At 35.6% G+C, this 222,460-nt stretch overlaps 10 protein-coding genes across 21 annotated transcripts; 5 read left to right on the plus strand and 5 right to left on the minus strand.

Annotated features, from left to right (window-relative positions):
- Positions 1-2,059: 2,059 nt before the first annotated feature.
- LOC128678141 (transcription factor LBX2-like) lies at positions 2,060-4,552 on the plus strand. Its single transcript, XM_053759483.2, has 3 exons — positions 2,060-2,567; positions 3,715-3,890; positions 4,374-4,552. Exons 1-3 carry the CDS (start codon positions 2,099-2,101, stop codon positions 4,482-4,484), a joined length of 756 nt encoding a protein of 251 aa, XP_053615458.1. The 5' UTR covers positions 2,060-2,098; the 3' UTR covers positions 4,485-4,552.
- Positions 4,553-4,880: 328 nt separating this feature from the next.
- On the minus strand, positions 4,881-9,442 carry jagn (jagunal). Its single transcript, XM_053759661.2, has 4 exons — positions 9,180-9,442; positions 8,742-8,883; positions 8,286-8,519; positions 4,881-7,662 (listed from the first exon to the last, which is right to left on the minus strand). Exons 1-4 carry the CDS (start codon positions 9,266-9,268, stop codon positions 7,531-7,533), a joined length of 597 nt encoding a protein of 198 aa, XP_053615636.1. The 5' UTR covers positions 9,269-9,442; the 3' UTR covers positions 4,881-7,530.
- A 5,597-nt stretch (positions 9,443-15,039) lies between these two features.
- LOC128678368 (uncharacterized) lies at positions 15,040-20,368 on the minus strand. Of its 2 annotated transcripts, XM_053759850.1 has the most exons (10): positions 20,180-20,368; positions 18,819-18,955; positions 18,618-18,746; positions 17,834-17,971; positions 17,265-17,384; positions 16,695-16,858; positions 16,365-16,483; positions 16,051-16,171; positions 15,510-15,634; positions 15,040-15,202 (listed from the first exon to the last, which is right to left on the minus strand). In XM_053759850.1, exons 1-10 carry the CDS (start codon positions 20,333-20,335, stop codon positions 15,068-15,070), a joined length of 1,344 nt encoding a protein of 447 aa, XP_053615825.1. In that variant the 5' UTR covers positions 20,336-20,368; the 3' UTR covers positions 15,040-15,067. The 2 variants fall into 2 exon arrangements, with proteins under 2 accessions (XP_053615825.1, XP_053615826.1); XM_053759851.1 differs by lacking the exon at positions 17,834-17,971.
- A 449-nt stretch (positions 20,369-20,817) lies between these two features.
- Positions 20,818-30,988, minus strand: LOC128678221 (uncharacterized). Of its 4 annotated transcripts, none has more exons than XM_053759615.1 (3): positions 30,834-30,988; positions 24,238-24,399; positions 20,818-22,755 (listed from the first exon to the last, which is right to left on the minus strand). In XM_053759615.1, exons 2-3 carry the CDS (start codon positions 24,389-24,391, stop codon positions 22,415-22,417), a joined length of 495 nt encoding a protein of 164 aa, XP_053615590.1. In that variant the 5' UTR covers positions 24,392-24,399; positions 30,834-30,988; the 3' UTR covers positions 20,818-22,414. The 4 variants fall into 4 exon arrangements, with proteins under 4 accessions (XP_053615590.1, XP_064292649.1, XP_053615591.1 ...); XM_064436579.1 differs by having other exon boundaries at positions 30,770-30,842; XM_053759616.2 differs by having other exon boundaries at positions 30,702-30,839.
- A 1,310-nt stretch (positions 30,989-32,298) lies between these two features.
- On the plus strand, positions 32,299-41,171 carry LOC128678209 (uncharacterized protein). Of its 2 annotated transcripts, XM_053759600.1 has the most exons (9): positions 32,299-32,468; positions 33,292-33,624; positions 34,198-34,395; positions 34,752-34,874; positions 35,540-35,701; positions 36,167-36,340; positions 36,868-36,987; positions 37,304-38,001; positions 40,009-41,171. In XM_053759600.1, exons 1-8 carry the CDS (start codon positions 32,400-32,402, stop codon positions 37,994-37,996), a joined length of 1,872 nt encoding a protein of 623 aa, XP_053615575.1. In that variant the 5' UTR covers positions 32,299-32,399; the 3' UTR covers positions 37,997-38,001; positions 40,009-41,171. The 2 variants fall into 2 exon arrangements, with proteins under 2 accessions (XP_053615575.1, XP_053615574.1); XM_053759599.2 differs by having other exon boundaries at positions 32,300-32,468; positions 37,304-41,171.
- An 11,201-nt stretch (positions 41,172-52,372) lies between these two features.
- Positions 52,373-60,298, plus strand: LOC128678348 (uncharacterized abhydrolase domain-containing protein DDB_G0269086-like). The gene is made up of 5 exons (XM_053759816.1): positions 52,373-52,462; positions 52,547-52,593; positions 55,051-55,562; positions 57,371-57,574; positions 59,527-60,298. The coding sequence occupies exons 2-5, from the start codon at positions 52,560-52,562 to the stop codon at positions 59,710-59,712; spliced, it is 936 nt and encodes a 311-aa protein (XP_053615791.1). The 5' UTR covers positions 52,373-52,462; positions 52,547-52,559; the 3' UTR covers positions 59,713-60,298.
- A 2,470-nt stretch (positions 60,299-62,768) lies between these two features.
- On the plus strand, positions 62,769-77,499 carry LOC128678023 (uncharacterized protein). Its single transcript, XM_053759244.2, has 9 exons — positions 62,769-62,971; positions 63,082-63,250; positions 63,393-63,606; positions 64,168-64,349; positions 64,699-64,818; positions 65,052-65,272; positions 65,721-65,917; positions 66,261-66,437; positions 77,342-77,499. Exons 1-8 carry the CDS (start codon positions 62,850-62,852, stop codon positions 66,428-66,430), a joined length of 1,395 nt encoding a protein of 464 aa, XP_053615219.1. The 5' UTR covers positions 62,769-62,849; the 3' UTR covers positions 66,431-66,437; positions 77,342-77,499.
- On the minus strand, positions 67,262-140,453 carry thw (thawb). 3 transcript variants are annotated; one of them, XM_053759241.2, is made up of 8 exons: positions 140,383-140,453; positions 139,739-139,842; positions 119,553-119,595; positions 84,082-84,164; positions 74,651-74,691; positions 73,182-73,356; positions 72,552-72,667; positions 67,262-72,150 (listed from the first exon to the last, which is right to left on the minus strand). In XM_053759241.2, the coding sequence occupies exons 4-8, from the start codon at positions 84,155-84,157 to the stop codon at positions 68,512-68,514; spliced, it is 4,047 nt and encodes a 1,348-aa protein (XP_053615216.1). In that variant the 5' UTR covers positions 84,158-84,164; positions 119,553-119,595; positions 139,739-139,842; positions 140,383-140,453; the 3' UTR covers positions 67,262-68,511. The 3 variants fall into 3 exon arrangements, with proteins under 3 accessions (XP_053615216.1, XP_053615217.1, XP_053615218.1); XM_053759242.2 differs by having other exon boundaries at positions 139,739-139,787; positions 140,383-140,450; XM_053759243.2 differs by having other exon boundaries at positions 139,739-139,806; positions 140,383-140,423.
- A 17,684-nt stretch (positions 140,454-158,137) lies between these two features.
- Positions 158,138-218,476, plus strand: unc79 (uncoordinated 79). Of its 5 annotated transcripts, none has more exons than XM_053759426.1 (59): positions 158,138-158,374; positions 159,045-159,146; positions 162,377-162,496; positions 162,961-163,122; positions 163,201-163,371; positions 163,835-163,927; positions 164,432-164,617; positions 171,045-171,204; positions 171,391-171,463; positions 171,600-171,682; positions 172,416-172,547; positions 173,389-173,514; positions 174,097-174,218; positions 174,674-174,804; positions 175,390-175,448; positions 176,029-176,284; positions 177,052-177,154; positions 177,644-177,774; positions 178,627-178,732; positions 179,448-179,560; positions 180,319-180,492; positions 182,373-182,453; positions 183,509-183,646; positions 184,103-184,255; positions 186,336-186,472; positions 187,196-187,278; positions 187,765-187,864; positions 188,479-188,635; positions 190,095-190,296; positions 191,430-191,618; positions 192,095-192,226; positions 192,472-192,607; positions 193,380-193,511; positions 193,914-194,019; positions 195,012-195,131; positions 195,726-195,861; positions 196,376-196,595; positions 197,082-197,187; positions 197,625-197,711; positions 199,382-199,461; positions 203,285-203,394; positions 204,532-204,636; positions 205,623-205,761; positions 206,749-206,840; positions 207,339-207,450; positions 207,983-208,104; positions 208,589-208,705; positions 209,906-210,044; positions 210,515-210,669; positions 211,510-211,637; positions 211,826-212,038; positions 212,416-212,644; positions 213,582-213,754; positions 214,336-214,470; positions 214,852-214,904; positions 215,342-215,486; positions 215,979-216,203; positions 216,967-217,089; positions 217,426-218,476. In XM_053759426.1, the coding sequence occupies exons 2-59, from the start codon at positions 159,092-159,094 to the stop codon at positions 217,702-217,704; spliced, it is 7,845 nt and encodes a 2,614-aa protein (XP_053615401.1). In that variant the 5' UTR covers positions 158,138-158,374; positions 159,045-159,091; the 3' UTR covers positions 217,705-218,476. The 5 variants fall into 5 exon arrangements, with proteins under 5 accessions (XP_053615401.1, XP_053615403.1, XP_053615404.1 ...); XM_053759428.1 differs by having other exon boundaries at positions 204,535-204,636; XM_053759429.1 differs by lacking the exon at positions 182,373-182,453.
- Positions 218,477-218,801: 325 nt separating this feature from the next.
- Positions 218,802-222,140, minus strand: wtrw (water witch). The gene has a single exon (XM_053759753.1). The coding sequence runs from the start codon at positions 222,016-222,018 to the stop codon at positions 219,094-219,096; it is 2,925 nt and encodes a 974-aa protein (XP_053615728.1). The 5' UTR covers positions 222,019-222,140; the 3' UTR covers positions 218,802-219,093.
- Between the last annotated feature and the right edge of the window lie 320 nt (positions 222,141-222,460).

Below are 222,460 nucleotides of genomic sequence, written 5' to 3' on the forward strand. Positions count from 1 at the left end.
ATAACAAGTGGCTTCCCGCTGCCTGTCTGTCCCTATGTATACTTAGATCTTCAAAACTACGCAACAGGTTTTGGTGCGAATATTTTTTGTGATGTTAAATTATGGTCCCTAACCAACCCAGGTCCACAAAGTGGATTTACCAATAGAACGATAAGTCGTTCTATAAGCAAAGTTCAAACAAGTATACAAACTTTTACTATGGACAAAAAATTTATTTCTTCGTTCGTACAATAATCTTGTTATGATAAAAATGACCTTTAGTATCTGGCCATTTTATAATTGATTGTTCAATTAGAAAAAAAAAAGTTTTTTTTTTCTATTTAAGAACTAAAAATAATTACCGCATCTACACATCAAAAACTGTCAAAGAAAATATGGAGATTATAGAGAGGTCATTCGTGTATTTTAATTTTCTTTACTTAACATTTTTTCTCATAATCGATGGTTCCAATGTCACAAGTGTTCAGAAATTGAGCCAGCGTTATTGAATGATACTACACGGGAATATTGAACTACAAAGCTTCTGAAACTTCCAAAACAAGATTAAATATGCAATATAGTAAATAGGACGTTATGATTAACAAAGATTTTAGGCCAGTGCGCACTGACGCAACTGTGGTGTTAAGATTCCATACAACTAATTTGAAGTAAGTTCACTATGATTCCCCGGCGGTTCAGGCTAAGCAATCCTAAACACTGGTACACACAGCATTACGACATATCCAGATATCGCGAAATATTGTCTACTCTTTACACCGACAAGGATAAGAAAAAATGCAGGGATAAATTGTCTCTTCTGTAACATCCTTATCTTCCAATGGTTTCTCTTCCACCTCGGGCAGGATCCTCAAAACAAAAGGGGAGGTATCCGTACCTCGGTCCCTTTTAATTAATGGCAAGAGTTTTTCTACCTTTTGTTGCCGGAAGGGCGGCTAATTGTCCTTAATTGAGACGTATTTTTAAACCCCTTTTATTCTCTTTGTCTAGTACTTTTCGCTCAAACAAAGTTTACCCTGATTTTGGAGTTCAGTAATTGGCCTTTTATTGTTTTATCTGGTTTGTTGTGATTACTTATTAATGCTTCGGTCACGGTTGTGACTTTGATAAGTTGATGTAAGCTGAGGAGGTGATAAAATTATTTACATTAGTCACCAGATGTTCCCGCGACTAGGTTTCGATATAATTAAGGGTTCAGTTGCACCAGCCAATTTTGACGTTAACTTTAACCACAACAACGCAAAGTACGCCGCACGATGATTGGTGCTACCTACCCTAATAGTAGTATAGTGTGAAATGGAGTAGTATTTTCTAAGTTTAATGAAAATAAAGTTTTATCCGAACCTAAGTATATTTTTCGTGAAAAAACTCCTTACTGCGTACTGAGTCGGTGATAACTTATTATAGACCGACTGAAGACCTCGGCGGCGCGGTGGTAAAGTTCTAGTCACTGAACCAAAAGTTCCCGGGTTCGATCCCCGGTCGGGTCATGATGGAAAATTATCTTTTTCTGATTTGCCCGGGTCTTGGATGTTTATCTATATATGTACCTATTTGTTATAAAATATAGTATCGTTGAGTTAGTATCCCATAAAACAAGTCCGAACTTACTTTGAGGCTATCTCGATTTGTCCTGATATACTTATTTATTTATTTTATAGACTGGGTCAATACTACTACCTATCTACTAGAATACTTATCTTATACAGTTTTTTTATTAAGCTCCAGCTTAGTAAAACAGGTTACCTTCGTGATTACATAATTGTTTCCAGAAAATTCCTAGTCACATAATACATGGTTAATAACCTAATGAAAAATATTGATAGACTAACTTAATCTGTCGTAATAGGTAAAATCCCCTTTGGAATTAATAACAATGCTTTCAGCCTACAGATTATAAATATGACAGGTATTATCAAAAACATTATCGTCGGTAATCCGAGTCCTGTCAACAACCATATAGGGAAACAAGCCAAAGTGCTGGATAACGCAAAAAAAGATTAGAATGTCCATTAAATAAGTAGCTATCAATTACCGTACTTTGTGCTGATAATTTGTAACATATTGATATAGATTCGGCAGTGCTCAACAAGCTGTCGATATGTGCGCGTGTCGTCAAAAGAAATCGTCGTTCTTCATCGAAGACATTCTTCAGGACACGACGAAGAAGCCCTATAATAAAAACTTGAGCAATGAACCAACGAAACCGTTGATTTGCAACAATAGCAAAACTGATGAACCTATAAATGCAGAAAAAGACGAAATAAATGATAAAGTGACCAAGCTAAAAGTTTCAAGAGAGGTTCACGATGAACTGGTCTGGAGTAAAATTAAACTGGAACAAAGGAGAAACACGTATCCGCTATACCCTACTCCGATGAAAGCTAGCGTACCGTGGTCTCAATATAGATTAAAGGACCCAATATCGTACCCTGTGGCACCCCGGCACTCTTTCAGTTACTACAGCGAACCTATGCTCAATTCAGATCAGATTTTGCGAAATCATTTAGCTGCCAATAGATTTGTGACGCACCCGTTCACGATACGACAGCCCTATGCTTTTGAAAGAGGTATGAAGTCACGTCAACTTTATCATTACTTTCAATTAATTCTTCGTGTTATTTTTAATCTTTGGAAATTTTATGTCAGCTTCATTGCCTTATCTATCAATGTTAATTATACATGATTTAACATGTGTCTTGTAATTATTTTGTCAAACTTGAGATTTTACCGCAGTCTGATCAGCTTTTTCTATTTAAATTTTGATACTAATCTTTAGATTTACACCAAATTGACCGATATATATTTTTTGGATTGTCCAATGATGGAATCGTTATCGTTATCAAATAAACTAAAATAACAGATTAAAAACCGATTAGCAATATTTATTTGCTGATAAAGTCTTACGTTGTCTTCTGCATCATGATTATAACACAACTAATCATCAATTCAAATACGTTTAATTTTTTAAAAGTGACAATGTATTAATTAAAGTTCAAAATTACTTTTACTTCCGAATTGTTCTTTCTGAATTTTAATCTGCTATACTCGTATACAACAAAATTTCGAACATTCATTTCCAAAGAATTATACGCTCCAATTTTAAAAACCATTACGACCATCCGATTCAGATGAATTTTACGTATTCCTAAGGAATTTGAGTATTTTTTATGGACCTGTGGCGTCATTATTTTTTATAACTGCCAGTTATAATTTTGTTCCTATTTTTAGCACCCTGTTCTATCTAAGTAATATCGGAGCTGACGTACATTTTTTTTAAAATTATGTATGTATTTGTAAGTAAGAACATTTTGTAGAAATCTCAAAAATGTATAATATCAATAGTAATAGCTATAGGTAGGTAGATATGATATGTACTATAGACAAAGTTTAATCCAGCCAATCAGTTCAGCCGAACTGATTTCAATTTAGTATTTTTATACCTATGAAAGAGAATTTATTCGAGTGTTCATAGCTAAGTACCTACTTATGTTTGGAAAATGTGTGTCCAGTTCGGCGACAGTGTGGAGTTGGTATAAGGCATCTAAATTGACTTTTAAACCCCCAACACTTAGTGGCAAGTGGTCGCATACACCGTGAACCGTGCGCAGGTTTCCTCACGATGTTTTCCCGGAAGCAAGAAAATTGGCACATAGTCGAATCTGGGACATTTCGATCATAAGCGATCACCTCATAATAACAAATTTTCTTTCCTAGTGCCGACCTCATACTGCAACACGTGGTGGGGGTTGGGGGGGCGTCGGAAGGGTGGGCAGGTGCGGTTCAGCGCAGCCCAGACGGGGGCTTTAGAGAGACGGTTCGGAGCCAGCAAGTACCTAAGTCCTGATGAGAGGAGGGCATTGGCAGCGACGTTGAGACTTAGTGATCGACAGGTGACAATCCCGACTAATATTATAAATGCGAAACTTTGTTACCTCTTCCCGCAGTATCTACTGGACCGATTGTTATGAAATTTAGTACACGGGTAGAAAATAACCTGGAAACACATAAGGAACTTTTTATCCCGAAATTCCCACGAGAGCGAAGCCCCCGAGGCATAGCAAGTTTGTTGTAAGTTTTTTTATACTATCAGACACCTTCGTACAAATGTCGTCAACATATACTTCACTCATACATTTCTGCCGTCAAACAGTAGTGCTTGCATTGTTGAGTTTTGATTAAAAGATCGAGACAGCCAGTTTTGGTACTGTAGCAAAAGATTCTAGGTCATAACGTAATGCACGTGTGACACCACCTGTGTTGCAGTCCATAGACTATGAGCACCACCCATCAGGTCAGACGCATCACGTTTGCCTGCTTGTAATTTTTTTTAAATCTTACCTGCTCAAATGTTTATTCAAAATATTTTCTTCTAGGTGAAAACCTGGTTCCAGAATCGTCGCGCAAAATGGCGTCGCACGACGCCTGACTCAGCGGACGCTGGTAGTCCCCTCACAGACGACGTGTCTGATGATGAAGCCATCTGACATACATGCAACCAAGATAGAAATTTTTAAGTTTTCTGAAATTAAAACCTGGCAATTTAATTAACCTGCATCATTTGTTTCTATTCCTGTTACCGAAATAAAAAAAAATGTCGAAAAAATCATAAAACGTTTAGGTACATACCTGTGTCTTATTTTTTCCAGATATTTTTGAGCGAAGCACAAAATCAAAAGATTTTCGTTTGTCTCCGTCAGTAGGTTAGATACATACATCCTATTTATTTCCAAGCAAGCCAACAGCACATCAAGTTCACACTATTGCGCCGTTAAAGGGCGAGTTTACAATGAATTTGGGTTGGGAATTAGGTTGTTGTGCTGTTGACTGTACATGTATCTAGACAGGGACACTCAAATACTACTTAGAATAAAAAACAGCGCTTAATTTTAGAAAATATTTTTATTAATAGAAAAAAACAGTGTCGAAGGAAAACGTTCAAAACAAAACAAACTCTTAACACCATATAAATCTGACATTATCATAATAAATAGTTTATTTACATCTTATTCACACTTGTGCCCAACAAGTTGCTCATAGTGAGAACGAGGGCGGCGCGCAGGTTAAAATTACCGCCAAAGTTAGTGGTGCAACCCACTCTATCTATACTAAAGTTAGCAGAACGTGCCGATTTCGACATACATTGCTGGTTCATTCCTATGCTATAATAAAAAAAACCCTAAGCAAACTACGCAATGTGCCTTGATTCGCGTACGCATCCGTGTTCATCCATACACGCTTATGTAACTTATTGGGAACACATTGATAAAAATGACCACAGAATTGCACACTGACTGCCACATAACTATTGGGTATATTTTCCCTAACTAGGCCTTTAACCAAGCAAGATTTTCTACATCGCAAAATTATGTAAACGTTTTAATTATTAAAAAAAAATATTTTTGATAAATTCCATTCTTATGTATAATGTAGATAACTTTCCCCAAATATAATTTGATGATAATTAATTAAAAATGTCAATTATAATATAATAGAACTGGAAGTATGCCACCAGTGAAATATATTGCTATAGGCTAATAAAAATCCTAATATGTAATTTATAATCTTTTTAAACTAAATACCAAACCCACAATAATGGGTATTATAAATTATGGGGTTCGTCATTGCATAAATAAATTAGATGACAAAAATCCAAACATGCTTGGCCGATCACGGTTTCCTAGGCTTGATAAGTCAGTCATGGAATCTGCCCCAAAAAAATAGGCCATACCATCCTACTAGAATAATTATTCCACTGATAAACTGGTAAGAAAATACAAAATATTATAATTGGTATTATATGCTACGGCTAAACTACGAAGTGCGGCTATACCTAGGTTTACCCGGCTAGAGCCAGTTGCAGCCGGTCTCCCATGGTTACACCTAGTTATATAGTGCTTATCTTCGGCTAGACCTAAGTTTAGCCTTACTATATAACACTACGCGAGACATCGACATATTATAGAACCGTACTTAATATCTTATCAAAGGATTAAAATACACCAATAAGTATTTTAAATGTGGAGAATTGTAGGATTTACTATTTTTTATACTAAACATATATGAATATCATTAAAATTCTGGATAAATATATCTGAGAATAGCAATTTTATTCTAGTAAAAAATTGGTATTACACTATACCAAATTCAGTCAAAACTCCTAAACCCGTTTAATCTTACAAATTAAAAACAAAACTTGTAAAACAGTTAACGAAATTTATTAACGAAGAATAGAATAACAAAAATCTGTTTTATTTAATACATAGAATATTAATGTCATTTGTGCTTTAAAATTATATCTATTAGACATCTAAAATAGTTCCAGTTATTGATTATAACCTAGCTAGATTTAAAGTCAAAAATTTCCGACTTTCGAGATAATATTTATATTTAGATACACAAGATAATAAAAAAATATGAGGAAAAAGTTATCGGCTCTTTGACTATAAATCCATGCACAATATTTACAAAATTTCAAATATTCAATTTGTCATTTTCTGCGGACGGACATAAACAATAGTTTCTACTGCTGTTCCGACCTGCATAGAAAATGTTTTGTTTATTAAATCTGTTTATGGCTACATTTTGAGTTTAGTTTTTTGGCAAACGATAAAATAGAAATTTACATTTTTTAACATTCAAATAAATATATAAAATACACAGCGGCAGCAGCGAGCACTGTCAAACCTTTTTCCATTAAAATTATTCATACAACACCATTTTTTAATTGACATAAAAATACATATACATAAGATTCATAGACCATTCGCTGAAGTACATAGAATAACTTACCTTACTTTGACCATGATAATTTATTTTTTTTTATAAAAAAATTTCATCCTGTATTTTTCCAAAACAGATGAGCTTTATCAGTTTACTCCACTTTTTTCACCTGGGTGACATTACATGTAGGTTATCAAATTCCACATTTTTCCTGAAATCCCACAATCAAATCACACCTGGGTGATTTATTCTTTAATATACTCTTTATATCGCCATAGTAAATAACTTTTCAAATTATATTGAAGAAAAAAAAAGGCCAATTTTGAGTAATATCCAATCAATAGCAATGCTTTGCACCTATTTGTTAGGAATTTTAATCACTATAATTCCTATTCACTTGTTCAATGACTATGTCATTTATTTAGTATGTTACCGCTTACCAAGCATATGCTAATAATTGACAAGCAATATACTACTGGCCCAATGTGAAAATAGGTGGGTTTATGACAGTGCATTTTTTCCCCCGGTGTAAACCCAATTTATAGATAGGTTTTACATTCCTACCATAATGGGTTGAAAAATATATTATTTTCGTCAACATTGTTTAACAGTTTCAACTATAAAAAAAAATTAATCACGAATTTTAATCATTATAGATAAAAGTAACAAACAGAAAAGGTATTTATTTTAACAATTAAATCTTCACATTAGGCCAGAATCTTTCTCTCACACAAAAGAACCGAGCCTCCGGTCTTCCCTCCCCCCGACGACAGGACGCTTAACAGAAAGTGATAAAACTTTGAACATTATTCAATCGGCTTTCCGTAACGCGCCCCGCGCGCGCCAAGCCTTCAGTAAATTGTAGGAGAAGTACATTTGGAACAAGTGCACCTGCGATGCTAGCAGCACAAATGCGTACCACAGAAGGCCGTATGGGTAACCCTGGAAAACGAAATACATCATCTCTCTCTATCTCTTTCTCTAGCTCATCGTCGCATGTTTATGTAAAATTAAACCCTAAAATGATTGAAGGTTCAGCTGTTAATTTTCAACAGGGCTGCTTAACAGCAACCTTCCTAGGAAGCTATAATGCTCTATCCCACAACCATGGAATGGTTTTATTCTAGGTTGCCATGGTGACAATGTTTATCAATTCTCTAAGTTTTTCAAATGCCTGTAAACAGGCATCTGTTTGCCTAATTAGTAGTATAAAAAAAAGTGACTCAACAGTAAACTGTGAAACAATGTATATGTAATGTATGTATCATCAAATGTTACAAGTAATTCCTACATCAATCACTACATAGTATAAATCAAAGTCGCCACTAGCTGTCTGTCTTTCATATGTATTCTTAGATCTTTAAAAATACATTTTGTTGTCGCAAGTTTTTTATATAGTGATTCAAGATGAAGGTATAGGAGTGAAATTTATTATGATTTCACCAGAGCCAAGCCAGATGGGCCTGGATGGATTACCATCCATCTAGATATATAATAAAATATCATAAAATATGTACATATCATTCTATCGAAGTCTAATAAAGATTCTGAATTCTCCGACTGACCTGCCACAATTCAATTTCAACTTCTGAGCTGTCATCTTCATCTTCATCTCGAGACAGGTACCTCCAGACATCACCGCAGTAGTACAGAACACAATACAACAGTGGGCCAAACCCGAGCATACATATTCCATACATATAGCGCCGCAGATGTTTGATGTTGTTGCGTTTGATTGCAGAGAGACCCAGGAATGACAGCAGAAGAGAGAGGCACCAGATGTACTCCCACCAGAGGGGCTGAAATTATTTTTGTGTGAATGTGAAAGAGGAAATAGATACATATGTCTTTATCACTTACATGTAGACTCAGCCACATTTAGCTGTATGGTAAGCTTATTGGAATGAAACAAATTATTGCAGGGATTTTCTGCAAGTTACTAGTTGCTGCTAGCCAAAAAACAAACTACATATATTGTGTACAAATAAGTAAATTTACTTGAAGTACAAAGTTATACATACAGTTGGTATCTGTAACTCCTCAATTTCCAGAATGAATATGTCAAGTTTATCAAGAATATCGGCAGACAATTTGGCCAGCATCACCATGAACAGCATGTGGTGGAAGAAAACGCAGTACTTTAAGCGCGATTTGTTGAGAGCACTGAAATAATAAAGAAAAAGAAAATATGTATTAAATAGATAATAAAATTCTATGTGAACTATTCGTTAGATACAACTTATGGATATTATTTTGTATTCACGAAATATTTAAAACAAGTAGGTATGTATAGATTTCAAATAAAACGCGCGAAATAATCTCGCAATCGATTGCTGTTGTCTAAAAATAATTTGACGGAACTTGGTAAAATAATATCGTCTGACACATTACAGCAGGCTAATTAATTTTTGTAACCTTCTCTATGTCTTCACATACAAATAAATCATGAGATAACTCACCTTATTTGATATTGTGCAGCTATTTTTTCCCTGTGCTCGAAATCAGCTCCGTTCGTCCCGGTCACCATAATACCACCGCGTGAAGCCATTTTATGACTTAGTTATCTAACAATATGTTACGAAATATTGTTCACAATACTTTAAAATGACACCAGAAACATCATTCAGATATTCCGTGTTATATTTTAAAATGTTTTAGTAAAACATTTTTACACCATCTGCCAAAGTACCAAATCAAGGGAGGGAACGAAATGCCAAAAATGCCAACGTTTCAAGGTTTTTAATACACTCCAATAGACGCATTATTTTTTTTTGATTGCTTTTATTGACTTTATTAATCCAAAGTAGTTAGCATTACTTATGTTTAAAAATCATCATATATTTTATAATAATTTGTTGTTCGTTTGAAAATTAAATCATGTCTTAAATTTTATTTTAAATACTTTAAAATATTTTGAAAAATGCTGTCTATTATTACATGATATTATAAGAACGAAACGTAGTTTCGAAATGTCATTTACCATTCGGATACACGGAGTCGCGATCGTGTTTGCGACTGGTCGAACTTCGGATATCGTTATTAGAATGTTGCCATAATAGGATAGTTGACAAGTTCAGAAAAGTGTAAAAAATATGTATATCTATTATACGTAATATTTAATGTACCTAGTTGTTGAACAAACATAGGTACCTAGCTCTCTTAGCGAACATTTTAGCAAGTTGTGACGTCACTCCTACATGACATTTAGTATGGAGCGTTTGGACGAGTCCAAAAATGTGTGATATTATTATTGTCATAATGTTTGAAAGTATTGTCATTACCACAGTATTTTTTTCATAGGTGTTTCTATTAATGTAAGGGCGGCTAAGAGATAAGAAATCAGCTGATAGGCAACAACAGTATTCCCAAAGGTTGCGTCAGGCAGCCGGTCGTAAAATTTTGGCTGTGATCTTCAAAAAATAAGGTTTATTTTACGGACCTTGGGCGTCAAAGCCTAGAAAGAGGACAAAAGGAAAGAAGACAAAGACAATTGACGGATGGAGTTCAATTTACAGATACACCACAAGTAGATAATAGGTATCTGATAGATAGTATTCAGAACTTTACGTCATGTAATCTAATAATACCAAAGCTACAAACTACTACCATTTAAACATCCCCATTGGTGGGCATAGGCCTTCGTTATGGATGGATAAAGAGTCAAGAGGTATACGTACCGTCCGCTATACAACTTAGAAAACCACATCAAATTCCATCCAGTGGTTTTTACGTTTTGCGCGAACAAACAGCCCATTTATAGTTTTATTGTATGTATAGATTTCACTCGTTCGTACTTACTAAGTTCTATTATTATCTATATAATTGATCTGAGAAAACATAGAATGTGCCAGCTTCTTCGCTTCCCACGCCGTTGTAAAACTCAATCAAGGGAAAATGCTATGAACTGGAGATTCTTTCCGTATATAAAACTGCTGTCCATACATAAGTACATACTTAACACCATATATACATGTGACCTTAAGAGTTTCGCAACTTTTAACTCTGTCTACCCCATAAATAATAAAAACGTGATAGGTATATGAATGTGCAGCTACGGTACAGGTATTACGGGTGAAGTTGTCGTGGTCCAATGGTTATAACGCTCACCTACGAAGCGAAAGTTCCCTGGTTCGGATGTAGGTAATAGGAAAGATAGATAGACGTGGTTGCGTAATGGATAAGACGCCCGCTTGTGGATCGAAAGGTCCCAGTTTCAGATCCTACTCGTGCCACATGAGTATGTATACCAATCTGACTCATGTATAGGTAGTAGTTTTCTAGACCACCACATGCTTCCGGTGAAGGAAAACATCGTGAACCTGCACACTGTGTGTGACATTTCATCCCGGAAAATGAGGAGGGTCCTGTAGGAAAATTAGATACATTTCATCCCGGTAAATAGTCAGGACGGGAACCTGACTATGGATAATTGAAAAACTAATTATGAATCAAACATTCCTCGGAATCCCGGGGTAAGTATCTTCTAGATATTTCATCCCGGAAAATGACGGAGCTGATTTACTTTAAAATTTTGTAGAAAGGTGTAAACAGAATATAAACAAATTGTTTTTATTGATTATAAAAGTCTGATATAGATATAATGGGCGCAGTATGTATTAATATATCAGTATAAAACTCTTCCGTTACTGAGTGACTGACTGACTGACCGGCAGACAACATACACCCGACACTGCAGGGCGGGAAGCTGAAATTTGGCATGTAGGTGAGCACTAAGAGAAGATTTTTGGAAATTCTACTCCGAAGGGGGTGAAGGGGGTGAAAAACTGTAAATATGAAAGTTCTACACCGTTGAAGTTAGTTACTTGAAAATTTGGATTTTGGTTATTTACAACAAAGTTATCAATACGTGTTTCATATTTCTGAAAATAAACCCACAACCCCTTCAAAAGGGGGGTGAAAGATTGTATGGGACTTGATACAATTTTCAAGATAAAAAGCTGAAAATTGGCACACTTTGTAGTAAATAACAGTACCTAATAGTAAAAATAAAAATATGTTTCATTCACGTTTGTGGTTAATAAAAAACCAGGACGTAAAACGTCATGGAAAATGGGACGGCACGCGTTGCAGAAAGCGGGAGTGGGAGTAGGAGCGGGAAATGGGAAGGAGAGACGTAGTGGGAAACAGGACGGGACACATTGCAAAACACATGATGGCACAATTTGTAGGAAACTCTACGGGATATCTACTTTACATTATATAGCAGGAAGCGGGATTGGACAAGTTTGCGGGACGAGACACGCAGCGGGAAACAGAAAATTGAACTAAAGATGAGAATAAAATGCGAATTTGAATTATATATGTTTACCAGTCTTACAGAGTACGCGATAAAAAAATTACTGAGATTTTGCTATGAAATTCACGCGGGCGAAGCCGCGGGCAAAAGCTAGTACCAAACAAAATGGACACGGATAAACCAACCACTAATAATACTTTATAAAGAGGTAAGCGTTGTGAGTTTGTATGTTTGAGGCGGGTAATCTCCGAAACTACCAAACCGATTTAAAAAAATATTTCACCATTACAAAGGTAGGTAAGTACATTATCCCAGATTGCTATAGGCTATGTTTTATCTCAAAATTCCCACGGGAGCGAAGCCCCGTGCAACATATACCTAGTCACATAATATTCACAATTATAAACAGGTAACTTACACATAACCCTGAACTATTCCATGACGTCATATAAACTAGTATTCCAATAAAATAGGAAGTCGATAACTATGACCCATTGTTCCGAAGGCAATGTTTTATAAACATAGCTTGTTATTGTGTTTAAAACAAACGACAATCTGCCAAAACGCGGTTATAAATTAAACAGAATCGAGTGTAGTCGTTTATTGTTCAACTGGTCATTATGTCGAAGATTGTGTTGATTGCTCTGATTGCCTTTGTGGCTATCCAGGTGAGATTATTATAATCTAGATTTAAAATGTACACTTACATTCGAATACAAATTATTTTATTAAAGTGTCTCTCTCATCTCATTTTTGCGTGATGATATCCAGGGTTCGAATGAAACATTAACCATTAAATTTTGAAGCTTCGGCGAAAATATGATTTTAAAACCGGCCACCTGAATAACCTTCTTTGGAAGAGCTATATCGTTGCCTATCAGCTGTTAAAACTAGTGTGCCTTAGTCACCTCGTACGACTTCCACGGGAGGATATTGAGTGGTTTTATTCAAGCGTAAGTGTATAAAATTTCTGTGATGCCGATAATGCAGTTGTTTCTCGGCAGCGGTGATCACTTACCATCAAGTGACTCGATTTGCATAAAAAACTTCTTGACAAGCTGTATGTATGTATGATTGTAATTACCCTCACTATGTAGGTTTGTTGGGATGAATTCTTGCAGCAGTAGGTAATCTTCAGCCGATCAAGCTGAAATTATGGAATGTACAAGTTTAGTTTGGATAACAATGCATTTAATGATAGTGCAACCAGGATCGGCTCCCGACAAGGGAATTCCCCAACGGTTCATAGCACGATGATAGTATTTCAGTGAGCTAGTTCCGATGGCAATGCATTATGTGATAAGCACTCATTATGGATCAAGATGGGTTTCCGTGGGCTTGATTTTTTGTCCATTAAATCTTATGCCAGAAACGATATTTTTGTAAAAAAAAAATCATTACTATTGCAGCTGAGCCACGCAGCGCCGAAGCCTGAGGAAACGGCATCGGCGAAAAGCGAAGTAGCCGAGGTTACAACGAAGTCAGCCGACCCGACGACCCTGGCGGCCGAACCCGTCAAGCCTCAAGCCGTTGCTAGGGAAACTGAGGTAAAATACATAGTAATATTATCAATGTGAAACTGTGTTTGTTTGTCCTTCTTTTACGTCAAAACGGATTGGATTGGTGTGGAGTTAGTTGGAATGACAAATCGTGTAAGTTCTATCAGCACGTAATTACTTTTTAAAAATTAATCATTTTTCTGTCTGCGCGATGGTAGTATGACCACGATTGTCGTCAGTACGTAATTCGAATTTTGCCGCTCCTTCTTATACAAGGGGGGGGCTTTCATTTCGGCCATTTTTTACTCCATCCAAATATAATATAACAAATAGATAGTATAAAAAAGTATTAGCTCAAATTCCTCGCAGTTGGACAGCTTATTCGACCTAATAACGTTTCTGTATAACAAACATTTTTTTGGGTCAAATCAGCCTACTGGTATATCCGCCACTGCGACGATATGCTACTTTTCGCTAGCAACAGCTAGAAAGTACATAAGGAACCGACGCTTGAAACTTATTTTAATTAAAATAATATTTTAGAAAGGTTTTAGAAAATGAAACTCTTTAGCTTAAATAATAATCGCATTCCTCATTGTAATGTACTTAAATACAAGCAATAAGTTTCATAAATATGTGCTTAAATTTGTTGCTGAAAAAAAAATTGAGCACTGTATAATATTAAAAGATTCTCACTATATTTGACTAATTTTTTGGCTTCCAGGTAAAAGTGGGAGTGGATGCTGTGGAAGCTGTAGAAAAATCAACAGCAGCAGCCGTGACTCTCACAGCAAAAGCCTAGACTAATCCACGTATAATGTAGTCTCGTAGGTATTCACAATGTCTCTGTAGACCTTGATATTGTATAAATGAAGTATACAATGAAATATATAACACCATTTGTTAGTAAATATTTTCATCTTATTTACGTTCCGTTTTCTTTCCGTAGATCAATATCGACAAAAAAAATCCCTCAGACTTTGTCCTCTCGTCTAAAGGATCCAACGATCTGTTTCACGCGTTCTAGACTGTGATTTCCGAAAGCCCACATCTATGTAAAAATAAATAATAAAAATTTGATGATTTGGCGTTGATTTTGCGACCGGCCGCCTGATGTTTGGGACAGCGGTGTCTCGTATTGGCCGGCAACACTGGGTGTTTATCAATCAATCTTGACCATTCTATTTGGTATTGCATTGGCAAAAAAAAATTAGTTCGTTTAAAATTAAATTTAGTTTTCTTCACTTTCTTGACAGAGTCTACTTGAAATCTACACCGATATAAGCATGTATTCCAAATAAAAAGTGACGTGTATCGAACTCATTATAACTAGTATATCGATTGACAAATTGCTAATACTGGTGTCAGTTTAATCAAGTGCCTAAGCATCTGATTTGACGTTTTATAACTACCTACCGCCATCTAGTGGCAAGTAGTCGCAAACATACTAGGAATCTGAAAATATGCAGGTTTTCTCAAGATGTTTATCTTCCCGGAAACACCGGAAGCAATAAACTCGTTAAGAAGCTTGACTTAAAGATAACCCCAAATAAAACAATCAGGAAGAGATAGAACTATTGTATTGCTGGATTCAATGTGCGGAGAAGAAGAGTATATCCCTGACGCTGCCTCTAGAGGGCAGGTCTAGTGGCGGGAGGGCGACTGCGCCCGCGCTGCCCACGCGGTAGCGGGAGGTACATTCTGTGCCTTGTATGTACAGTGTTACCTGGTTGGGAAAGTTTTAAATCATTATTCTCGAAAAAAAAAAACAATATATTTTCTTACAATTAAGTTATTACATACTATTGATTTTATACTTTGAAGTTATTGACGAGAAATGGCATATTTTAAAAATAGGTATTGGTTTCGGCCGAAACTGAGACCAGTTCGGAAGGCTCAATTTTGGCTCTGGCCGAAAATTTGGTTTCTTTCGTACAGTCAATATAAGCTTATAGCCTGTTTAGAGTAATAATGTTAGGCCGAACATAGCTTATCTTTGGCGAAAAAGCGGCGTAAAATAGTAGTAGTATTACCTGCGGCGGCGGGCTATGCCGGCTGGGCTCGCTGGAGAGCGGCACGGAGCGCGCCTCCTTCCTCCTGCGCTTGCACGAGCGCCGGTTCTCGTGCCGCCGGCCGCCCGACACACCGCTCGACGGTTCTAGAATATTGTGGCATGTGTTCGAATGGCGCGATATGCATACATAACGAAAAATTATCACGTGTAAATAAATAAATATGGATAAATAACACAGATTTAATTAGCCCTAAAATTTGAGACAAGTCTCGATGTTATGGGATATCTTGTATGTTATGAGATACTAACTCAAGATTGGATGTCCCGAGTTCGAACCCTGGTCAGGTCAAAGGTGGAAATTTTTTCAGACTGGCCTGGGTCTTAGATATTTATTTACATATGTATGTTATAAAATATAGTATCAATTAACACCTGTTTCGGACTTACTCTTTGGGGCCAACTCAGATTGCTATTTTATTAGTTTATTTATTTATGGGATAGAACCCTTGCCTAAGCAAGTGACAAGAAGACCTGTCATAGCAAAAACATTCCCAACAAACCTTCATTCTCATCGCGAGACATAGGCGGCGGCAGCGGCTGAGGAGGCAGCACTACGCGGTTGATGTTAGACCGGCGACTTTCTATGAGCCTTACTAGGCATTCCAGAGCAGTTTGTTTGTTCTGTTAAAAAGTTGTTGAAATAAATTATCTGCGGGCTGTTCAAATATACCTAATTAATAAACCTCTCTCCTATATGTATTCGATTAATATTATTGCTGACGCAAATGATCCTGGGACACAAAGTAGGCAATGCGCGTGTGACACCCTAGTGTTGCAGACGTTGATAGGCTGTGCAACATACAAATAAACAAACCCTGATTTCATTGAGGAGGGGTTCAAAAGCAGCTGGATCCGTGGATTCTTTCAGCGTCTCCCAGGTCTTGAATAGCTTGCGATCCGACAGCCGCACCGAACTCTCCAGCTCACGGACCTCTGTATTAATAAAGAAAATATAGATGAAATATGTTTTTGCAAATAAAATATATTTTAACTTATCTTTATCTTTTATTTATGAAAGGTCTCTATATCCAACGATCCCAACAACAAGTCTTTGTTACTAACTCGACGATATTATATTTTATACAAGCGACCCGTCCCGGCTTCGCTCAGGTAAAATATAATAAATCATAGCCTTAAACCAAACCTGTCTCTCTTAGGCTAGCCAGGTGCGTGTTGAGGTTCTGTTTGTGCGCGCGCACGGCGCGACGCTGCGCGCGCGTGCGCGTCACCACGTCGCGCGCGTTGCGCACCTCCGCCGCCAGCGCCGCCACCTCCTTCGCCTCCTGCTCTAGCCGCCTTTCTAGTTCGCTGCAATATGTGACGGTTCACGTGAAAAGGTACCTTATGGCGAGCAAGATCGGTTACGACCTTATTATGGACATATAATAAAAGCGAGCGAATAAACTTCCCTATATAATATACCATTTCTCGTGGAACGTCAGACGAGTCGAACTATCTACCAACAAAACCAACATAGGATAGTATTAGAAACATGAACAACATTAAAATTAGCAATCGTATATAGGATAATTAATATACAACCGTGATATTACATATCTGTATTTTCATAAAGTGCAACAGCCCTTAATTTAGCTTCTAACACGTCATATGGAGCGGCCCGCCTTCCCCGGACCTCTCAGCCTTGCAATGCGAGTAGGCGTTCAAAATTCGACTGTAGGAACTAAGTAAATAGGTCGTTCGACTGTGACAATACCTTGGGTACTCCCCTGTGACTCTGGCGTAGGACTGTATGTTGCGGATGACTTGCACGAGGTGTCGCAGCTGGTCGCAGAACTCGGGCAATTGCTCTGGAGTCAGGTATTGACCCCCATACCTTTAACAATTTTTTTATTATATTAAATAATATAAGTAATTATTTATTTTGGTCAGAATCCGTAGTAAATGTTAGTAATGTTCTTAAACTTGTTTTAAATATAGATATTTCTAATGGACACTTTACTACGCTTAAGTACAAGTAAACCTCATAATCAAGAAATGAAGATACTGAATAATCAACATTAATAATAGTTCAATGGATATAATGAAAAAAATATATAAGGGGCACTATATAGTCGTAAACGTACTTCAGGGTTTACAATCACCAATATCTAGTCGCATCCACAAACAACAAAATTTTTCTGCTTCTTCATACGTCACGATTTTTCAAGATGCTCGGACATCAATGTGTCAACCAGCCGAATATTGTTTTGGCTAGGTAAATATTCAGCTGGTTTTTGGCCGAAAAAAAAACAGCCGAAACCGATTTTGTGTTACTTATCTCACCTCAGGTCAATATTAGCTGGTAGTTGGCTCTCTTCGACAGGAGACTCCACGTCGACGTCACAGCCCTGGTACGTGCCATATGGCTCAAAACTGGCGTTGTCGTTGCTGGTACAGCCATAGCCCGCGAGTTCGCTTATCCTGGAAATTATACAAGGTGGCGCAAACTTGTGACTTGAATTTAACTGAAAGCTAATGTATGAAATAAAATTTTCAACTTGGATTAAATTTGTATATCTTGAAGGGGTACTTTTGACAAAGATTCTAGTGTTAGTTTAAATGAAAACACTTGCCAGTGCAAATCATTACGCGAGAGATCACAATAAGTATTATCATAAGCACTACATAATCCTTTCTTATTGTATAGTAATATAAGTTTGATTAAGATAGCTATCTCAAGTAATTCAAAGCAGAATTCGCAAAAATTGTGGAAAATTTGTATACATATACGACTATAACTGTTGCACCACCTTGTATATATTTGACTCCACTATTTTTCTCTCGCGTCCCGGTTTTATCATAACAGATGACTACCATGACAAAAAATATATAAATTACTTTAAGTAGGCAAACGTTTGAATCTTTAGTAGTGAGTGTATGTCACTAACTGATTTTCCAACGACCAAAGGATATAAAGAGTTTTTATTAGTATTAAAACCCGTATTAGTACTGTAAACGTATTTATATTGGACTGGACCGCCTGGTGGCATACAGGTGGAGTTTCAATCCCATACAAATTTGCGTTAACATTCAAGGAAGTCCTTTCTCTCTCTCTCAAGATTCTCACCTGAGATCTATGTTCGCAGCGAATTGGTGATCATCGATAGAAGTGCTGTTGCAGCTATTATCCACATTGGAAGTCTCAAAACAGTGGTCGTCGTTGAAGTTGCTGCCACAACCCGCGTCTTCGCTTATTCTGGAAACAGACGAACCAGTCAACTGAACCTTTGAAAGCAAAAACAAAACGTAGACAAATATTGTTACTTACACGCTGGAAGTGAAAGACATGTTTTTGTCAAGCGTGGTGTATCGATGGTGATCTCCGCGCAGTTTGCCCAGCAGCCGACCGAGCAAGCGCGATTGGCGACCCCCACCGTCCATAATATTTCTGCTTTTAACAACTGACTGCAAGAACAACATTATGTCCGTATGAATTGAGGAGCCATTTTTCGTATCTTAAAGGAATTAATTTATATATTGTAGGCTCGGATCCTCGGTTTTGTAGTATTATAATTCAAAAGTTACATAAACATAAAGATGGCTCCTCAGTGTAAATGTTTGAACGGAGGCGCCATGGCGCATCTGGAAACATCGTGGTTGAATATTTTTCATTATTTGGTATGATATTGTAGCATTTGAGAGCAGTTTGAAAATGAAATTTGAGTTAGGTAGAAATATAAAAATGAGTGGTTTGGAAGATATGTTGTATTGGCTGCTCGATTAAAATATTTAGCTAAATCGATTTGCGTTCCATCAACCTATACTTGCAATGAAATTTGAAACAAAAAACGTTTTCATTGAGCATTAAATTATACTATATGTATATATATTTTTATTAAATTATACTAAAAGTATATATTTATGAAAATATTGGCTATTTTTTATTTCCGAACATGTTTTCTTGAAGGGTGTCCATGAATGACTACATAACATAGGTATTATATTTTTTTATTTCTTTGCTCTTAATAAAAACACAGACCAATCTATTCTTTTTTCGTTTATATATATAAAGGTAATCTATATTATATACTATTATAAAGAGGTAAGAGTTTGTGTGTTTGAGGCGGGTAATCTCCGAAATTACCGAACCGAATTCAATAATTCTTTTACCATAAGAAAAGTACATTATCCAAGATTGCTATAGGCTAATAGCTATTGCTATATCCGTTCATCGTTAGTAACATCAGAAATGAAACACTTTGGGGAGCGTTAAAAAATTATATTAATTAGATACCTATCAAAGTGGACGTTAGGGGAAATGTGAACCTCTGCTCTAAACATTCATTATCTTTTATATATCCTATTATCATACGAGACTGAATTAATTTTCGTGTTTATCGAATCTATGGTTGTTAGGCCGAAACCAAAAACCAAGTTTAGGGTTTGAGCTTAAAAACCATGTGTCGAATAATCTGTGGAATGTGGATTAAACGAATATACCTATAAACTTAACCCTTTGATCCTGGAGAAAAAAACAATCGCAGTCCGATCAGGCCGCGCGCGATTTGAAGGATCAATACAAATTGTTTATCGATAAAAAAATAATTTAAGGTTAAAACTATTATAGTACATATTAATAAATAAACAATATTACCAGATAAAAAATATAATAGGCTTAAAAATACTTACTTTTTTTAAGGATATGAAGTTCCTGATGATGTCGGTGCTTGATTTTAGATGCACAAATATCCATTTTATTGCATTTATACCTTTAGCATTGTGACATGGACACGGTGGAGTCAAGAGTGTCAGCCGTTTTTTGGCATATGTAGATTTCAAGTTCATAATTAATTTGCTGCCAGATACATTTTACATGGAAGTGATAATAGATATAAATCTACGTTTTGTTTTTCGTTTCAGTTGGGTCTATGGTGTTATTTTTTCTTTTTTGCTGATCTATGATAAGTGCATTTTTAATTTTAGTGCGTGCTTCTAGATCTGTATGTGATCAAATATTTTAATATTACTTCCGTCCGAAGTAAAACACTTTTTAATAAGTATAATAAACTAAATTGAAAAATTTAAATCCACGGCTTGCACTTTTCTAAATCAAGTTGCCTATTAAATAAAAAACTTTTTGAGGAATGTATCCTTCCTCAAAAAGTTTTTAAAGAAATTTAGTACCCTAGTATAGCATTGAAATAGATGCTGTATTAAAATTTTAAAGAAAATTATTTTTTTTAATATGTTAAGTGATGATAATTATTATATTATTGATGATTGCTTTATTTTATAAATAAAAAAGTACAAAGAATTGAAACCCCAAATTTTTAAAAGTATTTATTAATTCATATAAAAATACAATTATCAATATACATAATCGCGTCATTGCCAGCAGGCATACATTAAATGACAATAAAACTAATGCAAAACATCAAATGCTTGAGAAGAACATTAAGTACAATACAACGAATAGGCACACGTCAGTCTGTAATATACATCAAATGTATGGCCCTCTCCACACTGGCGGTATGTGAGCGGTGCATTGAGAATCTGTGCCAACCGGCCCATCAATTATGTAAAATGGGCCTTTATTTTAATATTATGCCAGTTTTGTACGAAATCTAGTTTTTAATTAAAAAAGGACTCATTAATTACAGTGAACAAACAGACCATATTTTGTGAATTTGTGTTATTTAGATAAAGCGTCTATTGCCAATCTCTTTCAAATTCGGAGGTCCTTGAACAAACCGCTAGTGTGAAAAGGTTCTAAGGAATAAATTCATTTAACGCCACTAGCGCACTTTAAAATTAGACGATTATAAATACCTAAATACAACGTTTTCACTACAACTAGGATATTATGACATTTGATTGAGCATAATTTATCTCGTTTCAATTCAAATTCAAATGATGGTACCTACATAATTTTCACAAAATTTATATAAAAAAAATAACTTTTACTGCACCTATTCGTATTATTTTATAAAGAAAATAACATCAACCAGTACTAGTGAAAACGAGTAGAAAAAGTAAGATAAAAAAATTGAGATTAATATTTGGCCGAAGAATTTTAAAACTAATCCAATTGTGACATTCTAAGCCTAGTATGGCGTTGCCATTTAGAAATGCGAATAGTTAAAAAAAAAAAGAAAAATAATCTCCTATGTAAAATAATACTTAGATACATCTTGATCTGTAAATAAGGGATTTCATAATGCGAGGAATAGAATGAAAGGTTAGATAAGCGATTTCAAGAATTGGCTTGGGACCAGAAGTCCATAACAAAACATCTACACACAAATAAACATTTAGCATTCAACAATAAAGGCACAAGAAATAACCTATCAATACGCAGCACTGTTCATTGACTTAAACCGAAAGGTACCTACATATTTCTGTTCAATCTTTAAGAAATTGATGAAATGTATTTGATCAGTGACAAAGTAAGTATTGATTTGACCGTAATCATGACTTATTCTCCCTAGTAAATGACCCGTGCGTTTTATTTTATAGCACGTCACAGTTCAATATATTATGTTCATAATACTTGTACCCTTCTCCAAATGATAAATGAGCTATAAATTCTTACGTCAAGTGTAAAGACGAGAAAAAAATTACTTTAATTACTGCACATTCACAATTTAAGCTACACGAAAGATTCGAAATAGCGTTGACTCGATAGCCCTCTATCGATAGTAGAAGCTTAGGCAATAATATCGATAGGTTATCGATTGTTTAGGTATTCTTCTATCGATAACACTATCGATATTCTAGATGATTTTAAAGATCGATTCGATCGAAACTATCGATTAATAACAACACACAGGCAGCACTAAACGGAATCACATCTATCGGAAAACCCTTGAATAAAAGTCAGCGAACAATGCGACTGGTCCCAGCAAATCTAATCAGCTCGAGAAATTACCACAGTCCTGAGGAGAAGCCACCGGGCGGGACACGAACACGTTTCGGTGGTTCTACTTTCGGTGGCTCGGCCTTCGGTGGCTCTGCTTTTGGTGACTCGGCCTTTGGTGACTCAGCCTTTGGTGACTCAGCCTTTGGTGACTCGGCCTTTGGTGACTCAGCCTTCGGTGTCTCTACCTGGAGTGGTTCCGGTGCGACTGGGGAGACTTGTGGCTGTGGCTCGAGTTCAGCCTTGGCCGGGCTGGTCTCCGGGGCAGCTTGCTCCTGCTGTGGGGTCTCTTGCCCATTATGAGTAGGTAGTGTGCCGTTTTGTGCCTTCATTGGCTCGTCGCCTTGTCCTGAAATTTGTGATCATTTTGTTAGTTGTTTGTAATAAATGTTTGTCACTATAGCTGACAATTCCAGAGACGCAAATAAAGTTTTACTTTATGTAACTGCTATAACAGCCCTGTGTACGCTAATGTGTGAACTTCATTTAACAATGTTAATCGGCAATAACAAGGCACACAAAAAAATAAGATTTTTTAAAAAGATATTGTGATCAAATTCAACAAGCTATAGCTGACTATATTTATATCTAGAATTGTTTTTTTCTACAGCCCGTTTACGAGTCCCACTGCTGGGGAAAGGCCACTCCTTTTGTCTCCCATAGAATTGTTATATTCTAATTTTAACCAAATTTTACCACAATTCATACATGTATTGGGAATATTGATCGTACTTTTTACAACAAATTGTTGTTAAAACCTTATTTATTGCATACATTTACCTGATAATTAACTTGAAAAACCAGCTCGCAGTAAAAAAGTTTAATGAACTCTTATGTAATAGCTTTTGTTTTACTACGGAGGCATTCACTAAGCTAACATGCTGTTATCTAGATATAGATAAGAGGTCATCCGTGTTGGCCTAGTTTTGATTAGAAGACTATTATATCATAATGATATTCGGTGTCCTAACCCCCTTAATAAAGGTATTAATATTGGTGCATTGTTATCGCTTTTGACATAGTGACATTCGGCATTCAACTGTGCAATAAAAATATTAGCGATAAAAAACGTTGTCGTGTGAAAGGGTACACAGCCTCATAAATTCTATTTCAACGCATTTTTAACGCGCGTTGAAAAAACGCCCGTGCAGGCGAGGCCAAACTGAGTATAATACGATGTTAGCTGGGTTTTATCACCATATTATGTATACTCAATATATTTTTCTATTGTACTTGGAATACTTGGAATTGAAAACATAATGCCCAAGATTTATATAAATGATTTAAATACTTAGGTGCTGATATAATTGTATTGTTACAATATTGATATTAATAAGCCTTAATGTTTATAAAATAAAATAATAAATCATAGCAGGATTCTAGAATAGTAAAACTAGTAGTAGAATATTGACATTGTCCACGTCAGTCTATGAAATATTTTAGGACATTATATCTTCAATTATTCCAACTTGTAATTTAAATTATTAGTCACTAGCTTTTGCCCGTGGCTTCGCACCCGTTTATTTCGTGTTGTTGTCAAGAATTAATCAGACATTTGATAGCGTTAAAAATTGTTTCACATGGGGCTGGTCTGGCTAAACACATAAGGTTGATCTATCTAGCACTTAGATCTGTTGCCGTCCGATGGCGTCATATCGCTCTTCACAAATATAATTCACGTTTTAAGAAGACCTAGCAGTTAGTTTTATCTGTCAGATTAAAATATAATGTTTTATCAGAAAGTGGTAAAACAGCCCCTCAGTACCGATGATGTAGATGTACAGACTAAATTATTAGGCTGTTATTAGATGTACATGTAGAGACTACGCACCGGCATTGGTCTGGCCCGGGAACTGGCGTCGGCCGCGATGCGGCTCGGGTTCCCCACCGAAGATGTCGGTGTGCCCGCCGCCGGGGGGGCGCAGCACCCTGCTGGACAGCCGCGGAGCCTCGCCGAGACCGACGTTGAACGATGTTGAAGTCATATTTGTTTCTGCAATTTTTGAGCGCGTCTATCAATATCGACTGCTGCTAGGTTGAAACGTCAGCTATATTAAATAAAAAAGGCTCGTTTGGGTCCCGGATCTTCGAGACACGTGACGTCCCGGGATCCAAAACCTTAGTGCAATTGCTATTTGACAAGACTATATATTTTAAAAAAATCGTTTTTCAAAAAATTTTTTTGGTTAATAATATTATTTTTTGTCTAGTCTCGGGTCGGGACTCGAAACGAGACAAAATAGTCAAATTTTTATGCCGGCTATACACTGCAAACAGTTCGCCAATTTTAAGCAGATTCAGCATAGTTACATTTCTGACTTTTAATTGCGATAAATAAAAACTCTCGTACAAACTACGCATTGTTCATCAGTCAGACGAGTCAACATATTAAAAAAAAAAAGTTCTATGTTCTGTTACCCTCTAGTAACTGGTACTGGTAGGCAATTTGTAGCTTAATTAAATATTGATCTTGTTATAGTTCTCCGACAAAATTGTGAGAATATAATGAGTAAAATGTGTAAAGATTATGATTGTCCCAAACATTTGACAACAATATTTGGGAAGTACAGAAAATGGGATCCAAATAAATGTTAAAATAATTGTTTGTCACGAACTGTGAAGTAAAATAAGTCTTATAAAAAAACCTTATTTCTCACACTTCAGCTATCAGTTTCGCTGTTAATCAAAGAATTTTATTAATCAACGTAAACAACCGAATTCTTCACCGATTACAACATTCAAATCGCCACGTTACTATCGATAAAAATCGATTTTTACACGTATACTACTAGAAAGATTACGACAAAGATGTGATTGATGTTAAAAATGGAGTGTAATTACAATTACTGAACGTATAACCTTAAAACTTTGTAGGCTAATGTGATTTTGTAACGATTTGGGGCACGAATGTCTGCCCGTCAGTAATGTGGGTGGAACAGAACCACACCAAAAGCAATTATTGTGGTTTTATATGAAAGTACTAGGTTTTTCCTTCCAAAAATATGTGTATTCTGTGCCTCTATAAATTAGAGCTTATCTATATAGTCATCTGTATAAATATACAAATTTCCAGTGAAATCTTCTTTGTTACATAAAAATCTTTCCAGATCATATAAACATTCCCAAAGCGAGCAAAACATAATATTTTTAAAATATTTGACTACAGTTCTGATGTATGTTTTTGAAAGACTTATTTTGTATCCCTTATTCTTTGTTAAACACGAGAAACTCGACCTGCATGTGTGGAGGTCGGCTATAAGTATATTGTGATCAAATAATAAATACTTGTCTATCCCCAGTAATATCATGCATGCTATCTTGGTCCGTACACTCCACATAACATGCATATCTCGATGATATTAATTTATTAGCGGTGACTCCAGCATACATTTACCGCTATAGTGACTGTCCCCTCACTCCTAGGTCGTCGTGCGGTGCGATCAAGTTCATATGAAATGCAAAAACTGTCATGTTTTCAAACTTCTGACAAAAGCAATGTTATTTGAAGTTTCCAAAAGTTGGCATGGTGCTACAGACTGCATCAAATTATTGGAAGAATAAACGAAGAACGATACATTGCATCGTGCTACAAAATCTTCTCTCCCAGTTAGCTGGGATTAGCCATTAATTTCATTGAAATCTCATAAATACCAATATATTGAAGCACGAATTCTAGCTTAGCCGCACCTACGAGTGTAGACATATGATTAATTAGGTAGTTTCATTTACAAGAAGATATGTACGCTACTAATAACAATGTGTGAAAGTCATAGTCTCAACACAGAACGGAATGACTAATGTAATAGTGCTTTTACAAATTAGAAATTATTTCCGTGACGTATTGTTTTAAAGACAATGTACATTCATTATTATGTCGTCGAGGACGTACGGTAGACAATATGACATTATGGTAATTGAATTCGATATTTTAATTGTCTCAGACTGACATGCATAATGAATATTAGTAGGCTCCCTAGCCTTTTGAGAACATAAATATTGACTGAAATAAAGTGTTACACAAAAACCGAATATCATGCGAGCTAAGCAATGCTAATAACATTAAAGATCTATTTAAATTTGATTCGTAAAAAAATTACTTGAAATACTCCACACTATCGCCGAACTGTGATAGATGCTGACGCGATTGCATGAACATAACGTAGTTAGGTATTTGTTTGGTGTTTTTATTTACCCTATTGAAAAATCAGCAATGTAGGTATACCGAATGCGCCAAATTTTGTCGAACCATTCGTGGGATACTGTGGAGGGGTGGAATTTTCAAGCATTTTGACCGCAGTAATTATCGTCCTTAAAAATAAAGAATCATTCTAAAATCTTAAAAATCAAACATTGATAAACACAGATCATAATTCATAAATTAAGGTAGTAAAAAGAATCTTGTCTTGGTTGAAATTTGAAGGATGGTAATGACGGTGTGCACAAAAATTCCAAAAGGTAAAAACGAGACCTAAAATTGTCTGTTTTTTTTTGGTATACGAAACGTAAACAAGTCATACATTTCACATATGACACATATATCTATTAAATTGTATTACTTAAAAACTATTGTGATTTGAAGTGATTAATATTTCGGTGACGCTTGAGCAGCATACCGTTCAAAATGAACAATAATAGGAACGTTACAAAAATAATTGGCATCCGAGATACGATCATTTAACAGATTTGTACGATTTAAAGGTACAGTCGACAACACATCAACCTGTCCAAAATCATTTCAAATTCAATGCTATTCGTACTGCATTGAGATCCATGTTAAGAACCGATACAAATCGCCATTAACATGAGTTTTAGTCTGCAATTTTTTTTTTTTTTAATTTAAGAAAAAAGTATTTTTGGAATATTTTTGAAATATGACTCAAGAAAATAGCTTACTTATGGATATACGAACCATGCCTAAAAGCAGCAGGCCACGAAACGTGTCCAATTCGCCCCATCTGATAAACTAAGTAGGTACCTACCTACTTAATAATAGTGATAAATGTTTGACTCATGATTTCTACTCATTTCATGACTAACCTGAAACAATTTCACGGTAAGTAGACAGGATTCTTTGCTTTTTATACAGTACATGATTCAACTATACGGATTTTGTCGGGTCTCAAAAATTGATAATGAATAGAAACGCGAAAATCCTTAAACAAGTGAAGCCAATATATTATTCGAGCATGATTGAAAAGGTGTACGAAGACGACAATTAGAAAAAATATCACAGCTATATACCTAACTTGTGTAAGGTATAAATATGTACCAAGGGGTTACCGCTGCTTCTTTAACGCAGAGCCACCAGACTTCCAAATCCGGCGCTGAACAGTGAAGTATATTCAACTCATTATCACTTTCAACTTGCAAATGCATCGGATGTTGGAGACCATAATGTAGTGTTTAAGAAACAACTAGCGATGTTTCTTTCGGATTTATCTTATTTACAATGAGCTATTGTAATTACATTCATTTGTTTTCACTCAATTTTGAGGATTTTTGATATTTCTATATGATAAATACTATATGTATAAAACAAATACGAGCATTTTTGTTCTCTTCTGTGATATTTTGGTAAACTTTCCTTATCACTACATGTATAAAAAAAAGGCTCTTCTTGCTGTCTGTCCCTATGTATGCTTAGATATTTAGAACTACGCAACCGATTATGATGCGGGTATTTTTTAATAGATAGTGTGATTCCTGAGGAAAGTTTGTGTATAATTTATTATGGTTTAACCCGAGCGAAGCAGGGACAGGACTAGTAACAAATAAATACCGATTCATAAAAATTTATTATATGGGATCAAGATATGATATTTTATTGATGTTCGTAATAACAGTACCTATGTTTACTTTTCGCACATAATATAGGGTTATTATCAATGACAGTATGGCATGGACGCCTACATGGATTGATAAGATAATGGCTAATATTACAAACTAACTTTTGCCCGCGGCTTCGTCCACGTAAATTTCCCTATGTACATCTCCATACTTCGAACTACATGTATGCAAAATTTCAAGTAGATTGGTCCAGTAAATATAGCGTGAAGAGGTAACAAACAAACATACTTTCGAATTAATAAAATTAGTTCTAAGGAAGTTAGGATATCTAGTTAAAATCAAAATACAAATAACCAGACACCTACTTTCGCGATAGAGGAAGAATACCTACCTAATATGAATTTCGTATTCGAATAACTAGAGCCTGTAAACATCGACAAATCTTCATTATTAAGTAGGTTTGTACTTATTTTTTTCTTATTTTTTTTTAATGTTAATGACGACAATTAAAGCATTAAGATAAGTATGGCCACGCTAAATGTCTTACGACCGCCACCGAAACTATTTTTTATAACCAGTAAAAGTTTGCGTCAGAAAACATTCCTATTAGGTAGGTGTCTTGTAGAAAAAAACCACTTACTGGAAGTAGATGAAACCTTCCTGTATACTATTTATAATCAATGGAATCAATTCATAGTAGGTGCCTACCTACGTACCTAGAGGTGCCTATTTCTACCGACATTCGATCAGGCATTCATTGCCGGAATGTATGTATATGTTGGACGACCAACGCACCTTATAAACATAGTACAGTCCAATACAAAAGCAAAATATGCTAAACTTCTGGATTTTCATAATTCACCAATAGATAGTCATTCTTGAGGAAGGTTTAAGTGTAGAGTTTATTATGTTTACACCCCAGTGAAGCCAGTACGGGCCGTTATTATAAGTACTTATAAATAAGTAGGTACCTCTATAATGTATTATATTAAAATTGAGCCAAAAAATAATGAAAATATTTTATTTTGATGTTTAACTTATCATAATTTCAGTACTAATAACTTACAAATAAGTACAATACTAAAAAATGTCTTTTAAAACTTGCATTACACTTTTGATACAAACTGTACATTTCCATACATATAAATGCATGTGCAATTTAACCACAAGGTAAGAAAATACATTGAAATAATAAGTCTGTCTACCTATTTGCTAATACAAGACTGGTTATAGAGAGAGAATAAAGTTTTTTAAATGATGGGAGTGTTAGTCTATTGGTTAACAAACCCCATCTGTGAACCCGAAAAGTCCCAGGATTGAATCTGATTGAGCTTTTGATTATGGAAAACATAGTGAGGACATGTGCACTTGATTGATAAATTTATCATCTAATGTTTAAAATGGAGAAGGGCAGCCATTCTTCCAGAAGTATATAATAGGCTTAGATTATATGTTAGCAAGCCTATATATAGTCTACTAGCAACCTGTCTCAGCTTCACTTGTGTAAAACAATATTAAATTATACACCAAAAACTTCCACCAGAATCACACTTTTAAAAACCTGTATCAAAATCAGTTGTATAGTTTTAAAGATCTAAATGTACATAGAGACAGACTGCGGAAAGCAACTTTGTATTATACTAGTAAGGAAAATGAAATGAGAATTATTTGTGGACACTATTTCATTAAACCATGCATAATATTATGAATACGAAAGTGTGTCTGTTTGTGGCACAACCATAAACACATTTATTGTGACTTTAATAATATCCTTTAATTAGCACCTATGTCAGGGGCAGTTATAAAACTAACCCACACCTACATGAGGGTAAGGTTAATCCAACCTTTAACTTTAACCTTTATCCAACTTTAATAAAAAGGTAGGTGAGTACCTATTTAGTTATTATTTTAAATACATTATTAGAAAAAAATATTTTATTAAAATTACATATTTAATTAGGGGTTTCTTACATGGGAATGTAAGAAACCCCTAATGAAATATGTAATTCTAAGAAAACAGCGAAGTCACAAAGACCACAATATTATACAAATCACATGAAATATATAATATCTACACATATGCCGTCAATGAGGAAACCGGTTGTAACTAGTTAAAAATAGCATAAATACGATAGACGGATGGACACAGCTAAGTAATCCAACAATTATATGTAATTTTAGAGGGGATAACTGTAAATAAAATGAATCTATCAGACACATCGAACGGTCAAGTCATTCATGCGATTACTAACGGTCGTTCTTTGTCTACAAAAAACCACGTTACTGCGCTCCAAGTTTTGTCACATAATAATTTTGTTGCGGCTTTTATGCAAATGGTATTGAACTTGTTATTCTCACGCCCTAATAACAAGCTGTGCCTAAGTACAAGATTTCGTCCTGACTCCTACGTTATCGAAGCACATTGACCTCTGTAAAATCTTGAAAAATAACGGCCCTCAATTATTTTCTTGCGGCCGGTGACATTAAAAAATAAATTCAAATAGTTACCTGCGATTGTAAATGCACTGGAAACGATATTAAAAATTTATTCGGTAAAATCAGGATAAAACTGTTACCTAGATATTGTATGACAAATAATCACCAGCACAGAATGAAATCGTTTTAGGAAAAATTACTCACCTACTCAATCGCTAGCCTCCCGTTTGACTGACACTAGCAAAGTGTTGTTGCCGATCGATCGGCCACTATCGATAGTTTCGATACTATTGAAATGAGAAAAAGGAGAAGAACTTCACATCAGAGAGTATGTGATAATTTTAGATTACTTCTCAGCGTGGAATTAGTAGGTACTTTCGGAGTTACTAATAGGGCATATTACGCAAAGCTCAGCGCAGATGGCGCTACTGGTACAACTAGGGTACACAAACATTTCCAATGGAGGCAAAAAGCGCCAATTTTCAATATTGTTGCAGATTTACGACCAAAAATACCTTCTAAGCTACCTTTAAAGGAAAAAGGATGGATTTAGTGGATTATCCTGAAAATAATAATGTATAGTAGTTATGTTCTGCATTATTTGCTCAACTGTGGTCTTAAACTGATACAAACTTGATTTTGATTGAAGATCTTACCTGTATATAAAATAAACGTTTTAATCGACATAGCAAAAGGCGGCAAAGCTTTTGTGTGGCGGGATAAATCTGCAGTAATACTCCCTATTCCATGCTTCTGATCTGTTATTTGTATAGTTGCGATACTATTGAAGCGATAGCCGAAGATAATCGATCGTTTTTATATCAATTGATTGTTCTTGACAACCATCACCGAAAACATGGAAGTCTCATAAGACAAATTGACTTCAGTACAGGTACCTACTGTATAATACTTTATACATATAATCTGTGGTACAGGTGTCTCCGATGGTATAAAACATCTCAATTCTTAAGATTTCATCTTCTACTACTACTTTCATCTACTACTTTTTGCATTGTAAATCGGTGATCGCTCGATCGCTTCAATCAGAGACTAAGTAGGTACGATTACGGCGGCGCTATGAAGTCGATGCCAACCGACGATTAATCGCTCAACGTTGACATGCTTACTTCACATTTCAACGTTTTCTGTGTTCCGTGCTAACCCCCAATAGTATACTATCGATAATTAATTAAGCTACTATCGTTTGTTTATTATTTGATGCTATCAATAGAAACCGAAACTGTCAATTGACTCCAATTCTAAAATTTTGTTTTTTCATTAGAAAATGTATCTGATTTGATAAGTTGGAAAGTAGCCATCGACTGTACCTATAATATTTTCAAAGTATGATCTACTATCGATAATAAAGCAATCGTTTTTCACAACACTGACTGACACAGATTATAAAAGTGATGCGAATAGTGATGCGACGTTCAAAAACTAATTTGTAAAAACGAAAAAGGGACCTTCAAAGACTGAGGAAGATAATTAGAAAATAAGTCTAAATGCCCACTCAGATAAAAGAGAGAGTTCCGAAATTGATTTCTCAATTCAACACATGCAGCATGTATGCATGAATGACGCCTCTAAGCGCCTCTAGAATAATTCTAGTTTCTGTTCCGAAATTATTTTGGAAATCAGGCAGATCTGGCAACACTGCAGCCTACAGAAAAAATAGAAAAAAAAATCATCCGAACAACATTCGACCGATCAACTATCTGATTCATTAGTTTGTTTGTGAATTTTTAGCACTTAGTTAAAATTATTAAAATGGAAGCTGCCGGTGAAAACATTTCCAAGGAGAATCCAGAAAACGTATTACCTGAAAATAATAACGAAGTAAGTATTTATTTTCAAGATTTATAAATAGCAGCGATCAGATGTCGGCGAAGTTGTCCCTGTTTATTTTTTCATGATTTTATTCCGTAAAAAAACAATTTAGAGTAATGAAAGTATTCATATTACATATATTTTATTGATCATTTGTAATAAAAAGACAATATAGTGATATTTGTATTTTAAAAAATGGTATTTTTCGAACCCTTACCTTAGTTGGCTATCAGCCAAAATTCGTAATGTTTATGATATTTCTGTTCCCAAGCACGTTTCACATGCTTTCTTCTTATAAGGTTGAGAATAAAGACTATTGAAGCGAAAGGCCGCAACAAACGTTGTTACGTCACGTTGTTTTATTACTATTTCTATTTTCAAAGAGCCTTTTATTTTTACACATTTTTAAGAAACCTATCCTAACCTTTTCGTTGAAAAAATAGTAGATTTGGATGAATAAAAAGCATCAAAAAACCCCTTTGTATATGTATATTTGTTACAAATTCTTCTATTGATCATACTATATTCCTTCCTATGCTGTATTGTTATGACAACTGATATGTAATATCAATACATTTCATATATGAAACCAGGTATCTATCTATTTATAATGCTTACCTTTTGACTGCCAACCAATATTTTCTGACATATCTTGCCCATATTGGCAGGGTTGTATATTAGGTTGGCCTTCGAAAATGTTAACCCTGTCTGAAAAAGGAACTTAGGTACATCAAAAGACAACTTAATAACTTAGGATTGTTAGTTACAGCGTGTTGTAAGTTTTTATAATGAAATATTTTTTGTGTACAAATATTTTATCTTTTCATAAAAGGAGAAAACTTCAACTCCACCTCCTCAATTAGGCCAGAAAAAGTCCAAAAAAGAAGACAAGAAAAAGGATGACAAAAACTTGGAACAGTTGATGAAATCTCTGAATTCGCTGCCAACAATTGAAGAGAAATTCTCTATGGTTTGTAAAAAACACATCCAGTCTACAGAGGATCTGAAGAAAATGCAGTTTTACATCAAGCAATCAGACAAACGTTATGCGATGCTGTTGAAGGAGAAAGAACAGCTCCAACATGAATTCAATAAGACTATTCTTGTGAAATCTAAACTAGAAAACCTCTGTAGAGAATTGCAGAAGCAAAATAAAGCTATTAAGGTACTTTTTTATAATAATATATTTTTTCTTCTGATTGATTTATATTCTTTCTGTCTCTTTAAGGAATCTTAAAATGGTAACAATAGCGTTTAGAACTTAGTCACCCTTTACTCCTCCCCCTTCAGTTGTATGTCATGACATACTACCATGGTTGAGGGTTGTCATTTAGTGGAATCAAGCACACACAACAACTTTCTTTGAAGTGGTTTGGCATTGCTTTCCATTTAACACACTAGATGATGTATTATCTTGAATGGTTTCTTTCACCAGCAAGCAGGTGGTGGTCTATGATAATATAATATAAAAATAGATTGGTCCACAAATTCATGTGGCATGAGTAGGATTCGAACCTAAGACCTTTCAGTTCACAGTTTGCATCTTAACCACCCACCCTTAAGTCATCCTTTGTGGGTATTAGGAATTTGGGTAAAATTCTAACAGTTATAATAAAATGTAGTTACCTTTTTTTACCAATTACTGTAATAAGATAGGTATTAAGAACTTGTTAAGTACTGTTTTATTTAGATAACAATAAATAATTTGTTACTATATTCTTTACATTTTAATTCGCAGGAAGAATCCCTCCTCAAGATTCGGGAAGAGGAAGAAAGAAGAAAAGAAACGCAAGCTAAGTTCCAGAATACACTATCTGAGATCACAACTCTTCTGCAGCAGAACAATGAGAAGAACGCCAAATTAAGAGACGACAATATTAGTATGAGTGAGAAGTTCAAGAGTGTTGTTCAGCAGTACCAATTAAGGGAGCAACAGGTTAATCCATTCTTTTTCTTGATGAGTCAGAATGGCTATTGAAAAGGGGTCGAACCAGTTAGGCAACAGTGATGATGAAAAGCACTGCCATTGACCGCATTCAAGTCCTCCATTATTATTTAATTTGGGGGCAATAAGCTTTACAATTTTATTACATAGTTGCCTGCAAAAGCGTAGCACATGTTTCTTCCAATTCCCTATCTTCACATTAAAAATGAAACCTCAATCCAATACTCATTTTTGACACGAGAAAAGGACAAACACACTTTCACGTTTCTAATATTAGTTTGAATATGGAAGCATGAATTGTGATTATATTATGAAAACTAAAAATTACACAATTTATATTTTTACAGGTTGACAAAATGGCGAAACAGATGGCATTGGAATCACAATTATCAGATGCGAAGCTACAAAAAGCCAGTCTGGAACACCAAGCGGAACGGGAGAGACTTGTAGCGGAGATGGAACAGTTGAAGGTATTGGTTCCTGGATGAGATCCTCTTTTTTGCGATGAGTCATTGCAATCCTTACATATTATAAACGAAGTCCCGTCTGTCTGTCTCTATGAACGATAAACTCAAAAACTACCAGGCAGAATTCAGTTTTTCTAAAGTGTGGCCACCATTTCATTCTCATCAACCAATCTTGACCATTATATTTGGTATTGCAATAGCAAAAATAATATTTAGTTTATAATCAGACATATTATGGGTGTTATATTACTCCTAAATGTATATATTAAAGATCAAACTAGGTATATAGGAGAGTAAGTTTTCTGCATGTGACGTCATACGAAAGTTATTTTTAGGTAAGGGTCAGTTTTGTTAGTGTTGTAAAAATAAGCATTGAACACTCAAGCTATGCAGGTGTTTCAGGCCACGTGTTTGACTACATTTTCTAATGGAAATCCTTACTTTTAATACTTTCTAATAATAATATTTGTCATGTTCAATATTTGTTTATTTATAATGTACTTTGAGAGCGAGGCTCTTGTCGTTGGAATTCCTTCCATTGTTCTGCAAAGTCAACTCCTTTACTTCCTGATACGCCATTTACATATTTATTTAATAAAAATTGATAGAAATGGGATGGTGGTTTTTGTGTGTGGTTTGACACAAACTTAAAGTGTCTTATATTGTAGGTGACCTTAGCCCAGTACAGGGCCAAGGTGATGGAGCTGCAAGGCACGGAGACAGCCCTACGAGGCCAGCTGGGAGTGTACACGGACAAGTATGACGAGTTCCAGAACGCTTTGGTCAAGAGCAATCAGGTGTTTGGGGGCTTTAAGGAGCAGATGGAAAAGGTCTTTATTTTTTTTATGTGAAAACTTCTTTAGCGGCGTTGTGCACTTTTTGTGATGGGTGAAAAATGTTAAACTGCCGTCAGGACACGTGACCCTGATTGAAAATTCGTAAGACATCAAAAATGCACAACGTTATTAATATTCAAGTTTTCATTTTTGCCGGCACTGCCGGAGTGCAACACGTTTTTTTTATCTAACAGATACATAGACATAGAAAACTATAGACTTGGTCAGTTTTCCTCATACAATAAAGAGAAATCTTTATTGAAAGTACTTTAGTTTTCTTGTCTTTGAACAGATAACTAATTGACACCATTTTTACAAGGCACCTCTGGTCATACAAAAAGAAAAATGTTTTCTAAAATATTTTTTTTAATACTAGTGTTAAGCCTGAGTTCTTTCTCTCTTTCCCACATATAAGGATTTTCCACTTCCTCTCATCTATAACTAATAAACTACTTCCAGATGTCAAAGAAGATCAAGAAACTGGAGAAAGAGTCCCTCTCATGGAAAAAGAAGTGGGAGACCTCGCAGACTGCACTATTGGACATGTGCGGGGAGAGGCAGGCGAGTGAGGAGCGGGCGGCCGCGTCGGCTAGACAACTGCATCATATGCAAAGCCTGTGCCGTACACTACAGGTATTGAGCCTAATACATATACTTACATATATACAAAAAGTAAATATACAAATTACATATATGTATACATAATATACTTACATACAAAATGACAGATAAAAAGGGTTGCCTCCTCAATTTATTTTATTCGCAGTTGATATTAACATTACTTATGCTTTTACAAGTTCTTATTTAGTTGACCTGTCCCGATGTTTGTTTGTTTGTCTATCTGTAATCAAATTTTGCAAGTTCAATTTCAGCTATTTTTCTTTTGTTTTCATGACAATGCACATACATTACAATGACACCATAATAATGTTGGTGCGCCAAGGAACGGGTCCCGACGAGGGAACTACTCAACAGTTTACTTCATGGATATGATTTTCATTTGTCACGCGTCGAATGCGTCAAAATCTCTCTGGCGAAAATATCATTTTGTAAAACAACTTTTCCTGTATATAATTTGTTTTTCTCTATTTGCAATAAAGACTTAACAAACAACACAAACTTTTTCGATTGATAACATTGTATCGTATGTGTGTCGTTAGGGCGAGCGCACACTTCTGTTAAACACGCTGAAAGAGAACAACATCGCGCGTCCCGCTCTGCCGCCGATGCCGGCGCTGCCGCCGCCGCAGCCGGCGTCCTCTCCTGCCAACAACGCCAAGGTTGGTAGATATCTTAATTCTTTTGCCAAAATATCAAGTTTTAAAAAGAGATTGAATCAATACACTTTATATAATTGTCTTTCTTAATACTTTAGCTATATTTATCACCAGCTGTACTCCGTGGCAACGCTCTTGTGGCAATTTCAGGATTTCTTCATCATAAATGTGACAACCATACATAGAAATATATTTTTTTAAATTGAATCTGTAATTCCAGGGTTGACATCAGTATGTTTTAACTAATCGTACAAATTTTAACTATAGATAATAATGCAACACAAATAATTAAACATAATTAAATCTGTTTCATCACCAGGTCGACGCGATGGCAGCCAACTGCGCACAACTGCGCCAAAGTCTTGCGCATCTACAAAGCCAATTGAACGTCCTCACAAACAATAAGAATGCAAACACCAATGCTACTCCCAGCGTGACCCCAGAAGTCCCAGAGCCGCCCAAACCAGAGAACACAAAACAAAAGAAATCTAAATCGAAGAAAAACAAAGCCGAAAAACAGGCACAGAAAGCTGCTCAAGACAAAATAGAAGAAAAAGAAGTCGGTGAAGAAAGTAATGCCAAAGAGAATATAGTAGATGAAACCACTGCCAACGGAGAAGAAAGGACTAATAGTCAAGCTGATCACATAGAAGAAGCTGTTAATGGACAAGAAGCTGAGAATGGAGAAGAAACTGATAATAAAGAAAGTCCAGAAGAGAAAGTAGATGATAAAACTCTAGAAACACTAATACAGGCAATCAATAGTGCAAACATCAATCTTTGTGATTTGGAAGTCATAAATGATGACAATGGTAACATTGACAATATAGACGAGTTAGATATCAAAGTTACTAGTGAGGAAAATGGCCAAAATGATTCAAGTATGAAAATTATTGAAATTACTGAAGAGAAGTTAAATATTGTAGTGCCAGTTGTCGATACGAAATTAACGTCCAATGAAGAGGTGCAACAAATACCTGAAGTGAAATCTATAGCTGGTGACAGTGCATAAACAAGGTCAATTAGTGTTTGAACGATTTTCTAATAATTCAGTGTCAATCAATGAGTTTTTTTATAAGTGTTTAGTATTACGGCCATTGCTCATGTGGAAATGACGCCTCTATTTCTGACACAATTATGATCGTAATGGGAATAATAAATTTAAATTCAGATTAGATAGATACATTACATTACATACAGACATTACAGATTGCACTGCTAGCATTTGGTGTTTTGACATTGACAAGTCTTCTAAAGCATGATATGTGAATGATGTAGCCATAACATAAGAAAATGCTTGTTTGTACTCTATGGCAACTCATGGTTCATTAAATGCATATGCAATATATTAAATACATATATATCAATTATTATCATCATAGAACAGTAGAACCACGTTTATAAGTTAACTCGGCATTGTTCGACGCCGCAGAATAGTACAACCGACCGCCGACTCTGGCCGAATGAAAACATTAGTGAAATAACGGACTTATTGCTACTACATAAGGTTTTAAATCCAAAAACAACAGGAGTCGTGCTATCTCGCTCATAATAATTGTACAATATTACACTTGAGGGCAACTGCAGACATGGCGCGAACGTGTTAGCCAATAGCGAACGGTTTTGTTCACGCGTCCAAATGGCGCACTACGATTGGCGCAGATATCTTCGCGCCATGCAAAAAATTGATTTCTGCGCAGGTACATCGGTGTAACTTATAAAAGTGGTAGTACTGTATACAATTATTATATAATAATCATCATAATAATTTGTGAAGCAAACAAATAAGAATGATTGAACAATTTATCTTACAATGGCTGAAAAAGATATACAATTTAGGTTTCAACACTTAATGGCTAAGGAAGTATTTAGGAAACGTGGAAATTACAGTAATTGGCTGAGAAAAATGATCATGAAATACTTGGTTATTGTTTTGATTTTTTTTAGCACAAAAAATTGTTGATTATTTCAACAGGGGCGTCATTTCGACATGTGTGTACTTTTCTTATGTTGGTCTCAATTTCTTGTGTGATTTTCGTTTGTTATCAACTTGAATCAATTAGAATCTGAAGTGCCTAAACTAATGTCTAGTCAGATATTTGTCACTACAGGGTTACTTGTATAACATTAACTTTTTGCACAGTAGTTACATATGTTATACAGGGTGGTAGGTTAAACTTTATTATTCATGAAAATAGAGTATGATTAGAGTCAAAAATCTATTAATAAAAATAAAAACGTCCGATTCAATTATCTACACGCCATACACTGGTACGACTTAATCAGGAGTAATGTTTTGATATCTGTGATCCGGGGGAGTACGATAGAAAACACGTTTAATTACCATCAAAACTAATCGAATATTAGTTTTTATAATTGTATGACCAATTTAAGGGTTCGAATTCGTATGTAAATTATAATAATCTTTATCCTGACACTCTGCATAACAATGTTGGTTTTTTAACATACTAATCATATAGGGTTACTGATATCAAACGCAAAACCTAAAGACTCTTTGGGTACATCAAAATAAGCATGATTCGATAGTTTTTTTTATTCATATAAAAAAACAATCTAATTTGCGATTCTATACATCTTAACTCTATGTTACATGCCAAGCAACACAAGACTACACAGTAGCGTTATGTAGCGGAATCGAACATAGAGGTAACGTTTTATAGATACGACATTAAAACTAAAAGAAGGAGAAATTGTTGTTACGTTTCGACAAAAGTCGTAGAACAAAAGATGTTAGTCTCTCTGTACCTTAATGCTCCTTTGGAAAGCTATGCATTAGATACCAGTAACCCTGTATATAGCCTATGCCCATACTGACATTCTATTCTACGTATTGGTGAAAGAATTTATTAAATCGTTGCAGTAGTTCCGCAGATTACCCCCTACATATAAACATGCACACTTCCTCTTTATAATATTAGTATGAAAATATGGATAAAGAAAAAAAGTTTTTGTTTTTTGTTCAAGATTTGATGGGCTATACCTATGTGGAATTATCAATTACAGATCGGCTACGTTGTTGTCAGCGACTGTAGCGCTGCCCATTGCTCAGTCGTGCTCCTATGCGACAAAGCAACACGTCGCGGCTCCGTTTTTTCTATAGCTTGCTTTTGACACCATTGACGTACGTCGAATCTCCATACAATTTCTGCGTCAAAAAGATCACGGAGCGCAATGTGGCAATGTGGTTCTTATGTGGCGAGGACTTTAAATTTAATTTTTCGGCGTTGTTTGTAGAAAGTTGTCCAATCACGGATTTTTATTGTTTTACAAGTAACCTTGTATAATTTCGGTGCAGTTTTGTCACAGTATTTTATTGATAGTGTTTCGTATAAGTTTTTCTATGTTATAATAGTCCCCGTTGTTAATTTTGACATACAATATGGCTGCAAATGATGCCACATTTCGTTTGACCTATCATTTCTATTTTAGATTTGGATATGGATAAAGTTAAATATTCATGATAACATGAAGAACCAATCTTGCAAAATTATGTAGAATACAAATGTATCACATTTTTCATAAATATATGTCGGGAAAATATACAATACTTGTATGAAAAAATGCTAAAAATAATAATTATTTCGAAAAATATTTATGATTATTCTGATTTCATATTTATCAACGGTATGATATAAAAATTATGTAAATTAATCAACCACCAGTAACGTAGCTATTGGTAAGACTAGACGAATCGGTGCACCCGGCACTTATGAGCCCTTGGACCAAACAATGACCTTTATAATTTTGCCAATTGTAAATCATTTGATACTAGAAGTGGGTTTACGCCCAATATTTGCCCGCTATTGGCCAGTTTTTGATCAAATAGTGGGCGTAAACCTGTTTATGTTTGATACAATAAAATGAATTAAAAAAGACACTGATTTAACAATAGGATAAGGTTAGCTACGCCACTGAAAACCAATTTAAAAAATATACGAATTATTGATGCCTTGGGCTATTTTAATAAGATTAATTAAAACATATTGAATAATCATAATGCGTAGTTTAACTTTATTTTGAAGTGTATTTTGTTACCACTGAAATATTGTGCATTTGTTTTCACAAAAAAGACTATTTGCGCTGGTATTTTGATAAGGAGTCAACTTTATTACCCAATCGTTATGTGACTTAAGTTTTTTTTAATACATTTAGATTTTGTAACTGAATGATTTGTTTTGTTATTTGTTGTCTTACTAGAGAACCGGGCAGGCTTCGTACGGGTGCGATTTATGCATAATTTTCATGAAAATGTCCTATCCAATAGTGAAAACCGCATCGGAATCTGCAAAGTGATTTAGGAAAGGTAGGCGGAGTTTAGAAAACCTAAGTCCTCGTGTGCACCAGAGGCCAGAGGTGTTTACTCCGTGTTGTCATGGGACTGAGCCTGTCTTTCTGAATGAAATGCCATTTTCCATGTTAGCATTTTTCATTAGCCATTAAAAAAATAAAAATCCGTATATTATATAAAATTTTAATCAAGACGACGAGAAATTACATTAAAAATAGGTACATATTCTTTTTCATTGTATAATTACTTCTTGCCAGTTCGTTATTAACGTTTTTCAAATGTATCAATCCAATTTCCAAATTAATTTGCTAGATGCAAGCGGGATGCAATATCTCGTGACGGCACAAGACTTATCCAAGCCTGAATTACCTAAATTCTGAAGTAATGAGAATAAAACCGTTGTCTGGCCATTTTTTGTGACTATCTCTATAGGACGCGCCGCTCACGAAGCGCGAAAAGAGGCGTTATGCAGTCTTCGCTGAATGCAATTTTATGCTCATTTTCACCCTTTGTTCTAAGTTTCTTCGAAGGAACAACCGATGACACGATACCTACCTACTTGTTTTTAAAGGACGTACCTAAGCTAAGGGATCCGATGTGATTATATTGGGTTTATAATAAAATCACTTTGTGCTTTGGAGGATAAAGAAAGAAAGAAAACAAAAGAAAAACTTTATTCGGCAAAAAATTTACATACCTAAGTAGTTAGGCGTACAGTTTGCTTATAATCCCAGCTGAGTTGTATGTTATGACTCAGAAGCCATAACGCTGATTTTCTTTTCAGCTGACTTTTGAGATTGACTGAGAGGCGAAAATAAACTTGATACTATTTCTATTAAACTATTACTTATACTATAACACTTAAATCCTATTTGAAATAAGCAATATTTATAGTACACTTAGAGATAGGTATGATGGCCATTTCCGGAGCGTAAATGGACGTGTCGTGCCAAATCGCTAGAATGGAGTCCAAAGCGCCGGCTTCTGCAATGGAGACCACGAGTTCACACCAAACCACATGCGGACCCAGACAGAATGGCTAAAGCTTGATACTGCCAACGTTACCTACCATTCATAATTAGATATAAATTCATAAAATACCTGAGCAATTCACAGCACTTTTAAATCCTATCTTATTGGTTGGGATAATATGGTGACTTTGCCACAAATACGTTTGTCACTTTCGTATATTTAAAGTCAGCCAGTAGTCTGTAATGTCTTTTTGAGACATAGGTACTATATAATTTAAAAGTTGACTTGAAAAGTGTCTGTGAAGGTCTAATTTTACTTTTTATGGTGGTTAAGGACCTAAATCCTCGTGGTTCGATTGATCGACCTACGCGATCGAGCTCCGCGGCCGGACTTTTTCTCAGTAAAGTTTCTAAATTATCTCATTTATTACGTATAAGTAGACCTGACATAAGTACCTAGGTGTGTACTTGTATTACTTAACTACAAAGAATCCCTACCTTTCTTAGCGAGAAATAGCTATGAAAATACTACATATGTATTGTATTAGTGTCAGCTAACCTATAATTACTAACACCTTCCGAGTTCCGTTCGCCCGGTCACAAACCATAATGCCGGCTCCAAACTATCGCGGAAAAGTTCACGAAATTTTGACGGTTTCGGCATACATTGCTGGTTTTTCATTGCAGTATATAAAAGTACTCATAGAAACTACGCAATGGTCACGCATTCACGTCAGCGTTCGAGGTTAGTGTGGAGCCGGCATAAAAATACAGAAACGCAGACGTTTCATAAAAATGCGTGCCACACGTAATTTTGCGCAACTGATTAGGTGTAAACAAACTTTATTCACATTTTACCGATATTGTTCCTTGTTGTATTGTGAAATCATAATTACAATGAATGAAAAGTATACAATTTGTGAAAATTGATTCAAGTTTGTCGTAATACCTTTGATTAGACTCTTGTCTATAGGTAGACGTACAAAGTTACCATGCAAAGTTAAGAATACGTATTGACGTAGACTAGACGTACCTTTGTCAAACTACCTGGTACTTTATCCCATGAGTCATAATTATGATCTAAGGACTACTTTGGACAAGCTTAATCTGCGTGATTGATATTTTGTTCCTCTATTTATCTTTGATAACATTTTTTCTAAACCATTACCTGCCTGCAATACCTACAATATTTTCCTGCATACCTATATTTAATTCTGATGATTGAACTGATGATCGAGCCAGAAGGTGGCTATTAGAACTGTAATAAAGCGATGCACTTCAACCAGTTATATTTAGTCTTTATTTAAAAGAAAAATGAATACGTAGTTATGTAGCGTGACTCCCCTTTTTTAAAAAATGCTACTACGAATGAAAATGAGGAAGATTTAGAGAAATTACAATTTATTTCCATTCCTTACGTTTTGTTTCGGCTATTTTATTTGACAGACGAAAGGCAGACATTAATAAAAGAAAATAAAGGAAATAATATAGTCACCGAGGAATGAGTGACGGTTTTGATAATAAAAGCGATTCGTTACAAACAATATGAATTTCATAAACAGTCGGACGTTGATCAACACCACGTGATTGTTGCTAATCCAACATCAACGCGTGACGGTGTTGCCAACAACTGGAGCTGTGAAATTTAATTATATTTTTATCGTGGCATATCAACTGAGGTCCTGTGTGAGTTGATCGTTGGGGATCTAGTGTCTAATAAGTTATATAGTTCTTTATACCAGAAGAATTAACAAAATCGTCTGTCAGCGCTTCGGTTCCTTTCTTGGTCGTCAAGTGTGCGAGCCTATGGTGGCTTTCTTCTTTTATCTTTTCTACTTTACACGAACTTGGACATCTTTATGGGCATTATCGCCGAACTCGGACAGGTGCCGATGTGTATATATGCATGAACATTGCGTAGTTTGTATTCAATGAGTGCTTTTTTTCCCGCAATGAAAAACCAGCAATGTATACCGAATCAACCAACGTTTGGCAAACTGTTCGACGACATTGTGGATTCGGCATTAGGTGTCAGACCATTGACATAAAAATCATCCTCGTGGCCTCATGCGACAACAAAAACGTACTTATTAAATTATATAATCCAAAAGACGACAGAAGCACTTATAATTGTCACAAAAAAGGAAACAGAAATCTCCTGCTGGCGTGATCGGATAGCTTTTGACGATATCCTTTTGTTTTCGTCGCACGTTTCCGAAAGCGAGGTTATTGTTGAAGATTCACAAATGATTTTGTAGAAATCTAACAAAACGCGTAACTGATCTAAATATAATCATTTTGATGCTAAACCTTTCTGAAAAAGTTAGTAATGTTGCTAAATTGGAATAGGCGTGAGCATTTAAATTATAATACTTAAGTATATAGTACTTTTTAAAAACCGATTTCTGTGTTATTTACAATCTATTCTTGGTGTAGACGTGGAGAGAATCAGGATAAATTAAGCCAAATATAAGCTGTTTCACTGTTGCTATACAATATCTCGAATTTCTCACAGCATCATTGGATTTTATGAAGAAATAGAATGCGCAAACATTTTCCTAGAATTTCAAGCTTCAAGCGTCGAAAGTGTCGATCTTTTCGACTTACCCTCTCTCTCCCTTAGCTGTAAGGCGTCGGAGCCCAGGAACCGCAGTAGTATCGACACATATGATGATTTGTTTTAGCTGCTGCCTCATTATTTTTAGAAAATGATTAGTTATTAAAATACTTACCCTTTACTTTAGTACCTTAATCTTTACGCGTATTTACATTTAGTTTTATTGTGGAATATTATTAGGCGAACCGCATATCTGTTTTCTTTGTATCATGTCATGACTGACGATCGTCGTCATTATGTGGAATGAAACACACGAGAATTAGTAGGTATCTAATATAAAAAATCTAACTTTAAAAGTTATTGAAGTATGTTGCTAGATACCTAAGTATGCCCATTAGACAAGGTTTCAAGTTTTCAGTAGTACTAGGTTAGTGTCCAGTTTATTTAGCCTCGACACAGCAGATAAGGATGGAAAAAATAACAAAAAACTGAGGAAAGAATGCCAAATTGTGTAACAATTGATACGTTTACGGACAATATTGAGGCTTGAATACAATTTTACGGTCAGTGTGTAAACGTGATTTATAGATATTGAAATAGTATTTACGGTTTTAATAATACGTTAGGTAGCGTCCGCCCGCGATGTCGCCCGTGTAAATTTTCCACGGGAATTCCATGTAGGTGGAAAAGAGGTGGAGGCAAACAGAAGGCAGTTTTACCTAACTTAATTTAGCTTTAAGACAAAAAATTTTTTTTTTTTCACCATGCGGCGGACATGAGTCACACAGTAATCAAGTCTACATCACGAAATAGTTTTCGCAATTTAATGTACAGTTTCGCTAATAAAAAAGTTAAAGTTACAGGGGAAGCACCTTTAGGAAATATCGGAAATCATATAACCGCAAAAGTAAAACTTAATTTTATGAAATATTGACATTCACCGGGCAAATCCAACTGACTGTCAAACCAGACTGTGTCTCTATAAAAACGGGGACTTTCATAAGCGGTTAGTTAACTCCGCAAAAAGTTATTTGCATTTAACAATAAGTAGTTATACGCTGCGTAAGAAAAACGTACAAAACACAAAATCTCTGGGCCAAGGTCCGCCACTTTCCTTTATTTAGGTTTAGGTCACACACCCGGTTAATTTGAGGCGATTACTCCCCGCACACCAGTGCCACATTATTATTGTTTTTTTTTTATTTTATGGGGAAAATTTAAAAAGTCACGTCAGGTTACTGACCCTTATGTTAGCAATAACACACTCGTTACTAGTTTAAAATAAAATTAACAGATTGTACCAAACTATATACTTATACATAAAGAATTTTGATAGAAAGTATTATAGTTTTAGGAGACTAAAATATCGATTAAGTCTACTGTGACCATATTATGTAATGGAGAACTATACCTAACACGTTCTACTGAAATTCGTTATCTATATATTGTGATTTATTTATAGTGTGGCATAATCTGTTAAAATATTTTTTTTAATTTTCGCTAACTAATAAAAGAAAATAAAGATGGCGCTAGTGTGCAGGGAGTATAATCGCCTTGATCCTCGTCGGCTGTTTTTGCCACTATCGCTACGTAGTTGATGGATCAAGGTCAAAGGGGAATGACCTCCCATTTTTGATCGGGATTGTGGAATGAAATTGAATCTCCTGTTTTTTTTTTCTTACTATAATTAGATTATTTTCCTAGGATACTTTTAAACTAGACACTTTATATTGTTAGGCAGGTAGATACCTATATAGGTATCTACATATTTCATAGTTTTAAAACTTATAATATCTTTAATGAAAATGTTCTTCTTTGATCATCTAACGGCAATATAATCTTGTGCTAAAACGATTATTTTGTTACAAAAGCACCATTTGGACTGTTTATTATCTCCAGGTTTGAAGGGTAATATTTAAAAAAAATACTGTTTAAAATACCTTAATGCTATATATCCTGTCATAATGTCTGTCGTTAGCATGAATTTTTGAATTTCCGTTCTGTAACACGTACCAGATTAAACATTAGTTTAATTTTAAAAAAACTGAATTGAAACTATCTAATCATCCAGGAAAAATAACTGTTCCCGTGGATAATTTACGCGAGCGAAGCCGCGAGTAAACCGCTAGTTAATACTATAAAATAAATTGTAACGTTCTGTTTGTTACCTCTTCACGCTGTATCTCCCACAACCAATCTTCTTGAAATTTTGCATACATGAAGTATGAAGAAGGACATAGGGTACCTTTCGTCACGGAAATATACTGCTCCCGTGGGAAATTTACGCGGGCGAAGCTGCGGGAAAAAGCTAGTTGCGCCCTAACTATTTTTAATCGTATTATTGTTAAAGGTATTTATAGCTATTTGCAAATCATTCAAGTTTTCTACACCATTTACTGTCACTATTATTAATCTCGATTCCACCAATAAGCCTACTGTCCTTCTAAACATGGCCTTCAAGACGTTTATATACCTACTTACGTAGGTACCAACTTTACTGGACTTATACTATAGCGGCTGTCTAAGCTTCGCTCGGGTAAAACCATTTAAGAAAGTCGCCTATGCCAAATTTAATTAAAATTGGTCCAGTTCAAATTTCAAATTCAAAAGTTCTTTATTCAATTTAGGATGATATACATCAATACATCACTTATTGACGTCAAGAAATTACCTAAACTAAGTCTACTGCCGACTTCCAAAGCGCAGGTGAAGAAGAAGCGGCGCAACAAACTTCACCGCAGCCTTTTCTCCATGTCCTTTCTCCGTCAATTAACAAATGTAGGTCTTATGTGTTATTTTTGAGTGTATTGATTACAAACAAGAATACTAATCTTGGTGATACAACATTTCAAAAATGCAATTTTCATTGTCGAGGCCAATTTTGAAAGGGTCCAAATCGAAATAAGGGCAGTGATTGTTGTTGATAAGTAAAATACTATTTATCTTCTGTTTTAATAAATACGAAAGAACACACACACATAAGTTTTGGAATTAAAAGCGTTCTGCAGATAGATACATAGATGCGATTCAAATGCAGCACAGTTCAATTTAGGAACATATTATGAAATGAATCGCATCAGTATTAAAAATTGAACTAGATCGTACGAATGTTTGGTTCAGATCCTGAACTGGATCGCATTGAGAGATGACGCTAAGCAGTCTGAAGTCTGATACTTATATCACGCAATCGGAAGTATATTTTATCAACTATAGTGGCCCGTCCAGGCTTCGCTCGGGTAAAATCATAATAAATCACTTTCCTCTTTAATCACTCAATCATACAAAAGTAGATCATACAAAATACATCAACGAATCCAAATCATTTTTTTCTTATGAAACAAATAACAAATCTTAATTACTCAACAGTAACTGATGTCATAAATACACATAAAATCCTAACTACTATTATAAATGCGAAAGTAAGTTTGTTTGTTTGTTACCTCTTCACGCTCTATCTATTCAACCAATCTTTTTGAATTGCATATATAGTTTGAAGTATGGAGAAGGACATACCTTTCATATCGATAAAATAACTGTTCCCGTGGGTAAATAACGCGTGCGAAGCCGCGGGCAAAAGCTAGTAAGATAAAATCTTTTTTTAAATAAACTCAATCGTTGTGTTTTTCATCTCATTATAAATGAATCGTTTAAGATAAGAATTTGCTGCTCTTGTTGAATTCAACGCGTGACAAAAAACAATGACGGGAGTTCCCTCATTGGGAACTGATTTTAGGTGCAAAATCAGATCATAAATCTGATTTTGCATTAATGCTTATAAATCTAAACATTATAATGTATGTATTGTCATGGAAATTGAAGCAATGTGAAAGATTTCAAACCTATAATTAAATACCTAGGTAAAACCATTAAGATTTGAGTCAAATCTTGATGTCCACCATGGTAGATAGGTGAATGGAACTAAAAATAAAAGTTTATAAAATATATGACCATTTATTTATAAAAAGAATTGAAGAAGCCTTATGAAAAAAAATCACTAAGTTCACTAAACTGGTTGTTCCTTGTGTTAGTGGACTGTATCGAACAATTGTTCATTTACTTATTATTTGTGTTTATAACCAGAAGCACTCATCTAAAGAAACAGATTCTGTCATAGTTTTTGTGCGTGGATGTCTCTTTAATCCGACTTCGTAAAAACTTAATAATTTACTTAGAATTTACTTAGAATTACTTTCACTCAGATGATACTTTAACCATGTTTTTGTATAGTTCTAACGAGGAAACGAAGATGATTTTTAACCCACTTCATAAAAGGAGATTCTCTATTCGTCGCGATATTTTTAAACCACCTGTTTTTAAGCCCGGTCCTGGCAGACAGTGCAAATCCAAAAAATGATAGACATCATTACAGCACTTTTTGGATTTGCACCGTCCACGATGATTATAGACCATAGACCCAGTAAAAGTATTGTATGTAGGTATGGCACCTAAAATTTATAGCAAAATTCCACAATTAGTTAAAGATCAAAATTTAAATTTATTTAAAGTGCACCTTAGGTCCTTGCTGATTGATAAATGTTATTATAATTTGAACTATTTTTTTAATGATAGATTTAGATAAAAATTTTAACAATATTTAGTTACTTTTCTTTATTCGATTTTGTTTTGTGGGATGATAGCATGCTGTCCGTTTAAATTTGCACACCCGTGGACGGTGAAACATGTAGGATTAAGTTCCTTTAAACAGCACATTGTAAAAAATGTAAACTCATGTTTTTGCAAATAAATAATCTTTTCTTTGATGATGCGTGCTAATAGTCTGACAACTAAAGATGCTGGAAACTATGCGAAGTGGAGAAGAAAAAGTAGTATAAGCGAACCCTGGGCTCCGACGCTTAGCGGCTGAGGTAGAAATGTATGTAATGTAATGTGAGGTAGATGTTCTTTTGCTCTTTAAACCATCCTCTTTGAAAATGATATGAATGTCTCCGATCACTCGTGTGTATGTAGTATGTATGACGTAGGTATGTATTAGCTTATAATAATGTTTAGTTCTCGCCATTTTTCTCATCAATTTTGTCGCAAAACGGTTGTTACACTTTAGTCAAATTTTAACAAAAACCGGTTTGAATTTTATTGCACCAGTAAAACGTAAGTTAAGCTTACTTTCTTAAGTATTTATTTTCATTTGGCAAATGAAAGTAAGTACATTTTTAGTTTCAATCAGTAAAGCGTTTAGACGGATAATAAATTGTGTTATCTAAATTAGGGTTGGCATTGTTTCTTATCTTGTGTCGTGTATTTAGAAAAACATATTGCATGCCTGAAAGTTTTTGTAGTAAGTAGGTACTTTTTCAAAAATACTATACACTATCAGTTGATGAGTAAAACTAAAAATAATAATGAATTTTGTCGGTCAAGATTAATAGAATAGTATAGAAAATAATTTATTCGCCATAAAATTATAAACATAACAAAATTACACCGTTTTCTTAACATAAGTTAAATACGAACTAGATCTCCGTTCAGCATATACGTTTTTACAAGAAGAAACTTAACTATGTAAAGTTTTTGCAAACTAACGCATAGCCATATATTTTTGCACTCATTTATGTGAATAGGGATAGTAGATAAATAAAATCAGATAACTAAGGTATTATTATTATTTTAGTTTTAATTTTAACTTATAGTAATTATGTTGTAAATACTTTTATTATATTCGTTGTTAATATAAGTAATTGATTGTCTCCATGTAAACAAATATAACTGATAACTAAGGTACCTACTTCTAAATTATTTAACTTTCCTGTATAATAAATAAATAAAATACTATTTTGGTATATAAAAATATACTATTATATTTTCTATCATAATTAATAGCTAGTATCATAATTAATTTTTGTATTTTACTAACACTAGCTACTCTATGAATGAGTTTGTTTGAATTAAAAGCACATTTTATTTTTATACTCATAAAGTATGAATGTCATTTTGAAATATATAGATAGGTGCTATTTTATGATTTGTCTTGTGTTTTTACAACAGTGGTCAGATTGTATTCAAGGCATCTGACATGACGTTTACGACTACGAGTACCTACCGACATTTAGTGGAAATTAGTCATATGTTCGTTACTAAACTATACTTCAACCTAAATCCAGGTTTTCTCACGATATTTTCCTTGCCGTGTCAAAAGACAGACTAGTACTCATGTGGCATGAGTAGGATTCGAACCTGCGACCTTTCGATCACATGCGAACGTTCTTAACAACAGGACTGCCGCTTATTTTGATCATAAAGTTCACTTTATGATATCAATAAGATGAGGTGTAGTAGCCCTATCGTTGCATCCTACAACTATTTTTTCTCTTAAATAAGACAGCATTAATTTGCTTTTACTGTTTGTATTTTTTGTCGAAGATTCGGTGACCGGATTTTCATAACTGTCCGTTGAAGTATTTTGCCAATATTGTCATCATTTTGTGAAATCTTACTCAATTGTAGTTTCTTCCGATATAGTTATTCTATTTTTTTTTATTGATCTCTTCTTAAACAATGTTAGACACTTAAGAGGGTGTAGGCTAATTACCCTGCAATGCCGGCTCCACACTATCGTCGAACGTCGGCGACGCGAATGCTTGAACATTTCGAAGTTGCTTTTATTTACCGCAATGAAAAAAGTGGCGTGTGGTTCCATCCTAGAATAGGACTACTCCATATCTTCCCGTGGATGTCGTACGAGGCGACTAAGGGACACACACGCCTGTACGGTCGATAGGCAACAATAGCCTTCCCAAAGTGGGTTGGCATCAAACAAGCGTCCGGTTGTAAAATCACAGACAAATCTTTAGAGTTTTAAGGGTTTTTTATGCTGACCACGGTCTTGGCGGCTTCACGAGCCCGAACGCAACCAGGAACGCATGCAGAAATGAGAGAGAATGAAAAATGAGCAATATATGACAAATCCGTCAAAGTTCGCTGGCATAAGAAATACAGACGAGATGTTCTGGTAATGGAACTATGAGAAAGGCTTCAGATGGAACAGGCTTCTTCACGCAGGATTTTTCGTTAGGAATTTGTCACCAAAGGAATACCATCGATCTGTTGATATGTAATAAATCTTTCAACAGCCATTTAATTCGCCATTTAACAGCCGTCCCCGCTGCTGGGTCACTGGCCTTCCTTATGGATAGATAAAGAAGGGGCCAAGACTGGTTACGAACGAACGTAGGAGTAAACTGTAATCTTAAGCGAACCACGCCACTTCAAGATTTTCATAAAAGTCGTTCCATGTGGACCATTCCATATAAGAATATATTTTAAATGTTATCCCAGCATTGTTTTCATTTTTTTCTAAAGAGCTATTAAAATAATATGAGTGAGTTCATTGACAATAAAATTTCGAAATCTTACCTCAAATATCTCACAGAAGAATTTTATAGTCAAAAACGTAACAATTATCGGGGAAAATTATGTAACAAACGTGACATTTATTTCGATCCTTCTGTTTCTCGTTTTGTCTGGTCTATGCCAAGCTGAAGTCTATTGCCGATGCCCGTTCACTATAAATACAAGTGGTTGTGGTCAATCAGTCACATTGCTTCATAAACGACCGACCTAGGGGCTCGCACCCCGAATACCTAATAACCAAAAATAACTAAGCTTCTGTGAAAGTTTTGGAAGGTGTGATTTTGTGATTCTATTTTCTTTTTTAATTTGTGATTTTAAAAAAAATCAAGTGTTAATAAAGTTTGAATGTGCTTTCAGTTCGACTGGGGAAATGATGAGCTTTAGGACTGTTCTATTATGCATCGGTAAGTGATCTTCAATCATCAGTTTTGGTTAGAATAATTAATCGGCATAAAAATTTGATGATTCGCTGTGGGTTCGATTGGCACGTAAAAATATTTTTAATTACCATTAAACCATACGGGTTTTAAGGGAACTTGAGTAAGTTGGTGTGTTTAATCAAATATTATTTAATTATCATTATTAAATAATATTTGAAAAATTAATAAAATTAAATTTAGTACGTAAGTAACTTAAAATATTAACTATCATTTTCACTATGTGTAAGTTATATTGATAATACAATGTGATTAATTGACTCACCCTAGTGACTTCTTTCATCAAAGTTGAATGAGTAATTTTGGGCTCAAAAAATAATTCAAATAAGTCCAAAGAAAAGTATGTAACTAAGTACTTAGTCCAATTCAACCAAAGTTATGATGGAAAGTTCTCTTTCCATCAGAAGTAACAGAAATTGTGTTCTTTATTCCCATCCATAGTTAATTAAGTTATGAAAAAGTGTCTCAATTAAGTAGTTTTACCGGAAGAGTTTTCACCGTTTCACGTTTTCTATTTTTCTATTACAGAAGACTAATTTAACTATTTTGGTTATAACAGTTCCGATTGGGTAGGTAACTATTGGGGCTGTTACGTCAGGTGATTATGAACAAAATTGTCCAATTGGCAATATGATTTAAAAAATAATTACTTTTGTTTGTACATAAATAATTTAACAATTAACATTCAATTTCAGTCAGTGTTTAATTTTAATTTAGATATAGTTTTCTGTTGTTATGGACTTTTGGTCTAAAAATAAAATATTTTTATTTTATTAACTTCTTCTTAAATATAATGGTAATTAAAAATGAAGTACTCCGATGAAGCGATTTTCGTTGAAAAATTTTTGCTCTTATTTTATACTTTTTAATAACTATAAAATAAAAAATAAAATATTTTTTTTCCTTTAAAAAATACATCTCGTTTTCGTAATTTCGTCCTATCAAAAGCCATACTGACTGACGTATCTGTATGCCGTGGTTTTGCTTTCATTGGAATATCGGGATAAAAGTACCATATATCTCTCGGAAGGAGGCCTATGCCCAGCAGTGGGTCACGGAGCTGCAAATGATGATGGCGATGATGTCACTCAGGTATAATGTAGCTTCCTACTGGTGAAACAATTTTGTACCTAAATCGATTGAGTAGTGCCAAAGAATACCTGCTACATACAAACTAATAAATACTTCATCTTTTAATATTAGTGCGGATGAGCGAAAAAATTTGATCAATGAGCATCAACAGGCAAGTCCTGGGCATAATGGCATTTTTAAACTGCTTTTAAGCAGTTTGGCAAAATTAAAATATTGTAAATCATGTATAAAAAGAAATCAATAAATAAAGATAACACCCAAAACAATGTCACTTTTTGATATACCTACATCTTTTTGAAAACCAGATCACTTTCACCATAAAATATCAAGTAAGCACAGCAAAAGTTGGTGTGCAAATAAACATCTTGTATGTAAAGTTGTTGGATTCAGGTTATAAAGTTTTAATCGGTCTAATTATTAAATAACTGTCCCATCAAAAATACTCTCTCTCTCTTTCTCACGTCTGCATATTAGGGGCTATGACGGCGCGAAGCCCAGGGTCAGGTTTGAAAAAAAAAACCTTGATATTTTCAAGATTTGAACCAGCCGCCATTTTTGGGCTTTGCTCCCGTGGGAATTTCGGGATAAAATGTATCCTATGTGTTATTCCAGGTTATTTTCTACCTGTGTAGCAAATTTCATAACAATCGGTCCAGTAGCTGATATTGCGTGAAGTGGTAACAAATAAACAAACTTACTTTCGCATTTATAATATTAGTTGGGAAGTTAAACCTATGTAGTAGCCATGTTATCCAAACTAATGATGCGTGGTTCATAATCAGAAAAAGACTAGCGTAGCGTAAAAAAACGGCGTAATATTCGGAAGAGCAGAAAGGTATGGCCCGATTTCCTGTTAAATGTTGCTTATAATTAAATTGTTGTGTAACAATCTCATCCATCAGTTCGCATGTATTTGATGCAACAGTTAATTTGTAATTGTAATTTGTTAAGTACTCATTGATAACGTTGTGTAGACATGATCATTTAGATCATAGCTAGAGTATATTACGGACTTGAATAGCATAAAAAATAAGGCGTGGTTTTCTTGTATTTTGTATGCAGTTTTCAGCAAGCAAACAGGCATACGGCTCAGCAAATGCCAAGTGGTCAGCCTATAGATGCCTGTACTAAATTTTATCTCACTCCCTCCAAGTTTTTTTTTTACAATAATAATTATCATCTGCTTGAGGAAGCAGATGATGTTTCTTATTGTCTTTGTTCTTATCTAGAGAGGTCTAGAGGACATATTTAATAATATTCGTGCAAATCTGCAAAACAAACTTTATTTTTTTAACGATGTTCGAACGAGTAAATGATCCCATTCATTCCCAGGCACGCTAGCCATCGCAGCAGCTGCCCCGGCGGTGCAAAGACACCCCGACAACGCCCCACAAGCCTCAGAATACGAATACGACTATGAGAACGCCCCACAAACTGCGCAAGCGCAAGAGCCACAGGAATCCGCCAGCCATTATGACGCGTACATCCAAGACGTCAAAGCTGCTGCCAGCGGTGGTAACGGAGGCAAGAAAGGTTTCAGTCAAGGAAGTGGTTTGAGGACGATCGCTGTAGGGTCTGCCAATCAAGCGAAGACAGCGCTGGGTAACCAAGCCGCTGCAGGATGGCAGGCGGCGTATCAAGCGAAGAATACGCTGGCTCAGTCCGCTGCGCAAGCTAGTGCGACAGCGCAGGCCGCGCTGGCTGGGAAACAAGTGATCCTGTCAGGGCTGGAGCAGCAAGTCAGAGATGCGAAGGTCTCTCTGCAAGGAGAGGAAATGCAGCTGCAACAGGCAAAGAGAGCGGCGCAGTCCGCCGCGCAGGCCGCTCAGCAGGCTATGCACCAGGTGAGATTCATTCGTTGACTAGCTGTTTCCCACAGATCCGGCCGTGGTAAAATGTATCGGTTGCGATAGTAATGCAAATTCCCTATTTCTGGTCTCTGAGGTAACACACAGACAGAGGTGACAGACGTAACTAGGATAGACGCCAGCATAAACGATGTCTTTGCCTTTTCATAACTCTAATAGTTCCGGTAGTAGATGTACAACATAAATGAAAAAATCTTATAAAAGCAATGTGTTGTATTTATGGTCTCTAAAAAGAATTAATAATAAATTGAATTGAGTAACCATGCCTCTATCAATTTACTTTCGATTTTACGGCTTGACATCTGATAATAGAATTATTTCGTGAAATATGAAATTATCAATCAATTTCAACGAGTTCAGCTGAAGTATACAATTTGTAGTTTCGACATTGTTTCCTAAGTAGAATTGGCGCAAGATGCTGGGACTCTAGAGTTTCTACTCCTCTGTTACTAAACTCATAAAATGTCACTAATCGATTAGGGGCGGAACAAACTTAAATAGAACTGTTACAAAATGTCATGTTTGTCAGAGCCCTATTATGTTTGTCAACTTTAATTTGGTCACGTTTGGTTAATATTTTTGTTAAAATTAAATCAGTTGGAGAAATTTAAAAGAAATATGGATCAAGGTTTTATTATTAAAATCTAGTTTGTCGACAGGAACGGAACGATGTCACGACATACATATGTTATGTGTTATCCATTCGGTTGAGCTATTGTCTAATTTTAGTAAATTTAAGCAACGCTTAAGTATCTGGAATCATGCCTATGAACACGAACAAAAAATCAGATCTAAACAGTTTCTTATGTTTGGGAACTACGATAGTGGAAACAGACATACAAATACATAATGACATACGTATGTTTGCTGTTAAAATATAAAAAGCAAGCCTTACAAGTAGTTCAGATGCCAAATATAAGAAGAATCTAAAGCAGTGCAGGCAGCAAAGATACTCAGATAAGATCTATTCCAATTTTTATATCAATTTTTTTTTTCATTAACATTAACATTTTGTTCATTTCCTGTGATATTATTCCTGTATATTAGTATGTTTTGAATAAATTCATTTCTAATTCTTCAATAATTCAGTACTCATGACATACGGCAATAAACGGTTTTTAGGAATAGGTACATTAGTTTAAAACTTTTCAAGGGGTAAATTACCATCAAGCCGAATCAGTGGCATCATATTTCCATACAAATTAGCCGAGTCAACCCGCTAAGAAGAAGAAGGGCTTAATAATAAAAACGACGTCATGTTCGTTTCCTTTTCACTCGTCTACCTCTATATATTTTCATTATTTTAATTTGCTTCTATTTGTTCTTTATTAGTATACAATTTAGTCCCATTTTATATTAAACCTTACGCAATAACGTTTTTGCAACTGTTTATTCAGACGATAGATAGTTTTTGATCAGCTTTTTCAGATATTCAGCACGTTGCAACAGCCGCAAAAAGTTCGTGCCAGTGTAGATGCCGCCAATCAGCTCATTGTCGTTACAACCTTACCTTGAACCTTTATATATGAGTCAATTAAATAACTAAATTTCAGTGAGAAGTAGTTCTAAACAAAATTGTTTGTAAGAAACGTGACTTGGTTACTACATTTGAGTTGCAAGATTATATTCTTCGTAATATATCGTGTCTGTAAATGGTTACATAAATACTTTTGTCAATCTATAGTGCATCACTATTTTAGATAGGTATCTGTGACCCGTTTTGTTCCTATTTAGAGGTTTATCTAAGAAACAGATATGTCAAGGTCATTGTACCCACCTTCCAGGTGCAAGTAATCCAAGCGGCACTGAATGCAGCGCAAGCGACATCAGAAAACGCTAATGAGGCGGCGTCACAGGCAGCAGGCGAGCTCGGGGCCCAGACCGCGATGGTGGGCGCTGCCAGGCAGAGGCTCAGCGCGCTGCAGGAGCAGCTGCATGGAGTGAGGATCGACTTCGAGGCCACACAGGCCGCGGCGAGAAAGGCTCAGGTACGTACGCCAACGAGGTTGCGTCTCAAACAGTCTGGAAGCTCAGCGCCCACACAGAGATGGTGAGCGCGAGGCAGAGGCTCAGCGTGCTGCAGGAGCAGCTGCATGGAGTGAGGATCTATTCGAGGACGCGGCGAGAATGGCTCAGTAAGGTGCCTGGTGTATTTTAAGTTTGATTTATTTAACCTTTGATAGAAGTGATGGAGAAACTCAAGGTCACGACCTCGAAGCTCACGGCCATGCTAGATGTGTCATTTTGTGATCAGATCAGATACACCGATGTAGCGCCTATAGTGACCTCACTTAAATAAAATTGGGCGGGTCACGTAGGAAGGAAAGGGAAGATGGGGTTCAAAATAATTTGATTGAAGATCCCTAGAGTGACGACAGCGACAAAGTTGCGAGTCGATTTGAAGGAGAAAGGTAAAAGATGAATTGGCTGGAGTGTATTGGGGCCTCCAATACACTCCAGCCAATTCCTCTCTTACCTCCTCCAATTTGGAGGAGACTTATAGGTATCCTGCAGTGGGCTGCATTAAGAAGATGTAACCATTTTTCTAAAAAAAGCTCAAAATAAAATTACAAGAAGAGAAAAGCATAATCTTAACAGCAATAACTAACAGTAGTAGGTACTTAATAATTTTAGAACGCGGTCGGAAGAGCGTTTTACGTCGTTTTAGAATTCTGCGTTGGCAATTTTCAGTTGTGTTTTCATATGACTTTTCCGTTACCGCGCGCCCCGATCGGACTGCGATCTTATTGTTGTTCAATTGTGTTTATTTTGCAGGGTTGAATTAATGCTCAAAATTATTGAGCTAATTTTGCAACATTATTCATTAGCTCTGAAAGTACTTATATAACCACAGAAGTATATAACTTTCTTCAAAGTCCGTTCTTTAGATTTTGTCTTATCGACACAACTCTTTTAGTTTTAATCCAAGAAGATTTCCGAGGGATTTTGGTTTGTGTTTGGATTTGGGTCCTAATCAAAACAATTTTAAAATGTAAAGGCTTTGGCTGTAAAGGTACCTAGGTACCTATTGATAATATAAAACTAGGCTAAATTAAATGCTAAATGAACTTTGCAATTACAAGGCCTTGATCTTAAAAGGTTTCTTTTTATACACAGGAGATACGAAGGAATGCAATGGCGTACGTGTTTGAAGACATAAAGATTTCTATATTCTACTGAGTCAAATAGCATTTCATAGTGTAGTTAATCGAAGTGAAGAACTATTTATTGTACCCAAGTAATAGAGTGTAAATTTAAATTGTGTCAAATGAAAACGAAATGTAGATCTGATGGTAGTCATCTCGAAACACTGGCTTCGCAATAATTGCATTTCACGGTCCACCGACCAACAAAATGTCGCCATCTTGTTTTTTTTTTTTTTTCATGCCACCTATTACGGTTTTGTCATAGTTTGTCAAGTGTCTTTTGAGCAGTTCAATAAAAACTTGAAATTAATTCATCTCTTTTATTGAACCTCTATCGTTGGCAAATATAGTAAACTGATTACTCTCGTTAGTTACATCTATTTCATATAAATCTTCATCAAATATCAGGCTTTTTAGATTAAACATTCACGTACTTCGCAATAACTGTCATGGCTTAAAATTTTAAATACACTCCAATACATTTTGCAAAGGTTACAACAAAATCTTTTTGGCGATAAAATAGTCGATAACAAATAAATATTAAGAAACCTAAATAAATTTCTATTTTCATTTAATTTTTTTAAATTTTTAGTAGTTGTGCCCTTGCACAGTATCAATTGTACATATATTCTATCTATTTAACAACTTCAAACGTATGACTAGCAATAAATAAATGTGAATCTGAATCATTAGCATCATAACTATTTATTTATTTATCAATTTATGTAAAATTACCTATTGTTATTTATTCGCTCATTGACGTCGCTAAAATAAATATGTATCTTTTGCAATAGGCGGCAGCACAACAAGCGCAGGCTAACGCAGCAGCCGCGGCAGCTAAGGCGGCAGCAGCCGGTCTCGGCGGCGGTGGCCATCATGACGTCTCCCAAGAAGGTACATCCTACGAAGACTATAAAGTGGCGCCCTCTGCCGAACAGAACCAAGACTACTATACCATCCAGTCGAACTATCATCACTAGTAACAATAAGGTTATAGGTGGCGAGTTTTAGATGTTTTTTAGTTGTTAGGACGGTTTGATTTTCATTTATTTTCACTGTCTTTCCTTCTTGTTATCTCTTTCTTTTAATTCTTTGCTTCTACCTTTTAAAATTCCTTCTTTTCTTCGTGAGTGTTTATTTGTTTTTGTTTTTCGTCCTCACCTTCTATTCCTACCTTCTTTATATCCCTTAATACCTCTTATTAGTTCTTCAACTTCTTACATTTACATTGCATTTTTTTCACTAAAACTTTATAAACCTTTACCTGTAATGTCATTTTCATCAATCAACGTCATGATGATCTAAGAAACATCTTAACTCAGAACTGTAGTTATTATTTAATATTAAAATAGGACATGCACAGCCATCCATAGCATCATTCACTATTTATTGTATCACATCCTATTTTAATATTAATATAACAAAGTAGTTACTAATAACATGTAAATAAAATATGTGTCTAATAATGTAATATTAGATTGTTATCATCAGTTGTTTATGAGTCGTTGTGATATTTTTTTACTTTTTATAAATGAATAAATCACATTTTATTTATTATGTTGTGAATCCGAGAGCCTTTGATTTGTGTTATAACTATATAAAATAGTGACGATTTTATAATTAGGGCTCATACAGTAAATATGATAAATTTCGGTAAAATTAAAAACAATTAAGTGTGATGTCACTCTCTGTTGGAAAGAATATTATATATTGTATGAGTTTGTAATAAAAATATTTTGTTAATGTATGTTATTTAATTTATGACAAAATGTTTGACTCATTTCTTTTATAATTTTTTTCTGACTTGACTTTTAAATTTTCTGGAACTGTCTCTCTCGACACGACTCTTTCATTACTTGACATCTCACTTAATTATCGATTTCATTTCAATTATTTCACTAGGGCAAGACTGTGACTAACCCATCATACCCCATTGAACTAATTCCATCATTATTCATTCGTACCATACCGATATCTAGGCACCCATTATTCTACATCATTATAACTCACATTTGGATTAACGAAAAGTGTTGTTTGAGGGTGTTTCTAACAGTTGAAATCAACATCATTACATTATTTAGTATATTAATTTCTTGGACCCATTATGTAGGTAATCCAAATAATTTAAGCCTGGATGAAAAAATGGAGCAAGTGAAAATAATCACAGGTTTGTGGTCAGTTAAGGTAGAAATTAAATTATTAAATTGTGTAAGAAACTAAGTGTTAAGTAGGTAGTACGAATTCATTTAAGTTCTTCACATAATGGAATGTTATATTTAGTAGGCAAATAACATGTACTTACCTACGTAAATAATACATCACGCACACCAGCAAAGTCCCACTAATCGTAGAAATCCTACACTTGCACAAATCCTGCTCGAAGGACCAACCTTCCAAGCCTATATCCCAGCAAATTACACTCTGGCATCAACCAAATAAATGTGCTTCTCGTGTCCGCTTCAAAATGCCCCTTGCTTTCTCGCTTTGAACGAATCTGCCTGATTCGATGCGAGCTACCGATTCTCTAACATGCACATCGACACTCACTTCACACTCTTTTCGAATCGACATGTCAACATTGACAGGAAATATGGTTTTGTCAGTTACAATCGAAGTGTCGAAGTGATTGTCTGTGTTAGAAAATACCACGGCTGTTTCAATTCTTTCAGAACCTACCCCTGAAAAGCAACGGCCTCCTCAAAAGAAAAATGAAAAGCAAACCCTTCACGATAATGATCACGAACCTGAACCCCACCCTGAACACGATCACGAAGACTCCTCTGAATTAGAAGAGCATGATTACGATCACGACATCTCATCAGATAACAATGCACCAAAACCAATAGTACTAGAACTAGACTCATTCTATAACCCGCATAGTTCGAAAGAATCCGAAGATATTCGGATACAACCGGTTTCATCCGCTTCTGAAGTGCAATCTGAAGCAGTACCGTCGCCTGAGCCTATCAAATTACTTGACGGCGATTCATTTGAACAGATCTTCCCTGAAACCTACGTAGAATTAGACAGTCTGTACAAAAACAAGGAACAGAGCATATGGCACCCTGGATCGTCAAATTGGTGATTATTTTATATTCGTTTAAACAAGGTAGGTGATAAAGCGAAACTAAATTTCTAAAGTTGGCCGATATGTACAGGTGGTTCAGTAGCCGCTTTAAGACTTTTATTTAAGGGAGTAGCAAGGATAGTTCTTATTGAAACAATAATAGAAATATTTCTCAGTCACGTACATAGATAAAAGAAATAGATATAAAGGTCATGTATCAGCTCTACCTTACTACCTCGCTACTCGAATATTATAATATTAACTATATAATACTAACTAATTTGAATAATGTAATATATCTTAACGCTATATAACTATATAAAGCATACGCTATATAAAGTAAACTCACAAATTGAGCTCTGTGTTCAACAGTTACACCGTAACTTTAGAATTTATTTTCGTCATTTTTTTTTTCATAAAGAGTCGTGCTCGTAAACAAACAAAATTTATTTCTTTATTTAAAGTTTTCCCCGCCATTCAAAATCGAATACGGATATCCAAAAAGTCATAATTATTTTTTCAGAAGTGGCAAAAGAAGAAACAGCGGAAGAAGATGAAGACTGCGAAGAGGAGAAATAAAACTTTTATAGTAACAATTTTACATACTTAAATGCCATTTTATTGTTTTAGTTAATACTTTTATATTTTAAGTTAAAATATTATTTTTTTACAAAAATACATTTTATAAATAATTGTAAGCATTTTTTTATAAAACAATCCAAATATGATCCGTAAGGTATATGTTAACGGAACGTTATCGGAGAAAATATTTTTAAGATATCAGTATGATATGTTAAAAACATACATAAAACCCAAAAGTTACTGTTATTTTACATAAAATTTAATACTGTAAAATTTTTAAGACATTTTCAAGATGTCTATTTTTATGTATATTGAAAACAGTTTGGTTCGTAAAAGGTGTAATTTTTTTGTTTACTATGAACGAAACATAAATGTCACATCTGACATCTCTCTGTTCTGTCCTTTCAAAACGTGTTTTTATCGCGTATGTATCCTTGTTAGATAAATAAATTATTTTCTATTAGAATTATGTCTGTGGTAAAGAAAAAGAAGCATGTGTCTAAAAAGAACAAAAAAGCGTGGCGGAAACATTGTGATATAACCGATGTGGAGGCTTTTCTTGAAGACCAGCGTCTAGAAGAAAGACTAGGGTGAGGTTATGTTGATGTTATGTGATATTTTTGATTATTATTGTCAGTTTTTCATGGTACCTACCATGCAGTTTTTACAATAAATTATTAATTTGTCGTATTCTTTTTAGCAAGTTTGAAACAAAACCAGACAGTGAGTTATTTATATTGGACACCCAAGGTGAACGTGAATTTGAAGCGAAAGAGGAAAAGCCAGTGGTCCTTACACCCAAGCAGCGGAAAAGACAAAAGCTTGTAGAAACACCCAAATGTTTTGAAGTTTTATTGCCTTCTTCCAAGGTACCCACTGTTCTTCGCTATTGAGCCATTTCTTTATTTAACATTTTATGTACACAGAGATAATAAAAAGTCATAGTATGCTTCAAATGAATATTGCGCATAATTCCGTATATTTTAAAACTTTGTTCTCATTTGCTTGAAGGTTGAAGACCCAAACAAAAAACGTAACCACAAGAACCCAGTTGGATTCAAACCAACTGCACTCAGTAAGGTCACAGAGCAGCGGAGGTTAAAACGGGGCTATTATGAGAAGAAGGCAGTTGAAGCGCGGAAGAATCGAAAGATTGCTCTGGAGAAAAAGAGGAAAATTAAACAGATTAAGGAGAATTTTGATTTAGATCTATGGGGTGAAGTTTGTAAGTTAATTTGTCATTAATATTCATTCCAATGTTGATTGTGGAGTCATCCAAGTTTTTATGCCTCTCCTCCAGTGACAGAGGAGTGTGTGTGGAGCTCAGACTGCCAAATATAATTGTCTACAAAGTTTAATTTAACACTGGCTTGCTGTTTTGTTTGGGAGGAGCACAGTCAATGTGTGAAGCTTATTTACTCATCAGGTCCTAAGCATGTGCAGGATTGCTAATGAATTGTCGTGTTATTGTTTATATTTCAATAAATATCAACAACAGCACAGACAAGTTATTAGAAAATTAATTTAAAAACAATTTCTTTACAACAGTCCCTCTGAAATTCTAGTTCTGGTTTGATTAACTTTGTTAATGTGGTCACAAAAAGTAAGTTGTCTTATCATGTCCTGACTGGTTTTGTAGTTTTTCATACATATAATTCTCCTACACTTTTTAATAATGATCTGAATCCAATTTTTTTATGGTGCTATGGCTTTACCATATAATCTTATGGTTTGATAAATACACAGCACACTTTGCACAGGGTTATTAATACCTTTCAATTTCCAGTGCCAGAAGCAAAAGGAATCCCGACCACCCTGTGCGATGAGTTCATTCCCACACAGGCTCAACTCCACAATGTGTTACCAGACAAACGCCTCAGACCAAAGCCTCCACCGCCCAAGACCATTGTGACCAGAGCAGCAGTAGAGGCTCCACATCCGGGCATCAGTTACAATCCTTCTTACCAAGTAAGACTTTCTTACTAAGTATTAAAATATTGTAGGCAAACAAGCAAGGTTCTGGAAGACTAGGATCTCTCCATATTCTCTCATGGATGTCTTACAAGGCGACTAAGGGTTTCTTATATAATATCCTTGGCACCCAGTAGCATTCCTCCTTCCTGATTTCCACATATTTTGACCCTGTCTTTAAAAATGAACCCCCAAGCATAGTTAGACTCAGGCCCAAAGCTGAATCTTCTAAAATATAGGTTCAGTTATTTTTTTGCATTGACCCCAGGCTTCATACCGTCACAACCCCATAGGGAACTGGGAATGAGAGAATAAGATAAATAAAATAATTATATCAAATTTCCAGGAACACCAACAACTGCTACAAGATGTTGTACAGCATGAGGAGAAGATGATTAAGCGGGAACAGCATCTGCTGAGGGTCACCAATGGAATGTTCAGCAAGGTCACACAGCAGGAGAAAGAGGTAAAATTTATTTTCTTTCTACCATTTCTTCTATCGTTTTCACACACAATTTCAACCATTGCCCATAGGGGGGCAATTTAGAGGTTGAAAGTATGTGTCAAAAAGTTGACGTTTGACCATTGTTCGGCAGTGAAAAGATCGGATTTATTTGGTAGCTAGTGAACCATTTTCGGTTTTGCCATCGATACGCAAGAAAATGAAAGTATAAATGGCATTTCTCATTTCGATTTTAGAACCAATGGCGGGAAGAAATGAGCGCTGGCCTGCCGAAGCCCCATGACCCGGCACAGGTCAGTGACCCCGACTCCGACGGCGAGTATAGAGCAGTGAACCCACCAGTGAAGAACAAGAAGAAGGACCATAAAGCGAGGAGGAAACAGAAGGAGAGGATCGCGGAGAAGGAAAGGCTGAAGAGGGAGAAGATTGATAAGAAGAAGATTACTGATATTTACCGGTAATTATTTTTTGTTTGATAATGTATGTAGCACACTGAGCTCTACCATCAAATTTTTAGTAATTTCTTTTATGTATTAGTGAATAATATAAAAAAATTATTTTGCAATCATGCCACAATTTACAAGCATGCAATCTTGCTTACAAATTATGACACATTAGATAAAGAATTTCATTAGAATTTTTTATTGTTTTCCATATGTAGAACAGTAGAATAAACCGAAAACGGTGTACATCATAATCTGTGTAAATCCTGATCAAGACAAAGATATTGCTGAATGTCATGAGGCATAATATTGTAATGTATAAAAAGGATTTAAAATATATTTCACGTTATTATGTTTTCTTAAACATCTCACACTTCCTTTGTTACACGTGAAAAAAATCCATGAACAATACTTGTATTTAGTGAGGAGAAAAGAGACCTAAATTGATTATCTTTCTTTCAGCCTTCGCAAACTACAATCAACAATAACGAACAAAGAGAAACGCCAAGAAGAAGAGCGCACTAAACGCTCAGAGAAACGCTCGGAAGCCGCCGCCGCCGCGCTGCCGGCGCTCAACAAGAACAAGATTGCTAAGAAAGAACCGGAGTTCGTTGACCCTGAGCTATTGAGCGGAGATTTGAGGCATATCAATGCTAAAAGTGAGTTACTGTACTCTATTTTATTACTGTATGTGGCGTGTATTTCCGCCCTAAAATAGGACCAGTCCATATCTTCCCGTGGATGTCGTACGTTTTACGTATGTTTATTTATTTATTATCCTATCTTAACTAATATAAATGTGAAAATAAGTTTGTTTGTTACCTCTTCACGCTTTATCTACCCAACCAAACTTCTTGAATTTTTGCATATGTATAGTTTGAAGTGTGGAGAAGGACATAGAGTACCTTCTATGCCGAAAAAAACACGATTTCCGTGGGAAATTTACACGAACGAAGCTGCAGGCAAAATCTAGTTATTTATAAAACTTGTATTTTTCGTCAGGTAATCTTCTCCGCGACCGCTACGAGTCACTCCAGCGCCGCGGCGCTGTCGCGGGCGCGAAGCTGATGATGAAGAAGAGGAAGAAAACCAAGAGCTACTTCAAGGCCGGACACAAGGTCACTGACCAGGATGTGGAGAGGTACCTCACTAGGTCTGCAGGGAAAAAGTGATTGTGATGTAAGGAATAAAATTATTTTATTTGATTGTTGTTCTTTCATTATGCTATAGTATGTTTCTCAGTTGACAGAAAAGGCAGTAAACTTTGATATCTTTTATCTCTGTCGTTCACGCATGTTTCACGGTCGTATTGCTATTTCACTCTGCTGTAGTCGAAGATGACATTGATGTAACTATATACATTACGTAAAAAGTTTGAAGAGATTTTTAAAAGTTATTTTCCGGGATGCGTGAAGTCACGCTATGTCCTCCGTACTTCAAAACTACATATATACAACATTTGAAGAAGATTTCTTCAGTAGATAAAGCATCATCATCATATCGAGTGTGTTATTGGTAACATTGGTGTCAGATTTTATTTAAGTCGCCTAAAGGCATCTCACATGGCTTTTACGACTACTTACCGCCATCTAGTGGCAGGTAGTCGTAAACACAGTAGGGAACTAAACTGTCAACCAGTGTGCAGGTTTCCTCACGATGTTTTCCTTCACCGGAAGCAAGTGGTAGTCTATGAAAACTACAATACATGAGTCACGATTGGTATACAAACTCATATGGCACGAGTAGGATATCAACCTGAGACCATTCGTCCACAGGTCTTAACCATTACACCACTACCGCTTCAAGTACATAAAACGTAAAGACGTAAAAAAGAAACTAACTTTCACATTAAATTCAATTTAAATATTCATTGGGACTGGGATCACTATTTTGTTGTTTCATTTTCATCTGAACCTGTGTTTCACCTGAACCACTCAAAAATAATATTATATAGAGATGTGCTCATTAGACAGAACGGAATAAAACAAAATCAATATTTTGTAAAAAAAATTACTAACTGTATTTATATTACATCTAGTAGTACTTACAAATAGTATATTACAATAAATGTGGCAGTGAAAACTAACACTAGGGTACATTAGATGTAGGTAACTCAGTATAGGTCGGTTTGCTAACAGCCATGTGCAATATTCCTATTATGTTGTGTACTAGCTTTTGTCTGCGGCTTCGCCCACGTTTTTTTCGTGTTCCAATGAATTTTATATAACGAAAAATATACCACTTTCGTCCGTAATCGTTTCTAATTTTATAATTACCTACTTTATAGCATTTACAATGTAGTAGTCAATTTTTTTATGTTTAACTATTAATTTGTGTTTTTGATTTTAAAATGTTTATTTTTCCAATATTTATTTACTTTTCTAAAAATATCATATTGTAATCTGACAGACAAACTTAACTTCTAGATAACTATGCTTCGCGTTATTTGCCAGTTAACCCTGTCCAACATTTATAAAACATTTTTGAACTATCTGTTCTATAATGTTATAATATTATTAAAGGTTATTACTTTATCAGCAAGTTGTGAATCAGGTCATTTAGTCAGGAGACTAAGCACCCATATTATCTTGCATAATGAAGGCGCCTGTGTTGCAGGAATATCGCACACGCCCTTGTCAAAACAAAAACTGACAGTAATTATAGTTTTTGTCATTCGCTTGTAGCATTCCTACATGCGACAGAGACAGACTATGTTTGACGTGTCAGCTCCCAACCGACCCGTAGTTAGGCTAGGTTTCCTTAAAAATAGGAAAATACAAATTATTCTAGTACATATAGTAACAAACATAATAAGTTAACTATATTATGTATTGTATAAAATCTCGTATAGTACGAACACACATTTCATAATTTTTGATACTTGTTCGCTTAAAAAATAACAATAGAAAGTTTATATTTAGTCTATGTGTAGAAGTTTATTTTTAATACAAATATGACAACAACACTTACATAATTTTAGTAACTGGAATGAAATTGTTTCTAGCCAATTACTTCACTAGAGTTGTTTCTTATATTACAAGTCACATTATCAAGAGAAAAATATATATCATCAGTTCTAATTTTGTGACGAAAACCAAATACTATGTACAAAGATCACAATTACATTAAAAAATGTATTTATATTTAGGGCTTTTGGAACGATGGTTGAGTATTTTAGACCTAGTTTACACTTATACGATCAGTTCCCCTAAATATAAATTCGAAAGTCCAATAATTTAACAACTCATAATTTTCAACCCCATCTCGCCGCGATCGTGTACAAAGACCTTAATAATTCTAAGGCTCTGGTATCAGAGGCTCCTTTTAGTTCGGGACCATTTGGCGCAACCCTGGCTTCTGCTTTAGGGATATCAACAAAAGGAGCTCGTGTCACTCTAATATCAGGTTGCGTTGTTTTCACTTGGAATTTCTTAGCACCCCTTCTGAATGGACTTCTAGTTGTAGTGGTTATTGTTACTGGTACAGTTTCCGTTGGAGCTTCGGTTGTAGTTGTAACAGTAGTTCTAATATACTCCGTCGTCGATGGATTCGAAAGAGAATTGATTGCACTCGCGTCGAAGTTCAGGCTCTTAGCTCTTCGTCTATCACTTCTCTTTTCTTCCGTCGTTACAGATTCATAGTCCACAGTTGTTAAAGGAATTTCCTCAAGTTCTTCTTTAGCAATTTCATCCATGTCTTTCTGAGAAACTGCCATTAAGGCTTCAAGTAAAGCTCTCTTGGACGCTTCAGCAGTCGTATTGTGATCATCATCGCATGTTTGGACTAATAGAAGGATCAATCTTTTTACTGTCTTTGATTTCGTTTTCTTCATTACGTTCATAAGCTTTTCCGTGGTTGTAGAGTTCATTATTTCTTTTGCCTTTTCCACTACTGTATCAGCAATAGTAGATATGTCTTGACCTGGTTCAGTGGAAGTCTGTTCTCTTAAGAATCTGCCAAATCGATCGTCAGTTATACTAGATGGTGTTGACAGTTCGACGTTTGATGATGGTGATACGGTTTGTTCATACGATCCTGTGTATATTGGTGATGCCGTTGTAGTAACAGTGCTGATGTCCCAACTCGCAGTTTGTCGTGTGCCTTGGGCAGATTCCTCAGCAGTTGTTTGGCTCAAACCATCGTTCACAGTAATGGGATCTACAACGGTACTGTGCCAAGTTCCATAAGTGCTTGACCAGGTGAGATAATTTGTGGTTTTCTCACTATCTGGTGATGTATACGTATTATCAACTGTAGGAGATACTGTTGTAGCGATTTCTTGCTCTTCTGTTTTAGTAGTTGTTGTAGAAGGAGACTGAGTCGTGGTTCTAAACGTGGTTGCCTCACTGTCTGGAAGAGTTGGTGCTTCTAATTCTTCAGAAGGCTTTTTAAATGCTTCTCCTTCTAAATTAAGTTTTTTACCTTGACGATTACCGATAGCATTGTCCTGTGGGCTCAAGAAAGATTGACTATGCGCTCGTTGTAGTTCTTCCTCATTTTCTAATTCAACGCTATCGTTTTCAGTGAAATAAACAGCTGTGGTTGTTGGAATATATGTCACCGCCTTTATTTTCTTGCTTTCGAATGTATTTGCATGTGCATTAGTAATAGGTGAAATTGTTGTTTCTGAAGTATCAATTCCCCATGCGGTAGGTAAATTGGTCGCTTCAATATATTCATTTAGTGGTTTCGATTCTATAGGGTTTACACCTTGTCCATAAGGAGAGTCATTGATGTTATTACGGTTTCCTATGTAACTTGGAGCCGTATAAGTACTTTCAGTGGAGGTAATAGAGTCTTGGTTGTCATTACTTCTTAAACCAAAACTTTTTGCATTCACAATGTTAGTGTAACTAACTGGTGCGGTAGCGGTTGGGGTGGTGTATGAAGCCGAAATTCTACCACAGCATCTGAAGGGACTTCTGGGAGTAGTTGGGTAAGTGTTAGGTACTGTTTCAGTACTAGAAAGTCGTTGTTCTGTTTGAGTTGCTACTGTTTCGGAGCTTAATGGGTATGGCGTAGACAGTTTAAGGGCCTTAGCATCTCTAAGCGAAACTAAAGATGGTCTTGATATTTTATTGTCGTCTGAGAAACCAAGGATTTCATCATCATCTTCATTGACAGTTGTAGTTGGCTCTGTATTAACCGATTCTTCGGTTGTTACATCGCCAAATGTGGGTTGAGTAGGTCTTATTTCAGACAATGCCTTCCTGAACTGTACAGGATCCTGAAGATATGCTGAAAGTGCGTGCGTGAACACTTGAGCTAATTCTCTTATCTGAGGAGAAGTTGCCAGAGGATTTTGACTCTGTTGAACAGTCAAATCATCGACTAACTCATTATACGTTCCGTTAGGGTCCGACTTTATTTCTTCTAATAAATCTGCATTTTGTTTTCCATTACTAAATAGGTTACTGTATTTGTTGATGGTGTGTCGGCTAAATAACGCTGGCAAAGAGTCTTCGAGAGTATGATCGCCATATTCATCGAAAGGCGGTGACGTGGTTTGAGTTTCTTCTTCGGGTGGTGGAGTAGTTGATAAATTATCCAATGCTGTTGCGTAATAAATTGCCAGACTATGCAGAGTCTTAGGAGTCAAAGAAGGTGGAACCACAAGACCTGGTCTGTTGGGCTGATCTCCGTAGAATTTTTCTGTATTGAGCGTTGGCGGTGTAGGGGTAGTGCCATACACTGATTCAAAGTTCAGTTTCCTAATGAGTCTGTCTCGTCTTTCTTGATATGGTTCAGTCGTAATTTGTGGTAAATATGTATACGTATCTGATCGACTGGTAGCAATTGATGGTTCACTTGATTGTGTGAATTCATTTCGTGTAGTTTCTGGTATTTTGGTAGCTGATTCAAATGAATTTTTAGTTTCAATTGAGACTTTATTATCAATATTGGTTTTGTAGAAGCTTCGTTCAGTGGCTTGTTTGACTTTTTCAGTGGTTGTTGTCAATGTTTCATTTTTCTTTTTATTTAAGAAATCTTTCAGTAGAGATACTCCAGGCCTTGTATAAGGATCTTTCTTATCGTAGGTGTTGGTTGTGTAAGCTTTAGTATACGGCATCAAAGTTGGTCGTTTGGTAGTGGAGTCGTGGAACCACACTTGTCTTTTAGTGGTAGTTGTCTCAGCTTGTGTCTGACCTAAAGTTTGGTCACGAATATCATATAAAGAAGTCAGATTCGGATTGCTTTTGGCTTTTGGTTGTCTTGTCGTTAAGTTTGGAGTGTAAACTGGGTACGGCCTAAAATTTTTGCTATTGTATTCTTGTAAGAATTGTCTGTTATTATTGTTTGTAAACGAAGCAGTTTCAGCAGCCACTTGCATTTCTCGTAGGTTATTATGATCTAACGTAGCTTGTGTAGATCTGTACGATGGTGCCTCTGTGTACGTAGGCTGAGTGCTTCTGTCTGGTCCATTCCCAAATCCATTTGTAATCAGCTGCACTAAGTTCTTTCTTCTCTTTTCGAAAGCAGTTGTAGCTTGAGTTCTTTGTGTCGGGTTGAAATCGAACAGGGCTTGGTAGCTTCTGGACGTGGCTTTAGAGATAGGTAGCTGAGCATCGCCCGAAGATTGAAGTCTTTGTCTGTGTCTAAGTAAGCGTTCAGTTGCTGTAGGGATATTGGCAGAAGTTCTTCTCGTTTCTGTTCTGAGGTTCGTATCGCTACCGATTTGTTGAAGGTCTGCGTTCTTGCTTAGGCTTTGTGTAATTTTTTGGGATTTCTTTTGCTCGTTTGAGTAATATTCGGCGCTGGACTCGTAGAGGGCGGGAGCGGAGGCGCAGTCCACCTTGAACCACCAGTCACAGATGAGATGCGACTGGCTGAAGATGGTGCCGTTAGGACATAGGAACGAGATTTTGCGCGATGTGTCACAGATGTGGAAAACCTGTAAAATAAAAAATAAAGGGTTTAATGTTATTTCCGACAAAATAAGAGATGAGAATGACACACGGAACAAACATTGATGTTGGGTTGATGTCGTGTTGATGTCAGACAGGCGACCGGTCATAAAACCTGACTTTACTGTGTCACAGATTTTAAAGTTATTTTTGTACATGGATCCTGAGCCTTGTGCGTCACAAACAAGAATGCTGACATGTAAGGACGATATAGAGAACTAGCTTAGCCTGAGAAAGGTGGGCGTCTAGCCGGAGGTCGAAAGTAGTTTCGAACAGCACTGGAAAGAGGTGAATGGCATAAGTTGAAAGACGATCTATACCCAGCAGTGTGATATAACGAGGCCTATCTATATCAGCATAATTTCCGATGATGATGTTGACGACTAACCTGGCAATCAGTCTCCAAGTCCGCATAGTATCCTGTGGGCACGTTCTTGCAGTTGAAGCCGGTGCTCGGGATGTTGGGATACGCCGGGAAGTCCACGCCAGCTTTGCCGATCACTCCTGGAAAGTAAGAGGGAATATTTTAATAAAGACTGTACATAGCTAAGATAACCTGCCAATCCGCAATGGGCCCGAGATTGGTCATGACAAATACACTAATTAAGCGTCCATAAGGAAGGCCGACCTGAGTACGACATAAATAAGTAAATGTATGTAAGAGAAAAAATCCCTTTTATCGTCACTGGGTACTAGTGGTAGTGATGATTAAGAGGTCCATGCTCGAACTACTCATATACAACAACTATTTTATAATCACTTGTTGCAATTAAAATAAAAAAATAAGAAAAGGAATGTTTTTTCTCATCTGAGCGTTTTCACGTTTACTTCCGCAGCTATGTAGAGTCGGAGACCAGGGCCCGCTTTCCTACTTTTTCGTTTCCACTGTCGTCGGCATCTTTTTCAGTTTTTTTTAGTTGTTGTCATTTTTTTTATGTGGAGTAATCGCTTATAGCGATAAGTTATTAATACATTTTAATATCTAAAAAGGATTGTATTGTATTGATTACCAACTGACCTTGATACTCGACAACGTCCAGGTCAGGCTGGCTGTCAGCAGGTATAAGCCGCTTGACCAAAGCCTTGCCTTCAGTTATAGCCTCGAAGCCGGCGGCGTTCATAGCCTGTGCTATAGCCTGCAAGCTCTCCGCGCTCGGCGCTGGCAGGTATAGTTCGGGAGAACGTGCAGTGTCCTGGAAAGCAATGATTTAAGTTTGTTATTAATGTTTATTTTAAATACATGCTCGAAATATGGTCCTTCATTCCATACAGTCGTATTCCTTCTTTGTTTGCTGAGGGTCGTGGTCATGAAGTGAAATTAACTACATCCAGTTAATTTCTTGGTGATATCAATGGAGTGGTTTGCCATTGACTTCTCCGTTTCACATACTAGGTGATAAATTATCAACGACAGTGAAGGTATGTTTCCTCATGATGTTTTCCTTCATTGGAAGCAAGAGGTGGTCGATATAATTCTATCTGTCTCTCGTCTGAGCGTTCTCACAATTTCTTCCTCAGCCCCTCAGCAAATTTTGCGTCTTCGCATGTTCGTCGGCATCCCTAGTTGTCAGACCAGTGGTCGTGTCTGGTACAGATCAGAGATCAGATTCGAATCCAACTTTTGACCACCATCTACAGTAGATGGTGGTCAAAAGTTGGATTCGAATCTAAAACCTTTCGGTTCACAGACACAGGCGTCTCAATTTGAACCATAACCGCTTCGGTATTCTTCTTTTAATAATTTATTTACATATGCCTTTTTAAGACAAAATTTACAACTCTTTGTTACTTAGATACAGCGAGTGACTAACAAATTCTAATAGCGTACAAACTATACCAATAGTTACATCAATTTCATTAATCTTTATGGAATACCGTGCCATATGTACTGAACTAGTTTTCTAGGTTCAAACTCATCAATCGTGCGGATCGTGCCGGTTCATTACTCTACGATGAGATCTTTACTTTCGCTCTAAATAACTTTCGATTTAAATGATGCATGGTCTGTAGCTTCTTTGTTGGAGATGATAGACAATGGTTGGGAATTACAGAGTGTCAATATGTTATGTATTATATCACGGATATGATATAAGAAAGATCAGTGGAGCTAGCACGAGTCTTTGTGTGAAAATGAGCAGCGTATTATATCGTACCTAAAAGGAATTATTAATATTGTTACTTGAAAACAACTTTTGCAAACAGATGCATATTTATAAAATTATTTGTCGCAATGTGACACTTAGAATGAAGAACTTATTTCTTAGGTTTTTAAGATTGACATGAGTTAGACCAACATCTATATACCTATAGTAATAATAAAGTATATAATAATAAAAGTAGTTAACGTGATGCGCACACAAACATACATTTTGGCTTCAATTTACCCTGAAAAAGTTTGTCACATATATATTTACCTATATATGTGTGTAAAAATCATACATTAGTTGCAGTGTTGTTATACTTATGTAGAAATAACATGACACTCACCTTTCGTCGTTGGGCTTGTCTTCGTGCTCCATCGCAGTCACCTGAAAAGGAAAAAGATTTTATTTAAATTTAAATTATTATATTTTATTTCGTTTTTCTTTTATATTTATATCCATAGTTTTTATCACACTCCGTCCGCGATATAATATGTTTGAGATCGGGTCATTACCATCATTCATCAAAAAGAAGTTTAGCCGTGAAAGCGTGATAGACAGACAGTCTTTCACATTATAGGTAATATACATTCTATTATGCTGTGCTATCATAATCGATACCTACTTACCTAATTACATTGTTTTTGTACATATTAGGCATGTGTATTGATGAACGAACTAATTGCTCAAATTAAATTTGAATGAGTGGGGTCAAAGTTGAAAGGGTTAGGAAAATATAGAAGTATGGATATGGATGGAAAAAGTCATGGCAATAGATTTATAATAAACCGTTGATAACTATTAAACGTATTCGCCAATTAACAAAATGTGCATAAAGACTTAATTTGTAGTGTATGTGAGGAAATTGTATTTGATTGGCAATTTGTTTTGTTGGTCGTGTGAATGAGGCCCGTGACCTTGAAGTCCTGGTCATTATCGGTGACGTTCTTGAGGGATAATTACATGTCAATTTTATTCATACAAATTGGCAAGTAACTGGTACCTTCGTAAAATATACAAATAAATTGCTGCAGTATTTATCAACAGGAAGTTTAACCGGTGCGTTATTATTTATACATCTATGATGATAACCTTAGTTAGGTACTTTGAATTTATGTGTGAAAAAGACACAGTATCACGTCTTTAGCCCTAACGTAGACAGAGTCAAGTGTTACGAAACTCGAGGGCAACGTTAGCTGAACATATGGTGGTTTATTGGTGGAAATTAGATTTATTAGTGACAGATTGTTAGCCCTATGCACATAAACAATCTTCAGTTTGTTCCCTTTAGACCTTCCCATTAATTTACGTTTATAACCTGCTCGGAAGAAGAAACAGCTGGTTATTCCCATTTTGCTACCAGACCAATCCAGAACAACAAAATCTAGAGCAAGATTCTGTTCATTCATATCGATATACCTAAAATTAATTTAGTTACCATTTAAATCAATTTGTAGCGGAGAAATTCGTCGTCACAGCTTTTTTATAACCTAAAATTGACACGTAGGTGTCAATCTAGAAGTAACGAAAATTAGCAAGTTGTAGCAATTTGTCAATAAAATATTCGTTTGTGACAGCCCTACTAAAGATGGGCGTGGATATATCTAGAGTTGTAATACAGATCTACTTTTTATTCACGTCTGAACAATGGCTGTTCACAATCTGATCCTAATTTGGGCAACAATACCGACAAAACAAATTGACAATTCTATGAATAATTTGCAACAAAGACCTGTGCTTTCTACTTGAATATTAATAATGTTATATAACTGCCTAAATAGGCTTTCTGTAATAGATAGTCTGTGCTTTTAATTGATGATCTGTGACAGGTATTTAGATTAACATTGAATGGATTTGATCAATGAGAACTGAATAAATGATAATTCTGTCCAAGATCGGTTCATGCTTTGTTGTATCTAGTCTAGATATAGATATTACATCTACGAGATGCGCGCGGATGTGATGTTGCATGTATGACAAGAATGTTTTATTTTGTATGAACATAAATGAATGCTTACAGCTTGTAAACCTTACAACATGATCCGACATACACAGTTATTTTATTTGTTGTTTTTTTCTACTCATACTGATGCGTAAAATATAAAACACAAATACTGCCAATTACTACTCGATTACGTTGCTATGAAACGTTGCTTCTCCATCGAATATAATGAAGGAATCTTAGCATGAAAAGTCAGTTTACGGTATAAGCCATGCCCTGAGTCTCTCCAATTTTTGGAAAAATTTTCTCCTGAATGGTCCAGACAAGAATTTTCGATATTAATTTGATACTTAAGAAGTTGCAGAGATTTGCTCTTTAAAAATAACATATTGTTCAAATTATTATCTTAGTTTAAGTAGACATTTAGCAATACTAAACGGTTATTTAGTAAAAACTTTGCAACACGTGTAAGATTAGCACGCTTTTTTTTTCTAAAATCGTAAGCGCACGTGCACGTTTCTGTGCCAGTAGTGCATGCCACTGGTCTGATCTTCAATATACATTATGTAAAATATGTTGAAATATTTGTATCGTGAGCAATTTATTATATCAGTACCTATTGAAGATGTTCTCTTGCTCCATTTTTTTTTTGTTTTATATAAATTTGCGCAAACTGTACTTTATCTTATTGCGAGTAGAAAAAAAACACCTGTTTTAATCACCTTTGATATGTGGAAATAGTTTATACTATACTATAAAAGTTTCTCAGTGTTTACAGTCTAAATGTTTTAGACACTGCCTTTCATGGAATGAATTTTCACTCTGTCTAAGGCTTACCTTACTAATCTATAAGTATAGTCTTTTGACTATTGAATTGAAGTGTTGAAAAACAAATTTTGCAGAGCGTTTCTTTATTGATAGCAAATTAGGAAATTCCACTAAATATTGCCTTAGAAAGTCTAATTTGTTTTACTGACCCGCCTGTCTTATTATTATCTAATGCAATTTATTTTAGCGTGAACCATGTAATCTTGAAAGGTCCACTCTAATATTTGATAAGATGTTAATTTATCTATATGTTTTTTTGACTTACAGGGTAAGGAATATTTATATCAGAGGAAGTTGGAAAGTTGCGCCTATAAATGATAAAATTAGAGGTAATAGACTCGGTTGGTTTGGACACGTGATGAGGAGAGAAGAGAATCATTTACTGAGGAAAGCTTTAAGTAGGAAGGTACATGGATATAGAGGACGAGGAAGGCCTAGGAAGAGAAGGATGGATTGAGTCAGGGAGGATATGAGGTTGCTGGGGGTGGATCCAAATATGGCAAAAGATAGAGAATTGTGGAGGGAACAGAGATTTTGCGCCGACCCCAGATGATGGGACAAGATAAGGCAAATGATGACGATGTTTTTTTGACTCACAGTTTTGTTAATAGATAAACCTTGCTAAATAATGACTTGATATATATATATATATATATATATATATATATATATATATATATATATATATATATATATATATATATATATATATATATATATATATATATATATATATATATATATATATATATATATATATATATATATATATATATATATATATATATATATATATATATATATATATATTGAAATATTAAGAAATACAGGAATGCCAACGAAAATATTGATGGTATTTGGGTAATGGTGCGTTTATACTAAATGAGCCAATGTTCCTTCTGTCCCCACTCTGGCTGATTCACCGATCTTTGGCCATAGCTAGTGGTCCTCTATAAATCTCGCTCGTAAATAGGCCATATAACGTAAGGTACTAATAAGCAATGTACAGCTGAGAAATGTTCCCTTCTCTAAAATTTTCCTTCCTTAAAAAATCCCGCAGATTTTTTTGCAGAGAAATTCTCATTGGAAATTTCACGGGAATAATCCGAAGAAAATTCTTGGGATGTTCCCTGAATAAGTCCTGATATTTGCGTGCATATACGAACATTTTTAGAACGGCACGTCACTTGTAATATTACTTGGCTGTCTGACCGCAAATTCTTAATCGATAAATCGATGTACTAATCGATTTAGATGTAAATAGGTACTTAAGTTTAGTTTTAAGCTCGTTCTTCCTAACCTTCATTTAACGTTTTGGGTACCTACTTGATTGATTTATAACTGACTGGATATAAAAGAGATGATATTTTAAATTCTAAAATTCACAAATTAATTGGTATACCCACCTTTTATTTCGTTGGCCTAAATACGTACAAAAAAGTTGTTATTGCCGCAAATTCAAGGATACTTGGTTCTTGCAAATTCCACACAATACACATCAAAACTTTTTTCGACAATCAACACCATTATAACAGTTTTGACGTTTGACATTTGCCCCTGTCATTGAGGATTCAAATTTCGAATGGCGAGAACGCGCAGCCAATTACTCTACAGTATTTATCATTGTGTCAACACCTATTACATGTTTAAATGTAACCTATTTACCTTGAAAAATGTAAATACGTTATTACCCATTAGTAATTATTTGCGAGGTCTAATTTGGTGTAGCAAATGTATCAAATCTTATTTAAAGATTAATGCCATAGCCATAAATTGGATAAGTAAGTGCGATTGGACTTTACTGATAAAGTATTTTCCATAAACATAGAAGTATTTCCATAGTAATTATTGCGTCAAACTACCACTATTTTAGTCTATTGACGTCCGAAATAAACGCATTGATGTAATATGGAGTCTTACTAATTTTATCTTCTACACTCGTCTCTAATCTGTATGGTAAAATCTTGTGCCTACGTTGTTCAGTACAAACAGTTCAGTACAAACAGTTCAGTACAGTTCAGTAAAAATCAAGAACCAAAATAATTTGAGAAGATATTAAGTACTTAGATTATCCTAATTCCTGTTACATACAAAGTATCTATACCTGACTGCACTGTCAAATCTATGAGTTCTAACAGTCTACCGCAGTTCCTTATACCCTGCGCAGGCGCCGACAAACGAAACCGCAACCGCACGATTCCTGCATCACCCGATAATGTGGCTTATGTCACTGCATTGTGGTAATACTGTGTGATAATAAAATTGATAAGTGCATTCGCGTAAGATACAGTTTTCAGTTATATATTTTGATTTCATTATTCGAAAATTACTAAAACAACCTAAATAGTACCGAAGTTAATGTGACTTATACGATTTATTGTTCAGTTAATTTTAAAAATTAAAAAAATATATGCGTTTTTAATTTTGTACTCACTTACAGACCGTATATAATATGATGTGGGTGAACATTTTAGAAAAGGTGAATATGAAGCTAGGTTAATGTCTTCATCTAAATAACAGGATATAAAATTAAATATGTGTATCTTTGTATATTTCCGTCTGGCCCTAGCAGAAGGGGCACACTCGAGAAATGCTGGCTTGATATCGTCAAGGATAGAAAGCACGCATTAGCACGCATATACCTACGTTATAATATTACGCATTATAATACCTACTTATCCGTGCTAATGGCCTGACATCTAGGAATTGCGAATACTGTGCGAAATGGAGGTGAATGAAAACGTAAAATAACGTAACAGGATAGGGAATATTTCATTATGGCTATTATTCACGCTGTGAATATTATTAATGTATTAAGTTTTTATGGGAAATTCATGCTTTGCAGGTCCCTCTAACAAATTTCAAAGCAGCATAAGATAACTTCATAGCCTGCGGCTACCATAACACAAAAAACCTTAAGTCCAATAAAATTGGTAGCCACTTTGCATTGTTGGCAATGACGTTTCGACAACGATTGTTACCGTAATGTTTCCAACATGAATCGCGGAATAGCCTCTAACCTCAAATTATCTGGAGGGCTCCCATTAAAATCGTCGATACGATCTTATTGTTTAGAATATGTTTATGTTTTAACAATCGACTGGGCGTTTAACGTAAACTTTATATCTACTCTTCAATATGTGGTTAATTATTGTTTAGTGGAAAATATAAAAAAAAAAACACCATTCTCATAAATGTTTCGTGACACAGTGCTAGGTTTCATTCTTTTCGTTTATGTCAACCTTATTTGTTATTGTAATCCAATCTGGATACTCAACATGTCACACATTATTTTTTAACTAAATTTTTATAAGGCAATAGGACATGGGTTCGATTTCCGCTCGACTCTTGAATTTTTCAACATTCAGTCCATTGCAAAACTTTCAACGCTTTCATGTTATAAAACAAAATCCTCAGCCGCGTCTATCTGTATTTTCGCGATACATGAAAACTGCTGCACGGATTTTCTTGCGGTTTTCACCAATAGATAGTGTTATTCTTGAGGAAGGTGTATAATTTATTATGTTTTCATCCGAGCGAAGCCTGAACGGATAAACTAAGTTCTCTCGTTTGTTTTCTATGACCCGAGCTCAGTGAGGTCCACGAAAAATCAAACTATATACTTACAATTTAAAAGATACGTCTTTTATTTTATAACCGACTGATATCAACACTCTTTGGGGACGCTGTTAAGCATCAGCTGTAAGATATTATATCCCTAGGATGATATATCAGTGGTCATATGTATCGGAAAAGGGAAAGGGTGGCGCGCGTGGCGGCGGTAAATATACGCCACCTTACTTTGAACTTAAAATACGGTTATGTATGTACTACTAACAACTTCGTATGCGAGTAAAAATCTGTTTCCCGCGGGAATTTCAGGAAATCCCTTCTTAGTGCTTCCCTACACTGTTCTAGGAACCTACACAGTACTACATTTCAGTTTTCTACGTCCAGTAGTTTCGGCTGTACGTTGTCTGTCAGTCAGTCACTCAGTAACGCAAGAGTTTTATATAAATGTAGAATACATTTTCATTATAAATATTTAACATGCAACAAAATAAGTCATGTTATAAACTAAGATTTATTTTCCTTATCCGCTTGCATTGTTGTGCATCCGTTGTGCACCTTTAACTTATTATTCAATAAAGTTCGCGGCTTCTTCTCACGACTGAATACAGATGAAGCGTTTATACAATGTTTGAGTTACGATACTTCATTATCAAATTATAGAACCTTACAATTTAATTTTTGAGTAAATTATGAATAGGTAATATTCGACCAAAAATTTTATAGATGGTAAGATTTTGAACGTTTTATGATTTGATGAGGATCAGGTACGGTTTACTGCTTTTTCTTCTTAATTTCTTACGCTCTTCGTCAACTTCAGTTGCTAGACTATTGATGCATATATCCTCCTCGAAAACGTCAAGCCAGCACTTGTTGGGTTACCCCGTCTACCAGGAACAGAAAGAACCGACGTAAGCAGCCGAACCTTGCTGGTTTGAGTAAGTAGCAATGACAGGCTCTCTGTTTATCGGCAACGTCACGGACAGAGATGTCCTCACGAGGTCATCCTCGCGTGTGGTGTCAAGCCACGTGCTTGACTACACATATCCCGCGCAATATTGCCATTTTTAAAAGTTTTTATTTAGTTTCACCTGTCCCGATGCCTGTCGGTAATCAAATCTTGCAAGTTAGATTTCTCCTAATTCCAGTTTCCATGACAATGCACTATTATGATAAGCATGACCTGATGGTGCACCCAGGATCGGCTCCCAACGAAGGAACTCCTCAATGGTTTACAACACGGACATGGGTTTTTTGTCAGGTGTTAAATGCCATAAGATCTCTCTTGACGACAACGAAAGCTTGTTCCAAAAATTTCATTTTTGTAAAAAGCTTGTTATAGACATGAATTAATATACAGACTCTAGGCGAAACATAAGAAAAATTGCCAAACCGAGCCATTACAGCGTTCAACGTGTAGAAACCAACGATTCAATAAACGTATCGCAAGATCTGCTAAAAGAATGCACTCGACAGATCCGGTTGTGCAACGCGGATGCACTTGCTGCGTGCATCCTTGCATTATTGTGTAGGCCGTAGAGTTCACATTGCGTTGCGACATGTGATTGTGGTGGCTAATTAGCTATTGGGAGATTTATGGGACAGTGGAGTGATTTTAGTGTCGTAATTTATTTATTAACGAAGGTTTTCTAAACACCGGACACACAAAGTGTTAGCAGTTAGCACCAGAGCGTAAGGTCCAATACTGTTAATTTTATGTTCCCGTAGTTCGCTAGGTGTGTTTTAATGACATCAAATATAATCGGCATCAATAGTATAATCTAATCTAATCTAAGTAATCAGTTTTTGGTCACCCATGACCGACTGACATCTTCAAAATAGGTAAATATTTTGAAGATAATCTCCAGTTTAAATTCGTTCCGTAACCGACGGACAATTTCGAAATAGGTACCTAAGTATTTTTTACAGACTAAAATATAACAGTTACTCCAGAATATTTTTTTTTTTGGCTCAATAGAAAGCAAGTCATTTCAAATAACAGTAACAAAGACGATCGAACATCCATTGTACAGTGAATGTTATATGAAAAGTGCCAACTGCCCTCGAGACGTTGCGACACCCGACAGCAAACTACTGATAGTACAGAAAGTAAGCTTTAATCTATACTATTATTATAAAGAGGTAAGCGTTTGTATGTTTGAGGCGGGTAATCTCCGAAACTACCGAACCGATTTCAAAAATTCTTTCACCATTAGAAAGGTACATTATCCAAGATTGCTAGGCTATATTTTTTCACAAAATTCCTACGAGAGCGAAGCCCCGGGCAACATCTAGTACGTTATAATGTAACCACGAAATTAATACGTGATTGTTAGAGGCTCAACAATAAATTCTATTTTTAAAATTTATTTAAGTTTTTTCTGATAATTCATATTCGGATCAAATAGTGCTTTCTGAGCCTATGAAAAATGAAAAAAATATTTTTATGTTTGATACGCTTACGCTTCTTATACAAAAGTATATGACCCTTCAACAGTATTATATAGGCTGCCAACATTTTAAAGTTTTGTGTCACAAGAGGATAAATTAATAAATTTAACTAAAACAAGTTTTTATTGACGCATATTAGAATTTGATTGGATGTGTCGTTCGAAAATGAAAGGGTTTACGTTTTCACTTTCAACATAATATGATTTAGCCTACCCATAATCGGCAAAACATTAGTTTAGTTTTTTCTTTCAATACCAATTTATTTGCATGTACTAATATTTTTGAAATATTGTTTTCTTATAGTTGCAGGTTGAAGTGTATTTGAATGAGCCTTACTTCTAGACCTTAAGTGGTTTATACCTAGGCAGTCTAACTCGACATAATTATAATCCTAGATTCTTCGATCAGAGGTTTTGCAAGGTACCCTCAGTTTTAAATATTGAGTAACTGTCATACGATTGTATCTATGAAACAGAAGATTTCCTAACATTTTATTTTAGTGTTTATGTAATAAGATATATAATATGTATTTTTAATATTTATTCACAAGACTTCAGTTGAGTGGTGTTTGACATTTACCGTGTTTACTTTATGAGTGAACAAGAAGCTTTTTGATAAGGACCACTTGAGCAATTTATTTATTACTTATGTAAAATCTCTTTAGATAGGTAGTCAAATGTGAGCGAAAGGGCTATTTTTTTTTTACTTTGTTGTTACTTTTAACTTTGATTGTTTACACTGGCCATTTTGTTTAATTATCTTTTCTACGAAATTTGAATTTAGAATTTTCTTGATTTTTTTTTTTTTATGAATGTTGATTTATTTTTGTCTGACGTGCAATAAAAAGGACTATGCTGCACTGAACCATATTTTTTTTTTTGTTGTTTCTACGGCGCCATCAGACATTTAAAAGTCTGATCGGTGCGGTTAGAAAATGGTGCGCTAAACGGAATACTTGCTTTATTTTGAAACAAAATGAAACTTACCGATGGCCAAAATCAGGAAAAACAGGAAGAGTCTTGATATCATTTTTGTGCCGGAATCTTCTCCCTTCCACCGCATGTTAAATCTGTAACAAAAAAAATTGATTTGTTTTTATTTTTGAATCATACAAATGGGGACACCGACAACGGGGACAACGTCGGGAATACACTTATTGTATGAGGTGACTAAGATTGACATCTGATATGCAACAGCATTCTCAATGAAGACTGACATCAGGTAGAGGATCGCTCTAAATCACATTCGAATCATCAACATTTCCGTAAGCGTCGAGCCAACAATTTATATTTTTTTAATTTATATCCTTGTGCTATTTATAGTAAGAACTAGCGTTTAATTTACGTCCTCCTTCCTCCTCATCGAAATTATACCATGATTCAAAGTCATAATGAAAGTTGTACTATATACGGAGATTAAATAGGAAATAATAAGAAAGAAAGATTTATGTCACATTTCTAATGTCGTGACTTAGACTTTCCTCTTACCTAAGTATATTCCTTATTACTGGGGGTGTCATATTATATGTGGCCGTCCAAATCAAAAGGGACCTTATGGCGGTTGGCACTTAGGTCTTTATTGCCGTTGTTCGAATACAAAACAACGGCAATAATGGCGTAAGTGCCGGGCGCCGTAAGGTCCCTTTTGATTTGAACGGCCACATATGTAATTATTATTTATTTTACGTATTATTTTATTATTTAATATAGTTCGTACCATTTTAAGGAATTTATAGTCTATGTCAACAATTTATAGATCTGTATAATTTGCATTAAATTGTGTAGTTTCGCTGGCTTATTTCATAAACTATATCCATTTGGTCAAATTACCAGAACGTCTAATAGTGAAGTCGTGAATCGTAACTTTCTATAAGTTTGTTGACAATTTTGTTATTCCCAATCAATTATATTATTTTAGCGTATACGAAATTTTACTTGAGCTAAGTAAATTATACATTTATTTATCTCATATTAAGTTAATACACTTAGCTTATATTAAGTAAATACATTTACTTAGCTTAGGTAAAATAATTGCTTATAATTTTCAGATTTCAATTCTAATTTAATTTTAATAGACATTGATTACAAGACTTTACAATTGATTTAAAGTAAAAAGCAATCCGTTGATTTGTGAAACGACTGAATATAGTCAAAAACTAGTATAGATTGCCTAAGTTTTTTCGACCGGATTCTTATAAATAAGTATTTAATCAAGATTGGTATGCTATATGTATATTGGTGTGCACCATAAAGAAGTGGGCCCTTAGACCACACGCATATAATACGTATGCAGCACGGTTGTATGAAATTGTAACACATGTGTACGTACGCATTATCACGATCGTCACAAACATGCATATATGTAGTGTATATGCACTTGGTGTGCACCGGCATTTAACATATAAATATTCCCGTTAAGAACAATACGGACAGAAAAATACTTCCCTTACACCATTTTGTGTCAATAAATTATATTTATCGTCACACTTTCCCCGTGAGGACACGCGATCATTGACATGGAAGAATATTTATTTATTGGCTCATGTTCTTGTTATTTTATGTTGTATCATGAAGACGAACAAAAAAATCCCCGACGAAATTTCATTATTCATTTCGCTACAACTTTTGAACGGCTGAACCGATTTTGATCAAACATATCTAAGAACCATCGCATAAAAATTAGCTATGAAAAAAACCGCATCCAAATCGGTTCACCCGTTGATGAGCTACGGAGGCAAGTACACACGCAGTCAGATAGACACACTTAGCGGTTAAGCTTATAACACCCCTCTTTTTGCGTTGGGGGTTAAAAAGTAAATTATATATGGTAACAAAAAATTAAAAGTACAGTGAAGAATATTTCATTTCACTACACAAATAGCCTATTTACGAGTAGGTATTTTAGATTTATAAGAAAATGAGAATGAGTGGTTTTATATATCACTAGACGATGCACGCGACTTCGGTCGTATGCTCTATGACTCCAGTGAATTAAAAATACGAAAAAAAAAACGTATTTATTAAATTAGTATAGCAATACATATACTTTTAACATGTGATCTTTATACAATAAAGATATTACAAACAAACAGTTATATAAACAGTGTTTCGATTCTGTAAGAGACGTCAAAAAACTCACGTTGGATTCCGCGCGGATATGGCTAATATGCATTCTGTAAAACTCACTCGAACACTAGCGCTACACTTGCGGGTGCGTCGGCGAATTGAACTAAACTCACTTTGGAATTTTGACAAATATGTATAAGATGTTGTGCAAATTTGCATTCTGTAAGAAAAAGGTCAAAAAGTTTTTTGAAAGATCCACTAGCGCTAGCCAAGTAATTGCGTGGCTGAATAGGTATTATTTGAAAAAAATCATTGCCGACATTTTCTTTGAAAGTAACTGTGTATCTGATAGGTTTATCTTCATACGAATGCCAGCAATTGAACACCGTACAAGGCAGTTGATACTCATCCGATCATAAATCGTGGATCTTGTTACTTTCGTCGCGAAACTCGTGAAATATGGTGGCTTTCCGAATATCAGCACATATTTTGTTATTATATGAGATGTAACAGTCGGCATAGTGGAGTAGGATGACGATCTCGGTGGCATAGTGGTAAAGTGCTTGCCTTTGAACCGAGAGGTTCCGGGTTCGATCCTCGGTCGGGTCATGACCTTTTTCTGATTGGCCCCGGGCCAATCTTGGATGTTTATTTATATATGTATATGTTATCAAATATAGTATCGTTGAGTTAGAATCCCATAACACAAGTCTAGAACTTACATTGGGGCTAGCTCAATCTGTGTGATTTGTTTTAATATATATATTTATTATTTATTTATTAGGCATGGCTGGGTCAAGATCTTTCCTGAATAATTTTGTGATAAAAGAACATTTTCGAGTCGGGTTTGCCTGCGATGATAGATGTAAGTTTTATATTATTATATAAACTAGCGACTCGTCTAAACCTACCGGAATTACACTATCTATTGTTGAAAACCACATGTAAATCCGTGCAGTACTTTTATCGTGAACAGACAGATGCGGCAGAGGTCTTTGATATATAATTTGTAAGAGATTTTTGGCGGTAATTTCAGTAAACATACATGATTAACTAGTCTTTAAGTAGATTAACTTACGCGATTAATTTTAAATTCGAAAGACCATTCTAGATATAGAAAATTGATTTGATCTACAATAAATAATAAATAACATATATATAGGTATCAAAGACAATAACATATATATAAGTTACATACATAGATAATATGCTTAATGGTATAGGTTATATAATTTCAGATCGATTTAAATGGACACCCAGATCACAAAATAATTAAGTACGAAATATTTTAACAGACATTGTATCTTTACATCTAATTCAATCCCATTCAATATAACCAGTTTTTATTAGCCCATCCACACATTATCATACAAAGTCGATTGTAAATAGCCAATGAATGGTCTATTAGTTGCGATTGAATGGGCGTGAAATCCGAACGAAGTCAGGTTAGATCGCTAGTGAACAATATACGTAGGAGTGTACTTTCGCCAGTCGACATTTGAACTTGAAGGATCATAGAGAGCAGCTTTCAAGTTTTGAAATAAGTTTCTAAGTTCTAATCGTATGCACAGATTAAATAATACCCCAGTATCGTAAGTGTGAATAGTTTATTTGTAGTCCGTATTATAAAGGTGATAAGAACTAATACACAGCACAATTATGCAGTGGTTTCAACGTTTCACATCTTGTCGTCGCTTGTCTCTGAACCGAGAGGTCCCGGGTTCGATCCCCGGTCGGGTCATTTAATTTCGGGTTGATTTCGGGTCTTGGATGTTTATCTATGATATGTATTTGTTATAAAATATAGTATCGTTGAGTTAATACTTACTCCATAATACAGTCTCGAACTTACTTTTGGGGCTAGCTAAATCTGTGTGATTTGCCTTATATGTATAAGTATTTATTTATTTATTTTATTGTGGTTGGTGCTGTCAAATAGTTTGTGCGAGTGACTGTCTCACGGCAATATTTATTATCATCTTCTTCATAGTCGTATTTCCTCATGGCTGAGGGTCGTGGTTCTTGGCACTATTAATGGAGTGATTTGCCATTGCCTTCTCCATTTCACGCACATGTTAATAATAAATCAGTGTGCAGGTTTCCTCACGACATTTACCATCATTGTTAAAAAATTAAACTTTCGCGTTTTATTAATATACTTTAATATACAGCAGTAGCCCGCTCGGTGATTACAGTCGTTGTAACACAGGCCGAAACGACCGAGGGACGTATACAAAATACGTGCGTGTTTACTAGGCACCTGTGTGCGTAGTGCGACTTATCTATTTACATGTCACCATCGAGTCGATTCAAAGTGAGACGCAGTTAACCAATCACAGTGTGCTATTGTGACGCAACGACAACCACACCGCATTGCGATTGGTTCGCTCACTTCGAATCGACTCGATAGTGAAATGCAAATAGGTACTTCGCGTTCTATATATGATTCAGCTTTCTGAAAAACATGATATTAATTTAGTTCAACAGGTGACTTCCTGCTAGCGTATCTACCATCGGTTGCGACTGTCGCTTCCCATGCATTAGCCGAGTTTCGTCGTCACGAACGAAGACAGATCGCGTCGATAGTGACGGCGCTCTCTGATTGGCTAATTGGTGTCGGAGGTTGGATCTAACAAGTTCCGCGGTCGTGTTTTATTTTAGTTTCAGTAGCTGTAGATGTTATCGTGATTTGAGCATGTACCGTCTGTCGAAAAAGAGTTGAAAAACAAAATCCACTCTTTTGAGCATCTGAACGGATAATGATCTAGTTTTTATTGTTATCTAGATAATTTATTTCCGAAAATGTATACATATTTCGTATTTCTAAATCGTTTAAATTATATACTTATATAATTTAAACTAAATTAAAGACTGTTTCTGAAGAAACATCTACCAATTTTTTACCTGTCTTTAATCTTCAAAAAATTATTGCAACCATGTGTTTTGGAAATTGCACTGCAAGGTCTTAGTTTCGAAATGCCAATCAAAAAACAATTACTGGCAATAGACGATTCATCAAGTTATCTCGTACGATCAACTACATGTCAAGTTATACTTGGACCTTATGTTGCGGTGATAAAGGTGAATTTGCATTGAAATTGAGTATGTTGTTGTGGCGGTAACTGTACCGTGAAATGACCGCTCTTGTAAAATGATGTTAACAATTGTTTGATTGTTTCGGAAAACGTCAGAATTTCATTCATTTTGTGTGTCTAGACTGTAATATGTTTTGTTTATGCTGGCCATTGGAAAATTAGCTATAGAGTACAAAATCACATCACTTTAAGTAAATACATGTTATTAAAAAATATATAAAAATGTCAAAGAAAGATAGACTCTAACTCCTAGAGTTAATAAGTTTTGATGTTGAGTTACCACTAAGTTACGATGGTGCCACAATTAATGGACCGATCACCCGTCTGGTGCTTGCGCTGGCATCACCAATCAGAAAATAGTAATAATTCTCAGTTTGGAAAATGATAATTACAATAATCGAAGTCGCGGTGGCGCGTGCGCAGCTTAAATTAACGTAAAAGTTGACCAGTGCCACCAAGGCTTAATATAAAATACTCAACTTGGCCTTTCGACCCATAGAGAGATCATAAGTCCATCGGAAGTGGGTTTCATCGGCCATTGAAGAGACGTGCTAATTCAACGGCTATATTGTTATACCTTGGCCAGAGGAAATGCCTCCTCAATGGCGACCTTCAGTTAGAGATTCTTTAATCTCTGTTATTTTGATGATGAAAACAATTGGCAATTTGTTAGAGATGAGTACCGGTATACACATTACATAGGTATAATTAAACCTTGATCTATTTTTGTGTATTTAACATGCGAACAGAGGTGTGTTTACGGCCAGTATTCGCCCAATTTTCTCCCAAACAGACGGGCGCAAACACAGGTTTTTTTTTGGGAAGAAATTGGGGAAATACTGGGTGTAAATCCATGTATGCACGTGGACGAATGTGGGGGTAAGGGGCTACATACGAGCACACTAGCGCCACCAACACATTTCATCATTTTATTATATTTCTTATTACAAAAATAAAAAAGGTCTTGACAAATTATGTCACAATATATAAAGAATTTTAAAAGTGTTATCGTTTTCTATTACATAATGTACAAACAGTTAACACAATTAGGTACCACAGTTGACGCCAAGGATTTGGGTGGCCACCGTTTACGAATTGAAATCTTCAGAGAAGAAAAGTAGTCGATTCTCATTAATATCAGAGCGTATATAGCTAACCTAGACAATGATAGTGAAACTATCACTGGCTGCTTGGCTGGGATTGGACACAGCATTGGAGTCGAAAGTCGACCCGGGCCGGGGTCAAACTGCTTTTACTAAAAGGTCCAAATGTAGCCTCTCTGAGTGGATAGAAATGTCGTTTGCAACCTGAGAAAATATATACTTTATTACATATAATAAAACAAAGTCCTCTGCCGCGTTTGTCTGTCTTTCTTTTTCGTCATGAACAGAAAACTACTGCATGTATTTTTTGCGATTTTCTCCAATAGATAGTGTGATAAAGATTCAGGTGTATTAGTGATTAATTATGTTTTAACTCGAGAGAAGACGGGGTGGGCCGCGTGTTTATTTATAAAAAACATTTTAATGTATGGTGCATTTTAATTTTGGAAAATGCTATAGAATATGGCGTGAATTTCATCACTTCTACACAATAGTTGTTATTTTGTGAAATAAAGTTTAAAAGAAAATCTAGTAAAACTAGTAAAAGTTCATGTTTGATACACAGACGTAGCCTTTTAGTTCCCGCGCGCTCCGATCGGATTGCGATTCTATTGTTGTTCAATTGTTTTTATTATCTCCAGGATCGAAGGGTTGATAAATAAATGAACCTATTTGGTACTTTGCCTTCAACTACAGTAATATACCAGTAATTACATCTAATAATTAGTACCAATCAACATTAAAGTCGCCGCAACAAACAAAGATAGTTAAAGTTTATTAAGAACGATATTAAAATTAATATTCGAAAGTGAAACATAGAAATTGATTTAAGAATTCAATTACAAAAGAAACATTAACTAAATAGAAGTTTTGTAACTTTCTCAATTTATCGATTAGGTTTTCATAGGAGATTTATTGTTCTAACGTGACCGATCACAACATTAACCAATCACAGATAACATCTAAGGTGAAAGGCCACCGAAATTGGATTATTTACAATAATTATACACTACACACGACAGAAGGACAGAAAGTACCTACGGTCACATAAACTTTTGTATATCACCACTTGATAAAATAACATTGTAATTTGATAGATAAACTAAGTATAGAAAAATCTGCCAGATTAGATTTGCCGGTTAGGCATATCCGACGCTTGTGAAACACAATATTTACAATCTATTATTATGCTTGCAATATAACTATAAGTCCTTATGTCTATTCGGGTGGAATCTTGCAACTGAATTTTGAAGCAGGTACCTTTAACCGATTGAGCTGAAATTTTGTACACACGTTTAGTTTGGATGTAAATGCATTATTATGATAAGCATTACTTGACGGTGCATTCAGGAATGGCTTCAGATGTGGAAATTCCTAAAAGGTATTATTTTGTCACACATTGAAATCAACCAAATCTCTCTGACAACAATAAAAGCTTGTGTCTAAAATGACATTTTGGTAAAAAACTTATTTATTGAATAGTATAATAATGAAATAATATAAAGCTGAATATAATTTGAAAAAAATCTTTGCCGACAAAATATTATAGCGTGAATTGTGAAATGAAAATTTCATCTCTGTCATACTAGTGCAACTGTGAAGAAGAAAAAAAATCTGTTTTATACTAGTATGACGGAGGATCGAGAGTTCGCACCTCTCAAAACTTCAGCTTTGAAAATTTTTGTCAACGAACGCCTAGAGGTATATGTATTAAATGACCTGGTAGCTATTCTATTACGTACATTATGCTTGCTTCACTAACGAGACGCAATTAAATGATTTCTGAATCGATTTCTCGGTCGGACGACTCCTGCGCATCCCTGGTAGTGAAAGTGGTGCGTGGTACAAACATTAAGAGGGATTCTAGCTTGTGCGAATATTAATAATATTAAATATTACAACAGTTCTAATTAGATACCGATCTGTGTGTATGGTTTTGTGTGTTTCTTGCAATATGAAATTTTAAAATTACACTAAAAATATGATATATTGTATTGTATATATTTTATTACAAAAAAATTAAACGACGGTCTTAAAGCCTATTCTTTTCCTATCAGTTAACCAACAGAGTGATGTAGAGAATGTTGCGGAAAGTGCACAATTAAAGAACAAGAAAAACAAGAGTAATATTGTAAAAAAGAACTTAAACTGATAGTAATAAACTTCTTGTTCATAAATTTTGAAATATTGCTATTAAAGCGCTTTTAATTTAGCACTAATGTTAGCAGAACTAAGATGTCGCTGAGTTGAATTCCATCAACGCACAATGTATTGTGAAAATAATCTATTATAGGTCTATTGGATCGAGCTGTATCATATGATCTATTGTATATAGTTATTATTCGCTTCCGTTTATATATCCTCTTGTAACTTGGACCCTTATAGACCATAGCACGTCACCGGGTGACCGCACGCGGCGGCATGTGCGCTATGCATTAACGTCTAGTCGATGAATAGTGATGCGATTGATCGATATTACTCGATAGCGTCGATTGTCTCGGTAGCTGATGAGGTGATGTAATGTCGGTATTCAGGTTAGTCTAAATTAGATTTGTGAGTTTTGTTTTAGAATTGATTGCAGGTACTGCTTGATTGGGACATTCAGAGGTCAAGACAGCTGTACCGAGAAACTTGAAATTGAGCAGAGTAGCTTTTTGCAGCGTAAGTGACCATTATGGACTTTCTATCTCAAATTTTAGGCGCCCCTTTGTAAATTTCGCCCTGGGCGTTTGGTTAGTCTCTCCTACAAATTAACAAAGAATTAATTAAATTGAATATCAAATTCTAAGAATGAAACTCGTGCAAATAGAACATTTTATATAGCCAGCTTATACGAGGTGTGTACAAAAAGTAAGGTGACTTTTCAAATTTGGCGGGCAACGTACTTTCGATTATCGATTTTTTTATTTTGTTATGTTGGTACACTCTTTCCGAACATCTGTACCAAGTTTCAAGTGTATAGCATTTTTTGTTTGGTTGGGAGAGGCGTAAAGGTTATAAGTGTTTTGCGTGCTCGGCGATTTCTTGCTATCGAAAAATATGGATCAAAGGATTTGCATCAAATTTTGTGTAAAAAATAAAATAAAGTGCTCCGAAACACTTAAAATGTTGACAGTGGCATACGGTGAAATTGTTCTGAGTAAAAAAAATGTTTACAAGTGGTACAAACTGTTCCAAGATGGCCGGGAAGATGCCAATGACGAGCCTCGCTCTGGACGCCCAAGCACGTCAACAACTGATGAAAACGTTCAAGCAGTGAAGAAAATTATTCTGGAAAATCGTCGAATCACTATCAGAGAAGTTGCTGAGGATGTTGGTATATCGCTTGGCTCGTGCCATGAAATTTTTTCTAACGTTTTGGGCATGAGACGTGTGTCAGCGAAGTTTGTTCCGAAATTGCTAAATTTTGACCAAAAGAACCGTCGCACGAGCATCGCTCAAGAACTGTTGAATGACGTCAACGACGACCCAGATTTACTCAAAAGGGTCATAACTGGTGACGAATCATGGGTATGACTTTTTCTTGTTCCCAAAACTAAAGAGACCTATGAAAGGACGGAGATTTGCAACGATTGAAGAGATAAAGACTGCATCGCTGGAAGAGCTCAAGGCTATACCGAAAAGTGCTTATGAGAAGTGCTTTGACGATTGGAAAAACCGTTGGCATAAGTGTATTGTATCTGAGGGGGATTACTTTGAAGGGGACAACATAAATATTGATAAATAAATAAATATCTTTTCTTAAAAATACAAAGTCACCTTACTTTTTGAACACACCTCGTATAGCTTGATGATACTTTTTCTCAAACAAGAACGTACGTACATCTTGCGCTGTGTGTGACTAATTTTATCAATTTCAAACGCAATTCTATAATTTAGACGAGCTTGCACACATGATGATCATACTTTGCAACTACATTCATTACTTTTTGCAGCAAGATATACACAATAATGACCTCAATTTGTATAAGTGGGGTCATTTTATCTAATTCACACTAAAAAAAGTTTGGTGATGTGTAAGTGTAGTGCTTTTGTTCGTATTGTTCTCAAATTGAATCGAATTTTGGTCAATTTACTATCACCCTCAACGCAGCGCCTCAAGGAGCTGTAGCGCCTATAAGCCTTAAAATGTTGAAAATTTTACTGTGATTATACAACCGGCTATTCTAATGTCAACCTTTTGGGAATAACCTTTTTGCTTATCGGCTACCAAGGGACCCACCTACACACATCCTGTAAAAAACTACCCATGCCTCGATAAAGCGGTCTGTTTATCTATAAAATAATGAAAATTCTTGGTAAAGCAAAGTCTATGGTTTCTTTACTGTGATTTATTAATTAATATAGTTAGATTTAATGTGACCGCCCATAGAACATGCTTTAAGCATACCTAATTACGTGTTTATAGACAAACGTTAACGGCAAAGTTACATAAAATCTAAAAAGAAATTTAAACAAAAATAAACACTTAATTATAACTATACCTAATATTGAAGTAAGCAATAAAGATAAAGCATTCGTTCATTTTTATGAATAAGATAGTCACGGGTCAAGTAGACTGTTTGTTAGTTTGTTACAGCATTGCTACGTAACCGCAGATGGTATCTGAGCTTTATGGCGACCGCCAACAGCATCTCACTTGGGTGTTTCCATTGTGGTGTTTCCTAGGAAGTACGGGCGGCGATCGCATCTACGGGTGACTAAAAATATTAAACTCTTCGGCGAAGAACTTCTCCATCTATTAAAGTAAAAATACTTAAACAAATTTTATATTACTTATTTATTAATTAAGAAAACCAACAGCGTATAGATTTAGTTTAACAATTTTTATAATATGACTATAAACAAGCCAATAAAAAGTTTCTTTATATAGGTATCATAGTGTTTAAATCGATACATATGTACTTAGGTAAAATAATAAATAAATATATAGGGACAAATCACACAGATTGATTTAGCCCCAAAGTAACTTCGAAACTTGTGTTATGGGATACAAACTCAACGATACTAAATTCTATAACATATACATATATAGATACACATCCACGACCCAGGTAAATCTGAAAAAGATCATTTTCCATGTTGACCTGACCGGGGATCGAACCCGGGATCTCCAGTGTAGCATTCCGGCGTGATGACCATTAGGCCACGGAGGTCGTCAGGTACTTAGGAAGGAACTATTAGTAAAAAAGTAACAATTTTAATTAAATAAATAACTAGTTGGGTTGTGCCTCCGGAAAAGTATGCACTCAATGCAGTTTATACAATCATCATGAATTTTGCGTTAAATAAGTATACTTTCTGATAACTCAATAATTTATTAGGTACAATTAGTAGTTACATTTATAATATCTTACAATTTATACTTGATCCTCTGTATGCCAGTTCGAAATAAAATTGTATTTTACATAAAAACCCTATCACCATCATCATAACGAGTGTGTTATCGCTAACACTGGTGTCAAATTTTATTCATATCGCCTAATGGCATCTGACAGGGAACTAAATGTCAACCAGTGTGCAGGTTTCCTCACGATGTTTATCGGAAGCAAGTGGTGGTCTATGAAAACTACTATATATAAATCAGATTGGTATACAAACTCATATGGCACGAGCAGGATACGAACCTGAAACCTTTCGATCCACAGGCGGGCGTCCACTCACACCATTACACCACCACCGCTTCAAAAACCCTATGATTTTGATTTATTTACGAGTTGTATGATTACAATTCAAATGTCATGCGATCATGACCATTCATGTAGTAACTATTAAGAAACAAACATTAGTTTCAGTTTAGTGAGTAATGAGACATCTAAAAATAGCAAAGTGTAATAACATTCACTCAGACGAAGCCGGGGGCGGTTGCTGTAATATTATTGTCTATGATTACCATAAACACTTCCTCAATATAGTAATGTGATATTCGAATTAAGGAACAATAGTTTGCTAATTATGCAATTGGAACATATTGCTCCTTTCACAAAATTGCCCATTTGTGATAAATTATGTGTCCCAAATATAATAATTATTTTATAATTACCTACTGTAAGAGGTTTTATTGATGATACAAAAAGTAATAGAATATGATTTGGCTATTTTGTGTTTTATTTGTGATTTAGGCTAGGTTTCATCAGCCAACTTTGACGGTAACTTTAACCTGTGCCTCTGAAATTGAGATAAAATGACGTACTTTGCGTTTTTCTGCGCAGGTTAAGGTTATGTCAAAGTTGACTGATGCAACGCACCCTTAACTTAAACAGGTAACTAGGAACAAGAGAAACAAAATGATCTGGCCGGAGATGGCGTGATTTTACAAGACATTTACTTTTAAAGTACTGTCGATTTCGGTTGCCAGACCTACTTATTTTCTCATTGTAAGTAGGTATACTTATTACACTGTGACACGTTCCATCTTTTTATTCTCTATGTAAATAGCAAAATTATTCATTTAATCACAAATTGACGACTGAATAGTAATCGTAACGTAGGTACCTATGACAACCTTATAAGTACGTATTAATAAACAATGGTATAATTTCCATTAAAAATTAATTGTATAACAGACACAATATAAGAAATAAGCAGTTTCATTACGTGCTAATGAAATCAGAGCCAAGCGTGTCAATAATGGCTGTCGCGAATAAATAAATAGAATTGAGAAAAAGGCAATTAAGCCGCATAATATGGGGGGTAAGAAAGGCATTATTAGTACAGTCGCGCATGTAGGAAGCACTAAAAACTGATCGTGTGAACGCGGCATAATCGCGGTGTTCGACATGTGCGCCTGAGTCGTGAAACTTAAGCGGATTTATAATGTAATTAAGTACAATTATAAAATTAAATGTGCTTAGTTTAATGTGTTATATTTTAATAGATTCATGATACACATGCTTTTTAACTTATTTTTGAAAACAATAATGAGATGAAAATATTCCGCTAGATTCTAGATTTTTTATGAATAAAAATAGAATTTTGATATTAGTTAAGCAATATACTTTCTAATTATTTCCTTTAAACTGAAAGATTTCGTTATAAGGGACGAAATTGTATAGCATCTAGCGCGCTGCGCTGTTCGATACGGCATTAATTGAGCTCCCATAGTAGGTATTGTCGAGGTGAGATATCAATAATTACTTTTTTATATCACTAAAAAATATAGTTACAATTTCTGAGTACGCGGAGACTGTTAGTTAAAATTTGCTAAAAGTACGATGCCAACTTTTCCCAAAATCTTCGCAGGTCTCTTATCTTCGATTTACTGAATAAAAACTTTGTATTTTTAATGTCTACTACTTATTTTTAATCTGAGATAAAATTTTGGATTCGGGCGATATCGCGAATCTCCACGCCACCGCTTCTCACTTAGACCAGGGACGTAACATAGATAGAAGATAAAATATTCGGTTCGTGTGAACAGATGAATGCGTGAGCGAGATGATCCGATATGTTGATCTCAAGATGTGTGGATGTGTGCCGATGACATAACTGTACCGCAATATGTAGTATTGATAGTGAACTATAGTATTCATACATATAACATTATTCCGCCCGTTTCCAAACAGTGATATTACTAATCTAATAAATTTATCGAACTTGAACGCTAGTTTCACTTTCATTTGGTGAAACCCACAAAAACAGAGTTAAAGGTCGATTTTAATGTCTTAATTTTCCCCTTTATCTGAGCGAATTCCCGATTCCTTTCTCAGCTTCGGTTCCTTCAGGGACTGTTCTACTTCCTCATCCATCTCCTCCTCGCACGGTCTTCGGTATACATATTATTAGTCAGACCATATGGTCTATGCGTGCCAATATTGACAGAACTTCTTGGGTTTGCCACTTCTGCCAAGCCAGCGGGAGCGGCAAAGCAATTATTCGATTGACCAATTTGTGATTTGTCTTTTTTAAAATCATTACTTGCAGATATTAATGCTAAGAAAGATATATTCGTGGACACTATACACACATAAACGCCTGAGATGTTAGACCGCGAGGAAGTATCAAATGAAATGACAAGATTTAAAAGGATACTATTTTTATTCGTTTTCCTTTCCTTCCTTTCCTTTAATAAAATCTACTGATCGATCTACTGATCTGCATCGCTGTACCATCAAGTTAATTTTCAGTATGAATGCGATTCAATTTAGGTTCGTGCGATTTAATTTCGTTCAGTAAAGGTTGTTGGTGGGCCTGCTGGAGGGCTAAAACTTAATTCAACACAACAATTTCCCCATACTTCCAAGTGCTATTATCACAATTTGTAAAGAAAGTTATTTCCGAACTGGACGGTCGGCCCTTAGAGGCGCGCCACGTTGACTTCATTGGAATTTATGGAGGATTCAACCCGCTGTGAAAATGGGACGTATTGTTTTGAGACTTTAAAAAAATATATTTTTACTGTCCCACTGCTGGGCGAAGGACTGCATCGTCTTCCAAACCTCTCTAATCTACCATGAGACTAATTTGAGACTATTTTCTGTAATTCATTTCGCTTGTTAACTTGTTCCAATGTTAATCCAGAATCTTAAGTAATATTATAAAAGCATGTTTCGTCATTTAAATGTATGTTTATGAAAATCAAATAAAAAAAAATCAAACCTAAACGAAACATCTTAAACGCACGTAATCTCTTACGGGTCAGCGAAGTAACTTCTGAATGTAGTAATAATTAATTTAACTTCCCTTTCCTCATTCATAATTAACAGCTTACTAGGTGATTATATGAAACGCGAGGGAAACTTGGAATGTGTCCAAGAATCTTTAATTAAAGCCTATGATATAGGTATTAGGGTACTCGATTTATTCAATCCTCAATAAAACAAATGGAAACTCCTGATTGATTACTTGTAAGACCACTGGTGGACTCCTGGAGATATCAGAATAGTTTGCCAAACTTTGGCGATTTCGGTATACATTGCCGGTTTTTCGTTGCGGTAAATAAAAGCACTCGCACTAACTACGCAATATTCAAGGATTCGACTTGTGTCTGAGTTCGGCGATGTTGGCATGAGATTGTATATGAACCTACCGATGCGCGATGTAACTTGGAAAATATAAGTTCAAAAAAGTAATATCTCAAGTTCTTATATCCTTAGCATTTTGCAGTCGTTAACACATTTGACATTGGATGTATTATGACCATATTATAATTATTCATTCGCATAATTACTCGTTGGGAAGATGACTTGAAGGAAATTGCTGGTCCGTCATGGGTCAGGGCGGCCAGAGACAGGAAATAGTGGAAATATTTAGAAGAGCATACGACAAGCTGTTACACGAAATATTGTGGAAAAGAAAAAATGTAAAAAAGAAAGAGAATATTGTATTTTATTTTTATAGGCGGCCAGTGTCCTACATCGGTTAATCAGGATGCATTGGCGCAATGACCATTACAAGAGTGCTATTGACGTATTGAGTTTTATCGTAGAAAAGTCACCGGAAAAAATATTTTAAAGCCGTTACAAGGTAATATTTTAAACTGATACAAAAAAAGAACCAGATAGGTACATTACAAAAATATTCTTGCGTAGAAACTTGAAAGGCACTAAACACAAAACGAGCAGTTGAATCGATTTACACCCACTCAGCAATATGTTGTGATTACGATACTTATTGGCGACCTTCAATCAACGAGCGATGAATGACCGAGTAGTAAAGCCTATCTTCCACTGACTGACAGAGATATATCATCATGTCACTGGAGAAATAATTATATTATAATAGCTTCTGCTCGCGACCTCACCCGCGTTAATTTTCCGCGATGAAAGTACCCTATGTCCTTCTCCATACTTCAAACTACATGTATGCAAAATTTCTAGAAGATTGGTTGCTAGAAGCTTACTTTCGCATTTATAATATAAGTGAGGATTAAATTACAGCTCACACACAGTATATAGGAAGCTAAGGAAGTGTATGACAGTATTGACCGTATCAGTGATGATTGTAAAGCGTCGCACGCATCGCATAGCTCCCTCTAACTTGCACAACCTGACCGAGCGCATAGCAAGTTGTATACACAATGAAAGGCCTTTGGTTTTCGTTTTCATCTCGTTTCACGCTCGTTGGAGATCAGAGATAGCATCGCAGCATCCTGCGCCTCTGAGGCGTGAACAAATAGACTGTAACAGGCTTGGTTCTAATGCAGACGGACATTGACAATGTAATCTGAATCTTAGATTTTAAGAATTAAGGTTCGGTGTCGGATTTTGATGATTGTATAATAGTGTAAATGTGTTCAAATTTTCAATGTTTTATGCGAAACAAATTGAGAAGAACAATGTGTTTTTCCAAATGATGAAAATCGAATAGGTACTTTAAAACATACGATAAACTTACTTCGCTATGGCGGTCAATCGACCACGCGCGCCTTGTAATTGGTAGTCAGTTAAGCATATAGGTACACTTCGGTTACAAGCATATTTTTTCCAGCTTTTCAATTTTTTTCTAGTAATGGGATACTTAGATGCAAAAAGCTTATGCCTTTTTGCTTTTAATCGTCTAGTATGTTTTATGCATATTTTTTGTTATTTATATCAACTTTGATGTCAACTTTATCCTGCGCAGAAAAACGCAAAGTACTTCATCTTATCGAAACGTCAGCGGGGCGCAGGTCAACGTCAAAGCAGACCGGTGCACTTAAGCGTCTAAGTCGTTGCTTGTTATTGTTCAGTGTCTGTATCTATTAGAAAACAATCGATTATCTGGAAGAGTCTATGATTCATTTGGATGGCGATGATACCGAACCATCATCTCAATAACGTCCTTGCTTTCGATCGTCTTTCGCAACATGTGGAATCTCCGATACCATCGCAAGGTTGTACTTGGCCGGAAACACCCGAATGTCGTGAGAATACACTATAATTATTAGGTTAATGATATGATATTAATTGCGTGGAATGCGAGCGATTGTTTGTTTAGACTTGATTTATTAAATCAGAAAATGTGTCTTAAACCACATACGATATTCGGTATTTTCTCACGTTGATTGTGCACTTAGGCAATACTTTATTGTGTTTATATTTGCAAACCTTACGCTAAGAAGTATAATATAGGTATGTAACTTAGCGTAAATTATACAGTCTACAGCACATCAATCTACCTGAATTCATTACAAACACGCCGCTATTACCGCTCCATAGAGGTTCATGCTAGGTAACTTGATGAGCTGTTTACTGTACTACAATCCAACTAGGTTTTACTGGTGGATTATAGAAAATCATCTGCAACCAGGTGGTTAGATCTGATTCATCAAAACTGCAGTAGTAGGCTATGTCTAGCAGCGGACGTCTTAACTATACTATTATTATAAAGAGGCAAGCGTTTGTGAGTTTGTATGTTTGAGTCGGGTAATCTCCGAAACTACCGAACCGATTTCAAAAATATTTCACTATTAGAAAGGTATATTATCCAAGATTGCTATAGGGTATAATTTATCTCGAAATTCCCACGGGAACGAAACCCCGCACAACATCTAGTGGGTGATATGATAATTATCGGAGCAGGGTCTTTATGCAGTAGCTTAACCCACATGCTTCATTAGGGATATGCTGATACATCAATACCTACTTCATTCGTTTCATGATATGATGATACACAACTTTCCGATTTCTCTTTTTTTGCCCAATTAGATAAATAACTAAAACTTTCAGATCTAACTCTAATTTGAGAATTATTGCATATAATCCATTCCATTTGAAAGTCCCATCTGTAATGATTATGTAAAATTAAATCTTTACATAACGGAGACGTGAATGTTGATTGTAAAGGCTATTGTAGTTGTAGACGTGATCCAATTTAGAATGTTTGTTATGATTTGTCAACTTAAAATCGACAATGCAAGCATCGAAACTAAACAACAACTACCAGGTTATCATAATTGAAACGTTTAACCCATCTCCACGTATCCATTAGCCGCGGTCCTTGACATAACAGATCACACGAGTTCGACATTTAAAAACAATTCTATCAGAGTGTATTAAAAAAAATGTGATTGTATTAAAGACAAAAGGGATCTGGCAAAATATTTAAGCTGAACCCTGATAATAATTGTCTCTAGAGATCCCCACTGTGCAGAGCAGAGGTCGAGTTGTGGGAATTTGTTTAATTTTATGTACAGCCAACTGCGTGTCCAGTAAGCATGTCTTATGTGGCGGTAACAGCTGCGAATTTGCTTTTAATTTGGTAGATCATTTGCTGTTATGTGTACCTGGTTGGTTCTCAACTAGTACACATAAGAACGAAGCGTATTCATATAATCGATCATGCACAGGGATAAGAATTTTTTTGTTATGTGTTAATAAAATGTTTTATTTAACAATAGATATTGTATTTTTGTTTGGAAACGTACGGATAGACTTTTAGACTAGTATTCTCCAATTTCTTTTGATTTAAATGTCACATGTAAACAAAGATATTGTCTGTCTGTCTATTGACATTGGTGGAGTTGAGAGAGGTATGGCTGGTAATATAATATAATATAATTATGAGTAAACCCCAAAGTACGGCTCCACATAAGTTTAGCCGGCTAGAACTAGATGCAGCCGGTTTCAGTTGGTTACAGTTAGGTTTAATGTGGTTGTCTTCGGCTAAACCTAAGTTAAGACTTTAAAGTACAGCCGATCACAGATCTAAATGTAGATTTTGTATGCTGGGTTAGGCCTGTTCTAACACGTTCTCTTATACTTCCTTCGGTCCTGTAATAGTCTCATATATCGCTTTCCCGTTACACAACCAAATTTCTCATAACACAAACTAACAGGCTGGTGGTTTAGTAACCGGTTTTCCTGTCTCGGCCATCACCGTCACTGCTTTGTGACGAAATGTCAGTCACAAATTATATCTTAGCGTAGGTCTAGTAAATATCAGTAGTCTGTCCAATTACTCGACATTACGTCCAGCCGATGTAATAATTGTAATAAAAAGCAAATGTCAGAGCAGCAATATAGTACAGTTGAGTTTGTTTACTTCGACACGGTGTCTTAATGTTTGGTAGGGATAATATGGACGGGACACCATATATATGGTATAACTATACCATATTCGCTTGTATATCTATACAAGCGAATCTAAACACCAACCAATAAAACGTTATTAGCCTAATTTTAATAGACGACTTATTCAATAATCGTGGTATATGTGATTATGTGTATTGTAAGAGGGGTAAACTAAATAGGGGAGATATTTAACTTAAACCCACGATAAAACAACAGACATTTATTAGGACAAAGAAATTATTTAACAATGTGTAATATGAATGTAAGTTACGAAAAGGGGATACAACAATTTATCAAGATAGGGAGTCTTAGAGTTTTCGCATACAATCGCCCGCTATGCAGTTCGCTAGCGAACCAACACATCAGTCGATCATACGCGGGCAGCCTATGTTGAGCGCACGAACGGGCAAGTAAGTGACCGACCTAAGTCGATGCGAGAACCGTCCCGATTGCACGCCAACGCAGACTGGCGAGCTACGCGCAGAATTTCTATTTATATGCGCGTGGCTACTCGGCGACGTGTGCGGCGGGGCGGTGGTGTCTCACTGGCGGCGCGCTGCTGGTCAACCGGCTCGCTGACGTCATTGAGGCGGGCTTGTTGTGTTACAGTCTCCCCCTCTGGTCCTGTAGGCGGCCCGACACGAGGACCAGTTGCTGTTTCGGCTGTAGTGGCTTGCTTTCTCGGGCGGCCCCGTCTGCGCAAAGGTCTTTCAGGATTAGGTAAAGGAGAGGCTGAGCCTTGATAGGGGCTCAGCGCAGAAGCATGATAAATACCCAGAGGTTTACGTTCTGTTGGTTGAGCGACTTCATAAGAACAGGGCCCATTTTGACGCAGAATGACGTATGGACCATCCCTTCGCGGTGCGAACTTTGCAGATTGGTAGCGCGCTGCGTTGCTCAGGAAGTTGGTAGCCACCATCACCAAGTCACCAGGCTGGTACGCAGGGCTGGTCGCCGATGTTCATCGGTGAACTTCTTTCTTCGTTCTTCCTGGTTTTCTTGTACTTCTCTGGCTTTTCTTAACACATCTATTAACAGAATTAGTTTAGGTGTTATTTCGGGAACGAAGTTTTCATTTAAAGCTATTTGGCGGACATCGTGAGTGATATCATCTGTTGTTCTTAATTCCCTACCGAAGGTAAGGTATGCGGGTGTATGTCCGGTACTAAGACAGTTTGCCGTGTTCATGGCAAAACGTATGTTAGGAAGTTTCTCTGCCCATGAGCGATGATCATCTTCAACAAGAATTGCAAGCTGTGTCTTTAAATCTCGATTCCGTCTCTCGACTGGGTTTGTCTCTGGATGGTAAACTGGTATGAATGCATGGTTGATATCGAGACAAAAGGTTAGTTTTTGCATTACAGAGCTAACGAATTGTGTTCCATTATCACTAATTAGTCGTCGTGGTATTCCGTAACGCAGGAATATTTCATTTAGCAGCACCGTGGCACAAGCGTCGGCCGTTGCCTGTTCTAAGGCAAATAGTTCCACCCATCGAGTAGCAAAATCTTCAACAATGAAAATCCAAGTCATATTGTCTGTAGTAGGTGGGAGTGGTCCAAATAGGTCGAAAGATAGTGTCTCAAATCTTTGGTTCATAGGAGTGGTTTGTAATAAACCGGCAGGTTTCAGATTGCTTGGTTTATACCGTAAACATTTGATGCAGTTTTTAACATGTTTCTCTATTTCCTTTCTCATTCCTTTCCAGTAATATCTTGCAGATATACGTTGAAAAGTTTTCTCCGCTCCATAATGACCAGCTGTCGGATGGTCGTGGTAATGTTTTAATATAGCCGATGTTTCATGCTGAGGTATGACTAACTGGGCGGTGTCTTTATCATTGTCTTGTAGATAGCGATGTAACATGCCGCTATTCACAAAATATCCCTTGTTAGACCAATATATTCCATCTTCATCTTGTTTGGGTTTTTCAAGCGCGTCCAGGATTTTCTTTAGCTCGGGATCTTTCCGTTGTTCCAGCCTTATATCTGCTCCCGATCGCCGAGGTAAGTCAACAGAGACCACGCAGACCTGCACATTTTCAACTTCTTCAGAGCACGGAGGTCTGGACAGGCTATCGGCGACAACATTGGTTTTTCCTGGCACATATTCTATTTTCAGGTTATAAGGCTGAAGTTGTAAGGCCCATCGTGCCAGTCGCCCTGTAGGAGACTTGATGGACATTAACCATCTCAGAGCTTGATGGTCAGTCGCTACCACCAGCGAAGATCCTTCTATGTAGCCTCTAAATTTTGATATCGCCCATACTACTGCCAATGCTTCTCGTTCAGTAGTAGAATAGTTTCTCTCCGCCTTGGTCAGCAGTCTACTGGCGTATTCTACCGGGTGTTCTTCTGGTCCCTCCCCCTGGACCAGAACAGCCCCAATGGCATAAGCGCTGGCATCTGTTTTCACTACAAAAGGTTTAGTGATATCTGCTTGTTGTAGAATAGGCGCACTTGTTAGACGTTCCTTTAATTCAGTAAAAGCGTTCTCTTGTTCAGCGTTCCATACCCAGGCTGCATCCTTTTTCGTCAGTTGAGTGAGAGGATAAGCAATTTTCGCGAAGTTTGCTACAAATCGGCGATACCATGAACAAGTTTGTAGAAACGACTGCACTTGTCGCACGTTCTTTGGTGGTGGTAATTCTGTTATGGCTGATATTTTTGTCGGGTCAGTGCTTAAGCCATTTTCCGTAATTATATGTCCAAGGTATGTGATTTGGTTCTGACAAAACCGACATTTCTTCCTATTGACGACGACATTATGTTCTTTCAGAAGCTGAAACAGGGCGTTGAGATCTTGCATATGTTGATCAAAGAAGGGTGACAGAAGAATTATGTCATCGAGATAAGCAAGTAAATTTACTCCATCTAATTGTAGTTTTAATCTGTCGATAAACCTTTGAAACGTAGCGGGAGCATTGCGCAATCCGAAAGGCATTCTTTTAAATTCGTAAAGGCCAAACGGAGTCACGAAGGCAGTCTTCTCCTGATCTTCATCTCTTAATTTAATCTGCCAGTATCCCGCCTTTAAATCTAAGGACGACATGTATGGAGTAGGTTTGGCTTCATGCAGCAAATCATCGATTCTGGGTAATGGGTATGCATCTGCTACAGTTACACTATTTAACTGGCGATAATCTACGCACACTCTTACTTCTCCATTCTTCTTGGGGACCATCACAACTGGTGCCGCCCACGGGGATTTTGATGGCGTGATAATACCTTCATCCAGCATTTGCTCGATCTCTTTGCGCAAAATCTCCTTGCGTTGAGCTGATAGTCGATATGGTGCTGTTGCTATTGGTCTGTGATCTCCTGTGTTAATGCTATGCTCGACTAAACTGGCTGGCTGTCCGTTGGGAGTGAAAACGGCTGTATGTTTTTGCAGAAGGTCGTTTAACTTCATGTTTTGGTCTTCAGTAAGACTTCTCATACCTTCTACCCCAACCATAGCAAGGTCAATGCTCGGACCAAACATATTTCTACTACGTGGTGATAATTCTACTTCGGCGTTATTAATATTCATCTGTGCATCTCGAAATAGCGATCCGACGAATCTTGGCGAGTACCCATTGAGTGTAGCAGACGATCTTGGTGGTGTACTCGGAGGAGTAGAGTTGATTAGGAAAAGAGGTCCATATGAGTCAGCCATGGCGGTTTCCTCTTCCGGGATTTTCGTCGGGGATGGAGTCATTATCATGGGGCTCACCATCTTTTCTAATGATGTCATCTCAGCGAGTTTTGACAACACGGATTCAGTTGAGTTCACATCTGCTTCTACGGTAGATACTGCTGCAACATCCTCATCCTCATTTAGGAGGTTATATTTCTTTCCAGGGTTTTCTAAAAAGTGAAATAGTAACTGTGGCAGGTTTAGCACAATGTTTGCATCTTGGATAAAATCAACTCCTAAGAGTGTTCTATTGTCTGCTGACTCGGGAAGTACAATAAAGGTGGTGTCAATGGTGCGCCCTTCCAAAGTTACCGGAACCGTTGCCCGCCGTATCTTTTGTCGCCTTCGCAACCCATCTGCTAGTGTGATGTTGGCTGTTTCGAGCATGAACTTGACGCCGTTCTTCTCTAGCACTCGATGCAGAGTTGTCGATGCAACACTTAATTTAGCTCCGGAGTCTAGATGTGCTCGTCCTTGAATACCACAAATGCTGATATTGACTGTAGGTCGCAGTCTCGATATTGCAACCAGGCTGGGATTTACTGCATAAAATCCGACATCGACGGCTCCAACCTTGTTCTTGTTACAGGTCTGGCAACGACTTCTCACGACTCCTGGTGCACCACATCCGTAACACGTTATTTTATTGAGCGGCTTATTAGAAGAACTAGCTGTCGGTTCTTGCTTAGACGTCGTCGTTTCTGATGAAGTTTCTTTGGTTGCTTCCTTCTTACGGCAGACATTCTCCAAGTGACCATATGATCGGCAATATGTGCATCTAGGCCTCTTCCCTGTTTGCGGTGCAGTAAAATTTGGCTTGCCTCTTGACCGTTCAGAGAGAGTTTCTTCGACTTGCCGAGCTTTCACCAAAAACTCGTCAAATGAGTTGACCGAATCCCTAGGAATACGGTCTCTTATGACAATGTGCAGGGATGTATATAGAAGGTCTAGGCATTGCGATGAAGTAAGGCTTGGCTTCGGCAATTCGGACATAAGGGCTCTCTTCTTGGCAACGAAGAACTCTATGCCTCTTGGGTTCTCCTGCTTCACGCTGACGATTTCCTCATACACCTTATACGCTGGCCGTTTCGGTGCAAACGTTGTGCGAATCAATGCTATAGCCTCTGTCCAAGAGGTAATATCGTCTTTAACTCCAAGCCACCATACAGCGGCCTCTCCTACTAATAGGAGTGTAAGTCCTTCAATGGCGCTTTGGTCAGATATGGACTCGATTTTCTTGTAGGTGCTTATCGTAGAAAGAAAAGCTTCGACTGTAGCAGCATCACGAGTACCATCATAACGGGCAGTGGACGATGCGAAGCTACCACCCTTAGGGCTACTTGTAAGATCATTTCTAGTAGCTAAAACCCCAAGGAGTTCACGGAACTGTCCGTCGGAAAAGCTTACGTTAGCCATATTAGAAATAAGACGAGGACTTCGTCTTGGTAAAATATTATAAAAGTTTTTATCAATTTTGGAAACAAAAGTATCTATGTGGGTAGTTAAATAAATAATGTGTGCAAAATATATTTACACAAAGTAATAAAAGAAAGAAAGTAAATAAGACTAAAAGAAAGTACTTATATCGGAGGAATAGAAAAGAGAAAAAAAAAATTACAATAGGGTAGAGGAAAAAAAGTGACAACAAAGTCAAGCCCCAGTTGGGACGCCAGATGTAAGAGGGGTAAACTAAATAGGGGAGATATTTAACTTAAACCCACGATAAAACAACAGACATTTATTAGGACAAAGAAATTATTTAACAATGTGTAATATGAATGTAAGTTACGAAAAGGGGATACAACAATTTATCAAGATAGGGAGTCTTAGAGTTTTCGCATACAATCGCCCGCTATGCAGTTCGCTAGCGAACCAACACATCAGTCGATCATACGCGGGCAGCCTATGTTGAGCGCACGAACGGGCAAGTAAGTGACCGACCTAAGTCGATGCGAGAACCGTCCCGATTGCACGCCAACGCAGACTGGCGAGCTACGCGCAGAATTTCTATTTATATGCGCGTGGCTACTCGGCGACGTGTGCGGCGGGGCGGTGGTGTCTCACTGGCGGCGCGCTGCTGGTCAACCGGCTCGCTGACGTCATTGAGGCGGGCTTGTTGTGTTACAGTATCTATTTCATTCCTTATTATAATGTTAAATAAACAGCTTTAAATTGCTATCTTTTTTAATTAACATTATAATTAGGAATATAATTATAGCGATAAAATATAATGTATATAAGCGATATAATTATATTAAAAAATCCAATGCATAGTTGTAGTAATGGAACATGGAATTTAACAACTTTCAATCAAAACATTAACAAAATATAAGTCATTTACACCCGATCCTTATCCATTTTTTGTTTAATTTATAAATGTTTGTAAATAAATAGTCTTTATTAAACCTTTGATCATACCTAGATTATACAAATAAGAGAGGAATGACGTAGATACATTTTGCTGCGGACAAATCTACTGCTAACAGTTAATAAAACAAACGAATGTAACATAAAAACACAACTTGAAGTAAGTGGAGCGCCGAAATCGAAATGTTCGTTTAAAATTTATCACAACGTACATTTGACCCCATAGGAAAAAAAAATATTTCGAAAATAAAGCAGTTTCCTAATTTTGACATCAAATAAAAGACGATCAAGTACTATTTACAGTATCTAGACGATCTCCTTTGTATAAATCGCTGATGCAACCTCTCATCCAGATAATATCACACATTCTAAATCTACTAGCACACTGCTGTCGTAAACTATTGTGTTATTTGCTTTAGAGATCAATACTTCAATAAATAACAATGGCGTCGCCGTTTTTGGAGGGAAAGTCAAATATTTGGACCGGTAATCGATACCTTTTGAATAACTTGAGCAATTTAATTTGGGAATTTCGATTTTTTTTTATTGGTAAATGTCGTGTATAGGTATAATAAACCAAATCTAATGTCAGTGCAATGTTTTATGAAGTTTTATTATGTATTTTTTGCTATTACGTATGTTGCGTTGTTTATACAGTTTTATGTGTAAGGCGTAGCATTTCATTAATCATTAAAATGACGTCTCAATGAAAGCCCACCTGGATCTCAGCCTAAGAATTTTCCCGTGACCTAAAAATGGACTTATCTTTATACCATCGAAGCAAACTCAAGTCTACCACATTGCACGCATCACGCAGACTTATATAACTTAACAATTATACACAATCGTGAGAAAAGCCTATTGTTATGGCGATTTTATTATTAGGACACGGGTATGCAAACTGTACAGTTAAACGTATTTTTACTTACCTAATTATATTGCAAACAAGCGACCCGACCCGTCTGCGCTCGGGTAAAACCATAGAACACCTAAACCTTCCGCAGGAATCACATAACCATAAAAAATAGATATATTTTTTTAAAACGATTGCGTTCATAGCTACAGACTTTTAAAATTTTGTAAGGATTAGCAATAGCACTATTACTATGATTTAAGGATCTCCGCGGCGCAGTGGTTACCATGCCCATTCGTTATTTGGAGGTCCTGGATTCGATTTCAAGCGCAGGTAATATTTGACAGTGGTACCTGGGTGTGTTGTGTCCGTTTCTGTGTTTGTGTACATCGGACCCACGGTACAAGATTAGTGCTAAATGTAGGCCGTTGAGTATCGTCCATTTATTGTATTTTTTACATGTACACTGGTTGACAATTTAAGTTCACTAGTGTGTATGCCACTAGACGCGGTAGGTAGGTAGTTCTAAAAGTCATGTCAGATGCCTTTAGGCGACATGAATAAAATCTGACACCAGCAATTAAAACACTCGAAAAGAAGAAGACGATTTTATTTTTTTACTAATTATAGTGGCCATTAATTATTCAGGTTGATCGTACTCTTGTATTTTTGTATTTGGCGCCTTTTTGTCAATGGCAGATACGTAAGGTGACACCGCCCACATACCATAGATAATTAAGCAATATTGTTTTGAAATGAAGAGGAAACCGTGACAGTTCGTTAGCATAGGTATTTTAATATTTGCAATGCATTGTTAGTAAGAAACTGGCAGCTAACTGTTAAAAATTCCCTCCTGTTAAAAATAACATCCGAAAATATGTATTTTTAAGCTTTAAACTATATTATTTCTGCTGTAATAATTACATTATAAGCTTGTAAATCTGTTCAATCCCTAAAAATAATCAACTATATAAATAGACGTGTTTTTTTAGAATTATTCGATGAAAATCCCAATCATTTACCGTGGCAATAAAGCTTAAAATTATTTTACCGTTGCATTAACTACTCATTTATGACAGGTTTGAAAATAACCACGAAAGCGAAAGAATTTCGTAGCACAATTTCTACATTCACAGAAAATCATAATCGAGAAAATCCAATTGAACGTAGCAATCGATTTAATCGATTGTAAAGAAAAATGTGAAAGAAAACTTATGAAACTTTGCATTTTGACAGCTACATTATTAATTCTCCTTGTCATGTATAAAATAATCGGTAGTCACTTCATGGACATCATAAGGAAAGGACAATACCGGCAGACGGTCATCAATGAATCAGTCTCGCCCTTGACATTACCCTGTTAAAATACCGGTAACCGGTACTTTCCCGGTACAATGTTCGGTTAATCGATTAGTTGATTGAGCGTGAGTGCCACTGGCCGTATTTGTATATAAGGCTAATAAATCACGGAAAAGTTGGCCAGTGACAGTGTTTATTATTAAGTAGGTAGGTAATTATATTTTGTTATTTTTTATGCTGACAAAAGCCCTGAGGCTTTGCGGCATCACAGCCTCTAAATAATGAAACAGTGAACACGTAAGTGATGAGAGAGAGAGATAGGTAGGTAGGTATTATTTATAATGCAAAGTGTGGCTCTCCTGTGAGCTTCCGCAATAGGATACCACTTTTTACAATATTAGCATAATTATGTTATAATGAATATTACGTTCAATTTGTGTGGTTTCTCCCTAGTACGACACTGCATATCCTCTCGTGGATATGGAGCGTACTAGGCGAGTAACTTTGTTGGGAACAGCCGTAGTCAGCACATAGCCTTAATAGCTGAAAGGAAACAACAGAGTTGCCAAAGCGAGTTGACGCCAGGCAGGCGGCCTGTTGTAGAATCATAGCCAATCTTCAAAAACCCTATGTCATTAGGTACCTACTTAGAGAGAGGGAGAGTATATTATATAGAGTATATAAGTATAATATATACTTTGGCAATCAATCATAATTATTGATAGTGACAGCTATTAAATTCCAACATCGTTTCAATCGAAATTTAAATTCGGAATAACATTTTAATTGACATAGTAATTTAAAAAAAATCAAGATTCAATCTCGATCGACAAAATAAAAGAAGGTCGACTTTGAATTCAAATTTGGAATAACTATACATATATACAACTAGATATTTGACAAAATAATTATGATTGTTGAATGAAATAAAAGAAAATCTAAAGCGTAAAAAATATTTGCCCTCCATTCGGTCACCTCAAGGCTTCGTACTCGTAATATAATGTGATGTGATCGAAAATTATACAATCAATTACATTAAGTACTGCAAAAGACTATAATTTTTTATTGTTCAATGTGAAACGATAAAGATTTTAAGACTTAAACAAGGCGTAACATTGTCTTTCTATAGACGGATGTGTAAAGTTTTAATTCTCAGACGAATGATTTCTCTAGAAATATCAAATCGTGAATATATTTTATCCATGTACCTACCTAATATAATTGAAACCCATAAAGTTTTGACATGAATGAGTAACAAACATAGTCACTCATTCGGACACATCATACACACATATCAAACTTTCGCATTTATAAATATAATATCAGGCATTTTGCTTAGGAATTTAGTATTTTATATACATTTAGTATTTTATATATTTTTATATCCCACTACTGGACAAAGCTCCCCCCTTCCTTTTCTGATTTATATAAATAACAAACTTTATATAAATAAATATATATATATATATATATATAAGGGAAAAACTCTTTTCTCTCCAATTGTCTGAGTAAGTGGTGTGACCTTACCAGTCTTGCAGAATGGGCAAAATGGAGACAAGTGACGGGTAACATGTGACCCTAATATTTCCCTTAAATTTAAAGGAAAAATTTATAAGGCAGTTATCAGACCTGTCATAATGTATGGATCTGAATGTTGGGCGACGAAAGTGACGGACGAAAGGAAACTTCATGCGACAGAGATGCGAATGCTGAGATGGATGTGCGGGGAAGTATGAAAGTAGCACCAGTTAATGAGAAATTACATAGTTATAGGTTAGGCTGGTTCGGGCATATTTTAAGAAGAGATGAAAATCACGTCACTCAAAGGGCATTAAAGATGGAAGTAAAGAGTTCCAGGAATAGAGGAAGACCTAAGAATAACTGGATGGAGTGTGTCAAGGATAGTATGAACAGGAAAGGAGTATCCATGGATATGGCAAATGACAGAACAAAATGGAAGGAACTTACATACTGTGCCAACCCCACATGAGTGGGATAAGGTCAAGAAGAAGAAGAAGATATAAAAGCGAAAAACACTCACTCACGTATCTCTAAAATTACTGAGCCCATGAAGATGAAATATGGCAGGAAGGTAGATTGAGACTAGGAGACATCCACTAAGAAAGGATATTTCGAAATTCTATCCATACGGGGGTGAAATAATAAATAAATTTTACCAGTCTTACAATACGCGACAAAAGAATAACTAAAATTTTACTTCGATTCCTTTTAAGAACTGAAATTCACGCGTGCGAAGCCGCGGGCAAAAGCTAGTATTTATATATTTATATAAATAATTGGCTGATTTATTGATTTGTATGGTTTATACAAAGCGGTATGTAAACGGAATATGTCCTTTTAAAAGCTCTAACTCTTCATCTGCTACTTTTTATTAACATCTGTTTACAACACATTAGCGATGGGAAGGCGGCCTTTGCGATCATGAATGAAGTGAATCGCGGCTACCACAAACTATATAGTACGGTCAGCATATAATATATTTATATGAAATAGTAAAATAATTAAATGTAACTATAGCTTTTTCCCGCAGCTACGTTCGCGGCAGCCTATGTTTGACCTTGGGTCATTAATTACCTATATCTGTTCTCAGACTTTCGTATTTATAATATTGGTATGGAAATATGGATTGCTGATTTGTTTTTACTATATACTAACTCAACGATACTATATTATATAACGTATACATATATAGATAAACATCTAAGACAATCAGAAAAAGATCAATTTCCATCACGACCCGACCGGGGATCGAATCCGAGACCTCTCAGTTGAGGCAAGCACTTTACCACTTCACTTTACTTTACTCGGTAGCGCAGTGGTAAAAGTGCTTGCCGTCAATGGTTCAAATAGTTATAGGTAGGTACGTAAACCGTAATGCGTAATAACGTTAAGCTTAAAAATTATTATGCCATGTTACAATATGGCTCACATTTTTATGTTTATAGTTCTGGAGAATTTTATGGGAATATTTTAAAACGGGAAAGTTTAAGTCGTGACGCCGCCACAGTGTAACCGAATTAGATTGCTCGTTAAAATTACTGCCAATTTGACGGTGATGGTTATTGTAAAAATATACAAATGAGCGTAGACTGTGTCTCGTTGGGACTTTTGATTTCCGTGTTGTGTAATATCATGCCATTTTACAGGCTACGAAACTTTATTCCTTATTGCTCAAGGAAATTAGGCAAAATTGTTGCATTTTTAATTTATTATTTAAATAGAACGTCGTTTATTTAGAAATTTAGAACATGCCTTAATACTTGCAAAAATAATATCTTTTTCGAAAACTTTTGCCCGCGGCTTCGCACGCGTGAATTTCAGTTCTTAAAAGGAATCTAAGTAAAATTTCAGTTATACTTTTGTCGTGTATTCTAAGTATGGTAAAATTTATTTATTATATATGTTCAAAAATGTTTTAAACATATTATATTGTAATTTCAACAATTCTTCACATAGAACTTATACTATTTTTATTAACAATTCGACTGCGTTTGACCTCATAATCTAGCTTGATGGAAAGCAAAGATGAGATTTAGGATGTTACACGCAAGCTCAAAAATATCTGTAAATTAACCTACTTATTTGTAGGTAATTCTATTATTCGTATTGACATTAAATACCAGAGTTCTTTAACAATAAGGCTATGTTAAATTAGTTGTCTAAAATAGACTAAACACATTATTTTGTATTAATAAACTATCTAACGCTACCTTTGAAAACGGTTAACCGCTATCCGGCCTTGAACTTTCGTTGTTGGGTAACGCGTGGACATACATATACACAATCACTACGATGTCCTATTATAGTGGTGTACAGTGTTATTGTGCGACTACTGGGATTTGTGAAAATATACGTATTGCCACATTCTTAGCATGTTATTTAAAATGTTAGTATCATTTTAGCGATGAATACCTTCAAATTATGTTGGTCGATTTTAGATAGATAGATAGATAAACTCTTTATTGCACCATTCACAAAGGAGTTATAGTTACAACAAGATATTCAAGATATAACAAGGTATTTTATATTTTGTGATTCGTTTTTGTTTCTGTTAAAACGCGGGGCGTGTTCGTAAGCACAAATTCGACAATTCATAAAAAGATACCAAAATTTTTTCTCCAGTTTTAGTTTCAATAAAAAATATGTGTGAAATCAAATAGGTAAACCAATATTTATTTATTTAATGTGTACATGTAAGCAAGAATAAATAAATTATTTAAAATCCTTAGACATTACTTCAAAAAAATTAAAATAATAAAACCAGAATATTCATCATCCAGTTCATAAGTCTTCATTGCTGTCTATTTATTTTTTTCTAATATTATAACTGCGAAAGTCTATCTGTCTGTTTTGCTTTCAGGGCTAAATCGCTGGAACGATTTTAATAAAAATTGGTATGCATGTAATTCTTAGTTCAACTGCGTTCAAACAGGCTTTTTTTGGTTGCTAGCTGAAAGTTTATATGAAACTCATTTTTGTTCCGTTTTCATAGAGAAATTCACGCGGGCGAAGCCGCGAGCAAAAGCTAGTTACACATATTACATACAATACACACATATATAATATACTAGGTATTCAGTAAGAACCGTGTGAATCTGACCTGATATTTGATACTATACAACGATTGCAATCCAAAAAGAGATGTATCTCTTTAATAATAACTGGTTTTGATAGTGATAGCTCAATTTGGCGGACATTGAGATGAGAAAAGCAGTGACGATAAAAAGATGCAATAGATGAAAATGTTGATTCAAAACTTTATATATTTATTAATTTGATATATTTCTTTATTGTTAAATCTTTTCAAATAACTAAACACAGGGTACACCTACAAATACGTACCATCGAAAAACAATAAGATAATTATCGAGGAATTTGAAGGGATCCCCCAACAATTAACATTTAATCCTAAACGTCCACATTTAATTACACATTGTAATAATATGACCATGAAACCGAACAGTAATTGCGGCAGAAAAATAGTCGAGTTTTTGTCACGACTTATATGTTCTCACGGCTACGGTCAGTTCTACTTATACTCGTATAGCTTCTTTCTATTACTTGTATGTACTTGAATTTTGCTTCTAATTTTTGTTTAATAGCCTGTGGTGTCCCACTGCTGGGCAAAAGCCTGCTCTCTACTTCCCCATCCATCTCTGTCCATTGCGCAACTCTTCCAGTTTTTATTCGTCACAACAAGAAGATCTGACTAAATCATCGGAACATTTTGTTCTGTGGCGGCCTCTTCTTCAAACGCCCCACACTAAGCACTAAGCTCGTCCGATCGCTCGAAGCTCTTGAGGGTTCGATGGACATAAACATAGAAACGGGAGCAACACAACCCCGAACCGCAGACAAATATTTGTGAACGGCATGAATACAGGTGAATATTAGCGCTGAGAAACCATTCCACACTATCTATTTACAAAATCCGCATTAAAATCTGTTGCGTAGTTTTAAAGATTTAATTATAATATAATATAGCAGACACACAGCGAGAAGAGACTTTCTTTTATACTATGTAGTTTAATATAAATATCAAATATATTCATTACAAAACGACATAGAAAATATAAATAAATCAACACCAAGTCGTGCTAAATAGGGTAATCTACTTAAGACAAGGTGTAACAGTCGCTATAGAAAGCTGCTCCCACGATCTGCTTCCGAATTGCAACAGTTATGAAAAATAGATCGCTACCTTAAATTAAAATATTATGCAATTTTTGTAAAACAACACAAAACAGACGATAATCGACATAAATATTTTGTTCTTTTTGTAATAAATAAAAACAGTAGTACCTAGTAAAAACAGTAGCAATAAGTACCTTCGAGGATGAAATTAAAGTGCATAAAAATAATTTCTACTTAACGATAAATTGTATGATAATTAATTAGCAATACGGTTCAAAAAATGTCCATAGAAATGTATTTTTTTTTGTATCATCCATGGACGGACCATCATACGTTTCCTCCTTACATTAGAACAGCTATATACCTCAATATATAACGTTACAGAAATAGTTTTAATTCTCACAAAAATTAAATTACTTACGTAACAATGTCACATAAAACTTTAATAATAATAATATGAATACATTGCGACGTGTTATCGTACGGAACTGCAATACTGCTGCGGTTACGGGCAACGGTCAGGCCAAAATTGGACATTTTTCAATGTTATCGACTAACTGCTGATATCTCCATATACTCGTAATGATAACAATTTCAGCTGCTAGTAGTTTATGTTTGGTAGGTTTTGAGAATGTTTATCTTTAAGGCCTTTAATCAACCATCCCCACTGTACTAACCCTGCATACTCATTGAGATGAGAAAGATTTTTATGATCCACATTTGTTAATTGACGTATTTGCAGTAAAGGCTGCGGTGTGTTGCGTTGCTTCTTCATCACCTGAGATTTGAAAGTCGGCAGTAGACTTAGTTTTAAGTAAAATTAAAACATCAATAAGTGATGAATAATTATTATATAAATAATTGAATTTGAGACCGACCGACGACGCAAAATCATCAAAATGTATATAAACTATAATTGTGTATAAACTAATATTGTGTTAAACATCCATACATTTGGTATTTTCAATATTATTTATAACAAAGATTCTCGTATATCTCGCGTCTCGTTTCCGCTATAGCCTTAGCTGAAAATGGGACGTTTTGCTGTCGACTTTACAACGCCGAGTCATTGCACAATGAGACATCACTAATCGTCATTATTTACATAAGCATTCAAACAATGAAATCTTGAGAAGCTCCGATACAAGAAAAGTAATATTTCAATGGGCGTGCTTTAAATTGGGGCTTACTGGGATGGATGACATATGTTTCTCGAATTTCCTGTTTCTGTAAATAATGTTCAGGTGGCTTTTTATATACTAATTTTCAAATTTTTATAATTGAGACTATTGTGAAAACATGGAGTGATGATACAATTTATTTATTGCGTGTCGATGGCAAATCAAACACTTGAGATACTAAATATTGTCTTGCCAGTACCGAGCCATTTTGATCTTCATCAGAAGCTGCCATCAAGGTAAGTAATTATAATACACTGACTTATTCATAATTTCTAACCATGTTTAAAATAAATTAAATTATATTGTTGAAGAGAAAAAATCTTTAGCGGCGTTGTGTACTTTTTCTGATGGGTAAAAAATGTTGAACTCGCGTCAGGACACGTGACCCTGATCGAAAATTCGTAAGACGTCAAAAATGCACAACGTTCATATTCAAGTTTTCACTTCTGCCGCCAGTCCCGGAGTGCAACCCGTTTTTTTTTTTGTATTAATAACAAATATTTAACATAATGTATTTTAGAGTCTGCTCGACTTTTCTGAGAGTAATTAGTGGAAGATTGATTGGGTTTTGTAATATCTAAGTTACTTTTTTATTGTTTACCCAAAAAATGTTTATTAAAATAAAATAAATTTCAAATCAAAATTCACGTCCAGCTTTAAAGTAAAACATATCAAGCACGCTGATTGTCTGATCAATATAACACAAGTAACAGAACAGATACAAAGTTCATCTCGCCAATAAAATTCACGCCTTTGTTGTGTTAATATATTGCATCACACATTACAATCGCAGTTTGGTATCATCGTCTAATCATTACATATTAGAAAGTAGCTTTTGACCGCGGCTTTGCCCGCGTTAATTTCGTGCCTCTGCTGAGAGTATGTCTGTGAGGTATGTCTGTACATATTGGGGGTCTTTATGGGACTAATTATAATAGACCAAAACAAATTATTTTAAAATGGCGTATCACGCTAAAACTACTGGATGGAATTTGATGCGGTTTTCATAGCTATATAGGGGATAATCTAACTTAAAATCTGGTATAGGTTTCATCGCGATGCGTTGCTTAGAATCTGAGATATTGACTATAACTTATTAGCGGACGTACGAATTTAACGCAGGCGAGGTTGCGGGTAAAAGCTAGTACTAAATAGTAATGGAAACTTACCGCTTTATGTGTGGTCTGTCGATTCCAGTTACAAATGCGTCACCTGAAACAAGAAATAAAGAAGAATGAATTAAACTTGATGCTTTTAAGTACATTATTTATTGTTAATTAAAATTAGGCGGGGCTAAAATGATGATGGTGAAATCCATATTAATATTGTAAATGCGAATGTTTGTCTGCCTATTCCGCTTTCACGGTTAAAGCGCTTGACCTGTTTTGATGAAATTTAGTTCAAACATAGGCTACTTTAAAAAAAAAATCAACACCCAAATCACTATAATGGGCATTGAAAGTTTGTATGAAAATTATATCCGTAAAATTATTCCGTTTTCTCAATCAATTAATCAATCAGTACATAAATTTATCAGTAAGTTTACTGATTCCACTTTTAAATTCTATGAATGAAAAAATCAAATTCTATTATTATGATTTTGATAAATTGATTCTGCGACATAATCTTGTCGAAATTTAACAATGTCAAATTGCTCAATGAGATGATCTAAGCGTGATACACCCCTGCGCTAAAGTTTCCACACAAAGTGTTTGAGTTGAGATTGCACAAACGTACGGAACCTTTTGCGACGACCTTTCCTAGATGTACGATAGCGTTGACATGGGAGAAATGGTTCTATCGTGTGAGTTCGTGTTGCAACTGCTACTGACTTTTTATGGACAGACAGACTATTTTATGTAGTATATAGTGTACTAGCTTTTGCCTGCGGCATCGCCCACGCGAATTTGCGTTATAAGAAAAATAAAATGTGTTGTTTTATTGCATACTAGCTTTTCTCCGCGGCTGTGCCGGCGTAAATTTGTGGCTTTAATCACTCCTAACTTATCATTTTCTCTATCTACATCCGCTATATAACTGTGAAAACCGCATCAAATTTCATTGACGTATATGTGTATGTTAAATAAAATAAAACATACATAAAAATAAATTTTTCTTAAAAAAAAACACTTTTTGACAAAAAAAAATATTTCTTGTCGAATTTTGTCGAAATGTCGAAAATGGACGTTTATGTGTATGTTTGTTACTCTTTCACACACGGATTGTTACGAAATTTGGGACACGGGTAGAATATAATCTGGCATAATACATAGGATTTTTCCTGAAATTCCTAAGGAGGCGAAGCCCCGGGGCGCAGCTAGTATTCTATCTCTTTAGCTCTTTATGCTGCCTATCAGTTGCTAGGACCATGTCATTTCGTACGCCTTCTATCTCCACATTTGTCTTTGTCTTATACCAGCACCACACTGTTGTCGAACAGTTTGCCAAACTTTGGCGAATTCGGTATACATTGCCGATTTTTCATTGCGGTATAGCATTCATACTAACAACGCAATGTTCGCGCAATTGCGTCGGCATGTGTCTGGGTTCTGGCATTATGTGGCCTTTACGACATACACCAAGTTGCCTACGCTTACATCGTGAAGATTCTTCACGTTAGGGTGATACGATGTCGTATTCAACATATACATTCAATAACTTATAATCACTTGTGGTTTATGCAAACTATTGTCCTACAGTCATCGTCATATCGAGTGTGTTATTGCTAACACTGGTGTCAGATTTTATTCGAGTCGCCTAAAGGCATCTGACATGACTTTTACGACATGACGTCGTACAGTAGAATCAAGTTACACACTATCAATTACGTATGTGAATTCGCAATTTCCTCCAAATCTTCGTCCAAATAGAAACGAATAACCTTTTTAGTTTTGACTATATCTAGAAAAATATCTACTCTGAAGGAAGAGAAGATGTATCTATTAAACCATCCATATGCCTTATGAGCAAGAGATTTGAGAGTTGACAGTTTTTTGTTCAGCGTTACAGCGAGGAAATACTGCCAGTGTTCTGGGCATGTTTTTGTATCAATTGCGGAAATCAATGTGCGTCAATTACACGAATATCATTTTAAGATTAAAGTAAGGCAAGTGTCGACCTTATACTTTTGTTTCCTAGTAGTTAATATCTACTATTTTATGTTACTTAAATATAGTTATGCGCTTTTCATAATAAGTATTTATTGTTTTTCATTATCGTATCAATCGTACTTCCGGTAGCATTATATATGAATTGGTTTCATATCAAGATGTTTTAGATGTCCAATTATTATAATTTATTGAATGTATTTTGAATTATCTATTCGTTTTATCTGCAGTCTATATAATGTATCTTTCAACCTCGCATGTTCCCGGATAATCTCGGATGTGAAGGATCGAGACATGAGTCGGCTTAAATAAATTATACTTGAGATTCAAAGTCTTCTTTTGCAATGCTGCGCTGTTCATCCCTTAATTGCAGGGATAAATAGGACCTTATTTCTAGGGTTTCTGCCCTTGATATAAGTAAGGTTGAAACTGTTAAGAAACCTTTACTCACACCAAAATTTGAATTTCCTACAAGTTCCCTTTATGTATAGCTATTTAGTTTACCGCTATCGAATTGTGTATTGTTACAACTTTGAAGTATGGTTGGTTACGCAAGTAACAATGTCTCTTGTTTTGCATTTATTTGCAGTAAATGACTTGTTTATGTGTGGGTTACCCGGCCACCGATGAATGGGGAAAATGTGTGTTATAATACAAAAGATGTCAATCGCACATTACTCTGTCTGAATCTCAAGATATCAGCGGGATTATTTATACTTCGTCATATTCCTATTTGTAGACTTGTGTACTAACTACTATAGAACTTTATGAAGTGAAGTTCATCCAATAGTTTTAAAAAACCCCAGATATTCCATTTTAGTTCTGGGAATCAGCTCAAAACTGCGTCATTCTGATAAGTGCACTCCAAAGTCGCCAAACAGTGTATAGAGAAAGCATTATGAAACTCTTTGATGTAAATATTGAATCCTAATAGTTATGGACAATAAATGGGTTACTGTTTTAAAAACATAACTGTTTTTAAAACAGTAACCCATTCATTGTCCAGGAATAGAAGCAATAGACAGAAGTGGAGAGGCATTGCGAAAGCAGGACCCATCGCCCTAGGGACGGGCAGCACTGAAGATCTCATGCTATCGGCACAACCACGACTATGGCAAGAATGACCGACTAAGAAGTATTTTTCTCGAAAAATCTTAGATCCTTAGAGGATAGTAAACGTGAGCCTAGCTGACGTCCATTACCTATAAATATGACACAAACCATAAATATAGACCTGAAACCGGCCAATTCAATAGGAGATATAACCCATGGCATGGCACAAAATACTAGAAGAGTGACCCCATATAAATAACGAACAAGCAAGCAAGGGATAAGAAGAAGAAAGATACCAGAGACATATTACACTCTCTCTGTGGGAATCAGCTCACGAGTACATCATCTAGATAAGCTAGGATCCTACGTGCAAGATTAATGAGTTGGTCCGCAGCGTGCGGTCGTGCAGCGTAACAGCACGCATCGCTTTCACTCGCTTCTTGCAGCTAGAATATTGGATGTCAATGCGCCTGTAAATTAGGTAAACATGTGAACGTTGAAGCAATCTTCCTTATGACGTGAGATTCTCGACGGTGTAGTGGTTTGAACTTGTTATAGTCTCACTTCGTTAGATGATCAACAAAAATGTATTTCTTGAGCTACTCCGTACTTCAGAAGGCATGACTCACATAGAAAGGAACCTATCCGCGTTATCCATCTATAAGGAAGACAAGTGGCCCAGTAGTAGGGACATTTAAATGGGGGATGGGTCATGTTATATTTGGAAATAGTTAAGTACAATTATTTTCCGAATATTGAGTAATCAAGGTACACTACATTAAATACTAATGAAACTGATTTCTTCATCGTCAGGTAATGGCGAAGTTGAAAGGTAGATAGAGATCCGTCTCGTGTGTTCAAACGACATAGAGAAAATACTATAATGCTTAGATGAATGAAAAAGACATTGCGATTGCTTCCGGACATGAACCATTTATAGTCTGTGCGCGATTCGGGAGCCGGCGAATTGACTAAATAATATATGAAGGCGATCAAAAAGTTATGGACGATGAAGCGATCAATAAAAATGCACGAAACGCATCCAGACCAATTTTAGAAGTCATCACTATTTAAATAAAGTCCACATGCATAACATCCCGTGCGTAATGAGCTGTGCAACTTCCACATTTGTCCCTCTGTCGTGTCGCACGTTATTTCAATGTTTCCGAATCCACTTAGATCCGCTAGCAAATCGACACAAGTACAATCAACAACACCAAGTTATTCGACAACATTGCAAATTCTCCACTTTGGTTGTTGCATAGAAATCTATCCTGGCTTGTATCTTTGTAAAATAAATCATGTGCGTCGCGTGACGAGTACGGAAGAAGTCTTCAATTATAATTAATTATTAATATCGTTCCACATGGGCGTTCCAATTAATTTAGTCATTCAGACGGATTATCAAGATTTTTTTTATATCACCAGGGAGGCAATCAATCATACGGCCCACCTGATGGGTGATCACCTCAGTCTATGGACTTAATCAAATTCGACAACAGTTTCGGCGGCGGATACTGAACGAAGCTACGGACGATAAAATTGACTGACAATCTATAGAAAGACAAAGGTAGACAATGACTCGACAATCAAAATTGGCCACTTGCAATTTTTTCGTTAATAATTTATCGTCAATTTCTCTCGTTCGAAATATCCCCTATTTAAATCTCTCAGGGGATCGACAGTCCCGACCCTTCTTGACCATGATTAAGTTTTTCTAATCATTATATTAATAATATTTTTTTATTATTTTAATTTTAAAATGTAATGTAATGTAAGGTCATAATTTTCCTCATTTTCTCATAACTGTAATATTTACTTAACTATCTTAATGACTTATGAAAAATATCCAACATTCCACTTATGCTTTTATTTTTTGCACTCATTATAAATCTAATTGACGAATTAAAATCGTGTACCCATCCCAACCATACCGAGCTTAAGAAATAAGTACAATAAACTGCGTATCAGGCTTGCCTGCGTTGACTTTTATGCAGTGGTAATAAAGACGAAATTGCAATGAATTTGGTTAGGTTCACGTTGGCTGTGCTATTACGAGAATTGTGAATCTTAATTGATGTCGTTTGGCAACGGATGCTTGACTGTGGTTGACTGACACGACATTCATGTAACTCCATAACACTCTTTTATTTCTACATTCATTTTAGCGAAATTTTGTCATTAGATGCCAAGAGCCCTTTATGATGTCAGTCAATACTAACCACGAACACGCGTGAAATCGCTATCGTCATACTATCACAACATAATAATAAAACAAAGTCGCTTCTTTATGTCTGTCCCTAAATTATTATATGTTCATATCTTTAAAAATAAAATAAGAACAATAAATAACGTTTTACAGTTTAATTGGGACAATATAATATGCTTTACCCAATATATTAATAAAATTTGAACATCTAAATTATCTGTTAAAAGAATTATATTGCTCTGGCACTAATCCTTTTAATCCAGTCTAGCAATAGCTATAATGATAAGTTTTAGGCTCATAATGTACAAAAGCATCCTGGTACCTAAATATAAATTTCATACTTGTCCGATTACCGTCACGTCAGAACAAAACATATAATTACTGTGACAGACATATTTCGTCGCCCTTGACTTTTGTTACAGTTTCGAAGGCGAACGGAGCCGTGTTGCTTCGTGATGCGCCAAATATGAACGGATTAATATCAAGATCAAGCGACTTAGAGTTTGCTCCCACGATCGTATGTTGATGGAAAGAATTGATTGGTTTGAAGGGATTGGAATTGATTGGAAAGGTCCTAGGTACGAATTCAACTCATGCCACTTGAGTTTGTATACCAATCTAATTCATGTATATACCATGTTTTCATAGACCATCACTTGCTTCTTATGAGGGAAAACATCGTGAGGAAATTTGCGCATATTGGTGAACTGTTTAGTTCACTAGTCTGTATGCGACTGCCTGCTGCTAGATGGCGGTGGGTTGTCGTCAAAGTCAGGTCAGATACCTTTAGGCGACTTGAATAAAATCTGACACCAAGGTTAGTAATAAAACACTCGATATGATTATGATGGGATTATTTTAAATCATCGTCAATCATTTTAGTACGTCGTTCTTGTCGGTGGAGCTGCCTCCAAGAAAAATCGATAGATATTCTCTGCCATCGATTTTACCTCCCTATACGACACAACCCCTGCCTTCTCCTCAAATAATGCATGAATGACCTTCGTGGCTATTCTTTATTTCTCCGAGCTTCAACATCTCCTTCAATGAAACATTTAAAAGTAAGAATCTTAAAACCAAATGAAAAATAAACCAAATGTATGATTTAAATTTACTTGCAGTAAAATGAGTACAAAATAAACGTAACATTTCTGGCCCTAAATCTGTATCGAAAAGAATTAAAAGGGCTTATTTTTTTTTTGGATTTCCATATTATAAGGCTCTAGCTACGGCTTATAGTTCATTTTAACCTAACAAAATATCAAATTTATTCAACGAGCAAACTGTATTGTGTTACTACACTTACATCCTCTTAACTATATAATTAACAACATGGCAAGTCTTTATTTATATCTAGGCACATCTATAGTTCCTACTTTGTTTGTTATCATTCACAAATGTTGAAAAGATAAATTAACGCTAATAAGATACCTAAAAGATCTTGTTCAATATCTTTAGCAAAATGTTTAACCCGTAGTTTGATTAATTGCCTTTTAAAAAGCCCACATTATCACCTTTTAACAATGAGAAACATACTTAAATGGCATTAAACACAGCTAAATGCCATTGTGTTCGCTCCTTAAAATCATAATGCACCACAAATTGGACCAATCAGAACAACAAGGTTACTTTTAATGTTTTAGGAAGTTTTCACACGGTCCAGTCACAAATGGCAGCTGGATATTAACTAAATTGAGACCTATCGTTGCTGCGATTGAGTCTAAAATTGAATGATATTGAATAGAGCCGATGGACACGACATTATTGCGAAAATTAAGAACACATTCTAGGCTAATGATACCGAATTAAGAGGTTCCAGCTTTGGAATTGGATGACGGCGAGACGATGCTCTCGAGACGTGGCGTCTTTATAAAACTCCTGTGATATCTTCGTCTTCAATACATTGTACAATGATTACCACTTTCTGATGTTGTGGAGTTCCAAAGAGTAAATATGGTATCTATAAAGCCATAAATACTAGCGTTAAGTGCTAAAAATGTATGAAATTGTGAGGTAAATTGTTATGTCCAAACCAGAAGAATTGAATGTAGAAAATTTTTGTATGTTAAGAAGGTCTCTGCCACATTTGTCTGTATGTTCGCGATAAAATAGAAAAACGCATGGATTATCACGCGGTTTTCACCAATAGATAGTGTGAGCGAAGTAGATTATAAACCTTTATAATTTAAAGACTATTTTTTGACCAACAGACTTTTTGGGAATAAATAACACTGAAAAACCTTCACGAAGTATAAAACAAATATATAAAACAAAATGATCTGTTTCTAATCTTTCTTTATTAATAATAATTTTCGACGATTTATGTTTATGTATAAATCGTCGGGAATAAATTGTCTAAAAACAGTGAAACGTGCTAAACCGGACTAGATCGCTAGTATTAGATAAGTTAAAACGAGAGAGTTTGAATGTATAGATAGATCAAACGTAAACCCTGCGGCTGAATACATAATAGCGAAATTTATCGAACATATCAATCTTTAGTTTTTAGGAAAAGAAAATGACCGCATATGACATACATACAACGATTGTATGTTAAGTAGCATAACAATAACTGGAGCTCTTACGTCATGGTTACCAATTTAACTGTGGTTCTTTACGTGTTGTTTTTAACTAAGATCATTTGTTATAACATAAATTGTAAACCCTCCGGCTTGGTGAAAGGTCAAACCGAATTGTAGAAAATTAAATAATTTCAATATAATTATTGTGAAAAGCTATTTTTAAAGAATAATGAAGTAGTTATTTTCTATAAATTAGTAGAGTAAATTAGTCGTTATGACGACCTCGGTGGCGCAGTGGTAAAGTTCTTGCCACTGAACCGAGAGGTCCCGCGTTCGATCCCCGGTCGGGTCATGATGGAGAACGATCTTTTTCTGATGGGCCCGGGTCTTGGATGTTTATCTATATATGTATTTGTTATAAAATATAGTATCGTTGAGTTAGTATCCCATAACACAAGTCTCGAACTTACTTTGGGGCTAGCTCAATATGTGTGGTTTGTCCTCATTTATTTATTTATTTATTTATTTATTTATTTATTTATTTATTTATTTATTTATTTATTTATTTATTTATTTAAATTAAAGTGACTTTAATGGTCACTGGCAAAGTTGACGGCAAATGGATGCGAGGTCGGAGCCCTATTAAATGGTCTGACCAAATAAGCGCTGTTCTGGATACCAAGTTGCATGCAGCTCTTCACGTCGCAAAGGACCAGAACACATGGAGACGCGTCGTGAAGGAAAAGTTACTACTTCGGGGTAGTCACGACCCTCAGCATTGAGGAAAACGACGCGAGGAGGAAGAAAGTGACCTTTATGACAAAATATCACAACGAATACAGCATTGATATTTTTGGTTATATATTAAACGATCGTGGATCATCTTTAATTAAATATTGCTCAAATATATTATTAAATATGATTTAATTCATTATATGGGCGACCGCGCTGTTATTACGATCCGTCAATTTTCTCAAAAAAGGAATCATTTCCAAAATCGATCACCATGGAATTATAGTGGTACTCCGACGAACTTATTAAATCCGTACTTATTAAATCAGTACTTATTAAATCCGTACTTATTAAATCCGTACTTATTAAATCCGTACTAATTAAATCCGTTCTTATTAAATCCGTACTTATTAAATCCGTACTTATTAAATCCGTACTTATTAAATCCGTTCTTATTAAATCCATGTCGATCATTCATAAAATTGACATTACCAAAGTACAGATTAATAATATTTTATTGTTATATATTAGTACATATATTCAGTAATAGTGTGTTATTCCTACAAATATCACTTCCTTTGCAAATAAATGCCATTTAAAAGTAATCAAATAGATGTAATATTCCATAAATCACCATAATTGTCTGTGTTCATTCGATGCTCCACTTACTACGTCCTTTCGGTTGTGTCGAACCAATAACAAATATCTGCGCGTTCACCGCTCCATCCCATAGTTTACGATAAAGGTCGATGCCCATGTATTTTGAGCTCTGTATATATAATATATTATATATCTTATTTTATTTACCAACTAGCGTATTATTAACTTAACTTTATTAATAATAACTTAACTTTATTACCAACTAGCGAACCGTCCCGGCTTCGCACGTGTAAAAAGATATAATAAGTTATACACTTAAATCTTCCTCAGGAATCACTCTATCTATACGTGCATGAAAATCTGTGCAGTAGTTTTTGAGTTTATCACGAATAGACAGACAGACGTTTTATAATATGTACTGACGCTAATCCTGGCTTCGTTGCGTCACAGCTCTGAATAGAACTGGGAACATAGTGATAAGAGAGAACATGATGATAACAGTGTAAATTACCCTTTTCTTGGACCAATATTGCTGGCCATCTCCGGTTACAATTACAATTACAATACAACCCTAATAAACTGTGACCCGCGCGCTTAAACCATGTGCGTGCTTCTGATTGGTCACTCTTCTTATTTTGAAATTAAGTTTGCAATATTTATTATTTGTTTCGAAAAATATTTAATGACATATAATGTTGTAATTTATTGTATTTTCTGTCTGAAGATGACTAGGCCGGCCTTGACTATTAATTGTGAAAGAAACGAAACGCGGAAAGAAATGCTTATGTCGCAGTGAAAATTTGAATACAAGGCCAAGATTGACGACCTGATTGACACAAATTCGGAATTTTGGCAAAAAATACACGGATGAGAGAATGTAGCATATAAACTCTGGTGTAAATATTGCCAGCACTCTGTATTAATCAATTAATACAAGATCTGGTTTTGAACACTTTAAACACTCAAAGGCAAAGGGTTGTATGCAACATGTGAAATTAATTTGAGACCAATTTTAAAAATAGTGATTAAAATCTTAAATATAATCTAACTTTCAAAAGAGAGCACATTAATTAACCCTTCGATCCTGGAGACAATAAAAACAATTATAAGTAAGACGGGGCCCCGCGCGAATTGATAGGTTAATAACATTTAACTATTGTATGTCACGTGACCGTAACACAATATGTTACTATAAGTACATGTTCCAAAGAGTGTTGCACCCGTGTCGTGCGCGTGTCATATTTAATGGCGCACACAGAATTAGTTCTGACAACAATTTTTGAAGATGGCTCACGCAAAGTGTAATAAAAACATACATATTTCGTCATGGTCTGTGATGCAGACAAACCACGGTGGATCACGGTATCATCACTTTTAAAACAACTGCATTGTGAAGTACTCTGTCGTACGTAAATTTTGTTTTGAATTAGAAAAAGAAGAATTTATCATCTACCACTTATTATAAAATGAAAATATAGAAATATTATATGATAGAAAATATAGTGTGTGAGAGAGAGAATGAAAGATACTTCATGACAGGAACATCTTTCTTAAAATCATAGGTGATGATGAATTTAAACTCAGTAGTAATCAGTATTTTAGTTCTGGAATGGTGACGGTTTGTCAGTCTGAGAAGAATATTACCTTGATTAACTTTTACTGTTATTAATATTATCTGCGTAGAATGAGAAACTGCTTAAATATTATTTCATCTTCTATTCTCAGACTAATTTGGAAGAAATAAACAAGTGATCCGAATTATTTGGCATATAAAAGCAATTTGTCAATTTTTATAATTGACATAGAAAGTTTTACTTATTTACTACTCTGTAGGGAAAATAAATACAAATAGATATCGAATTATAAAGCAGAATTAATTATATGAATGACCAACAAGCGAAACTAATTTATAATAAATAAATAAGTTAGACCGGGGGTTGGTAATAATATTGTCCCCAAAGTCCATTGAAATCCATTGTTTGAAGTTCAATCAAGATCTATTGACGGATCTTTGCAAATTTTCTAATATTCTCGTGCAATATCTGTGAGTCGGAAAAATCTTGTAGTCAAATAGTATTCGTAAGTATACTAGCACTAGAAATATTTATAACATATTTTTGAAGATAAAGCCCCCTGTATTTGATGTATAGCCTAGTTTTTTTTAGCAATTTTTTTCAAAAATCAATCGCAACATTTTTATAATAGGGATGAAGAAATTTAGTATAAAAATCATGTCTGTTCCGTTTCCGCAGAGAAATTCACGTGGGCGAATCCGCGGGCAGACGTTGGTTTTTTTAAATATATCTTTAATATATGGACATTTACCCAAATTAAGTTAGAACTTAAGTTCGAGACTTGTGTCTCACTAACTCAACAAAATAGAATGAGGTACTAACTCAACAATATCTGAAAATCAATCTGAAAAAGATCACTTTTCATCTTGACCTAACCGGGGATTGAACCCGTGTCCTCTAGTGCAACAGTCCAGCATGATGACCAGTAGGCAAAATTGTATTTTTATAACAAAATTACAATGTAACCTGATGTAGTGTATGTAGCGGGAGCTCCTCCTAGCGATAATTACGGGATAATATATGCAGATAGAAGCTAGTTATATTTGTTATGAGTAGATTATAAAATCTCTGTCTGTATAGCTGTTAGCCAGACCGCATGTAATGGGTTAAGTAATGGACAACATTAAAGGAGATGGTATGAGGTGTCCGTGGCGCCAAACGTGAAGTTTGCAGAAATAAGTTATTTTAACTATACTAATATTTTAGGTAAAAGTCTGATTTTGGTGAAATTTGGAAGATATATAGTTAATGGTCCGAGGTAAAAAATATGTCATTTTATATATACATACATATATATATATATAAATAAATATATTTATAAAATCCACGGGAACATTTATTTTTCCGAGATAAAAGGTACCCCATGTCCTGCTCAAAACTTCAAACTACATTTATATGCTAAATTTCAAGAAGACTGGTTGAATAGATAGACCATGAAAGTAAGGATAAGGATTACCAACCATATAATTCCTCTTAGTTTGAGCACTAAGCTTTTCTTAATGAGGTTTTAGACCCATGCTTGTCGAAGCACGTAGTAGTAAGATTGTATGAAATTTAAACGCAAGTGCACATGTGTTAAAATTGTATAAAATCATTCTGCGTATTTTTAACATAAAAGATGTGTAATTATTATAACTGATACAATAGTACTTCGTGTCCGCGAAAGTGTTAAAATGCAACACGACACCTGAACACTAGACCCGTGTGGGAGATACATCAAACGGACACAAAGAAGACCACTAATGCACTATGAGCAAGATGTCGGCAATTTCACTAAAGGTCGCCGAGCATAACGCTACTAAATAAACACAAATTATTGCAAAACAGTCGTCATGAGTCCGCAATTCCGCAAGTGACGAGCGAAAAGCGGATTTATCTTGGCCTATGCTTAGGTCGGTTGCTGCTGTCAAACGATCTTAAAACGACAAAGAATGCAATAAAGGAAATGAAAAGGATTTATTATACATGTCACACATGCTTTTTAACTTATTTTTGAAAATAATAATGGGATGAAAACATTCTGAAATCGAGCGGGAATTGAACCCGGCTAAGTAGTTAAGAGGACCTGGGACAGTGCTCTTAACTACTGAGCTATCGAGACCAGTTCGGCTGAATTATTTCATCTCTTTACGTCTTACGCCTACGTATAGTATTTTCATTAGAGAGTAGTAGGTACTAAGCATTATGGGGTATGTTGATTACGATTACAAGTAAGAAATTAAGTATTTGAGTTATTTATGATCATGTGCGCTAATCTTTTTTACCATACCATTTCGTGAAAAAGGCGTTTTAAAAAATCTTTGCTTAGTCCTTGGCCTATCCAAAGAACGTATATTATGTATATAAAATTTTAATTCCCTTAAAAAGCCCAGTAGATAATTTTGCGCTGTGCATTGTCTGTCAGGCAATATGGGAAATATTTTTTTATATATTGCCTACTTTTTAAATTTTATACGTGATTTTCTTAGATCAAAATCAATTATTTACAAAACCAATCCAATAGATTGCATTAAATTAGATGAAAAATATTATCTCTGTACACAAAATAAACTCGCTACAGCGAATAACTTAACACTCTGTCACTTTAAAGCCTGCATCAAATATAACGCAATGGTTCTTTGTGTGCGCGTATCGAATGCCATGCAACTCTTAACGCTCTCAATGTATTAATATTGTAAACATAATGCATACAATTTTATACAATTTGTTCACGACATTTCATAATAACGGTAATAATAAAATTAGTTCACATGATTAGGACGTGTGACCTTGTGGTGTCAATCATTTTTGAATTATTTATAGAAGAAATAATTTATTATGGTTGTCTATAGATTTACGTTCGCCATTTGTAATTGGAGTTAAATTGGAAGATATTGTGTTATAATAAAAAGATTTATGAAACATTTTGACAGCCGGGCAAAATTTTGACTTGACGCCTCTTAGAAGAAACTCACTTTAATCTTTATTAAAAGAATCACAATAATAAATCAAAATATCTCCCATGATATTACTATATTGGTCGACATTCTTCAATTTTATTTAGACAATTGATTCTAAAGTTTTATACATAAATAAATGACTCCGTGCGAAGACTGATCAAGTCGCTGTAGCAATGATAAGAAAAATCGTTAATCACGCACATTTTTCCTCTTCACAAGATAATCCTACTCATATTATAAATGCGAAAATTTGTGAGGATGTGTATGTGTTTGTTACTCTTTCACGCAAAATCTGCTTCACCGATTGTTATGAAATTTGGTACATTGGTAAAATATAACCTGAAACAATACTTATGGTACTTTTTATCCCGAAATTCCCACGGGAACGAAGCCCCGGGGCGCAGCTAGTGAGCTTGTAAATGTGAGTAAAACAATCATCGCATTACGGCCTTAAGAATTCCGTTAAAGTTACGAAATACCAAATATTTTTCAGTTAGATCATAAAACTTCCGTTGACAAACGACATAGGATAGGCCATTAAACTTGACATTTAGAATTGATTAGTCTAAAAATAATAAGTTATTTGACACATGACTGAAGGTAGACATGTGCCCTTTAATATTGTAATTAGAACTTAAAACTGACAAAGGGCAGCAGTTTATATAACCGGGAAAAGTCGGTACATACGAGTATTTATACACCTTCCAAAACTTGTACTAATTCGCTCATATCACCATTGTCTAGAGTTCTATATATATGCTGGCCAACTTAATGTCAAGTTGATTGTACTATCAACTAAATTTTATCCTAATTCAAGGAAAATTCCCTGTTATTACGACTGCATAGAGGTCAATTTAGAAATAGTAGTTAATTGTAAAAATTATGGTAAAAAGTGTCATTTTAAATTGTTATTCAAATTTAAATTGTTATTCTTAATGGGTATTATATGTGCATGTTAAATGTTTTATGCGTTGATAGCCACCACTTAAATCTTTCTATTCACTTGTGTTATAAATAACAGAGATTTTTTTATGTCGCCTAGAGGCATCTGACACGACTACTGCCATTTGACAAACGTCAATCATAACTTCGTGCCAATAAATTAACACAATTTTTAACTGGTACACAGTCGATTGCAATTCATGTTATTTGGTATGGAACTTTATTTATAGCCATTGGTTATAGCGGCGTTTTTGCAATAAATCTGGGTAGTTTGTTTGTTTGTCGACTGTACCTGCCAGATCGCCACACATCACAGAACAATTTTAAGGAACTTTTTTTTGTAGATGATTTTTCTTTATGGGGTTGGGCCCGGCCTAGCTCGGGGTCATTTATGCATGTTTAAACCTTCGGGTTAAACCGTCTAAATAACAGTGAATTTAAAGTTTAAAATTATTAAAATCTGTGGCGTGGTTTCAATGAGATATCTCAGAAACAGACAGACGCGGAGAGCGATTTTGTTATTACTACTAATATGTAGTGATGAGCGTTTTCCCCAAGGGTCTATTAGAATGAATGTCAATGATCAAACTGAGCCGACTCGGCTACGAATCTGTGATCTGTGTGTTATTTGAGAGAAAACGTAAGGAAAACCGCAAAACACAAGTAGTTTCTCAACGAAAGAAACGTGTTTCACTAATCCACATGCACTTAGCGCAACCTTTAATCGAACGGAGTGTTAAACGATAATGTGTTAGATATTAGGGTGACCACGCTGGCGTAAGAAATCAGTATATAATGAACTAGCCGATGGCCGCAGTTCCGCCCGCGGTTGTCTGTATTTGAACCCGCGTCATTAAATATATCTATTTAAAATTTTATCGAAGTTGTTTTAGCGGTTTAGCCGTAAATGCGTCACAAATAGTCAGAAAGGCAAATAGACTTTCGCGTTTATTATATTGATAGTTATGGAAGTATGGATTCTACCATCTGACAAACAAAGTACAGCCGAAATTACTAGACACAGAAGGTTGTTTAAGATTTTTTAAATTTGTATTTATCTTACTACAAACATAAAAACGAAAGTTTTAAATAATTCCAAAATAAAAATTTAAAGTAAAATTATTTTTTTTGTCCTCAAAAATGAAATGCTAATTGGTCACCCTACAACCGGCTAGACCACCGCGCGAGCTTATGTAATGTCATTATGTTCGATGAATTATATTTGAGACATATATCGTATCGCTGGACTGTGTTGCGCAAAGGACGTCTACAAAAGAGTATTGGTTTAAAATTAGATACTATATAAAGTTTTTTTTAAATTGTATTTAGTTACAAAGGCATTATATACATTACCAGCCTTTGCCCACAACTTCGTATGTGAGTAAAAATCCGTTTCCCGTGGGAATTTCAGGAAATCCCTTCTTAGTGCTCCCCTACACTGTCCTAGGAACCTACGCACCAAATTTCAGCTTTCTACGCCCAGTGGTTTCGGCTGTGCGTTGTCTGTCAGTCAGTCACTGAGTAACGCAACAGTATTATACATATACATTTCGTTTCTCGTCGGTCACTGTATTTTAAAATATTATCTGAATAATTCTAAAAAATAGAATCAATCATAGTTTGCACAAGTTTTTTGAAGTTTATTTTTAAATTATTAACGCGTACAAAAGACATCAACGCGTTCGTGTCACATGCGTCACATTTTTCGCCTAATTTAATTAATTTTTTAACACCCGACGATATAGACAGACACATATTTAATATGCCTGTGTAATTTTATGTCTGCCCGTGGCATCGTAGCAGCCAAACGGCTGAACCGATTTTGATCTAGTTTTTTTTTTGAAAGATAAATTTTAATCGAGATTTTTCTTAACTATGTTTGGGAAATGTGTGTTCAGTCGTTTGGAAATCGTCAGCACTTTTCTAGCAGATGAGAGGATGCCAGCAACACCGGATTTGTTTCTTAGAGTTTCTTTAAAATTAAATTAATACAAGATACATATGTCAACAGCACGTCAAGTTATCCTACATGAACCACTATGTCGGGGTAATAGCGACGAGTTTGCAATGAATTTGGCTTGGTTGATGTGCTGTTGACTGTACAACGGTTGACTTGTTCTCATCGTCTTTATAAGTATATGCAATAAGTTGCTTAAAATGTTCTGTAGAAATTTTTTTAATTACATAAATCCTAATTCAAACTATTATAAATGCGAAAGTAAGTTTGTTTGTTTTTTATCTCTTCAATAAACCAATCTTCTTGAAATTTTGCATACATGTAGTTTGAAGTATGGAGAAGGACACAGGGCACCTTTCATCCCGGAGAATTAAAAGCAAATGCTAGAAAATTAACAATCAGATCGACCATGTTGTATCTCAAGTCATTGTGTGAAAAAAATATGAGTATGTTTTTGAGGTGAAGTCGAATCTTGCCAATGAAAATATATATTTGACATTAATAAAATGAACTTAAGATATCATGTTTACAAGTTTGAAACGTTCAACATATTACTGTATCAGATTAAAATCAAAAGTCAAGGTATATGCCAGAGGCGGTCGCGCGTCGCGTCAGTGAATGCACGGCAAGAACGTAATGCGCGTGAGCACCAAGGATGTCGCTGTGCGTTTCCCATATTTGGATACTGCAACTGCAATAACTGCTAGATTGCATTTTTTATATTATCACGCAGGGGAACAGGCATGTGGCCCACCTGAGTAATTAGTCACCACAGCTTAATTTTTTTTAAATTTGCTGTTCATTTGACGACCTCGGTGGCGCAGTGGTAAAGTTGCCTCTGAACCGAGAGGTGCCGGGTTCGATCCCCGGTCGGGTCATGATGGAAAATGGTCTTTTTCTGATTGGCCCGGGTCTTGGATGTTTATCTCTATTTATATACGTATATATTATAAAATATAGTATCGTTGTAAGTTAGTATCCCACAACACAAGTCTAGAACTTACTTTGGGGCTAGCTCAATCTGTGTAATTTGTCCTAATATATTTATTTATTTATTAAGAAAAGAAAAAAATAAAGAAATATTTTACTAACTCTTACTAGTCAGAAAATATGATGACATCCAAATTTTTAGACTCAACTATCTTTGTGGCCCCGTCTTAGAATAGGCCCACTCGATACGAGCAATAATAGCATTCCCAAGAATAGTTGACGTAAGACAGATCAACATCACAACGGAATCTTAAAAATATTGAACTTTTGAACATGGGAGGCTAAAAAAGAGAGTAATTTTGGAATTAAATTCCATTCGAATCTACAACATTATTATGCATCTAAAGCAAAATATGGTATAGGGCTAGTGACCCACTAACCCAAGTATTACAGTAGTTACTTAACGTATGTAAATAGTCAAATTAAACTCCATTGACTGCGCAGACGCAGATTAGAGATAGCGATGGGAACGTTGCGAAATGTCATAAAACAGACCGTCTTTCAAGTAACGTCTTTTTGGAGATGATGAGATGTTTTTTCGTCACTGAAAATTGGAATAAAAATTTTATTTGAATTTGTTTCTGTTTAAAGAAAGGACTCTTTTTAAAAGCTTTTATTGAAATTGCAATGTATGTAGCTTTGCGTAAGTATATATGTAAGATACAAGTATTTACTCAATTAAATAGGTACTAGTTTAATTACGCAAGTAAACCTCGCGACAAGCTTTTATGGTTATATAAATTGTGTATAATGAGGTTATAAGTTGATAGTTAAAGTTATAAAGGAAAAATTTGTTTTCTTCTTTTCGGAGAATTTAAGTAAAAGATTTTCTTTAAAAAGTTTTATTTTCTTTTTTTTTAAAGAAAATCTTTTACTTAAATGCTCCGAAAAGAAGAAAATATTTTTTTTTTCTTTTCGTGTTGTCGCGGTACTGGTTGTAACGCTGGGAAGTTCGGATCAGCGTAAAAAAAAAATCTTAAAATTTGGAAGATTCGGCTATGATAGAACTGCCATCTGTCTAACGTTCATCCTCCTTACCTATTCCTTTTTTAAATTAATAATTTGCATACGTTTCACCTCAATCTAGCCTGAAGAGAAGCGAAAACGAAGTCTAGGGTGCTACACTACACCCAAGCTCAAAAGGCACCTATTCACTCTTGCTTTAGAGATATCAAATAGTATTGTATCCTTACAATTATAAAACAAAGTCCACTGCCGCGGCTGTCTGTCCGCGTTAAACTCAAAAACTGATGCATGAATTTTCATGCGATTTTCAGCTATATATAGTTTGATTCCACAGGAAGGTTTAGGTATTGTTTTTTCACGTGTGAAACCGGGACGGGTCGCTAGTATTCTATAATCGGTGGTTTAACTAAAGCCAAAGGATCGGTCTAAAAGTATTTAAATATAGAATATTTTCCGAGGTTGAAAAGTGTGACGGTGTTATTATGTCACAACACAACTGTCACCGGCGAGACACGCGTATGCGCACGTAATTATAGTCAGGAAGTCATCATACAACTAGATTGTTTTATTTTGTATTTTGAGGAAATTGAAAGTGTATTACTGATTCTATGTCATGTTAATTCTTTAGTAAATAATGTTCATTTTTATGTTTTCTAAGTGTATGTTATGACAACACATAAAGGTTTATGTGTAATTCATTATAGTACTTTCAAGGCCGCTCGAAATCAATGCATCAGATACAAAAATCATTTTCAATCAATCAATAATTTGCAATTCTAGGTAGGTACCTGGAATTGCAAATTATTTAATTAATAAACGGTGGCAGGTTTTTGAATCTGATGCATTGATTTCGAGCGGCGCTGATAGTACTATAAGGAATTTGCTTTATAAATTTTCTGGAACCGTCCGAAACATTGTGAAATAAAATTAAGTTATCAATTAAAATCAATATCTTGACATTACGCTTTAATACATGGATTATTTTAAATTCAGTTTTCAAACAGAAATAACACATTGCGTTCACTTCTATCAACTCGTCAAGTATATTTTTAAAAGATTCACTGATCCCGCCACAAAAACCCATTCGGAGTAACATAAAATACGATAGACTGGACAGAATGACAGTTATAAAAACTTAAGACCCTTAAGTTCTCACTTATGTGGCACCTAAGCTGTGGTGAAAACGAATTTGTATTAAATGACCCCCTAAATATTCCTAAAGGGTCCCTAAGTGACGCTTAAAACTAAGGATTTTTGGTGAGAACGGGCATTAGTCTTAAACTTGACACGACTTAGGCTTTACTCTGTTGACTTCGTAGATTATAATAGATTCTATTTTTTCGGGAACGATATGACGTTTTGGTCTATCAATATTCTGATATCTATGGTCTATCACAATACGCTTACTTACTGTAATTTAGAACTAGAAATATTACCTCTAAACGAATCAGGTACATTACTTAGTTTTGATATAAGATATCATATAAAATAACCAATGCAATCCGAAAAATAATATTTATAATTATTAATGTAATTGTTTATAATTGCCATTGCCACGCCACTGATTAAATATTTGGAGCCTCTAATATAGGGTTTTTTGTCGACGTGTTTTAGATGAATTTTGGATTTGGATTAATTATGAACATAGACAATAAATTGTGACGATAAATATTTTTTTGTTGTTAGTACTAGTTATTTTTTGTTGTTAGTAATATTTTTGCTGTTAGTTGTAACTAGTATAATAGATATGCAGATGCAACTTACCTAAATCAAAATGTCTTGTTTCACAAATACACAGTCAATTGCAGAATCACTGAACACATAAAAATGCACTTTCATACGAACACTTTCAAACCGCTCCGTGAGATCTAAACAATACATAGTACGAATGAGGTTAAAGGGGAAATGGTTTTTCTTTAAAACAGTTTATCATTCTGACAGCGAGTTCCTACGGGTTGTATAACCGTCATAACAAAATGTAAGAAAATCTCGTCTTCAGACAATAGTTCCCACGGGTCTCGACACTATGAGCGTTACGCAAGAATTGCACATAATTAGAGCCCCTTTTTTAACATTCGGACATTGTCTATATTTGACAAAGCAATGTTAGTAAGCTTGGATGTGAAAAAAATACAATTAAATCTATTGTTTTATCGTCGGTGAGCGGACGGATTTAAGCGGCGCTAGATAAGATTAAGGTTATGTAAATATATGTCGGTCAGGGGTCATCTAAAACATAATTAAAATAAATATTCCAAAATTGGAACAATTTTTGTTCCAATTTTGAAATCGTCAATAATTTTATAAACGAAATATTCCTGATTCTAAATTTAAAAAATCTAATTTGAAAAAATTAAGGAACGGTTTGAAAGTGTTTTCTTTTTTTGCAATTTGAATTTGGAATTTACCGAACCGCCGCGGGTACAGGCGTGTGAAGATGCGCGCACGCACGGCCGTCGTTGAAGACTGCGCGGTTTGGGACGCAGCAATCGTCGACGGAGGGGCGTCGGATGGGAAAGGATGCTGCTCCGACCGAACCAAGAGGTGGCATTGATGGAAAGTTTGGTAACAGTCCCAAGGTTGAAGGATTTTGATTATTGTAATTATAGTGTTTAGATTTTAAAAAATAATGTTTAGAAAACTCTTAACTTTACTGACTTAAAACTTTACATTCTTAACAATCTTTTATTTTGTATGAATAAATTTCTATATTACATCAAACATTTAACTTAACTTATTTTTTATATTATACAACATAATATAAATAAGAAGTGTGAAGAAATGTTGAAATAATAATTCTAAACCACTCATAAAATTTTAATTTGTTATAATACCATTTAAAAATATTGTTTAAAAAATTGCATACTACTTGCGAGGCAGATTAATATACTTCGACGCTTGTAAAATAAACACATATTGTTCTATAATCCTCTATCTTAGAACATAATTGTTTATAGTTTTATATTTCGAATTGTAATAGAATTAATTAATTATATATAATGTTTGTTTATACCGAAAGAGATGGCGAAACGACATTAATGGTTTTCGGAGGGGATGACAAGCTGCCCTCTACAGAGATTTGAGGGGGCATCACAGGATACCCCCTCAGGAAGAAGAGTGGGTGGGAACAGTCCCACCCACTCTTTTTGCCCAGCAGTGGGACACATCAATAGGCTAACAAAAAATTGAGTAAAAAAATCCAAGCTAAATGTCATAAAAATAATATACACATTCCAGATTTGCATTGTTGATTGAAATTAAACAAACGTCAAGATAGCGCGTACGCATATCGCAACGTTACTAACTAAAGACAAAAAAAAAACAACATAAAACATTCATCGCTTACTGCAGCGGAGTCTTGACCCCAAGCTATCCTTTGATTGTGACTTTTGTTACTGAAAAACCAGGAGTTAAGAATAACATGAAGGTTTATTTTGACGACCTCGGTGGCGCAGTGGTAAAGTGACTGCCCTTGAACCGAATCGATCCCAAACCGAGTCGGTCCAGGGTTCGATCCCCGGTCGGGTTATGATGAAAAATGATCTTTTTCTGATTGGCCCGGGTCTTGGATTTTTATCTATATATGTATTTGTTATAAAATATAGTATCGTTGAGTTAGTATCCCATAACACAAGTCTCGAACTTACTTTGGGGCTAGCTCAATCTGTGTGATTTGTCCTATTATATTCATTTATTTTATTTTTATGCAGGTTCTTACAACGCGAGACGTACAAGTATGTCTTCTTTCAGTTTTAATGGTATACTATGTAAGTTTACTGGACCGAATATCGTGGAAGAAAGAAAGAAAGGCCTTTTCCAAGAACTGGGACATAAATGGCTATTATAATGAATCACATGCATTGGATTATAATTTACAACCATATTGTTCCTCAATTATTGTATTGTTATCTGTTTTGTGTGTTAATAGATAAATATAGAATAGTATTGTATTGATTTAGATTTTAATTTAAATCATTAAAGAAAATAAATTATTTTAATTTAACTATTTGGACTAAATAGTTAAATTAAAATCAAACAATTGGATTAATCTTAATCTAAATCCAAAACTAAATGAAGTTTCGATTAATATTTTGCCTGTTTTACATATAAAAAAGACCACCTCGATATCTATTCCATTTGTTCCCTAGTTCATGATCATAAATGCGCAGACGCACACAAAGCGATTCCCAGACTATAAACATTTCTATGGTTTTGCCTATAAAGGATTATTTAATCTTCACATTATGTCTTTATTGTTAATAGCTAACGTTTACTTTAGAAGGTTTTTTTATATTTTATTAGCTAGTAATAGACCACGGCTCTGCCCGGGGCAAAGAGTAGCCTAAGGCACAGCTGAAAATTCTCCTCAATCCAATGCGCCGTTTTGACATGGAAGAAGGACAAACAGAAATTTACATTAGAACCAAACACAATTTCACATTATACTTGTATTAGAACCAGGAACCTTTAGCTTCATAGATGTGCAGGTACTTACAGTAATGATAAATTGATTTTTATCGGAAATGGATATAAATAAAGTTATTTATTACTCCAATCATAAAATTATTAAGAGACATGGCATTTAATTGTATGTTAAATATTAAATATAAGTTTGAGAATATGCCCTTTAAGTTTGAGTAATAACTTTGAGTTTATGATTTAATTAACAATAAGTTAATTAAATATTATGCAATATTGACCATGGTCCATTGAGAGTCTTGCGTGGGGATATAGATCCAACGCGTAGGATTTTTTATGTTATATTATAGCTCTTCTGTTAAAACCATTTGGTCCACCACGATCCCCAGGGGATCCTCGTGAACTCATCTGTTCATCAGGATCCCCTTTAAATAAAAGTACATAAAGAAACTCGCACCTAGATAAACCAATGAAATGATATGCCCATTAGTATATTATATTATGCAAGAAATCGTAAAGATAAGCCAGAGTGTTGTGGCGACATCTACCACGCCACATGCACAACGGCGCAGATGTAAAAAGCCGACCAAACGCAACGAATAACAAGCCACACAAGTGATCCAGGACACTAAGGACAGATGATACGACGGTCAACTCACTATGGATAGCTAACAAGCCTAGACCGCGCAGACAGTGCGTTTTCGATTGGAAGCATATATACAACCTCTGACATGACACCGTCTGTTGCGTGCGGTTCCCCAGGCGCAACATCAGCCTGGCGGGAAGATCTTCCCTTTGTGGCGGTCAAGCATAATCATCTAGCTGCTACAGTGTCTATATTTTACGTTAAATCCTTTTCCTGATACTCCAAAGAGGTTTAACAATTGATAATGTCAAGATTCAAAGAAAACAAGCCAGCAAAATGAACAAGGAAACAGAGAGAGCTTAATTGAGCTTTAGAAGAGCTTATCATCAGCTCGGACATGAGGTTAGCTCGTGAATACACGGGATAAATACCTTTATTAGCTATTCTGTGCCGAGTGACATGCGCACTGATTTCCGTCAGATATTACTATGTTTTGTTCAGTAGATGATGCTGAATCACCATACGCTTTGAGAATGTTTAGGAGCAATGGACCGTTATTTCACATATTGTAGCGATTGGAATCGCTATAGAAGTATTAAATGTTATCTGATAATAAAAGGTATTATTATCAGATAACATTTAATACTTTTGTTACATATAGGCATATCAGCTCTGGGGGCTGACTGCGTCAAAACATACATCAAATAAAATCTTGTTGGCTTTTCTGTTCTTCGTTCGAAATGCAATAAATAGGTTTTTAAAATGTAATAAAGGTTTATCATGCACAGCTGGGCATTGGTTGGATCTTGATCAGTAATATGTTTTAAGAATTTAAAAAGATTTGTAAAGTGTGACAAAATGATTATAAAAGTCAACGAACAATACGTACATATATTATTTTATAATGTAGTTAATTCATGTAACTTAAAGTATAGGAGAGACCCCGTCAAATCAAATTTTCTTCTCTATTATTGTCAGACAATTTGTACTTGCGGAAAGTTGTTAAATAGAATTAAAATTATTTATTGCCGCAGGTATAATCAGCTGCATAATATTAACTTTTTATGGAACACTATGCATTGGGAATAGCGGTGAATTTACAATGATTTCGAGTAAATTATTGACTGTAAGTACGCCATATTTTCAACGGTAGTTATAAGAAGATCTTGGTCCAAATTAATTCGATAAAGAGATAGCTATCTTCGACAAACAACATAACCACGTCTTGTTACCGGGTTCACTATGCACTGTCTATTTTCAGTTCTACTTAAAAAACTATCAATATATAGAGCGCGCGATAGTTTGGACAGAAATTTGTAACCACTAAGGAAAATCAAATAGTTAAGTGATATAACTACCGAAAGAACTGCATCAATAGACTCTCTAGTCACATGAAGTCCACTATATCTATGTATAAAATATCTACAAGATTAATTTAAATTAACCGTACTGTGTTGTATACCCGTCTCGTATTCAAATTATATTTTGGTGAATATTGTATTTGGCATGACGCCGTCCAATTTACATTTACCTTTTGTGCTTAGGTCGCAGATTTTGAGTTACTCTTGTATATAAATCTGAGGCTTTGGTAGTGAACTTAGTTATTTAAAGATTGACTATTGTCAGCACTTTTAAATCGTTACTTTAAAAAATACTAACCTTAAAAATATTGTGATAGCCTATTTGAATAAAAACTAAATTTGACTTTATTCAAAGTCAAAGTTAATTAAAAAAAGATGTTAAGGCAATTATTTGAAATTTTCAAAATCTAATGGGATTCCGGACTTTTTGGAAATAAACTGAACTATGCCTGGCGCGCGTTCCATGACACCAAACGCTAACTCAGTAACCGGCAGGTCATAGGTTCAATCCGTGCACGGATCCGAACCGCGTTACATAACACGGTGTTACCATTCCGCCTGATTGATGACGCTCGATGACAGTAGTCAGGTAGTCAGGTCGCTGAGACTGAATAATAGACAAGTAACTACTGTTCAGTAAGGGCTTTACTTGAATTCACAACACAGATTATTTTTTACAAGCTTTTTTATAATTTACTTACGCTACGTCTCGGGCGGAATCTTGCAACTGAAGTTTGAAGCAGATATCTTCAATCGATTGAGCTCAAATTTTGTACACACATTTAGTTTGGATGACAATGTACTATAATGATAAGCATGACATGATGCACCCAGGAACGGCTCCAGACGGAAACTCCTCAATGGTTTACTGCACGAACATGATTTTAGTCACACATTGAAGGGATTAAGACGCAACATCCCCGACAACAATAAAAGATTGTGTCAAAAATGTTATTTTTGTTAATATTTTTTAATATTTGACTCCAATAAAAGCAATGCCGTCCGATACATAATTGTGACGACATTAATCGACAAAGTAAATAGGAAACAGAAACTATAATCGATTGATATAGTAGTTTAAGTAGTATAGTAGTTCAAAAAGTTTATGTTAACATTTCTGTCTACTGTAAACTTCCTTCATTAATATAAAACTAAAAGCATTGTTTACTTACTTTCTACTACTTATCAAACTTACTGTATTCTCTACTGCCAGATATAATAAACTAGCTGTGCGGGGCTTTGTTTCCATGGGAATTTAGGGATAAAAAGTACCCTATGTGTTTGTTATATATACAGGTTATAATACCCGTGTACCGAATTTCATAACAATCCGTCCAGTAGATTTTGGGTGAAACAGTAACAAACATACACCCTCTAAAACTTTCGCAATTATAATTTCTCAGACTTTTCAGTGATCCAACCAATGCTATATATAGCATAGGATAAACTAAGTTAAACAGTCACAATGACTTACCGTTTTTATTTTTTTTTACTTAGGTACAAACTTTGACTGAAAGGAAGTTAGGGCCCTTTATATTTTTAGGTATAATGCCAAATATACATTCTCAGCTGGCAGCTTTATTGCAAAAACTAGTGAAAAGTCGTAACCATCTGATTATACGACAATAGCACAATCGAACTAAATTACATACTATCATTACAACTGCGTTCTTTGTAATAATCGCCTTAAATGCCTTACCATATTGAGATAATGCCATGTCATTTTAATATCGTTTCGTAGTAAAAGTGTAAGTAATATTATAGGTAGGTATATCGTGATTTTATTGAGTAATTGCTAATGCCATTTTGAATAAGGTTCATCGATAACAAGCGGAAATCTCAGAAGGCAGAAGTATATAAGAGATGATTTTATTTCTTAGTTGTTTAATATATTTTATCTTTAAAAATAAAATTAAAAAAACTAACTAATTAAAACAACAAAAGATTGATGGAAAAGACCAGAAACTTTTTTTGACCAGAGGCTTTTCCAAGCAGTGGGAATGTTATAGCTATTTAAAAAAAACTAATTATTAAGTTGTTTTATTCGGTATTGTTAGGTAATGCAATTTACAGCAGTCAAATTAAAACTAAAAAAAACTGACTATGTGGCAATGTATGTGAGCCACAGTATCAAAGCAAAGTGTACGTTGGTCCTTACGAACTTTCAGATCGCAGATAAGCTGATTTGCAGTTGAGGAACAACAATGCTTCCTCATTTATTTCACTTGAGGTAAGTGAACATATTTCTCGAGGCGGCGGAAAGTGCTATATTCACTTGTGATTCACGTCTTTGAATAATATTCTGATACAATTAAAATATCATAGTCTTGGCCCAAGAAAATTAACATCTTTATGGCTGGAAACAAAATATATTTTTTTTATGGAAAGAAAATCAAAATGTTTCTATAAATGAAATTATGGAGTAAGGTCTCGAAATTTGTTATTGTAGGTACAGTCAACCACACGACGAGTTAACCTGCTCGGTAATAACGGTGAATTTGCAATGTACTTCCAACTATAATTACTTGATGTACAAACAATGCAGTACCAATACTGTACGTTTCTCAGATTGATACTTACATTCCAATGGTATTCTCCCAATATCTCACATTATCAGTCCAATTGTTTGACTGCCGCCACACAAGTAGGCACCAGTTAATTTAAGGCCTAGCTCAGTATTTTTCCTAGTCTAGTTTCATCCAATCGGGGCAATTATAGGGGAATGTGATTTATGGGCCCGTCAGTGCCCGATCGCTTCGAAATTGCAGCTCTAGTAAAAGAAAGTTTCACGATTTTGACTGTGAGTGATGATTTGTGTCTGTTTGGCGTCTATTCTACTGACGAAAGAGGTATACTTATACTTAGTGTTACTAAATGTGCCCCGAGTGATCGAATCCGAAGAAATTTTTGTTTATAACATAGTGAAAATTGCATCAAATATAAACAGACAGAGGCGAAGAGGAACTTTGTTTTATCATATGTATTTTTCGAGTATAAACACATGTCTATTACTTCCCATTTGCAAAAAAGCACAGCTAAGTACATAGGTACATAAGTCCATCCGTGTCTATATCTTTAAAAATATGTACTACATATTTACTAGCTAATATATTAAGAAAAATAAATTTCATCACCAGAAATATTGCCGTCCAGAATACCTAACATAAATTTAAACAATACAATAAACTTATTTTAAGCGTTTGATTAAGGCTTTTGTATGTGTAAAACATGTCTTGTCTTTCAAGACATATCTTTTCTTTTTTGTCGAGCCTTGCCTATTTGCAATCGCTTTTGTAAACTTTGACAGCTGTCACTAACTTTGTGTAAATGTCAAATAATAGCGCGAAATCATGCTGGTTTACGAAAATGTGATTACCAAACTATTAAAAAGAACAAAAGACAAGTCTTTAATCAATATGTGACATTAGATTAAAATACATTTACATATGTGATGATGTATTCAGTTGCCTACATAGACGATTTTGAAATCAATTACTTAACAGTTTTTAAGGTTAGTAATTAATTATAATAATCAATTACTTTCTACCTTAAAAAGGTTTGTATAATTAGTTTATATGTATTGGTTTCAAATCAAATTCAATGCAGTATGCGGTCTGAGAGCAAAATTTCTAGTTCTGTCAAAAAAATTCTTCTTTAGCTGCCCCAGGAATATGAAACTTGAATTTTACCTATAATTATATTTTATTCAGAAAAATTTCGTATTTTTTTAAAGGGAGAATATTTCAGAGAATCGCGTATTTGTCGTTAGCACATCACTACTCTAGTGTCACCATAGATCAAGTAAAATGAAAAACAAACCAGTGAGAGACCATGAAGCTATAGGGGCCATACGACGACCCAGCATGAGCTCACTATGCCAGAGTTCGTAATATCATCGTCTATCGACTTCACGGACAAAGATCCAATTTACATTTCTCAACACAGTTCAAGGTTAAAAAACAATAATAACCCGTGCTAATCATCCTGACACATGTCTGTCGCCTGTCTATCTATTTCAGACGTGCGACTCCTATAATCAGAAATAATTCTAGTCTAAACTTCTATGACAAAACTGAATTCTAAATTATATAAGCCAATAGAAGTTTTCTTCTTTTTCACAACGAGTGTATTACTTATACTGGTGTAAGATTCTATTTAAGTCGCCTAAAGGTAACTTACATAATATTTAGGAATACCACATGTAGTGGCAGTAGACGCATACTACCCATAGTGGAATCAGTTTATCAGTGTCCAAGTTTCCTAACGATTGTTTCATTTACAGGAAGGTTGTGGTTAGTATTACACATGGATCAAATTGGTATACCTACGCCGGATGGGACTCTGTGTGCGTGGTACGTCTTTGCTATTTACATCTCACCATAGTGTCGATTCGCAGTGAGACGCATCTAACCAATCACAGTGCTCTATTGCGACGCAACGTCAACCTCATCACTTTGTGATTGGTTCGTTGCGTGTCGCTTCGAGTTGGTTCGATAGTGAGTACTGAAATGCAAATCTGCACTAAGTCTCTGAGGTTCTAAGGATCTCAATCGAAGAGTAATCGAATATTCATTTCAATTGTTTTTAATAAACGACAGATATTGTTCGAACATTCTGTTACACTTCTGTTTGCCTTACAATCCGAATTCAATGGACATCACTCTTTTGCAATACTTAGGTGAGCTATTAAAAATAATTATTATTCTTTATTAATTTCCTGTGGTTGAACAAACCTACCAATGTAACTGAATTAAGTAAATCCACAAAATAACTATTATCAAAATTATATTAAAATGCTTGGCCTTGGTGTTGAAAGCTAATTTTAACGTTTGGTAGAAAACTCGAGTAATAACAAACTTTACTATCGCAATGACAAAACGCAAAACGTTTAAATGTTTACAAACCGTTTTTATCGTCTAAATATTTTTTTTTCTTGCATATTCATCTTTAACGTATCAGTAATAAGACTCACTTATATTAAAAGAAATCTAAAATGTAAGTTAGTCAAGTTGACGAAGTTCCTTTTACGTAAATACATAATTTTAGGAAAATATGGAAACGGTTACAGGTTATGGTTATAAGTATATATAAGTTATGTAAAAAATAAGAATGTGAATCATGTATGTAGCCTACAGGGTTATTACCTACAGGTATCAAATACAAAACCTCCTAAAGACTACTTGGGTACATCAAAACAAGCAACTTTTATTCTACGACTTTTCGTGATTCGTAGTTTTATTTTTTCATATAAAAAAAATACAATCTACTTTGTGATTCTACACATCTTAACTCTATGTAATAGCCAAGCGACACGAGACAGTGCAGTAGCGTTATGTAGCGGAATCGAACATAAAGGTAACGTTTTATAGAAACATCATTACAACTAAAAATTGATTTTTTTTTTGTATTTATTACGTTTAGATAAAGGTCGTAGAGCAAATGTTAGTCTCTATGTACTCTAGTAGTAACCTCGTAAAGTCTCTTTTTCCTCTGAGCTTTTTCTCCTTTTCTTCCTCAGTCGTTGAGCGTCGCGAACCAGTGTTCGCTTTCCTAATTTTTCTTTTCTATTTTGCACTGTACATTAGACACATCAACTTATTCAAATTCATTGCAAAATCGATGCTATTACTCTGCACAGAGGTCCATGTAGAGTAACTTGACATGCGGTTGACTGTACTCTTTTTATTTTAGGTCAAATCAGTAAACGATCTTTTTTTTTTACTTTATAACATACAGATTTAATGAAGTGAACGTGTTTAAGACTATTTGTGTGGTGTGACCCTGCTTGAGTTCCTGTTTACTGCAGTTAGACTGTCAATTGTTAACTGATTTAATGATAAAATTAAATGATCTTGTTTATCGTTCGAAGTAAACGGGTTCGAGTTCAATGACTCACAATTTATTCTATGAAGGATAAGGACTAAGTATAATATACTTATATCAATATATGTTTTTGTCGCAGCCATCTGGTTAAATCAAGACTACTTAGTCCGTTAATTAAACGCCGGCATTCAATTGAATGACTAAAGGACAACTAGCCATGTTGTTAAATGAAATGTTCAACAGCTAGCCTTTCGATAATATTTTACCTAGAAGTGACTAGATGCAAATTTGAGGAGATACAGTATATCTCTTTGGAAATGACTTTAAAGCAGCTGGAATCTCCAAAAGTAAGTACTTTTGGAGATAGAAGGAAGTCACTGTGTTGCTGTGTCTATCATACAGTTATTGCACCATTTTTATTGTTAATGATCTTCTGTAACTTTTGTACACATTTTAATTGGATTTGTTATACATGCCACATATGCTTTTTAACTTATTTTTGAAAATAATAATAAGATGAAAAAGTAGCAAGGGAAAGGAGATTAATTATTTCAGCCGCAATGGCATGGTCTCGATAGCTCAGTGGTTAAGAGCACTGTCCCGGATAAACAGGGGTGTGCAGGTTCAATTCCCGATCGATTCCAGAATTTTGTATTAATGTTAATAAGTAATGTATTTTTAAGAACTAAAAGAGCCTGTTTTACCTACAGCGGCTACTTTTATTGTTCCTTTCTATTGTAAAAAAGTAAAGAGGTGTGTGGTTCAGCAAGGACCACTCGATATTTTTTTTTGCGCTGACCACGGCTTTACAGCCATGTATGAAACAAGGCACACGTGAAGATAAAACAGAAACTTGACGACCTCGGTGGCGCAGTGGTAAGGTTCTAGCCACTGAACCGAGAGGTCCCGGGTTCGATCCCCGGTCGGGTCATGATGGAAAATGATCTTTTTCTGATTGGCCCGGGTCTTGGATGTTTATCTATATATGTATTTGTTATAAAATATAGTATCGTTGAGTTAGTATCCCATAACACAAGTCTCGAACTTACTTTGGGGCTAGCTCAATCTGTGTGATTTGTCCTAATATATTTATATATTTATTTATTTAGAATTAGAGATTTATATCACATCAATTTTCCAAAAAACTCAATAAAAGTTAAGGGGGATAAGTAATAGATACTTATAGTTACTTCTCATTAGTGCAATTAGGGTTTATAATCTCCTAAAACGGCAATACGGATGTAGGCTCTGACCAGGAAACCGAATGTTACGAAGACCCCATCTCACGTATGATCCGACTTGCATAAGACGCCCACGGAATAAGAGTGTATATTAAGTGTAGAGGGAGACGTGTCTGCGCAGATCAAGAAACTGATAGATTTTATAACGAAGCTAACTAGTAAAGAAATAAGTTATTATGTTAAATTAATTATTTTGTTACATTTGTGCCAAGTTTCAACAAAATCCGTCCGGTTGATTTTGCGTGGTTGAGCGCCATCCTCACTCACGTCATAACTTTCGCATTTTAAAATTAGTTGTAGAGAGTTAGAGAGTAAATTAATATACTTTGAAAAGTTCAACTCAGAAAAGAAGATTTTTTCCATTTTATGTGTGACTTGTAACTATGTGTCTGTATAAACCAGTGTCAGACAAAAGAACAACGAATGCATGCGAATATGAACAGTAGAATTTGTTGACTGTCATGTCACACAAGTAAACGGAGACGAAATCGAATAGTATCATCATCCTTACTATTTAATAAAACATAAAATTTAAAAATCCCTCGCCTCCTAAAATGCAAGAAATAATATTTATTAGATGTACTTTAACTTAAAATAATTACAAGAATGAAGGAATATTTTTGTACGTGAAAACTGTAACTTCAGAATACCGCTCCTATCAAAACCACCAAAACCAAAGTAGTTAATCTGAATTCTTACAATTGTTATTGTAGGGTACGTTCTATTGATGTTAACTCTATGACCTTCTATAGTACGAATACTATGACCGTACCTACTCGCCCACAGATAAAGTGAGTTTTGCTTTTCACACAAAGCTAATGCGAACTATAAACAGTCGGAAAAGGATATCTGGTTGTTTGATGAATGAATTTGATAGGATTTTGCAATAAACACTTTCTCTCATTATCTTGAGGTTATTGTCTGATATAATCAAACGTAACTTATTAGCTCGTGTGAGTCAGATTTTTCTACATGAATAGCTTAATAATATACTTGATAATTTCTGAAAATATAAGTTTTTTGATTTGAACAATATCTGAAATTTGTATAACAGCATGCATCAAAATGATTTAAAACATACTTGGTTAAATAGGGAGGATTTAGTCGTAATGACAATAGTGAAACATAGGCTTCGACGCATTATTCTTGAGAAGAAACCGGCAATGCTCTCAGAGAGAGAGACCGATATAAAAATGCTCAATAACTGAAAGAAAAGACATGACAAGTAGCGCACGCGCAAACGCCAATCAATAAGCAAGAATGTCTAATCCAATAAGTCGTTTGTTATAAAAAGCGCGCGAACCTTCGCTTCCCGCAAGATAGCGTCTTGCGCTTGCATCACAACAAAAATGTCATAATAACAATGATTACGAGGGTACGATCCGTGTCAGCGTTGGGAATGCTTTTCGTCAGCATAGTGATGGGCTTCGTAGCACTTCGAATAAAATAGATATCGATAATCGATAAATATAAATGTAAATGTAAAAAATATAATATAAATGTAAATGTAAAATTCGATAAATATAATTATAAATGTAATAAATAATAACGATGAATACAAGGGTACGATTAGGACTTACGAGTAGGACTGCGTAGTGTTTATTTATTTTTTCTCCTGCTTATAAAAGTAAAATAATGTACCTTTTAATGACCTATTCCAAGGCCTAGCCAGGGTCGCCATGCGATAATCGATTAAACTCAATAATACATTGAAACTAAAACTTATATGTTGAGTTAAAATATTGAGATAGATTGCTAACTATAAAATAATATTTGACCACTATGTATAGGTTATAGGTTAGGCTGGTACGGGCATATTTTAAGAAGAGATGAAAATCACGTCACTCAAAGGGATGGAAGTAAAAGTGTGTCAAGGATAGTATGAACAGGAAAGGAGTAGTAAGAAGAAGAAGAGTACCTCTATGTGTTCCTACTCCCCACTCAAACCTAAGTTGTACGACAATATTTAATAATATATATTAGTTATATTAAAAAAGGCGCCAATTCTAAAATTGGCTACTGAAAGTGTGATAATATTTTATCGATATCTGTCGATAAAATATTATCGATAAAGTGGTATATTGGTCCCATCCCTATGGTTCCCACATCGAGAAGGTGAGTACACTAATCTCCAACACGTTTTTCTCCTTCGAAACGAGATCACATTTTCTTACTGGATATTTTGATTATGTTAAGCGTCATATGCGCACGCCAAGATATCAGAAAATTGAGAATGCAGATTGTATGCATTAATAATGTGTCTGAGAAAAGTAGCATATACTTATGTAGACTTTGAATTGTTAGATAATTAAATCGAATTGATACCTAGAATCATGGGATAACATTTTTAATCTATACTATTATAAAGAGGTAAGCGTTTGTGAGTTTGTGACTTTGTGAGTTTGTATATATGTTTGAGGCAGGTAAACTCCAAAACTACGGAACCGATTATACTTATATCCAAGATTGCTATAGGCTGTTTTTTATCTCAAAATTTCCACGGGAACCTAGTAGGGAAATAAATTCACATACACAAATTTACTTGCTACATCCCGCGGTTTTACCCGCGTTATTATTTAAATATATTTAGTAGTGGCATCTACTTTATAAAGTGCCATTGGCTATCAGCCTTTTTGATCAAATCCTACGGGAATCGCATACTTTCACCACGTTATCAGAGACCTCAATGCCAAATATCGTAAAAATTACCCGTTTGAGTGTGAAGAAGTAACAAACATACTCACAAATTTTCGCCTATATAATTTTTAATTATGAAATATATAAATTATTGAGGGTGCGGCGACGACATATAGCGACAGGCATAACATACAGAGATAGAGTGGCGTATGTTAATTAAAAAAAAATTTTTTTTCTTGTTGTACTTTGGCTATATTATTGAGAATCTGCTATTTTGATAATCTAATATTTTAAGAATCTGATATTTTGCGAATAAAGGTATGATTCCCGCCCTATATCAGATCTATTCCAGATCCTCCACACATAACCTTCGAAGCCGTTAGGGTAAGGGTAGCCGATAAAATAAGAACCCCAAAGAGGGTTTATATCTAGTATCTTCAGAAAGTTTGTTCATATACAATTTTTATTGCACAAAAAATATACATGGCTTTATAAAAAAAGAGACGCGTACAAAGACGGACTTAGGTATCCCAGAAATTGATTTCTTCCAGTTATCTTAGTATTTTAATGGAAAAATAATATTAGGGTTTTAGTCCTCGATATTTTGTGTCACGTGGGTGAAATGAAGTGCAATGGCCGTCAAACGATTGTAACTGAGAATGTAACCAAACTGCGCTCTAATGAGCCTCTTTGTCGTGGTTGAGCAATTTTTGAGCAATTTCTCCAATACGACACGCGTAGGCTAAGGTTGATGAGTTTTATTGTGCAAATTGTAATTATTGATGAAGATATTTAAATGTGTAACATCAATAAGTGTGTAGTCAACTTTACACACTTTAGTCCCTTATTAATAAACATTTTATCATTTATTTGTGTTAACAGGAAATACTGAAAAGAGAGAGGGGGACAAAACAAAGAAAAACTACTCCAAGTCTAATCAGAGAATTAAATGTTTATTAATAAAGCCGTTAAATAGACTTTGGTCTCCCTCTCTATCATTTGAGATCTTTCTCGGCTACTTACCAACCGTTAAGCTTTTGAGCCCAGGGTCCGTTTTCCTACTTTTTCTTCTTTATTTCGCACATACCCTTCTTGAATGACGACTGCATTCCAATATTTTTAGGTCGCCAACTCATCTTTAAATAAATATATTTAAGACAAATCACACAGATTGTGCTAGCACCAAAGTAAATTCGAGACTTATGTTCAACATTTTCAAGCTGATGTATTTTGCTTTAATTTCTTTCCGTTCAACCATTCCTAGAGTAAATACTTAAATAAGTATGGTACCTAAAAACTTAGGTACGATACTGGTTTCCAGAAGAGTTTTATTTAGAAACCTGTTCTAAATAAAACTCTTAACTAATAGGTACCTAATCAGCACCATAATACAAATACCTATATGTATTTCATGTTAGTATAGTTATTATCATATGTATTTTCTTGTATGTAGGTAAGTGAACTTGTGATAATGATAAAATAAATAAATACCGGCACTTCTGTTACATAACCGACGGAAGCTACTCGTATATTTAATAGAGCCATAACAATGGTTATTAAAGTAATTGCGCGTAGAAATTATCAAAGAGATTGTCACATGTTTTCCATAGGTTACCTTTGCGTGTTGACAACTTATTTATAATGACATAATATTGATAAACAATAGACACGATGATTGACCGCAAAACTGTAGGTCTCGTGGGAATCGCGTTGTTACTCTCAAGCTCAATCGAGCTTAAGACAATCCGACCGAATTTCATAGACCCGTCTGTCTAATGACAAAAATCCAATGATTCCTTATTGCTAAAGAAATACAGTTCAATATCTGCCGATTAAACCAGTGATTTTGCATGAAATGACCTTATTACAATGGAGTTAGAACAATCAATGATTAGTTATGTAATAAATGATCCTATCCTTTTGATGTACAGAATTGGTTTATGATGCGCACTTTCGTTTTTATTGTTTCGTTTTGACGGAACAAACCGCGACATTAGTGAATAATTTTGCTTATAAGTATTGTCTATTTATTACATAGATCAACAAAAATATATATATATATTATTTCTATTGACTAACCGTCCGGATACTGAAGTCGCATATACATATTACTAAAGTTACTACCAATTGTATTACTATAAGATCATTGTAACACATTGTTGGCGAATAAATAACATCAATATGAATACTTATAAAGGCGAAAATATGTGACTTTTTAATTGCTGTAGGACGATTTTGAGGAATGGCTTCCGCGGGTGGAACTACGGGCTCAGAAGTGGACACAACGACTTTTTTGACACTAATAATGTAGTGGTTTGCAATTCTCTATTACACACACAGGTTATAAAACCATTTGGTTTGAATAGGATTCGAACCTGGGACCTTGCGACTTCGTCTTAACTACTTGCTACCATCGCTATAGTAAGTAGTACAAACCTTTGAAGGAAGTAGATCATCTCCAGTCTACTCATCTCGCTATTGTTTCGAACACTTCACATGACTTTCTATCAGATCAGACTTCATTAAGCAACGTAGCCATGTAATATGAGGTCAAAGGTCAGACTTAACTCTTAACTAATCAGTATCATATGGTTCATTAAAACGGACAGTAATGTAAAACAGCGTGAGTGCAGAAAACAATGTGTCCTACTTACTATCCCGGTATTTTGCCAGTTTTTTTCAAATAGTCCGGCGTCTTATCTAGCGCTAACCCATCACCTTTAAGCCTCGGAGTAAGCGGAGTAAAAAAAGACTTAGATGGTAAGTCTATTTTTGATATTCTACTTTATCGCAAACAATGACATAGGTACCTATTATGGGTAAATGTACCGAAAATCTATGAATGGACTGGTTGAAAAACCTGTCTATTCGGATTTCGGACCTACATGCGTTACAATCTCAACATTTTTTAAAATGTTTATAGAGGTCGAAAAATATTAGATTCTTGTGCAACTGTAACGAATACCTAACTTACAAATATGTATCTTAAATTCATGGAATTAGTATATAGGTACTTTGGTACCTACCTACTAATTCTATGCTTACATTTTAAGCCTCGACAGTTTATTTGAATTAGATGACGAGCGATAGCCTAGCAACTGGCCTAGGCTCTGTAGATACAATGTTTTATCTCACAGACGTAGGCAGAACAGAGGAGCAATTACATCAAATAATATCGCTATTGATTTGTAATTAATTAAGGAGTCTACGAACCTATACGTTTTGTGGATGTGTAACCTATTGAAGAGGATTTGTAACGACTAATTTCATTACAAAATTATAGACGGTAAGAATTATTTTCTTATTTTTTATTTCGCGTTATATTATTATATTCTCTACGCACTTTACTTTAAATATACTAGGTCTAGGCTATATTTACTCCGACAAATAACATATATCCTAAGCAGGTTCAGTTGTATTGCAGTAATTTTACAACAAAAGTTTTAATTCTACTATTTATTGGCCCTCAAGGAAAGAGGGTATTTACGAATTAGTTTCGGCTTACGCATGATGTTAACTAAACGCATGGTTTGAATGGGTCAACAAAATTACTCTTTGCAACTTCGCCACAGGTGGCATTTAATGCAGCGACAAAATTGACAAGCCTGTCGAATTGTGTACACAGTACTTACATTCATGGTATAGGTAATTGTTGATGAACTTTAAATCTTATCGAAATGGGATTGCTATTTAGTTGGTATCACTGTGAATTCGTACTTCGTAAATCGAAATAGGTACTTTTTAAATATTGTATTTTAGCAATTAGAAAAGTGTCAGATGTTTTATTAACACAATTTTGTAATGTTTATACTTACTTATTTATTACATAACAAAACTTTCGGCATTTTGTAAGTACATTAAAATAAGAGACATAAGTTCACTTTGCTACAGTATGATCAGAATCAGAAGGTCACACATCTATGGAATTAGTAGGTACTTTGTACGGAGTACCTACTAATTCACTAATTCATGCACACACCAAAAACTTACGTGTGGCAAAAGTTTTAAAAACTTTTACGACCGGATGTGGAAATGAAATGTTTGTTTGACGTTGACAGTGACATATGACAGTCAACAGCTGACGCGAGTCTGCGCATTTCAAACAATAACAAAGTTAGAGTTTGCGATCAATAGCCCGAAGAGAAGGGAAAATCTAGATTCAGACCTTATCTCTCTCGCCCGGTCGTTTATTCGTGTTTTGAAACCTGAATTGCTGCTATTGATTGGGCTTCGTGTTCGTACCTTTCATGTTAACCGCGAGTGTTGTCCGGCGCTTCAATGCAGGGCAGTTTCAAGATCCAACTTATAAACATGGGAACACGGGCGGCGGCCTGTAAGCATTTCTTCAATAATCTACGCTGCTTTAGCATTGAAACATAATAATTTTGGAAACGTGTCATAGAGGAATTTTGTCGTCGAGTTTACTGTTAATCGTCCACGCAATTTTTGCATTAGAACCTGTGCTGTGTTGTGTAATCACATTTTAAACATCACATTTATGTTCCCCCATTCATAAGAGACATAGTTTTTTTTTTATAGTTAAAGTTTTTAAAACCTTTTTGTGTATTTGAAATAAATATAAATAAATATTTAGATCTCTTATGTATTTATCTTAGACTTTTTATATCTTAACTATGTACTATGTATTAGAGTGAGTATAATTAAAATTTTAGATATATGTATATTCAAATGTAACAAAATGTAAACTTTTAAATTGTAACACATTACATACATTTTCTAGTGCCAACAAATTAGTTCTGAATTGCCACAAAAATCCCTGGACCAAGTTACAGTTTTTTATTTTTACATTAAATAAACAGGCAGCTTTAGACAAGGCTTTTTTGAGCAAAGTCATCTGCACTGCCTAATTCTCATACATTTTCTAAAATTTTCGTATTAAAATTATAAAAAGCATTTTTTAATCAACCACTAAGCAATGACAAAATTCCTCAGACACACGAGATCGCAAAGCTTGCATGGACAATAACACATTTATTTTTCAGAGGTATGAATCGGGGAGGCCCCATTGCGTAGTCGCTTTTTGTGTGTAATGCAGCCGCAGGCGTGCGATATGCAGTTTGTTTTGGAGCCGCTGAATCAGAAAGGTGAGCTCGTTGAAGCGGGCGGCTGTCTGTTGCACAGTGTGGTTTGTTTTCAGAACCTGGGGGTACGTTACGCTTCGTTTGTGAGGGTTGCCATCTATTTTTATTTTAAAATTCTGTCGTAGTTGCCAGTTATGTTTGAATATTTGGCTGGAATCTGATGTCATGAACTGCCTTTATTCTTACTCAGATAAATTTATATAGAGCCATGACTTAATTATTGACAATGTTCACAAGAATTTGGATGAGTATGAGTTATATATATATATATATATATATATATATATATATATATATATATATATATATATATTTAATTTATTTAACATATTGGTAAATAAATACACATAATAATTTTTGATCTGAAAATGTTTGTGTAAAAGTACTTCTATGCAATAAAACTATTTAATTTAAATACTTTCTATTCAAATGAAAGGAAACTGGCTTTTGAGTTTTACTTAATTTTTTGTATTTTTTGTTTATTAAAATGTAAAAATTAAATTTTATTAGTATGTTCTTATTGTAAAATGGGGCAATTTTTGATGGCAACCCAATACTTGTGAGCAAAGCATTCACTTGCATCTGATCCCATTCTGTCTTAAGTCCAATCTTGTTGTACTGTCTATATCTTCAATGAGTTGTAGCAATACTCCATGTTCATACAAATCTGACTTTTATCACATGTCATAAACGTATACAAAATATTACCGTTGAAAATGATTGATCTCAAAAAAAATATGCAAGAAAAAAAATGAAATCAAATTGAGTTGAACATGTATTAATTTTCTTTTTTTAGTTTTGCTAGTATTTCTTGTTCACTTTTCATTAAGATCACATCACATAAATAAAGATGAAAAATATAACTTTATTTGTTCTTATTAAGTAGTAGTTATTTACAAGAAAATATTATAGGACACTTTACTTAAAAACTAAATTACATATTTTACAAAAATACCTTACAATATTTGCCGCCAAACATAACATCTCTTTTTGGTCTAATGGTTGACTGGTAGAAAATGGTGTTAGTCCACCAATTTCTTTTTTAAGTTTTTAAATAAAAAAATAATATCTGGCTGGTGATAAAAATGAATTTGTGATGAACAACTACGCTCACTAGATATAGACTCTTATGTTGCCCCAGTCCCTAAGGCAGTGTGCACGTCCTTGGTGTTCTGTGATGTCTTATGTCCTTCAGATGTGTAGACAGACTGTCCTTGTATATGTACTGTCTGCTCTGTGGCTCACCTTTCAGGTTAGGCTGTAACATTATCTTTAGCTACCCAGGCATGGCTACGTCGACGCATATTAGGCTTTATCCCATTTGTATACTTTGGGAAATGTAAATAACAAGCTCATCCGTACTACAGTTTAAGGCAGCCTGTAAATTAAATTATCAAATTATATTGTGCAATATGAAATAATGACAACGGTACTAGACTAAATTGATTTTTCTAAAGTAATTTTTCTTCACAAACTTAATCCACTGCTGCATCATTTTCTCCTGGCTAGATATCCTTATGTTAATATATTGCACAATATATTTGGGGTACTGACCAGCTGACCACCGTCCAATAAAGGGTATTAGCTATGGTCACTTCTTGGGCTCCCCTCAAATTCAGTCATTTTATAGTTGCGGCTGACTAAGGTTGCTTTGTGATTATGGTACTACTCAATCACATATGCCTATACACGAACTGTACCTGTGTGCATACATATACATATGTATGCGTACACCACATATATTTCATACGTTTCGTAAAGCCCAAATTTCAAATAACTTGGTACTTACATTTTCAAATGTTGAAAATTTTCATAATTTGTTTAAATTAATGGGATTACCGAGCTCATGTCGATATATTTAAGGCTATGTTTCCACCACGGAGCATGGAATACTACACTTAAAATACTACTTTACTTAAAATTAGATAATCCAATTTATTTTCCATAAGGATGGCTCACTTAGTTACACGGGAAATAAATTGGCTTGTGGCGTTGGTCTTGCCCTGGAACTTTGTCCATATCCTCTAGTAGGTCGTCTCGTAGGTCTCGTAGGGTTCCGAGGCGACTAAGTACTAATACATAGCCTTAGCAACAATAGTATTCCCGAGGAGGGTCGTCAGGTTGTCAAATGACAGCTTTTACATTGATTCCAAGCTACGCGGTATCACAGCTCTGAATGCTGTAGCATTCGGGGAACGCGAGAGACAGATTGATTACTCATTTACTCCAAATTTGTGGTGGAAACATAGCTGTAATAATGCTTCTATTGCCATTGTGCTTGATTTAGTTATATGGCGGTAGGAAAGCAATGCCATACTGCTTATAATATAAGGAAGCTGTTACTGCTTTTATTGTCTAGAGTGGTCTTAACACCAATTGACTTCTTATTATAAAAGGCGGCAACGCATCAGTGACACTCAAGTTGCTGGTGTCCATGGACTGCAGTGTTTGCTCACCGTCAGGCAACCAGCATGTTTGTTTGATTACTATGGTATGAAAAGACACAAATAGTCAACATGTAGGAATATAAGAATCCGGAAAACTATTTGATGTTTTTGTTTAGATTTCAAACTCATGTTTGAGTTTTTTAAAGTGTTAGATATATTGCCTTCAGGGCCTCTCTATATGTATTCTTTTCTTTATAACGGAATCACTATTTTCTTTAACACTTAGTTTTTAACCTTTTTATGTATATTTATGAGGTAAGTACTACTTAGGTAAGTAATATCTTTTATAGTTTTAATAGTTTTTATTAGTCGCCATACAAATAGTGATTTACAAAAATACTTATTTACATTTATTTTAAATTATTTTTTGTACATAACACACAAATATTTTAAATTTTGTAAAATTGTGCTTACTATCTTTAATTACTTCAACTACAAAATATTTATAAATTAGCCCACTATTTACACAAAGAATTGTCAAGTTTTTGCCTGTCTTTACTATAGATTTCGGCATCGTTTTTGTATAATTCTATTTTTTTCATACATGAGACATCACAACCTTTTCGAACTGGATTGACTCTTTCATTTGGACATGTCCCCAGTTTCTTCTTCCTGGTCCGCTATCATATTTCTTCTCCACTTGGCACGTTCTTCGGTAACCTTAGTCGTCAGGTCTTGACTTGACACCCATATGGGACTGTACTGTCGACAGATTTAACAAAAATGGCACCTGTACTTATACCATTTTATAAATACAGATTTTACTAATATCCCTTGATCGAACAGTCACAGCGAAGATCCGCAGCCTGTACGACTGCCAGTTGCGGTTGATGCACAACATCCAACCACTGCCGTCTGGCGCTGACATTGCCAATACCGTCAAATACTTCTCGCAGACTTTGCTTAGTAAGTATTTTACTTCATTGATAATCATTGTAATTTATAAGTAATTATGTTATTATTTAGGTATTATACATTAATACGTTAAAATATATATATTAATACGTTAAAATAAAAAATCTGTAGTGAAATTGTGTGTTTTAGAAATCGAGACTAAACATGGCCATAAAATTGACCCTTGTAGTATACTAATTTTATTATCACTTCAGTTTGACTCATAATATTTTTGAACTTATTGTCAGTATTATGAACTGGTATAAATTATTCATGATTCACTGATATAATAGTTCATTAAGTAATTTACTTGTGATTATTGTAGTGAATTTAAGAAAAATATGTGTAATTAAGATTATCAAACGCTTTTGAAAAGTTACACGATTACCTACAATTCTTCTAGTATTTGCTTGTACCTATATTAGAAGAATAGAACTAGAATATACGATAAATATAATTGCAAATAAAACTTTCAGGTGTCCTCAAAGATGTCCCACGCTCGCCCCTGGAGATGATCCGGGACGCGGACAATGATGCAGATCGGATGATGCTGTATCCTAATCTGGACTATAAGGGATTATTCAACGCTATCTCGCAGCTCGTAGACGCTGCCCCACATCTTCAATATGGCATGCAACGTATGTTTGTAAACGCCTTATTTATTTGTGCTAGGTTAACGGACCTTTTTATTTTGAATTGTGACGTTTTTTTTTCAGCATTTGGTCAAGCCGTATTGCAATGCCTCGGTTGCCTACTCCCATTCTTGGAGTACGATATGATAGACAACCTGCCATATCTGGTAGCGTACTGTGTGGCCGTGTTTCCGATGACTCTTCACCAGGAAATACTGCATCTGCTGTGCTATTACATTCTGCCGTTTACCATTTGTGAGTGCTAATCATTTATCTAGTTTCAATTATCTATGACTTGCGTCTTGGGGCTTCAGCCTCGTTCTACGTCGACAGTCTTTAAGGAAAGATCACATAAATCTCTTCTCGTCCTTTTCTTTCATTTATATGTGTAGATATAACCTGTGGCGTGTGGTTGTGCTCTAGAATACGAACACAGAAAGTGTCCGTATCCTCCCATGAATGTCATACGTAGCGAAGCGACTTTATTTATACTATGTAATGACACTGGCCGGTGCTTCGCGGCGTCAAGATTTCTTCATAAAAACGGAATCACGCGAAGTTATAGTTTATATTATTATAGTTATAGAGCTTTAATATAGTACCTACTATTTTAATTATGGTATCTACTAGTCACTGCTGCTGCTTCAAAAGAACCATTTTTTTTAAAATACGAGAATTAGTACCTGGGATTATAGTTGACATAATCTAACTTCTGCAGCTCGTAAATATTCCGGGCAAGAAGAAGAAAGCCAAGCTTCTCAGTCAGTTGCTGCGATTGTAATGATGGTGTTTCAGCACTCCAACAACCCAGGTATGTAATTAACAAATTAAAACATCTAAATGTGTTTATCAGAGCAGTCAGTTTAGACTCTTTACAATTTTAACAGAAAAGAATAATTTTTTTCTATCTATATTTAAAATAATTAATCTGTACTGTGGTAATGTAATGGTGGAAGCGGTGGTGGTGTAATGGTTAAGACGCCCGCCTGTGGATCGAAAGGTCCCAGGTTCGAATCCGACTCGTGCCCCATGAGTTTGTATACCATGTATAGTAGTTTTCATCGACCACCACTTGCTTCCGGTGAAGGAAAACATCGTGAGGAAACCTGCACACTGGTTGATTATTAATTTGTGTGTGAAATGGAGAAGGCAATGGCAAACCACTCCATTACGAGTGCCAAGAAAGTTGTTATGTGTGTTTCATTCCACGTATTGACCACGACCCTCAGCCATGAGGAATACGACTATGAACACTGTGGTAATGTCAATTTATTGGAAATGATTCCTTGTTCATAATAATTTGATATTTTCCCAGCTCATCACTGCCAACTACTGGAATGTCTGATGTCTATGAAGCAGACGGTAGTGAAGGACATTCTCTGTGTGATCGCCTACGGCACATGGGGCGCGAGAGTGTCGGCTGCCAAACTTCTGTTCTATTACTGGCCACCGTTCGACGCGAAATTGTTTGATAGAAAAGGACTGTTGTGCAAGTTTTCTAGTAAGTATATTAGTTTACTAGCTTTTTTAATTTATGTACTAAACAAACGTACAACAATGTTGTAACTTTTACATCTCTCATATTCGGTAAGTAGGTCCTTATTACCCCAAATGGGGCTTGTAGGTGCCCAATTAGCGCTCTAGGGTAATAATGTAGCTGGAAAAGCCCTGGGGCGGTAAGTAATTTAAAAAAAACTTCACTCTTTCAAAAAGTTCGCGTACATCTAACCATCATACCGGCAATAGACATCATGCATTCAGCCCAATGACCATATAGGTTGCTTCGCTATTCAGCCTTGTCTTCGTATGAGTATAATAGTCATCAATTTTAAATATCGAACGGTGAGGCTCAATTTCGTTCTTGAAAAAAAAAAAAAATTAAAAAGTTTTTTACTTGGTTCTTTTTAAAGAAAAAAGGTGGGACGATAGGGATTGGCGGGAAAACAGGGCGGATTTAAATTTTGATATCCTTTTCAAAAATTCATATCTCTATATTTCTGTGTAGATATTATAAATAATATATTGTAGTATAGTGTATTGTATATATCATTGCCGATAATTTGTAAGTAAGTTTTAAGCCTTTTTTATTACTTATGGATTTGGAGCCGGACCCGGATCCTCCGGATCCGAAAGATGATTCAGGAGATTTTGCTGATACTACCAATAGCATCTTCAGCAAACCTATGTTTTTTGTTGATGAATATGATCATTCAAATATTGCAGAGTTTGTTAACATCAAAAACAAAAAGAAAGAAAAGAAAAATAAATTATCTAATTCTTTCAAAACCAAACATACAGATAAGCAAATGGCAATGCGGCCACTGCAGCAGGCTCTGGTGTCAGAAAATTTGATTTTAAATAAGAAAACGCCAAATATCGCGGGTCCCCCCTTGCAGGTCGAATCTTCTCTCGAGCCTGCTTCAGTGACTCAAAGGGCACCTAAAGTAGCTGAATCTCCATATAGAACATTTTATATGCAAACTGACCCTGGTCCATATATGGTACAAGTAACTCTGATATCAGAACCCATGTCAGGTACCACACTGCATCCCCTGAAGTTTGGCAGCTTTTTGATGAAGAACGGATTAGGAAATATACTTCAGGACGGTATTAAACGAATAGGGAGGAACCGCATTTCAATTACTTTTAAAACATGTAGTGATGCCAACAATTTCTTAAATGTAATGTCCAAAAATTTAGATTATAAGGTTGCGATCCCAACATTCAATATTTGTAAGATGGGCTTGGTTAAGGGAATCCCAGTAGAATGGACCCATGAGGATATTAAAATGAATTTACAAATACCGGACGGGTATGGACCAATAGTTAAGTCCCGCAGATTGAGTAGGAGGACTGTAAACTCAGACTCAGTTTCATGGACTCCTACTCAGTCAGTGGTCCTAACCTTTGATGGACAGGCCTTGCCCTCAAGAGTTTATTCCTTCTTTTCGAGCATCCCCGTGGAACAATATATTTTTCCAACTATTCAGTGCTTCAATTGCTGCCGTTTTGGTCACACTAGAAATAACTGTAGGAGTAAACCGAGATGCAGCAAATGTAGTGGGGAACACAGTGGGCTCTCATGCCTGGTGACTGAATATGTCTGTGTCAATTGTTCTGAACCTCACATGGCAACAAATAAGCTGTGCCCTGAGTTCAATAGGCAAACAAATATCAAAAAACATATGTCTGAAAACTCAACTTCTTATCAGGAAGCAGCAAAGCTATTTCCCTTTAAGAATACCTATTCTCATGTAGCGACTTCCTTGCAATCCTCACATCCTCCCTCTTCAAATTCTGTTCTTGACAATAACAATATCCATTCTTATAAGAAAACTATTGTTAAGAAACCTAAACAAGCACCAAGTCATTCTCCAGGTTATGATAAGCAGGAACATAATTCCTTGATACGCTCCATCTCCTTTGAAGAAACTAGAACTACAGGTACAGCTCTCCCAGCAAATAAAGCACCTTTACCCTCATCAGAGGAACTTAATAAGTTGTTATCAACACTTGTTAACATTATTGCTAATTCTAACCTTCCAGAATCCGTTGCTGTTACAATAATAAACAATATTTCAATATCAATTTTTAATATATTTAAACATGGATCAAGTCCTCCAGTGGAACTGTAAAAGCATTACACCTAAAAAACATGATATAATCAATTTGATTAACTCATATAATTTATTTCTTTTAGCTATTTCTGAGACTTGGTTAAAACCCAAGTCCAATTTTCATATCCAAGGATTTAATATTCTTCGACATGATAGAACTGATGGATATGGTGGCACAGCTCTTTTAATTCGCAATAATCATACTTTCTTTTCACTGTCCATTCCTTCTTTTAATTCTAAAACTCTTCAAGCAGTTGCTGCTCGAGTGGGTGAAGTAACTTATCTTTCCATATATATTTCTGAAAAGGATTTATCTGCTCTTCCTATATTAGATAAAATCATTGATTCTCTGCCTAAGCCAATAGTAGTTTTAGGAGATTTTAATGCTCATCACTCCTTATGGGGTGCTCCTAATGATGATAACATGGGAAATGGCTTGATGGAAATTATACATGACAACAATTTATGTGTGTTAAATGATGGTTCCCCAACTCGTCGTCCAGTACTAGGACAAGCACCAAGCCATGTTGATATAACCCTCAGCTCTCCCGAGTTGTCCTCTTTACTAAGCTGGGAATGTTTATCACTTTCCGGTAGCAGTGATCACTACCCAATACTTATTTCTCTTCCTTCTGGTAAAACAGGTTCCTTTTCTCCATTACCTTCTCTTTTTAAGTATAGATTAAATAATTGTGATTGGGAGTCATTTAGCCGTACAGTAGACGATTATATCGAGCCACTTCCCGCATTATGTGCTACAAATTTGGAAAACATAAATAAAGCATATGATAACCTTATCACAGCATACTTGACAGCTGCAGACAAACACATCCCAAAAAAGAAAGTTGCCAGTAATAAAATACCCTCTCCCCCGTGGTGGGATAAAGAATGTACAGAGGCTATTAATAAAAGAAATGAAACAGAACAGTCAATTAAAAATAATTTAAACTTGAATAGCTATCTGTTATTTAAAAATACTGAAGCAGCCACCAAAAGACTTCTGCGTAAAAAGAAAAGAGATGGATGGAAACGCTTTTGTTTAAATCTTTCTCCCGATGTACCGTCGTCTGTAATTTGGAAGAAAATAAGAATGTTTAGAGCATCTACAGTAGCTCAGGCTAAGAATTCAAATTCTGTAGATTGGGTTGAACCGTTTTTAAATAATCTTGCTCCCAGCACTGTTCCAAATTTTCCCCCTTCACAGTTTGGGTTTAGAAAAGGTAAAAGTGTTGCTGATAGTCATGCTTTATTTACCACAGATATACTAACGTCCTTTACAAAATCAGAATCAGTTGTTGCTGCATTTTTAGATATTCATGCTGCGTATGATAATGTTGACTTAATTAAATTAAGCGAGAAGATGCAAAAGTTGGGAGTGCCGTTGAAGTATGTCAATTTTATCTTTAATTTATATTCAGAAAGAACTATATCGGTGTACGTTCCTGGATTTGAAAATGAAAAACGAACTATTTGGAATGGCGTTCCACAGGGGTCTGTACTTAGTCCCCTGTTATATAATATTTATACTTATGACTTACATTCGAATATAGATCTGGCATCATGTTGTGTGTTACAGTATGCAGACGATGTTTTAATTTATTCATCTCACTCTGATATTCAAAAGGCAGCAGGAAACCTAAGTAGTACATTACATAAATTGTCAATATGGCTCTCGGAGCATAATCTTTCGTTATCCAAATCCAAAAGCACAGTAGTTGTATTTACTCGTAAAAGAAAAATTCCATTGATAAATGTTTCAGTTGATAATGAAATGATTCCGGTGTCTGATAAAGCTAAATTTCTTGGACGCTTATTTGACACTGCTATGAACGGTAACGCTCATATTAACAATGTGATCACAAAATGTGAAAAGAATATAAATATAATTAGAGCTGTTAGTGGAGTTTGGTGGGGATCACATCCTAGTATACTTAAATTAATGTATAATGCTTTAATAAGAAGCCTATTAGATTTTGGCTCTATAACATTTTGTCTTGAAAATAAAACTGCAGTTCATAAATTAGATTTATTACAATATAAATGTCTTAGGATAATAACTGGTGCAATGAAGAGTACACCAACAAATGCACTACAAGTCGAATGTTCCGAGCCTCCCTTGGCGTTACGTAGACAATATCTTTCCGATAGGTTTATTTTTAAAAATCAACAATATACCAATCATCCGTTAAATTCAAAATTACGTACTCTCAGTGACACCATTAATGATCGGAATGTATTTTGGCGTAAAAATAGCATACCACATTTGATATCTAGCTACAGGAGATTTGAAGGCCTTCAGTGCTCAACTCACAAATACTATTGTCATCCTGTGTTTTCATACGATTACGATACTTTAATTTTTGAACCAAAAGTAAATTTGTCCCTAGGCATTGTTAAAGGAACAAGATTAGCAAACTCTAAATTTATCTCGTATCTTAAAGATTTGGATTCTAAACCTGAAGTATTCTATACAGATGCTTCTAAATGCTTAGACCCTAGTAATAATAGTGTAGGAGCTGCCTTTTTAAGACATTCATCAGGCTATTTTCAACTTTTTAAATATCCAAATTTATTCTCTAACTTCATAGGAGAAGGCATGGCTATTCTTGAGTGTATTAGATATATTATTTTGAACAAAATTAAAAACTCTTATGTTTGTTCAGACTCGCTTAGTTTTCTTCAAGCAATTTTATCAAATCCCTTCAAAAAACAATCTTCTTGTCCTCTAGCCCTTGAGGTCAAATGCCATTTAAAACATTGTCATAATTTAAATTTACATGTCACTCTAGCTTGGATACCTGGTCATTCGGGTATTCAAGGTAATGAATTAGTCGATGGCCTGGCAACCTTAGCAGCATCACAGGGAAATGCTGAAAATGACTTTGTCTACTGTCAAGACCTCCTGGCAGTTCCACGAGAGTATCTTTTGAAAGAATGGAACTCTACATGGGAGAGGTCTAGTCAGTCAAAGGGAGGACATTATCGACGCCTTAATGCAGAACTTTGTCTAAAACCTTGGTTTTCAAAACTGATTTTTGATAGAAGAGTTTCTTCTACCATATGTAGACTTAGATTTGGTCATTGTTGTATTGCTACTCATTTACAAAGAATCGGTGTTCTTAGTGAAGATATATGTGACTGCGCTTTAGTTGAAGAAGGTGATATTGATCATCTTCTGTTCAGATGTTCAAAATATGACTCAAAGCCTCTTTACCAATTCCTTATAGAACTCCGTGCTCCTCTTCCTTGTGATTCCTTTACTATCCTTTCCTTTACAGATTTTAAATATATTAAAGCTCTTGCTTCTTTCCTTTCTTACCATAATATTTATGTTTAAAACTATTTATTTACCCTTACATTACATATGATAATATATGTATTTATTGCCCTCATTCTTCAACACCGCCTAAGTCCTATCCTATCGTCCAATAACAATGTAACTCGACATTGGCAAAAATAAGCTCTATTGAAGAAGTTTGATTGCCACAAAGAAGAAAAGAAAAAAAAAAAAAAAAAAGAAAAAAGGTGGGAATAGAAAACTTTTACTTTAAATATTGTTTGTTTTTGGGATTTTTTTACGTGCTAATTAGGAAAAAACAATTCTTGTAATGCCGGTTTATTTTCTACTTGCCTCACAATCGAAATGTATAGCAGAGTTGTTAGCTCGGGTGTAAGCATCAATTGCACCCTCGAACTATATATATAAATATCTCGGGCTGCAATTGATGCCTTAAAGCCTTTGCCTGTTGATTGTCTAATAAAATGTATATTAGATATAGCTTAGTAAGCGTATATGTATTTGAGAAATGAAATACTTTCCTATATTAAAAATGCTGGGTGGGTGGGCCGCTAGGTGGTTTGTTCTTACGTTATAATAAGTTACGAGTAATTGCTTTTGGTCAAGGAAAACATCGTGAGGACATCTGCCTCACTGGTTGACTATTTAGTTGGTGTATCCGATTACTTGCCACTAGGTGGTAGGTAACTGTGAAACTCATGTCAGATGCCTATAGGCATCTTGATTGCAATCTGATACCAGTGTTATCAATAGTGAAGACTATTGATTGGCTCTTTGTTTTATATTTTCATTTCTTTAAGTAAGTCCACCAAATAAATAAGAAACAAAACCGACATTTATGTATATATTATGTATTTTCACTATTTATTTATCTATGTAATTTGACATTTTTTATTAAAACTTTACATCACTAACTTAAAACTTAACATTAGTCTTTAGGTATTCTGTGCCAGTCAAACATTGGTACCACACAAATAAAAATAAAAATATTACATTTTGTTTTTTTTTTACAGACGACCTAGTCCCGTTCCTGTGCCAGCGGGACATGTGCCCCAACGCTGGGTCAGCGGAAGCCGCCAAGGTCTGCTACGACCACTGCATCAGCGTCACCTTCGCCTCAGACAGCCCGCCGCCGCTGTATCTGTGCATCGAGTGCGCTAATGAGATACACAGGTGGGTTTACATACTATAATTACACTAGCTTTTTGCCCGTAGGTTGCCCTGTGTGTTCCCACGGGAACAGTTAGTTTTCCGGGACTTTTTGTGTTTCTCACGTGGTTCCCCTTGTTTATAGTTTTCTTTATCTTTGTATGTAATTTTTATATCACTAATAATTTTGTAATCTATTTGTCCTTACAGGGAACACCCTAATCAAAGGTTTTTTGATATCTTACATCCACAGCAACAAGTGTCTATGGTGTGTGAGAATAAGGTACGATATAGAAATGAAATTGTATTTTTTTGAACATTAGAATTACTGATAAATTTGGATACAAACAATTTTTTTATTTTTTTTTTATTTGCAAGCTACTCGCCAATAAACATTCACATATTGATTTATATTTCAGAATTGCCGATCGTCAGACAAAGCTGCATATTCCATTTGTTTTTCTAACGAGTGCGCTAGTTATAACGGCAACCATCCTATTAGGTGAGTTCTGAAAACCCATTTATATTATTCAAATCGGCTAAAGGCATTTGATATGATTTTATTATTATTTGTAAATAATATTAATAGATTAGTATGAGGGATCCGAGGTCATGTGAAGTGGCGAATATTGTGCGCACTTATTTCTTGACGAATTTCATGATTCTAGGTCCACGGGAAGTACCTTAAGTATTGCCCTATAAAATTGCAAAATATAGTTTTTTATCACCATTATACATATATCATTATATATTTATTTATTTTATAACACACTAGCAGCAAATTTAGCTCATGCGTGTTTTGAAATGCGTCTGTCTTGAAGTTTGGAGATTTTCTCCAAACTATAATTGTTGATATTTATAACTGTTGACTGAAGGTGCAGTGACGATAATTTCATTGAGTTTTCAGTCTCGTATTATACGATTTAATAGAAAAACTAAGTCCACAACAAAAAATCACCTCAATCCGTTGCTCCGTTTTGACGTGAAAGTCACATTTATTACATTAGTATGGATAGTTGATAATGTTATACGCTCAAAGCCAGGAACACGCTCAGATGAGAGATAGAGAGAGAGAGAGAGAGCTTTCGCTCTTTGAACACATAACTACATAAATTATATTAACGGGTACTTGGCAAACTTAGACATGCTAGAGTCCCGTTAATATAATTTATGTAGTTGTAGGGAGAGAGAGAGAGAGAGAGAGGGAGAGAGAGAGTTGGCAATGTTGTGGCCAGATACTGCCAGCAGTGCCACGGCAACCGGCACAACAGCCGGCGCGGCGGGGACCACGTGGTGCACACGCGGCTGCCGCTCGCCTGGCAGATGGACAGCGACATGCAGACCAATCTGGTGGAAGCCATCATAAGGTATATATTTATACGTTTTTTTTTCTAGCTTGTTGTGTACCGCTACTGGGTAAAAGCCTGTACTTTCGTCCAAAACAATTACTCTATTAAGTTACTTACTTAATAGAGTTACTTACTTTTTGGACGAAGGTACAGGCTTTACAAATAGATTACAAAGAAAGATAAACATCGCTAGCTGCTTCTACCGTACAGACTGTAAAAGTCAATCAAGGGTAAGGGCTTGAAATTCAGGATTTTTGTCATAGCAATGACTATCAAAATTTCATCTCAATTCCACCGATAAGCCCACCACACGTTATCATATATTGGGAGTTAACAATAGTAACAAAGTTTTCGTTAAATAGTAGTATAAGTTGTTGGGTAATATTTAGGATTATTATGATAACTCATACTCTGTAACAATGCAGCTGAATCTAAATACGAAGATGTAAAGTTGGCTGGAAAGTTCATTTTCAAAAATTTTAAAAATAAATTTAACCATCATAAATAACGTAATGTTTAATGTAGCTGTCGAACAAACATATCTTTCTTCGCGAATATTTTCTCACGTTGTGACGTCACTTGTTCGTGTCATCTAGTATGGAGCGTTTGGACGAGTCCAAAAATGTGTGATTTTATTTTTGTCATATCTTTGAAAGTATTGTCATTATCACAGTATTTTTTTCATTGTTTCTAATGATATAAGAGTCTTCGAATAGTCATCAAATCAAAAAATGTGGCAACTAGCCTATTAAATAATTTGTTTTTCAGTCATTATCCAATATAATATTAATAAACTATATAACAAAATATCTATTTGTTACGTGTAATTTTATGTTAAAAAACAAATCCGTTTTTGTAGCCTCCTGAAAGAAGCCAAGCCGATCAATATGGAGGACCCTGATAGTTCGGTGGAGCAACTCAAACCGCCGCTGACTGTCAACTTGCCTGATCCAATTTCTGTTGAAGATCGACAGCTGTTGGGCAGGTTAGTCTTCTCCTTATCGAGTGTGTTTTAAGTGGGCGTGGCTCACCAAGCCATAATTTTTGTAAATTCCTTTGTTCAATAGCGAAAATAAGAAAAACGACTTGATAATCGATCACTGTGTACAGGATTTTATTAGTTAATTAATCTAGTTTTCCATTAAACAATGTAGTCACAGTTGACTTAACCGAAAACGGAGGGCAAGCAAAACCCGTGTTGTCAATGTGACATTGTGTAAATAAATAAATATATTGGGACAAATCACACATATTGAGCTAGCCCCGAAGTAAGTTCAAGACGTGTGTCACGGGATACTAACTTAACGATATTATATTTTATGACAAATACATATATAGATAAACATCAAAGACCCGGACCAATCAGAAAAAGATCATTTTCCATCATGACCCGACCGGGGATCGAACCCGGGACGTCTCGGTTCAGAGGCAAGCACTTTACCACTGCGCCACCGAGGTCGTCACCAAGTTCCTTTATCGAACGTGGCATGATTTGTGAATTTTATTTTTATGTAATTTGCGCTTATTTATTTACCAATTCAATCAATATTTGATTATACTCTTCTAGATATGGAGTATGGCTGATGGTGGGCCTCTGCACACCGAACCCCGATACTCCAGATGAAGTTTTGGGACGTCTACTCTCAGTCCTATTCCACTGGTTCCACGTCACTTCTTTCTCGTATACAGGTAATATTGTTGATAGTGCGGCGATGAAATAACATGTCGCAGCCATATTGTATAATCAGTCGTTTTGTAAAACTGCAATCGAACTTACGTTTCAACTTTGACGACATTCCAATCGAATAATATACGAGACCTCATACTACCTCGAGCAAAGCGAAAAAGTTTATCGTTATGGTAACCTACACGATATTTACTTACGAACAAGTTACATCCCGACGGATTGTTGACATGAAATGAATTTATTATCATATGTAAATTAATTATCATCATAAATCGACTTATTAATAAATAAGTCTGAAATAAATAAATTAATTTAATTTAATTTCGACAATTCTTTTTATTTATTTCGGACTTACGTCTGAAATAAATAAATACCAATATATAAAACTTATTGGACTGCGCAAAGAAGTGCAAATAAAAAGTAGCCTTAAGGTTACTGTAATAAGGTTAATTTTCAGGTGAAACAGCGACGATGGTGGAGAAGCTAAAATGTTCCCATGTTTGCGGCTGGTTGCGCGGCATCGCGCAGACCCACCGCATGGTGCTAGTGTCGTGTCTGTTGCCGCACCCACCGCATTACACCAGGCAGGTATGCCTTGTTCTATGTCATATGTGGCCGGCCAAATCAAAAGGGACCTTATGGCGGCTGGCACTTAGGTCTTTATTGCCGTTGTTTGAATACAAAACAACGGCAATAATGGTGTAAGTGCCATAAGATCCCTTTTGATTTGGACGGCTACATATATTTAAGTTTACATTAGAGAAAAGTCGGCCCGTCCCGGCTTCGCTCATGTAAAAATATAATAAACTAGCTACGCTCCGCGGTTTCGCTCCCGTGAGAATTTCGGGATGAAAAGTACCCTATGTGTAATTCAAGGTTATATTCTACCCGTGTACCAAATTTCATAATAATCCGTCCAGTAGATTTTGCATGAAAGAGTGACAAACATACATCCTCACAAGCTTTCGCATTTACAATATTAGTAGGATTATTATACAACTGAACCTTCCCCAAGAATCACACTCTCTATTGGTGAAAACCGCATGAAAATCCGTTCAGTATTTGAGTTTATCGCGAGCAGACAGACAGGCAAACGCCGCGGCAGAGGACTTTGTTTTATAATATGAAAGGATTATTTATTGAAATAATAACAATTAAATTGTAAAAAAACAGGCTGGCCACTGGGACAACCTCGCTTCAAAAGCGCATCATCTCAAAGACGGACTCAACAGGTACGCATATTATTTTCTCTCTTCTTTATAAGCCCTACTTCGCCGCACACTAGCGCCATCTTCGCATTTTTGTCAATTTATTTTATTTATTAGCGAAAAATGAAATAGCGATTGATTACAAATTAAAGGAACTGAAAATGTCCGTGTTAGAATACTGTGATTTCATTGTGTATTGATTTAGTCAATAGTATTTAGTAATAGTTATTTCAAAATAAAATAAAATATAATATAATATTAATAAAAACTATAATATTTCAAAATAAAATCCTTTATCTAGTGTGGCATAATTTGTCAAAATACTTTTATACTATTATTACGGTGGCGCTAGTGTGCGCGTATGGAACCTCTAATGTTCTTAACATTTTACAATCTTTTATTCATCTTGCTCTGTTGCAATGTAATTTTGACCCACTTTCCAACGTCCGATTCCTTTTCAACAGTTAACTGCGTGGACATGATTTTTGTCAAACATTGAATGCAATAAGATCACACTTATGACAATAAAAACTTGTCAAAAAAATATTAAATAATTTTCATACTTCCCATCGTGTAATCTTGTCAATGTTTATTTAATTTTCAGATTATACTGCTTGATACCGTACGGAATAATTACCCAATCGATATGGGATTATATCATGCCCGCTTGGATGGAAGCCATCTGTACGGATGTGCCAGAAAAGGAACTAATGGAACTAAAAGTCCCCCTAGCGAAGATTCTAGAACCGGATGGCAGCATGGTGGGGGTAGACGAACGCAACCTGTACAACTTCGCTGTGCTCAAAGTGTCCGATTCTCCAAAGCCTGAGACTGTACTGCCGGTTTTGGAGTGGTTCCAGGTACGGTCGGCAGCGAAAGTCCAGTAATTTTAATTCTTGGGAATAAGGTTCAAAATGTATACAGGGTTACTAGTATCTAATGCATATCATTCCAAAGGCGCATAAAGTACATAGAGACAAACATCTTTTGTTCTACGACTTTTGTCTTTTCTATGAAACGTTACCTTTATGTACGATTCCGCTTCATAACGCTACAGTACCTGTCTCGTGTTGCGTGGCTATTACATAGAGTTAAGATGTGTAAGATCGCAAATTAGATTGTTTTTATTTATGAAAAAAAAAACTACCGAATCATGAAAAGTCTTCTTTTGATGTACCCAAGTAGGCTTTAGGAGGTTTTGCGTTTGATTTTGTATACGTATGACCGGACTTTAACAGAGGATAATACATCTCAAATTCTTTTTATCAGATCCAAAAAGCTCGTTATGTACCTTGTGTCTTTTTAATAAGGTGCAAAAATGCCTACTTAATCAGCATATTTTTTTATTGTATTATGAAGGATTATATGTCCAGTTACTAACATACAATCGCTTCTGTCTTGTTCATACCTAATCATTTCACTACAGGATATATATAGCTATCATTAAAAATATTTTAAATATAGGAAAAAAATACTTTATTTCATAATGTATTAGCGAACTGAACTCTGCGTGGCTTCTTAATCTGCTATTGTATATATTATATAAATGATTTATAAAAATAAAGTTTTAAAAAATATACATATACTCAGTTCAATTTATTATAGATAAAACATATATTTGTTACAGACGATATCAATGTTAGAAGTGAAAATCCCTCTGAATCAGCTGTTTGATTTGTTCAGCCACTGCGTTGTTAACCTCCCTGAGAAAGTGATAAAACCCCCGGCGGGTAAGTTAACTTTTACCTAATACAACTAGCTGTTGCCCGCGACTTCGCCCGCGTAAATTTTCACATGGGAACAGTTATTTTTCCGGGGTAAAAAGAACCCTATGTCCTTATACTAGGTATAAACAACATCTGTAAAATTTCAAGAGGATTGGTTGAGCATATGAAATAAACAAACAAACTTACTTTCGTATTTATAATATTTTGCGTTCCGGAACTTCGTCCTCGTGGGAATATTAGAATAAAAATACCTTATGTCTCTCAGGAATAGTAGTAGCTTCCTACTGGTAAAATTATTTTAGAATCGGTTCAGTATTTCCAAACATTTCCTCTGTTTTTGTCTCTTTCTGTGTTTGATTATTTGAACAATAATAATAGTGAATTATAATTAAAATAACCTATAACAATGCATGTGGCGCGTCCAGAGTATAACTTACTTATTTTTATGATTATTAAAAAAAATATTGTTTAATTATTACAACTATTTTACAGACACTACAAAGTCATGGGACTCCAAAGATTCTCCGTCGTCTACTGATAAGGAGAAGAAAGAGAAAGATGATGAAATGAAACCGCAAAACTTGACATGCTGCATTCTTATGCTTGATATATTACTCAAACAGGTGATTTACTTTGCACTATAATATTTATGTTTTGATATCTGAACACCCCATTTTGATAGTAAAATGAAATATGGGTGGGTTCGACTCTTAGTGGCTGCGGAAGCCACTAAGGAAATTGCTCAGACGAGAAAGAATGTATAAATATAATTAATGTTAGCAACAATTATATTTCACACTACTTGTGGGTACCTATTTAATAGCCTTGTCAAAAGTAAACTTGTATATTCATCAGCCATTTAATAATTGAGATCACACCGCTGCCACCAAATAGTATAACAGAACTACATATTATATATTACTTCCAGTAATATAAGACAACATAATGTTTTTATATTTCCATACTTATCAACATGTGTGTAAGTATCAAATAAAGTATTTCAACTTTCATTTTTATCGAGTGTACTCAGATCTTATTCAAGTCACCTAAAGGCACCTGATATGATTTTACGACTACTAGAACTACTCGCCCAGTCCACTCAATCACGTCAATCTATGTGCAGGTTTCCTCATTATGTTTTTCTTCATCTGAAGCACGTGTCGACCTATCAAAACCATTACATATTAGTCCAGATTGGTATACAAACACAAGCGGCACGAGTAGGATTCGTCCTTATTTTTACTAGGATTTAATTTTTACCGCCAATATTAAATAAATATATCAGGACAAATCACACAGATGGGATACTAACTCAAATATACTATATTTTTATAACAAATACATATTATCATAGATAAACATCCAAAAAGATCATTTTCCATCATGACCCGACCGGGAATCGAACCCGGGACCTCTCGCAAGCGCCACCGAGGTCGTCGTATATCAATGTTACAATGTTTATTTTCATTTATCAGATGGAGTTACAACAGCGCCGCATCAACAGTCAGAATGTAAGCAGCGAGGCGACGAAACTTTTGCGGTTGATGTTGAAATCGAACCAAATGAATACTGTTGAACACGGTTGGTACTGTTACTATTAATTAGTATTGTTTTTTACCCTGTATTATGTGTCCCACTGCTGGGCAAATGCCTCCCCTTGTGTTTTCCAAAGATATCGTGAGCAATAAGTTGCCAACCACGTTGAAACTTGTCTAAATGTCTAAATCATCCCGCGATCTTGTTCGTGGTCTACCTCGACGCCTGCGCCCTTCGGAAACCCAAGTAGAAATTATTTTTGACTATGACAAAACTAGTTTCCATAAACTATGTAAAACCATGTAATGGTTTAGTTCTAGGCGCTGCAAATTCGCTTTAACAAAAAAAAAGAAAAACTTATCGATATTAAAATCATCTGTGCGAAAACTATTCATTCGGTTTTTCAACAGTGAATATACTAAATATTTAGTATCTAGTAGAGCGTTTGTAGATTTGCCATCAACACCCAAAAAAGAAGTACTGTTACTGTAATGACTGTTCTTTGCTTCATCATTATTTTTTTTTTCAGAGAAAGGTCACTTAAAAAATAATATTTTGATGCGAAAATAAAAAAGACTAAAAGACAAATATGGCGTAACCGTTCTTGGAAATATCTAACAGTTCATACAAATCACACATCTCATACAATTCTGAAATATATGCGTTTTAAATACATGCACACGATGAGGGATAATTTATATTAGCGTTCTGTCCCGTTTCTTCTCACCACGTTAATTATATATTTTTTATTATTATCCAGCGTGGTGCGCCGCCGAAGGCGCCTGTGGATATTGTAAGGCTGCAGCCTTGTGGCATCAATTGTGTGTGATGTTGGTGCGAGCGCTCGTGATCGACACTCATGCGAATAGAGAGGTAATATACACTTTCACAATAGGCAAATATATTTAAATTATGCACAAGTATTATATCGCGCACGTATTTTTTTATACTTTTTCGGACGTTTCGAACCGCGTTACTACGAATCGTTGTCACCGAGCGATTGATTAAGCGAGCTACTGCTCCGATGGAATATAATAAAATGAGAAAGATTATTTAAATTTTCGTGTTTCATTATTATTATCTAGATAAATGCACAGGTATTACCCGCGTAATTTATGCAGATAAAAACATATTTTAAACAAGAGAAACAGTCTGTCAAGAAAGCGAAGAAAATGACGAGCTAAATTTTTGGCATTGTAATAGATAATAAGATGGATGACAAACATCAAATGTTTCCAGCCAAACAAGATATGGCAACCTCATTTAATCGGGAGATATTACCTATTATAAGTCATGGATACACTAGGGGACTATCTGCTATTTCAGTCGAGTCGATGGTAATGCACGAGGTAGAGTGATATGTTGCGCGTTAAATGTCGCGTAGTGTACTCATAGCCTAGATCAACTAGTCGTTCGCCGCGATATAATTTTACAAAATAGTGAATATTTCAAAAAACGACTGAACAGATTTTGATGCCGAACGAACTTAAAAATTCTATTGGCATATCCCACATGACTTGTAATTTTCATCAAAATCGGACCAACGGTTCGAAAGTTATCGCGTCACAAACATATATACGAAAAATGTATTTTTGCCCCAAGTGGGTCAATAAAACGATATCACCCGACAGCCGTCCCTAGACGACATGTGGTCCGACACGAACCCGAGGAATAAGAACCAGTCGGAAGACGAGCGCAGCAAGTCCGGGGGCGCCGGGGACACGGCCGCGGCGGGGGACGCGCTGCTGTCGCTGGCGGCCGGCGACCGCGCCGCGCTCGGCGGCGTGCTCGTGCACATGCCGCATGTGAGTATGTTGTGCGCCCGGGGGGCGGGGGACTCACTCTCTTGCGTTACTGAGTGACTGACTGACTGAGTGAAGGTTCCTAGGACAGTGTAGGGGAGCACTAAGAACGGATTTTATGTAATTCCCACGGGAATCTGATTTTTACTCACATACGAAGTTGTGGTTGTACAAATCAATTGGATCAATATGGTTGTTACAACTTATTCGTTTACCTCTTGAAGTGCATTTATAATAACAAATGACTTTAGAATATTTATTATATATTTTCTGGATGACAAGGAGTGAATGATAAAAATAATTAATTATTAAATAGATAATGTTTATATTGATATGAGATTGAGTCCCCTCAGTTAAATCAAAGTCTTTCCAAACTCGAGCGAAGTAGTTAGCTTTTCTTAACGTCCGTTACGTCGCGTGGAAACGCGGCGGCTTATGTCCGTCTCAGTTACAAATCTTACGTGCCAAAGAGATGGACGAATCCAACACGGATCCCCTATTTCTGTCACACGTAAGCTTTGTGAATGAGACGGGTAGAAACCGCCGCGCACGCCCATTCGAGGCAGCGTACGCGTTATTGTTGATAGTTCGTAATTTCATTTTGAGCAGCGTTTGAAACACAACATTAATATAATTATTAATATAACCTATAATTTTTCTATATATAAGTGGTGCATTAAAGAGTTCAATCTATCATTATTATGCACGAGTGTAATTTTTCATCCAATGGTCTAGATGCAAAATACTCTTATGAAATTACGGACATCGCTGTAGTTAAATATTTTCGAAATTATTAATCTTTTATTATAGATCCCTTCATTCTTTTTGAAACTGAGTTGAAATCGTGTAATAGACACTTGGAGTAAATAAAAAAAAAGGCACATAATAATATTTTTGTGAAAATGTCCGACATTTTACACGACATCAACTCAAGAAACTTCCATCAAAATTCTGTTAGACGCTCGAGTTAATAAATATTTTCGTTCATTTTGAAACACGCCCGCCCGCCGATATTTACATTGTTTTGTTTCTCACTAGCAATCTCCTTTCCGAAATGTGGAGTACTGGACTTTGTTTTTATTGTGCTTATAATAAATTGGTGTTTGATGTTACTAATTTATATTTAGATATTAACAGATTTCTAGATCTAAGAATCCAGGGGCTAACATGAAATATAAAACAGGTAGCACGTCATTCCGTCCACATGTTCTATTGATTTATTTATCAGTTTATGTACATAAGAAACTAAAAATCTAGATTACATTATAAAAATGCTTATATGCCTACTTATTTCAAATGATATCTCTTCTAGTAGACCCGTGAGAGTTCTATCTATTTTTACACGATGCGTACGAAGTTATGAGAAGTATTTGGACGTTAGTAACGTGCTACGAGTTAGTATATTTTATGATAGGCCTTCTGTGTCTTACTTACTAGCTTGAAAATTTGCTAGTTTACTCGAGACAGCGAAGTGACGTATTGATATCAGATTTTCCGATTGATCGATGATTTTTATTATATCGGAATTCTTGAAATTTTCTCACTTTCATCTCAAGAAGTAGATAATAATATAAATAGAGATGGAAGGAAGAAAGAATATTTATTGGGATTTTATTTACTCTAACTTAATATAGTAAATAAAATCACATTTTGATGTTGTCTATACTGCCGTCAAATAGAAAAAAGATTCGTCAACATTAAATATAAGATTAATACATATTCGGAATCAAAACAATTCCAAATACATATTATATATTACACATTTAAAAAAGTTTATTTTTCATTATGACGTCAGTATAAATGGGTAGAATTAGTTATCTGTTGCATGTGTGCCAGTACTCCACTGCTAGCATCGCTGTGTACAATCTATAATAGATGTATAGTTTGTTCATTTCATGCAACTCTCCCTAATAAGCGACTTCGGGTCGGACCCCACCCTGACTAAGTCGTCCGGCGACACGCAAGTATGTCTGTCTCTTTCCCTTGGCTTTGTCATTTTGTTTCGATCTTCTTTTTTTTAAGCCGATATTACACTAACGTAAATAAATAAAAGCAAACAGATAGGTCGAATGGGCGAAAATTTACGATTTCAACTAATTAAGACATAGACAGTAAGAGACAAAAGACATAATAGATCGCGATGTAAAAATCATATTTTATTTGTTGCTTGAATTTCCTGGACAAATATGATATATTTCTTCAATATACTTTATTGAGACAAATCGCCTCGACGCTTGAATATCAAATATTTGAACGTATATGGCGGTGTAAAGATTATACAGGACACTATAATAATCATATTTAATATTTTCGCGTCGAGTCGAATTGCACCGCTTTGTCTTAATGAGGACAACTCGTTAGTTCCAATAATTAATATTTTTAAATTGAAATAATTTAGCGAAATATTGGCTATTTCATCTTTTACGAATTCATTGCTCTATCTACATAAATATAATTACAAGTTGTATTTATTTTATTATAGTTTTTAAAACAGTAAATTATTATTTTTTTCCTTATATTTAGATGTAGAAACAGTGAGTTCAAGCTTTTTATGATTTTAATTGAATGATGATTTTCGTGACCACTGACCACATGTTTCATGAGAATGATCTGTTTTATCCTTCAAAAGTAGTAAGTGTTAGATAAATGAATGTTAAATGTTTCATCACATCATTATTAAATGTATATTTGAATTTAAAATGAGCTATTTGTGTTGCTGAACCGCACTATATTATGTTTTCGATCGAAGTATTGATTTGAGAATAAGAATGAAATATTATTCATGCTTCCAGCAGTAATGAAGATAAATATGAACATTTTATTTTCATTAGTATTTGTTTTTGTTTATAATATTTTATGAAATATTTAAGGAGCCAATGAACTGTTTTTTTATATTTGCAACGTTTATTCAACTGTCGTCCATATTTTTCTTCACTGCTCCTACAAGTATTCTGCTCTTAAAAGCAAAAGTATCTTGAGATGTGCCAATATTTCTCTATACGTCAACGTTTATCCATAGATAATGACAGCTACAGTGGAAACCATAACAGAGCAGCTCGATATGGCGGTGTCGCTGCCACCAAGTGAACAGCCACCAATGGCCACCGCACACACCATCACCCTGACTGACACTGACGTGGCCACCGCCACCGCAGACGTGAGTACTTCCAAGTAGATATAACCTCTAACATTGGAGATCCAGTAGATAATGACAGCTACTGTAGAGACCATAACAGAGCAGCTCTCCACCAAGTGATCAGCCTGACTGACACTGACAGTACATCAAAGTAGATATACGAGCGTCGTGGCCTTTTACGGCTTAGATCTAGATTAGATCAGCAAGTTGAGGGAGACAAAAGATTCAAGAGAAAGTCCTAAGTCATATCAGATTCCTGTAGACAACATGAATAAAAGTGTGATACCGATGTTAGTAATAACATTTGATAGAAAGAAGAATAAAAGAATAAATAATTATATTATGTTTTTATGTACCAGTTAATTGATTTTAGCTTGTATTAGGTAAGTTTTTCTATTTATAATTAAGGCCACCATGTTTACGTTATTCTGTTTGTTTGGGCAATAGAGTTACAAATAAATATCACCTGTTGGTTAGGTATCTACACCAAATCTGCTCGGTGACCACGAAGCGACAGCAGAATCTGTAGAAGACGATATGACAAATTTCTGGCCTACATCTGCTGGGAAATTTCACTTCTGCATAGACGAGCTGCCTCAGGAGTTGCAATACATTCACCAATTGCTTCAGGTAGGATTATGTGGACTTTATCTGTTTAGTCAGTAATATTGAGGTCCAAAGCTCTTTTTCAATTGGAGCTCTCCATATCCTTTCATGAATGTTGTATAAGGCTGCTAAGGGATAAAATGCCTGGACAGCTTGATCCTTCACGATTCGATGAGAGGATATGGAATGATGCTATTCTAAGGCGGAATCACTCACCACAAGAAAATGTTGACAATATTCTGGGCGTATTCGGTACATGTAAAATAAATATAAATATATTAGGACAAACCACACAGATTGAGCTAGCCCCAAGGTAAGTTCGAGACTTGTGTTATGGGATACTAACTCAACGATACTATATTTTATAACAAATACATATATAGATAAACATCCAAGACCCGGGCCAATCAGAAAAAGATCGTTTTCCATTATGACCCGACCGGGGATCGAACCCGGGACCTCTCGGTTCAATGGCAAGAACTTTACCACTGCGCCACCGAGGTCGTCAAAGTCAAGTCAATTTACGAAAATGTATTTTCTTCTAAACATGTTTGTTATATATGTAAATAGCATTCACCTCGTATATATATATCTTTTTGCTTAGTTAATATAACATGTAGGCTTAGCTCTTTCTTTTAACACAAATATGTATATTATACTTTTTTTTTTTTGCAAATAATTTCTTTTTCATGAGTCTTGAGTGTTTTTATGTGCCTTCAAAACAATTATTAGACCAAAAGTAACGTGACATATAGAAATTATAATTAAAATACACGGGACCACTCATACACGTGTGGTTTGGCCGACTAGTTTCTAACTAGTTAGCACGTGTATTAGTGGTCCCGTATATTTTTATTATATCAAATCAACTGGATTATTTATCGAATGGATTTTCGGAACGGCTCGACGGTATTCAACCAGTATGTGACCAGGCTGACCGCTCTGTCGGTGCTATACAATCCATGGTTTTCCTGCTGTCCTGCCCCATAGCCTGCTCTCTGGACGCCGACAACAGAGGGATCAGCGTGGCCACATTTTTATGTCGTATGCTGTGTCTAATCCATAAGGGCGGAAATACACATGTAAGCTATTTACAAGTATGTTTGTGTAACTGGCACAGGCGTTTACATTTGCAAGCTAAATTTGCAAGTGACTGACAAACAACGCATAGCCGAAACTACTGGGCGTAGAAAGCTGAAATTTGGTGTGTAGGTTCCCACGACAGTGTAGGAGAGCACTTAGAAGGGATTTCCTAAAATTACCACGGGAAATGGATTTTTGCTCACATACGAAGTTGTGAGCAAAAGCTAGTTTAATATAAAAATTGATATGAAAAAGTGCCTGTGAAGGTCTAATTTCTGAATAAATGATTTGAATTTGAATTTAGTGTATAGTCATTCCAGTAGCTTGTATGCTGGTTGCTACGGTGTGTGCAAGCTACATGCATGTGTATTTCCGTCTCGAGGGGATAAATAAATGAAACTATCAAAGTTTTTGTGAACAGTCGTGATTGCCAGGCATGATCAAGTCTATGGCTTTTTGAGCTCTGCGTCGGTGGTTAAAAATCTCTTTTCTCTAGCTATCATGCCCTAATGATACGTCTCTATGTATCTTTATGGCATTGTAGCTTGAGCGAAGGGATCTTCGGATGGATTCCACATGATTATCAAATAATTTCTGGTACTTGGTATTCATAAAAAATGTTTTCCAGGATCAACTATTCTACCAGTCCTTTATTTCTGTTAACTATATTATTTACCACCATTGCCAGGAATGTGCGCAATATGTCTATAATAATCCTGTTCCTACCATCTAAGTCACATTTAGTTCCAATGTTTTCATAATTTGTTCTTTTTAAGTGAGACTTTAGCTGAAAAGGGAAGGTGTGTCTTTCTCTTTCCATCTCTTTCCCTCCTCTGATTAGAGCATTTTCCTGATTCCTCCTGGACTCCGACGCTCAATTCCTCAGACAACGAGCGTCAGAGTCTAGGCTCCTACTTTTTATCTTCTACTCCTTTCCCTGTGTGATTCATTTTATTTAAATATTAGTCTTTTCAATTATACACTCAATATTTCGTTAATTAACGTCAACTTCTATTTCTAGGAACTCAAAAGCACCTCCCGACCAGATGTGCTATATCATTTGCTGCAATGTCTCCAAGTGTTAGTATTGAATGCGGATTGCCTGGCCGAGCATAGGGGCTTCCTTATTTGGTGCCAGGAGAATCTGCTTATAGACAAGTAAGTCCACATCATAATATCCAGTACAGAATGAAAGATAGATAGATCGTTTATTCCTTAGAACATGGTGATACAGAGTTGTTAAAAGAGTAAGATACAGCATACTCTGCCAATTAGGCGGAGAAGTTGACATTAGAGTAAGAAATCAAAAAATCAAAATCAAATCATTTATTCAGAAATTAGGCCTTCACAGGCACTTTTTCACGTCATAATCTAAATTAAATGATGTTTACCAAAGCTACAAACTACTAGCATTTCGGAACGACTACTGCTGAGAAGAAATGCCGAAAGAAACTCATTCAAACAGTGTTGGTCCCTATTATGCCAGAAGGGCTTACCATTTTTTAAATATAAATTTATGTATATTTTTTTATCAGTAATATAACATGTAAGTACATAATAAAGTACATGGTCAAGACTTACACATGGAACATTATGATCTTAAGGATCGTTGTACTGGGAGCGAAAGAAAAATATTTGCCAGCTGCTTTTCCTCCCGCGCAGATTGTAAAAATCAATCAAGGGCAATTGGCATCATTCCTCCAATAAACCAGCCATAGAGCTAAACATAACCTTTGAAATTCGCTTCTCTTGCCTCTGTCTACCCCCTAAGGAACAGCAAAGTAAAACGTGACCCACCAACTGTAAGTTCGTATTTCAACACGAAGACAATGAAACGCCAAGATGAATGGCAAATTATTTACTGTTGTTATCCCTTTCTAGCCTATGGAACGTGTGTAACGCATCCCACTCGCACATCTGTTCGGTCGCTGTGCCTATTCTGCTACACTGTGTTACATTAGCGGGTATGTTCTTTGTCGTTTTCATCGTTTTTTTTAATAAATGCCTTCACTGAAGACAGGTAAAAAAAACTAAGCTAAAAAAAGTGAAATTAAATAACAGCTTTTAAATTAATAAAACTGGCTAGCATGTTTTTTTTCTGAATAATATAAAATAAAAATAAATTTATTGATAGTGTTTCTTACAACTAAGTTACAAAATATACAACTATTATGTGTACAAACCCGCAAAATTGTAATGGTATCGACAGCGTCGTATGGATATCGATAGTTTATATAATATAATATGTCTTTATTCATGTTTCTTAAATAAAAGTTATACAACAGATATATACATAGAATATATATAGCGCCTCTATCGTACTTAAAAGGAACTAAATAAAAAATTTCCACATTCATTTTGACGCTTTCAATAAATACGTTCTTTTATCTCATAATCATAATTATCGCTGTGAGCAACCTAGTATTTTTATTGCTATGTTTGGCCACCAGGTGGTGCTGATGTGTTCTGCAACTTGATACGCGATCAGTTCCACCATCACGACGAACGCGTCAGGTTCACAGCCACCGAGCGGGTCACCATCATAATACGGTAGGTGAAATATAATTGGTATTAATCAATTTGGGGCAAAAATATTTTTTTTATATGTATGTTTCGAACGCGATAACTTTTGAACCGTTGCTCCGATTGTAATGAAATTTAAAAGGTATGTAGGATCTGTCAATGGAATTTTTAAGTTTGTGTGGCAACAAAATCGATTAAGTAGTTTTTGAAATATTCACAGTCTAGGCTATTAATAGGTCTAAGTTCGCGGCGAACAACTAGTTTATCATATCAAGGTTATTCTCTCATGTAACAAATTTCATAACAATCGGTTCAATAGATTTTGCGTGAAAGAGTAACAAACATACACACATCTCCACAAACTGTCGCATCTATAATATTAGTAGGATACAGACGTTTGTTGTTTTTAAAAGTCTCTTTGTTTATATTGCGCACTGAATTAATAAATTTGTAATTATTTATTAATTTTATAATTGTTTTAATTGAATTATTATTATTATTATTTGAATTTAATTTTTATTATTATATTTACTAACCATAGATATAAGTGTTACTAACAAATATGAGCCATGGTTACTTAAAGAAATTATTCATTCATTCATTCAATAAAGAGTTAATTAATAAAGCTAAAATGTTTTCAGCTTTATGGACGGGTCTCCAATCAAGACAAGTCTGCCTCTCCAAACGGCATTGGCTACTGCGTTCTGTTATTTGATATCCAGCATGGACGATATAAATGTGTACGTCGCGCAACGAGCCACTTTATATATTGGCACTATACATGACAACGCTGTTGAGGTATCAGCATTTTAAACTTAAATAATGATATGAAAATGTCAGATTGATACAAACTAATGTGGCACGTGTTGGGCTCGAACCCGAGGCCTTTTGGTTTACAGACGGGCGCATTAACCACTAGAACACCGGATAGATTTTTTTTTCTCCATAGATCGGCCACTACAATATATTACTCAACAGTCAGTGTGTAAAGAGTAAAAAATAAATAAGACCGCTGTGCAGTTTTTGTTAGCAACACTGGGTGTTTATCAACCAATCTTGACTATTCCATTTGAAATTGCAATTGCAAAAAATTTTGTTTGTTAAAAATCTATTTTCTACTTCATATAGACAGTATGTAGTTATGCTTCTTGATTGGTGCCAGTGGGAATTTCGGGATAAAGATCCTCATGGGCATTGGTTAAAACGAAATAAGATTTGTTTATAATATTCTTTTCTTAATTATTCTCGAAAATGTCGTAAAGCACTCCGAAGAAAATATTCGATCTGTTGTGTGCTTGCATTCCTCAATAGAATAGTGTAGTTTTAACTCTGTACAAAAAATAATTGCGCTTACACATTGTTCACCTTTCAAAAAAAAGGAGATATTAAAAATAATAAATATGACGTCACTCGTTCTTACATATCGTTATTACTCGATATTATATACAAGCCTCTTGAACATTTTTGTTTCTGGTATTATGAATTACACACATATAATGTGATAATCTATACCAATTACACACATAACGTGATGCGTCCCTATTTGAAATAAAATGAAATGAAATTTATTAAATAAATAAAACTTTGCTACATTGCTTATATAATTGGTCCCACACTAGGCAACAGCCATGTTTGTCTATTGTTTTCTTTTATTTCAGTTCTAGGCTGTTTATAACTTTTTAATTTACAAAACAAGAATCTGTAATTGGCATTAAGTTTAACCCTGTAAGATAAAATGTAATTTTTGTTCAAGTGCTGTTGATTCTATGATAAATAAATAAAAAAAAATGAAAAAAAAAATGCAATTTGACTTGTTATTCAATATTCATTACTTGATAGCGTTCGGCCTGTGATAGTGGCGGTTAAGTCACTCTCACAATGGTCAGTCATTGGATAGGTGACCTAACATGTATTATCTTGAACTCCTCCGTGGTTTGCAAGTCACGTTAAACTGTTGGTCTCGCTTGTATTTGCAGTCGTTAAAACCGGCGAGAAATAGAAGGGGTTGGAAACAAAGAGGGAAGGCTTTTGCCCAGCAGTGGGACCTGAGAGCTACATAAAAAAAAACTGGCCAATTGGCCCGCGTGTGTCATGCTTTTGGCCTATATTTATTATCCATCTACAAGGAAGACCTGTGCCCCAGCAGTGGGGACGATTAAGTGGGGCTGTTGATGATGATGATGCCGACGTTGATGAAGATGATAAGCACCTATTTACAGCTATTCTTGAATATCCTAAAATTTGAATTCTTTTTCAGTTACTCCTATACTGTCTGGAGACTCAATTCGACCTGGTCATAGTCGACCGGCCAATGGTTCTGCAATCCATCTATCAGCTGCATAATACACTAAGCGACCGCCGAATTCTAACGTGGGAGTTCTTTTTGAACCGATTCGAAGCGTTGTTTTTGGAGGCCCAGATCAATTGTAACAAGACTGTAGACTTTTCTAATCTAAGAGGTATGTTTTGTATCTGTACAGTGAATAGCACATAAAGTTACCCTGTATGAACCTCTATTTACATAACTTCTAATAACGGCGAGTTTGCAATGAGTTTTGGTAGATTGATGTGCTGTTTACTGTAAAATTATTAAATTAGTCAAATAAATTAATGTGGCAAACTTATCCATTGATGAGTTTGCTGTGTTTTGTAATCTATGTTTATTTTGTGTTATTATTTTTAATCTTATCACGTCTTACTTTTTTCTTTATATTTGTTTTTTATTTTTTATTTTGACAGGTTTAATTTTATTTCGATGTGGTGTTTTTAGGATGGTAAGTTACTTCAAACCTATTTTTTACGTACCTACTTTTTTTTTACCTATTTTAATTTAAGCAGTCCAGTCAGAGAGAGAGAGAGAGATATTGTGTCATATTTTTATTGACGATAAATATATGACACCATCTCTCTCTGCCTCTCTCTTCTAGCCTTGTCCTATATTTGAATAACTTTAATTAGTTATTATTGATATCACAATAACACATGGTCTAATTGGCTGTTTTGTATTAATCTTCGTTGAAAAAGACAATGAAATAACAATGAAAACTGAATCAAAATTCGTTGTGTGGTTTAAAAGAAGAAAGCTGAATGAGACACGGCGGGCGGCTTTATTGTATATTATGTATATATGGTATACTTTATATACCAATCTGACTCATGTAAAGTAGTTTTCATCTACCACCACTTGCTTCCGGTGAAGGAAAACATCGTGAGGAAACCTGCACACTTGTTGATTATTAACTTGTGTGTGAAATGGAGAAAGCAATTTCAAACCACTCCATTAATAATGCCAAGAAAGTTGTAATGTGTGTTTCTTTCTACGACTATTCTATTGACCACGACCCTCGGCCATGAGGAATACTATGAAGAAGATGTCAAAGTATGTATAATGTGAGCTACATGTGAGTTGTTTGGACTGAAACCAGTGCCTACCACGTCTATGCCAAGATGTTAGAGCGCGATGCACACTGCCCTCAACAACAACACATTCTATTTTGACTTGTCGCTGTTTCAGTTAAATAGTCCAAGCGCACTATATAGTAATACATTCATATACGAACATCCAAGACATGTAGATCAAAACTTCTTCCAGAATTAGTAAGCAGCGAAACAAGCTCGGAGTGGTTCCTATACAAAGTGCGTCGCGCACACGAAGCGCTCAGCGTGTCGGCGCGGGACACCAACGTGAACACGCTCAGCGCCTCCTTTGGAACCAAATGGCCGTACAAGAGGACTATATCTGCGCCCGCGACTATGCCACCTCATCCTGATACTAGACACGGTAAGTCATTGAACATTTCGAGTTATATTCAAATTCAAAATTCTTTATTCAATTTAGGATGATATACATCACTTATTGACGCCAAAAAATTACTTAAACTAAGTCTACTGCCGACTTGCAAAGCGCAGGTGAATAAGAAACAGCGCAACAAACTTCACTGCAGCCTTTTCTCCAAGGACGTCAATTAACAAATGTAGGTCTGGAAAAAGTGGACGTCTCTATAAAATGAACTGAACTTTTATTTATAGTACTAAGAAGGTAAACAGGCGCGATCCACCTGATAGGACACTGCAACCTGCAACACCAGGGACGAAACCAACAGCAACGAGAATCCCGAGTGCACTGCGATTATGGCGTCAACTCTAGCGTCTTTATCTCAATCACACAAGCTTGATTCGCATCATCAACACGATCCTATGGGCGTATTATGCACACTATATAATTACACACATTAGCTAAAATTTTTTTTTTTTCAGAACGCGAGAAGGTGTATTCACGGCAATTCTCAGCGCCCTTGTTGAAACGCAAAACGTCGCGTTTTGGTTTGGGACAACTGCTGACTACGCCACAAACCCTTGGGCCTACGCCCCGTTCTAATAACACTCATGGTAAGATAATCTTCTCTGTATGGCCCAAAGATCGACTACTAGTTAATTTTAGTCGATCTTGGGGCTAACTCAATCAATGTGATACGTCCGTGTATATATTTAATTATTGTATTTATTTAACATACTTGCTAATTAAACATAATATGGACAATTATGTTCAATTAGCAAATATGTTCAAAATACATATTTGATTCAACATGTCAACTATTAACTAACATTTTCAAGGATATAAAATTGTATTGTAGATGGTTTCCACTCGTTATCTGGACGGTCTACAGAAGACACTCTGACCACAGTATTGCCAAAAGCAGTCGATTTGGAAGAAGCCGATCGGGAGACGACCAATTTGCTGGTGTTCCTTCTGATGCAGTTTTTGTCAAGGTATATACCTGTATTCTTAATGCATAAACATGTGTTGACAAACCAAAGAAATAAAAAAAAAACATGTGCGCTTTGGAAATCAACCTTTCACCACACCACAATTTGACGTCTTTGTAGAAAAGGCTGAGGTATAGTTTGTAGCGCCGCTTCTTCTTCGCATTGAAAGTCGGCAGTAGACATTTTTGACGTCAATAAGTGATGTCTTCCTAAGTCTCTCACGTTAGTGATCTTTAAACCTACATTATGTACATTTATATATTATTAGAAAAAAAAACATTGTCATTCTTTCGGCATTTCTTATCAGCAGTGGTCCTTCCGAAATGCCAGTAGTTTGTAGCTTGTGAGAAATAACTATAAATATAAAAATTGACGATAAAAAGTGCCTGTGAAGGTCTAATTTCTGAATAAATGATTTGAATTTGAATTTGAATTTGACCTATATACATCAACCCAAATCTCTCCCTTCTCCTCGCGTGTCCCAGTCTCAGTCTCTGCTATGATGTTTCGATGCCTGAGGAAAAAATAAAACTTTGTTTTTTTTATTTTCAAAAATCTCCGTAAGTCAACGCACAGTCGAAATTAGGAATTTCGAAATTTTTATATAGGTTATTTGGGGAGTGTGGGGGTTAAGGGTTAAGATAGGATTACACAAAATTGTTACGGGAAATAGAATAAGCAATTTTTACGCAAGTTGCAGGTCGTGAGAAAAGGCTTGTTATATTTATAATGCAAGCATATGTTTCTTTTTTTTTATTGCATCTACATTTTATAGATCTGACCAAGCCCACCCGACGGAAGACAAGGCTACAGCTAAATCGCAAGAGCTAGTACTCAGACACTTATTCCTACTACTAGGGTACAACTGCGTGGAAAAGTACTTTCAGATATCACCTTACACGTTGAGGTAAGATGTGGAAATTTGTGACGTTTTAATTGAAATAATATTGTTTATTATTTTGCATAGAAAGAAGATTTTTGTTCTACGATACAATTTTATTCAAGAAAGTGAAAGTTTTTGCGATATGCCGCTGAGAAATTATCCGTTCTTGTAAATTTCCTACTTCAAAAATTCCCGCAAATACAATGTTCACGGGAATGATCTGAAGAAAATTCTTTATATATCCGAGAATATTTGCTGACTGTTTCCGTGGATTTTCGAAAATTTCCGGAATGATACATTGATATTGTATCCTGCTACGCGGAAAATGAGTCCCTTTTTTTCTTTCAGTTACACATGGAATATAGGTTTTCGTTTATACTGATTGAAGAATTATATCAGTTTACAAGAAAAAGCGTGTTATTTCAGACAATCGTCAATTTTCAACGCGTTCATGGCAAATTTGCCTCAAGTGTTGGATCAAAATCATGTGATGGGCGCCAGTATAGCTGAACCTACCTTATTATTATTGCAGGTAAGTGATAAACATTATCTATATTATGGAAATTGTATGAGGCAAAACTGTGGTAAGCAAAGGTAGTTTTTAATGTAAACTGTTAATAACAAAAATAGAAAATGTTTGGTTCACTCTTAAATGTAGATGTGATAGGAACTATCATAATAATTGAAGACTTAGTTTTCGAGGTTATTTATTTACGTGAAAATAACAAATTGTTGTCGAAAATTAATTTTCACTGAAAGCTACTACTTTTTGACTTTCCCGGGCCCATGACCTGATGTAATTGTTGTTTATAAATAACTAACATAATAAAACGACTAATTGAAGCACTTGTCATAGCAGAGAATATATTGAACTAGCTTTTACCCACAACTTCGTATGTGAGTAAAAATCAGATTCCCGTGGGAATTACATAAAATCCGTTCTTAGTGCTCCCCTACACTGTCCTAGGAACCTTCACATTTCAGCTTTCTACGCTCAGTAGTTTCGGTTGTGCGTTGTCTGTCAGTCAGTCAATCAGTAACGCAAGAGTTTTATATATATTTATATATAGATAAGAATAGAAAAACTACCATAGACAATAGTGTTTTCTAAACTTTCGCGCTTTGAACACATGACTAGTCTTAAGACCGGCTATACACGCTCCGATTTAAAGGACTACAGAAAGAGATGCATTTATTTATTTATTTATTTATTTATTTATTTATTTATTTATTTATTTATTTATTTATTTATTTATTTATTTATTAGAAAAGGTAGGTTATCTTACATCTCTTTTTAATACATGCATCCCTTTCTGTAGTCCCTTAAATCGGAGCGTTTGTAGTCGGTCTAAACCAGTCTTGAGTCTGACTACAAGGTCGTTGAAACATCAGCAACATTAAATAAAAAAGGACTTAACTTTAGTCCCGTTATTATAATTTATGTAGTTACCATAGATATATTATAGATAGTCATAACTGAGTGTTAACAATAATATGTATATCTACTATTCGATATTCGTGTAGTACTGCAGTAGTCCGGCGACCGGAGGCGCGAGCGCAGCCGCCGGCACCCACTCGCTGACGGCGTTGGAGCCGCATGTTCGCAGACATTGGCTTATGGCTTTATTGGTGGTTCTCTACAAGGTAAATCCTACTAATTTTATAAATGCGAAAGTTTGTGAGGATGTATGTATGTGTGTGTGTGTCTGTTACTCTTTCACGCAAAGTTTACTGGACGGATTGTTATGAAATTTGGTACACGGGTAGAATATAACCTGGAATAATACATAGTATAGTACTATTTATCCCAGAATACCCACGAGAGCGAAGCCCCGGGGCGCAGCTAGTAAGTGATATATGAGAATAGATAAGGTTGATAATGTATATAAATTATATATTAGAGAACGTTGTCTGGAAGAAACCGCTACAGCGCCTTAAGGCTATAAGGCTGCCTTTTGTGCATTTTATGTTGACATACTTAGTACTAAGTTATATGTATAACTGGCTTTTGCCCGCGGCTTCGCCCGCGTTAATTTTCCGGCATGAAAAGAAGAAATATATGTTCTTTACCATAGTTCAAACTACATGTATGCAAAATTTCAAGAAGATTAGTTGAGTAGGTAGGTAGGCAAACAAACAAACTTACTTATAATATTAGTTTAGGTTAGATTAAAGGTATCAACGTTACCTACCAGTCATACAAAAATGTATGAGATTAATAAATAAATTTTCTTGCAGTATCACTACGGTAACGGCACGCTGTGCAGTCAAGTACAGACTCTAGTTCGAATTGTGTTGAACACAGTAGAATCACAGTATCACCAATGCAAGCGAATCCCACCTATGATAGTAATGCCGCAAGCCAGAGCGAGAGGTGAGATTTTTAAAGCTTGTCTCTTTCTTTTTCTTGCGTTTCATTTTTTGAATTTGAATTGTTGAATGTATGTATATTTTTATTATTTTAATTTTAAATTATTAAGCGTCTTGTTATTTGCTTTTATGAATCTTTAACTGTATTTCAATATATATTTTTTATGTATGCAAATGAAGAATGAAGGTGTATGAATGAATGAAAACTGTATCAAAATCCGTTGCTTGTGTTAAAAGATCACATATCTTAAAACCAAACAGACCCGAAGGGCGACTTATATAATGCAAACTCATGTTTTTGCAAATGAGTTATTTTGATTATATTCAGAGGGAGATGTGCGGGTTTGTATTTTCACTTCTCACCATCGAATTGATGCGAAGTGTGTCGCAGCCAACCAATGACATTGCAGTGTGGTTGTCGTTACGTCACAATTGCGCAATGTGTTTGGTTTGCTGTATCTCATTTCGTATCAATTCGATGGTGAGAAGTGAAATGTTAACCCTCACTTTTCCCACAGATCTATCCCAACCGTCTCTAAAAACGGAGCACGAGCCGATGGCGTGCGCGGGAGTGTCGTCGGGGGCGGCGGGGGGCACCGGGGGCGCCGGGGGCGCTGGGGGCGCGGGGGCGGGGGGCGCCGGCAGCTCGCCGCTGTGCGCGGAGCGCAGCAGCAAGCTGCCGCACAAGTCTCCCGCGCACATGACCACGCATTGGGAGGACCCGCCCAAACCAAACAAGTAAGTCAATTTATTATTGTTATGCTATTTACCGACGCGGATGCGTGAACATTGTGTTTTTGTATGAGTGCTTTTATTTACCGCAATGAAAAACCAGCAATGTATACCGAATCAAAGTTTGGTTAACTGTTCGACGACAGTGTGGAGCTGAAATATCATTTTTTATAGTATAGTGGGAAAAGGTGCATGTAGGTCGCCTGATGGTAAGCGAACACCGCAGACTCACGAAACCTGATACGAGTCACCTTTTTAATATTTTTTTCGTTTTCGTCCACATTTATTTCGAGGTTCCGCTCGTAACTTATTTTTGTGCGAACAAACATACAGACAGACAGACAAAAAATGTTTTGACTTCTATTGGTCCCATAAAGACCCACCTTAATTATTTTTCTTTAATATCGCCTATGTACAGACATAGCTATCTTCCAGTTTTATTATATGTATAGAAAAGTTGATACATACGTATTCATCGTGCGCTTATTCTAGATACCAACAATGGAGTCTAGAACAGGAATCATCAGAGAGCGAGCTGATAGCAATACCGGAGACGAGCGATAAATCTGACACCACCGTGCACGGAAGCACTGCCCCTGTGAGTATAAACGATATATTAAAAAATCTTTAGTAATCTTGATGAAATATCCATATAATAAAAGAAATCATGCGTATGTACTTAAAAAATATTGTGTATTTTAATGAAATAAAAATATAAAAAAGTATTTTTTTAAAACATTTTTATTAACATTGCACATTACAAATTATGTCAAATGTAGATTCTACAATAATTAATTATTAACCTCATTGTTGCTAATTCTAAAGTGAATATCTCAATGAAAGGACAGACATTTTTTTTTTGTAGTCTGTGGTGTCCCACTGCCGGGCACAGGCTTTAAATACCTTAACTAGATTATAATACAAATACTTAATTACTTTAAATTTTGTATAGAATTCGATTGCGGATTCGCAAAGAAACGTTTCTTTGCGTATGGAGCAATCGGTAAATTAATGGAATTAAAATCATTATTACAGGGTTCGTTTGACGAGCCATCTCATTACGAAGATCCGCCGAAAATCGAGACACCTGCGACAACTGTTCACCCAACTTTAGCAAAAAATGCAAGTAAACTTGTCCACCATCACCACTACATAGTATAATACAAAGTCGCTTTCCGCTGTCTGTCCCTATGCATGCTTAGATCTCTAAAACTACCCAACAGATTTTGATGCGGGTTTTTTGATAAATAGTCTAATACCTGAGGAAGGCTTTGGTGTATAATTTACTAGCGGCCCGTCCCGGCTTTGCTCGAGTAAAAACGTAATAAATTATACCCCAAAACCTTCATCAGGAATCACTCTATATATTGGTGAATACCGCATGAAAATCCGTCCAGTAGTTTTTGAGTTTATCGCGAACAGACAGGCGCGGTAGAGGACTTTGTTTACAATATGTAAGGATTAAGGTTTTACCCGATCTTATATCAATAAATTCAAGAACGTGGTAGATATATCAATAAATTTAGGAACTTGGCACCCTGCACTTACCCTCTACCTCCAAACATGGCGGGGCGGCTGCTTGTGCTGCCGAAGTGGGTAAAAAAAGGAAATACGCAGGTCTGGGGGATACGTTCATGTTTTTACCTTTCGCAGTGGAGACAAAAGGGTCCTTGGGTCCCTGAAGCTAGAAAATTTTTGAAAGAGATTTCAACGCGTCTCATCGAGACAACTGGTGATCCGAGATCAGGTATTTTCTTTGCTCAGCGTATAAGTCTGGCAGTACAGCGAGGAAATGCTGCCAGCATTCCGGGCACGTTGCCTCGGGGCGGCGCGTTTGAGGAGGTTTTTTATTTGTAATGTACTTATATAATATACCTAGCTTGTAATATTTATTATTGTATTCAAATAAAGACTATGCGAAGAATTTCATTTAAAAAAAAGAATGAGGTTCTTGTCAATGGATGCTTCATCTATAAAACGACAAAACAATCACGTTTATTGTATTGGAGACACTTTAAATATTTATTTTCTCTTTTTTCGTATGTGTTTGTCATTATAGCTGCAACAGAAATACTTGTGAAAATTTCAATAGGTTAGTTGACAAATTTTTGTTTTGATGACTATTTGAAAGCCCTTATATTAATAGAAACACCAGTGAAAAAAATGCTGTGAAAATGATAATGCTTTCAAAGATATGACAAAAATAAAATCACTCATTTTTGAACTCGTCCAAACGCTCCGTACTAAATGACACGAAGAAGTGACGTCACAACTTGCTAAAATGTTCGTTGAAACAGCTACCTTAAATATTACGTTTATAATGTTGATTTCTTAATAAAAGTTGTTACAACATTTTAGTTTTTTATTATGGTTAAATTTATTTTTATAATTTTATACTTTTTGAAAATAGACTTTCCAATCAACTTTAAATCTTCGTATATTTAGATCCAGCTGCATTGTTACTTTGTATGAATCATTATAATGATCCTAAATGATATTTTAGGATTTTATCTACATTATAAATATTTTTTAGGAATTTTCTGACTTGTCAACTATTGTAACTAACACTAACATGTGATACAGCTTGGTGACAGATGGACAGACAGACGGACAGCGGAGTCTCAGTAATAAGAGCCCGTTTTACTCTATGGTTATAAAACTTACTTTTATCGTATTTATTTTTACATTTTCTCTTATAATTCAACTTGTGGTTATAAAATTATTATCATTGTTGGTCAGCAACAGACTGAAACTGAATTAATAGTTTGATTCGAGCAAAATCTTTTATTTAGGGTCCAACAGTGAGCTCTCGCTCAGCCCATCAGCTTTCGACCAGCTCATCTGTGTCTATTGGCAGCGATTCGTCTAATCTGTAAGTAAATTGACATGTGCAGTATTAGTTGCGTCCCGGGGATTTACTCTTGTGGGGATATCGAATAAAATAAGTACCCTATGTCTTTCATTGATACTGTAGCTTTTTACTTGTGAAAGAATTTTGGAAATCGGTTTAGTAGTTCCGAAGTTAAAAATTAAGTACAAAATTACAAACTCTGTACTCTTTACAATTGTTGTCTAGATATTATAGAAATAGAAATTATTTATTTACATGAAACACGGTATAAAAAGGTGTTACAAATAAAAGATATAGACCAGCATGTCTCGCCGTTCCTCGGCATGTAAATTTTCACGATTAATGTCATCTTAATTTATCATGTTTCTACTTGTACCTCAATTACAATTACAATATTATACTAATTTACATTTAAACCAATAATAAGCCAATAATTTCCTTAAAATAAAACTATAAATTATGGACATCTCATGGTCCAGAATTCTTCCATGTCATAGAAACATTGGTCAAGTAACCATTTTCTCAATTGAGTTTTAAAATGTTTTTCTGGCAACTCTCTAATATCCTTTGGTAATTTGTTATACACCTTTACCGACATGACATAACAATTATTACCAAAAAGCGAAGTTCTACAAATTGGTATTACCAATCGAGTGGGATCTCTATGTGGAAATCTGCGGTTGGCTATATCACCGATTCTAGTAAAATAGTTCGAATGCGATCTAACGAAAGTTCCTACCTCGAGGATGTACATACAGGTAAGAGTCAGGATGCTGTGATTCTTAAATAATGGTCGACAAGACTCAAGAGGACCCTTCCCATACAATGCTCTTAAACATTTTTTTTGTGTAATAAATGCCCTTTTTATGTCTGTTGAATTTCCCCACAATAGAAGTCCATATCTTAATACTGACGCTACGTAACCGTGGTACGCTGTACGAGCAATGTTTTCATTAGAAATAGACCTTAATTTCCTTAGAGCAAATACAAATTTATTTAGTTTTTTACACACACTATCTATATGAGCCTTCCAATTACAATGGCTATCTAATGTGAGCCCAAGGAAAAGTGTACTAGTAGCCTCTGTCAAATGTTGGTTCTGGCAATTTATATTTAGAGTAGGTTTAACAGTCTGATAATTTAAAAATTGTATAAATGTCGTTTTTCCAATATTTACGTGCAGATTATTAGATTTCAACCATTTAGTTACCGCTTCAACAGTTACATTTATGGCAGTTTCGAATTTAACATCGTCGTCAGTATCAGCAATAATTATAGAAATGTCGTCAGCAAACAAAACACATTTATTTTTAGTTATTGAAATAATGTCATTTATATAAAGTAAAAATAGCAGTGGTCCCAATATACTTCCTTGTGGAACCCCGTATTTGTTTTCTTTGAAAATGGAACGGTGTGATTGCATTTCATTTTTTTTATTTATACGAGATATTTCCACGCATTGGGTTCTATTTGTCAAATAGCTTTTTATCCAGTCATTAACTAAACCCCTAATGCCATATCTTTCTAATTTTCCGACCAAATTTACATGATCGACAAAGTCGAAAGCCTTTGACATATCAAAAAACACTGTCACAACCGGTTTTTTATTATCAATATTTTGTGTGATAGTACCAATAAGAGAAAAGGCTGCCAGAGTGGTAGATTTGTTCTGTTGGAACCCATTTTGTTCTTCAATAATGATGTTGTGTTTATTGATAAATGAATTTATGCGCCTTAACATAGCTTTTTCAAATATTTTGGATAACACAGGAATCAAAGTAATAGGTCTATAATTATTGAGCTCTATTTTATCTCCCTTCTTAAAAAGCGGTTTTACTATAGAGATTTTCAATTTATTAGGAAATTTGCCATTTACAAATGATAAATTAATAAGATATGTCAAGACTTTTGCAATTAAACCAGCACATAATTTTAATATAAAAGTAGGAATATCATCATAACCCACTGCTTTGGTATTATTTAATGATTGAATTATTTTGATAACCTCGTCTTCGGTACAAGGTGTAAGATACAAACTATCGTTAATTTGCTGGTTGGTGTTGCAAGATGGTCTTTGTGGTTTTGCTTTCTGGTCAGTGTTAGTTATATTTATATAATAGTCATTGAATGTTTCCGCGATATGTCGTGGGTCAGTGATATTTATTCCGTTCGTATTTATTGATTCGATGTCATTATTGATATACACTTTGTCAGTTTTATTTTTTATAATATTCCAGGTTGCCTTGCATTTATTTTTGGCACTTTTAATAGTTTTTAAATTCAGGCACCGTTTGGAAGTATTCATGCATTTCCGTAGAATTTTATTGTAATTCATGTATATTAATTTATTTTCTTCCGTGTGATGCCTGTAGCAGTTAAATCGGAGTTGACGTTTATGTCTGCATGCTTTTCTGATACCTTTTGTTATCCATTTTGGTGACCCGGCGTTAGTATTAACTTTAATTTTTTGTAATGGAAAGCATAGATTAAAAAACATACAGAAGTTATCATGAAATTCATCAAATGCTTTATTTAAACAGGTTTCGCTCATAACTTCGGACCATGTTAGGGCTGAAAGACATTCTTGAAATTTTTGGACATTTTCTTTAGAGAAGTTACGTTGAATTTTATAATAGTATTTTCTTTCGTCTTCTGTCCGTATCTTAAACGTAAGAGTTTGGCCTGTATTGTGGTCTGAAAGGTAGAGGTTGTGAGTTTTTCCTACACCATCTTTGAAATTGCTAGCAATGAGATCAATACACCTTTTTTGTCTTGTTGGTTCTTTTATGTGTTGTACTAAATTATGATTAAGAAATATACCGCTCAACCTTTGAGAATCACTATTAGTTTCTAACATATTCACGTTAAAATCTCCAGCTATAATAATTTTTTTATTACAATGTGACTGTATTTGATGTAATAATGATTCAAGTTTTGTGAAAAATTCTGAAAGGTTTGAGTCTGGGGTTCTATAAACACAGATGATTACAACACCGAGCGATGTTATGTCCGCACCACAACATTCGAATACACTGTCTATCGAAGATTGCTTACATAGAGGAATTTCTTTAAAATTTAAATTTTTCCTTAAAAGTATACATACGCCCCCTCTCTTTATATCATCTCGTGAGTAAAAAGATGCAAGATTGAAATTTTTGAAATTAACATTATATTCCTCTCCAGATTTGATAAAGGTTTCCGAAAAACAAAGGATATCTAAGCGTAATTGATTATTAGAAAACTCCTCTTCATAAACTTCTAATATTTCCGTTTTATTAACCAAACCTGCTATATTTTGGTGTAAAAGGGTTATTTTATTAATTTGACTGGGAACGAAAAAATGTTCTACTTTGTTGATCATTTGATACAACATTCCCTATGTCATTCTTCGTATATGCATCGCTCTTGGTAGAATTGCTGTTTACTTTTTGAAAATAGAATGGTATCGTTCCTTTACGTGGCTTTTGCCGAGATATATCTTTATCCACTCGGTTGGTAGTATTTTTAATACTAATAGAATGTTATGTTGTTACAATTTATGGTATTGTATGGAGTTTCGATATACGTCATTGAAAACCACGAAGTCGGTTTCAAAATTCATTTATTCCCTAGGAATAAGGTTCAAAAGTATGCACGGACCATACAACGGAGAGCAATGTACTACAAACACAACGGAGCAATGGAACCGGGCTTTATGTGAAAAAAAGGTTCTTAGTCGTGTATCATATGTGATACTTTTTGATATTAAAAATCTACATTATATAGGCGTGCACAAGAGTTTACAATCTATAACACCAGTAAACAGAAATTTATTTATAATACGTTAATTTTATGATTATTTTAGTAAATCAACTCCAATGAGTGGACAATCCGTGGAGATATGGCCGGACCAGTTACACGGACAGCAGACCTCCCCCCGCGCTAAGATACTCGGGAAACAGAAGAGGATTGTAGGTAAATAAACACATTTGACGACCTCGATGGCGCAGTGGTAAAAGTTCTTGCCACTGAACCGAGAGGTCCCGGGTTCGAGCCCCGGTCGGGTCATCGTGGAAAATGATATTTTTCTTATTGGCCCGGGTCTTGGATGTTTATCTATATATGTATTTGTTATAAAATATAGTATCGTTAAGTTAGTACTCCATAACACAAGTCTCGAACTTACTTTGGGGGTATCTCAATCTGTGTGATTTGTCCAAATATATTTATTTATTCATTCATTCATTCATCTATTCATTCATTCATTCATTCATGTTGTTTGCGGGGCTGGGTGTGTTGTGCTCATTTCTGTGTTTGTATCTTCCGCGGACCCGCGATACAAGCTTAGTGCTTAGGGCTTGCCACTAGATGGCGGTAAGTAGTCGTAAAGTCATGTCAGGTGCCTTTAGGCGACTTGAATAAAAATCTGACACCAGTGTTAGCAATGACACGCTCGATATGATGATGAGTGCTTAGGGCCGTTGTGTGTTGTCAATTTACTTGTCTATAGGTCTCATCTGCAGACTGGATCGCTAGTCGCGGGTGGGCTTTGACTTGGCTAAATAATTTTCCACTTGACTATATTTTCGATATTGTGTGTCTATAAATAGATAAATGCTCCACTTGTATACATATAAATTGATCCCCTATAACTTATCACAATTTAATGTCATATATTCAGCAAATGCCACGAATACGCTAGAAAAATTTGGTGCGCAACAAATCGCTCTCTCCTTTTCATTAAAATTCAAAGAAGTGAGATCCAAGATGTGCTTTTTTCATTCGAATCAATGGTAATGAGTGAGAAAGAGCTATGTATTGCGCGTCAAATGCGCATTCTTCCGGCCTATAACTGGCGTGTGGTTCCGCCCTTTAATAGAACCATTGCACATGCCCCATGGATATCGTACGAGGTGACTGAAGGGACATAGCCTTGGCAGATAGGCAACAATAGTATTCCCAAGGAGAGTTGACGTCAGGCAGTTAGTTGTAAAATCACAACCGAATCTTTAAGTTCTATTAACGCTGACTCCGAGCTTCGGTAAATCAACCGAGAACACGCGAGATTCTACCGACCTATAAATACGCACTAACCTATCACTTATTGTTTAGTAGGCAGCAGCACTTCCCCCGATACTGGTCCATCGTCATCGGGCTCGGGTCAGTTCTCGTCGTGGCCGCACAAATCTCAGGAACACCACCACGTCAAAAGTCCTGGTACGTTATACTGAACTGTTTTATATGAAACTGTTTTATATGTTCTGTGTAATCTTTATTTGGCATGTGTTAAGGTTTCGTTTTGCTTGAATTATTTTCGTCAGTTTTATTTTTCTTTATTTAAGTATGTATAGCACCGACTGTAACTATATTTGCACACCATTCTATAGTAAGGCATGTTGAGTTAATGTTTTAAGATTTTATCTATTTATTTACACGTGATGTTAAAAATAAAATATATTTTACTTTAAAGAAAAAAAAGAAAAGAATAACAGTAAGCCCATATGTCCTGATAGGGTCGACCAACACTTTGTAAATGAGTTTTTTTCGGCATGCCTTTTAACAGTAGTCGTTGCTGGTAGTTTGTAACTTTTTGAGAAATCCTACTAGTATTATAAATGCGAAAAATTGTTAGGTTGAGTATGTGTATGTTTGTTAGTCTTTCACGCAAAATCTACAGGACCGATTATTATGAAATTTGATATACGGGTAGAATATAACCTGAAATAACACAAAGGGTAGTATTTATCCTGAAATTCCCACGGGAGGGTGGCCCCTGGGCGCAGCTAGTACTATATAATTTTAAAATTCGACGCCTGTGAAGGTTTAATTTGTGAATAAATACTTTGATTATGTTGCCTTTTGTCTACTATATATATGGAAGTGATTTTTTTTACTCTTCAAACGATTCACACAGATTTTGAAGTTTGGCATATAAAGAGAGGTACAATTTTTTATCTTTGTTGTTAATCTTCACTAGTTGAAGTAGAAAAACAGATATAAATACAATAAATATATATAATAATAGATAGGAAATAGATGAATCATACGATATAAATGTGAACGTATGTTTGTTTCACATTTAATAATGTTTATAATTCAGATTGAGAATCATTGTAGCATATAATTGAAATCGGTTGTAAAGACACCTACAGTGATTCTCAATCTGTTTCAACGAATCTGAATACCACTCATATTCTGAACAGTAAAAGGCGTGGCTTCAGCAGGCGTAGCATATGCATCACCCGAATCGCCTCTCTCGAAGATGGAAGTGTGGTGGCCCGCGCCCCCGCAGCGACCGCCCCACCCTCAGCATCAGCCGTTCCACATCCCACCTACTGAGAGGTAACATTTGATTTCAAATACCAGAGCATTTGAAAGCGATTCCCGAACTTTTCCAGCCCGCGACGCACTTGCAAGCTTAGTAATATATCTAGCTTACCCTAGGTAGCTATATCAAGGATACACACGAAAAAACACCCTCAGCATCAACAGTTCCACCGTGATTCAATATGCTAAACTCTAGCCTATTTAAATATCACTGGTATTTTAAAGTGATTCCCAAAATTTTCCAGCCACTACACCTACAAGCTTAGTATTATGTCACGTCGTCCTTACTTAACCTACATTGGGTAGCTATATCAAGTTGATACAGTAGAAAGAAATAGGTAAGTAGGAAAGAAAGAGAGAGCCACAAATTAACGTATAAACCTGTGCTGAGTGCGCTCAAAATATTGTCGCTTTATTCGTGAATACTTATGAATTTTGTGTCATGATCTAGGCTCTGTTTATTTTCTACGGGGGGTACCAGGGCGCCGTGTTGCACAGTTTGGGAATCCAATGTCTTCGTGACGTGACGATAAAACTTTAGCTGTCGAAATATAAAGTTGGAAGAAAAACTATTATTTTTGTGCACTTTCTAAATTTACAATGCACAAAACAATATTTTTTGTCAAGATCTCTCTAGCGACAATAAAAACTTGTGTCAAGTGAAATAGACACACTGTAAATGAAATAGACACATTTTAAATGAAATAGACGAACTGTAAATGAAATAGACGAACTGTAAATGAAATAGACGAACTGTAAATGAAATAGACGAACTGTAAATGAAATAGACACATTGGAAATGAAATAGACGAACTGTAAATGAAATAAACCAACTGTAAATGAAATAGACATATTGTAAATGAAATAGACATATTGTAAATGAAATAGACATATTGTAAATGAAATAGACGAACTGTAAATGAAATAGACACATGGTAAATGAAATAGATAAACTGTAAGTGACATAGACACACTGTAAATGAAAGGATTTATTTGTCTCAGGTTATTGCCGATCGGACCGAAGCCCAACAAAGAGCAATATCCAGTATTCAATGCGCTGGTGGACAGAGTGAGAGAAGCTCTTAGTCTTCCGGGTATGAAGAATGTTTTGTTTGGTTAATAAAATGTGTTGCTTACGGAATTAAATTGATTTAAATTACCGTAAAATTTAAGGTTTAACGTTTTTTAATATGAAATTAAGTATTTTTTTTAGTTATTGAAAAGTATTTTGCTTTGCGATAATAGATGAATTGGAAGAACATACTGAAATGGTCTGTAAAAAAATATGGAGTCTATTTTATATACTTAATCATTTAATACATGTAGGTGAGGAAAAAAATGGTTCAAGGTGTATTATGCTTTGGTGGACTCCCACCATAGTTATCACTAGCTTGCAACTACACAAAAATATACTTTTTTTTTAAACTAATTACATATTTTACATAACTACTTTAACGAAATATATGCGGCGTAACTTCTCCGGCGATAATCCTTAACTCTATTTCAGAATAACGAATAACTTTTTTACCGATAATTAATATTTTATTATTTATAGCTTTTTTACTGATTTAATAAATGTTTTGTTATTTCAGACGATTCCACAGACAAAACGGACTCCAGTAAGTCGGAACCGGAGCCGACACCCACCCCCACGCCCACGAGCAGGGCTCCAGAAATGAAGAAATTGTCTTCAGAAGGCAGCCGGTATGTTCATGTACTGTCCTAACTAATATTATAAATGTAAGTTTGTCTGTTTATTTGGTACTTAAGGAACAAAACATACGTTGTATGTTTTGTTACGTACAAATATACCGTATGTTACCGGTAAAAACCGTGTTACCGTATGTTACCGTAATAAATTGTACTCTTTATAATTCAGATTGAAGATCATTGTAGCATATAACCGAGATCGGTTGTAAATAAACAAACATGCCGTATGTTACCGGTAAAAACATAATAAATTATACTCTTAAACCTTCCTCAGGAATCACTCTATCTATTGGTGAAAACCGCATGAAAATACGTGCAGTAGTTTTTGAGTTTATCGCAAACAGACGGACAGAGTCTGTCTGTCAGTTTTATAGCATGCAAGGATAAGGATTATTGTACAGTCAACAGCACATCAAGTTACTCTGCATGAGCATCTGTGGCGCGGCAATAGCGGCGAGTTTGCAATGAATTTGGGTAGGTTGATGTGCTGTTGAGTGTACACGTTTGGATATACGTGCTTGTCCAGATCACGTGGCACGTCTCCCAGACGCCTGGCGCGCCAGGCCGCGCAGCTGGGCTCCCCGCCCGCGCCCGACCACGACCACGACCACGACCACGCAGACGGCCCACAAAGACCTAATAGCACTGGTAAGATGTGTTTATTTATTTTGTTGTATGAAGTTGTATTGTAGACTTGTATTGTGACGCTGTTATTCTTACTATACTAATACTATAAATGCGAAAGTTTGTGATGTGTGTAAGTATTGTATGTATGTTTGTTACTCTTCTACGCAATATGCACTGGATCAATTGTTATGAAACTTTTTATCCCGAAAATCTCACGGAAGTGAAGCTTCGAGGCGCAACGAGTAATAAAATAAAGCGAATGGGCTGTGGCGATCACTGGTGAGGATGTGTGTATGTTTGTTACTCTTTCACACAAAATCTACTAGACGGACTGTTATGAAATTTGGTGCACGGGTAGAATATAACCTGGAATAACACATAATTTTTATCCCAAATATCCCACGAGAGCGAAGCCCCGGGGCGCAGCTAGTAAACAAATAAATATTTAATGTAAAATCACAATGGCATAATGAATAGATTTTTACAAAAAAATAAATGATAATAGAGAGTGCCTGCGAAGTGGGGTCGTGGTGGGAGTCGGCGTCGCGCGGCGGACGTCGCGCCGCGCACGCCGCGCCGCCCGGCGCCGCGCCGCCGCCCGACACCACGCTGTGTTATAGATGTGAGTTGTTTATGCCATTCACTTAGCGCTCGGTTATTCTAAGCCTATTAGTATCGGTATATATTATGTATATATTTTTTCCTGTCTTTTATGTACATGAAATGTTGTTCTCCAGTGAATGTCAAAATATCCTATGTCTTCCCCCTGTCCCAAGCCAAGCGACTCCTGAAAGCAAAAACGCTACAGGCTTGGCAGGCGGAGTACCAGTCGACCACACAAGGAGCCTCAACTAAAGCCTTCTTCCCTCTAATTTCTAACATCTCTTTCGTTCTAAGCTTGTTCAAAATTTCCTTCTGACACAAATACTTACCGGCCACGGATTCCACAAGGCTTACCTCCATAGATTTTAAATTATCGATAACGACAAATGACAATACTTACCACACAGTAGGAAATCACCCACCTGCTGAAAGAGTGCCCAATATTCGACAAGGCACGCCATGACTACATCTTGGCGTGTTTACGCAATAAAACCACAGAATTCGATCTCGCTCAGACCTCATTCATTGAGAGGAAACCACAAAAACTTTTCTAACATTATACCATAATGGTACCTAATCTTTAAATAATTCATTCCTTCATACAATTTGGCACTCGCAACTTTGTATCCAATAGCAAAGACAGCGTATATCTAAATATTGTACCATATTAACTAGTTTAATTAGTTTAATCCCAAATAAGAAATTATAATTAGGCATACATATTTTAGGATCACAATTTAGATCAGCACCATAAACAAGATTTTAAATAGATTCTAAGATTGTAATGAGTTGTGTATGCTATTAAATAAATTAATATATATCACAGTAACACATAAGTTACCACATGAAATGACCCATATTTTAACTTACGTGTTCAATTACTGGTCAAAGGAAAAATCGAAAATGATCTTTTTCAGATTGTAATAGACAATCCAAGAAGTCTTCTTCAGCATCATTTTGTTTAAATACTAGGAGGTTTCTTTCAGACAAATAAAAATATTCTCTCCGTTCAAATAAAAAAAAAACATTTTGACATTGACCAAAAAAGTACCTTTTTTGTCACGTGTTGGATGCAATAAGATCCTTCTGACGACAATAAAACACTGTCAAAAATATAATCTTTGTATAAAACTTAATTAATATCCATCTGGCTAAACGTATCATTTTTGTAAAGAAAAAAAACTTATCGGCCTACTATACATACAATAACCAACTGCAGGTGCAGAATGCGGCTGCGCAGTAGAACAATGCAGCGACGAAGAACTAGGTTTATGCGTTATTGTGTTGGCTACATTCATACACCGCGAACCGGCGGCTGCGGCTGGCATGCTGCCCGCGTTGCTTCAAGCTGTTAGCAGGTAAATATTACTATGTAACTAGAAACTACTCATACTAGAAACAAACATTGACTAAAACATATAATTGTATGTCTAATATTGAGTATAAAAACGGATTTTGAACGAACAATTTTTTGTCGTTGCAACACCAAATCGAATAGTCAAGTTTGATTCTTAAACACCTAGTGTTGCCAAAAGGACGCGAAGATTGGTTGACAAGCAGCCAGTGTTGTTACGCAAGAGAACACAACGCCTTCATTTAAGTTGTACTCTTTATTATCTACAAAGACAGAGAATAAACTGTACTTTAAAATATAAAGTACCCTTTGTGTTATTGCATGTTGCGGCTACCCGTGTACCAAATTTCATAACAATCCGTCCAGTAAATTTCGAATAAAACATTCACAACGTCACAAACTTTTGCATTTATAATATTAGTAGGACTGTACTAATTAAAGTCAGACTGTAATTATGTTTATTTTTCTCACCAGGGTGGTGCAACTGGGCCAATATTCTTGGCAAGTGGACACGAACACCCGTTTGCCTGGCAGTGCTGTGTTCGTGGCGCATCAGTTCTTGCGCTGCGTGTTACACCAACTGGCGCCCAATAATGTGTTCCTACAGATATTCTTACAAAGGACTCCTGGTACATGTGTATTTTACTATTTTTTATGCGACCTCGACCTCCAATTTGACGACCGCGGTGGCGCAGTGGTAAAGTGCTTGCCTCTGAACCGAGAGGTCCCGGGTTCGATCCCCGGTCGGGTCATGATGGAAAATGATCTTTTTCTGATTGGCCCGGGTCTTGGATGTTTATCTATATATGTATATGTTATAATATTCCCTATATATTATAACAGAAGTCTAGAACTTACTTTGGGGCTAGCTCAATCTGTGATTTGTCCTAATATATTTATTTATTTATTGCCCCCCAATCAACTTTATATACACATATTTCTATTACACACATAATTACTTCAGTCGTCGTCTAATAACTTTTTTTTAGATCGATGTTTTCATTCGGTTTGAGTCTGAGTCCTCGATAAAAAAAAAACTAATCATTGCCGATTCCATAACATAGAAATGTATGCTAAATCCATAACAGTGACAATTGAGAACTATATTGAGCCTTTATTAGAGCCTATAGCAATCTTGGATAAGGTACCTTTCTAATGGTAAAAGAATTTTTGAAATCTGTTCGGTAGTTTCGGATATTACCCGCCTCAAACATACAAACTCACAAGGGTGAATTTTACAAGCGTTTGAACGCGTTTCATTAGTTCATCAAACATTTATAAAATTAATATTGTACCAGTAGTTTACTTATTTATAAAATAGGATAATTAATTGGTTACTGTTTATAATACAATTTAATAAACACTAATGACAGCCCGCGGCGGAGGTCAAAGCGCTCGTGAAATTCACCCACAAACGTCTCCTCTTTATAATAATAGTATAGATGTATTAATTTAATATTTATACACAGAGAAGCAACGTTTGATGTTCTTCAAGAGCATAGCTCAAGCATTCGTGGACTTCAATGAACTGTATCCATGCGGCCCTCTACAACTTGTTGTCGAACATCTCAACTCTAAGAAAACTTTGCCAATCGATGTAAGTTTATCTTTTCGTGTACATTAACTTTTCTTCTTACACATCTAGTTTGTTTTATTCACTTCAATCCTATCGCTTTCCTTTTCACTCACATTTCTTCATTTCACAAAATGAGAAAAGTCGATAATGTAGATTTTAGTCAATCCACAATTGAAATACATATATATATAATATATATATTCTTCCAGCAAATAACAGTAATTGCGGGCAACATAGCAATGTACCTCGAATGCCTGGCACCGGAAGCCCTCGGACCGCAAAGCGCTTGCGTCGCTTTATTGCAGCAGCTTGAAGCGCTGTTTCGGAGCACAGCTCTGCAGTTACCTCAACTAGACGATGTGTTACCACTGTTGAGAGTAGCGACCGCCGCGCTTAGAATACCAACTGCGGCCATACATAAGGTAATAATAAAGGAATTTACTCTGATTTTAGCGCTAAAAACATTAGTCTACGGACTACAAAGCGCTTGGTGAGGAAACCTGCACACTGGTTTACTATGTCACATACACTATTAGTGAACTAATTACTAGAGTGACTACTTCCCACTATATAGCGGTAGGCCGTTGTGAAATCTATATTCGACTTGAATTTAATCGGACACCAGTGTTAGTAATAATACACTCGATAAGAAAGAAGAGGCAGCTGGAAACACTATTTAGAAGCACAGCGATGCAATTAAGTAGATGCGTTTTTGAGCGTTATTATTTTTATTTGTCATCGTTTAAAATCTTTTTGTAGCCTTTATAGATGAGTAAAATACTATTTTTCCTTTCACCAGAGCATTCTGGAGCCAATATCGAAGATCATAAGCTATGGTATCCAGAACTTCGTGGTAAAACTCTCAGTAATATCGGAATTAAGCATGGCTTGCGTACGAGTGTTCAGCCGAGACCGGGATAAGCTGCTAGTATGCAGAGTTCTGGTCTATGAGCTGGTGCAGGCTTTGAGGACTAAGACTACTGTGCCCGACGATAACCTGTTCATATTGATACAGTTTGTGTTGCAAGGTAAGCCTTATTACGTTGGCATTAGAGTTGTTTTTTAAGTGTGTGAGACCGATATAAGTTACCGATATAAATTATGAGCGACTAGTATACAAAGTTGGTTGGTTGGTCACAGTTGCAATATTGATAACCAAGTTAACATCATAAATAAGTTTGTACGGAACAAGAAGAACAGCGTTTACGCGCGTGCCACATCTACTTCACATTTCCATTGCTTTTTTGTTTTGTGGAAATTCGTTATAATGAAGAAAAAAATTTTTTCGTCAAATTGTTACTAACAAATGTGGATCAATGTGATCTGAACAAAATCATTTTTATTTACATAATTCATACAAAACAATCTAATCATGCGATGGCCAAGTCGATCTATTTATTTAAAACATAAAAAAAATTAATATTGATATGATAATAACTTACATAATGACTTAAGACAGAAGGTCCCTTAAGTAGGGACTAAATAATAAATAATAAAATAATAAATAAATATATATATATTAGGACAAATCACACAGATTGAGCTAGCCCCAAAGTAAGTTCGAGACTTGTGTTATGGGATACCAAAACTCAACGATACTATATTTCATAACAAATACATATATAGATAAACATCCAAGACCCGGATCAATCAGAAAAAGATCATTTTCCATTATGACCCGACCGGGGATCGAACCCAGGACCTCTCGGTTCAGTGGCTAGAACTTTACCACTGCGCCACCGAATAAATAAATAAATAAATAAATAAATAAATAAATAAATAATAAATAAATAATTTAACCGACTTGGTATTACATGGATCTGAAAACTTTTTACGGTAGAAAAACTGAGCTAAAGACTTGGTGTTTTTTACGGCATGTTTTTGATGGCATTTTATTTACATAATTAGTTTTGTTTTTATTAATGATTATTACTCCATTTTATTAATATAATTATGTTTTCGTAGGCCACGGCTGCACCCTACTCCTGCCGCCGCAGCTGAGCGCCGGCGACCTGCTGGCGGCGCCCTCCAGCGGCGAGGTGCGGGACCTGGGCAGCGGCGCCGTGGACTGCATGCGGCCGCATCTGCCCGATATGTTGGACCTGTTGCAGGACCCCCATCTGCTTAATAAGATCAAGGTAAAGACGGATTTACGACACGTGTTTTGCCTTCACACATTCAACTCGAAACATGTGAACTTTCAACAAAAACGTGTTAACGTTCAACTCAATTGACTAAACAAAAATATTGTTTCCCTAACTTGCTTGTCCTTGCATCGAAAATGTTTTTATTATCCGTGTCGAAACTTTCAACCCGTCGTAACTAGTTTTTGTTTTATATTTCTCTAGGGAGAAAAAAACAATTTTTTTTTGTTGGTATAATATTATTAGTAACTAGCTAAAAGGGTATAATTCCTTTCAATCCTCTTCTATATAACAATACCCTTTGAATCCTTTCTGAATGCTAATGAGTTTTTTTTCCATATACATATAAGAAAAAACTGTTTTTATATTTGTTGAAAAAATATTATTAGTTAATAGATAAAAGGTTTGGCCAAAAAACACGATTCTATTGTTTCTAACATTTTCAGTCGGAAATGAAAGATTATATATTTACTGCGGTACAAGATTAGGTATATATCTGCAATAAATATTTTTACTAATTTAGGTAAATAAGTGCAAATATTAATGAATTAACAACAATATTTTTCATTGAACAGGGTTCCGTATCCAAATCAATAGTGAACCGCAACCTCATCTGCCTAAACGAGGATACTTTGGGCGCCATTGTCAAGGGAGGCATCGCTCAATATGTCGCTATGGAGTTGGCTTTGGAACATAGTCGGGGAAAACAGGTATATTTATTTATTAAATTCAATTTATAAAGTCACTTTAGTTAATTCTTACTTATTTTGTATAAATTACAAATGAAATATATATACGAACTACTTTAAATACATACAAAATTATATAATTTTATACTAAACGCTATCTATCTTAAATATATCTTGTAAATAAAAAAAATATCTCAAGAAGGCCTCCTAGAAGATCAGTGAGATAAATTGATTTGTTTAAATTCATACATTTATTTGGTATAATATAAAAAATATATAGATTTTTCTTCTCCCATATAGCTCCCAACCCCAATACATCGGGTTTAGTGTAGGGTCTGCTTTCCTACTTTTCTCGCAAACAAAATAACTGTGTGTCAATTAAAAAAACCCTTTGATTGTCAGGACCGTGGACAAGCGTGCAGACACATGCCGTGGCTGACTAGTTCTATACCCGGGTAAGTCCGTTTCAAATCTATGGCACATATCGAACGGGTGAATTTTTGACCGCCGCCATTATACCCTCCTTAAATATATATATATATATATATATATATATATATATATACAACTCTCGGTTTAGAGGCAAGCACTTTACCACTGCGCCACCGAGGTCTTCGTGTGTAGTGCCCGTTTCAGTATTTGTGGCCATCGGACCCTCCATTACTTGACGTAGCGCGTTACCATTTTAGCAATACATGCATCGTCGAATCTCGTTGACCATTTGACGTTGTCCATCGACAGACATCAAGACAATAGAGGATCATTGATCAATCGGGCCGAAGTATTAGTGCTTCGTGTGAGTGGTTAAATGTTGTCCAGTTATATATTTTTATTTATTCAGGAGTTACGAGTTTAGGATACTTTTTCACGTCCATAATTCTTGTTAATTCAGTTCTCGTGAAGTGTGCGAGTGCGTGTCCCGCGTGCGGCTGATCTCGTGGCTGGTGATGGGCGCGCTGTGCAACTCCAGGGGTCAACAACCTCTGCAGCAGCCCGTGCCGCAGGACGCCACTTGCCACATCACCGATCACGTACAGGTTGTTCTTAGTTCTTAGTCGTTTTCAACGTGAGTATATATTAGAGTATATTTAATTTTTTTATTTCGAGTTCTAACATGTAAACGAACTTCACTGAACGTTTTATTGAAATCACATTTCAATTTAGAAAAACGTTTATTAATCATATAAACGTAATTTCTTTAATAAAAGATTGTTTCAATTTTTATTGCTGTAAAAATTATAATAAGGCATGGTAAGTTTACATAATAAGACTTGTAAGAAAAACAGAACTTATGTTTATTATTTTGGGAAAATTATAGTTACAAAAAAAAAAGCTACACCGTACTAGCATTTTGAAATGACCAAGGAAGTAATGTTTATGCAAACTCACTAGCATTCAGAAAGGATTCAAATTATATTGTCATACAGAGGGGATTGAAAGTATTCTATTATACAGAAAGGTTTGAAAGAACTGTAGCACAGATTTGAATAATTGTTTATTCTAATGCAATAATTTTACCTCCCTCACAGACAATAATGTCCTCCTACGTGGAGCAATCTAAACCGGGTCCTCAACGCATGAACGCTCTATTCCATGCGTTCATACTCTGCCAACTGTGGACGCTATACCTCGAGGAGATAGCTAGCGGGTCCACGCCCAGCAGTGAACCTCACAACACCACCGTCTGCATACTGCTGGATTTCTGGTGCAAACTTGTGCCTAGTATTCTGCAGGTCACCGTACAATCCAAGATTGTAAGCATTTTTGTCTATATATCTTCTTCGTCTTGGCGCGAAATGTCCTTTTCTCACAATGTCCTTTCTCAGAATGTCCTTTTCTCAAAATGTCCTTGTATGTTTTTGATGATTATTTAAATAAGCAACTGATAGAAAACAGTTTTTTTTTATTAAAAGGGCATTTTGAGAAATGGACGTTAAGAGAAAAGGACGTTATGAGAAAAGGACATTATGAGATAAGGGCATTATGAGAAATGGACATTTTGAGAAAGGACATTTCCGCCAAGACGATATTCTTATTCCATCTTTAGCACAGAATGCACTATATCCACATACAACTATCGCATTAGCATGTTCACCAACTGTGGACTCTATACCCAGAGAAGATAGCCAGCGGCTCCCAGCTTCTGACTTCGGGTCCGGCAAACTTGTGCCTAGTATTCTGCGTTCTGTTCGTACAATTCAATAGAACTCTACGAACAGTAGGCAGCGTTTTAAACGGAGGAAACCATCCGTTAATTTCTATTAGTAGAACAGAATGGATAATATAAGCAGATCACTGTGCAGTCAGTGATTGTAAGAATTTCTAGCCATATCTTTGGTATTTATTTCAACTTTATCTATTTTAATGATTTATTAAAATATACACGCGAGGAGAGAGAAAAGTTGACAAGCGTGTTTTCTAACTTGCCCTAATATTATTTATTTTTGGACTGATTGAAAATATCAGTTACCTATCTTAAAATTAATTTCTTCTTTTAATTTGATATAACTTTCGCAGTTGGCAGAAACGGTGAACCTCCACTTTCTGAGTCTCCTGGAATCGCTGTTGGAATGTAACTCCACCGTGCTCAACAAACTGCTGCCGCTGTGGATTCCCATACTGCACTCCCCTTTGTTCAATGTGAGTAGGCCTAGATATATTTGAACCGGTGTGCCGTGTGGTTCCGCCACGGACTTATATATTAACCTCAAGGGCTCCGCCCTCTATGTCCTCTGTGGGTGACGTATGAGGCGACTAAGGGCCACAGTTGATAGGCAACGATAGCATTCTCAAAGTGGTTTGACACGGACGGAAATAAATGGATTTGTTATACATGTCACACACGCTTTAGAAAATAATAATGAGATAAAAAATTCTGGTATCGAGCGGCAATCGAACCCGCAATTCCATTCCCGCTCGATTTCAGATTTTTTTCATCTCATTATTATTTTCAAAAATAAAAAAAATTGCCATCAGATGCCCCGTCACGTCCAACAACGATTAGACGAGTGTCGGGAAGTGAAACCCGAGGCGGTCCGCAACTACGGGCTGGCGGCGGGGCCCGGGGGCGCCGCGCCCCCCGCAGGGCCCGGGGGCGCCGCGCCCCCCGCAGGGCTCGGGGGCGCCGCGCCCCCCGCCGGGCCCGCCGCCGGCGTCACCAGTGGCACCGCCGCGAGGGCCCACAGGAGGTTGCACAGGTTGCTGGCGAAAATGGCGCAGTTGGAACTGCAACCTCATACTTTTTACTTTATATAAGTCTTTTAGCTGGTAAGTTTGTTTCTTTATACTTACTTCGATAGTAACGCCTGTTTTACGTTACTAACTAGTAACGTAATAATGCTAGGAAATAGTTTCGTGAAGTTCTTGTAGTCAAAACTTACTCGTGTAATCGTAAAATTTAGCCGTAAAGTCAATTGTATTATTTGACGTTTAGACATGACATTTTTTGAAATGATTGAATATGCCATAGCATAAATTTAATTGCAGCCTATGCACGTCTTAATAGTAGAAATAATACTTTAAAAATATCCCTATGATTATAAATTAATTAAACACCTAAATATGCAACTAATTTTAGTTTGGTACCTACTCATTTCTTTTTCAAATAAGTGAGCCGTTTTCAAAATATGCTTGAACATGTTAAGTCCAGACTTCGTAATGAGTCAACGTTGATTGATTTAATTTTTATAGACACAAACAAAAAATTATTAAAAATCGCCATATGCTCGACGCTTTGAAGAAATTTCAAGAGAAAGAAAGTTATAGAAAACCTAACCTAAAAAGGTCTAGACGCATTGCGAAATCGACTTTCTACGATAATATTAAATGATAGATATAGTTTGTGCATACTAGTTATTTAGAAGCGTGCGTAAACATAGCCAAAATATATTTACAGATTAATTATTACTTTAATAAAAATGTATTAGCCAATTTTAAATTAGCTGTGATTTAATATGTGTCAAATTTTATAATATGTAGATTATGTTTTTATTGAAGCGTTATAGAAATAAATGTGTTTTGTTGTGTATTTTCTAGTTTCATTATGTGACAGATACAAAATCCCTTGTAGTATCCTGAGTGGTTAGCACGAATAAATGTACATATGATTATTGTATCGGCAACGTAAAATATATGGACTATAATAGTTCCTTTTATGTACGACAGAGGCGCTGTTCATTTTCCATTTAAATTGTCGTCAATGGCGATACAATTACATACTGACAATCCCATTGACCACAAATCGTATCGACATTAGTTAATACTATCAAAAATTGCTGTGCAATGGTAAATAAATTCTTGTGTGTTATTTTTTTAATAATCATGAAAGTTACCAGCAAAATAAAATAACATGATTACACATGAAAATTAATTTATTGTCACAGTTAATTATATCACAAATTGAAACACAGTGTGACAGTGTCAGTACGTCCGGCGTTACTAAACAAATTCTAACAAAAACGCTTACAAACTTACTTAGCCTAATGTAATGTAAAGCAAAAAAATATCACCGTTCAGAATTTTAAGTCCGCAACATCCACAATGGTTATAAACGAGTTCAAATGTTGGACAATGCACGTTCGCTATAGTTTATTGACTTGTGTACAGTTGGCATTGAAACTAAATGACCTGTCGGCCATTATATCATCAGCGGTTGTCCATCGCGCTCGCCAGCGCCTGCTGAATCACGAGCTGCTGGGCGCTTATTAACTTCTTTAATTCCCTCACTTCCTGAGTCAACTGACGCACGCTCTCAGACGTTTCATCCAGCCTAGCCTGCAGACTCCCCAACCCTGAGGAATACCCATACTCTCTGTAACTTGAATCGTTATTATTCTCGTACTTCTTAAAACATGAATACGCGCCCGTAGTCGACCCACTCGACGATATCGTGTGCCCATACTGCTTCCTCATCTTCGCTATATCATACGCGGCCATCATTATATCTCTAGGTAACCTTTTCTCACTGGGATTCAACGGTTTCACACTCAGAACTACTCTGTACGCCTGAGGAGATACAAGCGCTGACGAATGCAAAATTTTTAACAAACATTTCGGTAAATATCCGTTAAATAATGCCATTTCCATATAAGAAATCAGTTTAGTCTGCCGAACTAGTTTGGACAGCCCTGCTGTCTTCCTGAGGCCTTGAATGTCATGGACGGCAATGCCAACGAGCAGGTTCATGAGTACGACAGTGACGAACATCAAGAATAGCACGTACGTGATCTGAGCGGAGAATTCCAATAGGACGGGCGGATCGTTGCCATCCGGCTCATTCAATAGCAAATCCAAGTTCAACTCTCCAATCATCATTGTCAACACCGTTATGAAACCCATGAAAGGATTCGCGAACGATGACGAATCAGGAAATATGACGCAGAAACTTATTGTAAAACCGATCAATATACACGAGTAAGCCATCAGTAATTTGGCGAATTCTTTTTGCACCTTTTGATACATCGCCACATAAGTTCCGAACACCGGAAGCTGCCCAATCATCATCATCAAATTAGTCCAACCAGCTAACACCGCAAATGCCCCGACATGATTCTGCCATGTATAAGTAATGTTTGTGTAAATGTAGGAAATGAGGAAGACGCTCACAATGACAAACCACTCGATAATGTTTTCGCATTGCATCAGATATTGTTTAACAGTAGAGTATCCGGCGATGCCGTAAACTTTTCTGAAGATCTCAAATATCGTGATACCCGCTAACACCCACCACTGCATTTCAATAACAAACGGATTTTTTCTCAACAAATCGCCGAGAATTGATTGCTTTTGACATAATTCTTGTTCTTGTATTGTCTCCTCCATATCTTTGCTTCCATTGTAACAGTTATGCGCGAGAGCAGTTAAAACATACAGTGTAAGACAAAGCACGAATATGAAACTCAGGAATAATCTGGCAACGTAATATTTACGTATTTTTTCCCATTTTATATAGAGAAATGCTGAACATAGCGGATGTAATAGAACCTCTTTTTGACCTTCATCTACAAATGTGTTGAGATAACTTATTTCTCGGGGGTAGCAATGCTGTAAAATGCTTCTGAAATCGAGTTCTAATTCGACTTCCCTATTGCTGCTTTGAGAATGATGCAGTGTGATGGCGCAATCTAGCTTCCGTGTGATCATCGCCAGGGATGCAGGCGTCTTTCGTGCAATTACGTTAAGAGCAGAATTTCCTTTTTTAGACCTTGTGGTTACGTCAGCGCCATGATAGATTAATGTCTCGACGCATGCGGACAGCCCGTCAAGTGCAGCCAAGTGCAGCGGTGTAAAGCCATATTCATCCTTTTGATTCACATTCGCTCCCCAACTGATTAAAGTTTCTATTATATCGCACGCGCTGTCAGATTTTCCGATAGCTGCATGAAGCGGCGTTCTCATATCGAAATCCATAGAGTTAGGATTAGCATTCCCTTTTCTTAGCAAAGATTCCACACATTCCAGACTTGCCGAACGAGCAGCCAAATGTAAAGCTGTAAAACCGCGATGGTTTTTTAAACTTGCGTCAGCTCCTTTGGCGAGGAGTAGGTCCACGCAATCTATGAATCCACCATCAGCAGCTAAATGTAATGCGGTCGATTCTCTATCTCCAACTCTCGTTCGCACATTAGGATCGGCACCAGGCGTCTCTAGAAGTATGGTCAAACATTGAATCATTCCCAAATCAGCCGCAAGATGTATGGCATTGGTGCCTCCGGATTCTATTTGATTCACGTCGACGCCATGCGTTATGAATAGCTTCAAACATTCTACAGAGTTGGCCCTAACCGCACAATGGAGCAGACCACCTTCACAATTGACGTATTTAACTGCCGCGTGGACTGACGCACCGCGACTGATTAGCAAATTTGCTACTTGCACGGAGTTACCGAAAGCGGCGCAGTGGAGTGGCGCGAAACATCTTGGCATGTAATTGGGGTCAACTTCACATGATAGAAGATAATTTGCACATTCTGTAGATCCGCTAAATGCTGCCACGTGAAGCGGGGATAGACCCAACGCGTCGTAGTATAAAGGATTGGCGCCAGCATCGACCAGCGGCTGCAGCCAATTAGCTAACTTGAGGAACGCCGCCCAAAATAAACACACATTCCGTTCAGCTTCCGAAGCGGCTGAAAAAGTATCCAAAGCGGATTCCACTGTTATCACACCAGATTCCAATTCGTCGAGTAGTCGTAGCCTTCCTCCTACCGCTCTCATCTGCTCGTGCGCGCTTTGGCGCAGGGAGTCGCTGCATATGTGCGCAGTTAAGTCCAAAGGTGGTTCTTCGAAGCTGTCATACATATTAGGGGCGCTTTCAGCGGGCGGGGATGATCCGGCAAGGACGTACTCCAGGTGTCCCATGGAGGGGTACGCTCGTTCGAGGGATTCTTCATCGAGGGGTTGTGTTTGATGCTGGGTCCGGGCCGGGGAGCTGAGGACGCGGGCGACGCGCGGGCGCCGGTCCATGTCGCGGGGCAGGGTCCTGGGTCGGACGACATCGAGCTCTTCAGGGTTGGGGGAGCGGCTAGTCCGGAACCACCGCGAGGGGAGGATGCGGCGCGTCGTGGGCATGCGGGCGGCGGCGCGACACTGAGCGCCCGATCTATTGTCCGCCAATTGCGCCTGAGATGAACCGCGCACCTTTCTGCCCTAAAGCCATCTCCACACTGTTGCAATTTTTATTCTATTTTTAGCCCACCGTTCTGACCTGCCACGGTTGACCGTATACTGATTGACTTAAATTTCACGTTGAGACCACCAGTCATTTGTTTTGTTTATTTAATGCTCTATTGAGACAAAGGCGATGAATTTTTGTTTACTAACAGAATCTATCATGATGTCATTTACAAGGAATTCGCTAGTTGCGATTCGTTATAACAAGTCCTTCGTTGAGAAGATTAATTATAAATTAGCATAAACAGATGATATCGGAGAAAACAATGTCTGTTGAGATATACGATATGGTCATCAAGGCTTTGTAATGGGTTTAGTACAATGAGCAATAAAACCGGAG

This window comes from Plodia interpunctella, chromosome 19 (genome assembly GCF_027563975.2).
Source record: "Plodia interpunctella isolate USDA-ARS_2022_Savannah chromosome 19, ilPloInte3.2, whole genome shotgun sequence".
Lineage (NCBI taxonomy): Eukaryota > Metazoa > Arthropoda > Insecta > Lepidoptera > Pyralidae > Plodia > Plodia interpunctella.

Coding starts and splice junctions, on each gene's coding strand:
- LOC128678141 (XM_053759483.2), top strand. CDS start 2,099: ATGTGCGCGTGTCGTCAAAAGAAATCGTCGTTCTTCATCGAAGACATT. Junction 2,568..3,714: donor GCCCTATGCTTTTGAAAGAG/GTATGAAGTCAC, acceptor TTTCTTTCCTAG/TGCCGACCTCATACTGCAAC. Junction 3,891..4,373: donor TGAGACTTAGTGATCGACAG/GTGACAATCCCG, acceptor ATTTTCTTCTAG/GTGAAAACCTGGTTCCAGAA.
- jagn (XM_053759661.2), bottom strand. CDS start 9,268: ATGGCTTCACGCGGTGGTATTATGGTGACCGGGACGAACGGAGCTGAT. Junction 8,520..8,741: donor AGGAGTTACAGATACCAACT/GTATGTATAACT, acceptor AAATAATTTCAG/CCCCTCTGGTGGGAGTACAT. Junction 7,663..8,285: donor TTGAAATTGAATTGTGGCAG/GTCAGTCGGAGA, acceptor TTCGTTTTCCAG/GGTTACCCATACGGCCTTCT.
- LOC128678368 (XM_053759850.1), bottom strand. CDS start 20,335: ATGAACTTGAAATCTACATATGCCAAAAAACGGCTGACACTCTTGACT. Junction 17,385..17,833: donor CCAGCTAATATTGACCTGAG/GTGAGATAAGTA, acceptor AAATTGTTAAAG/GTATGGGGGTCAATACCTGA. Junction 15,203..15,509: donor GGCATAGCCCGCCGCCGCAG/GTAATACTACTA, acceptor TTTCCCAACCAG/GTAACACTGTACATACAAGG.
- LOC128678221 (XM_053759614.1), bottom strand. CDS start 27,361: ATGGGGCGAATTGGACACGTTTCGTGGCCTGCTGCTTTTAGGCATG. Junction 24,400..27,315: donor GCCTGCTGCTTTTAGGCATG/GTTCGTATATCC, acceptor CAAAAATTGCAG/AAACAAATATGACTTCAACA. Junction 22,756..24,237: donor CCCGGGCCAGACCAATGCCG/GTGCGTAGTCTC, acceptor CACAAATTTCAG/GACAAGGCGACGAGCCAATG.
- LOC128678209 (XM_053759600.1), top strand. CDS start 32,400: ATGGAAGCTGCCGGTGAAAACATTTCCAAGGAGAATCCAGAAAACGTA. Junction 33,625..34,197: donor AGCAAAATAAAGCTATTAAG/GTACTTTTTTAT, acceptor TTTAATTCGCAG/GAAGAATCCCTCCTCAAGAT. Junction 34,875..35,539: donor CGGAGATGGAACAGTTGAAG/GTATTGGTTCCT, acceptor CTTATATTGTAG/GTGACCTTAGCCCAGTACAG.
- LOC128678348 (XM_053759816.1), top strand. CDS start 52,560: ATGATGAGCTTTAGGACTGTTCTATTATGCATCG. Junction 52,594..55,050: donor GACTGTTCTATTATGCATCG/GTAAGTGATCTT, acceptor ATTCATTCCCAG/GCACGCTAGCCATCGCAGCA. Junction 55,563..57,370: donor CTCAGCAGGCTATGCACCAG/GTGAGATTCATT, acceptor CCCACCTTCCAG/GTGCAAGTAATCCAAGCGGC.
- LOC128678023 (XM_053759244.2), top strand. CDS start 62,850: ATGTCTGTGGTAAAGAAAAAGAAGCATGTGTCTAAAAAGAACAAAAAA. Junction 64,819..65,051: donor TCACACAGCAGGAGAAAGAG/GTAAAATTTATT, acceptor TTTCGATTTTAG/AACCAATGGCGGGAAGAAAT. Junction 65,918..66,260: donor GAGGCATATCAATGCTAAAA/GTGAGTTACTGT, acceptor ATTTTTCGTCAG/GTAATCTTCTCCGCGACCGC.
- thw (XM_053759241.2), bottom strand. CDS start 84,157: ATGCGGTGGAAGGGAGAAGATTCCGGCACAAAAATGATATCAAGACTC. Junction 74,692..84,081: donor TTTCCTGATTTTGGCCATCG/GTAAGTTTCATT, acceptor TTTCCTTTTCAG/GTGACTGCGATGGAGCACGA. Junction 72,668..73,181: donor GGACGTTGTCGAGTATCAAG/GTCAGTTGGTAA, acceptor CTTACTTTCCAG/GAGTGATCGGCAAAGCTGGC.
- unc79 (XM_053759426.1), top strand. CDS start 159,092: ATGCAGCCGCAGGCGTGCGATATGCAGTTTGTTTTGGAGCCGCTGAAT. Junction 187,865..188,478: donor CGGGTCACCATCATAATACG/GTAGGTGAAATA, acceptor AAATGTTTTCAG/CTTTATGGACGGGTCTCCAA. Junction 199,462..203,284: donor GGCAGCGATTCGTCTAATCT/GTAAGTAAATTG, acceptor TGATTATTTTAG/TAAATCAACTCCAATGAGTG.
- wtrw (XM_053759753.1), bottom strand. CDS start 222,018: ATGCCCACGACGCGCCGCATCCTCCCCTCGCGGTGGTTCCGGACTAGC.